We start from the raw sequence: 254,950 nt of genomic DNA on the forward strand, positions 1-254,950 counted from the left end.
CGAAAAATTTCAAAGTTATTATGTGCAAATAATTTTTGGGGAAATCCTGCATTTTTATAACAGTTCTGGGTTGCACCCCAAGAGTTATGAAGAAGACTCTTAATGCTCAAAGCTCTGGAACCCATATTTACAAAGTTCTTGCTGATTTTCAGATGCCGGATCGAAAAATTTCAAAGTTATTATGTGTAACTAATTTTTGGGGAAATCCTTCGATTTTATAAGAGTTCTGGGTAGCACCTCAAGAGTTCTGAAGAAAGGTCTTAATGCTCGAAGCTCTAGAACCCAAATTTACAATGTTCTCGCTGATTTAGTGATATCATTTTTTGAAGTTAGCAGCCCCGAGATACATTTGTTGATTTTTTTGCTTCATTTGCTAGAACGATTTTTAAAATTAACTCTAGAACTAGTTGGGGTGCATCCAGAACTTTTGAAAAAATTTACTTTTTTGAAAGATGGGGTGCTGACTTCACAGAGGTCCCTCTGGGTCCCATGTTGACACTACCGTGTTTCCCCGAAAGTAAGACAGTGTCTTACTTTCTTTTTATCCCCAAAATCCCCACTATGTCTTACTTTCGGGGTATAATAAGAAAGACGTCAGGCAGCAGGTTTGGTGCGGTTGTATTTTATGCATTCATGAGAATACACAGATAGTAATGCCTCCTCAACACACAAGATGGCGACGTTTCGACTCTAAAGCATGAGTCTTTGTCAAGCTAGTTACACGTTAACACAACCTATGCTCTTATACGCCCCTTCACCAATCACATAATAATCATTAAAAAGATAAAGTGGAACAGGTGTGTTTCTTACCTCAGAGCTGGATTCCCATGGTGAACTTCACAGCCCATAGAATACATAGCTGGCGCACGCCATTGCAGTCATGTGTGTAACCCGGAAGTGCCTAACCTCAGATTGCTGGGAGAGCCCATGACAGGTCATCCTCCGTTGCCACAATAACCAGTAATCATTAATCATTCCCCCTGAGGATAGAGCAGAGCACAGCTGCGAGTTCTCGCGATAGCTGTGTCCCAGCTCTGTGCTTGCTATGAGTCACGCTCCACTCTGCACATAAGCAAAGTCCATCACTATGGTAACCGAAGCCTCTGCCTTCCTATGGAGTGTTAGATCTGCTTGAATGGTATGACGTGTTCTCAAAGCACCAGATCTGGTCATCACAGGGTCCTAGTGCCGACATATCTATCCTTCTTATTACTAATGTGCACATTACTTCCATAAACAATCCAAACACGATGGAGGAATATAAATCATATAATAAGGGCGTGTGAGATATTCCCCATAGGTAGTTATATCACCACGTCCATAGTTCACTTATAAAACGGAGAAAGGTCACATAGTATTGTATAATTTCCGGACTGGCAAGAGGATTTAACCCACATTCATAGGGTTACAAGAATCAGATGTCTAGTTAAATAAGTAGATTTAATTAATACACAAAGGGATTTTTTACCATGGAGCAATGTCAGTACTATGTATTAATTAGCATGAAAGCAAGCACTGAGAGGAACAATTATAACACCAGAGAAGGAACCTAATTATTCCAAGAGCAGAAATCCTAAAGAGTGATCATACTACGTGTCCTATTCATTCAAAGTATCATGCCAATACTAATACCCGAAGGCATGATTAAGCATGCGGCCGAGGTAGATCCTGATAGGTATACCCAAGCATATACGATGATAATGAGAGGTAGAAAAACGGGGTATCACACATACACTGAAATGGCTGCCAAGGAGTATAGCTTTTTTATTGATGCCCAGAAATCTATTAGTATGCTACTAAATATTACATGTACACTGTATTAGTGCAAAAAAAACACAAGAAATTTCAATAAATATCAAAAAAAACCCAGGGGCTCAGTGTCATGGGAAAGAGTTCCAGCGTCCGAGGAGGATCCACCCAGATATGAAAATCTGTAATCAAAAAAAGAAATATTAAAAACAGGTCTAGGATAAAGAAAGCAGACAACAAACAAATACATCACTGAAATGCAAAGGTATTGTAATCAAGGTTAAGTCCCAATGGGGTCAGGGTGTCCAGATTGAAGATCCAACTGGCCTCTTTCCTTTTAAGTAATTTTACCCGATCCCCCCCTCGGATGTTTTCAGGGACATCATCTATAACTCTAAATTTGAGTTGACTGATGCTGTGTCTAGCACTAACAAAATGTTTGGGGATGGGCAGTTCAATGTTTTCATTCCTGATCGTGCTCTTATGTTTGGTGATACGTGAGCGAATCTCTTGAATAGTTTCGCCCACGTACAGGAGGCCGCAGGGACATGATATAAGGTAAACAACATATGATGACTTGCAAGTATATCTCTGTCGGATATAAAACTTTTTCCCAGTCCTTGGATGATTGAACGTGTTGCCACGACTCATATTGCTGCAGCATGTGCAGCTCAGACATGGAAAATTCCCAGTCTTCACTGGGTATAAGACCCTTTGTTTTGGGGGGCCAATATCTGACAGATAGGAACGTACTAATCGATCTTTCAAGTTACGTCCTCGTCGATAAGCCATAATCGGAAAGAACCGAAATTCGGGGACATTACCACAGCCCTTGGAGAGTAATAACCAGTGTCGTCTGATAATTCTCATAATTTGATCACTGGCCGGGCTATAGGTGGATACAAAAGGAATACGAGACAATTCAGTATCTCGATGTTTCGGGGAGAGAAGCTGATCTCGTGGAAATTGTCGAGCTTTTTCCATTAAAGGGCCTAACATATTCGCTGGATAACCCCGCGTTCTAAATTTGGAGTACATTTGCTCAAGACGATCATTCACTTTCTCATTGCTTACGATCCGCCTCACCCGAAGGAGCTGACTCCAAGGTAAGGACTCTATTGTCTTTCTTGGGTGGAAACTATCAAAGACTAATAGGTTGTTCCTATCAGTGACCTTGGTAAAGAGGTCAGTCTCCAAATGGCCTTCTTTTTTAATGACAAGTACATCCAAGAACTGGAGTTCAGTAGTAGATGTCGACATGGTAAACCTGAGTTCTGGGAGTATATTATTTAATTCGTCAAAGAAAGATGTCAATTCTATTTCAGTGCCTTCCCAAATCAGGAAGACATCATCAATATACCTCCACCATCCACGTACTTTCGGGGTATGTCTTATATTGGAAAATGGAGCATGAAAAAATCTGGACCATGCTCCATTTTCATGCGGGTCTCCCGCGGGGACGGCTCCCGCGGGCTTCTATTGAAGCCTATGGAAGCCGTCCGGATCCGCGGGACACAAAAATCAGATTGTACTCACACGCTCCGGTTCTTCTCTTCGCCGCGGCGCCATCTTCTCTCAGTCGCGGCCGGATCATTTTGCTTCGGCCCGGCGCATGCGCGGGGCACGTCACCGACGTCATCATGCACATCCGCCGAGCCGAAGAAAGAAGATCCGGCCGCGACGAGAGAAGATGACGCCGCAGTGAAGGAAGTATCCGGAGCGTGTGAGAGGTAAGTTAATTCTGATTTATTCCTATTTTCAGCGCTCATGTCCGCGGGGCAGGAGGGACCCGCTGCAGATTCTCCATGGAGAATCTGCAGCGGATCTGATTTTCCCCGTGGACATGAGGCCAAAGGCGGCAGACGCGGTGACGTATGGAGGGGGGGCGGCGCGGAAGTGGGCAGGACGCGGCGCGCAGCTAGATGAGAGGGAGCCGGCAATACCCCCGTGTTTCCCCGAAAGTAAGACATGTGTCTTACTTTCGGGGTACGGCTTACCTTACGGGGTATTGGCCGACCCCCCTGAAACCCCTGATACGTCTTACAATCGGGGGTGTCTTACTATCGGGGAAACACGGTATAATAAATCTTTGTTCACTTCCTGAAGCTATCTGGATATCCTGTTAGATCATGCATCAATTGGGGGCTTGTGCCTCGATAATCTGGAGACTGCATTCTTGTGCATCTGCTCTTCTCTGGGAGAAAGAGAGTCTGCAGAGACTAGAGTGAAGGGGACCCTCCCAGCAGCTTGCTCTGGGAACAACGGAAAGCTGTCTCCAGTCTTTGCTGCCTGGACTCTCAGAGCAAGTTAAAGGAACCCTATGGAAGTACAGGAACTGAACGATACATGGAGAAGGACTTTGGAATTCAAATAAAAAAAGGTCGGACCCAGGTTCTAAAATATATTCTGAAATTGTGAAATAATAGGTTTTGTGATTCTGAGATAGTATGCTCTGTTGAGTAATGATAACGCGGATTAGAAGTCATCCCATGGGAATAGAAGACCTTATTACTTTGAGATGATTTTCCAAGGGAAGACATCTTGTCATTAGTATATTGTGATTAGAGTCCACTGAGGAAAAAGTGGTAAATAAGATTTGTCAACCAACTTTGTAAAACTTGACAGTTATTTTCAGTGAATAAGGGGAATACATAATAATACCAACCAAGTATAGGAAGTACTATCTCACCTCTTCAGAGTATGTTGCAAAATTTCAGTAAACTGTATCATAAAGTTAGTGATGTGAAATTGGACAACAAAGGTTAAAATATTAAAATATTCGTGTAAAATAGAATGACCGAAGCTATTACCGACTTGACTAACCAAGGGCAATCTTGATTTAAAATTGCTTGAAAAACTGCAAATACTGATTGAAAGTAGTAGGAGCTCCTAATATATGTTTTGTATATTCAATGTTGGATAATAGCTGTTAGAATGAAAGCATTATGTATTAAGACTTTATATGAAAATCATTGTCGTATTACAGTAGCCAGAACACTGGCATCTGGCTGCCTCCTTTAAAGTCAGAAGAGAGACAAAGGAAAGAGTAGGGGGCACACCAGAGTGAACAGGCCCCCATGGGTTTCTCTTCGGTTGTAACAAGATCTAAGAATGCCAAGCCCATAATGTCCCTCAAAGATACTCCTACTACAGATGGACATACAGCTGTCTTGTACGTTCCCTTCACCAGTTCCGACCTTCTGAACTGGAAAACCAGCACTCCCTCATTCTTTGAAAAACCGCAGGCAATGATGGAGCTGTTGGAAAGGGTCATGAGCACTCGCAAGCTCACTTATAGTAGTTGCCAGCACTTACTTAACCCCTTGTTTAGTATAGAAGAAGGTTGCTGTATTGACACAAATATTAGGGAGTACCTGACAGAGCATATCCCACCTGCAAATGCAGCTGCTCATATAGCTGCCATAAATCTTGATGTTGACCCGAACTCGGATGCTAATAGTGATGGTGGAAGAAATAATTTGAGTATGCACAGGCACTATAATACATGGTGCTTGAAAAGCTGGGAAGAAACCTATGAATTTGTCTAAAGTGTTAAAGGTGACGCAGGGCACTAATGAAAGTCCTGCTGCTTTTTTTGAAAGACTGTGTGAAGTGTATAGAATGTATACTCCCTGTGATCCCTCCCAAGCTGAAAACCTGAGTATGAAAGATCTTGCTTGAATGAATGCCACACAAGTACTGAAAATAGCACAAAAAGTCTTCCTGATGAAAGATCAAGAGTCTGAGAGACAAAAGGCTGTTAAACCAATAAAGAAGGCAGACTTTCTGGCTGCAGCAATCCGATCCTTACTGCCCCTACCCCTGTACAAAACCCAAAGCGATTCACCTCCTTCATACGTACAGAAGGGTAGGTCCCAAGACTGCCCCATTGATAGAGACTAATGCAGAAGGTGCAGGAAGCACAGTTACTGGAGTAGAGATTATCCCCTTACTACCTCTGCTCATACCGGAAGAGGAGGAAGGGGCCAGGTCCAAAATGGCCCCAACCAGAGACAAGCACATGGCTGAGCCACTTGGGCCTGCCCCCATCAGCCTCCATATTGCTCTGCCCCCATCGCCCCACTGTACAAAGATTATTCCAAATGAGGGCGACTGAGCTTTTGTCTGCTAGGCCCTCAGGAACCTATGGTCAGAGTAAATGCAGGGAGTCATTCTATGAACTTTATGGTTGATACCGGTGCTGAACATTAAGTTATCACCTGACAACTACCTCCTCTTTCACACAGAACAGCCCAAATTGTGGGAGAAACTGGACAAGGTGGGAAGTATCACTTTATTGTACCACAGCAATGCACCTTGGGAGACAGAAGTCACTCATCAATTTCTGTACCTACTGGACTGTCCACTATTACTTTTGGGACGGTATATGTTGAGAAAACTACAGCCCAAATGTTCTTTAAATCGGACAGACAGACGACTTTACAACTTTGAAAAGATATTCCAACTCTTGCCCACATCCTCTCACTCACTGATCCTCAAGAGGAAGAATGGAGATTGTTTGCTGTAATTCATGAGCCAGATCACCCAGGCCCCACCCTGAACCTAATAGTGAGACTACCAGGAGTATGGGCAGAAGATAATCCACCAGGACTAGCTCAGAATATACCCCTAATAACAGTACAGTTGAAAATAGGGGCACTAGCAGTGTCCATCAAGCAATACCGTCTGCTCTCTGCTGCCTGCCATGTCATTAGACTGCATCTGAAGAAGTTTCTGAAGTACAGTATCCTGAGGAGATGCCAGTCACCCTGGAATGGCCCCCTTTTGCCTGTAAAGAAGCCCAGAATGATCCAGCTAGAAGAGCTGGCACAGATGACTAACACTCTGAGGCCACTGTCCTATTACTATAGACAACTGACAGGGGTTCTTGCCTCATTGAGAGATGGGACTCTTGAAAAATGGGGCTTAGACATACCTGACCTGGACTTGGATCCCGGAAGCAGCCTTTTGGCCAGTTCAGGGCCATCCTTGATTAGTGCAAGACACAAGTTAATCCAAGTCAGGTTTTTGCACAGAATCTACTATACTCCGACTCTTTTGTTCACTATGGGCCCATTTCCCAATGCAGACTGTCCAAAATGCTTGGTGAGGGAGGGCACAATTATGCATATGGTTTGGGAATGCAATGTTTTACAGACTTATCGGAGACATCTCCTTGTGTTTATGGAGAAGCATCTGGGAGCCCCACACATACTGCATCCCAAAATTTGTCTCTTTGGCCTTGTGGAGGACATTCCGGTTGACACAGCAACAGCCTATACAAATTGCTGTACTTTTATGCTGAAAAGGTAGTATTTGCTTAACTGGAAATATCCTAAAAAGCCTACTACAGCAACGTGAAGTAAACAGGGTCATACCTATGTATAAGTTGACATATATAGCTGACAGAGCTTGCCCTGCCAAATTCACTAGAATAAGGGGCCGATGGATTGACTGCCCTAATACTGCATCAGGTATATCTGGTTAACTTCTCTGCCAGGGGGAAATTTGAGGATCTAACCTCTTTAACTCCTCAATATACGAGGATGCTGAGTTTTTACTGTGATAACAGTTGTGTTTCATTTTTATGTTAAGTTATTACGATTTTCCAGGCTGGGAATCTTGGGTGCTGTTTCTGAGGGGGGGGACAAATAAAAAGGTTATATGCAATTCTTAAGGATGGAAAGAGTTCAAGAGTTCTGATGACTAAATGCCCATTTAGACACAATATTTGAGTGATAATCGTTGTGTCTTAATGCGCTGTCAAAGCGCACTGTTCGTACGCTATTCGTTCATTGTTGATTTCTAGCAAACTAATTAGCAATGAGCCTTATCAGTACCGCACTCTGATTTTTTCAGCAGGCGGCACTGATAGCATTCTTTCAGCTGGTATCCAGCTGGGACTTTCCAGCAGGATACCAGCTGAAAGCTCCAAGAACAAAGGAGCTGTCAACACTCCTGCTGTTTCTCTGCGCTATCAGCTCAGCAAAACACAGCTGATAACTGCGAGAACAAAGCAGCTGTTTAACAGCTGCTGTTCCTGGCACGAATAGCGCCTGCATTTAACTCTTTAAGTAGCTAATTAGCTACCTAAGAGTTATGCAAAGATGATCGCTCAAAACTGTCACTCAAACTGCCGTTTGAGCAATTTTTGAGTGATCATCTTTCAGTCTAAATGCACCTTAAGCTCTAAAAAATACTGCTGATGTCTCTTCCTGTACATATTTGTATTGTATTGCATGCGAAAACCCAATAAATGTTTATTTAAAAAAAGCCCGAACCAATGGAGTGCCGCCCTGTTCAGGATCTCAGAGTAGTAAAAAAACTATGGCCACTTTGCATCAGACTGTGTCCAACACCTTGCCCAGACTGATACTGGGGGAAGCAACTCACTTTACTGTGCTGGACTTGAAACATGCTTTCTTCACCATCTTGCTGACAGAGGACAGTTAGTTCATCTTTGCCTCTCAATGGGAAGACTCAAGAACTGGAGAAAAGTACCAGTTTACCTGGACCCATTTTCCCCAGGGGTTCAAGAACTCACTCACACTCTTTGAAGAAGCTCTTGCTACTGACCTAAGGAAACTCTTTCTTCTCAGCCAGGCACTGTATTGCTACAATATGTGAATGACCTCCTCATAACTGGATCTACCTCTGAACAATGTCTACAGAACACTAAGACAGTACTTCATCATCTCTATGAGGCTGGATACAAAGTCTCAGAGAAAAGCACAGATTTGCCAAGCAACTGTCAAATACCTTAGAATTTAACATCTCACAAGGGAAGAGACAACTGGGCGTTAAAAGAAAGCAGGCCATCTGCTATATTTCTGTACCAACCACCAAAAAAGAAATCAAAGAATCTCTTGGAGCTGCCTGATTCTGCATAATATGGATACCTGGCTTTGCTAAAATGACTAAATCCCTCTATGATGTCACAAAAGGGGGTGAAGAAGCCCCATTCTGCTGGGAGCAGGAACATACAAAGACCCTTGACAACATCAAGCAAGCTCTCCTAAAACCAAAGCAAAGCCTTAGGGCTCACACCCACTGGCATTTTAATTTCTTGTGCTGCGAGAGCGAGTGAAAACACTCACCTCGCAAAAAACGCTGCAATATCGCCAGTGTCTTCAATAGGGCCAGTGGCAGCAGCGCTAGCCCCATTGAAAACATGGAGTATATCGTGGATTTCTGCCACAGCTGTGACAGCTGTGGCAGGACTTTCCTTCATTCCCGTGGAGACCGCAGGGATGAAGGAATCCTCTGCCAAAGCTCTGTCAGCTGTATCAGAAGTCCAGGATGCTATCCCATTGCTTTCAATGGGGCCCGCGCTGCTGCCTGCCCCATTGAAAGCACTGGTTTCATGGCAACCCCCGCAGCATGATTTTCGGGGAAGGGATTGAAATATAAGCCCTTCCCTGAAAATTATCCCTAGCTGGTTAAAAAGCGGAAAAAAACTTTACTTACCTCTCCGCCGCTCAGAGGCGTCCTCTGGCCGACTCCCATGCACTGCTGTCCAGCACTTTCAGCAGCCAGGGATTTAAAAATCCCTGCCTCCTGAAAGGGCTGTGCTGATTGGCTGAGCGCTCAGCCAATTACAGGCAGCGCTTAGCTATTCAATAGCTTTCAGGAGGCCCAATCATTACAGCCCTTTCAGGAGGTGGGGATTTTTAAATTCCCGCCTGCTGAAAGTGCTGGACAGCAGTGCAGGGGAGCCAGACGGAGGATGTGTCTGAGCAGTGGAGAGGTAAGTAAAGATTTTTTAGTTTTTTTAACCAGCTAAAGGTGACTACCCACTAGCGTTTTTTTTTTCTGCTGCGAATTTGCTCCTATTTTTTCTTCCAATTGGCAATGGGACTTTCTAATGTTAAAAACGCAAAGTTGCATTGCGTCGCGATGCGTTGCATTGCGGTTTTAACATTAGGAAGTCCCATTGACAATTGGAAGAAAAAATAGGAGCAAATTCGCAGCAGAAAAAAAACGCTAGTGGGTAGTCACCGTAAGGATGATTTTCAGGGAAGGGCTTACATTTCAAGTCCTTCCCCGAAAATCATGCTGTGGGGGTTGCCACAAAACCACTGCTTTCAATGGGATAGCATCCTGGACTTCTCCCACAGCTGTCACAGCTGTGGCAGAGGATTCCTTCATATCCGCAGTCCCCGCGGTGATGAAGGTAACTTCTGCCACAGCTGTCACAGCTGGGGCAGAAGTCCGCGGTATTCTCCCTATGTCTTCAATGGGGCCAGCGCTGCTGCCGCTGGCCCCATTAAAAGTGCTGAGCAATATCGCAGATTTCTTCTCCATGATTCAAAGCTTTGCTGAAACATCGCAAATGAGTATGAAACTCATTGAAAATCATTGGTTTCATAATCATTGCTGTCGCTTCACAGGGGAAAAAAATTGCAAGTGGGTGTCCACCCTTATGGGGATGAATAATTGTAAAGTGAAAAATAGATATTCCCTTACTTCTGGGGGGCCCTCTCCATGAAGACCCCCTAAAATGGAAAAAAAGCTTGTTGAAAGTGTTATGCCCAGTGATAATCTCCAAAGCGATTTAGGAAGATTGTATATTTAAAAATGCTGTTTATTAACTAGATATTATAAATTGAACATATAAAACTAAAACAAACAAAACAAAGTACATAAAGATAAATAATCTAAGGGCAGCCACAAAGTATGAAAGCGACACGTTTCCGGGTACTGTACCCCTTTTTCAAACTTACGTAAAGTGTGAGTCTTCTCTCTTTAAATAACCTGAGCCTGTTTGAGCATACTGTCCTTCTGGACAAACATCGCATCCTGCGATAACACGCAGCTTTGACACGCAGCGTGCATCACGTGCCCACAGTCAGTGGATTGCTATGGAGCGTGTAACTATGGAAGCGGCAGCGGTCACATGATGTAACAAAATCACATGGCCGCGGTGCCTGCTATTTAAATTGATCAGATGTAGTATCTGGCAACAGATGGATGTTGGGCAATACAGAGTGTTATCAAACACGGAAAACCTATATAAAAATTATAAACATATCTAGTTATGAATAATATGAAAAACCCTTTTCACTTGATTAAAGTAATCTACAATCCATGCATATAAAGAACAGACTGAACTAATTGAATAATCTGTCCTTTATATGCATGGATTGTAGATTACGTTAATCAAATGCAGGGATGCAAATGAGTTCCCAGTGGTGAGGAATCTGTAAGGACAACACAGGTACAAATATTTAAGACATTCCTAAAGAACAAACGAAAAAACATTAAACGGAATAACAATCACGGACAACATAGATACAAATATCTGTATCAATAATAAGTGTAAAAGGACCATAAGGTTTAGGGCATCTATAAACTGATCAAACTTTGCCTTTCCCGAAGTCCAATATTTTTGTAGCTCCCTGACAAAACAACCTGTTGTTTTAAAAGTGTTTGCTCATTTGTTGGCTGATCGTTTACATATTTAAATGGACTAATTATATCAGGAAAATCGATGTTTAATTACAATGTATTAATTATACCAATAAGGAAAAGATCCAGACACAAAGGGTCCTGGCTATGAAAGGGTTTCTATTTGCTCAGCTTAGTGACTGTGTACAGAAGGGGGAGGAGGCTGAGTCAGGCGGACTACAGTTTACAAGCTGGGCAGTGTATCAACCAGGACAGACAGAATTACTTTGTTTCTCTTATTGAGTGCAATAACACTTTTTAACCAGGACAGAAAGAATGATTTCCAGTGTCCTTGTAACGGGCTCAAATCGTGGGATCGGGTTGGAGCTGATCAAGAAATTTATAGCTAAATCTCAGCCGCCTAAGAAGATCTTCGCAGCATGCAGAAACCCAGATGGACCCCGGAGTGAGGTGAGGACGCTGGGCATTGCTCGCAACACTTTGTGTCTATTCTGTCACTTTTCTTGGTGTTTAGTCTCAGCTGTTATGTGGAATAATAATCTGAAACATAATGTCATATTATGCCAAAAGTCAAGCATGGAATTTGACCTGCGTGGACGTGACTGCAGGCAGGGTTTGTACCGGAGGGGGAGGATCATAATATTGTCTATAAATATATGTATTCATTTGGGACAAATATGTTTAAATTTCAGCAAATTATACAAGGATCACAAAACCTGTGTACTCAAGGCTACATTCACACTGGCGAGAATCTCGCATTATTTTTGTGTGTTGTGAGACGCACAAAACTCGCACAAGTATGAACTCCATTCTTTTAAATGGACTTACTCACATGAGCGATATATATATATATTTTTTTCCCCCGCACATTGATGCTGAAAGGATAATTTCAGCATGTTATATCTTTCGGTGTTCCCTCGAACCTTAAAAGACATCATATGGCACTTGCATGCCGTGCAATATGCATGTAAGTGCAATGCAATGCTTCTCAATGAAATCAACGGGAAACCCTTGCGTTCTTTTGACGCACGTAAAACACGCCTAAGAATCACAATTTCACAGAAGTGATGTGACGCCTTGCATCTCCGTGGAAGATGGCTGTTGGCACACATAAACCCGGCCCAATATCGTTCTCGCAGCACCAGCGCCATTGAGATCGCCACAACAGAAGATTCCTTCAGCACTGCAGGGATGGGAGGTTGTTTCCCTGCAGAAACTTCTTGCATCCAAGGCTCAGGAGGATTGCAAGAACAATATCGGGGTGTCAATCACATCCTGATATCGCTCTCGCCACTATGCAGGAGCCCTTAGGGCTGCTTTTTCTCACAAAAACTTTGCTGCCGCTTGCGATTTTCTCACGATTTTATCTGCAATTTTTTAGCTCAAAAGTCAATAAGCCTTTCTAATGTTAAAAACTCATCGCATCGCAGGAAAATCACAAGTTTGTGCTTTGCGTTGCGATAAAAAGGAAGCTCCATAGGGAAACATGGGAGATTAAAAAAAGTAAAACGCAGAATTATAGGGCATGCCGCAATTTCTTATTCACGCAACATTGCATCAGTGAAAATATTGCAAATGTAAAGGAAACCATTGAAAAGCATGGGTTTCATAATTCTGCGTTTTCAATCACTCGCACATCGCGCAAAAATCGCACAATATTATTGTAAGTGTGAAGGCACCCTTAGACTTTTTCCATTTTTTTTTCCTTTTGCATAATGTTTGTGAGGAAGGAATTAGTTGAGAAGAGTTTACAGTGATCCCTCATCTATCGTTCCAGAGATCCCAGCAATACATGAAAATCTGCGAAGTAGCGGCGTTATATTTACAAAGCGATCTGTCGGGTGAACTGCCAAACAATCGCAAAAGTGAACAAATCATGCGCTTTTTAGCGACAGCAGTTTACATGCAACCAACAGCATGCTACAATCAGTGAGCCAATCAGCGCCCAGGATACAGAACACGTTACATCAGCCAATAGTGGGCCGTGTACAAAAAAACGCAGCAAATTCGCAATCGCTAGTGCGTAGCCACCCTAAAGTTCGATTGAATCAATTACAGCACTGAAAGTGTTGCAAAATAAATAAAGCATGACCACTTACACGATGCTTTCAGTCACCAATTTTATACGCTGCTTGAAAAGATAGGTCTTGCCCTATCTTTTGCCAAAATACGCAGGAAGCTTTAATAGACTTCTATGACAGCAGGGAAAAGAGGGAGGGGAAAGGGAGTTACCCTGCGTACAATGCAGGAAAAAGGAGACAGCTGGCACTTACTAGCCATTTAATTGCCATTCAGAAATGGTGTTACATGCAAGCGGGAGATTGTGCATTTTGATCACCAAAACAGATTGATCGGCTTACACGGACATATCAGCCTGCAAATTGCTCTTTCCTCTCTTCGTTTTACTTTATGCAAATTGACGATCCTTACACGCGAATGTATTACGCATACAGTTGTGTAAACCTTTTGAAATACACGGCTTCTGCTGGAGAGTCCAGCATGGCAAATCTTCATTCATACGATTATATGGCGCGTACGGGAGAACGTATAAACACATACGGTCATGTGAAAGAGGCCTTAGGGCAGCTTCACATGACAATATGTGCATTTGCGAGCGCCTCAACAACGTATTTGTGCTATGAACTAGGCTTTTTGCATGCATGTCTATGTATTTCACTGTACTTTTTCTGCCAGCAGGGCATGTTCATATGCATGCGAGAAACAAAGACATCCCAATTTAAATGCTATATAGCCTAATGAGTTCCAGATGTTTTCTTTCTCCAGTGGAATTGAACAGCATATTATACATCTCCTTGTGTATTGAGTGTGCATTTAGGCACCCCACATAGTTTTTTCTGGGGAGCAGTGGTGCGCAAATGCACACAAAAACAGAGGTGTGTACGAACCCATTGTAATCAATGGGTTCTATTCTTTGCTCGTGAATCCGCCCTTAGGGCTTATTCACACTGCCGTAGGTGCAACTGTCGTTTGAGTGATCTTTGAGCGATTATATGCTTATGTAAATGGGCCTTTAGTCTCAAAAGTCTATGAAAGAAGTTTAAAGATAGAACTCCACCAATGCATGATAACAGGGTATTCCCAAAAGATATGAAGGAGGATGCCAGTATATCCTCAATACCTCCAGCACAGATCAGAGATACCCAGTAAGAGGTGGGGAAATTTGGAGGGGTAATAGTACCATCATAGGAGCAGTTTGTGTTATACTTCTTGATGATTGGTGCACATCAAGGCTCTTAAAGCCAATGTTATGGCAAATTCCATTGGGAAATAGGAAAGGTTTTGCCAAGGTCTCATTCTCAATTAATCATATGCATTTTTAAAAAATCTCTGCCTCTCCATTCACATAGGTATACATCTGTTTGGTGGAACTAAGTTCCTGTTTAGGAGCATCAAACAAGAAATCGAAAGATTTGCTGGGGAAGTCTTAAAATAGTTTGTGGATGAGAATCCAAGTAATGCTTAATCCTGACATATGAAAAAAAGGTCCCTCAGAGAGAGATGAAATTCTTGCTCTAGAGTTTGAAATGTTTTGATTTTTTTCTTGGTTGATTAGATCAGAGACATAGGTTATATCTAAAGATGAGCGAGCACCAAAATGCTCGAGTGCTCGTTACTCGAGTCGAACTTTCAGTGATGTTCGAGAGTTCGTTTCGAGTAACGAACCCCATTGAAGTCAATGGGCGACTCGAGCATTTTTGTATATGACTGGTGCTCCGCTAAGGTTTTCATTTGTCAAAATCTTACCAAATCACCAAAGTCATGTAAAAAACACAGAAATGGATAGGGCAGGCGAGGAGCAACATGCAGGGCTACATTTCGGGCTCTGAGGTCTCACTATTAAGCCACAATAGTGGCAAGAGTGAGACCCCCCCCCGCACTGTCAGCATAAAGATTGTTCTCCTCTGCCACAGCTGTAACAGCTGTGGAAGAGAAGAACGATGTTAGCCCGTTGAATTCAATGGAGCCGGCAATACAGCCGGCTCCATTGAAAGCAATGGGCTGCCGGCGAGCGCGGGATGAATTTTCGGGAAGGGCTTAAAAATATAAGCCCTTACCTGAAAAAGAAACATTTTAGTGCAAAACAAAAAAAGAATTTAAAAAAACGTACCTCTCCGCCGCTGCTGTGACCCCCGGGGGAAGGAAGAACACATCTGCCGCATGCGGCAGATGTATCCTTCACCCCGCTAGTAAAAAGAATTCCCTGCTGCTACATCTGCCACATCTGTGGCAGATGCAGCAAAAGGAATTCTTCAGTTCTCAACCGCAGCTGTCACACATGACAGCTGCGGTAGAGAATCCTGCTGCCGGCATCCTGTCAATGGCTTTTCAGGGAAGGGCTTCATAAGCCCTTCCCTGAAAAGCCATTTAAATTAGTGCAAAAAATAAAAAAAAAAACAATTCTCACCTCCCTTCAGTTGCCGGGGCTCAGCCGCGACTTCTAGCGCTGTCCCAGGCTCTGTAGTTCTGAGCTATCAGCAGCCGGGGATTTTAAATCCCCGGCTACTGATAGCTCAGCAGCGCTACAGAGCCGGGGACAGCGGCAGAAGTCCCCGCTGAGCCCCGGCAGCTGTTAGTGGCTTTGCAGGGAAGGGCTTCATAAGCCCTTCCCTGAAAAGCCTTTTAAAATAGTAAAAAAAATTTAAAAAAAAAAAATAGGTACTCACCTCCCTTCAGCTGCCGGGGCACAGCCGCGTCTTTTCCTGCTGTCCCCTGCACTGTGTTGCTGAACTGCTGATCTATCACCAGCCGGGGATTTAAAATGCTGAGGTGCTCAGCCAATCACAGACAGCTCTCACCTGTCATTCATTCGGGGAGAGCTGCCTGTGATTGGCTGAGCACCTCAGCCAATTACATTCAGCTCTTTCAGCAGGCGGGGATTTTAAATCCCCGGCTGGTGATAGATCAGCAGTTCAGCTGTATTGCCGGCTCCATTGAATTCAATGGGCTAACATCGTTCTTCTCTGCCACAGTTGTTACAGCTGTGGCAGAGCAGGACGATCTTTATGCTGACATAAATTTATTTTTTTATATTTTTAAGCCCTTCTCGAAAATTCATCCCGCCCTCGCCGGCAGCCCATTGCTTTCAATGGAGCCGGCTATATTGCTGGCTGCATTGAATTCAATGGTCAGTGCTCGTTTAATCACGGTACGCGGTACTCGTCTCGAGTAACGAGCATCTCGAGCACCCTAATACTCGAACGAGCATCAAGCTCGGACGAGTATGCTCGCTCATCTCTAGTTATATCCTTTTTAACCCTTTCCAGTCCAATTTGTATCCTTGTTTTCCCAGGGGGCTTACTCTTTTCCTGCCGTTGTACAATGGAGCTATATGCTGGCTAAAGCCAGTACTGCATGAGGTGACACGTTGGAGAGGTTTCGACAGCAGGGAGGCTCTGATAGCAGAGAGGCTGGCAATATACAGTAAGAGAACCCAGACATAAGTCTAGCAACATCGGAGCTGTACAGCCTTAAATCATAAATGTCTTCACAGGTCAGACAGTGGATTGGAAAGGGTTAATCCAAAGTTTAATATTTATGTCAGGGATTAACAATTCAAGTACTCCTATTGGGAGTTGAATGAAAGAATGTTGGGCTGTTTTTTAATTGATTCTATCAGAGTGAGCCATGAGGAAAAGGAAGCTGCTAAAGTGGGAGTCACGGATTAGTGGTATTTGTAATGTGAAGATGCAGGCCACAAGGTGAGTGCATATGGGGATCCCACCCAGCAACTCGTTGATGGTGAGGGTTTTGACCATTGTCTAAAGTGATTTAACCTAATATCATTATAATAGGCTCTGAGATTAGGGATCGCCATGCACCATTTCAATCTATGCTTCTGTAAACTGGATGCAGCTTTCTGGGTTTCTCCCCCCCCCCCCCCCCTCATCCCATCCCTTACAAAATTATTTAGTTGATGTTGATATTGTTATATTGTGGATCTATTAATCCGGACAGATAGGGTGCGAAAGAGGTACAGTATTTTAGGTAAAATAATTATCTTGTAGAACACTGTCTGACCCATCCTGGAGGGCTCTGTGGGTATTATTGTACCTTGACAACAAATAAAATGAGGCAGAGGGAACTAATTGATTAAGCCCTATTCGTAGAGAGTCCCTAAAAACAATGTTATTAATAATATACTCAACTAAAAAACATTCGGGCCTTTGGACAAACAAGACAGACAAACAGTGATTCAAAAAAGACAAGACGGACACCAATAATAATTGGGGGTGTTCTGATAGCTGGAGGCCTTGGAATCCAATGCATGAGATCACAACGCATATCGACCGGCCGTGAAATGGCCGGCCGATATGCGCTCATGTGAAAGAAGCCTCAGCCAGAAGTTCCATAATGATTATGAACAATAGAGAGGAGGAGGGACATTCCTGTCTAGTGCCATTAGTTATCCCAAAGGATCCAGACAAAGCACCATCCACTAAAACTCGAGCTGAGGGGAAAGTGAATAAAGTTTGTATGGCTTTTAAAATGGCTTCCTCAAATCCAAATTTCCTGAAGACTGAGAACTCGAAGCACCAGTGCGGCCTATCAAAGGCCTTCTCTGCATCCAGAGTAAGAAACAGAGAAGGTGTCCAATGCCTCTCCAAGGAAGTTATCAGATTAGTTAATCTTCTCATGCCATCTGATGCTTGTTTCCCCTTAATGAAACCAACTTGATCTAAATGGATTATGTTTAGCCATATGTTCAGCAATATGTTTAATAAATGAAGCGCCAGGATTTTTGCATACATTTTTCTGTCACAGTTCAAAAGAGATATGGGCCGGACATTTGCAGGGCAGTCCAGGGACCTTCCTGGTTTGGTATCTTTACTATCGTGGCCTGCAACATGTCTAAGGGAAAGCCGTCGCCGTGAGCTGCTTCCAGAAAGACCTCTACAAAAGAGGTGACAGTATATGCCCACATATCTGGTAGTACTCGCTTGAGAATCTGTCTGGGCCTGGTGCCTTATCCAGTTTCAATTTTTTAATTAATGTTTAAACCAATTCTAGGGCAATTGGTTTGAGGGATTCTAAAACTCAATGGAGATTTTGGGGAGCTGAGTAGAGCTGAGAAATTTGTGGATCATATTCTCTGCTGATCAGAGCTGTTGTGGGTGGGTGTTGGCTGTAAGAGACAGCCAGCAACCGCATTGTATAGAGCCGGGTCGATTCCCAATCCCCCTCCATACAAACCCCGAACCTCCATGACGTAACTGTATGTCATGGAGCGCTAAGGAATTGAATAGCACCATTGAGAAACACAACTTGCCCTGCAAAGAACAAGCCTTTAGGGTATGTTCACACTGGGTTGAAATTCTGTGGAATGTCCATTGCGGAAAATTCTGTGGCAAATTCCACTTCCGCATCACCTGACCAGTGGCTCAGCGCAATAACAGCGCCATGTATTCCGAGGTGAGGGGGAGCAATGTAGATAACAAAATCAGTTGTGGATACACATCTGATTCTTGGCTAAAATAGGCCCCTTTGGTGCAGATTTTGACGTGGGTTTTTATGTGAAATTTGCTAATGCTGTAATTGGCTAACTCACGCAGTGTCAGCCAATCACAGCCATTCAATGATGTCATTGAAGGGCTGTGATTGGCTGACGCCGCGTAAGTTAGCCAATCACAGTCTTTCAATGATGTAATTGAATTGCTGTGATTGGCTGACACCGCGTGAATTAGCCAATCACAGCATTAGCCTTCTGGAGGCGGGAATTTCAAGCCCCGAATCCAGAAAACAATGCTCTGTTGGGGACAAGGAGGGAGCGACAGCCTGCAGCAGTGCTGCAGAACGCTGGGGGAGGTGAGTACTGCTTTTTTTTTTTTTGTATTACCGGCGTATAAGACGATTCCCAACTGCAGAGCAGATTTTTCGGGGTTAAAAGGCTGTCTTATACGCCGGAATATACTGTATATGGTATTAGAAATATTAAATAGAAGTTTGTTCATTTTTCCTTCAGTTTTTATTTAGGGTTTAAATTGGTTTCTTGTTCGATTTTTAATTTTATTTTTATTTTATTTATTTTTTATTCACAATAAATTTATTTTGCGCTTCTGAGATTTTTCTGCGATACGATTTTAACATTAGAAAGTCCCATTGACATTTGCAGTAAAAAAAACAGAGATATCGCAGCATTAAAAAATGCAAGTGGGTAAAAGCCCTTACTCTGGTTTTTGTTTACTATGTTTATTATTAAAGGGGTATTTTCAACTCATACATTTAGGACACATCCTCAGGACATGAAAAAAATGACTGATAAGTGCGGATCCCAACTCTCTGACCTTTACGTCTTTCAAGAACATGCGTACCACCACATCCATTCAGTTTTATAGGATAAGCATGTGTGTATGTCTGTAAGGGCTCCTGCACACATTTGTGTTTATCTTGCGCGATATCGCTGCGTTTTTTTTCACGCAATTGTCAATGGGACTTTCTAATGTTAAAAACGCATCGCACAAAAATTGCAAAGCACCAACTTGTGATGCGTTTTTAACATTAAAAAAGTTCCACTGACAATCGTGAAGAAAAAACGCAAGTGTGCAGGAGCCCTAACTCCCATAAAAGTAAATGGATAGAGCTGTGCACACGATTGATCCTAAACACCCAGAGACCATGCATGGATCGACTAGTTACATAATCACTGCTTCATTCAAACTCCTCCTCATTGGGGTTGCACAGTGAAAAGAAACAGGACATAGGATTCTTATTCTAGTGACCAGTGGGGGGGTTCAGTAGTTGGGACTCCAGAGGTCAAACATTTACCGCCTAACCTTTGGAAATCCCTTTTAATAATAAAGAAGTGGAGCATGAAGCAAAGTTGCTTGTTGCCACCAGCCATACTTACTATTCAGTGAGCACAGCTTTTTTTGTGCCTAACACAGCTGTTCACAATATGGACAGTGTCCCCTGCTCACTGTTTACTCTACGTGCATGCTCTGGAAGAAATATGGAATAGGTTCTGGGACCTCATTACATCACACCATCATAGGAGACCCAAAAAAATTAAAGGGGTATTTCAGGAACACAATATTGATGGGCATGTTTAACACGTAATTGATTTTGTTTATATCTTGAAAAAGTTATGCAATACATGTGATGTTCGCTTAACTAGGAGATGAGGATTGCAAGTAGAAGTTAATTAAATCTTACTTAATAAATATATGCATTGTTTTTTCAGGAACTACGAGATTTAGCTTCCAAGCATAGCAATATCGTGTTACTCCCTCTGGGTAAGTGAGACTAATTTATGTACATTAAACATATACAGAAACTCTACCACGGAAATTATACCCAATTCCAACACCCATGGTTCATCAGATAATTTGAATGAATAAATCAGGCTATTACGGCTCAGAAAAAGCAACTTTTACACTATAATCCAATTCAACAAATAAAATTAGGTCATATGGTGAGAACCCACAGGTTTACTATACTTATGCACTAGATAATATATAACTGTAGAAGTCTACATGCATAACCCAAGCTTATATGATAAGACCTTTAGGCAATATAGCAACAAAAACAAAAGACTGCTGGTAAGTTAAACATTCAAGGAAGAAATAAGTGAACCCTTTGAAATGATCTGTATTTCTGCATTGATTCTTAATGAAATGCTGTCTGATTGAATCCAAGGGAAAATGATAACAAACACAATGTAACTAATAACACTCTTCACTGTAAATGACTGCTCAATGAAAGGCATAATGTCATGTTTGCCCTGAACGTAAGACATACCATGCCCACGACAAGCACAAATGGAAGACTGGTCATTATGTTACTGTTAGGGCTCTCGGTGTGGACCCACTGTGCTAACCAACTAAACCTGGTTTTTAGACCAGACCTGGTATGGCTGGCAGCTGACCCCAGTGTTCAGAGATACCGAAGTGAGGAAAACAGATGGGTAACTAAGCAGGAAAATGCCTGTAAGCAGGGTAGGCATCTTGATAAGAATGGCCCCGCACTGGAACCTTAAGGCCTCCTTCCCACGAACGGATTTACGCCACGTAAATTCGCGGCAAAAATCCGCTGCGTTGCCCCCTGCTATTAGGTTCTATTGAACCTAATAGCTCAATGCTCACGGTGCGGAATTCCACCGCGGAATTTCGCACCGTGAAATCTCCCGTCCTCACCCGCAGCATGCTCTATTTGCCGCGAGTGTACGCGCTGACGGCTTCCATTGACTGCAATGGAAGCCGTCCGTTCACGCTATCTCCCGCTGTAACACAGTGGAAGATAGCGTGAAAACGCTTTCCCGCCTACCGCCGCCGCGTCATATGACGCGGCCGGCGCATCACGTGACACGACCGGCCGCGTCATGTGACGCGGTGGGCGTGTCATATGACGCGACGGCGGTGGGCGGGGAAGCGTCTTCAAGCTATCTTCCGCTGGTAAGTATGGGGTCTCTGGGGGGCGCCGTGACGGGCTTCACTGCGGAATATTCCGCGGCGGAGCCCGTCACGCTCGTGTGAAGCCGGCCTAAGACTGACTATCACTGAAAGGAAACAGGGACAGTGTACACAAGCACAGAACAGGACTGACTACCACAGAAACAGGAACGATGCATAGACTGGACAGAAATGGACAAATGTACACAGGCTAAAGCCAGAAGGCAAAGAACATACAAAATAAACAGATACAGATGCCGGCTCAAAAGACAGAACAGTCTTAAGACAGGCGACCTAGATGTGCTGGGTGTCTGAAGCAAACACACATCAATTCTGAGGCAAAGAGAGAGAGTCCCCAGCTTGCTTAAATAGAAGGCTAATTGCTATTTAAGCTGCAGCTGGGCTGTGAGCACTGAGAAGAGTCAACTCCCTCATTGCTGGTAGAAAATAGAACAAAGAGTACATTCAAACAGAGGAAGCAGAGCGATGCCAGCATCTGCCCAGGTTAGCAAGAAGGCGGCAAACACAGGTAGAAGACCTAACAGTTACATCTGTGCATGCCATGGAAACAATGACCTACACAAACGTAACTCAAACAAGGACTGTAGGGAAAGGATTGGGATAGGGGAACATGCATACACACTAAACTCCATAGCAAACTGAACTGCAAATGGGACTTGCGAGCAGACATCCAACAATGACTGACAAACACCAAAACACTTACCTGGAATACCAACACGCATGATGGAATAGCTAAAGTACGAACAAGGTATTTGGTTTGTTTTTTGGCCAAGATACTTAAGCTCACGAGACTGTGCAAGGGTCCTTGTTGTCTCATGAGTCCATACTCTAACAAGATAACTGAACCCCAGGAGTTCTGCCCACAAGCTTGGTGATCATCCTAATAAGGACGGCCCCCCACTTGGACCAAGGGCCCTGCTTTGATCTAGATGGTATGCAACATATACGCTGAATAGGACACAGTTGACATACACAAACAAGGGACATACACCTTGAACAGGGAGCTGATCAGACTAAGTGTCTGGTAACCTACACAGACACTGAACACATTGCTGTTCACACCAACAAACAGGGAATCCCACCCAGAAGCTCATGCAAGCCAGCAACACCACAGCAGAACATGCATGACTCCAAAAAACAGGGTTCTGGGAGGGAATGAGGAAAATAGCAATAGAAATAAATAACCTGTACCTTTTAGAAAAAGAGACTGGTATTTATATGCTGCAAAACTGTAGTGATTGGCTGGAGAACTCCACACCATCAGCCAGCCAAATCAACCACACCTGCAGCAGTGTACGCCTGGAAACCCACAGAACTACAGGTGCCAGGAGCACAACGTTACATAAATTTTGTAATCGTTTATTAGTTTACTTAGAATTGTCTTTGTCTATACTGTAATTGTGACTTAGATATAATCAGACCACATGTTATTAGGAATCAGCGCAAAAATTGTGGTAAGTACAAAGGATTCTTGGCAGAATACAAAGAAAAGATGAACAAGAATTCTTATTTATTGGGATTAAACGATTATTAATTAAAATAGATATGTTACGAGTCACAACAGATCCTCTAAGTGGTGGATACAATGTAAGCAGCTATGTCTCAAGTGTAAGGCCATCTGCATACGATCGGGTCGGATTCCGGTCCCATTTTACGACTGTTGCCATGGTATGCCTATAAAAACATGTACAAATGTATTTTGTTATTGCATTAAGTCAATGTTGAATCACAGTTCTATATTGAAAAATAAATAAAGAATTTGAAGGAAAAAAAACTTCTCCCAGATCTGAATGCTCTCACAATAGGGCCCAAAAGCTTTCAGATACCTCTAACATGATCAACATAGGCATCATATGTGCTGAACATCTGATGGTTCCATTTCTCTCTATATTCTGAATATTTGCACAAAGGAGCCCATCACATTGTGTATCATTTGCTCATTTATAAGCTTTGAATAGAGTTTTAGACGGTTATCCCCTATTTTTACATTTTTTTAAAGAGCGTCTGACATTCACATTGATAAGCTGCATCGGTTGAACAATTCCTCTTCGCATGCAGGTACTAACCTGTTGGCATTCCCTGTAAGCGCAAACTAATGATAAAGCTATAGTCTTGCTTTCCGAATTTAAAAAAGGTTAAGTTATAAGCTGCTCACAAAATTTACTGGCCACACTGAACTTGTGTAATGGGAACAGGTGGTAATATTTATAGGTTTTAGGCCGCCTGCAGACGAGCGGGTCGGATCCGGCGGCGAGAATTCTCGCCGCGGTACCCGACCCGAGCGCCTGCAGAGACGAGCGCGTACTCACCCGCGCCCGGCGGCCCTGACTCTTTCATGTGCCGGCTGCCGGGCAGCGGGCGCATGCGCAGACCGGAGCCGGCGGCCGGGTGAGTGACGTTTCTGTGCGAGGCTCTGCGAGCCCCGCACAAAAATAGGACATGCCGCGGTTTGTTTGCCGCGCGAGATTTCGCGCGGCCAAACCGCGGCCGTCTGCATAGGAGTGCGTATTGTAATGCACTCCTATGCAGGCTTTCAGTAGCGGAAATCCCGCCGTGGGATTTCCACCCGTGTGCAGGCGGCCTTAGACAAAGATATTACTAGGATACACCTTGTTCTTGAATCTGCATAACTTATTACAATTCATTTGTTATCATTGGTCCTTAAACCTCAGTCTGTGCAGTAACGTTGGTCTGATGACAGAACTTTTCTCCGGATCATTGTTTGGTTAGTCTATAAGCTCTCCATAGCTAAAGGCCCATTTACACGGGACGAGTGTCGGGTAAACGATGCCCGACACTCATTCCTGTGTCTTTGCGCTCCCATTCTCCAGCACGGGAGCTAGAACAGCTGGCTGGTTCACAGAGCGGCCAGCAGGGGGGGCGGGGCAGTGCAGGAGATTTCTCTCCTCTCGCTCCCCGCCCCTCTCTATTAAGATACACAGCGGCCGTTGAACGGCGGCTGTTTAAATTGCACGATGAGCCTCATCGCTCATCTTTTTTGCTTTATGCAGCATAAAAGATGAGCGATGAAGCTCATCGCTCATCGTGCAGTTTAAACAGCCGCCGTTCAATAGCGAACGGCCGCTGTGTATCTCAATGGAGAGGGGTGGGGAGCGAGAGGAGAGAAATCTCCTGCACTGCCCCACCCCCGTGCTAGCCGCTCCGTGAGTGAGACAGCTCTGCTAGCTCCCATGCAGGAAAGCTGGAGCACGGAGACACAGGAATGAGTGTCAGGCATCGTTTGCTTGACATTCGTCCCGTGTAAATGGGTCTTAACTCTTCTCTGGCCATGCTTGTATGTTACCCATTTCTAGGATCATTAATTAGTTACATTTGTAAGGGCTCAGTCACACGGGCGATTTTTCGCGCGATTTGTGGATTGCATAACAGATGCGCTCCAAAAAATCGCATGACCAAGGCCAGCGTCACGGCTGAAAAGAACGCAGCGTTTATCAGCCGAAATGGCTCAGTCACACAAGCACTGCCCGCTATCCTCTGCTACAGCTGTGCCACAGCTGTGGCAGAGAAGAATGATGTTCGCCCATTGAATTCAATGGAGCCGGCAAAATAGCTGGCTCCATTGAAAGCAATGGGTTGCCGGCAAGCGCTGTATTAATTTTTGGGGAAGGGCTTAAAATATAAGCCCTTCCCTGAAAACCATGCAAAAAAGTGTAAAAAATAAAAAAAATATATACTCACCTTTTTGCAGCTGCCGGAGTTCAGCCGCATCCAGCCGGCAGTTCTCCTGAACTGCTTTCTGTAGTATTCAGCAGGCGGGGATTTAAAATCCCCGCCTGCTGAATGGGCTGCCTCTGATATATACACACACACACACATATATATATATATATATATATAAAATAAATAATAAATCTTGGTATTTGTATAGCGCCAACTTATTACGCAGTGCTTTCAGGTAATTATTACTTATTACCCCCCACCAAGCTGGGTATATATGTATATATAAAATTGTATTTTTCTGTGTATAAGACGCACACACGTTTTTAACCCGAAATTGAAAAAAAGAACATTTTAACGATAAAACAGAACACATTTTTATGCAGTAATAACTGCAGGTAATGTTTACATCCCAGTACTATGATATTATGCAGCCTCTGTTGCATCAATAGTCTCTGCTTCTTCACTGGTAGTTCCAGGCAGATCAATTTCTTCCACTTCTACATCACTGCTGTTTTCTGGGTCACTGTTTATATACATGAGGTCATCGTCAGTTCTGTCCATGGCATTGCTGATTCCACGCTTAACTCCTGCCTGTATGCATTGGGCTTTAAGGCTGCCTTTCCACGGGCGTTGCGAAATTCCGCGGCGGAAGCCGCCGCCCAGGAGCAGGAGCCGGCAGACGGATTTCCGCGGTGAGCCTATCTCACAGATAAGTCTCACAGCGGAGAATCGTGGCAATTCGCAGCATGCTGCATATTACCGGCCATGAGCGGAGAATCGCGATGATTCTCCACTCTTGGACAGGAGGCCTGCACTTTCCATAGCAACGCTATGGAGAGCGTTCACTGCATTCCCCGCGGCCGGATAATCGCTGCAGGGAACGCAGTGAAAATTCGCACGTGGACAGGAGCCCTAAGTTGTATACCTGCCTGTCCTAAAAAAAAGGAGTTATAGGTAGCTAAGGTTGAGTCATTCCCATAGCTATACTTGAAGTTGAGGGGACAGGATAGTGAAATGAATTTGATTTCACTGATGTCAGGGGAGGTGCATGCAATGTTTCTACAGTAACTTGTGAGGGAGCAGATTAAGGGTGACTACCCACTACAGTTCTTTTTCACTGCGAAATTCGCAGCGTTTTTTTTTCTCCAGGGGTCTATGGGACTTGTTAATGTTAAAATCACGGTCGCGCAAAATCGCGATAAATTCCTCCTTCTCCCAAGGTGCTCATTCTCCTTTAAGGGCGCCTACCCACTTGCGTTGCCGATTTTCGCGGGTGAAAAACGCGGCGTTTTCGCATGTTTTTCACGGCGTTTTTTGCGCGTTTTTCCCGGCGTTTTTTTGCAGCCCTCCATTGACAATCATGGGTGCATTAAGAGAAAAATAAAGAGACATATGCAACTGACAGTTCCTATGTGAAAAAACCCCACGAAACGGAAAAAAAACCCCAGATGGACAAGAACACATTCTATACTAATTGCTCTTGAGAAAAAACGCAAAACATCACAGGAAAAAAAATCGCAAGTGGGTAGGCACCCTTAGAGAGCTGCATTCTCTGCTTTCAGCTGCTCAGCTTCCTGGAGAATACTTTCCTTTTCTTTCAGGAATTTATCTGTCTGCTCCTTTGCTAACAGCCTTTGCTCTCGGCCTCTTCTTCAAGCAGACACAAGTTGGCCCTTTCTTTTTCCAATGGCGCATCATACCTTTTATTAGCCGTTTGCAGTGCTTCCTCAAGAAACTTTATGTAAGCTTGTATTGGTGCAGATCCTTCCTGGATTTTAAATGTGTTCTCTTGCTGTCTCACCCTGGACCTCAGGATCTGTCCTGACAACTTCACTTGTCTTACTAGCAGCAGCCTTTTTCCTCTTCTTTTTCTTCTTTGCACGTTTAGTACTATCTGTCTCTCAGACAGCTCTAGTTTGCTTTCACTACTCCTCTCTATCACTAGAAGCATCCTTGTGCTAACTCCAACATGGGCGTTGGCTGCACTCCTTACAGCTACCTGTTCACACCCTAACTTCGTTTGTGAAACATATCCACACATATTAGACACAGAATACATATCATGCAACGCATTATTCCCCACACGGTTTTTGAACCTTTTTGAACTTAATGCAGACCCTGCCGTTTTCTCAGTACTCTCCTGAAAGGAAAACATTTGGTCATGCAAAAATTTCCACACATAATTATCTCCAGCCAAGACCTGTAAAGGAAAGGTTACATTCCCTGGTTCAATGTTCACATTTATCCCGCTATCCCGTGTAAGGTCAGCTGGGTTTGCGTCAGTCTCTTTAGAAGGGATTGTCACCTTCTCCCACAAGTCCCAGAATACAGGGAAATCGAGTCCCAACATTACGCTTTGCATTAAGTCCTTAACAACACCTACACCAAAGGTTACAGTTCCGACAGGGGTCTCAAAGTCACACTTCAAAGGCTCTTCTTTCGCAGAAACTTTTTTCGCGGTCTCTCCGGGCCGGTTGCAGTCGGAGCTCCATCTTTTCGTCAGGCTGGATGGTTACGGAGGACCTCCGTCAGCCGGTCCACAAGCGCAACAGCTCCTCCACAGCTGGGGTCGGCGTCTGCATCGCAATCGCAGGCTTTCTCAGAACACATTACCAGGTGCCACGCCGTTGCCCTCAGCAGCCGGGATTGCTGCCCGCATCCAAAACACCAAATGTAACCATTTGTCATCCAGGGGAGGGGCGGCGATGACACACTCGACTTTAATGTGCGTAAACTCAACTTCAGTCTTTATTTGGCATGGCACACTCCAAATAAAAAGCAACACAAAGTACTTATAATCCAACAAGATGCACCATGCAGGGTGCTCAGGCCCACACAGATGGTATTCCCACCTCAGGCTGTCAGGCTGGATGCCTCTCCTCAGGCTGGATGCCTCTCCTCAGGCTGTCAGGCGGATCACAAAGTACATATACACACCCCACCTGGGTGTTGAAGTTAGTGTGGTCACACCTATCAACCTCCCGCCTTTCCTGGGCTGCACTAGAACCTCGGGCTAGCAGCCCTTCCAGCTCCACTGAGCTGTCTCTCTGGCTCTCTCAGCTAACATCTCCCCTGACTGTAGCTGGAATGCACACTTATGTCCCACCTCCTGACCAAACCTGTAGGTGTTTTCGCTTTTCTCAGGCACCAGAATGCCTGTCTGTTGCCCCCTACAGGCCCTTCTCTGTAGTGCATCTATACTATATATATATTGTGAGGGATTAGCGTTTAGGATCGGTAGCAACCTGGGCATAAGCAGTCAGAGACAGTGACACATAGGATAAAGTCTTTAGTCCAGGCTTTGCCTGGGTTTATTTCCAAGCAAACAAAAGCAAAATACAGGCCTTAACATCAGGCAAACATAACGTAAATCCTGCTCGTCTGAGCACTTACTATACATGTAGCGTCCCTGTCTACACACTGGTAACCAAATAGCTCCTGCACACAGCCAGCCAGGACTCTCAGACCTGCAAAGGTCTCAGCTCTCTCCTAGGCCCTGTAGGCCCAGGCTTTATATGGCCTGGTACCAGCCCCACCTGGTACGTGGGAGTGACCATCCCACCCTTCACTTTGGTCACTCCAGGAAAAGCCGGCCCGGATTATGTGGCTTGGAGCCACTTACATACTACAATGTGTTAGTGGCTTAATGCTACTAACACTATACTGCCGGCTTCCTCCACCGAGCCCAGGCTGCTCGGTGGCACGTATCTGCCCAAGCGCTCCCCAAGGCAGCATAGGAAGGCATCCTAGCGACACATACCTGCCCTCCAGCACCTTGCCGGTCACCGTCTCACATACCCTCCCCCTCTGTTCGAGCCTGTGGGGTCGGACACCTTTCGCCGTCATGCAATGCGTCCTTGATAAGGCATCGGCATTGCCCTGTAGCTTTCCGGCCCTGTGCTCTACCGAAAAGCTAACATATTGAAGGGTCAGGAACCATCTAGTGACTCTGGCATTTCTTTCTTTTGCCTGTGACATCCAGGTTAAGGGGGAGTGGTCTGTGATCAGCCTCAAGTGCCTACCTAGCAGGTAGTATTTTAGGGATTCCAGAGCCCACTTGATGGCTAGGCGCTCCTGCTCAACGATACTGTAGTTTTTTTCCGGTGGCGTGAGCTTCCTGCTCAGATAAATTACGGGATGTTCCTCTCCCTCTACTTCTTGGGACAGAACTGCTCCCAGTCCCACATCGGACACGTCTGTTTGGACAATAAATTCCCTTTTAAAATTGGGTGTGACTAACACTGGACGTCTACAGAGGGCCCGTTTTAATTCTTGGAACGCCTTTTCTGTGTCAGGGTTCCACTTGACCATGACTGACTTACTGTTCTTGGTCAAGTCTGTTAGGGGCGCTGCTATGCTAGCAAAGTTCTGCACGAACCGCCTATAGTACCCTACAATGCCTAAAAAAGCCCTCACCTGCTTTTTAGTAGTGGGTTGTGGCCAGTCCTGAACGGCTTCAATTTTATTGATCTGGGGTTTTATAATACCCCTGCCTATTACATACCCCAGGTATCGTGCTTCTTCGAGGCCTATGGCGCACTTCTTTGGGTTTGCTGTGAGCCCTGCTTTTCTAAGGGAGTTCAGTACTGCCTGTACCTTGGGTAGATGGCTGTCCCAGTCTTCGCTAAAGATGATGATATCATCTAAATATGCTGACGCATACTGACGATGGGGTTTGAGTATGATATCCATCAATCTTTGGAAGGTTGCTGGGGCTCCATGCAAACCGAAGGGTAGGCAGATGTACTGAAACAACCCTTCTGGTGTGGCAAACGCAGTCTTTTCTTTCGCGCTCTCTGTAAGGGGAACCTGCCAGTAGCCTTTAGTAAGGTCGAGAGTGGAAAAGTACCTGGCATGACCCAGTCTCTCAATTAACTCGTCCACTCTCGGCATTGGGTATGCGTCAAATTTTGACACGTCATTTAGCTTCCGGAAGTCATTACAGAAGCGCAGAGAGCCATCAGGTTTTGGTATCAGCACGATAGGGCTGGACCATTCGCTTTTCGACTCCTCAATTACTCTGAGGTCTAGCATTTTCTTGACCTCCTCTGAGATGGCTCGTCTGCGGGCTTCTGGAACCCTGTACGGTTTCAACTGAACCTTTACCCCTGGTTCAGTTATAATGTCGTGTTTTATGACACCAGTACACCCTGGTATATCAGAGAACACATCTGAATTACGTTGTATAAATTCCCTCGACTCTTGTTGTTGGGATTTGGACAGGGACCCTGATACACACACCTCTGGGACCGCACCATGGGGGGTGCTCACTGCAGTCAGGGCTTCTCTGTCCTTCCATGGCTTAATTAGGTTTACATGGTACAACTGTTCTGGCTTCCGCCTACCTGGCTGGTACACCTTGTAGTTTACCTCTCCGACTTTCTCGATTATTTCATAGGGCCCTTGCCATTTTGCTAGGAATTTACTTTCTAGGGTGGGCACCAACACTAGTACCCGATCCCCAGGGTTGAAGGTTCTCACCTTGGCGGACCTGTTATATACCCGACTTTGGGCTTCTTGAGCCTGCTGTAAGTGTTCTCTAACAATGGGTATGACCGCCGCAATTCAATCTTGCATGAGGGAGATGTGTTCAATAACACATCTAGGGGGTGGACTCGTGCTCCCAGGTCTCCTTAGCTACATCAAGGAGCCCTCAGGGATGTCTACCATACACTAATTCAAAGGGAGAGAACCCAGTGGAGGATTGTGGGACTTCACGGATTGAGAACATTAAATATGGCAGCAGACAGTCCCAGTCCTTCCCATCCTTATTGACTACCTTTTTGAGCATGCTTTTTAGGGTCTTATTAAATCTCTCAACCAGACCATCCATCTGTGGGTGGTACACCGACGTCCGTAAGTGCTTAATATTCAGCAGCTTACACAATTCCTTCATGACCTTTGACATAAAGGGGGTTTCTTGGTCCGTCAGGATCTCTTTTGGTATGCCCGTGCGGGAGAACATGTGAAGTAGTTCCTTTGCAATACCCTTGGATGACGTATTGCGTAAAGGAACGGCTTCGGGGTAACGGGTGGCATAGTCTACGACCACTAATATATGTTGGTGACCCCGGGCAGACTTTACCAAGGGCCCAACTAGGTCCATAGCGATCCGCTCAAACGGCACCTCTATGATGGGCAAGGGCACTAAGGGGCTCCGGTAATGGGGCATAGGAGCTGTTATCTGACACTCCGGGCACGACTCACAGTAACGTTTTACATCACCATGTACCCCCGGCCAGAAAAAACGCTGAAGGATGCGTTCCTTAGTCTTTTCGCTCCCGAGATGACCTCCCAGCACATGCTTGTGCGCCAGGTCTAAGACCATCCTACGATAGGCCTGAGGTACCACCAGCTGTTCCACAACCTCCCCACGACCTTGTCAACCTGATACAACAATTCTTGGTTGACTGCAAGGTGTGGAAACACAGTATCAGCCCCTGGGAATTGAGGCTCCCCATTTATCACTTTAACATTTTCCCTAGCTTTTACTAAGGTGGGGTCTCGGAGCTGCTCAGTTCCGAAATTGGCACGTGAGACCTCTAAGTCAGGCATAGCAACTACTTCATCCTGTACCTCCGTCTCACCCTCCAATACCGTTAAGGGAAAGTTATCCCCATTCTCTTGGGTCACCCCTACTGCTGGAACCGTACCCTCAGGGTCAAACGGTTCTGGACACACATCATACACATTTGCATTATCATGAGCCTTATTTGCAGACGACCCTCGGTGTCGCCACAAGTCCCAAAATAGGGGAAAGTCTCTCCCGAGGATCACGGTGTGCATTAAGGATTTTACGACGCCCACCTCATGGGTGGCAAGTCCACACGGAGTATCAAGTTGTACAAGGGCAATAGGATACTCCTTGGTGTCCCCATGCACACAAACAACCCCCATGCGACGGCTGGTGAAGGTTGTGGGATCGACCAGGCTGGAGTGCATCAGCGTAACCAAGCTCCCTGAGTCCAGTAGAGCTGTTACCGCAAAGTCATTCACCTTTAGGTGACATAATGGTCGATCAGTCTCTGACACAGTCTCTGCAGAACATACTGGCCGTGCGAACATCGACCTCCGCCGGGCAGAGTCACAGTCCATGGGTTCCACAGTGAGGGGACAGTTGGCAACAAGATGCCCGGGCTCATGACAGCGCCAACATCGTATGGGGGCCCGGTCTCCTTGGGGTTCTACCGGGGACCCGAATGTCCATTTGGGGCTCCTCCTCTGCCCCAAACGATCCCCCTCTGAGCCGCCTCCCCTGGGGACACTTTTGACACCCCTTACATATGGAACAGTCTTACCAGGTGCTCCGGCCGACTTGCTGTTCCCGGGGTTGGAACGTCGAGGAGGCACGGCTTGCAGTAAGTCCTCTGTGGCTTTATACCTCTCGACGAGGCTCACGAGTTGGCCCACATCCTGGGGACCCCCTTGTCCCACCCAGCGCTGAATTGCGGGGGGCAACGAGCGGATGAACTTGTCCAGAACCACTTTTTGTATGATCTCTGCCGGGGATGCCTCCTCCGGCTGCAGCCACTTTCTCACCAGTTGGAGCAGGTCGTACATCTGGGAGCGAGCTGGTAGGTCATCTGCGAAAGTCCAGGCGTGTACTCGTCGGGCCCGCACATGGGTGTCCACGCCCAAGCATGCCAGGATCTCACCTTTGAGCTTGATATAGTCCTTGGCATCCTGCTCACCGAGGTCAAAGTAGGCCTTTTGGGGTTCTCCTGTCAGGAAAAGCGCTACTACCTCCGCCCACTGAGGCGCTGGTAATTTCTCCCTCTCGGCCACTCTCTCAAAGACCGCGAGACAGGCCTCGATGTCATCGGTGGCCGTCATCTTTTGTAAGGCCGTCTGTACCACGGTACGGGTGGTGGGGAGCGAACCAGGCGACCTCTGCACACTTTGTGCCAGGAGAGCATTAGTCTCGGCCTGAGCTCTCATGGCCTCCTCATGGATCTTTTGCTGGGTCGCCGCCACTTGTTGCTGCTGGGCCAACGCTTGCTGTTGCTGCACGTTCATTTGTACTAGCTGCTTTATCAGTTCCTCCATCTTGGCAGTATCTGATGGCTGTGCCGTTGCAGCTTTCACCCAGGACATGGGGGTTACAGCACTCTCCAGTCAATCTCTCTTGGGCGGTTGCCCTTAGCAACGGATCTCCAGCTGCTGCAGCAAAATGTCCGTTAATTGGTGTATGTCTCTTTAAGACCGCTGCCTGCATCCAAACACCATATGTGAGGGATTAGCGTTTAGGATCGGTAGCAACCTGGGCATAAGCAGTCAGAGACAGTGACACATAGGATAAAGTCTTTAGTCCAGGCTTTGCCTGGGTTTATTTCCAAGCAAACAAAAGCAAAATACAGGCCTTAACATCAGGCAAACATAACGTAAATCCTGCTCGTCTGAGCACTTACTATACATGTAGCGTCCCTGTCTACACACTGGTAACCAAATAGCTCCTGCACACAGCCAGCCAGGACTCTCAGACCTGCAAAGGTTTCAGCTCTCTCCTAGGCCCTGTAGGCCCAGGCTTTATATGGCCTGGTACCAGCCCCACCTGGTACGTGGGAGTGACCATCCCACCCTTCACTTTGGTCACTCCAGGAAAAGCCGGCCCGGATTATGTGGCTTGGAGCCACTTACATACTACAATGTGTTAGTGGCTTAATGCTACTAACACTATACTGCCGGCTTCCTCCACCGAGCCCAGGCTGCTCGGTGGCACGTATCTGCCCAAGCACTCCCCAAGGCAGCATAGGAGAGCATCCTAGGCGACACATACCTGCCCTCCAGCACCTTGCCGGTCACCGTCTCACAATATATATATATATATATATATATATATATATATATATATAATAAAATAGTGTGATACTCCCTCCCATATACAAGAATATAACTTTAACCTATGGTGTGCTAGCAGATAATACCGCTTCTATGTAAATGAACATAACTACCATAAAACTGCCCACCTGTTAATCCAGGTCTTGGACTTGGGTAAGAACTTTCAAAACGTTGAATCAGGGAGTATTCTGACTGCCCTTATGAGGTCAGGAAGGATTTTTTTCCCCCACATGGGCTAAATTGGCTTCTGCATCATTGGTGTTTTTTTTGCCTTCCTCTGGATTAACAAGCCTGAACTAGATGGACATTGTCTCCCTTCAGCCTGACATACTATGTTACTATGTAAGATAAGTATGCAGCATTTTTATTTACATCAACAACTTTTTTAGATCTGTAATTAGATTTTTATTGTTCAGCTTTGTCATAGGAGCCAAACAGACAATTACAGAAGTGCCAAATCTGGCATATCACTGCCATGAATGGTGCCTGACAGACCCCAATGACTATAACCGCGTCCATTTTAGTTTCTGTCATGCCACCTGGCATTTAACTAGACAAAAGGATTTTGTTTTTCCAAGGGTATGTTGCAACAAAGTGAATTTGCTGCAGATTTTCTGCAGGCTTTTGATATGGATCCACAGCAGATTTCATCCCTTCAATTGAATTGATTTGAGAAGGTGAAATTTGCTGTTGATTGTTATGGGACCACACCGGTACCGATCTGATGACCTTGTTGTCAGGTGCCAAATTGGTAGATATGGAAGCCCGTGATGAGAAGATTTTGCTAGCAATTATCTATAAAGAACATGAAATCACTCCATGTTATGTCAAAACACTTCTCCGGTGAGAATCTCAATGAATTCTGTTTAAGTACATTGCCAGTTTTTATACAGAAAGAAGAGGACATATACACAACAGTATCAAAGTTCTTAAAGGGGTTGTCCCGCGAAAGCAAGTGGGGTTATACACTTCTGTATGGCCATATTAATGCACTTTGTAATATACATTGTGCATTAATTATGAGCCATACAGAAGTTATCAGAAGTTATTCACTTACCTGTTCCGTTGCTAGCGTCCTCGTCTCCATGGTGCCGTCTAATTTTCAGCGTCTAATCGCCGGATTAGACGCGCTTGCGCAGTCCGGTCTTCTTCTTTTCTGAATGGGGCCGCTCGTGCCGGAGAGCGGCTCCTGGTAGCTCCGCCCCGTCACGTGCCGATTCCAGCCAATCAGGAGGCTGGAATCGGCAATGGACCGCACAGAAGCCCTGCGGTCCACCGAGGGAGAAGATCCCGGCGGCCATCTTCACCAGGTAAGTAAGAAGTCACCGGAGCGCGGGGATTCAGGTAAGCACTGTCCGGTTTTCTTTTTTAACCCCTGCATCGGGTTTGTCTCGCGCCGAACGGGGGGGCTGTTGAAAAAAAAAAAAAAAACGTTTCGGCGCGGGACAACCCCTTTAAGGCTTCTTGAGACAAGTAAATATCTTCACTCAGGGTATTGTTATCTCACCATAGTCTATTTTTGCTGGTTTTTGTGTTTCTTCTATGTTAAGAAAGCTTAGCCTTATTTACCTTTTCTGTTGACTCCCTATATTAAAATCCTAGTTACCAGCACTACAAAGCATAGGTTTTAGTCTTTTAAGGGCCAATAGTCCAATACAAGATAAGCAACATACACGTATTTCATTCTAAAACTTTACAGTTTATAATCCATAACATTTCCCCCTTTTGTTTCTTATCTTGTCCCAGAACAACAGTAAATATTTGAAGTACTTGAGTATATCCTAGTGATGTCAGTCAGCCTTTTAATTACATTTCACTATTGTTCTGACCAATACAAGAATGATCAAAGCCGAGTGAGCTTAAGAGCTGGGAATACATACCATTTTGTGCTATCATAGTGGGTATCACCTTTTCAGCAGATTTTGCCAATATGCGGCATATACAAGGTACTACACAACAGCCTACTATTACAAAAGCAATTACTATAATAGTCAAAGTAGTAAGAAGAGATGTGATCCAAGCACTCCATTGTCCAAAAATGTCCTCCAACCATGATGTAAATGGATCATAAACACCACAATTTTCTGCAAGTTCAATAGAAAGACTTTGTAGTCCATGCAAAACTTTAGTCACTGAGCCATCCATAGCTGTGCTGTTAGGCCGCCTGCAGACGAGCGGGTCGGATCCGGCAGCAAGAATTCCTGCGCGGGACCCGACCCGAGAGCCTGCAGGGACGAGCGCGTACTCACCCGCGCCTGGCGGCCCTGGCTCTTTCGCGTGCGCAGACCGGAGCCGGCGGCCGGGTGAGTGCGTGCCCCGCACAAAAATAGGACATGCCGCGGTTTGTTTGCCGCGCGAGATTTCGTGCGGCCAAACCGCGGCCGTCTGCATAGGAGTGCGTATTGTAATGCACTCCTATGCAAACTTTCAGTGGCGGAAATCCCGCGGGAAATCCCGCGGCGGGATTTCCGCCCGTGTGCAGGCGGCCTTAGAGCTGTAGGTGCAGCATGAATCCCCAATCATATTACAGACTACTCCTTTTTCTGCATGGAGCATGTCCAAAGCAAGACAGTTCTGGAGGCTATAGTGGATGTTGGTCCTAGTATGGCATCTCTGGTGTAGTTTACAAATCTCTGTTGATTATAATATATATAATTAATCCAATTAATATTTTTATTAATTGTGCACCAAGGACAAATAAATGATTCGATTGCTCCTGTAATCTGGTTTCTGGCTTTAACCCCTTAGTGACCAGCCCATTGCCTTTTTACGTCCTGCCCAAGTGGGCTTTATTCTCTGAGGACGTAAAAACATGTGTCCTGCAGAGAATAAAGCCACGTGGGCACTGGACGTGACAGCTCCATGCTGTTGGTGCCCGCAGGTAGCCGACAGCATAGAGCTATCATCCCGGGCTGCGGGGACCCCCCCCCCCTTCCCCCCGGCATTGCGATCGGCGCTATCCAAAATTCAAAATCTCCAAGATTCAGAATCTCTTGGATCCCGGCTCCTGAAGGTAGCCGGGAACCAGGAGATGTTACCAGGGACTGCGGTGAGCGGTCCCCGGCCCTGTGATCGCCGCTATCCAATGGATATCGGCGATCACGAAAAAGTTTGAAAAAGTAAACAAAAGTACAAGTTTCACCTCCCCTCATGGATCCGATCCATGAGGGGAGGTGAAAATACTCACCTCAGGTCCGCCGATGTCCCCGATGTTCCGGGACCCGAAGTCCCCGTCTGCGCATGCGCGCCCGATGCACAGAGGGGCTCGAGCCCCGGGAAATTCAAAATCCCTCTGCTCCTGGCTGCCATGTGTAGCCTGGAGCAGAGAGATTTCACCGGGGACATAATCACTGTTATCCAATGGATAACAGTGATCATGCAAAGTTAAAATAAAGTGTAAAAAAGTAAAAAAAGTTTTTAAAAACTTTTAAAAGGTTTAAAAAAAGTTTCAAAAGCTTACGTTTCATCTCCCCTCACAGATCATATCCGTGAGGGAGGATGAAAGTACGTACATAAGGCCCCCGGATTTATCCGCGGACCTTACCCTAGCTTCTGCGCACACACTCGTCGCCAAAATGGCGGACGCATGCGCAAAAGCTGTGGATTGCCAGGATAATTGAAATTCTCCCTGCTCCTGGCTACAAAACTTAGCCAAGACCCTGGAGCTTTCACTAGGGGCCACGGTGAGCGGTTCCTGGTCACGTGTTCACTGTTATACAATGGATAATGGCGGTCACGTAAAAGTTTTTTAAAAAATTGAAGTTTCATCTCCCCTCACCAATGCGATCAGTGAGAGGAGATGAAACTTTTTACACTCCATACCCGCCACTGAGATCAAGAAATGACCCCCAAAAAGCATGAGAGGAGGGGGGATACCAGTTTTATTGCCCCATGTGCCCATTCCAACCAGCCTCCGTAATTACCCCTGTCCTCGGAAATACCACACAGTTCACATTATTACTTTTATCTAAGATTTGGGGAAACCCAAAAAGGGCACGGAGGGGGGGGGATATTTTTAGGGAGTCAATTTTTATTCCGTACAAATGAGCAATGGGGCCTGGAATTTATTCAGTTGTGCCCTGCAATCCAACGGGTGTTCCCTCCATTATAGGCCTTGCCATGGGCCCTGTAAGTAAATTAGGGCCACAATGGGTATGTTTCTGAACTCGGGACAAACAGGGGTATTAATTTTGGGGTGAACGTCTTCATTCCTATGTACACTGTACAAAAAAAACTGTTTTTAAATTGAAAAAATTGCCAAATAAATTGAAACTTTTAATTTTTTCATTCTGCTTTGCTTAGATTCATTCAAATACTGTGGGGTCAAAATACGCAGTACACTCCTAGAGGAATTTGTTAAGGGGTCTAGTTTTCAAAATGGGGTCATTTAAGGGGGTTCCTTAGCGTTTTGGCCGCTCAATGGCTCTATAAGTGGGTGATGGGGCCTGGAATTCATTCAGTTGTACACTGAAATCCAAAGGGTTTTTCTTTCATTATAGGCCTAGCCATGTGTCCTGTAAGTAGATTAGGGCCACAATGGGTATGTTTCTAAACTTGGGACAAACGGGGGTATCCATTTTGGGGTGAATGTCTTCATTCCTATGTACGCTGTACAAAAAAAACTGTTTTTAAGTTGAAAAAATTGCCAAAAAAATTGAAAATCGTCATTTTTTCCTTCTGCTTTGCTTAGATTCATTCAAATACTGTGGGCGATGGGACCTGCAATTTATTCAGTTGTACCCTGAAATCCAATGGGTGTTCCTTTCATTATAGGCCTAGCCATGTGTCCTGTAAGTAGATTAGGGCCACAATGGGTATGTTTCTGAACAAACAGGGGTATCCATTTTGGGGTGAAAGTCTTCATTTATATGTGTGCTGTAGAAAAAAAACTGTTTTTAAATTGACGCAATTGCCCAAAAAATGAAAATTGTAATTTTTTCCTTCTGCTTTGCTTAGATCTATTCAAAAATTGTACAGTTAAAATACACAGTACACCCCTAGATGAACGCATTAAGGGGTCTAGTTTTCAAAATGAGGTCATTTGTGGGGGTTCTCTATTGTTTTGGGCGCTCAAGAACTCTACAAGTGTGGTATAGGGCATGAAAGGCCTTCAAGCCAAATTTATGTTCTAAATCTACCGACTGCTCCTTTCATTTTGGGCCCTGTTGTGCATCCAGACATAAGATTAGGGCCACAATGGGTATATTTCTGAAAACAGCACAAACAGAGGTATCCATTTTGGGGTGCAAGTCTTCATTCACATGTGTGCTGTACAAAAAAGCTGTTTTAAAGTGACAGAATTGCCAAAAAAATGAAAATCACAATTTTTTCCTTTTGCTTTGCTTGAATTTATTCAAAAACTGTGGAGTCAAAATGGACAGTAAACCCCTAGATAAATTTGTTAAGGGGTATAGTTTTCAAAATGGTGTAATTTTGGGGGGTTTTCTATGGTTTTGGGTGCTCAAGAATTCTACAAGTGTGCTATGGGGCCTAAAACGCCTTCAAGCAAAATTTCTGTTCTGAAAGACACTGACTACTCCTTTCGTTTTGGGCCCCGTTGTACACTCAGATATAAGATTAGGGCCACATTGGGTATATTTTTGAACACAGGACAAACAGGGGGATCCATTTTGGGATGTAAATCCTCATTTTCATGTAAACTATAGAAAAAACTATGTCTTTAAAATGACATATTTGCAAAAATATGAAATTTTACCTTTTCTCCTCTAAATTGAATTAATTCCTGAAAAAAAACTGTGGGGTCAAAATAATCATGACACCCCTCAGTGAATACATTAAGGGGTGCAGTTTTTAAAATAGGGTCATTTGTGGGGTTATCTATTATTCTGACACCTATGAGCCTTTGCTATCTTGGCTTAGTGCAGGAAAATAAAGTGTTCCTCTGTACGTCTCCTAAATGGTTAAAAAAACATAAAAGTTTTTCAAATGTGCATTCAGAATAACGTAAATAGATGGAAATATATATCTTAGCAAAAGTTTGTACAGTATGTTTGCACATATTTGATATATTACAATTGAAAATGTGAAAAAAAACGATAATTTTTTCTAAATTTTCCCAATATTGGCACTTTTAATAAATATTTTCCCATTCAGCCTCTCTACTCTCCCACTGCTTTGAGGATGGTAGGGTGTATGGAATGCCTGTTCTATGCCTAACATCCTTGCCATCTCAGTAAAGCGAGTACCACTCTCAATGGTTTCTGGGACACCAAACCTACTGACCACTTCAGAAAGAAGCTTTTTGGCTGTATTTTTTGCATTAGCCACAGAAACGGGGTAAGTCTCCAGCCAGAGAAGAGAGCAATGCATACAAGGACGTATTGAAACGGGACGCACGTAGCCACGGCCAGGGCAGCACTGGGCCTCTTCCGGACACCCCTAGGAGAGAGATGCACAATAAACGGTAGATCAGGGATGGTAGTTGTCACGGGTGATGCCACCGTTCCGATACACACCGGAATGACCTTCGGCAGAGAATAAATGAGCCACAGACAGATATAACGTACCTCAGGTCCCTAAGAACGGTCAGGGCCTGGAACAACTTTACTTAAACAAACTCCAGCAGTACAAGGCAAAATAGACAATCTTCTAAGTGCATTAAGATAGACTTGATTAGGAGTACCTTCACATGGCGATCCCAGGCTTCAGGATGTCTGTGTGTGAACAATTGAAGACGCATACCTCCACCTAGCGGTCCCAGAATTCAGGACGCTTAGGCGTGCACAGTTAAAGAAGAGTACCTCCACCCGGCAGTCTCAGACTTCAGGACACTAGAGTGTGAACAATTGATAAGAGTACCTTTGAACTGGGCCTTTGGTAAACTACTCTTACTTCTCTCTCACACTCTCTCTCCAATTGGGGCTCACTCATCTCTCATTCTAAATCAGGCAATCAAGGGAACCTTTCCTCCTCTTCCATTCTTCACTACATGAGGCTTAAAGGTACCCTCATGTAGCTGGCACTCTTTATCAGGAACCCAGAAGACATGGATTTCCTCCCGCTCTCAAGCACTTCTATTTATACTCTCAATTATACCACCAGACAGGACATAAGTTGATACATTCAGAGGCGATCTGCAGGCTCTTGCAAACACTTAACCCATCACATGCTGCAGCTGTGCAATACACAGCACACCCACATGAGACATGACATGTATGACATTATGGAGGGGGCCAGGAAAGCATGTACTGGGCCAATACAGAGACCACAGACTTTAATGAGTTATTTTTGGTGGACAGAATATTGTAGTCAACTATGTTATTCTATCTTCCAGAAATAAATGTAAAACAATGTACACTATTTCCTATCTGAAACACACAAGTACATAAATCAGGGCTAGTTTTATAAAAAGCCAATTAATATGTCCATTTTTTTGTAGAATGTGGCAGAAAACTAAAGTACTCAAAAGAAACAGACACAGACACTAGGAGAACATGCAAACTTCATGTAGATGTTTTCTTTGCTTGTATTTGAATCCAACTGCCGTAAGCCAACTGTGGTAACCACTGACTCGGGATATAAGTCTGTTCATATTAACACGTCAACAAATTCTTGTTCATTTTCAAAATGTCTTTGTTGGAACTTGCAGATGTCACTGATACAGACAGCGTGAAAGGAGCTGTGGTAGAAGTTGAAAAGCACGTGAAGGACTCTGGGTTAAATCTGTTAATAAACAATGCCGGTGTGATGCCACATGTAAACTTGGACAAGGTTGATGCTGATGATATGATTGATACATTCAAAACAAATGTGGTTGGACCAATGCAAGTAAGCCAGGTACTAATCTAAGCTTAATTTGGCTTTGTCTTGTTATGGAACTGTTAATGGTGGAGCCCCTTAAACTAAAGTATTGGGCTCATAGGAGATGTGGCACGAAGTCCAGGGATGCCTTTTTATGTCTCTTCACTATTCCCTCGCTATCTGCTGCAAACCTATGCCATGCATCTAATGGATAACTTATATGTGCACACGTAATGAGAGGACTAGGTCACTCATTATGAACACGAACTTAACCCCTTAAGGACATGGGATATTTTTGCCAGAGGGACACAACTATTTGGGGGGGAATTTTCATTTTCACTTTTCAAAAGCTATAACTTTTTTAGCTTTCTATCGACATGGACAAATGGGGGCTTGTTTTTTTTGCATGGCAAACTATAGTTTTTATCGGTAAAATTTGTAAAAATTCTTATGGGAGGGCAGGGAGAAAAAAAACCACATTAGTTCTCCCATTTTTTGTTACAGTGTAAATGGCATGATACATTTTTTTCTGTGCTTTGGTACTATTGTGACGATGTGAAAATTATATAATTTTTGTTTTTTTCCACTTTTGCACAATAAACCGCCCCCCCTTTCTGCATTGCATGTTTATGTCCCCTATGGGGACTAAAAAAGAAAAAATTAAGTTTAAAAAAGTTTTACTAATTATTAGAGGAAAAAAAACATCCTTTTGCCATATCTAAATAATAAAACAAAAATACATATTTGGTATCACCATGTCCGTAAAAATCAGATACATCAAGGTAATGCATTATTGAATTCAATGAACGACCCAGCGCTGCCTGTGATTGGCTGAGCACTGTGACCAATCACAGGCAGCACTCAGCTGTCATTCAGTGAATGGTTGAGTGCTGCCTGTGATTTGCTGAGCTCTCAGCCAATCAGATACAGCCCTTTCAGCAGACGGAGATTATAAATCTGCGCCTGCTGAAAGAGATTCAGAGCAGTTCAGGGAGAAGACACAGTGGGACAAGCCTGAGCCCCGCAAGCTGCTGAGAGGTGAGTATATATATATTTTTTTTTTTTAACACATTTCAGTGATGATTTTCAGCCCTTTATATTTAAAGCCCTTCCCTGAAAATCCCTGCAGGGCTTATCAGCATCCCATTGCTTTCAATGGGGCTGCAGAAGTGCCGGTCCAATTGAAAGCAATGGGAGAACATTGCAATCCTCTGCCACAGCTGTGACAGTTGTGGCAGGGGACTCTTTCGTCTCCGCTGCATTCCCCTCATCAATGAACACTGTGACAGTGCTAGTAGTAGATATAAATAGGTAGGAGAGTAAGATTATGGTGGCAATAAAACAGACATCCACGTAATGTAGAAGAAAATCCTGGCAGCATGTAGGATTCTTCACTCCCAACGGGGAATATTTATATGGCAATGGCAGAGAGGGGAAAATATATATATATTTTTTTTTTGTTTCACAAATCAGGGATGATTTTAAAGGAAGGGCTTATATTTCAAGCCCTCCCCTGAAAATCACTGCAGGGGTTGCCAACATCCTATTGCTTTCAATGGGGTTGCTGGGAGCAGCTGCAGCCCCATTGAAAGCAATGCTGCACGGACCTGCATTCACGCGTGTTTGTGCACGTACAGGGGTGAATAGTTTTGTGCGCACCTATGTACGCATACGTTCATCTGAATGCACCCTTAAGGATTAAAGAAATTTATTTCTGTAGCATGCATTTTCAGAAGAGTGGGACAGTAACAGAAATATAGCTAACATGTAATAAACAGGTTACATTTATAAAATCTTGTCGATACCTGAAAACATTTTCAGAAAACATTATTTGGAAACAGCAAACGTTTCAGAGTTTCCACACACGATGGAATTGTCCATTGGACGCAGCACAGGTACAGATTTTGTAGCATTTTTAACTGTGAATGCGTTCTGCGAAACATCTTGTGGAATGTATTGTGTTTTTTTACACAGTCTCATTGCGAAATTACAACTCCTGTATGTTAGAGAACCACAACAACAATTCCGCTTTAGAAAGTTTCTCCAACACAGAATATAATCTTGCATTTTTTTAGTAAAAACACGAAAATACACAGTATCAGCGCCTCATATTTCGTGTGGGTTCATATACTGGTGAATAAAGAGTTAACTCACCCGGTGTCTGGTAGAACTCTCTGGCTTGAGAGTCCACCGACACCTAATATCCACGTCAGCTTATACCGGTAGTAGCCACCCTGGGTCCTTGATCCGGATGACCGGAGAGTCATCTGGGGATTACAGCCCTGATATCGTTGTAGCATAAAGTAGCACACAAAGAAATACAAAAAAGCCCCGCTCTTGTAGGAATCCAAGGATTAGAATCGGACACAGCGGTCCATACGTTATATATTTATTCCGAATGCAACGCGTTTCGGTGATGCACAGTAATCACCCTTTTCAAGCATATAAAAACAACATAATAAAATTACTTTTATATATATGTAGGAACTCAGGTTTCCTCTTACAGATGCCGTTGTCAGGGGCCATCTTTGCATCACGTGTGAGGTGCCTAGACACGTGTGCTCACACGTCATTCTTTCAAATCACATGACCTTGATCGCTTATTAATAAAAAAGCTTTCTCATAGTAAAACTCCATTATTCAATCAGGGGTTACTCCGAACCGTGACAATTCGGTCACTTTATTATAAGTATACTACATCATATAGTTGCTTGTTCATAAAAAGACCTATGTCTATCTATTTAACAGAATTCCTCATATACCCACATTATTTAAAAAAAACATTATTATACATTTCAACTAAGATTATATGGTTTCCCTTTTACAAAAATATAATTTATATCTAAAACACTTTATGTTAAATCAAATGTCAGAAGAAAAAAAACGCAAATAAAACGTTTTATTTGCGTTTTTTATTTTTCTGACATTTTAGTTATGCTGCCGTGTAAATATTCCCCACGGGGAGTTCCCTTGTTACTGAACACTGTGACAGGCAGTGCTTGGCCATTCATTGAATTCTATGGATGGCCAGGTGCTGCATGGGATTGGCTGAGTGCTGTGATCAATCACAGGCAGCATTCAGCTGTCATTCAATGAATAGCTGAGAACTGCCTATGATTGGCTGAGTGCTCAGCCAATGAGACTCAGCCCTTTCTGCAAGTGGGGATTTTAAATCCCCACCTGCTGAAAGAGCTTCAGAGCAGTGCAGGGAGAAGACAGGCTAGACGCGCCTGAACCCCGGAAGCTGAGGAGAGGTGAGTATAATTTTTTTTTAATTTTTAACACATTCTAGGGATGATTTTCAAGGCTTATATTGAAAGCCCTTCCCCAAAAATCCCTGCAGGGCTTGCCAACAGCCCATTGCTTTCAACGGTACTGCAGAAGTGCCGGTCCCATTAAAAGCAATGGGAGAACATTGCGATTCTCTGCCACAGCTGTCACAGCTGTGGCAGGGGATTTTTTACTCTCTGCAGGGATGAAGAAATCCTCTGCCACAGCTGTCATGGCTGTGGCAGGGGATTCTTTACTCCCTGCAAAGATGAAGAAATCCTTTGCCGCAGCTGTGACAGCTGTGGTAGTGGATTCTTTACTCCCCGCCGGGAGTCCTCTTGGCACTGATCACTGTAGGGGTAGACAGGGATTGGTGAAATACGTGAATAAGGTTACAAAAGTAGGGGTTTGAGTGGGAGCACCATTTTAGAAAAGATGCTCCTGTCAGGGAGCTGATCTCTCACCATAAATATTGGTTTAGGGCAACGGTGAGCTCGGCTGAGTGCGCAGAGGTGGCCCAGTCCAGAAGAAGAGGAGGTGTTGGAGAGTGGTCAGCTGAGGTTGGTGGTGTTTGTGCCACAGAGGGATGGGTGGTAATATGGCCCCGGACAGTTTGGGAGTAACAAAGGGATGACATCCGAGTGCCAGTGCCTGCTTTGGTTGCAGCAGGAGGAATCATCATTGGAGATGGTGAGGAACAATGTGGATTGTCTGGATCCATTGGTGCCAGCTGGTGGGCTCACAGATAATTTTGCTAATTATTCTAGAGGGGACTATAGTGTTTCAGTGAGGGGGGTCTCGCAGAGCGAGGTATAGTTGGGCATCAGGAGGGTGATTTACAGGCATTGTTGGGTAGTATGTGCAATTTATTGGCTCGTTATGAGCATGGGATAGGAGTAAGAATGCTGCTTTATCCATCACCAGTGGGGGCCTGGTTGTCTTCGGGGATGTCGTCTAATTTACAGGATGGGGGGGGGGGCTGTATCGGGTAGTCAGCGGGTAACAACTGTTTCCAGGACTTTGGGAGTGACAGTAGCAGTACAAATGGAGGAGGATGGAGATGCAATTCGGTTAGACAACAAAGCAAAAGGGGAGGTTTATGTGTGCTTTGAGGGACCATTGGGGGCACATTTAAAGAAGGAAGTTAAAAAGATATGGAGCAATGAATATGTCCAGATTTTTTTCCTTCTTCCTTTGGAAAAATTCATTTTGGATTAAAAAAAAGGAATGGATTCTAAAAAGGAGGAAGAAAAGAAACAATGGCATTTGATTCCTCAGAACTTTAAGTAGTTGCAGACTTTTGAAATTTTAGCCATCGGTGAATGATGGTATAGTCGCAGAACTTTGTGGGGGTTGGTCTATGGCAAAAGTTAACAGGGTAATGGCGGCTTTAGCTTTTGGTTTCAAAATGAGGGGGCTACGGGATGTCTAAGACTTTTCTGTTGAGACAGGCCTTGAAGGGTTTTTGAAGGGGAAGACTGTTGAAAGATAAACGTAGACTGTTTTCTTTTACATTGTTGGGACATTGGAGACCATTTACATTAACAGTTCAGAAGTGGTTTTATTTAAATGTACCTTTTCTTGGCATTTTTTGGTGCCTTCCGGATAAGCAAGTTGGTATCCCCTAGTACAAAATTGTGGGGGAAACGGGGGAGGGATGGTTATTGGGATCTGACGTGTCGATGGTAGACGATCGTTTGGAATTTTGGTTGAAATGGTCAAAAACAGACCAGTGTGGAAGAGGAACATGAATCATTTTGGCTAAAGTGCCTGGGTCGGCGATGTTTAGGTGCTGTCTTTTAGAGGCTATAGAACTGGGATTTCAGATAATCCTGGCCCATTATTACATCTTTTCTTTCTAGATTTCAATTTATAGCAGTGCTTAATTAGGTTTTGGGAGTCTTGGGATTGGAAAACTCAGGGTATTCTTCCTGTTTCTTCAGAATTGGGTTGGCAATGGAGGCCGCTGAGTGGGGTTTAAGTCCTGCAGTGGTATAAAAAAATGGGTGGTGCAAATCTAACTGATTTAGCTTACATGTGCAGCCAGAGGGGTGGTTCAGGGGTTTGGACTAAATTAAATTATGCAATTGCATAGAAAAAGGGGGGTATTTGGATAATGGGAGTTTTCAGGGTAAATTATTTTGTGGGGACTGTTGTTCATGGTTTTGTCTTTAAACAGGTTGTGGTCCAGCATTGGTTTGTCTGTTGGGCTACTGAGCGAGCAAAGATACAATCGGAAGGGCGTCAGCTGGGAATTTCCACAAGTGATACGATTACACTGTGCAACAATTTTTTTTTAATTTTCTTAAGAGAAAGCAATTGATATGTTTATGTAAAATTTAAAAAATGCTGATTACACTGGTAAAACTGAATAATGGCTAGCAAGTCTCATTTTCAAGTTATTTAACCCCTTAGCCACCATACTTTTTTTTTGCTTTAAAAGAGCGTTACTCCTTTATTTATCCATCAGCGTAGCAGTATGGCGGCTTGTTTTTTGCGGGACGGGTTGTATTTTTAAATGGTACAATTTAATGTACCATATAATGTTCTGGAAAAACTATAAAAAGGTTCTAAGTGAAGTAAAGTGAAAAAAACACCAAATTACTACTTGTTTTGGTGCATTTTGTTACTACAGCCCACAAACTGGAACAAAAATGACATGATAACTAAATTCTATGGGTCAGTATTAGAGATAAGCGAGCACCAAAATGCTCGGGTGCTCGTTACTCGGGACAAAAATTTCCCGATGCTCGAGGGTTCGTTTCGAATAACGAACCCCATTGAAGTCAATCGGCGACCTGAGCATTTTTGTATATCGCCGATGCTCGCTAAGGTTTCCATTTGTGAAAATCTGGGCAATTCAAGAAAGTGATGGGAACAGCACAGCAACGGATAGGGCAGGCGAGGGGCTACATGTTGGGCTGCATCTCAAGTTCCCAGGTCCCACTATTAAGCCACAATAGCGGCAAGAGTGCCCCCCCCCTCCCAACAATTTTTACTTCTGAAAAGCCCTCATTAGCAATGCATACCTTAGCTAAGCACCACACTACCTCCAACAAAGCACAATCACTGCCTGCATGACACTCCGCTGCCACTTCTCCTGGGTTACATGCTGCCCCCCCCCCTGCACGACCCAGTGTCCACAGCGCACACTAAATTGTACCTGCGCAGCCTTCAGCTGCCCTCATGCCACGCCACACTCATGTCTATTTATAAGTGCGTCTGCCATGAGGAGGAACCGCAGGCACACACTGCAGAGGGTTGGCACGGCTAGGCAGCGACCCTCTTTAAAAGGGGCGGGGCGATAGCCCACAATGCTGTACAGAAGCAATGAGAAATATATTCCTGTGCCACCGCCATCAGGAGCTGCACACGTGGGCATAGCAATGGGGAACCTATGTGCTACACACTATTCATTCTGTCAAGGTGTCTGCATGCCCCAGTCAGACCGCGTTTTTTTATAAATAGTCACAGGCAGGTACAACTGGGAATCCCCAACTCCGCAATGGGAATTCCGTGTGCACCCACAGCATGGGTGGCTCCCTGGAACCCACCGGCTGTACATAAATGTATCCCATTGCAGTGCCCTGGACAGCAGAGCTAACGTCAGATTAAATGCAGGTGGGCTTCGGCCCACACTGCATGCCCCAACCTGACCAGGCTTTTTAATTCATAGACACAGGCAGGTACAACTCCCTATTGTGAAGTCCCTGTGGACCGACAGCATGGGTGGGTGCCAGGAAGCCACCGGCGGCACATAAATATATCCCATAGCATTGCCCATCACAGCTGAGGTAATGTCATGTTTAATGCAGGTGGGCTTCGGCCCACACTGCATGCCCCAGTCAGACTGGGGTTCTTTAGAAGTGGACACATGTAGTTACAACTCCGTGTGGACCGACAGCATGGGTGGCTCCCTGGAACCCACCGGCGGTACATAAATATATCCCATTGCAGTGCCCAGCACAGCTGATGTAACGTCAGCTGTAAAGCAGGTGGGCAAAAAATTAATTGGATTACACTGTAGGCGAGGGCCCCAAAAAATTGGTGTACCAACAGTACTAATGTACCTCAGAAAAATTGCCCATGCCCAATCAAGAGGGCAGGTGAAACCCATTAATCGCTTTGGTTAATGTGGCTTAATTGGTAACTAGGCCTGGAGGCAGCCCAGTTAAAATAAAAATTGGTTCAGGTGCAAGTTTCAACGCTTTAATGAGCATTGAAACGTATAAAAATTGTTTACAAAAATTATATGACTGAGCCTTGTGGGCCTAAGAAAAATTGCCCGTTCGGCGTGATTACGTGAGGTTTCAAAGGAGGAGCAGGAGGAGGAGGAGGAATATTATACACAGATTGATGAAGCAAAAATGTCCCCGTTTTTGATGGTGATAGAGAACGATGCTTCCATCCGCGGGTGCAGCCTACGTATTGCTTAGGTATCGCTGCTGTCCGCTGGTGGAGAAGAGAAGTCTGGGGAAATCCAGGCTTTGTTCATCTTGATGAGTGTAAGCCTGTCGGCACTGTCGGTTGACAGGCGCGTACGCTTATCTGTGATGATTCCCCCAGCCGCACTAAACACCCTCTCTGACAAGACGCTAGCCGCAGGACAAGCAAGCACCTCCAGGGCATACAGCGCGAGTTCAGGCCACGTGTCCAGCTTCGACACCCAGTAGTTGTAGGGGGCAGAGGCGTCACGGAGGACGGTCGTGCGATCGGCTACGTACTCCCTCACCATCCTTTTACAGTGCTCCCGCCGACTCAGCCTTGACTGGGGAGCGGTGACACAGTCTTGCTGGGGAGCCAGAAAGCTGTCAAAGGCCTTAGGGAGTGTTCCCCTGCCTGTGCTGTACATGCTGCCTGATCTCCGTGCCTCCCTTGCTACCTGGCCCTCGGAACTGCGCCTTCTGCCACTAGCGCTGTCGGATGGGAATTTTACCATCAACTTGTCCGCCAGGGTCCTGTGGTATAGCATCACTCTCGAACCCCTTTCCTCTTCGGGTATCAGAGTGGAAAAATTCTCCTTATACCATGGGTCGAGCAATGTGTACACCCAGTAATCCGTTGTTGCCAGAATGTGTGTAACGCAAGGGTCACGAGAAAGGCATCCTAACATGAAGTCCAACCATGTGTGCCAGAGTACCTGTACGCAACACATGGCTGTCCTCACTAGGAAAATCACTTTCAGGATCCTCCTCCTCCTCATCCTCCTCCTCAGGCCATACACGCTGAAAGTATGACAGGCAAGCAGCATGGGTACCCTCAGCAGTGGGCCAAGCTGTCTCTTCCCCCTCCTCCTCATCCTCCTCATGCTCCTCCTCCTCCTCCTCAACGCGCTGAGATATAGACAGGAGGGTGCTCTGACTATCCAGCGACATACTGTCTTCCCCCGGCTCTGTTTCCGAGCGCAAAGCGTCTGCCTTTATGCTTTGCAGGGAACTTCTCAAGAGGCATAGCAGAGGAATGGTGACGCTAATGATTGCAGCATCGCCGCTCACTATCTGGGTAGACTCCTCAAAGTTTCCAAGGACCTGGCAGATGTCTGCCAACCAGGCCCACTCTTCTGTAAAGAATTGAGGAGGCTGACTCCCACTGCGCCGCCCATGTTGGAGTTGGTATTCCACTATAGCTCTACGCTGCTCATAGAGCCTGGCCAACATGTGGAGCGTAGAGTTCCACCGTGTGGGCACGTCGCACAGCAGTCGGTGCACTGGCAGATGAAACCGATGTTGCAGGGTGCGCAGGGTGGCAGCGTCCTTGTGGGACTTGCGGAAATGTGCGCAGAGCCGGCGCACCTTTCCGAGCAGGTCTGACAAGCATGGGTAGCTTTTCAGAAAGCGCTGAACCACCAAATTAAAGACGTGGGCCAGGCATGGCACGTGCGTAAGGCTGCCGAGCTGCAGAGCCGCCACCAGGTTACGGCCGTTGTCACACACGACCATGCCCGGTTGGAGGCTCAGCGGCGCAAGCCAGCGGTCGGTCTGCTCTGTCAGACCCTGCAGCAGTTCGTGGGCCATGTGCCTCTTATCTCCTAAGCTGAGTAGTTTCAGCACGCCCTGCTGACGCTTGCCCACCGCTGTGCTGCCACGCCGCGCGACACCGACTGCTGCCGACGTGCTGCTGCTGACACATCTTGATTGCGAGACAGAGGTTGCGGAGGAGGAGGAGGAGGGTGGTTTAGTGGAGGAAGCATACACCGCCGCAGATACCACCACCGAGTTGGGGCCCGCAATTCTGGGGGTGGGTAGGACGTGAGCGGTCCCAGGCTCTGACTCTGTCCCAGCCTGCACTAAATTCACCCAATGTGCCGTCAGGGAGATATAGTGGCCCTGTCCGCCTGTGCTTGTCCACGTGTCTGTTGTTAAGTGGACCTTGGCAGTAACCGCGTTGGTGAGGGCGCGTACAATGTTGCGGGAGATGTGGTCGTGCAGGGCTGGGACGGCACATCGGGAAAAGTAGTGGCGACTGGGAACTGAGTAGCGCGGGGCCGCCGCCATCATACTTTTGAAAGCCTCCGTTTCCACAACCCTATACAGCAGCATCTCCAGGCTGATAAATTTGGCTATGTGCACGTTTAACGCTTGAGCGTGCGGGTGCGTGGCGGCGTACTTGCACTTGCGCTCCACCACTTGTGCTAGCGACGGCTGGACGGTGCGTTGACAGACATTGGTGGATGGGGCTGAGGACAGCGGAGGTGAGGGTGTGGGTGCAGGCCAGGAGACGGTAGTGCCTGTGTCCTGAGAGGGGGGTTGGATCTCAGTGGCAGGTTGGGGCACAGGGGGAGAGGCAGCGGTGCAAACCGGAGGTGGTGAACGGCCTTCGTCCCAGCTTGTGGGGTGCTTGGCCATCATATGTCTGCGCATGCTGGTGGTGGTGAGGCTGGTGGTGGTGGCTCCCCAGCTGATCTTGGCGCGACACAGGTTGCACACCACTGTTCGTCGGTCGTCTGCACTCTCAGTGAAAAACTTCCAGACCTTTGAGCACCTCGGCCTCTGCAGGGTGGCATGGCGCGAGGGGGCGCTTTGGGAAACAGTTGGTGGATTATTCGGTCTGGCCCTGCCTCTACCCCTGGACACCGCACTGCCTCTTGCAACCTGCCCTGCTGCTGCCCTTGCCTCCCCCTCTGAAGACCTGTTCTCAGTAGGCGTAGCAAACCAGGTGGGGTCAGTCACCTCATCGTCCTGCTGTTTTTCCTCCGAATCCTCTGTGCGCTCCTCCCTCGGACTTACTGCCCTTACTACTACCTCACTGATAGACAACTGTGTCTCATCGTCATCGTCCTCCTCACCCACTGAAAGGTCTTGAGACAGTTGCCAGAAGTCCCCAGCCTCATCCCCCGGACCCCGGGAACTTTCAAAAGGTTGGGCATCGGTCACGACAAACTCCTCCAGTGGGAGAGGATTCGGAACCCTTGCTGCCCATTCTGGGCAGGGGCCCGAGAACTGTTCCTGGGAGTCTGCCTGCTCCTCAGAATGTGTCATTGTAATGGAGTGAGGAGGCTGGGAGGAAGGAGGAGCAGCAGCCAGAGGATTCAGAGTTGCAGCAGTGGACGGCGCAGAACTATGGGTGTTCGATAGATTGCTGGATGCACTTTCTGCCATCCACGACAGGACCTGCTCACACTGCTCATTTTCTAATAAAGGTCTACCGCGTGGACCCATTAATTGTGAGATGAATGTGGGGACGCCAGAAACGTGCCTCTCTCCTAATCCCGCAGCAGTCGGCTGCGATACACCTGGATCAGGAGCTCGGCCTGTGCCCACACCCTGAGTTGGGCCTCCGCGTCCTCGCCCGCGTCCACGTCCACGTCCTCTAGGCCTACCCCTACCCCTCAGCATGGTGTATTACCAGTAGTGCAGAAACAGAACGCTGTAATTAAATGTGCCGCTTATTGGCCTGTGGTTGGAGGCTGACTTCGCTTACGGAACGCACAGCAGAGCCAGGAAAGAATTTTGCGCAAGCCTGCTGTAACACTTAGCTGGCTGCGTATGAATTAGGACAACTACCCCCAGCACAGACCCAGTACACTGAGGACGGTCACAGGCAGCCCAAATAGATTTTTTTTGCCAAATGTTTTTGGAAAGGCCCACTGCCTATATACACTGTATATGTCTTCTCTCTCTGCGTCACCACTACTGGCCCTGGAGTATGTCAAATAACTGCAGACTGTTGCACTGTGGACTGGAATACAGCGGTGATGTAACAGCCAACACAGAGCCAGGAAAGAATTTTGCGCAAGCCTGCTGTAACACTTAGCTGGCTGCGTATGAATTAGGACAACTACCCCCAGCACAGACCCAGTACACTGAGGACGGTCACAGGCAGCCCAAATAGATTTTTTTTCCCAAATGTTTTCGGAAAGGCCCACTGCCTATATACACTGTATATGTCTTCTCTCTCTGCGTCACCACTACTGGCCCTGGAGTATGTAAAATAACTGCAGACTGTTGCACTGTGGACTGGAATACAGCGGTGATGTAACAGCCAACACAGAGTCAGGAAAGAATTTTGCGCAAGCCTGCTGTAACACTTAGCTGGCTGCGTATGAATTAGGACAACTACCCCCAGCACAGACCCAGTACACTGAGGACGGTCACAGGCAGCCCAAATAGATTTTTTTTGCCAAATGTTTTTGGAAAGGCCCACTGCCTATATACACTGTATATGTCTTCTCTCTCTGCGTCACCACTACTGGCCCTGGAGTATGTAAAATAACTGCAGACTGTTGCACTGTGGACTGGAATACAGCGGTGATGTAACAGCCAACACAGAGCCAGGAAAGAATTTTGCGCAAGCCTGCTGTAACACTTAGCTGGCTGCGTATGAATTAGGACAACTACCCCCAGCACAGACCCAGTACACTGAGGACGGTCACAGGCAGCCCAAATAGATTTTTTTTCCCAAATGTTGTTGGAAAGGCCCACTGCCTATATACACTGTATATGTCTTCTCTCTCTGCGTCACCACTACTGGCCCTGGAGTATGTAAAATAACTGCAGACTGTTGCACTGTGGACTGGAATACAGCGGTGATGTAACAGCCAACACAGAGCCAGGAAAGAATTTTGCGCAAGCCTACTGTAACACTTAGCTGGCTGCGTATGAATTAGGACAACTACCCCCAGCACAGACCCAGTACACTGAGGACGGTCACAGGCAACCCAAATAGATTTTTTTTGCCAAATGTTTTTGGAAAGGCCCACTGCCTATATTCAATAAATATGTCTTCTCTCTCTGCGTCACCACTACTGGCCCTGGAGTATGTAAAATAACTGCAGACTGTTGCACTGTGGACTGGAATACAGCGGTGATGTAACAGCCAACACAGAGCCAGGAAAGAATTTTGCGCAAGCCTGCTGTAACACTTAGCTGGCTGCGTATGAATTAGGACAACTACCCCCAGCACAGACCCAGTACACTGAGGACGGTCACAGGCAGCCCAAATGATTTTTTTTCCCAAATGTTTTTGGAAAGGCCCACTGCCTATATTCAATAAATATGTCTTCTGTCCCTGCCTCACCACTACTGGCCCTGGACTATGTATAATTACTGCAGGGCGCAATGCTCTGCACGGCCGATATACAAAGAAAAAAAATGTGCAGCACTGCAAAAAGCAGCCTCCACACTACTGCACAGTAGATGTGGCCCTAAGAAGGACCGTTGGGGTTCTTGAAGCCTAAAATACTCCTAACACTCTCCCTATAACAACTCCAGCAAGACAGCACTTTCCCTGATCTCTGTCAGAACGCATCTGTGGCGAGCCGCGGGAGGGGCCGATTTATATACTCCGGTGACACCTGATCTCCCCAGCCACTCACTGCAGGGGGGTGGTATAGGGCTTGAACGTCGCAGGGGGAAGTTGTAATGCCTTCCCTGTCTTTCTATTGGCCAGAAAAGCGCGCTAACGTCTCAGAGATGAAAGTGAAAGTACTCGAACATCGCGTGGTACTCGTCTCGAGTAACGAGCATCTCGAACACGCTAATACTCGAACGAGTATCAAGCTCGGACGAGTACGTTCACTCATCTCTAGTCAGTATGATTACAGTTACTCCCCGACTTGCGAACAGGTTCCGTTCCGGGAGCCCGTTCGCAAGTCCGTTTTGTTCGCAAGTCGAACAAATGGTAGTATGGAGGGGATCGCGGGTGGACAGCTCTGACAGCGGTATTTAGAGTGTTAACAGTTCTGACGAGCGGCGCGGCTCGTCGGAACTGCTGCCGCCGGGTGCCCGCTGTAAGAAACAGCCTGCACCCGACGTTCAGGGGGCCCGTACAGCGTCCCACAATGAGATCGCGGGACGCTGTGTGGTTGCTAGGCAGCTGGGGACCTCCTGAAAGGCCCCAGGGCTGCCTATGCAGAGTGCCCATCAAGCGCACGGCTTGCTAGGCGCTCTGCATAGACAGCCCTAGGGCCTTTCAGAAGGCCCCCGGCTGCCCAGCAACCGCGATGTGACCGGACAGGCTTCTATCAGGCTTGATAGAAGCCTGCCCGGTCCCTGCACAGTATGATGTAATGCCATAGCATTACATCATACTGTGCAGAACAGATTGTTCGCAACTAGCGAAATTCGCAAGTCGAATGTTCGCAAGTCGGGGACTATCTGTACTATGGTTTTTTTTGTTTTTTTTGCTGCACTACTTTTATTTTTTTTTTTAGGCATTTAATTTTTTTAATTATTTCCTGCTGCCATCTTCTGTGCACAATAACTTTTTTTATTTTTCTGTCTATATAGTTGTGCAAAGGCTCATTTCTTGTAGGACTTCCTGTAGTTTGTGTTAATACCATTTTGGAATACATATGACTTTTTGATCACTTTTTATTGCATTTTTTTCTTGGAGACAGAATGACCAAAAAAGCCCATTTCTAGAATTCTTAATTTTTTTTTCAGACGACGTTCACCTTGCGGGGTAAATAATGCATTGCTTTGATAGATCAGACTTTTATCTCGGACACAGTGATACTAAACATGTATTTTTGTTTTATGATTTTGATTCTTTTATTTAGTCCAACCAATGACCTGTAAAAACACAGTTCATTTATTACACCGTGTTTACAACACGTGGAAACATACCCTATATGTTACATAAACCTACCCTTAGGGCGCCCACCCACTGGCGTTTGCGATTTTCGTGCGAGAAAAACGCCGCGTTTTCCGCGCGTTTTTCGCTGCATTTTTTGCCGCGTTTTCGCGGCGTTTTCGCGGCTTTTCCATTAATTTCCATTGACTTTCATGGGTGCATTAGGAGAAAAATAAGGACACATATGCAACTGACAGTTCCTATGTTAAAAAACGCAACGCAACGCAAAACGCCAGTGGACAGGAGTACATTCAATTCTAATTGCTCTGCAGAAAAAACGCAAAATGCAAAGAAAATAAAATCGCCAGTGGGTGGGCGCCCTTATAGTGTTGAATCAGCACGTGGTGTGTAACAGTGATTGCAAAATAGTTGCGCAATAACTTTTGTTGTTCTTTTTATTAAGCAAGGTTAATGGCGAGCCGACTGGATTAATTGTATAGGCATATTTCCAAAAAATACAACCGCAATTGGATCACATTATTCGTCATAACTGGAAAACCTTAAGTGGCAGAAAAAAAGGGATATCATATTTGAATTCAGCACACTAAACTTACTATAAGCCGCCTATCTGTTACAAAAATTATATTGGACAGTGTTATCCGCTGGCTGGTATTCAGAGGCATGATGTGGGGGAGGATTCCTCCAGTGGTAATACATTTTGCAGATTTGGACAGGCATCTTAGTTCTACATATTGGGGGTAGTGATCTGGGTAGTCGGCCAGCAAGGGAGTTTCGTAGGGACATCGAACACGACTTTCTCAGGTTGAGTAGGTTGTTTCCAGACTTAAGTAGTAAGTTATGCTTGCTGTGGCGGGTGCAGGGGGGAATCTTTGGAGGCGAATTTTTTTTATTTTTTGGGTGGAGGAAGTTTGGTGGCTATGGGCTCACCTTTAAGACTCCCCTTCCCCCCTTTTATTTCATTGTGGTTGGATCTGGTGCTTATGGTAAGGCCACAGAAGGGATCCTGGATCAATTTTTGATATTCTAGCCTCCTATCGGGGGGAGGGGAGGGCAGGGCTAGTGGTGTCTCCGAGCCAGGTTTATGCTTGGAGGCAAGGTTTGCTTTTTGGGGTTTAAGCACCAGACCTTTGTGGTCCCAAGGACGTCCTCTCTTTATATGAAAGTGGTTAATATGTTTTGTTAATTTGTTTAAATAAAATGGCTACTGTGGTCAAAATATCCAAAAATGAGTATGGTCTCCATGTATCATTAGGGGTATACAGTAATAGGTTTGGATGGGTCACAGTGGATGTGACTCTAGCATACCTGTGTCAAGTAATACTTGCTGACATGCATTGCTATAAAATCTCACAATTTTGTAGCCCATGTGAAGGAGACCTAAAGCCCAGGACCAAGCACTGTATTTACTATGCGCTAATTTATTATGCTTGGTCCTTAATGACTTGGTAGAAGGATTGCACAATAAAATATCAATATTTGCAGATGATACAAAACTATGTGAGGGTGCGTTCACACGAACGTATATCGGCTCGTTTTTCACGCCGAGCCGATATACGTTGTCCTCATGTGCAGGGGGGGGGGAGGCTGGAAGAGCCCAGGAGCAGAAACTCAGCTCCCGCCCCCTCTCTGCCTCCTCTCCACCCCTCTGCACTATTTGCAATGGGGAGAGGCGGAACGGGGGCGGGGCTAATTCCCAGAACTTAGCCCCACCCCTGTTTCGCCTCCTCTCATTGCAAATAGTGCAGAGGGGCGGAGAGGGGGCGGGAGCTCAGTTCCTGCTCCTGGGCTCTTCCAGCCTCCCGCCCCTGCACATGAGGACAACGTATATCGGCTCAGCGTGAAAACCGAGATGTATCACATCTCAGCACCTGAATACTTATTTCTTGTATCCCCTGATATACAATACCTTGCATCGGGGATCTCTTTGACTGCAATTAAGGGGTGCATGTCTGTGCAGCTAGGCATATGAGACACATTATTCTTCTATCTGAAACCACCTACAATCCAAGGGTTTCTTTGACAAAGTGGACCGCTTACAGGATTGTATAAAAAGGATTTTATCCTTCCCGAAACATAGAACAATATTGGATCACAGGTTGGGGGCCGCTGTTTAACTTTCTAACTATAGGCCTCTCAAGTGATCCCAGTATCCATCATCTGAGATACTATACATTTCTTGTATACGGGTTTTCTATTTGGAACCAAGGAATACCAAAATTCCGAGGGTTCCTATTTTTGTTATATGTGTTGTTCTGTCCATTTTTTAATGATCTTTAATAAAGTTAGTTGGTTTTAATATTATTATTCTTCTTCGGTGATTGCTTTGGAATAAATTTGAAGGATAACTGTCCCCCTGTGGGGCTTAAAAGTTTTAGTCACCCCCATTTTGCCATATCTGTAATTAAAAAGTCTAAATCATAAAATAAAAATACATATTTGGTATCGCCACGTTAGTAAAAGTTCGATCTATCAAAGTAGTGCATTATTTACCCTGCATGGTAAACGTCATCTGAAAAAAAATAAAGAACGCCAGAAATGCACTTTTTCAGTCACCCTGTCTCCCAGAAAAAACGCAATAAAAAGCGATCAAAAAGTCGTATGTATTCCAAACTAGTACTAACGGAAACTACAGGACATCCCACAAAAAATGAGCCCTTTCTCTACTATGTCGACGGAAAAATAAAAAAGTTATTGTGCGCACAAGATGACCGCAGAAAATTGAATGAAAATAAATGTCTTTGAAAAAAAAAAGTAGTATAGTAAAAAAAACTATACAAATTTGATATCGTAGTAATCTTACTGACCCATAGAATAAAGTTATCATGTCAATTTTGTTGCAATTTGTGTGCCATAGAAACAAGACACACTGAAAGATGGTGGAATGTCGTTTTTTTTTATTTTAGAAAAAAAATTGTAAAAGCTTTTCAGTCCAATATATAAAATTAATATCCAAGTACCTTTAAATAGCACCATTGAAAAATACAACTCGTCCCTCAAAAACAAGCCTTCATACAGTGACATCGATGGATAAATAAAGGAGTTATTATTTTTTTAAAGGGGGGGGAGGAAAAAACGAAAATGGAAAAAAAAAGGGGCCACGTCATTAAGGGGTTATGGGATAATAGGCTGAACTGGATGGACATATGTATTTTTTTAGCCTAACATACTATGTTACTAACATACTAAGTTATTATGATGGCAGACTTCACCTTGTTTCACTTGTAAAAGCCAAGTGGTTGAAAACTGCATCAGATAATCACAGCAATGCATGGTAAAACAAAGCAGTTTTGTCACAAAGCAGATATTGCAAATGAATGGCCAGCTCTGTAATACATGGACAGACCAGGTCCACAAGAGCGAAAAACACTGCTTGTTAGCAGCAGTCCTTCAATGGGGCAAAGCCGTCAAACAGAAGAACAGATTTTATCTTCAGCACCACTGTGCCCAAATAAATCATCAGAACATTTTCTTTAGTCGGATTTCTCTTTTTGGTGTGAAATTAAAACAAAATTCTGATTCAAGAAAAACCTTCTGATGAATGCTTTAATGACAGTCAGTAGCCATCAAATTTCCTATTCTGTGACTCTTTCACTGACACCAGTCCCAACTCATACCAACTGGGGAACTTCTGTGGATGCAGCCAAAAAACTCATCTGATAAGTGCTGAAAAAAATGTTTTGCCTGCTAGCATAACCGCATCAGGTGAGTGCATCAGCATGAGAAAATGTGGGTTTGTTTATAAAGCAAAACCAATCATGCCTATGATGTGCTTTAATTGTCTCTTTTTATTTATATGGTCTTGGCAAATAGGACATATAGACAGGAGTTGTCCTGATGGGAAAGCCCTCTTAATATGAGATCAGTATAAGTACTGTATACAGGGAAATTTCTAATAGAAATGCCTTATATCCTAACATACATGTTAATTTCTAGGCTTTTTATCCATTGCTGAAAAAATCTGCAGAGAGTAATGCACAGAAAGATTTAGGCTACCAGAGAGCTGTTCTATTGAATGTCTCATCTTTGCTGGGATCTATTGAACAAACCTCATTGACCTTTAATGTTGAATTGCAAGCTATTTCCTACAGAATCAGCAAGGTAAAGTAAATGTTGACTTTTATGTGATTCTAGGTAATATCAAGTGTAAAGAGAACATTGAAGGAGATACTCATTAACTGGGAGCAGCTCAACCCCTTAGTGACGGCCCCATTGCCTATTTACGTCCTAGCTAAATTGGCTTTAATCAGAGGCGTAACTTGAAGCTCCCGGGCCCCGATGCAAAACTTGTAACAGGGCCCCCAGCTATAATGCTTAACTCATAGTACTGGGTTCCCTATATGGAGAGAAGAGGCCTTATGGGCCCCCTAAGGCTCCTGGGCCCGGGTGCAACTGCATCCCCTGCATCCCCTATAGTTACGTCCCTGGCTTTAATCCTAGAGGATGTGAAATCATACATCCTCTTTGGATTAAAGCCCTCTTAGCTGAGGACGTGACAGCTCCATGCTGTCGGTGCCCGCAGGTAGCCGACAGCATGGAGCTGTCATCCTGGGCAGCGGGCAGTTCCCCCCGGCAATGCGATCGGCGCTATCCAATGGATAGCGCCGATCGTAATAAAGTTAAAAAAATGTTTAAAAAAGTTAAAGATTCAGCTGCCCTGATAGATCGGATCCATTAGGGCAGCTGAAATTACTTCCCCGCCTTCCCCGAACTGTGCCGCGGTGAAGGGGTCCTCTGGGACCCGTCACCGCTGTTCTGCCATGCGCGCCAGATGATTGACATCACGCGCATGCGCAGAAGGTCGGGAGCCCCGGTAAGTTTAAAATCTCATGGCTCCCGGCTCCTGAAGGTAGCCGGGAACCAGGAGCCCGTGATGGATAGCGGCGATCACAAAAAAGTTTTTAAAAAGTTGAAAAAAAATTAACTTCACCTCCCCTTATGGATCGGATCCATGAGGGGAGGTGAAAATACTCACCCCGGGCCCTCCACGATGTCCCGGTCCTCCGGGACCTGAAGTCCCCTTCTTGCCAGGCACGCCCGATGTCAATCATCAGGCGCGTGCACAGAGGGGCTCAGGCCCCGGGAGATTTAAAATCCCTCTGCTCCTGGCTGCCATGTGTAGCCAGGAGCAGAGGGATACCAGTGATCATTTAAAGTAGAAAAAAGGTGTAAAAAGAAAAAAAAAAGTTTGAAACATTTTGCATCACTTCGGGGAGGTAGCGATCCTGTTAGCCGCGGCAGAGTATCGTGGAGTGTCTCCAATTGTTTACAATAATGAAACCTCGCATCACACTCACGTGCACCTAGCACGCGGTGTGATGCTGCCACTGGCCCCATTGAAAACAATGGGCGATACGTGGGCACGCCCAAAGTTATGGTATGCTGCGATTTATCTCCCGCGTTGTAGCGCCGTGCCATGCAGGGGGGAAAATGCTCATATGTATTACCCCATTCTTTAAAGTTGTTTAACAGACATATTTAGCTTCTTTTTTTTCCACAGGCAGCTCTGAATATGCTTACTCGTTTACAGGCTGAATCATACAAAAAAGATGGTGTTCTGTGTACAGCTATTCACCCAGGCTGGGTTAAAACAGAAATGGGAACAGAGAAGGTGAGTTTTAAGTTTGCAGATAGTTCCATTCCTTTGAATATGTAAAACATAGTCTACTCTCTCAGAATTAATTCAGATACTGGTAGACTAGAATAGATGATCAATATCTGCTCAGTGGAGTCTATGATCAGCACCACAGCTTTCACTATAGTACCTAGTATAGCTGCTCAATTCCATTCACTTGGCGCAACCCCCAACGATCATATATTGATGACCTATCTTAAGGATAGTTCATCAGTATTAGAGTCCTGCAAAATCCCCTTAAAGGAAACCTGTTATCAACTATAAGCACCATAAATTAAGTTGTGGTGCTTATAGTTTAAGTGACATGGATTACGCGGAGCCTCTTTACACACTCACCAGTCCTCCCTTCCTGCAGTGTTCCCCACCAAAGTCAGTGCACGCACAGCAAGCTTGACTCTTCAAAAGGCTGTGCATGTGCACTCCCATTCATCTGTATGGGAGATGTATGCTGTCATTTTGACATTGCTAAGCCTATTGCATTGTTATGAGGCTGGCTTGAATTGTAGACGCTAGGTTCCACAGATGACTTTGCACAGGCTAGTCTAAGTTGCAGAGTCTAAGGAACTCTTCAACTCAGCCCCCCTAAACCCCAAGAAGGTTTTACTTTGCCTCAGAAGAATCCCAAGAATAGTTGTCAGCTGGTAGTGGTGATGGGTACTGTTGTGTCTTGTCTCCACCAGAAGAATGGGTGGAGACTAGAGATGAGCGAACACGTTCGGCTCCGCCCCTTTTTCGCCCGAACACCGAACTTTGCGAACACTTCAGTGTTCGGGCGAAAAAGTTCGGGGGCCGCCGTGGCAGCGCGGGGGGGTGCGGCGGGGAGTGGGGGGGAGAGGGAGAGAGAGAGGGCTCCCCCCTGTTCCCCGCTACTGCCGCCCGCGCCGCCGCGCATCTCCCCGCCCCCCGGCGGCACCCGGACACTTACGCGCGAACACTGCAGTGTTCGGCAAAGCCGGTGTCCGGGTGCGGATGTGTCCGTAACGGACACGTTCGCTCATCCCTAGTGGAGACAAGAAGCACGCCCACAACTTGTTTGGCTGGGCCCCGCCGTTCTCCCTTGTCCCGTTACCGGCTTCTGCACTCAGTGTCCTCTCTGGCTTCACATAATCCAAGCATTATGCGAGGCCAGCAAAGAGACTGACAGTGGGCGATCGTCTGTGCCGGAGAAGGCAGAGTGCCGGGGGCCAGTGACACTCCTCCCCTCTCCCTTCTCCTCTTTACGGATGCTGCACTGTCAGTCTCCTTGCTGCCATCACATATTGCAAGCATTATGCGACTGCGACGAGAAGAGAGACAACGGGATTTGACCCACTTTGGAGGACCAGGGACAGGAGACGGCAGAGCGCCTGGTTCACTGACAGCGGGGAGGGGGGGGGATAAAAAGCTGACACTGGCAGGGAAGAAGCTCTGCAGCCATAGCATCTGGGGTTTGACAGCGGGAGTGGGGAATGACAGGGCCGACACTGGCAGGGGAGAAGGTCTCCGGGCACTGCAGAGCTACGAGCCCAAAGCGGTGCCACCTTCAGGGTTTGCCTCCCTGGGAGCTTGACCGTGGGGGAAAGTAGTGGAGTGGATGGGGGAACAGACACTGCCGAAACTGGAAAAGCTGATTATCCAGCCCAGCCAATCAAGTTGTAGGCGTTGGTTCTGGGTGTGCATCTTGTCTCCACCCATTCTTCTGGTGGAGACAAGATACAACAATACCATGCTGATGCAGATGAGCAATAGGGAGAAATGGAGTACAGATAAGTGTGTCAGCTGTGGATCTCCCTGCAACAAGGACATAATTAATCCTATGAGTGAATACACTGGTAAAAAAACTATTTAATAGATTTGCTTTCTCCTCATCACCCTCTACAATACCTCTCTTATTACTTTTTAAAGGGCCAACACTTACTTTTTAAAACTTTTTGCTATGAATATAGTTGAACAGTTTTAGGGTTAGTTATACTCTCTTTGGCAATCAGTCTCTCTGTATCAAGCCTTGCTGATATTATTTGCTTTTTACATAATTAGTTTTTTTCCCTAGCTTTCAAGTGCTTCTTTACTGCCTTCTTGGTTTTTTTTTTCAACAATCTTTTTTTTTTATTAAGAAAGCATGTTACAAAACAAACATATCTGCAATGTACATCAAGGCAGATTGATCAACTATGCATAAAGCTTTATACCATTGTGATTGAGACACACAGGTCTCGCATAAAGGCCATTTAGACCCAACAATTCTAGCTCAAAAATCGCTCAAGGTCGTCTTTTGAGCGAGAATCATTGCGTGTAACTGCACGGACATCATACAGTTTTCATTAATGAGTTGTTCATCGCTCTCTTTCAGCAAGCTGAAAGAGAACAATGAGCCTTTTCAGTGACGCGCGCTGAGTTCTCAGCGGGATACCGCTGATACTATTGTTTCAGCTGGTATCCCGCTTGGAGAACACAGCTGGAGTATAAAGAAGACAGCGTTCCAGTTGTTTACTGCATAGCTCGCTCTGAGCACTCAGCTGTATACCAGCTGTGCGCTCCGAGAACACAGCAGCTGTATACAGAAGACAAGCGGCCTCTGCTTGTCTTCTGCATGCCCCGCTTGGAGCACTCAGCTGTATACCAGCTGTGCACTCTGAGAAGACAACAGCTGTATGCAGAAGATAGCGACCCTGCTTGTCTTCTGCATACAGCGTGAGCCTTCATTTACACACTTATGCAAAGTGAATGCTCAAAACTGTCACTCAAACTGACGTTTGAGCAAATTTTGAGAGATCATCTTGCCCTGTAAATGCACACAACGATTATCACTCAAAAGATGTATTTTGAGCGACTTTTGAGCAAGAATCGTGTCTAAATGCGCCTTTAGAAACAATCAATTACAGTGCAAACAGTTTTAAGTACACTTATATGAATTGGCTGTGAAAGGATTATGCTTTGCAACAATTAATCTTGATAATCATTAACTATGAAACATTAATCTATGAACCAGTAAAAGGGGTGGGGGAAGGGTATGTCATCTAGGTTAGTTGTGAAGAGTTTCTAGTCTGGAGATTTGTTATTTATTAGTTGTGGGCGTGTTTCTAAAGACTGTTTAATTCTTGTTTTAGTTTTTTAAACGCTTTTTGTTGTTCATTACTCTCTTTACATCTTTATTGAGCCGCATCATTGTTTTCATATCCTTAACACTTTTATTCCTGTATAAAGTGCTCAGGCTGCATTCCCACAAACGTATATCGGCTCGGTTTTCACGCCGAGCCGATATACGTCGTTCTCATGTGCAGGGGGGGAGGATGGAAGAGCAAGGAGCAGGAACTGAGCTCCCGCCCCCTCTCTGCCTCCTCTCCGCCCCTCTGCACTATTTGCAATGGGGAGAGGAGGAACAGGGCGGAGCTAATTCTCTGAACTTAGCCCCACCCCTGCCCCACCTCCTTTCATTGCAAATAGTTCAGAGGGGCGGAGAGGAGGCAGAGAGGGGGTGGGAGCTCAGTTCCGGCTCCTGGCTCTTCCATCCTCCCCCCCCCCCTGCACATGAGGACGACGTATATCGGCTCGACGTGAAAACCGAGCCGATATACGTTCGTGGGAATGCAGCCTCAGCAAGTACTTAAGATGGTTTTAAAATTTCCCATGTATTATCTGTACTCTTACTTCTGTCAATAGGGTTAAGGGCATCTCAAATCTGATTGAACCTTGTCTTCCTAAAGTTTAGTATTTTTGTGGCCTACCTCACAAAGCACCCTTTTGAAAGACAAGTGGAAATGTATTATATTATGGTCCCTATATCCCCAGGTCCCCGAAACCTGCACCGCTGTTATTCTGTTAGGTCTATTGGTTAATATTAAGTCCAAAATAGCCATTCTTCTAATTGGGCGTTGTACAAATTGGGAAACGTAATTATCTTCTGTTATTGACAGAAACTTGTTACCTTTATGAGATCCGCAGGTTTTGGCTTCCCAGTTTATATCCGGATAGTAATAGCCCCCCCATAATAATTACCTCATTGTGATTTGCTGCTTCATCTATTTGCTTTATTGATGGATTTTTAGTGGCCTTTAAAAAACCCTAATAAGGATTTTATAATAGTTTTTGTAAAGAAAAACCATCCCCATTTCCATTTCTTACGATCCCTTCTTGACAGAAATATCACAGACAGCAGCTATATTTACCTATATACTAATACAAAGATATACAAGTGTAGCTACAAACACCACTTCCCAGCAGAATGCAAACAGGCAGATTGATATATGGAGGAGCACAAGTTCAAGATACTGATGATCAACCACTCACACGCCTACCATATATTGGGGGAGTGGCTGATCATCATGTGGGTTAGTATTATACTTGCACGTACATAAGGCATACAAAAGGTGCCAAGTTCCAATGATACATGTAGTGCACTATGCAGACTTACAACCTATTAATGATGCCACATATGATTCAGCCCAGTGGGTTGTCCTGCAACTCACAGTGATCTACACTGGACGGACACCTCGGGCTTCCCCAGCTTCTAAAGCCTGACTGCTCACTGCAAAAAAACTATAAATACGAGATATTTCTTAATAATTTGGCCAAAGTATATATGCTCACAAACCCACGATAATAGTCCTTGTTATCTTCTGAGTCCCTACACTAACATTTATTAACCTATCACTGCAAACAAATAAAATCAACTCAAATACCACTGCCAGCAGTCATATTTATCTATATACTAATACAAAGATATACAAGGGCAGGTACAAACACCACTTCCCAGAATGCAAAGGCAGATGATCGCTCAAAAATCGCTAAAAAGAGCTTGTTTGATCGTTGCACCTAAATGAGCGCCCATTGTTTACTTTTCGTGCACTGCTAGCTGATCGTTAAATTCAGGTCAACCTAAAAATCGTTCTGCGGTCTTATCAGGAGTTCTCTTTACGGGGAGTGCTGATAGCATTGTTTGCCGTCGAAGAACAAAGGAACTGAAAGCAGATAAGAGGCCTCGGGCTATTAACTGTATTCAGCTAAAAGCTTCATGTGCATGCTAATAAGCTATTAAGTAGCTAAGTAGCTACTTAATAGTTTATACAAAATAATCGCTCAAAGCTGTCACTCAAACTGTCGTTTGAGCGATCTTTGAGCAATCATCACTCCGTGTAAATGGGCCTTAAGGCATACAAAGGGTGTCAAGTTCCAGTGATACGTGTAGTGCACCATGCAGGCTTACAACCTATTAATGACGCCACATAAAAGTGGCAGTGCTATTTGAGTTGATTTTTTTACCTACTTAACAAACTATAAACCTGTTAACTGTCCAGTCACAGCTTTTGTCCAATCAGGTCTCAGTTATTCTCACTATGTCATAAATTATTTTCCAATTTGTGAACCTTATTGGTCAGACTGCTAGTATTATTTATTATACAGTTTAGAAATTTTTGGTTATTTTTTAATTTAAGTGTATCCCTACTGTTCCACATTAATTCCCCTACTGCCTGTGTACCCCATGCCTTGATCCCCCACCCCCTCCCTTGCACCTCCTGTACTATCCCCCCCCCCCCCCCTCATTTGTATCAAACTGATTGTACCTCACTTTGTAATTGTTGTATTGTTTTGCATTTATCTGATGCTTGAAAGCACTTCGGAATAAGTTAACGTTATACAAATAAAGATTATTATTATTACTGTTATGTCAATTCTAATTGTACTAACCCCTCCTACCACTCCACCCCATTCTCATTAGGTATTCCCAGGTCACTGTTTACACTATCTTCACCTCTATCTTTCTGGATGCCCCCACCCCCCCTTACCATTACCTAATTTAAACACACCTGATAGCCATCTTCTCCCCCAGCCCATCCCTACAGTAGAATCTGTAGCCAATAGCAAAGTTACCCAGAAACCCAAATCCCTCATTCCAACTGTTGAGACACTTGTTTACCACCTTAATCTCCCGCTCCCTTTTAGGTATAGTACGTGTTACAGGCAGTATTTCAGAAAATACTACTTTGGAGGTCTTTGCTCTAAGCTTACATACCAGGTTCCTGAAATCATTCTTAAGGACCTTCCACCTACCTCTTATTTTGTCATTGCTGCCAATGTGTACCATGATCGCTGGATCCTCACCAGCCCCTCCCCAATAATCTGTCCACCAAATCCATGATTTGTCGAACTGGAGAACCAGAAAGAAAACACAATTTGATGATCCTAGTCTTTGTGGAAGAGTTGGACAGTCCCCTAGGACCTCAGTTTGCCCATGCTGCAGCACTGCTTGTAGTATGACAATCCTATCAGGTAAATATTCATATTTTTATGTTAATTGCCCACCTAATAATTAAATCCATCGCTACCAGGACCTGTCTAGCCTGCACTGTGCTCCTATTCTCCTTCTTGCTAGAGCACCCCCCCTGGCAGTCAGAGGGCATGTCGTGCTGCAGTAGTGCTAACCTTGTAATGGCATCCCCTCATCTGCCAATTTAGCAAACTTTTTGGGGTGTGCCAGTTTAGGACTAGACTTCCACCTGGCACCTTTCCTTCTACCCTTCGCTTTCACTGTCAGCCAGCTAGCTGCCTGATCATCCAGGACTCCCATACTACCATCCACACCCATATACACCCCAGCAGGTAACTGCTCAGTGAGCAGCAAACACCTTTCCATATTGTCAATAGATCTCAATAGTGCAAGTTGATTGGAGGTGGGAGGTGGACTTTATGAATTGGCTGTGCTGCTGCATTGATTGGCTAATTCATAAATCCCTTCTACAAAAAAATAATGTAGAGCATGCTGCGATTTTTTTTTCCTTGCAAGATGGCATCAGAGAAAACAGCGCTAATGTGAAGGAACCCATTGGAAAATATAGGCTTCACATACATGCATTTTCCCTGCTATTGCATCATGGCAAAAATCGCACGATTTTCTCGACATGTGCAAGTGGCCTTAGCGATGTTTTCTGTTATGCTATCTTGTGGAAAAAAAATCTCGGCATGCTCTATTTTGCCACGATTTGCGTTTTTTTTATTTTTTGTAGCCCATGTTTCCTTATGGAGCTTCCTTGTTTATAGCATCACACGAACTTGCGATTTTTGTGCGATGTGTTTTTAACCTTATTTAAGTCCTATTGACTGCTGCAATAAAAAATGTGCTATTTTTAAGGCAAGCGGCTACGAAGCGATACGAGATTATTCTCACAAAAAAACAGCAATATCACTGAAAAAATTGCAGGAAAAAATATGCGATTTTGCCGCAATATTCTCCCAGCAAAATCACTGTTCGCTTGTGTGAAAGAGGCCTAAGAGAAACAAAATGATCTTGTAGATATTTTTGTTCGTCTCACTTAGAGCATTAATATTTTCTTTTGTCTGGCTAGCATGGTGCCGAACTTATTTCTATTTTTACCAAATAGCGATTTAAATAGCATGTGCAGCTCTGTGATTCACTGGGCTTGGCAAGTTAACTACAAGAGCAGACTGAGGCCAAGCTCATAACTCGAGGCATGCTTCAGCACTACCAACCCAGGACACCGAAGTACGGACAGCGCTACTGATTTCTTGAGCTGTCCAAACTAATAGTGGGGTCAGAAATCAGCTGATTGGCAGGGATCCCAGACTGCGGATCCCTGTCATTCATCTATTGATAACCTATCCTACAGATGGGTCAACAGTGGAAAAAATAGTCCCTTCACACTCACTGTGCCCGGAAGCAGGTCTCCACCTTCTGCTTCCAGGTCTGTCCGACCACTTGCAGAAGACCCAGTGAAAACTGCAGGAGTAGCGAAAACAGGGTAAGCTAGACACAAAGGCTGGGCCTTACACAATTCCACATGCAGATTCCCATAGCGTAAGGCCTGCGATACATCATGCAAAGTAATTGTAACTTGTTGCGGTAAAAAAAGATCAAGGACAGGGAAAGAAGTCCAGAAAGAAGAAGTAGTAGTTTGTTCTCTCTCTACCATGTATTGACTTCAATGGAGGCCTTCAGTGTGGAATTCATGCTAAAATAAAGCAAGCAGCAATCTTTTTTTGCTCGCAGAATATGCACTTCGTGCTCGTGAATGAAAATACATGCCTTTCAGTGCCTGCGGTTTACCGCGGATCTTCCGTGTAGACGCAGATCATGGAATCCACAATTCAAGTCCATTCATGTGAGCCACGACTAACAGCGAAGGGCCAACGAGAAGGGGCAGGTACACCGCTATAAGTCATTCTTATGTGTTCTACACAATGCAATGCTTTCCCATGCTTTATTCAGACATTGCAAAGTGTCGCACACAGGAATAACTTGTAGTGCTGCGCTCACCCTTTCCCGCTGGCCCGTCACTGTTAGCATCTAGCTTACTACTCTTGCCCTGCTTTTGCAGCTTTCACAGGTTCATCTGTAACAAGCCGACAGAGGCAGATACACTGATATTGAAGTCAATCTGCCAGCCCAAAGCAATTACTGAGGAATTGGTCCAGGGGGCAAATATTCCCCAACCCAGCCTGAGCATGCAAGTGACAGGGTATAGGTAGTGAAGGAAAGAGCCAAATATGTCCCAAAGACCATATCTGCCTAGGAGATATGGTGATACCACAAACAGAAATGGAAATATTCAAGTTGAAAATATCCAAGAAATATTTAGGTTGGTTAGTAGATTGTGGGAACACAAATAATTCAATTTTTAAAAGCTTAAAGGGGTTGTCCCGCGCTGAAACGGGTTTTTTTTTTTTCAATAGCCCCCCCGTTCGGCGGGAGACAAACCTGATGCATGTATTGAAAAAAAAACCCGGATAGTACTTACCCGAATCCCCGCGCTCCGGTGACTTCTTACTTACCTTGCGAAGATGGCCGCTGGGATCTTCACCCTCGGTGGGCCGCAGGTCTTCTGTGCGGTCCATTGCCGATTCCAGCCTCCTGATTGGCTGGAATCGGCACACGTGACGGGGCGGAGCTACGAGGAGCCGCTCTCCGGCACGAGCGGCCCCATTCAGAAGAAAGAAGACCGGACTGCGCGAGCGCGTCTAATCGGGCGATTAGACGCTGAAAATTAGACGGCACCATGGAGACGGGGACGCTAGCAACGGAACAGGTAAGTGAATAACTTCTGTATGGGTCATATTTAATGCACAATGTACAATACAAAGTGCATTAATATGGCCATACAGAAGTGTACACCCCAACTTTGTTTCGCGGGACAACCCCTTTAAGCTTTAGATAGAGAGATGATATGGTGTTAGAGACAGCAATCACTGGCATTCTATAGTAGCGAGGGTGTAATGTCATGAGAAGAAGTGTATAGTTGGGCGTTGTCAGCATAGAGATGGTGCTGAAAGCCAAATCTGCTGAAAGTTTTCCAGTAGGGGCTATGTAAATGGGAAAAGAGGAGAGGACCTAGGATTGAACCCTGAGGAACCTCAACAGCAACAGTAAGAGGAGAAGAAATAGAGCCAGCAAATGAAAAATTGAATGAGCAGTCTCAGAGGTAGGAGGAAAACCAGTGTAATAGGTTAACAGGTTGCTAGGGTAATGAACAGAAAATGCATCAAAATTTGTGCTATATTATTGTGTGTTCAAAAGATTGTGGCAAATTTTGGCACAGCAGAACAGAGCATGTCAAAGAACGCTTAATGGTTGGATGAGGGAAGCACATAAAAAAGGTCAATTTCTCGCTGCTCAACAGCAGAGCACAGCTGCTGAAAGAGGACAGTGACCGGAGATGGCCATCTGCCTGTAACCAAAAGGGAGAGAGAGTCAGAACTACATCCCCATCTCAGTGAGGCAGAGGCATCTGGACTGCAATAAAGAACCAAGGGAACTGTGTTAGAGTTGGGCTCCTGGCCCAGGACACACCTGGGAAGGGAATAGCAATAACTTCCGTGCAACGCAACTGTAAGTGAGGTCGACCTCCAAATTACATTGTAGGTGTGCCACCATTAGGGACACAATTAGAACTCAACAGGCCTGTTGGCTAAAAAATACTTTGACTAGCTAACTGACATTGCTCACAGTCTCAGGCTTCATTCCCATGAGCGCATATATGCCACGTTTTCACACCTGGGCACATATACGGTACCCATGTGAAGCATTGGTTCTCAATGCATTCGTTCACATGGGCTGAAAGATGGAACATAAGCGGCCGAAATACGTCCGGCATATATGCAGTGGCAAAAAAAGATAGTTTTGAAACTATCTTTTGACCAATATACGCTGACAGGCTTATAGATTCCTATGGGAGCAGGGAAAGAGAAAGGAGGGGGAAGCATTTTTGCAATGTCCAATGCTGCGAAAAGCTTACAGGTGCCTCTACATAGGCACTGGAAGGCATCCCGAGGATTTTGGCAGAGCGAGGGCTTTCCCAGGTGCAAAGTATTTTTTCGCTAAAAACGATGCTCGTAGTCATGTGAATGCACAAGAAAATGCTGTCCGTGATGGCAGAAAAACGCCCATTCGGGCGCTTATATGGAGCAGGCGTGAAAACGTAAAAACGCCGTATATCCACTCGTTGCAAACAATGGTTCAGACAGCGCCAAATGGATATAAAGTGGGTTCCCCAATGTGCTTCTCTCTAATCCTCCTTGTAGGAGGAGAGCTGCAATAACAATAAAAAAGGGGGGACTCTCACCAGGAGAGTGTACCCCCAAGGAAGAAACAAAGAATAGGTTTTAAGTAAAAACAGTTATGCGCTCGTGGAAAGAGCAAAATGGGGGTAAGTCAAATGTAAATGCTGTCCCTCCCGCAAGAAACGGAAAGCATAAATAAAAGTATAAAATGGCACTTACTCCGAAGGAGGGGGGTGTATAAAACAAGAAGCCCCCTCCTCTGTGTGCCGACTCCTCAAGGTTCTCTCTGTCGTCAATGGAAGTCGCAGGAACCAAGTTGATTAATCCAGTTTTAATATAATAAAAACAGGTTTACAGAAAGGCAACGCGTTTCGGTGCAATATGCACCTTTTTCAAGCCTATTAAAACATATACTGACAGCCAGATTAACTCACATTTATATATGTCAGGATAACATTTTACTTCTGTGTGCAGCGCCATATTCTGGGTGGAGCTACGTAATCCGGAGGGGAGGAGTCTGTGATGATAGGTAGGTTTGTACCACGTGTTCCGTTGGGTGATGTGGCCGTATAGGCCGGAAGTGTTACGTGGCGTTTGTGTGCTTCTAACTTTCATTTTCGTGTGGCGTGGTCACGTGAATCCGGCGTGCCACGTCAACACGAAGGGATTACAGTCAAGGGACTTGGTGACGCGATCACGCTGTTAGTGCATGTCGCGTCGTTCTGAAGGAATCTATGTAGAGATGGCGCCGGCACGTCTGATGTACGTGCCCCATCATCACGGAGGGTCCTTGGTCCTGTGACCTGATGACGCAACCACGCTGTCAGAGCGTGCTGCGTCATTCTCAAAGGACCTGTATGTCGATGTTGCCGGCACGTCAAGCGAACGCGCCGCGCGTGATGGGAGCCATGTGATTGGAGGTTGCAGTTACGCAATCTCGGCGTCATGCGTTACTATGGTAAGCAGTACGTGGGTTACTTCCCCTGCCTGTTACGTCCCCTACACGTCACATGAATGTTAAATGTGCTCATATTGTTAATGCATTATCTGTCAATAAGCAGCCTGGGTAGTAAACATGTATAACAAATGTGTTTACAATAAATATGTATAACAATAAATATAAAAATGTATAACAGATATTTTTACCATGAATACGTATCATATACAAACAAAACGCATGGTAATTTAGATGAAAGAATACATCAGTGAAGCTGTATCATTCTTGTTCAAATTAATGCATTAAAGGAAAACAAAAAATCTGAAGAAAGCCACGTTTTTGTTGTCACATTCATAAAACCAATCACTATACACCTATACTACTGCCACTCCTATTTATCTACGAACAATTACGTACGATAAGATGTAATCAGATAAACGACACACACCTGATGATTATATGCGTTTTTAATGACCGATAAGTCTCTATTTATTTACGGAGTAGTATAGGTGTATAGTGATTGGTTTTATGAATGTGACAACAAAAACGTGGCTTTCTTCAGATTTTTTGTTTTCCTTTAATGCATTAATTTGAACAAGAATGATACAGCTTCAGTGATGTATTCTTTCATCTAAATTACCATGCGTTTTGTTTGTATATGATACGTATTCATGGTAAAAATATCTGTTATACATTTTTATATTTATTGTTATACATATTTATTGTAAACACATTTGTTATACATGTTTACTACCCAGGCTGCTTATTGACAGATAATGCATTAACAATATGAGCACATTTAACATTCATGTGACGTGTAGGGGACGTAACAGGCAGGGGAAGTAACCCACGTACTGCTTACCATAGTAACGCATGACGCCGAGATTGCGTAACTGCAACCTCCAATCACATGGCTCCCATCACGCGCGGCGCGTTCGCTTGACGTGCCGGCAACATCGACATACAGGTCCTTTGAGAATGACGCAGCACGCTCTGACAGCGTGGTTGCGTCATCAGGTCACAGGACCAAGGACCCTCCGTGATGATGGGGCACGTACATCAGACGTGCCGGCGCCATCTCTACATAGATTCCTTCAGAACGACGCGACACGCACTAGCAGCGTGATCGCGTCACCAAGTCCCTTGACTGTAATCCCTTCGTGTTGACGTGGCACGCCGGATTCACGTGACCACGCCACACGAAAATGAAAGTTAGAAGCACACAAACGCCACGTAACACTTCCGGCCTATACGGCCACATCACCCAACGGAACACGTGGTACAAACCTACCTATCATCACAGACTCCTCCCCTCCGGATTACGTAGCTCCACCCAGAATATGGCGCTGCACACAGAAGTAAAATGTTATCCTGACATATATAAATGTGAGTTAATCTGGCTGTCAGTATATGTTTTAATAGGCTTGAAAAAGGTGCATATTGCACCGAAACGCGTTGCCTTTCTGTAAACCTGTTTTTATTATATTAAAACTGGATTAATCAACTTGGTTCCTGCGACTTCCATTGACGACAGAGAGAACCTTGAGGAGTCGGCACACAGAGGAGGGGGCTTCTTGTTTTATACACCCCCCTCCTTCGGAGTAAGTGCCATTTTATACTTTTATTTATGCTTTCCGTTTCTTGCGGGAGGGACAGCATTTACATTTGACTTACCCCCATTTTGCTCTTTCCACGAGCGCATAACTGTTTTTACTTAAAACCTATTCTTTGTATATCCACTCGTGGGAAAGAGCCCTCAGGCTGAGACAACAATTAGTATGCATTAGTGCCCATTAGTAGCTTATGCAAAATGATCGCTCAAACTGTCAATCAGAGTATCTTTTGAACAAATTTTGAGCGATCATATTTGCGTGTAAGTAGGGCTTTATCCCTTTGAAGACAAACTGTGTGTTACAGGATTTTCTTTTCTGTTTAACAGGACTGATTTTTGTACTGCACTATCGATCCTGTTTTTCCCTGAATCATTTCATATTGTGTACAAAGTATTGTTAATCCTAGGATCTAATTAGCTTAGGTATCGTCCACTCATTCCACAGTAAAGCCCCATTTACATGGCACGACAGTCGGGCAGACTATGCCCAACCCTTGTCGCTGCATGTACTCGCTCTCGTGCTGTGGCACAGGAGCGAGTATCGTTGGCTCACAGCAAGGCAGCTCGAGGAGATTTCACTCCTCGCTCTCCCCTCTGCCCCACTCCATTCACTTTAACAGCACTCGTTCAGTACTGAACAGCTTCTGTTTACATTGAATGATCATCATTAGAGATGAGCGAGCACCAAAATGCTCGGGTGCTCGTTACTCGAGATGAACTTTTCGCGATGCTCGAGGGTTCGTTTCCACTAACGAACCCCATTGAAGTCAATGGGCAACTCGAGCATTTTTGTATATCGCCGATGCTCGCTAAGGTTTTCATTTGTGAAAATCTGGGCAATTCAAGAAAGTGATGGGAACGACACAGAAACGGATAGGGCAGGCGAGGGGCTACATGTTGGGCTGCATCTCAAGTTCCCAGGTCCCACTATTAAGCCACAATAGCGGCAAGAGTGGGCCCCCCTCCCAACAATTTTAACTTCTGAAAAACCCTCATTAGCAAGGCATACCTTAGCTAAGCACCACACTACCTCCAACAAAGCACAATCACTGCCTGCATGACACTCCGCTGCCACTTCTCCTGGGTTAACATGCTGCCCAACCCCTCCCCCCCCCCCTGCACGACCCAGTGTCCACAGCGCACACCAAGGTGTCCCTGCGCAGCCTTCAGCTGCACTCATGCCACACGCTGGCCTCATAGCCACACCACCCTCATGTCTATTTATAAGTGCGTCTGCCATGAGGAGGAACCGGAGACACACACTGCAGAGGGTTGGCACAGCCAGGCAGCGACCCTCTTTAAAAGGGGTGGGGTGATAGCCCACAATGCTATACAGAAGCAATGAGAAATCCAATCCTGTGCCACCTCCATGAGGAGCTGCACACGTGGGCATAGCAATGGGGAACCCATGTGCCACACACTATTCATTCTGTCAAGGTGACTGCATGCCCCAGTCAGACCGGGGTTTTTTATAAATAGTCACAGGCAGGTACAACTCCGCAATGGGAATTCCGTGTGCACCCACAGCATGGGTGGCTCCCTAACGTCCGATTAAATGCAGGTGGTCTTCGGCCCACACTGCATGCCCCAGTCTGACTGGGGTTTTTAATACATAGACACTGGCAGGTACAACTCCATAATGTGAAGTCCCTGTGGACCCACGGCATGGGTGGCTCCCTGGAACCCACCGGTGGTACATAAATATATCCCATTGCATTGCCCATCACAGCTGAGGTAACGTCAGGTTTAATGCAGGTGGGCTTCGCCCCACACTGCATGCCCCAGTCAGACTGGGGTTCTTTAGAAGTAGACACATGCAGTTACAACTCCGTGTGGACCGACAGCATGGGTGGGTCCCAGGAAGCCACTGGCGGTACATAAATATATCCCATTGCATTGCCCATCACAGCTGAGGTAACGACCGATTAAATGCAGGTGGTCTTCGGCCCACACTGCATGCCCCAGTCTGACCGGGGTTTTTAATACATAGACACTGGCAGGTACAACTCCCTAATGTGAAGACCCTGTGGACCCACGGCGTGGGTGGCTCCCTGGAACCCACCGGTGGTACATAAATATATCCCATTGCATTGCCCATCATAGCTGAGGTAACGTCAGGTTTAATGCAGGTGGGCTTCGGCATGGGTGGCTCCCTGGAACCCACCGGCGGTACATAAATATATCCCATTGCATTGCCCATCACAGCTGAGGTAACGTCAGGTTTAATGCAGGTGGGCTTCGGCCCACACTGCATGCCCCAGTTAGACTGGGGTTCTTTAGAAGTAGACACATGCAGTTACAACTCCGTGTGGACCGACAGCATGGGTGGGTTCCAGGAAGCCACCGGCGGTACATAAATATATCCCATTGCATTGCCCATCACAGCTGAGGTAACGTCCGATTAAATGCAGGTGGTCTTCGGCCCACACTGCATGCCCCAGTCTGACTGGGGTTTTTAATACATAGACACTGGCAAGTACAACTCCCTAATGTGAAGTCCCTGTGGACCCACGGCATGCGTGGCTCCCTGGAACCCACCGGCGGTACATAAATATATCCCATTGCATTGCCCATCACAGCTGAGGTAACGTCAGGTTTAATGCAGGTGGGCTTCGGCCCACACTGCATGCCCCAGACTGGGGTTCTTTATAAGTAGACACAGGCAGTCACAACTCCGTGTGGACCGACAGCATGGGTGGGTCCCAGGAAGCCACCGGCGGTACATAAATATATCCCATTGCAGTGCCCTGGACAGCAAAGCTAACATCACATTAAATGCAGGTGGGCTTCGGCGGTACATTAATGTATCCCATTGCAGTGCCCTGCTCAGCAGAGCTAACGTCAGATACAATACAGGTGTGCTTCGGCCCTCAGTGCATGCCCCAGTCAGAGTGGTAATATGTACCTTAAAGGGGTTGAAACGCGCCGAAACTGGTTTTGTTTTTTTTCAACAGCCCCCCCGTTCGGCGCGAGACAAACCCAATGCAGGGACCTAAAAAAAAATCCGCACAGCGCTTACCTGAATCCCCGCGCTCCTGTGACCTCTTACTTACCGGTTGAAGATGGCCGCCGGGATCTTCTTCCTCGGTGGACCGCAGCTCTTCTGTGCGGTCCATTGCCGATTCCAGCCTCCTGATTGGCTGGAATCGGCACGTGACGGGGCGGAGATACACGGAGCCGCTCTCCGGCACGAGCGGCCCCATTCAGAAAAGAAGAAGACCCGGACTGCGCGAGCGCGTCTAATCTAGCGATTAGACGCTGAAAATTAGACGGCACCATGGAGACGAGGACGCCAGCAACGGAACAGGTAAGTGAATAACTTCTAATAACTTCTGTATGGCTCATAATTAATGCACAATGTACATTACAAAGTGCATTAATATGGCCATACAGAAGTGTATAGACCCACTTGCTTTCGCGGGACAACCCCTTTAACAGTAACCGCGTTGGTGGGAATGTGGTGGCGACTGCGGACCTAGTAGCGCGGTTTTATTTAGTTGGTTTTCAGAATGCGGCCAGGATTAAGTGGGCCATGGTGGGGGGGCTCTCTTGTTGTGTCGGTAAAGGTGAAATTCTTGGACTGCCACCAGACGGACCTATGCAAAGGTATTTGCCAAGAATGTTTTCATTGTTGGAGGAGGAGGGGGATGTTTTTGAGGCACTATGTGTCCTCTCCACGTGTCCATGGTTATATGCACCTTAACAGTAACTGCGTTGGTGGGAAATGGCCTCGCCACCATCATGTCTTTGGGAAGCCTCCGTTTCCACACCCCAGTGACATAGCATTAGCAGCGTAATAGGTAGAGCCCAGAATTAGTAACATTTCAGCGGTAGCATTAGAGACAGGCCCCAGTAACATATCACTAGCAGCAGTATAGGGGGAGCACAGTATTAGTTCCATTTCAGTAGTAGTAGCAGTCCAGACAGGCCCCAGTAACAATTCCGAAGCAGCAGTATAGGGGGAGCACAGTATTAGTTCCATTTCAGTAGTAGTAGCAGTCTAGACAGGCCCCAGTAACATATCACTAGCAGCAGTATAGGGGGAGCACAGTATTAGTTCCATTTCAGTAGTAGTAGCAGTCAAGACAGGCCCCAGTAACAATTCCGAAGCAGCAGTATAGGGGGAGCACAGTATTAGTTCCATTTCAGTAGTAGTAGCAGTCAAGACAGGCCACAGTAACATTCCCGTTGCAGCAGTTTAGGGAGATAACAGTCTCTTGCACATTTCAGTAGTTGCAGTATAGACAAGGCCCCAGTTACATTTATGTAGCAAAAGTGTAGGCCAACCCCACACACCTTGCTGTACCATGAGTGTAGGCGAAGCCCATAAAAATTACTAGGATTACACTGTAGGCGAGGGCCCCAAAATACTGGTGTACCAACAGTACTAATGTACCTCAGAAAAATTGCCCATGCCCAACCAAGAGGGCAGGTGAAACCCATTAATCGCTTTGGTTAATGTGGCTTAATTTGTACCTAGGCCTGGAGGCAGCCCAGTTAAAATAAAAATTGGTTCAGGTGAAAGTTTCAACGCTTTAATTGGGAATTGAAACGTATAAACATTGTTTACTAAAGTCAAATGACTGAGCCTTGTGGGCCTAAGAAAAATTGCCCGTTCGGCGTGATTACGTGAGGTTTCAGGAGGAGGAGCAGGAGGAGGAGGATGAATATAATACACAGATTGATGAAGCTAAAAGGTCCCTGTTTTTGATGGTGATAGAGAACGATGCTTCCATCCGCTGGTGCAGCCTTCGTATTGTTTAGGTACCGCTGCTGTCCGCTGGTGGAGAAGAGAAGTCTGGGGAAATCCAGGCTTTGTTCATCTTTATTAGTGTAAGCCTGTCGGCACTGTCGGTTGACAGGCGGGTACGCTTATCCGTGATGATTCCCCCAGCCGCACTAAACACCCCCTCTGACAAGACGCTAGCCGCAGGACAAGCAAGCACCTCCAGGGCATACAGCGCGAGTTCAAGCCATGTGTCCAGCTTCGACACCCAGTAGTTGTAGGGGGCAGAGGCGTCACGGAGGATGGTCGTGCGATCGGCTACGTACTCCCTCACCATCCTTTTACAGTGCTCCCGCCGACTCAGCCTTGACTGGGGAGCGGTGACACAGTCTTGCTGGGGAGCCATAAAGCTGGCAAAGGCCTTGGAGAGTGTTCCCCTGCCTGCGCTGTACATGCTGCCTGATCTCCGCGCCTCCCCTGCTACCTGGCCCTCGGAACTGTGCCTTCTGCCACTAGCGCTGTCGGATGGGAATTTTACCATCAGTTTGTCCGCCAGGGTCCTGTGGTATAGCATCACTCTCGAACCCCTTTCCTCTTCGGGTATGAGAGTGAAAAGGTTCTCCTTATACCGTGGGTCGAGCAGTGTGTACACCCAGTAATCCATAGTGGCCAGAATGCGTGTAACGCGAGGGTCACGAGAAAGGCATCCTAACATGAAGTGCGCCATGTGTGCCAGGGTATCTGTACGCAACACATTGCTGTCCTCACTAGGAAGATCACTTTCAGGATCCTTCTCCTCCTCCTCAGGCCATACACGCTGAAAGGATGACAGGCAAGCAGCATGGGTACCCTCAGCAGTGGGCCAAGCTGTCTCTTCCCCCTCCTCCTCATGCTCCTCGCCCTCCTCCTCATCCTCCTCCAAAACACGCTGAGATATAGACATGAGGGTGCTCTGACTATCCAGCGACATACTGTCTTCCCCCACCTCCGTTTCCGAGCGCAAAGCGTCTGCCTTTATGCTTTGCAGGGAACTTCTCAAGAGGCATAGCAGAGGAATGGTGATGCTAATGATTGCAGCATCACCGCTCAGCATCTGGGTAGACTCCTCAAAGTTTCCAAGGACCTGGCAGATGTCTGCCAACCAGGCCCACTCTTCTGTAAAGAATTGAGGAGGCTGACTCCCACTATGCCGCCCATGTTGGAGTTGGTATTCCACTATAGCTCTACGCTGCTCATAGAGCCTGGCCAACATGTGGAGTGTAGAGTTCCACCGAGTGGGCACGTCGCACAGCAGTCGGTGCACTGGCAGATTAAACCAATGTTGCAGGGTCCGCAGAGTGGCAGTGTCCTTCTTGGACTAGCGGAAATGTGCGCTGAGCCGGCGCACCTTTCCGAGCAGGTCTGACAAGCGTGGGTAGCTTTTCAGAAACCACTGAACCACCAAATTAAAGACGTGGGCCAGGCATGGCACGTGCGTGAGGCTGCTGAGCTGCAGAGCCGCCACCAGGTTACGGCCGTTGTCACACACGACCATGCCCGGTTGGAGGCTCAGCGGCGAAAGCCAGCGGTCGGTCTGCTCTGTCAGACCCTGCAGCAGTTCATGGGCCATGTGCCTCTTCTCTCCTAAGCTGAGTAGTTTCAGCACGGCCTGCTGGCGCTTGCCCACTGCTGTGCTGCCACCCCGCGCGACACCGACTGGTGGTGACGTGCTGCTGCTGACACATCTTGATTGCGAGACAGAGGTTGCGTAGGAGGAGGAGGAGGAGGGTGGTTTAGTGGAGGAAGCATACACCGCTGCAGATACCAGCACCGAGCTGGGGCCCGCAATTCTGGGGGTGGGTAGGACGTGAGCGTTCCCCGGCTCTGACTCGGTCCGAGCCTCCACTAAATTCACCCAATGTGCCGTCAGGGAGATATAGTGGCCCTGCCCGCCTGTGCTTGTCCACGTGTCCATTGTTAAGTGGACCTTGGCAGTAACCGCGTTGGTGAGGGCGCGTACAATGTTGCGGGAGACGTGGTCGTGCAGGGCTGGGACGGCACATCGGGAAAAGTAGTGGCGACTGGGAACCGAGTAGCGCGGGGCCGCCGCCGCCATCATGTTTTTGAAAGCCTCCGTTTCCACAACCCTATACGGCAGCATCTCCAGGCTGATCAATTTGGCTATGTGCACGTTTAACGCTTTAGCGTGTGGCTGCGTGGCGGCGTACTTGCGCTTGCGCTCAAACAGTTGCGCTAGCGACGGCTGGACACTGCACTGAGAGACATTGCTGGATGGGGCCGAGGACAGCGGAGGTGAGCGTGTGGGTGCAGGCCGGGAGACGGTAGTGCCTGTGTCCTGAGATGGGAGTTGGATCTCAGTGGCAGGTTGGGGCACAGGGGGAGAGGCAGCGGTGCAAACCGGAGGTGGTGAACGGCCTTCGTCCCAGCTTGTGGGGTGCTTGGCCATCATATGCCTGCGCATGCTGGTGGTGGTGAGGCTGGTGGTGGTGGCTCCCCGGCAGATCTTGGCGCGACAAACCTTGCTCACCACAGTTCGTCGGTCGTCTGCACTCTCAGTGAAAAACTGCCAGACCTTTGAGCACCTCGGCCTCTGCAGGGTGGCATGGTGCGAGGGGGCGCTTTGGGAAACAGTTGGTGGATTATTCGGTCTGGCCCTGTCTCTACCCCTGGCCACCGCATTGCCTCTTCCAACCTGCCCTGCTGCTGCACTTGCCTCCCCCTCTGAAGACCTGTCCTCAGTAGGCTTAGCAAACCAGGTGGGGTCAGTCACCTCATCGTCCAGCTGCTCTTCCTCCGAATCCTCTGTGCACTCCTCCCTCGGACTTACTGCAATTACTACTACCTGAGTGATAGACAACTGTGTCTCATCGTCATTGTCCTCCTCACCCACTGAAAGCTCTTGAGACAGTTGCCAGAAGTCCCCAGCCTCATCCCCTGGACCCCGGGAACTTTCCAAAGGTTGGGCATCGGTCACGACAAACTCCTGCGGTGGGAGAGGAACCATTGCTGCCCATTCTGGGCAGGGGCCCGAGAATAGTTCCTGGGAGTCTGCCTGCTCCTCAGAATGTGTCATTGTAATGGAGTGAGGAGGCTGGGAGGAAGGAGGAGCAGCAGCCAGAGGATTCAGAGTTGCAGCAGTGGACGGCGTAGAAGTCTGTGTGGTCGATAGATTGCTGGATGCACTTTCTGCCATCCATGAGAGGACGTGCTCACACTGCTCATTTTCTAATAAAGGTCTACCGCGTGGACCCATTAATTGTGAGATGAATCTGGGGACCCCTGAAATTTGCCTCTCTCCTAATCCCGCAGCAGTTGGCTGCGATACACCTGGATCAGGAGCTCGGCCTGTGACCACACCCTGACTTGGGCCTCCGCGTCCATGTCCTCTAGGCCTACCCCTACCCCTCAGCATGGTGTATTACGAGTAGAGCAGAAACAGAACGCTGTAATTAAATGTGCTGCTTATTGGCCTGTGGTTGGAGGCTGACTTCACTTACGGAACGCACAGCAGAGCCAGGAAAGAATTTTGCGCACGCCTGCACTGTGACGTAGGTGCGTATAACTCAGCTAGTGGAATTCACAGCGCAGAAGCAGTCAAGTGGCCAAAGGCCACTCGTAGGCCCTAAGTATTTAGCTTCTATTTTTTTAAATGCAGAGCTGGTACAGCAGACAGATACTGTAGGCAGCGTATATTATGTATACTGTTTCCCTCTGGCGGGATGACGGCTGTGATGTAATGGAGACAGCAGAGCCAGCAAACAATTTTGCGCACGCCTGCACTGTGACGTAGGTGCGTATGACTCAGCTACTGGAATTCACAGCGCAGAAGCAGTCAAGTGGCCAAAGGCCACTAGTAGGCCCTAAGTATTTAGCTGCAATTTTTTTTAATGCAGAGCTGGTACAGCAGACAGATACTGTAGGCAGCGTATATTATATATACTGTTTCCCTCTGGCGGGATGACGGCGGTGATGTAACAGAGACAGCAGAGCCAGCAAAAAATTTTGCGCACGCCTGCACTGTGACGTAGGTGCGTATGACTCAGCTGGTGGAATTCACAGCGCAGAAGCAGTCAAGTGGCCAAAGGCCACTAGTAAGCCCTAAGTATTTAGCTTCTATTTTTTTAAATGCAGAGCTGGTACAGCAGACAGATACTGTAGGCAGCGTATATTATGTATACTGTTTCCCTCTGGCGGGATGATGGCGGTGATGTAACGGAGACAGCAGAGCCAGCAAACAATTTTGCGCACGCCTGCACTGTGACGTAGGTGCGTATGACTCAGCTGGTGGAATTCACAGCGCAGAAGCAGTCAAGTGGCCAAAGGCCACTAGTAAGCCCTAAGTATTTAGCTTCTATTTTTTTAAATGCAGAGCTGGTACAGCAGACAGATACTGTAGGCAGCGTATATTATGTATACTGTTTCCCTCTGGCGGGATGATGGCGGTGATGTAACGGAGACAGCAGAGCCAGCAAACAATTTTGCGCACGCCTGCACTGTGACGTAGGTGCGTATGACTCAGTTAGTGGAATTCACAGCGCAGAAGCAGTCAAGCCTGCTGTAACGCTTAGCTGCGTATTAATTAGGACTACTACCCCCAGCAGACACGCAGTACACTGAAGACGGTCACAGGCAGCCCAAATATACTATTTTTCCCCAAATTTTGAAAAAGCACACTGCCTATATAGCCTGTATATCTCTTTCCCTGTACCACTGTCCCTGCCTCACCAGTACTGGCCCTATACTCTGTACAATGACTGCATACTGAGGACGCAATGCTCTGCACGCCCGATATACAACAAAAAAAATGTGCAACACTGCTCACAGCAGCCTCAACAGTACTGCACACGGTCAGATGTGGTCCTAAGAAGGAAGGTTGGGGTTCTTGAAGCCTAATATAACTCCTAACGCTCTCCCTATAGCAGCAGCAGCATCAGCAGCACTGTCCCTGATCTCTGTCAGAATGCATCTGTGGCGAGCCGCGAGCTGGGCAGATTTTAATACTCGGGTGTCATCTGATCTCCTCAGCCACTCACTGCAGGGGGGTGGGATAGGGCTGGAATGTCACAGGAGGAAGTTGTAATGCCTTCCATGTCTTTCTATTGGCCAGAAAAGCGCGCTAATGTCTCAGAGACGAAAGTGAAAGTAACTCGAACATCGCGTGGTGCTCGTCTCGAGTAACGAGCATCTCGAACACCCTAATACTCGAACGAGCATCAAGCTCGGACGAGTGCGCTCGCTCATCTCTAATCATCATTCAGAATTTTAGGCTGCATCAAATGTATCGCGAACAGTGGCGTACAGGACCCCAGAGCATCGTTCAGGGCATTTAAAGGGTTAATAGCACTGATCAGCCACGCGGCTGATTGCAGCTATTGTCCACGGGTGTCATCTATAATAAACAGCTGACACCCGTGCTGTATGAAGAGAGGTTTCCTTGCGATCTCACTTCATACATACCCCAAAGCTGCAGGACGTAAATGTACACCCTGGAGTGTTAAGGGGCTAATATATTTTTTTCACTGAATTTTTTTGTGTTTTCTTTTTTTTTTTTTAATTTGGGGGTAAAAAGCTATAGTTAAATTTATAGTTGTTCATTTTTAAAATGAGTACATTTACACTAAAATAAAACACAGGTATTGGTTCCTCATTTTGTTTTAGACATTTTGATACATCCTTTGTTTAGTTTTGCATTACATGGGGAATGACTGTGATTGGTTCTTCGAGCGCTGCAGTGATTGGCTAAGCCACGGCGCTCGAGAAGCAATCAAAGCTAGCGCTTCCTGGAGGTGGGGTTTTTGAAACTCCTGACTAGGAAACACTGGCTGAAGACAGCAAATAAGTGCCGGAGTTCAGTGGAGTGGACAGTGCCTGTTAGGTGATGTATTGTATTGTTTTTTTTAATGCAGCCAGGACTAATTTTTGGGGTAGGGTTTATATTTCAAGCCCTCCCACAAATCCTGGTAGAAGAGCGCTACAAAGTCGTGCAACTTTGTAGCGCCACAAAATCAAGATATCGCCGCATGAAAATACAGCAATATCGCACAGAGCACGGCTGCGATATCGTGGCCGCCCGTGTGAAAGAGGCCTAAAGGAGATGCGGGAGAGGAGGTGAACAAAGCTAATCGGGGACTGGGAGATTATTTCCTGCAGGTGTTGTCAATTTTCTCTTTGAAATATGTGACTAGGTCTTCAACACTGAGTCATAGGCAGCTGCACTTTAGGGATAAGGAGGGAGTCAAAAGTGTCAAAGAGTTGTTTTAGACTATTGAATAATGAAGCGTTGAGAGAGGTGAAGTAGGCGTTTATGCATAGGTATACATATAGGGCTTGCTGGGGTCGCCATTGCGACCCAGCCCCTGAGCCCCCGGGGGCCCAGGGGGCCTTCCTTTCACACACTGACCGCATTACTTTCACTAATGTCTCTGCGCGGGCCGGCAGCTTCTTCTGCACATCGGCGCTTCCTCCCAGACCTCTGCTCAGACTCCTCCCCTCTGATGATCACAGTGCAGAACCAGATAAGGGAGGAGTCTCAGAGGAGGTCTGAAAGGAAGCGCCGGTGTGCAGGAGAAGCTGCCGGCCCACGCAGAGACATTAGTGAAAGTAACTGTGGTCAGTGAGCGGGACCTATGTGATGGGGGGGACCCTGTGTGATGGAGGGGGAAGAGAACGGGGGGGAGGGGACCCTGTGTGATGGAGAGGGGAGAGAACAGGGGGGGGGCCCAGTGTAATGGAGGGGGGAGAGAATGAGGAGGGGGACCCTGTGTGATGGGGGGAGAATGAGGGGGCTCCCTGTGTCATGGGGGGAGGGGGGAGAGAACGAGGAGGGGACCCTGTGTGATGGAGGGGGGAGAGAACGAGGGGGATCCTGTGTTATGAGAGGGGGGAGGCAACGGGGGGGACCCTGTGGGATGGAGGGGGGAGAGAACGAGGGAGACCCTGTGTAATGGGGGGAGAGAACGAGGGGGATCCTGTGTGATGAAGGGAAGGGGAGAACGAGCGGGACTCTGTGTGATGGGGGATGGGGGAAGAGAGGGACCCTGTGTGATGGGGGGGAACAAGGGGGATCCTGTGTGATGGGGGGGGGAGAACGAGGGGGACCCTGTGTGATGGGGAGAACGAGGGGGATCCTGTGTGATGGGGTGGGGAGAACGAGGAGGATCCTGTGTGATCGGGGGGGAGAACGAGGGGGATCTTGTGTGATGGGAGGGGAAAGAGGGACACCGTCTCTGATGGGGGGGAGAACGAGGGGAATCCTGTGTGATGGGGAGTAGGAGGAAGGAGAACGAAGGGCATCCTGTGTGATGGGGAGTGGAGGGGAAACAAGGGGCATTCTGTGTGATGGGGAGTGGGGGAGGGGGGGATGAGGGGCGTTCTGTGTGATGGGGAGTGGTTGGGGGGGACGAGGGATGTTCTGTGTGATGGAGAGTGGGAGGGAATGAGGGGTGTTGCGTGTGATGTTGTAAATATTGTTATTATGATATCTCCAATGTATGTGTGTGTGTGTGTATATATATATATATATATATACATATATATATATATATAAATATTTTTTTCTTTCTTGGGGATGCAAAGCGTGCCTTGAGGCTTGTGTTCTGGATGTTTTAAAACTCTGCTAAAACCCCTGATTACTAATGATTAGAGTTGAGCAAACGTACTCTTCTGAGCTTGATGCTCGTTCGAGTATTAGCATACTCGATGGTGCTCGCTATTCGAGTGAGCATCACGCCGTGTTTGACCCCGCCCTAGTTTTTTGCCCCTCCCCACTGTAACGTGTCAGTTTTGGCCCCTCCCCGCTGCGATGCTGCGCACGTCAACGGCAATTTTTTTGGGTGGCTTGGAGGGAGAGAGAGAGAAGGGGAGAGAGAGAGAGAGAGAGGGGGGGAGAGAACACACACGAACCAAAAAGAAGCTCGGTACCCGGCGGGTCTCATACAAAAAATGCTCGAGTCTCCTATTGTAGTCAATATGGTTCGTTACTTGAGTAGAGCTCAGGAATTTTACGAAAAGCTCGACTCGAATAACGAGGACCCGAGCATTTGGGTGCTCACTCATATCTACTAATGATCCAATGATGGATCATTTAAAAAAAACAGTAATGTAGCTAAAAGTGATGTACAAGGAGTAGCTGTAAAATGGAGTGGGGGTTGGAGGGGTCTGTAAGGGGGCCCCAGGCTAAACTTTTGCACCCAAGCCCATGAGCCTCTAGCTACGCCCCTGTATGTCTGGCATTGTGAACAGCAAGTTGTAAGTTCTAAGCATGACTTGTAGTGGAGGAAATCTGCAATCGTTCGTGATTTTCTCCACAGGCATTCAGCACACCTACGGAACCACTTAATAAATGTGTTTGAGGCCTGTGTCAGTGTTGTCTCATTGCGCACTGGGAGGATCTTTCTTATTCCCTCTGTACCAAGACCGGCCCTAGTACCTTCATGAAGTGGTTTCATGATCTACCCCAAATCCTATATTAATAAATAGTCCCCATAATGATGTAAAGCACATAAGTTTTGGGTGAGTGACCAATCCTTACTAATTGTAGTAAATAAATGTTTATTGTTTACACACACTTTAGGATCCTATCTTCAGATTTCTGTTAAGTGTAGTCCACAGCACTATTTGTTCTTCTAAAATGAAATCTCCGAAACCTGTGAGTTTTGGATATTTTTTTTATGCAATGTTAAATACTCTTGTATAAAGACAAAAGAGGTGAAAAATTATATTTTCATTAGGTTTTTCAGGTTCATTTGTGCTTAGTACATTATGGTATTTTTCTTTAGTTGTATGTCTGATAGATTGGCCTGTGTTCTCTGAAAGCTTGCAATTATAATTTTTCTAGTTAGTCAATAAAGTTATCTCTTCTATAAGGCTGCCTGCAGACGACCAGGTCGGATCTCGCTGCGAGAATTCTCGAAGCGGGATGCGGACCTGTGCCCCTGCAGAAGCCTGTGGCTCACCCACTCCTGGCGTCTCTGCTATGCGCTGGCTGCTGGCCAGCCAGCGCATGCACAGAGCGGAGCCAGCCCGTCACCACTGACATTTCTGTGCGGGCCTCTGGGAGACCCGCACAGAAATAGAACACGCTGCGATTTGTTTTCACGGGGACAAATCGCGTCTGTGTGCATAGTATTGTGTTTTGCAATCCAATCCTATGCAAGCAGGCACTGGCGGAATTTCTGCAGGAAATCCCGCTGCAGAATTTCCGTCCGTGTGCAGGGGGCCTAATAGTTTTGTGGTTTTTATACAAGAGTATTTATAACATCACACAGATTTTTCTGGTTAACATGTGTGCAAGTGTACCAAGAAGAATTGATGCAGTTTTAAAGGCAAAGGTGATTACACCAAATATTGAATTGATTTAGACCAGGCTGACATGGCTGTAAGCGTAAATTGCTGCATAATTTTTACCACTGTGGCTCCAGCAGTGACCTGGCCTATGGCCATTTATGGCCCCGATATTGTACTGTGCATAACAACATATCTCACACACGCTGTCATGCACAGTCTTCCTGGATTTTTTTTCATGCAAATTTCATGCACCATCACTTCGTAATGGGGCGTATATACGCTCCCCATACGCAATGTAATTGCGTTGGGTGGTATTGATTACGCGCCCATAGAGAACAATGGTTTCTCTCGTGTGTAATGCATGCCAAGATAGAACATGTTGCGTTCTTTTTTGTGCTTGCATATTACGCAATTCCTACACGCAAATGGAGTGGAACTGCGTAAGGCAAACTATTTGATTGCCTATGAATTACTACGTATCACTCGCACGTGCATCACATGCATAATACGCTGTAATCTTGTGTGAGCCCGTCGTTAGATTGATTTTAGATGTACCTTATGTTCATTCACTTGTATTCGCATTTTGTTAAGTGACAAAAATAAGCTATTCATAATTCTACCTTTGAAAGCATTCCTACCTTGCAACATTGCAAACAGAATATATATAGCAGCAGCAGCCCCAGTTATGGTGAAATATATAACATTTCTCACTGTAACAGGGGCTGCTATGAAGTATAACTGTTCCCCAGCCTCAGGTTATATTGGCCCTGTTGAAGTGTTTATTATCACTTTGTTACTTTCAGGGCTAACCCAGCACAAGCCTTCTACTACTGGCATCCTGGTGATCACATGACCATCAGGACCAACAGTGTTATTGCAGCGCCCAAGGCCTAGGAGAGGTTTAGCAGCGAGGGAAAATTTAAGGTGGTAGTCACAGTGGCTCTGCTGCTCCTCTAAGAAAAGGTGTTAGATAGGGTCTGAAAATGGTACTACTGCAGTTGCAAATATATTGGCAGTTCTTATTGTTTGCTGCCTGCGGAGTCGGGCAAAGTAAGATGCTGTTTACTGTGACGCCAGCTCGTGTACGGGTAGGGACCCATTCCAAGCAAAATAATGAAATATAAAACGGTGGGAAGGACTCCAGGAAGCAGACTTGGATTATGAAAACAATTGAACACTTTATTAAGAGAGAATGTTATTTTCTTAGTAGCACTTACACCATTTGAAATTACGTTGGATTAAAGTAGATCATGAAAGACATTATTAGAACACCGTTTACTTAGTATTTAGAATTTATGTTTGAGGTTCCCTTGTCCCTGTCCATGTGCATCATTTACTATAGATTTAGTTACCTGGTTTGGACTAATAAGGGTTAATTCGTTTAACTAATTACTAGTTTGCTTCTTTACACTGACTCTAACTTCTGTTTCTTCTCACCGAACGTTTCCCTTGTTCTCTTTCTCTCCTCTACTAACACTCCTGAAGTACTCACACTTTGGTTGTTCTCCTTCCCACCGCACTGGCTTCCGAGTTAAGATGGCCTCCTTGTTTCTCCCTGGTCTCTATCTCAAGCTCCCCTGCACTAGACTCTCAGCATGGACTTGAAAGGCTAAGTGACAATGTTTTGCTAGTCCCTCCCTAATCTCTATCTCAGGCTCCCCTGCACTAAACTGTCTAACTCCGCCCACTCTCTACCTTTCTACACAACCAACCCTAGGCTAGGGGAAATCTGACTATCTAATCCCTGAGCTGTGATTGACAAGTATGAGAGCAGGTTAGAGTGTATTTTGCAAAGTCATGAAGGGTTAGATTGCATGAACACATAAGTTTAATTTATTATTGACCACTTAAAAGTACATACCCACTTGATTGCATAAAGTGACTTGCAAATTGCTGTAGTATCCACTCTGGGTCACTACATTATCAGTGCACTATGTATGTGAGAACAAAGACGACAGAAATGGTGTAAAGTATTTCTGTTTTCTGTCTAGGAAAACAGTCAGGAAGCCACCATTTGGCAGCCGACTAAATGGTGTGTTTTTTAAGGACCTGGAGTCCATTAAAAAAAAGGATTTGTATATACAGTAGTTGATCCTGAAACAGTTAATTAAAAAAAATCCTAGAAAAGGTTCCAAAAACATTTTCTAATGGTAGGCTCTGTCCAGATTAGAGGTTTTTGCAATCATTTAATATGTGTTGCATTTTTCACAATTGAAACTAATGATAAATTATTGCTATTTTTGAGAAAGCGGTGTCCCCGCTTGTCTTTTGCATCCAGCTGTTCCCCGCTTGCAGCGCCCAGCTGTTATACAGCCGGGCGCTCCGAGCGGGGTATGGAGAACAAAGCTGGACTACTCTGTTCGTTATACCCAGCCTGTCATCAGCGAGCAGGATACAGCTGAAACAATAGTATCAGCTGTATCCCGCTGTGAATCCCTGATAACTGATCACTGATCTTTCACCATGCCTAACGAAAACTGCACGATGTCAGTGCAGTTAGACATAACAATTATCAGTCAAAAGACAGCTTTGAGCGATTTTTGAGCGAAAATCGTTGTGTCCAAAAGGGCCTTTAGGTAATTACTAATGAGAGTGAACACATTGTATGTGCTGATTTTTGTAAAGTGACTAAGTTAGAATTAAAAATTGTAATATTATTAATTATATATGTACTTTTATAGGCTACCTTGACAACTGATGAAAGCGCAACTGGAATTATGGAAGTTCTTAGTTCTCTCTCTGAGAAACATAATGGTATTTTGGTGAACTGGGAAGGAAGTGTAATTCCCTGGTGACAGTCAAGATTCAATGGCCATCAGCCCATGAGTTCTCTATAAGGAATAACATTTAAAAATAAGACAGTGGTGTGGTATCACCACCAACATAACTACCATGTTGTAAGAGCATTATACGCCTGTATACTAATGTTTATTCTAAGGAAATTGGGTTATTTTTGTCTTTAGAAATCTATATACAAGTCTGTATAGATGGTTGTATTAGCAGTATACTTCTCTAATACAACTCTAAATAAAATTAGTAATATATAATATCATGGTTTTGATGTGAAGTTCCTCCATCTGGTTTTGCACAATTTTGGATAAGAATGGTACTGCAGGTCACTGCATTAGGATTATACCCAGTGGTGTACATAGAAGAGAGGAGCCCCCAAAATTGGCCCCTTATTAAAGTGCAGAGTTTTGGAATCCCAGGACAGAAGGTCTTGGTGGTTGTTTTTCTCCTCCATGATCCCTTTCCATGATCCTTGGGTCGGTTTTTGTTTTATAGCAATGCAGTTTCTCTGGAGAGATGGGAGTCCTCACTGGTCTAGTCAAAAATTAAGAACAAAAGGGTAGAAACAAATATCATTACCGGTTACCGATTCTATACAGTATACTACTGGTGTACACAGACTATTTGTTTTTGGCTGAAAGCATTTGCATAATAGGCCCAAGTGTGTGTCCTGTTGATCCACACTTTATAACAAGACTGTACACATTTTACACTGTCTACTTTTTGCTAAAGCATACGTAAAATACCCTTAGTGTGTGTCCTCTCGATCTGCACTAAATAACAAGACTGTACACATTTTATGCTGTCTATTTTTGGCTTAAAGCGTACATAAAATACCCTTAGTGTGTATCCTGTCCATCCGCACTATATAACAAGACTGTACTCATTTTTCACTGTCTATTTTTTGCTATAGTGTATGCAAATACCTTAGTGTGTGTCCTGTCGATCCACACTATATAACAAGACTGTACACATTTTACACTGTCTATTTTTGGCTTAAAGCATACACAAAATACCTTGCAGTTTGTGTAGCATTTTGATGCAGTGCATTATACAACATGATCAACACTAGGGGTAAGGTTTGAGGACGAGGATGTGGGCATTCAAATGAGGGGGTGGGCAGAGGCCGAGGTCCTTGGTGGGGTGAAACAGTGCCTGCTGCTGCGGGAGAAGTAGAACGCTGCATGTCTACGCTCCATAGCTTTATCTCACAATTTGCAGGTCCGCGTGATACACCATTATTAAAACTACAGCAGTGTGATCAGGTGATGACGTGGATAGCGGATAACACGTCCAGTAATTTATCCACCACCCAGTCTTCTACGCAGTCCACCCACACTAGCCAAGGGACTGGACCTGTGAATCCTCATGCTGATCCTTCTTCCTCCCAGCCTAGTCACTCCAGGAAAAGGAGAGATTCAGAACAGGCATATTCACAGGAACTGTTCTCAGGTCCCTTCCCTGAGTCGCAAACAACGGTTCATGAGCCACCTGAGGAGTTTGTCGTGACCAATGCCCAAAATTTGGACCTTTCACAGTCTCAGGGTTATGAAGGTGGGGACTTCCAAGTAGTGTCTCAAGAAGTATTTGTTGATGATGAAGATGAGACACAGTTGTCTGTCAGTGAGGTTGTTGTTAGGGCAGTAAGTCTGAGGGATGAGCAGACTGAGGATTCAGAGGAAGAGCTGGTGGATGATGAGGTGACTGACCCGACCTGGGTTGGTAAGCCTACTGAAGACAGCACTTCAGAGTGGGAGGCAAGTGCAGCACCAGAACAGGTTGGAAGAGGCAGTGGGGTGGCCAGAGGGAGAAGCAGGGCCAGAGCAAATAATCCCTCAACTGTTCCCCACAGCACCTCCTCGCGGCAAGCTCCCATGCAGAGGGCTAGGTGTTCGAAGGTCTGGAGGTTTTTTAATGAGAGCGCGGACGACAGATGAGGTGGAACAAAGGCCATTCACCACCTGTGGGACACACCACTGCCTCTTCCTGTGTCACATGCTGGCACTGAGATGCAATTCCTCTCCCAGGATGCAGGCACGAGCGTCTCCCACCCTGCACCCACCCCTTCACCTGCACGGTCCTCCACTGCCTCCACCAATGTGTCCCAGTGCAGCGTTCAGCTGTCTATAACATAAACATTAGAGCGCAAGCGCAAATATGCAGCCACCCACCTGCATGCATAAACGCTAAATGTGCATATCTCCAAACTGCTGAGCCTGGAGATGCTGCAATATAGGCTGGTAGAAACTGAAGCTTTCCGCAACCTCATGGTGGCCATCCCTTGCTACTCGGTCCCCAGTCCCCACTATTTTTCCCGCTGTGTCGTCCCCGCCCTACACCAGCACGTGTCACGGAATATCAACCGTGCCCTCACCAACGCGGTTACTGGGAAGGTCCACTTAACCACAGACACGTGGACAAGTGCTGGCAGGCAGGGACACTACATCTCCCTGACGGCACATTGGGTTAACCTGGTGGAGGCTGGGACCAAGTCTGACCCTGGGTCCGTTCATGTGCTACGCACACCAAGGATTGCGGGTCCTACCTCGGTCATGGTTTCTCCAGCTTATTATGCCACCTCCTACACCCCCCCCCCCCCCCCCACCTCTCAATTACCAGCTGTGAGCATGTCACCTTCAGTCGGTAGCTCGAGGCACTGCACCACTGCCGTGGGGAAGCGTCAACAGGCCATGCTGAAACTCCCGAGCTTAGGTGACAAGACGTATACTGCCAAAGAGATGTTACAGGGTTTGACGGAGCAGACAGATCTGTGGCTTTCGCCGCTGAACCTCCAACCAGGTATGGTCGTGTGTGACGATGGGTGTAACCCGGTGGTGGCTCTGCAGCTTGGCAGACTACCACACGTGCCATGCCTGGCCCATGTGTTCAATCTGGTGGTTCAATGCTTTCTTAAAAACTACCCCAATTTGTCTAAGCTGTTCAGCAAGGTGTGTTGCATGTTTGGACATTTCAGAAAGTCCACCACAGATGCTGCCACCCTCAGGACACTGCAACAGCACTTCCAGCTGCCAGTTCACCGACTGTTGTGCGAGGTGCCTACGCACTGGAATTTAACTTTGCACATGTTGGCCAGGGTATACAAGCAGCGTGACATGCGAGCTGCAACATGCCCGTCGGAGTGGTAGTCAGCTTCCGCACTTCTTCACAGAGGAGTGGGCATGGATGTGTGACATCTGTCAGGTGTTAGGAAACTTTGAGGAGTCAACACAAATGGTGAGCGGCGATGCTGCCATTATCAGTGTAACCATCCCGCTGCTTTGCCTGCTGAGAAGGTCGCTGCTAAGCATTAAGGCCGATGCTTTTCAGATAGAACAAAAGATGGGGATGACAATATGTCACTTGAGAGCCAGACCACCCTCAGGTCTGTTTCTCAGCACGTATTAGAGGAGGAGGGGCAAGAGACTGCTGCCCACACTGCAGAGGGTACCCATGCTACTTCCTTCACATCTGTTCAGCGTGTATGGGCTGAAGAGGAGGAGGAGGAAACAGAGTTATCCTAGTAGGGAGGAAAGCAATGTGTTGCGTACTGGGACTCTGGCACACATTGCTGACTTCATGTTAAGCTGCCTTTCCAATGTACACCTTGGAGGTGCTGGCCTGCCCTGCTGCTAGCGTCTTATCAGAGAGGGTGTTTAGTGCTGCTGGGGGGATTATCACGGATAAGCGTACCCGCCTGACCAACTGACAGCGCCGACAGGCTTACATTTACAAAGCCCCTCGGGGAGAGGCAGGCGCTGGGACAGGCAGTAACTTGCCTGTCGGTGGACCGCCACCTGGATCCCATTAAGCAAGTACAAGCTCTATGCTATAAAAATATTTCAGGGGTTCACCTGCACTCGGGGTAAACAAATCTTTCAGGGGTACACCTATACTCTTGGTACACAAATCTTTCAGCGGTTCGCCTACACTCTTGGTACACAAATTTTTCAGGCGTTCGCCTATACTCTTGGTAAACAAATGTTTCAGGGGTTCGCCTATACTCTTGGTAAACAAATCTTTCAGGGATTCACCTATAGTCTTGGTAAACAAATACCCTGCACTCTTGCCCAAAAAATCTTTTAGGTTCTCAACTGCAATCTTGGTAAAAAAATTCTTCTTTTTTAAATGGGTTGTTTTCTTCATTAAAAATGTAGAATGTAGAAGTACTGGGGGGCGTGACCTAGGACATGAAGCAGTAGGTCTCACCTTCACAGAGCTCCCGCTGGACCCCGGCTAAAAAACCTCCTGCACCGCATCCACGGACACAGCTCTGCTCCTTTGGGCCGCATAAAGAAACAGGACCCCTGAAAGTGAAGATTTGGGGCCGCTGGACACATAATTAGCCCATCTGCCGAGACGGCCGGCCGGCACGGAGGAATCCAAGATGGCGCCGCTGCTCAGGGAAGGGGGAGGAGCCTCACCACCACTCACAGACGGACTATCGCAGACTGCTCCCAGGCACTCACCTGCGGCGCTGAGCAGCCACAAAAGCCCTCCAGATCCCCTAGAAAGAAGGATTCCATCCCCACAGCCCCAGAGGCAGATCAGGTCAGCCAAAAGCCTCCCGCGGAAGGCCCCGCCCACCTCGTCCGGCGCCATTGCAAAGAAGGGGCCAGGAGCCCGGGCCCTCAGAGGGGGCACCCCAGACCTCCCAGCTCACAGAGACCCCTGTAAGGGGGAGAAAAGAAGCGCATCCGCAGCACCCCAGTCCCAGGGATTGCAGGCGCTGACCAGAGACACCCAGAGCCGAGTGAGTAAGAGCCTAGGCTCTCAGATGGGGGAGGGAAGAAGCAGTACACCCCTGACTTTACCAGCCCAAGAGGAAATATCCCACAGCCAGACCTCAACAATGGCAAGCCATGCTAGAATCCCCCCAAACAAACTCTCAGACCGCGCCGTCCCAGACGAGCAGTCCTACGGGACCCCGAAGGCACTCTCCCTTCAGCCTCTGTACCACCTGTAAAGGGACCCAGGCCCCGGGAACGTTCTAAATCCACCTTGCTGACAGACTCAGATAACGACGATGCAGCCGGTGACAAGGACTGGGACTGGAAAGCTCACCTAAAAAGTATCCCCACAAGAAACGAAGTGGACGCCCTACTGAAAATGGCGACTAGCTCACAAATGCAAGCCATCGAAGCTCTGCAAGCTGACATAAAACATATAGGACACAGAGTTGCCGAATCAGAGGAAGCACAAATTCAGTTGCAGTCACAGCTTACTGAATACCACAGAATTCTACAGGACCATTCCCCGCAAATCACCAATATTCGAACTGATCTCGATGATATAGAGAACCGTAACAGAAAGAATAACATCCGTATTAGAGGCTTAAGCGAGGAAGTAGAAGCGGATAAACTGGAGAACTTGGAAATTAGGAGTTTTGGCGACATCCTCAACAGACCCGAAAATAATCCTATGGAGATCAACAGGATTCATAGATCCTTGGGACCTAAAAGTATAGACCCAGCAAGGCCCCGAGATGTCATTTGTAGAATCCATTTTTACAGAGAAAAAGAAGAGCTTCTCAGAAGAATTCGGGAAGTAGGCCCCCTAACCTACAAGGACATTAACCTTTTAGTGTTACCTGATCTATCAAGAAGAACCCTTCAGCTCCGCAGAGCCTTGAAGCCCGTACTGACGGCGTTAAAAGAAAAAAACATCCCTTATCACTGGGGATTCCCCTTCTAGTTACACGCCCGAAGAGAAGGGGACTAGGTGACCTCCCGAGGTTCCTGGCCAAACTATAACTCCCAATGATTGCTATCCCTGAATGGCCTAAAGTCGACACTCCAGGCCCATTGCCCCCGAAAGAAGAGTGGCACCTGGTTAGCCCAAACGGGAAACGCTAGCCTGAAGAGGCAGGACTCCCCCTCTTTTGGCCCTTTACTCCCGCTGCCTGCGCTTGTAGGCACTAGACGGAGAACTTCTTGTTACAGTCCATGGATGCCCTGAAACACACCCCTCTGTGGGTTCAGCATTAGTGGCCGGGCCGTAGGGGGAGCCGAGGCTTGGTGTCCAGGTTCAGCTTCCCTGATTCTAGGCCAGCAGCATGAGTTGCTGCATTCTAGCTAAAGTTTTTTTCCGCAGCTCTACCAGCTGCGTGCAACCTTTGTCTTCCCTGGCCTAAGACCTCGTCTCAACATGTTTGCAGTTCTAATTGTTATTTTCTTCTCTTCTTTTCCCTCTTTTCCCTGGCTTCTCCTTCCTCTTAAATATTTTCTCCCAAAGGTCCTCCACCCTACAATCACGAGACTATCATCTCATCAGTACTGACGATTTCTCCCAGAAGGTAAGCAATGGCATCTGTGACAATAAGTTCCTATAATACGAGAGGTCTTAACAGCCCCGGAAAAAGGAATCAAATTTTATACAGCTTCCATAAAAAGAAAATCATGATTGCCTTCTTCCAAGAAACCCACTATACCACCTCGAGCATACCTGCATGCCATAATCGATATTATCCATATTGGTTTCATGCTCCCCACCCCAACCGCAAAGCTGGAGGTGTTTCTATAGCCTTCCACAAATCCCTTAAACCACAGATTCTAGCGATAGAAAAGGAGGAGGAGGGGAAATACCTATTCCTGAAACTTAAGTTGTTAAATGATACATTGACCCTTGCTGACTTTTATTTTCCTAATCAGGGCCAGGTTTTCTTCGGCTCCAGAGCTCTCCGGAGATTATCAGAGTTCGCTGAAAACACGACCATCATTGCTGGTGGCGACTTCAACTTGGTTTTGGATCCATACCTGGACGCTTCCTCGGAGCACTCCTCGGTCTCGCTCTCGGCCATACGCAAACTCAAGAAACTGTTGGTGAGTCTACACCTGGTCGACCTGTGGAGATCTCTCCACCCGGCCGTCAAGGATTATAGTTGTCACTGGTGGGTCCACAATTCATAAAGCAGAATTGATTATATTTTTGTCTCACACAAATTGTTAGATGGGGCCCCTAAATGTACTATGAGGAATTTCCTATGGTCTGACCATGCTCCAGTACTAGGAGAACTTAACCTGATAAAGCAGGACTATAGAGGATTTAATTGGAAATTAAATGACAATCTGCTTAAAGACCCCACCTGCATGGCCGACATAACTAAGACAATAAACACCTTCCTAGAGGCCCACATAGCCGACACAACTCTGGCGCCACTTAAATGGGAGGCACTAAAATGCACCCCGAGAGGAGTATTCATTTCACACGGCTCGAGACTCAAAAAGGAATGATCACGTAGGCTTAAACAGTTGTTCCAGAATCTAGAGTCACGTGAGATGGCTAACAAGGCACAGAGGTCAGAAGCCCTACTACTGGAAATCATCAACATTAGACACGAGATTTTGGCCATACTTGACCAGAATACCCTGAACATAAGGGATAGATTCCAGGCGGGGTACTATAAGTATGGCAACAAGAGCGGGAGGTGGTTGGCTAGGGTATTACATCCCCAGACCCCACAAACGAACATCATGTCCTTCTGTGACTCCTCTGGGTCTGAGGTTCACGCGCCGAGCGAGATCCTAGAAGCCTCTAGGGCTTACTACTCCAAGCTTTACAATATACCCCGCCCGGGGGAGCCAGACGGACATACCCAAAGTGAGCTCATAGCCCAGTACTTGCAACAACATACACATACCACCATCTCGAGTGCTGACTCTGAAGCCCTAGAGAGCGATTTATCTTCCTTGGAACTATCCCAGGTCCTACGGGACCTGAAACTGGGGAAAAGCCCTGGCCCGGATGGGTTCACACCAAGGTTTTATAAATTGCTTGGCGACCAGCTATCGGAACTTATGTTGGCCGCCTTTACCGCCGTCACTAAGGGGTGCCCATTCCCCCCCTCAGGCCCTGCAGGCCAACATAGCGGTGATCCTGAAACCCAGGAGGGACCCTCTCTCATGCAAAAGCTATAGACCCATCTCCCTCATCAACAGTGACCTTAAAATATTCTCAAAAATGCTGGCCAATAGACTAAACCCCCTTATCCCATCCCTTATCTGCATTGATCAAGTTGGGTTTGTCCCGGGGAGGGAGGCCAGAGAGAAAACGATCAAAACAATATCGCTGATCAATAAAGCTCGTAGCTCCCACACTCCCCTATGTCTTCTCGCAGTAGATGCTGATAAGGCCTTTGATAGGGTGAGATGGTCTTTCCTAGAGCAGGTGTTGAGGGAGGTGGGTCTAGGCCCGAGGGTCCTTTCCTGGATTATGGCCTTGTATAGTAATCCCTCTGTGCGTATTAGAGTGAATGGCCCTTTGTCTGAGCCCTTTCAGATACGGAATGGGACCACACAGGGTTGCCCTCTCTCCCCACTTTTATATATCCTAGCGATGGAACCGCTGGCAGCAGCCCTGAGGGGAAACCCCGACATTTGGGGGATGCCAGGTGGAGGCGGAGAACAAAAAATCTCTATCTTTGCAGATGACCTACTGCTTTATGTTACGAGCCCCAACACGTCCCTGCCTGCAATCTTAGAGGAATTAACTAGCTATGGGAAACCCAGCAATTTTAAGATAAATCCTCAAAAGTCCGAAATGCTCAACGTTTCTATACCAACAACGGAGGCCAACTTCTTAAGCGAGACCTTCCCCTTTATATGGAGAATACTTAGGCATAAACATCCCAGCAAACCCGGCAGACACTTTCGACCTTAACTTCAAACCCCTACTCTCCATATTCGAATCAGAACTGACAGGTTGGTCTGAATTACATCTTTCCTGGTTCGGTAGGATTAACTCCCTTAAAATGCCCAGAATCCTATATGTCTTTCAGACCGTGCCTCACGACATCCCCAAGAGTTTCTTCACCCTTCTACAGAAGGCATTGACGAGATTCGTATGGAGAAATCTCCCACCGAGAATTAGCTACAGGATCCTTACTGGCAGGCCTGCCAGACCTTGAACTCTACCATAAGGCAGCAATAGGGAAATGCATTCTAGACTTATTTCACTATCCAGATAAAAAAACACGGGTGACTTTAGAATCTGAACAGAATAACTTAAAGGGGTTGTCCCGCGAAAGAAAGTGGGGTTCAGCACTTCTGTATGGCCATATTAATGCACTTTGTAATGTACATCGTGCATTAATTATGAGCCATACAGAAGTTATTCACTTACCTGTTCCGTTGCTGGCATCCCCGTCTCCATGGTGCTGTCTAATTTCAGCGTCTAATCGCCCGATTAGACGCACTTGCGCAGTCCGGTCTTCTCCCTGGTGAATGGGGCCGCTCGTGCCGGAGAGCTGGTTCTCGTAGCTCCGCCCCGTCACGTGTGCCGATTCCAGCCAATCAGGAGGCTGGAATCGGCAATGGACCGCACAGAGCCCACGGTGCACCATGGGAGAAGACCCGCGGTGCATCGTGGGTGAAGATCCTGGCGGCCATCTTGCTAAGGTAAGAAAGAAGTCGCCGCAGAGCGGGGATTCGGGTAAGTACTAAACTGTTTTTTTTTTTTAACCCATCCCTTGTGTTTGTCTCGCGCCGAACGGGGGGCCTATTGAAAAAAAAAAAACCCGTTTCGGCGCGGGACAACCCCTTTAAACCTGGGGGGCACATTCTAGGTTCTGGGAAGGGTGGACTGGAGAGGACGGGAGTCCTCCCCCCTCGCCTTAACCCTTCTGGGAGCTTGGGACAGAGCTGTCAAGAGTAGAAAGTTGATGAACGTACCGGGCCCACTAACGCCTCTCTCCGGCAACCCCCAAATCCCCGCTACTGTAACAGTAACAGAATTATCTATCCTAACAGATATACCTAAGCCACGCGCTAGAGAGGTATGGGGACCAGGCGGCATGCGCCCATTAGGCGAGTTAGTCGGTGCTCACAGATCAAAACCGGGTGCCTGGATGCAGTACTTACAGGTGAGGGACTACTTAAGATCGCTCGACGACCCTGGGTCACTGAGTTCAGAGCTCACCCCATTCAAAGAGCTCTGTGTTGGCCCTGACCCCCCCCCCCCTCATGCAATATCTCTGCTGTACAGATTGCAGGTCGACGCGAGACTGGGAGTGTCGCGTTTGCCATGGGAGACGAGATGGGAGGATGTGCTGGGCAGGCGGTTCTCCGGAGAGCTCTGGAGCAAGTCATACCTGTTAACCCACAAGATGTCCATTTCAACCAAGGCCCAGGAGCTCAATTACAAAATCGTCACACACTGGTATAGAACTCCGGACAGACTCCACAGAATTTTTCCTGAAGTCTCAAATGAATGCTAGAGATGCTGCTCTGAGGTAGGAGATATGTTACACATCTGGTGGTCATGTCCGCTAATTGCGCCCCTATGGGGAGACATCGCCAAGGTCTATGAAAAGATTTGCAGATCCTCTATGGCCCTGACCCCCGAGATCGCTCTCCTCTCCATGCTTCCTGGCCCTATTTCTAGGACCAAAAAAAGCCTCCAAAGCCACTTCATCCTTGCCATGCGCCACGTTATCTCTCAACACTGGAGGCGAGGAGGAACGATCCCGAGGACTACATGGGTGGAGGCAGTCGACTACATTAAGTATATGGAGGACCTCCGGAACAGCGAAGCTGCACCAAACCGATCAGTAGCTGATTCACGAGACGCCTGGGTGGCCTGGGTAGATTTTAAAGGCTCCCCATCCTTCCTCAAATGGCTTGCTGTCGGATCTTTATAGACAAAGATGAAAATTTGCCTGTGTAGTGACCTGGTCTTTTTCTTACCCGCCCTCCCAATTCCTCCCACCCCATTAATAATATCCACCTTGTGAAATTAGGAGATAGCCAAACTCCCCAACCCCTTTCCTCGCCCTTCCTTTCTACACTTTCTCTCTCCCCTCCCCCTTTTATCCCTAATGCTGCTTTTGTTATACTTTGTTTTTTCTATAGTTTTATTAACAAAATTTGTTTGCAATACGCATTATTCAGTTTTGCGGGGACAATGGAAACCCTACAGCGGTGGTCCTTGAGGCGCTGGCAATGCGGGAGACCTCCTCAGTAGACCATAAGTTGCCACCAATAACCAAACACAAACGTCATCGAGCGGCGGAGGTCCTTCTAGACATGAGATCCTACGGACTCGGAGGCCTGCATATTGACACCGTGGTCAGGATGGGTACACCTCAATCCAAAAATAGCCTTGAACATTTAGTCCCTAAAATAATTGTGGGGATTCTTGCCCGCACTTGCCTGCGGCTCACACCGCGCTACAAGAATAGAGAATGCTACCCTGTATGTTCAATTTATTACCCACTTTTAATTCAATGTTGTAATGCTGACTTGGAAACCAATAAACATATTTAAAAAAAAAACAGTAGAAGTACTGGCCTCTGAGTCCCCCCTATGCTGGCATTTGTGGCTAATGAAGTGCTGCGACGGAGGTGGCATGGGATGGCACTTACATTAATTTGTCTGCAATTTGTCAGCTATGAAGCACAATTTTCAAAGGGTCACACGGTGTACGGAAACGTAACCCAGTGTGGTGTCAATCTTTGGCCACTAATTTCTTTACAATTCATGCTGACTTTACCTGGGGCACTAGTTTACATGCCTCTCGGGGAGAGACAGGGGCTGGGACAGGCGGTAGCTTGCCTGTCGGTGGTTCGCCACCTGAATTCCATTCAGCAAGTCCTAGCTGTCGCTCAAAAAATCTTTCAGGTTTTTACCTGCACTCTTGGTAACCAAATCTTTCAAGGATGCACCTATACTCTTGGTAAAAAAAAATCCTTTTAAGGGTTCACCTGCACTCTTGGTAAATAAATCTTTCAGGGGTTCATCTGCACTCTGGGTAAACAAAGCTTTTGTTTTAGAGTGGGTTGTTGAATTGTGGAGATGTGTAGAAGTACTGGCATCTGAGTCACCTTATTGCCCATGTTTATGGCTCATGAAATTTTGTGACGGAGGTGGCATGGGATTGGAATTATGATCATACATTAATTTATCTGCAATTCTCATCAGCTATCGCCCACAATTTCAAAGAGGGTTGCTGCCAGGCCCTGCCAACCCTCTGCAGTGTGGGTCTCCTGTTCCTCCTCATCCAATACGCACTTATAAATAGACATGAGGGTGGTGTGGCTATCAAGCGACCGTGTGGCATGAATACAGCTGAACGCTGCACTAGGAAAAATTTCAGTACGCTGTGGCCTACTGAGTAGGCGAAGAGGTGCGCCTTACCCTGTCTGGGATGGGGACAGCTGGACACTGCGCTGGGAAAAATTTCAGTACGCTGTGGATTACTAAGTAGGCGAAGGGGTGCGCCTTACCCCGTCAGGGCTGGGGACAGCTGGACACTGCGCGTGGAAAAATTTCAGTACGCTGTGGGTGCAGGCTTGTGCCTGCGTCCTGGGGGGGATTGGACAGCAATGCCAGCATGTAACACAGGAGAAGAGGCAGTGGTGTCACCCGCAGGTGGTGATTGGCCTTCGTTCCACTTAGTGTGGTGCTTAGCTAAGATGTGCCAGCACGTGTGCCTTGCTGATTATGGTCTGGCCCAACTAAATTGTTAGGGGGGTGACCACCAGGCTCTTGCCCACAATTTGGCTTAATAGTGCGACCTGGGAGCCTCTAATGCATCCATGCATGCTGCCCCTGCTGTTCCCTATCCATTTCTGTGGTGTTTCCATCATTTTCTGATGTTTTCAGGTGAATCCCACACCCTCCCCTATGCAGAGCATGGGTCACCTTGAAAAATGCTTGAGTCTCCCATTGACTTCAAAACACTTGAAACAAGCTTTCGAGCATTACAAAAAGTTCGGCTCGAGTAACGAGAACCCGAGCATTTTGGTGCTCGCTCATCTCTATAACCTCTCCATATCCCTAATTTAACTGAGTAAAACATAACTTAGGGAACTGTATACAGTGGTGACCCGACTTGTGATGGCATGGGCCATTGTAACTTGAGTGTGTATTCAACCTGAGATCATTCTTTTGCACTGCTGGGGACAGTATCTTGTATAGAGTCCATGTTTTATTCCATCTGTGGGGTCAACTAATTGCTGTCTGTGCTGGTAAGTGGAAGATCCAGCCAATCATCTTGTGCCTTTTCGTCAGAATATACACACAACAGGCTGGAATCAACATCCAATTACATGTATGTCATGGGGAACATGACACTAGCAAAGAGCTTGCTAATTGGCAGAATAATTGTGTTACACTATTGTACAATTGATTGTCTGTGCATTGTGCAATCGTGTACATTAGGTAGTCCAGTACAGTAAAAAATGAAGTTTCAGGGCTCTTTCACATGAGTGTCGTTTTGATGCTGAGTAGGTGCGTCAAAAAAATCACATCCAAAAGAACCCATGCTTTCCTATGGGTTCTTTCAGATGAATAATTTTTTCAGGCGCCAAAAAAAGCACAATAGACATGTCCTATCTTTTGACGGCACAGCACTGGCCGACAAAGGGAGGGGACGGTGGGGGCAGTGAGGGGGAGCGGCATACTTGCTAATAGCAGCCACGACGTGCTTGTGGCTGCTATTCGTTCACCCGATTTAACACTCAGATAGTCATGCGATTTTAGCACTGCTATCTGAGCATTAAAACAACGCTCGTGTGAAAGAGCCCTTACTTTGTTGCCAATGTTTTATTACGAAGTATCACACATAGCGTGGACTTTGAATTGTTAACTTGTTGATTTTGTGGGAGTTGGTAAACTATACAAACCTCTTGCATTGCAACAATAAAACAGGAGAGCTTGAAAACATCAGTTGAGTGTTTCTTAGGCCTTTTTCAAACAAGCATACTTTTAGTGCAGAATAGGTGCATGAAAAGAGTGCTTCTAAAAGAACTAATGGTTTCCTATAGAAGCATTCACATGAAGAAATTTTAGGTGCGCAAAATACTCGCACCTGATAGGACATGCAAGGCTACAATGCTAATGCCAATTCCTTTTTTTTTAAAAAAAGGGAATTAAAGTGGATCCATGACCTCGACACATTAGCCCCCAAAGGCCTTAATGCTGAATACCACTTTATGCCATTTATTTAGTACATTTCTTTCTTTGCATCTAATGTGTTAAGTGACAATATTGATTATGTACAACAATTCTTGTTCAAGTTAATTAATTGTTCTTATGTTCTTTCTTGTTTCAGATGATGCGTACCATCCATGTACCGGTTATGCCCACCCACACAGTCGTGTCTATACACTATGGATTTGGTTAACACCAATTTTGGACTTGTTGTACACACATCTGATGTTTCCTTCTTGCTTTTTTTCCTTCTTTCCCCCTTTTCCCCCTTCCCTTCTCTTCCCCCCCTCCTCCCCCCTCCTTGTTTTCCCTTCCTCTTTTTTGTTCTATATTTCTTTTTTTTCTGTCCCTTTTTTTTCTTTGTTTCCATCTTTCCTTTTCTCCCCCTTTTTTTTCCTTTTTTTCTTCTTTTTCTATCTTCCCCTTTTTTTTCTCTCTTCTTCTGTTTCTTTTCTTCTTTATCTTTTTCTCTCCCTTTTCTCCTTTTCTTTCTTCTTTTCTTTCCTTGTTTCTTCTTCTTCTCTTCTTTTTCTGTTTTCTTTTCTCCTTTTTCTTTCCTTTTTCTCTCCTTTTTCTCTCCTTTTTCTCTTCTTTTTCTCTTTCTTTTCCTCTTCTTTTTCTCTTCTTTTTCTCTTCTTTTTCCTCTCCTTTTTCTCTTCTTTTTCTCTTTTCTTTTCTCCTTTTTTGTGCTTGTTCTCTTCTTTTTCTCTTTCTTTTCCTTTTTTCTCTTCTTTTTCTTTTCTTTTCTCCTTTTTTGTGCTTGTTCTCTCCTTTTTCTTTTTTCTTCCTTTTCTCTTTTTCTCTTTCTTTTCCTCTTTTTTCTCTTCTTTTTCTCTCCTTTTTCTCTTCATTTTCTTTCTTTTTTCTCTCCTTTTTCTCTCCCTTTTCTCTTCTTTTTCTCTTTTTTTCCTCTTTCTTTTCTCTTTCTTTTCTCTCCTTTTTCTCTTTCTTCTCTCCTTTTTCTCTCCTCCTTTTTCTCTCCTTTTTCTCTCCTTTTTCTCTCCTTTTTCTTTCCTTTTTCTCTTCTTTTTCTTTCCTTTTTCTCTCCTTTTTCTCTCCTTGTTCTCTCCTTTTTCTCTCTTTATCCTCCATCACTCTTCACCACATGAGGGTTGAAGGTACCCCCTTTTGCCGGCACTCCACTCCACTCTGTACAGTAGAAGATGGTGGACTGCCTGAAGAAAACAGCCCCACCTTGCTCTCAAACACTCATACTTATAGTCTCTAGCATACCACATGACAGGACATAAATTTGTACTTTTTTTTCAGACATATCCCAGTCACATTCAGACATTAACCTCTCATATGCTGCAGCTGTGCAATACACAACAAGAGACCAAACAGTTTGCACAGTGCATCTACACAAGAGACATATTATGTATGACATTTATGGAGGGGCCAGAAACATAGACTTCGGGCTACTACAGTTCCCCCTACATAAAATAAGCTGACCCTGACACCTCTAAAGCAGAGTGTAATATCCGGAGAAGAAATATCTTAGTGTTCTACTCCAATTCAACTTTAGGACCTCTGGTCAGTCACGGAGTATGCAAGGCGAAACCTGTAAACACAACTCCCCCCCCCCCCCCTTCCCCAGTTATTAGTACAGAACATTAACCCATTATAATATTCTGAAACTACCTTATAAACGTCACTTTCTGAGTAAAGCATTGTTATGACAGTGTGTATGAACATGGTTTGGCCTACACATGAGAAGATTTTACTAGGCTGAACAGAATTCAGGACAGACTAGTATAGCTATGGGCACATACATTACTCTTCTCCCCACTTCCTTTGACAAAAGAGAATACAACACTGATGGGCGACTGGCAGGAAAAATAAGAGAAGAGTAGAATATTCATCACTCTCCCTGAAAAAGTACTAGACTCCAGGACAGGTGGTAGCTTAAGTCAATACCCCTGCCTGGGACTAAAAAGATAGGGTGAATGGGATGCCCTGCCTACTGGTACAGACTAGGATATTGGACAGACACTGGCACGTGACATGGGGAACAAAAACCTTCAGTCATACACATACAATCATGTATACAATTCATACAGGCTCATTCAGACAGGAACATTTGTAGTACAGCTAAACAATTTTACTTTTCAAGAAATAAGCATATTTAAACTACCTCCTCCTGCACTGTACTTGAACAAACATTGTATAAACAATAACATTTTCAATATGAAAAACTAGCAATAGCAGCAAGCTATGAAAAGGGACATAAATATAAAAATTAAGTTTTGGCTCACCTTGACTCTTTTTTTCTTCACACTTGCTTTATACCGACAAGATTATCCCCTATTGCAGCCATACCACCCAGTTCTAGTGGTGCTTATGCATAAGAAATCCATGTCAAAAAGAAGCTGGTATCTTTGTGAGAAATATCTTGTCTTTTATTTAATTTATGCCATACAAAACAGGTTTACCCATTATGGACCAGGCACAGTAAATATATGGCGCCTGGTCCTGGGCTTAAAAGCCTGCCAATAGTAAAATTACGGCAGGGCTTTCTTTAAGCCTCCTGGCTCTGCAATCAATAAGAGGCAGGATGGGTTATCAGCTGTTAGTGACAGCTGATAACCCCAAGGAGAAGGCAGGAGTGGTTTTTAACCCTTTCTCCCTTCTGCTTTCCAAAGTACACAGTGCTCAATGAGCACTGTGTACTAGAAAGTGAAAGTAAAAGTGTAACTTTCACTTCGGAAGGCATATTAACTTATTCCACAAGACTTCTGCTCGATTCACAACCTGATTGGTTGTTTGGGTTGCCTGAATCACAATTCCAGCAACCTGATTGGTTGTTTGGGTTGGCTGAGTCACAATTTCAACAACCAATTAGGTTTTGCGAATTGAGCAGGAGTCTTGTGGAAAAAAATAATATGTCTCCGGGATGCATATTAACTTTTTCCACCCCACTTCTGCCCTAATCAGCAATTCCAGCAACCTGATTGGTTGTTTGGATTGGCTGGATGTGCCCGAGGATAAATGTTACCATGCAGGGCAGCGCAGGGTCCCACGGTCAGCGCGCGACACCTGGCTCCGGCGTCCTGGAGCCCTGACGTCGGGGCTCTACCGGCGACGTGGAACGGCTGGTGTGCGGTGGCGTGGGCATGTCCGCCCGTAGGGCGCCGCCCGCACTCCTCCACCGCTCTTGTGCAGTAGTGGGGGGCTGGCTCCTCCCACTCTCCACCCCGGGGCGGAGTCTTTCGTTTATAAGGCTGGCAGTGACCTGAGCTCACTGCCAGTTATTGGTTCTGTTAGCCACTAGTCAGTTCTGCCTGTCTCAGTCAGTCAGTGCTACTAGTTGCTAGTCAGTCTCTTTCTAGTGTGCCTTTACTCAGTCTGTTCTGGTTCTGTTTGCTACTAGCTAGTCTGTCTGCAGCTACCCTCAGCTAGCCCTAGTTTGCCAGTCAGTTTCCTTCAGCCTGCCTGTAGCTTTGTTTGTTCTGTTGGTCTTTTCCATCTGCCTCTCTGTCGGCACTCTGTCCCCCCATCAGTTAGTTTCTCTTGTCAGTCGCCAGGTCCCTAGCCAGCGCAGGGACTGCCATCCAGTTGTCCGCCTGGGATTAGCCAGGGCCGAGGCAAGTAGGCAGGGACAGTGGGGTGCGGGAAGTTCAGGGCACCCCACCTGGCGCTCGGGGGTCAGAGTGCCGTAACAATAAAGTTACAGAGATGTGCAAGGTGAAGCACGTGCTGAGCCGTCAGTGGCAGTCACCGGGGCAATCAGAAGCTCGGTGCTCATGTTTATGCAATACATATGGTGTGTTGTGTGAATATGGTGCATATTAGCATGTGGTGTGTTATGTGGCGCACACACACACACAACCACACACTAACAGGCACCCTACCCGACACACACAAGCACACACTAATATGCACCCGGCACGCTAATATGCCCCGTGCACACAAACGTGCGCAAACATGCTTGCTAATGTGCGCGCTAATGTATATATGCTAAAGTGCGTGTACAAACACACACGCTTATGTGCGCACGTAAACACACACGCTAATATGCGTGCTCAAAAACGCGCTAATATGCATCGCATGCACACGCACTGATATGTACCACACGTGCTAATATGCACCGCGTGCGCACATGAACTAATATGTAGTGCGCGTGCTCAAACACGTGCTAATATGCACCATGCGGGCACATGCGCACATTAGCAGTGAGTGTGCTCAAACACATGCGCTAATTTGCATCGCGCGCGCACAAGCATGTGCCATATTCACACAACACACACCACACGTACTGCATAAACAGGATTACGCACTTGCACAACGCATACACTGCCTACACATGCTTCAACATACTGGATACACACAACCACATGCTAGTACACCACACATACCACATACACATGACCACACCACACGTACACAGAGAACCACACGCTAACATTCTCTAGCTACACCACACACAACCTACACACGCTAATATGTACCACATGTACTGTATGAAAACACTAACACAACACATACATGCAAACTACATACACCCATGACCACATGTTAGCACACCACCACACAGAAGCCCAACACACATACCTGCATACACACATATCCACACACTAATATGCGCCACATATCACACCACATGCTAATATGCACCATATTCACACAACACACCATATGTACTGCATAAACATGAGCACCGAGCTTCTGATCGCGCCGGTGATTGCCACTGACAGCTCAGCACGTGCTTCACATCCACATCTCTGTAACTCTATCCTCGTGCACATCCAGCCAACCCAAACAACCAATCAGGTTGCTGGAATTGCTGATTAGGGCAGAAGTGCAGTGGAAAAAGTTAATATGCCTGGGGGGGAGGGGGGCTCCATGTGACCGCGGGGGTTTCCTGCTACAGTAGAGATGAAGGGTCAAACAAGACCCTGGACAGCTCTGCCAGTGACTAATGTCACTACAGGGGTTGTTTTCCCCTGTAACGTGGGCTCCTATGGATGCCCCAGCTACAGTGGGAAAGTGTCAAAAAAAAAGACCCAATAAAAATAAAGAATGGAAAAACAAATCAGTAAAAAAGATATTTAAAAAATAGCCCTATATGTCACAGAAAAAAAAACACAGCAAAAATCATTTTGATAGCTAAAGAAAACAAAATATGGCAGTAAAACCACCACATGGGTAAAATCCCTAAAAAGTGTCTGGTCCTTAAGGGGTTAAAATTGAGCACGTGTTTCGATCCTAAGCAGAATCTTGATAACCTCAGAGATTGTACGTTTCATTTCCTTTTAAAACATGCATAATTTAAACCAAAGAACACACCTGAAAAAATAACCCTTGTCTAGCTGGCTTGGCTCTAATTATGTTCACATTTAACCTTTTCATTACCGCAGGGAAATTTTTTTACCTTACTTTCATTCACATAGAATGGCGTTAATTGCATATACATGAATTTGTACAGAATAACAGGATTATATTCTTTTCCTTTTACATTTACCATCTATTTGATTATACAGCCTTGGTAGAATGTTTCATATAATTCTCTCTCTCCCCAAATGGCCAGAAACCAAGGAGTATGAGTACCTGATAGTGTATGATCCACAGGCACCTATTTTTTTCTTCTTTTTTTTCTCTTTACCCCACATGGCAACAACATACTATAAATATTTACAAAATGATTATAGATAATTACCAAGAAGTACATATTCTTTAGGGCTTATTCAGATGACCGTATATCGGCCGGGTATTCATGCCCGGCCGATATACGATGCCCCTCTCTGCAGGGGGAGGAGGCTGGAAAAGCCGGAGGCAGTGCACTGAGCTCCCGCCCCCTCTCCACCCCCTCTCCGCCCCCTCTCTGCCCCCAGAACTATTTGCAATGAGAGGGGGTGGGGCTAAGTTGCTAGCCTTAGCTCCATCCCACCCCTCCCATTGGAAATAGTGCTGAGGGGCGGAGAGGGAGTGGAGAGGGGGCGGGAGCTCAGTGCACTTATGCAGTATTTTTTAACTAATATATATACAATAAATCAGTTTTAACATTCATAGTCTTTGGGAAATCTTGTATCGAAAACAAAAATCCAGTATGCTTTACGTCTTAGAATATCTTCCAGACCGATTTTTTTGCTTCCTGCAATTCTTTACCCTCGCAGTCCCATAAAACGAAAAACTGCTGGTGTCTCCTTTGTGTTGTTCAGTAAAGTGTCTAGCTGCACCCGAGGTACTAGGATTAGAATTCTTTATATACCTGAGATGTCAGTTATTTGCGTTTTAACTTCCATGTAGTACACCCAACATAATTTATATTGCACTTAGTACATGTAATAATGTATACAACATTTTCCGAATCACAGTTAATGAAGCTTTTTATACCATACTTTTTTGTGCATTCATTATTTTCCAAGCTGTTCTTTTTTATAGCTAGATTACGTACATTACACCGTGATTTGCTGCATTTAAAGGGGTTGTCCGGCCATAAACATTAGGTCTCATTACTTCTGTTTGCCCAATACAATGCACTTTGTAATATACATTGTGCATTGTAAATTAGGCAAACAGAAGTTATTCACTTACCTCTTGGGCTGCCCCCCCCTGTGTTGCTACTCGGTTGCCATGGGTTCCGACAAGTCTCTTGTCCTCTTCTTGTCGGGACAAGCTTCTCCAGCACAGCTCTGCACATGTGCAGAAGAACTTCAGCCGCTGGGAAGCTCAGTTCTGCCTGCAGGGGAGGCGTGGCTGCTGGCTCTTCATCTCCAAGGTAAGAATGAGTGGAGGGGCGGGCTCTCGCGGGGGGAGGGGGGGAGAGGGAGAGATGGATGGATGGATGTGTGCAAGGGGGGGGTGCAGTGATGTGTGTGTGTGCTAGTGGTGTCTGGAGACCCGGGGGAAGGGGGGGGGTGGAGAGAGAGGGAGAGATGGATGGATGGATGTGTGCAAGGGGGGGGGGGTGCAGTGATGTGTGTGTGTGTGTGCAGGGACCCGGCTGACAGAAGTGGGGGGGGGGTCGCTGTGGGAGGGGCACTATGAGGGCATGTGTGTGTGGGGAAATGTTTTGTTTTACTTGACTTTAGCAGGGTGGGGGGGCAGTAGGTAGCCTTGCAGTGGGGGGCTGCAGGAGAGTTCTCTCTCGGCTCTCCCCAGCCCCTCTCCATTCACTATACACTCATGCCAGGATTTTATCCTGAACCATGAGTGTATAAGTGTCCCCTGGCTACAACCCCTCTGAGTATAGTATGCAGCAGGGGGCGGGGCCTGGGCGGGGAGAGACTGTAGAGCAGTTCAATAGAGGTGGGCGTGTCGTGGGCGGGGCTAGGACGTTAGCTGAGGGAGGCCATGAAATCCTGCCTTTTCATGTCTCTTACTGCCATCGGGAGCGCGCACACAGAAGAGGGAGAGCGCAGAGGCGCCATCTTTGAAAGCTGCAGTGAACATCAGATTCTAAGGTAATAAACTGACATTGCAGCTGATCTGCCGGCCGGTTTGAGCCCCTGTATGCTGGGTGCTACTGTCCTTACTGAAAGGGAAACAGCAGCATTATAAAAATTTTTACCCTGTGTGGCCGGACAACCCCTTTAAAGAACCCTTTGTATGTTAACCAATGGGGTTCGGATTTCTTTGATGGGGTGAATCGATTTCTGCAACTATCAAACGTAGTGGAGGAGGGAATATTTCCTTATGTAATTTTGATAAGCTATGGAAAATGAAAGGAAACTCTCTCATTTAAAACACCCATTACTTTTCCCAAGCTCCTGACTGCCTGACGCTGGTCCATGAAGTTTCCCTGGTGCTCTCACATCATGTGCCTTCCAGACTGAGGTCTGTGTGCATGGCGCTCCCTTCTTCACTGCCTGCTCTGCCGCTGTCAGTATTCCAAGAGGCCCGATGCGCTGTCTTCTTCCCTGGCTGCCCTGTCAGTGTCCCCCGCGGGACTGCTCCGCTGCTGTCAGTGTCCCCGGTGACCCGGTGTGCAGGTGGAACACATATAGCGGTGGCATGCAGGGTAATATAAGGGAGGAGAGTCACACTGGGGCACATGGTCAGACACAGCTGGCATTGATCGTGATAGCAAGGAGTACAGTGACAGCAACCCCAGCTGCAGTGGCCGCAGGGGGCACCGAAGCGGAACAGAGCTGTGAGCGTGGCGGCAGGGGGACATCAGTGCAAATGGGAGTCCGCCTAAGACATGTGATAGCTGCCATGGGCATGTGGGTATGAGTGCGACACGGGTGAAGGGTGGAGGGGGGACACAGGGAGTACACCAGGGATATATGTCTGATCTACCAGGGCCATTTCAGCAGAATGCAAGAGGCGAGGGGGTGTGCCCTTGAAGTTTTCTGTCAGTGACACCAGCCAACCCCTGTGGCCTAGGAGTTGCTCTCACTAACAGTGGCGCAGCCCATGTCTCCACCTATACATCCAGGGAAGACATAATACACCAATACCCTCCTTTACACATTACGTAGTGCTCAATTAGCGCTATGTAAACCAGAGAGAATGCGGAAGTAACACTTCTGCATTCCGCCCAGCGATCATGTGACCGCTGGGAGCCTCCTGACCTCAGTTGTCACTTACAGCCGAAATCCGGCCTCGCCACATCGGGAGGATGAACATACCCCTCCAGGTAAGAACAGAGGTTCATAAGCCGATGGCGTCCGGGGATGCCAGTAATGAACAGAGGTGCATCAGGAGCATGAAGAGAGAATGCAAAAGTGTTCATATCATTCTGCCCGGCGATCATGTGACCGCCTGCAATCTCCTGATCTCAGCTACCGTATCAGTCACACCCGAAATCAGGACGGTAAAGAGACAATGCAGAAGTGATACTTCTGCATTCACCCGGTGATCATGTGACCACCAACACTCTGACAGAGATCAGGAGGGTGAAAGGAGAATGTCATTCTCCCCAGCTCCAATTTATTGAATGGAGGAAAAAAACATTGTATTGGAAAGGGTTAACAAATGTTGTTTCGGCTTCTTTAGGCCAATATACGCTGTCCCTCTCTGCAGGGGGGAGAGGCAGGCCGGGCCGGGAGCAGTGCACTAAGCTGCCGCCTGCTCTCCACCCCTTGCCAGTGTTTGCCCCCTCCCATTGCAATTAGTGGCGAGGAGAGGAGAGAGGCAGAGAGGGGACGGGAGCTCAGTGCACTGCTCTCGGCCCGGCCCACCTCCTCTCCCTGCAGAGAGAGACAGCGTATATTGGCCGGGCCGATATACGCATGTTGGAATAAGCCATTAATGTTAATTCTAAGTTCAGCAAGTTTTAACTCTTCATATTCAACAATTCATTTGATCAGCTGCATAGAACACTGTGACAAAATGTCGTTCCATTTATCTAGGAATGTTTGTGAATATTCTGTTAAGGAATCTTTCTTAGGCCCCTTCCCACGGGCGACACGACATCACAGTGAGAAAATCAAAGCGATATCGCATCGCTGCACCGTGCAATATCGCTGCGTCTTTTCGCGGCAATACCAGAATTTTGTAGCACTGCCCCGAAAATAAGCTGTAACTGAAGAAAGAAAATGTAAAAAATATACATCACCTCTCCCGCACTATCTGGGGCGCCTCAGCAGCTTCTCCCCAGGTCACAGCACTGATCATCTTCTTCATCTTCTGGCCAAGGATTAAAAAATCCCTGGCTGATTGGCTCAATCACTGCCATTCATCGAGCACTTGCTGTAATTGGCTAAGCGTCAGCCAATCACAGCCAGCGCTTCCAAGAGGCGGGATTGTTGAATCCCCGGCCAGAAGAGAAGAAGATCAGTATCGGGACCCGGGGGAGAATCTGCGACCAGGCTGATAGCGCGTCTAAGGTGACGTATGTGGGGTTTTTTTTCTGCTGTAAGGGCTTAGATTATGGCTTTGACGGTAGCGTTTGCTACTGTCAAAGTTGCATCGCACCGCACAAAAAATGCATTTTCGTGCGATGCAACAGAGAGGAAGGCTCCATAAGGAAACATGGGCTACAAAACCTCATGAGTCATGGGCATATCGCCGGACCCGCGAGGTTTTTGTTTCGGGTTGTTGCATGCTACAAAACATCACATGTGTGAAGAAACCCATAGGAAAGCATGGGCTTTACATACATGCGATTTGTAGTATTGTAGCAACACTACAAAATCACCCGACTTTGTCGCCCGTGTGAAAGAGGCCTTATTCTAAGTCCTCGGGGAATCATTTCTGACTCCAAATATTTCTTGTAACTATGCATGTCCCACCACATTTTCATTTAACTTTTCTTCACCTTTTCCAAGGTATTGCAAAGAGATTAATTTCTCTACTGGAGGTGTGGTAACTTTTAGTGTGATTAAACACTTGTGTGAGCTTGCTCAGGCATTCCTCTGTTTCTGAATCATAGGTTGAATTCATATTGGGGGTTAACAGGCATTTGAGGTTACTGAATTAATATGGTGCAAAAGAAGTTGTGTAACCTACTTCTTGCAAGTGTTACACAAATGAGGCAGCGAGCTGGACTGTTCACAGCCGTAAATATAAAAATAAAGTTTTGACTCACCTTGACTCTTTTTTCTTCACACTTGCTTTATACCAACAAGATTATCCCCTATTCCAGCCATACCACCCAGTCCTAGTGGTGCTTATGCATAAGAAATCCATGTCAAAAAGAGTCTGCTATCTTTGTGAGAAATTTCTTGTTTTCTATTTAATTTGTGCCATACATGAAGACAAGAAATTTCTCACAAAAATACCAGCTTCTTTTCGACAATAACGATAATGCATATAATTAGCGATTTACTTCTATGCATCATACAGTGGAAGTACCATTCTTAGATCTTTTGCTGACAGGGGATGCGGGGACACGAACAATTATAACCTGCTTACACAGAAAGCCCACCACGGGGAATACAATCTTACATGCTTCAAATGGGCACCTGAAACATACAATTAACGCTATCCCCATAGGTGAATTCACTCGGGCAAGAAGAGCTTGCTCCAATGAAAGCTCATTTAAATCAACAAACAAATCTATATATTCTAGACTACAAGGACAGGGGTACGAAAAAATTACTCTTGATAGGGCCATTAATAGAGTAGATAAATACAAACGAAAAAATCTTTTACAGAATAAAAATTCCATTGTACACCCCGGCAATAATAATAAACGAATAGTTTTTTCTACACCGTTCAGCAATGATTTTTATAATATAAAAAATCTGTTCTTTAAATTTTTACTGATTCTTAAACGGGACGAAAACTTAAGTGACATACTGGAGGAGGGGGTACTGTGTGTGGCCAGAAAGAACAAGAATTTAGGTGTGTTCTTTGGTTTTAACTATGCATGTTTTAAAAGGAAATGAACCGTACAATCGTTGAGGTTATCAAGATTCTGCTTACTATCAAAGCTTACTCAATTTTATTTCTGTTTTGTATGGCACAAATTAAATAAAAGACTAGAAATTTCTCACAAAGATAGCAGCTTCTTTTTGACGTGGATTTCTTATGAAAAGGGACGTATACAAAATAACTTTGTAGCGCTTTGATAAATAAAGGGGCCTAACTGGAGAAACAAACGTCTCTTATGTAAAGAGTCCTTAGAATGTAAAGTGGTTGTGTGGCTGGACAAGACTGGAAACCAAGTTTTTTTTTCTTCGGTATCAGTGTCCTTGATCCACCAAGTAGGCATGGAGGTGTTACACCATGAGCTGATCCCTAATGATGCTACCAAGAAAGGACTGTCGGGGTCCCGTACCTGCCGGAGGAATACTCGCGCTGGAGTGGATGGCAGCATCAGGTTGCCAGTCTTGGGTGACTCCGTCATCAGCGGATGCAGGGGTCCCCACAGATGTAGGAGCTTTCGTTGGTGAAACAAGATTTTGAACACAGGGTCCTCAAAGTCCCTTAGGAAAGGACTAGAGATGAGTGAGCGTACTCACTAAGGCAAACTACTTGAGCGAGTAGTGCCTTATGCGAGTACCTGCCCGCTCATCTCTAAAGATTCGGGTGCCGGCGGGGAGCGTGGAACGGCGGAGAGGGCAGGGAGGAACAGGGGGGAGATCTCTCTCTCTCACTCTCTCCTCCCTGCTCACTCCCGCAACTCACCGCTCTCTCCCGCCGGCACCCGAATCTTTAGAGACGAGCGGGCAGGTACTCGCATAAGGCACTATTCGCTCGAGGAGTTTGCCTTAGCGAGTGCGCGCACTCATCTCTAGAAAGGACACAACCCTGGGGGAATGGGTGCCCGTGCCTCATGGTTGTCTTTGTGAATAATTATCCATGGTAGTATCATGGCTCGAACCTGGGGAGACATCAGCAACATTGCGGAATCCAGAGACAGTGATAGTCCTCCCCCCTACTTTGCAAACAGCCAGAGTAGGAACTTCCTATCGTGAACTTTTTGGCGGCAAGTCTTTGGCAGGAACCTGCTGTGGAGAACGGAGAAGACATGGTGTCTGGGCGGCATCTTGGACAGACATGTTGAGACTCATGTGGGGCTCTATATCAAAGTCCATTAACTTCACATGGTCCAAAAGAAGCAGTACACTCTGTCACTTGGTGTAATATTTCTTGGCTACTGCCACTGGAGAGGGAATTTTCTTCATCACTGTAGATATGGCGGGAAAACTCCAGACTTTGCCAGAATTTTTTTCTAGTGTTCTCTTGAGTACATCTGCAGTAACACAGTCAAACAGATGCGGCACAGAGCGTTGATCCTGTTTGAGACGCCAAAAAGAAGTAGTACCTGTGGTGACCAGATGGCCACTCGAGACCTGAGGCCCGCACTGAGGAGCTGGGAGGGTAGAGTTGTCACTTGTCACGGTGGCTCTGACCAGACTCCTCCCCCAGAAGGATGCATGCCACCTCGGCTCAAGTACCACTAGGCCTCTTCTGGGCACCCCTGGAACAGGGATGGCCTATAAACGTGCAGTGGACTGTAAATATGTCACGTGTGACACCACCGCTCCTCACTCACTGCAATACCCCTGCGCAGGCAGAACAGTAAACTTGAGGTCAGGGAGAAAATTCAGAATCATATTGGTCCTGCAGTCTATGTTATCTGTCAGGTACTGCTCCTGGAAGGGGAAACTCTTCAGAGGAGGACAGGGTAGGATCTCTCCACAGACACTCACTTGACTTAGACTTGGATCTCTGCACGGCAGACTCGTCTCTGCTCTCTCTCTCTCTCTCTCTCTCTCTCTCTCTCTCTCACATAGTTCCTGGAATTGGGGAACTCAGGAAACCTCTCTTTCTCCTCCTTTACCACACGAGGGCTGAAAGTACCCCCCTGTGACCGGCACTCCACTTCGCTCTCTTCCGTAGAAGATGATGGACTGCCTGAAGAAGGTGGCCCCACCTTGCTCTCAAACACTAATACTTATAGTCTCTAGCATACCACGTGACAGGACATAAAGTGATACTTTTCCAGACATATCCCAGTCACATTCAGACATTAACCTCTCATATGCTGCAGCTGTGCAATACACATAACAAGAGACTAGACTGTGTGCACAGTGCATCTAAACAAAAGACATGACATGTATGACATTTATGGAGGGGCCAGAAACATAGACTTCAGGCCAGTATATAAACAGCTCAATATGTGCTCTTTCATTTTACAAAGGTGCAGAAAAATAAAGCATGCTGCGTATTTTTTTGCACTGAGAAAATGCACGTGCAGAGTACGCTTATGTGAACGAACTCATTGAAATAAATGGATTCTATTTATTGCGCAAAATGCTGGGCAAATATGTTCATGTGATACAGGCCTTATGCGCATGAAAAAAGCAGTATGTTCTATTTTGGTTCGTATTACGCAGGTAGTATGTATTAATATAGGCTATCGGCTATAGGCCATTTGCTGTGTACTGCATATTTTAAGAGTGTGAAAAGGTAAGTTAAACGTACCAGTAATCCTTTTTTTCAGGAAGTCTCAACTACAGCAGCAGCTGAGATTATCTTCCCCTGATAGGACAGGAAGCACACTGAAAAGTTTAAGGCTTTCCCCTTTCCCACCTTCCTCAGTATTTATAGCGAATTCCTGTCAGGAGGTAGAATTTATATAGCGAAACTTAACATCTTCTCTTTTAATTCGAGATAAAAAATGGAAAAACTGAGAAAAACTTACAGGGGGGATGGGGGGGGGGGGGGAAATCACAGGTGCTGTCGTGGAGACTTCCTAAAAAAAGCATTACCGGAAAGTCTAATCTACCTTTCCCTATCGTCTCCATGACAGCACCAGCTGAGAAAAAACAGCAAAGCAAAAATCCTAGGGCAGGACCACTGCATAAAGGACCTTGCAGCCAAAAGCTAAGTCCTCATTTGCCCGAACATTCAACCGATAATGTTTAACAAATGAATGTGTTTTTTTTCCCACACTGCAGCCCTGCATAGTCCAGGGAAGTGGAGGCCTGCTCTGCCCATGAAGCCGACATTGCTCTCGTTGAATGAGATCTTAAGATCTTCTGGGACTGGTCTTTCTAGGTCTCAGAGATGGCAAACCAGATCCATCTACCTATAAAACTTTTTGCTGCTTTTTTGCCTCTATTATTTCCCTGAAACTGCAAAAATAAACTTTTATCTCTCCTCCACTGATTTGTAGAAGAGATATACTGCAACACTGCTCTTCTAACGTCAAGGCAATTGTACTCCTGCTCTTTATTGTTTCCGGGTATATTACAAAAAGAGAGAGTAATAATTTCCTGAGATTTGTGAAAAAAAAGACAGAGAACGAGAGAACGAGGGGCCTAATGTGAACACTATTTTTCCCCCTTATCCCTAAAAAATGGAGACCGAATTGATAGCTCCTGTAACTCACCAACTCTCCGAGCTGTCGTGATGGCTACCAAAAAAGCCGTCTTCCAAGTTAGGAACCTAATAGGAATGTCGCCTATCGGTTCGAACTAAGGACCTGTTGGAACTGAGAGAACCAGATTTAAGTCCCAAGGAGGAACAGAACTAAGAACTCTGGGCCTCAACCGCTTCACAGCTCTCAAAAATCTTGCAACCCAGCTGACTTCTCATAGCCTTATATCAAGAAACACGCTAAGTGCTGAAACCTGAACCTTAAGTGTGCTGGGCGAAAGTCCCAACTCTAGCCTCTCCTGTAGACAATCCAATATTACATTTATACATGGGGACGTAGTCTCTACATGTCTAGCCTCACACCAAGAAGAAAATTTCTTCCATACTTTAGAATAAATTTTATTAGTAGTTTGCTTCCTACTGGCTAGTAGTCTGTCTACTACTTTATGGGAAAACGCCCTGTCTGAAAGGAGGGATTTTTTAATAACCAAGTTGTTAGGAGTAATCTCTCCACCCCCTGATACGATAGAGGTCCCTGAGTTAAGAGATCTCTGTGGGCTGGTAGGCATATAGGGTCGCTGCAACTCAAATTCTTTAGCAGGGAAAATCAACTCTTTTTGGCCAAAAGGAAGTTATCAAAATTGATGTGCAGCTTTTGTGACAAAATTGTTGTACCACTCTCGGAATTAAAGGGAAAGGTGGAAACGCATAAGTTAACCCTTGACCCCAATCCTGAACTAACGCATCCAGGCCGTATGATTGGTACTGAGGGCTGAGAGAGAAGAAGACTTTTACCCTTTGATTCTCCCTTGTAGCGAACAAGTCTATTTTTGTAACTCCCCACTTGTGCGTTAAACCCTGAAACACCTCCTGAGAGAGTACCCACTCTCCTGGGTTCACCCGTCGGCGGCTGAGGAAGTCTGCTGTAGTATTCTGAACTCCTCTCAGGTGAGTTGCAGAGATTGACTGAACATGCCTCTCTGCCCAATGAAATTTTTTTTGGACTATGCTTTGTAATAAAACCTGACTGGTTCCTCCCTGATGACGGACATATGCTACAGCTGTAATATTGTCCGATAGGACCCTCAGATGTTTCCCCTGAGTCAGTCCTCTGGAGGCCTGCAGGGTCTTCCATATTGGCAAAAGCTCCCTGGCATTTGAAAAGTATCTTCTTTCCCCCTGGGCCCATGTATCCTGGAAGTAGGATTCCCCTACTTGGGCACCCCAGCCCCACAGGCTGGCATCCGTGGTGATTAGTACTACCGGGTTCGGGAACGACTGAGGAAGGTGGAAAAGGGAGGAGCCTTAAACTTTTCAGTGTGCTTCTTGTCCTATCAGGGGAAGATAATCTCAGCTGGTGTTGTCGTGGAGACGATAGGAAAAATGCGCGTAATAAATGGGTGACATACGTGAGCCCTAAGGGGTGTTATGCTTATTGCAAATAAAGTTTATATAGCAGATACTTTCTGTTTCTATTCCTCTCAGCTATTGTTGAGTGAACCGAAACAGTAGGACCCTATTCTGGGTTGAACTTTGCTAAGGGTTTGGTGCAAAGCCAAACCTCAGGTGGTTCAGCCAGGGGAGGAGGTTCCAGCTCTGAAAAGCGAGATTCAAATTTGGACGACATTTTTGTTGAATTTGTATGTTCCCCTGTGTTTGTGTTTTTTCTTGGCAACAAATTTGGATGTACTCACCTCCATCCTCCGCGATGTCCCGCAGCGTTCTGGTCCTTTCAGGACCTGATGCCGTTTTCTGCACATACGCGTCAGACAGAAAATGTCGGGTGCATGCACAGAAGGCTGGGGAGCAAGGGAGATTTAAAATATCCCTACTCCCGGCTAGTGGCTGAGGGCACGGAGATGTCACCGGGGACTGCTGTATGTAGTTCCCGTTCACATGATCAGCATTATCCAATGGATAACGATGATCATGTAAAGTAAAAAAAAGTATAAATTAAAGTTTAAAAAGTTTAAGTTTCAACTCTCCTCATGGATCACATCTGTGAGGGGAGATAAAAATTACGTACCTAAGGACCTCACCCCGGCTTCTGCGCATGTGCCCGTCACCAAAATGGCAACTGCATGCGCAAAAGCCACGGATTGCCAGTGTAATTTAAAATCTCCCTGCTCTTGGCTACCAAATGTAGCCAAGAGCTTGGAGATTTCACAATGGGCTGTGGTATGTGGTCCCTTGTCATGTGATCGCCATTATCCAATGGATAACGGCCATCATATAAAGTAAAAAAAAGTTTTAAAAGGTTAAGTTTCATCTCCCCTCCATGAGGGAAAATGAAATTATGTACCTAAGACCCCCAATTTATCCACGGACCTTACACCGGCTGCTGCACACACGCCTGTCGCCAAAATGACAGACGCATGTGCGAAAGCCATGGATTACTGGGGTAATTTAAAATTTCCCTGCTCCTGGCAATCAATGTAGCCGAGAGCCTGGAGATTTCAGTGGGCTGCTGTATGCGGCGATCATGTAAAAGTGAGAAAAAGTTAAAGTTTCACTCCCGTCACGGATCCGATCCGTAAGGGGAGATGAAATTGCTTACCTAAGGCTTCTGGCAATGTTCCCCAATGGGATCTTTATCCCAGCCTCGGTGCAGGCACCCATCAGCAATATGGTGGACTAGAGCGAAGAAGCTGAGGAGGGCTTGGGAAACTTTAAATCTCCCTGCTCCTGGCTACTAAAGGTAGTCGAGAGCCTGGAGCAATGACAGAGGGCCACGGTGAGCAGACCCCAGTCACGTAATTGCCATTATCCAATGGGTCATGAAAAAGTTAAAAAAAAAAGTTGACGTTTAATCTTCCTTTATAGATGCGATCGGTGAGAGGAGATGAAACTTCTTACCGAAGGCCTCCACATTTCAACCCCAACATGATCTTCCTCCATGGACCTTCCCCGGTCCAGGAGCAGGAGCCGCTGAGGGCCCAGAAAATGTAAAATCTCCTTTCTCCCGGCTAGCCTCGACCAGTGACCAGAGGCATCGTTGAGCAGTCCCCAGTCACGTGATGAAATGAAGTGATCTACTTAGGCTAGTCTCACACAACCGGATAGGAATTGCGGATTTCACATCGATTGGATTACACAATTCTGCTCACATTCGCTCACATTAGCGGGTTGGAATTACGTAATCCACTCGCACAAAACAGAATGCAGCATGTTCTATTTTACTGCAGATATCTGTGACATAAAACCCATTGTACTCCATGGTCGCGGATATACCGGCAGCCCATACGCAACTACATTGTGTATGGGGTGCGGGCACCCGCGTCATCGCTAGGTGACAGCGCGGGAGATACAAACAAAAAAAAGGTGTACTGCGCATGACCGCCTGTGTGAGTACGCAATTATGTGCAGTACATTACGCGGCTGCATGCAAGGTCACGGCTGGGCTCACTGCTGGGATCCGCTGCGGGCCTCTGCAAGCGGATTCCACATGTGACCGTGTGAGGCCGGAGTTATTCAGATCAATACCTGTAAAATGTAATTCACCTTCCTGCAGTTCCAGGAGCAGCTTGTTGAACGCCTTCTGTTTCAGACCGCCGCACCTCAGCAAGCTTACGAAGGCTCCAAAGTGCCACTTTTTACACCCCATCCCTGCCCCTGAGGTCAAGAAATACTCGCAAAAAAAGTGTTAGGTTTGCAGCAAGCAAAGAGGAGGAGGGATACCCAGTTTTATTGCCCCATATGCCCATCCCAACCAGACCTCCGCAATTACCCCTGTTTTCAAACATACCACACAGTTTACATTATTACTTTTATCTAAGATTTCAGAAATGCCAAAAATGGGGGAAGGGATTATTTTAGGGAGTCAGTTTTTTCTCTGCACAAGTGAGCAATGGGGCCTAGAATTTATTCAGTTGTGCCCTTGAAATCCAATGGGTGTTCCCTCCATTACAGGCCTAGCTATGTGTCCAGTAAGCAGATTGGGTCTACAATGGGCATGGGTATGAACACAGGACAAATAGAGGTATCCGTTTCGGGGTGCAAGTCTTCATTCATATGTGTGCTGTACAAAAAAACTGTTTTTTAAATGACAGAATTGCCAAAAAAAATGAAAATCGTATTTTTTTTCCTTCTGCTTTGCTTAGATTCAGTCAAAATATGCAGTACAACCCCAGATGAATTCATTAAGGTGTCTAGTTTTCAAAATTGAGTTAACTGTGGGGGTTCTCTGTTGTTTTGGACGCTCAAGGGCTCTACAAGTGTGCAATGGGGTCTAAAACACATTCAAGCAAAATGTCTATTTGGTTTGGGCCCTGTTGTGCATACAGAGATAAGATTAGGGCCCCATGGGTATGTTTCTGAACACAGGACAAACAGGGGTATCAATTGTGGGGTGCAAATCCTCATTTTCATGTGCACTATAGAAAAAAACTGTCTTTGAAATGACATACTTGCAAAAATAAGAAATTTTATTTTTTCTCATCTAACTCCTGAGGAGAAATTGTGGGGTCAAAATACTCCTGACATTAAGGGGTGTAGGTTTTCTCTCCTAAGTGAAGAAGTAATATGTGAAAATGCCTTCCTGGCCTGGATTGTAGCTGAGGATAAGTGCACAAACAGCTGGATATTTGCGAACTCGTCAGGGAGATCGGTCATCTTTCGGGAAGCAAATATAAGAGCCTCTTTGATGTGGAAGAAGTGAATTCTTGCTGTGACATCCCGCGGAACATTTTCAGAAAGGAATTTTGGTTTCAGTAAGTGATGCGCCCTATTAATAATGAGTTCCTGATTGGGAGCGGATGGAAGGAGCTTTTTCATTAAATGTGTCAGGAAGTTCTTTAGTTCTGATGGGCCAATTTTTTCTGGGATACCCAGAAATTTAATATTGTTCCATCTATTACGATCCTTTAAATCTGCCATCTTAGTTTTAATGTGGACCACCTACTCTTCAAAGGAGTAGTGCGCATCTATCAAAGAGTTATGCGAGTTGGTCAGCTCCTCCATCTTATGTTCTATATGAGAGGTTCTTTCTTCCACTTCTTTTACAAAGGAGCTGAAAGATGCAGAAAAGGCGTTGAGGTCTTACCGCATAGAGCTCCTCAGTGCCAGCATCATCTCCTTAATGAACCCCTCTGACACGGGCTGATCTAAGGATGGGACCTCGCTGATAAGTTCTGCAGCGTATGATGGGTATAGTAGTGTGGGATCTGCACTTTTAACCTTGGTCTCTTCTTATCAGGACTGGCTGTAGATGAATTCCTATCTCCTGCATGTGACACGCCATTTTAGATGAGTGAGTGGCACTGTGAGTAATGGCTGCTGAAGTTTCACTCACCTCTCCCAACTCTACAGGAGGGCAGGCATTCTTCTGTGCAGTTCCTGGAGATCCTGCAGCTGTCTTCTGCCTCGGTGGAGCCCCGCTGTCTTCATCGCAGGAGCCATCAGGAGAGGAGGAAAGCGAGGTTACCGGGTCCTTTCTGGCGCCGCGGACAGTGAAAAAGTTGGTTACCCACTGCGGGGAGGCTTTAACTGTCTTTCGGCGCGTCATCCCGGCAAAGCAGAGACTTTGACAGGTCTCACCGCCGATGCTGGATCCTGCTGCTATTACATTAACTAAGGTGGCTTACTCGGGAGTGGAGCTTAGCAGATGGCATCCGTCTCGGTCCTCTGCCAGGCAACGCCCCCACAAGGGGTGTAGTTTTTAAAATGAGGGGGTATCTATCGTTCTGACACCTGCAATCTTGGCTTGGTGTAGGAAAACAAAATGTTCCCCAAAATGTTAATAATTAATGTTAAATTTGTATGTCTCCTAAATGGTAAAAAAAAAACTTTTTCCAAGTAAACAGATGGAAATATATATCTCATCCAAAAACCGTACAGTATGTTTGCACATATTTGACATATTGCAGTTGAAAATGTGAAAAAAATGACAATTTTTTTGAAATTTTCCTAATTTTGGCACTTTATACAAGGATTCCATCGGTCTATTTTTGGACCAGAGCATTACAAAGCAAAGAACGTGTATATGCACCAAAAAGCACATAAACTAGCAGTGAAACCTGTGCATTTTTAACAAACCAAAATTGCATATGCCCGTCTAAATTAGGCCAAATGCCCCATTTAGACGGAACAATTATCGTTCAAAAGAGCGAGCGAAGCTGAACAATAATCGCTCCGTTTAAATGTAGGCAACGATTGAACGACGAGCGAAAATCGTGAGGTTTTTACTCGCCCTTCAGTTTCAGCAGGCATAAAGATCAGTGCCGGCTTATGCATTTCTCGTGCCGCCTAGGGCTTCTTCACATGAGCGTATGTGCAAAAACGCTCGCCGGACCACAGAGTATTTGTGCACAAACAAGGTTGGTTGTGCACAAACATTTGCGCGTGTGTCTGCACAAAGTACAGTCATTTTTGCGCACACAGGGCCCATTCATGTGCGCAACACACCCTTTCTGGGGGTAAAAAGGCTATTTAGCCTAATGAGGTCCACATGTGTTCTTTTCTTCGTGTTTTGCGCAGTGCTTCATGTTTCCCCTTACATATTTGGGCAGCTTCCATAGACTTCATTTTCCTTTGTACACAACAAAGGAAAATGGAGCAGCTCCTACTTCTTCCTCCATGCATGAAATGTGAGCGCAAAACACGCTCATCAGAACGAACCCATTGAATTCAATAGGTGTTATTCTCTGCTTCGTCTGTGCAAACATGGTCATCTGAATAAGCTTTTAAACACTAATCCTTCAGTGCTTCACATAGGAATGATTGGCGCACGAGGACTGCGCGGTTTTCAGTCTAAACGTGCTGCCCGGGCGTGAACGAGCTGGTGATTACATCACCAACCCGTACATTCAGGCAGACGGCCTTATGGCGATAATCCATGTTATTCACTTAACCAGTCAATGGTTTCAATGTAATATCTGTGTTTTGCGCAGCACAGGCCCCATACCAGTCTATGGAAAGTGCGGAAATACGCAAGGGAAAGAAACACTTGCGCAAAACTGTGAAAAAAAAACACATCCAGACCTCGTTAGGTTAAATAGGTTTTTAATCCGCAGAAAGGGTGTTATGCACATGAACTGGCCCTGTGTGCACAAAAAATACAGTACTGTGCGCAAACACGCATGCAAATCAACCTCGTTTATATGAAAACACGTTGCACTGCGAGGAGCGCTTTTGCGCATACAGTAATCTGAAGGACCATCGCTGGGACGAGCTGTTGGGCATCTGACTGGTGTAAAAGGGCCCCAAACAGCCAGTCCACAGACATAAACACTTCCCCCTCTCTGTCCTTTCTCTTGTGTTTGCATATTGCTACCAGCAGAGGGCGTTCTCGTGCGGGCTCTGGGATTAGTAGTAGCTGCTGCACAGTTTCGTTTTCCTTCTGCACGTTAGGTCACGTGTGTGACGCCTCTCATCGTGTTTACTGCCGAGCGGCCGCTGTAGGGAAGGTGCAAGGTACGTTGTTGTAGAGCAGCCGTCACTTACGGCCTGTCGCATCCTCGGCCCGGAGCTCTATATGCGGCCGGTAACGAGTTATATTGTCACTGTACCGTGTGTGTCGCCTCAGGGGGTCTGCTGCTCTGTACCTGCGCCTCACACACCTCCCTGCAGCACTACTGCTGCTCACCTCCTCATAACTTCCTGCTGCTGCTCACCTCCTCGTCCCTCTCTGCAGCGCCACTGCTGCTCACCTCCTCCTCCCTCCTTGCAGCACTCCCCGTCATTGTAGTGATACTAGAACACTGCAGGCTGTTGTCATCTGCACTTACCGTATAGATTACTCGTACATGAAAAAACGTACACACACACACGTACATCCGTTTTACCCCTTACTACTGAAGCCTGTCTGTCTAAGGGCTCATGTCCACGGGCAAAAGAAGAATTAAAATCCGCAGCAGATTTTAACTCTTCTGCCTGCCTGCGGATCCGTATCCCATAGGGATGCATTGACCACCCGTGGGGTAGATAAATACCCGCGGATGGTCAATAAAAGTGATTTTTTTAAAAAAAATGGAGCATGAAAAAATCGACCATGCTCCATTTTCGTGCGGGTCTCCCGCGGGCTTCTTTGAAGCCTATGGAAGCCGTCCGGATCCGCGGGAGACCTAAAATAGGAATTTAAAAGAACTTACCCATCCGGAGCGGACCGGGAAGGTCTTCTCTTCCTCACGGCCGGATCTTTCTTGCTTCGGCTCGGCGGATGTGCCCGCTGGCCGAAAAAGAAGATCCGGCCGTGAGGAAGAGAAGACCTTCCCCGCCCGCTCCGGATGGGTAAATTCTTTTAAATTCCTATTTTCAGCGCCCATGTCCGCGGGGCAGGAGGGACCCGCTGCAGATTCTCCATGTCTAATCCGTAGCGGGCCTGATTTTCCCCGTGGACATGAGGCCTTAACCCTTTAGTGACAGAGCTTGTTTATTTCCTTTTTTCCTCCCCCCCCTTTAAAAAAAACCAAAACAACTATTTATCTATCAACCTCGCTGTATGAGGGCTTGTTTTTTGCGGGACGAGTTGTATTTTTCAATGCTACTATATAATGTACTGAAAAACTTAAAAAAATTTTAAGTAGAGAGAAATGGGGGAAAAAATGACATTCCGTCATCTTCTGGTGCGTATTGTTTCAACGGCGCACAAGCTGCAACAAAAATGACATAACCTTCTTCTATGGGTCAGTACGATTACTACAATATTAAACTTGTATAGTTTTGTTTTTTGTTTTTTTTTTGCTGTACTACTGGTATTTTTTTTCAAAGATATGTTTAATGTTTTTTTGTTTTTTTTCTGCCGCCATCTTCTATGCGCAATAACTTTTTATTTTTCCATCGACACAGTTGTGCGAGGGCTCGTTTTTTGCAGGACATCCTGTAGTTTGCATTGGTACCATTTTGGAGTACATATGACTTTTAGATCGCCTTTTATTGCATTTGTTTCTTGGAGACAGGGTGACCAAAAAGCATTCTTTATTTTTTTTTTTCTGACGACGTTCATTGTGCGGGGTAAATAATGCAGTATTTTGATCAGACTTTTACGGACGCGGCAAAACCAAATATATATTTTTGTTTTATGATTTAGACTCTTAGTATGGATATGGCAAAAGGAGGGGGATTTAAACTTATTTTCCTTTTTTGCAATCAACTTTATTGATCTTTTTCCTCTTCTTTTTTTTTTTTTTTTAAGTTCTCCTTTAGACCACAGCTTGCGATGCTTTGATCGCTCCTGCAGTATGATGTAATGCCATAGTTTTATATCATACTGCGATCTGACAGGCAGTCTATAAAGTCACCCCTTGGGGACAGCTTAATAGACATTCTACCATGACCGCTCTGGGGCCTTTCAGAAGGCTCCCGGCTGCCATGACACCCGCACGGCTCCCTGCGTTCTCAATGCTCACGGTGCGGAATTCCATCGTGAAATCACCCAACCTCACCCGCGGCATGCTCTTTGCCGCGGGTGTACGCACTGACGGCTTCCATTGCAGTCAATGGAAGCCGTCTGTCACGCTATCTTCCGCTGTAGCACAGCGGAAGATAGCGTGAAACCGCTTCCCCGCCCACCACGTCATATGACGCGGCCGGCGCTTCATGTGACACTGTGGGCGTGTCATATGACGCGGTGGGCGGGGAAGCGTCACGCGGGACGGAAGACGCCGGATCCGCAGGTAAGTATTGGGGTCACGGCCGTGGGAAGAATTCAGCATGAAGAATAAATAACGTGATAAAGTTATTCTTTGGGTCAGTGTAACTGCAGCATTTCTATCCTTGCTGTCCCCGGCCCCTCTCCATTGACATAACCCAGCGGCTGTTCAGTACTTAAAGGGGTTGTCCCGCGGCAGCAAGTAGGGTTAAGCACTTCTGTATGGCCATATTAATGCACTTTGTAATATACATCGTGCATTAAATATGAGCCATACAGAAGTTATTCACTTACCTTCCCTGCGCTGGCGTCCCCGTCTCCATGGCTCCGTCTAACTTCAGCGTCTAATCGCTTGATTAGACGCGCTTGCGCAGAAGGGTCTTCTGCCTTCGGGTCTGTTCGGCAGCAGCAGCGTTTTGGCTCCGCCCCTTCTACGCGTCATCGCGTAGCTCCGCCCCGTCATGTGTGCCGATTCCAGCCAATCAGGAGGCGGAGCTATGGCTCATATTTAATGCACGATGTATATTACAAAGTGCATTAATATGGCCATACAGAAGTGCTTAACCCCACTTGCTTTCGCGAGACAACCCCTTTAAATATGAGCCATACAGAAGTTATACACTTACCCCTCCGATGCTGGCGTCCCCGTCTCCATGGCGCCGACTAAAGCTGCCTTCTCCCTCGATTAGACGCGCTTGCGCTGTCTGGTCCTCTGTTCTGCTGAATGGGGCCGCTCCGGCGTCCTCGCGCCAGAGAGGTCTTTTGCGCATGCGCAGACCAGCTCTCCGGCGCGAGCACGCCGGAGCGGCCCCATTCGACAGAGCAGAAGACCAGACAGCGCAAGCGCGTCTAATGGAAGGAGAAGGCAGCTTTAGTCGGCGCCATGGTGACGGGGACGCCAGCACCGGAGGGGGTAAGTGTATAACTTCTGTATGGCTCATATTTAATGCACGATGTATATTACATTAATATGGCCATACAGAAGTGCTTAACCCCACTTGCTGCCGCGGGACAACCCCTTTAACGGCTGCTATTTACACTGAACGATCATCATTCAGCTCATCGTCCATCGTTTATGTTACATAAACGATGGACGATGAGCTGATTGCTTATTGTTCAGTGTAAATAGCGGCCGTTCAGTACTGAACAGCCGCTGGGTTAAGTGAATGGAGAGGGGCAGGGGAGAGCGAGGAGAGAAATCTCCTGCAGCCGCCCCGCTGTGAGCCAACGATACTCTTGTGCAGCAGCACAGGAGCGAGTATGTGCGGGGACGAGTATCGGGCATCGCTTGGCTAACATTCAGCCTGTGTAAATGGGCCTTAAGAGATTTCAGTTTGTTTTTCAATGGAAGTGTACAAATAATGGATCACAAAGGTGGAGAAAAATCTGAAATGATTCTGGATTTTTTTAATGTGACAAATACATGGCATTTAAATAGGGGTTTGTAGACTGTTTGTATCCACTGGATATGTGAGCTTCCTGTTCAGTCTCGTTAAATAATAACTTGAGAGCAGGATTGGCCAAGGGTAGTTAGTGAGTTGGGTATGGGTCTGGTTGCATCAGCACCAAATCTGATGCCATAGTTAGCCTGACATTCGGCCCGACTCCTTTCATATGGGCGAGCTTGATGTTGGACCGTTAAACGTCGCTCGAAATCACGCTGAGGAATGTGCGATTTATATTTATTTATTTTTTTCCCCTCTCCCGTGGATGTGAGATGTTTGTGTCAAAAACACCTTGCATCGCTTCAGGGTAATGTTTCCTATTGTTTTCAATTGTCGCTGATAGCCGGCCTCCCGCTGCAACAGCGGGGGTGCATCAGAGATGCGCCCCCCCCCCCCCCCCCCCCGCTGTTTACCCCTTTCCTGCCGCGATCTATGTAGATCGCAGCATGGGAAGGGTTCACAGAGGGAGGGCGCTCCCTCTGTGAAGTTGCCGGGCTCTCGCAATATAATCGCAGAGAGCCTGGGTGGTTGCAATGCCAGCAGGACGCCAGATACCAGCGTCCTATATTGCCATTGCCTGTGATCGTTGTAATAAGCGATAAGGCAGAGAAGTCCTGCAATGCCTTATCACAGTGATCATCAGTGCTACAGTGTAAGTCTCCTAGAGGACCACAAATAGTGTGTATAAAAAAAAAAAAAAAAAGGAATAAAAATGTACAAAAAAGAAGTTAAAAAAAATGTTAAAAAAACAACCTTTTTAGGTGCTTTTTGTCAGCATAAAAAAATATTTGGTATCGTCGCCTCCGTAACAACGTGTACAATAAGTTGAACACACTTTTTATTCTGCATAGCAAAAAGCGTAAAAAAAAAGAAATAGAAGTGATCAAAAAAGCCGTATGTAACCAAGAAAGAGCTCGGTACATAGAAAAACAAAAAACGTTACAGGACTTTAAATGCAGCGATTTAGAAAAAAAAAAAGATTTTCAATAAAAGGATTTTTATTGCAGAAAAGTGGAAAAACCTAAAAAAAATAAGAATTTTGGTATTGTTTTGATCCTACCAGCCCGCAGAAAAAATGGATTGTGTCATTTGTTATGTAAAAAAAAAAGATCTATGGCAGAATTGATGGGTTTTCTCTCCCTACAATCATAAAAAAAATAATAAACGTTTTACAGTATAGTCTATGTACCCAAAAGTGGCACCGATTAAAAACTACAGTTCACCACGCAAAAAAACAAGCCCTTATACGGCCGCTTCAACGGAGGGATGCGGAATACGTCCGTGGATTTCCGCAATTCAAAACAAAAAAGTGCCAGCGAGTGATCGCGTTTTTCCATGTGGGTTTCCTTTATATCAATTGAGCCCTCCCACATCGTAAATCCGCAGTACAATAGAACATACTGCGATTTTTATTTATCTTTTTTCCCCCACGCTCGTGGAAATCTGCTGTAGAAATCTGCATTTGTGCGCTGGCAGACAGAAAGCTATTAGCTTCAATAGAACTTTGCCACTGCAGAATTCACATGTGGATTTCCACAGCGGGAAATGCAGTGCAAATCCGTCTGTGGGCATTCACCCTAAGGATGGGGAGAAAAAACTAAATAATATGGTTGCATAAATATGCACACCCTTAGGGCGCCCACCCACTGGCGATTTTTTTTCCTTTGCGTTTTTTCTCAAGAGCAATTAGTTTTGAATGTACTCCTGTCCACTGGCGTTTTTTTTTTCAGTCCGTTGCAATTTTTAACATAGGAACTGTCAGTTGCATATGTGTCCTTATTTTTCTCTTAATGCACCCATGAATGTCAATGGAAATTAACGGAAAAAGCCGCGAAAAAGCCGCGAAAATGCCGCGAAAAAGCCGCAAAAAACGCTGCGGAAAACGCGCCGAAAACGCTGCGTTTTTCGCGCATGAAAATCGCAAACGCCAGTGGGTGGGGGCCCTTAAACTAATAGTTTGTTTATGTACCCTTTGAATTTATGACAGCCGCCAGTCTTTTTGGGTAGGTGTCTATCAACATGGCACAGCTTGGCAATCTTTGCCCACTCTACCTTACAATAGGACTCCAAATCTGTCAGATTGTAAGGGCATCATGTGTATACCGCCCTCTTCAGGTCAACCCAAAGATTTTCAATAGGATTTAGGTCTGGGCTTCGGCTGCGCCATTCCAAAATGTCATAGTTTTTTGATGAAGCCATTCTTTTGGTGATTTGGAGGTATGCTTTGGGTCACGGTCCTGCTGAAAGGTGAAATTGCTCTTCAGCTTCTTTTGCAGAGGCCTTAAGGTTTTGTGCCAAAATGGACTGATAATTAGAACTGTTCATAATTCCCTCCACCTTGACTTAGGGTGCCTGGCCACAGGCGTTTTTTTAATTGCGTTAATACCTTTTATAATTATGGCCAAAAAGTTTAACCTTGGTCTCATCAGACTTAACTAGAGATGAGCGAGTATACTCGCTAAGGCAAACTACTCGAGCGATTAGTGCCTTATTCGAGTACCTGCCCGCTCGTCTCTAAAGATTCGGCTGCCGGCGGGGAGGAACGGAGGGGAGATCTCTCTCTTTCCCCTGCTCCCCCCCTGCTCACCGCCGCAACTCACCTCTCACCCCCGCCGGCAGCCGAATCTTTAGAGACGAGTGGGCAGGTACTCGAATAAGGCACTACTCGCTCGAGTAGTTTGCCTTAGCGAGTATGCTCACTCATCTCTAGACTTAAAGCGTTCTCCCAGATAGTTTTGGCAGACTCGATGTAGGTTTTGGCAAAACATTGCCGGGCTTGGATGTTTTTCTAGGTTAGAAAAGGCTTCTCTCTTGTCCCCCTCCCCCATAGTCCAGACGCATGAAGAATATGGGTGATGGATTTCACATGCACTACACAACCAGTACTTGCCAGAAATCCCTGTAGCTCCTTTAATTTAGCTGTAGGTCTCTTGCCAGCCCCCCTGGACCAATTTTACTCTGGTGGTTTCATAATATTTGAGGGACGTCCAGTTCCTTGTAATAGAGCGCTGCGGAATAAGTTGGTTCTATACAAATAAAGATTATTATTAGAGAACAACAAAAAATGTGTGACCCATATGACAGTTATTGACAGTGATTCTGATTTACCCCATATAAGGTTCAGCTGTTCTAGGAGGATTTTCCTGACATTTTCCTACTTGCATATTTCAGTAAAATCCATAAAGAGCTACAACACATCAAAGGGATCTGATCCTTGAAGGGTATCAGTCAGGAGTCTGTATAGGCTCTCCTCTAAAGCCATGCCAGTCATCCTCTGCAGCTGGGGACCAAGTCAGTAATTATAGAGGCAAAGCGTATGGAAACAGCCATTAAAATGCAAGGTCCCCAACATGTTTCACAACTAACGCAGCGTCCTCATGGGAGACCTACTGGGGCTATAAGCAGGGACATAACTAAAAGCTCAGTGGTCCGGGTGCAAAAGGTTAGCTCGGGCCCCCCACACCTGTACCCATACCTAAACCGCGCTACATGACTCATCTTCTGGACTACGTGAACATTTTTCTGTAGCCCCTTAGGCCAGGCTCTCACGAGTACATGCATGTGTTGCGCGATAATTAGCAGGCAATCAAATACATTGCCATTCGTAGTTCTGCTCACATTTGCGAGTAGGAATTGTATAAAACGCGAGTGTAAAAAAAAAACCGCAGCATGTTCTATTTTGCGCTTTAATTATGTGCGGGAGCGAGCCCATTGTTATCTACAGGGGTCTAATCAATGCCACCCATCCGTAATTGCATTGCGTACAGGCGGCATTTATATACAGCATTACGAAGCGATGGCGCTGGAAATATAAACGAAAAAACCGAGGTGGACTGCGCATGACAGGCTATACCAGCAGGGTCCATATAACTATATACAAGAAGAGCTGCATAACGTATACCAGCTGTGCATATCTAATTATATACAGGACGTACCCAGGTTATACCAGCCTGGGCCATAGCACTATATACAGGGAGATGTATATAAATCTACTGTATACAGTGATATTGAAATATAAGTCCTACCAAACGTACCAAGAGCCTGGAGATTTCAGGGGGGTGGGACACAGTAAGCGGTCCTTGGTCATGTGATGTAACAGTTAAAAAAACTGAAAATGAGAGATACTGTCTGCAGAGGGGAGAAATAGGTGAACAATGTAAGCTATATGACCAACCAGGAGAGCTCTGCAGTTGCCAATCAGACTTGTGAAGCAACTCATTGGACAAAGGGCAGAAAATTCCTGGTGGAACCGGAGTGAATCGCTGGACCCACCTACCACAGTTTCTTTCTATTATTCCTTTGTCCAAGTGCATCAGGCCGCATTCACAGAGGTGGGTTGGATTCCGCATGCAGAATCCCGCGGCGGAATCCGGCCCTGGCAGCAGCAGGACTAAGAATCAGCGATCTTTCTGCAGTGTTAATTCCGAAAAGGCTCCGGATCGGATGGCTTCCATTAATTTCAATGGAAGCTGTCCATGCGGAATTCACGCAAAAATGAGCATGCTGCAATTTTTCATCCGTGAGCGGAAACCGCAATTGGTTTCCACTTGTGTGCATTAAGAATCACTTTTGCATAGCATGCGATGGGCGGTGTTTGCTGCAGAATCTAGAGGTGGTCGCCCACTCCGGATTCTGCAATTCAAATCCGTGTGCATTCATCCTTATTCGGAGAGGTTATAGGCCGCCTGTTCCAGCCCCATATGTAGTCCCGGATGTTAAGGGAGGATTTGTCCCAAAGCACTGCCAGTGCTAGAGAGTGGAGGGAAGGAATTTCAGCTGACACTGCACCCATTCTGACATCTAGTTGACTGGGTAGCCTGAGGAGGAAGCTGTTAAGGAAAGGTAACCCGTCCTCCAGGAGCAGAAGGGGAGGGGGGGGTAGCTGCTGAACCAGAAGGAAGGAGCTGAGTAGGTGAGCGGTGCAGAGAAGAAGCAAACTGAGGAGTGGAGGGCAGAGAGCAGGCACAGGGAGGGAGAGAAGGACTTGAAAGCAACAAACGGGAGACAGGTAGGTAAGCTAATTGTGGGGCAGACAATGGGGACTAAAAGTGTTAGCTTTTGGCGTGATTTTTTATTAGAGACACTCACTCTGCTAAATGGCTTGCATTATTAAATAGATGGGTGGCTGGCACTACCATGTAGCTATTAATAGTGCCATGATTTTGTCCAACAGTGGCCACCTGCAGACGGCCGGGTCGGATTCCGCTGCGAGAATTCTTGCAGCGGGATCCGACCCGCACCCCTGCAGGGACCAGTGTGGCTCTCGCCTTCTCCCGCAGCTCCGGCTCTGTAATCTGCTGCTCAGCCGGCGCATGCGCAGAGCGGAGCCGGGCGCCGAGAGAGACATTTCTGTGCGGGCCTCTGAGAGACCCGCACAGAAATACAACATGACGCAATTTGTTTTTCGCGTGTATTTTCACACAGACGAATCGTGGCCGTCTGCATAAGATTGCGTTTTGTAATGCAATCCTATGCAGGTGGGCAGGGGCGGAAATGCTGCGGGAAATCCTGTCGCAGAATTTCCGCCTGTGTGCAGGGGGCCAGTGTCAGTCAAAAAGTTGCACTTGCCCATTAAAGAGTAACTAAACTTTTAAAGCAATTTTGGCATGTCAGAATCTTTGGTGGATGATGAGTGCTGAAATTCCCAGATTTGCTGAAATGCATTGGCAGAAGATGATTTTTTTTAAGGCCCGCAGGAGTTTTTTTAGTTTTTTTTTCAGTTTGTGTTGCCACATTTGGAGAGCTTAAACCAGCGGCATAGCTTTGTAGCTATGGCCCTGCTGACTTGTTCACTGACTTTTTTAAATTTTTTGGTTACCGTATATCTAGAGATGAGCGAGCACGCTCAGTAAATGAAGGCAGATACTCAAGCGAGCATCGCTCTTCTCAAGTAACTGCATACTTATCCGAGCAAATGTGGGGGGGGGGGAGGGGGGAGTGAGAGAGATCTCATCTCTAGTTATATCCCCTCCATTCTTCTGCACAAGTATCATTAGTTTTGTCTCCAGAAGCTGTAAATGTATCATGTGGGCGATCTCTTCTGCTTATTGTCATTGGGTGACATCAGATTTCATTGACATTAAACAGTAGAAACCCTCCACTTGATAGATTGCAAACTCCATGAGTCGAAAATAACGAGAGCAAGTGCTGGGAGAATGGGGTTGCTTGGGGGCAAAAAATAGAAAAAAGATCCCTGTGATGGCTGGCTCACTGAAATGAGGACATGACAGATCCTCTTTAACTTTTAGTAACGTTGGGCAGCAGTCACAAAATAAATTCAATCTTTAGTGCAACAAAACATTTCTTAGTTCAGGCCTAATGGACAACTGTGTCTTACCATTTAAGCCTCATGTCCACTTGCACACACAGATTCCACTGGTGAGTCCCACAGCGGAATCCCTGCTTGCCCGCGGACATTGGGAGAAAAATAGGTTTTCTTACCGTTCCGGCTCCCGTGCGGATCTCATCTTCTTGCTTCAGCACGTCGGATACGTCCGGACATGCCGGACGCATGCACAGTGCCTTTTTTTCCCCTTTAATGTCCTGCTCTCCCTCGGAATCCGCGTCATAGCCAAAATGACAGCTGTGGCTGTGCCGCAGATATGACGGCTTCCATTGTCTTCAATGGAAACCATCCCGCGGAATCTGCGGCCGAAATAGAGCATGCTGTGACTTTCTCCCGCAGCGTGTAACCCGCAGGCGGGGGGAAAATTGCATCTGCATGCTTTTAGATCGTTTGCGGATGCTAATACATCCCTATGGGCGGCTTTGATTTGCTGGTCTCACATGCTTTTAGATCGTTTGCGGATGCTAATACATCCCTATGGGCGGCTTTGATTTGCTGGTCTCCTGCGCGGATTCCGCAAATCAATAGGATGCTGTCCCTATAATGTGATACTCTTTGTGAAGCGTAAACACGGTAAGTGTTTACATGGCCCAATAATGAGGAATAACAGAGGAAAATACTCATTATTATTGTTTCGGTAATACAAGGGGTGTGACCAATTAAAGCAAAAGTTGCTGCTGCGCCAGTGGTGTGCCGCTGATGTTTGATGTGTGTAACTGCTGTATGTGGGCTGGAGAGGTTAGTGTAACAGGGTTGCTTTTTAATCATAGTCTGGCCCCTCTAGAGTCCCATCTTGAGCACATGTTGAAGTGGCGCACGGAGGATTAAAAATTGATTTACATGTCTTGCTAATGATATAAGCAACCAAAAAGATAAAGTATATTGCCCTCTCCCCTGATCCTACATAGCACTAGCAGCAATGTTTGTCAATGCAGAACTGCTTGCAGACTCCCTTTAACCCCTTAAAGCTCCAGGACGTACATTTACATCATGGAGTTTTGGGGTTTGTATGCATCAGGATTAAATCCTGCTCCATACTATGTTGGTGTCAGCCTTCTTTGACAACTGACACCTGCCTGCTAAAGCCATGATTGGTGATCATGCTAAGCGACTCATGAGTGTTCACCCTTTAAAATTCCTTGATCAGAGTTCAGACCTCCCTCGCGATGAGATCGTAGGGTGCCATTCGGTTGCCGTGGCCTGGCTTAATTGACTGCCTGTCAGTTCGCAGTATAATGTAATACTCTGATATTACATTATACTTCAGGAGCGATTAGACAATTGCAAATTCAAGTTACTCCCTTATGGGGAATAAGAAAAAAAAAATGGTAAAAATACGTTCTTTAAAAGGTTTTACTAATTATAAAAAAAATGTAAAAAAAAACCACTTCACATATTTATAATAAAAATGAAACCCCTATTCGGTATCACTGCATCTGTAAAAGACTGATCTATCAAAGTAACACATTATTCATCTCGCGTGGTGAACATCAACAGAACAAAAAAATACACAAAGTTGCAATTGAGCTTTTTTGCTCACCTAGTCTCCAAGTAAAACTTTATAAAAAGCCATCAAAAAGTTATATGTACTCCAAAATGGTATCAATACAAAAATACAGGACGTGCTGGAAAAAAAACAAAAAAACAAGCCCTTGCATAACTATGTCGATGGAAACAATAAGTTTTTTTTTTTTTTTCAAAGGTTGATAGTAGTTGCTGCAGTGTGAACTCTGTAGAAACAACCCCCACCCAAAGGAAATGCAGCCAAACTGCATTTTTCTTTCCCATATTACTCCACTTTTGATACGTTTTTCTATGGTACACTAAATAGTAGCATTGAAAAATAAAGCCTGCGCACAGCTATATTATGGATAGTGGGGAGGAAAAAATGAAAAGAAAAGAGGGCTTTAGGACTCCTTCACACGGGCGAAACGGCATCGCAGCGAAAAAAAATCGCAGCAATATCGCATCACTGCATCATGCGATATCACTGCGTCTTCTCGCAGCAATACCGCGATTTTGTAGCACTACAAAGCCGCCTGTAATGCTACAAAGTTGTGTGACTTGGTATCATCACACGTGACGATTTTCAGGGGAGGTGGGGCTTGAAATATAAGCCCTACCCCAAAAATAAGCTGTAACTGAAGAAAATTTTTTTTGAAAAAGTATACATCACCTGTCCCGCGCGATCTAGGGCACCGCAGCAGCTTCTCCCCCGGTCTCCGCACTGATCATCTTCGGACCAAGGATTGAAAAATCCCCGCCTCCTGGAAGCGCTGGCTGTGATTGGCTGACGCATAGCCAGTGCTCGATGAATGGCTGTGATTTCTCAGCTCCCCTAAGCAGGAGATGCGGTGTGTTCCTGAAAGACTGTGCTGACGAGGCGCTTCCAGCTTTAAAACTACCCGATTCGCACGGACACAGCTCATAGACATGTATTAACATAGCCTGTTCCTCCTTCTTGATAGGACATGCGATAGGCTAGAATGCTGTAGAGAAAACTGGCAAATAGCTGGTGATGGCAGCGTTGTGGTGCGGTCCTGGCAGAGGGAGAGTATACAACTTTTTCCCAAAGAATCATTTGTTTCCATTTTCTTTATTTGCAGAATGATTATATGTTTTTGCCCTCAATGTGGGAAGAAAGCAGAGGAGGAGTTCAAGTTTTGCCCAGGTTGCGGATTAGAATTTCCTAGAGATGAAGCTACAGAATCTGAGGCTAGTTCTGTCGATAAGCATACCCCTCAGCGAGGTATATTTGTGTCGTTCTGTTACATAACTGTTTACTAAATTACCTGTATGTTACATTTTACCACTGTTAACTCTACTTGAATCCATTTCAATAGAAATTTTAGTAAAGTTTGAGACCGTATTTCGGCAAAAATATTTATCAAAGTCTTGCGTAAGAGTATTACGTGTGCAGCCCTTTAATTTTTTGTAACGATAACTCTTACTGTCTACATCTTTACTTCCATATAGGCATCAGAACACCACGTATATATTCTCCAAGAAATGTTTCTACTCAGAATGCTGCAAGTTATAGTCCTTCAACTAAAGTAGCCAAAAGCAAGGAATTACCGAGTTGTTCTCCTAAATCTTGTAAGATTTGCTTATTTAATTATTTGACGTCTACAAGTCCAGCCTAAACTTCTAGTTGTTTACTTGGTTACACATTTTCTATGTTTCTTTTTTGTTTTGTAATATGACTTGGATATTGAGCAATGCAACATCAGATAAGGGTGGTTTCACATTGTTGAGAATTTGTTTGTGTTGGAACCTCCGGTCGGAAGGTTCCATCGCAGATTCGGCACAAAATACTGAAAGAAAAAGCGCTGCATGTAGCGTTTCTTCCAGCTAACAGCTGAGCAGAAAGCAAACTGACCCCATTGTAGTCAATGGGATCCATTTGGCATGGATCGGTTCTGTCCTAAGACAGAGCTGTTCGGCCACAGGGAATTTCCTTTCCTGCTCCCTGAACAGAGCAGGAAAGCGGAACCCCCGACGACAGGTGCAGTCTTGCCCGCGCCTCTGCCCCATTGGGTGAAGCAGCAGCAGAAGTCGACCAGAACCCTCTCTGCAAACCCCAAACTACCAGTATGCCCATTACAACCAGACACCAATGACCTAAGGCTTTGGCCAGCACTGTCCTATGTATTATCTAGCAGGCAAATTGAAGGCCCCACAAAAAGAGATGCCAAGAAATGGTTCCACTAATTCAGAACATCACCATGCAACAGGCTAAGACGGTATCGGACTTCTCTGAAGTTATTTCTGATATACCGCTGTGGTACAATCAATACTTTTCTTCCCTCCTTGCACACTGTCCACTCTGCAGTTCTTGATATCGTATGATGATCAAAGTGTGACAGATTTATATATACAAGACTCATTAATGTTTTTTCAGAATTCCAATCTACAAATGAGATGCCTAGAACCCAGTTCTTTAGGTATCTGCAGATTTAACATGTTCTACAATTTCAATTTTCTAACATGAGCAAAGTTTTAGGAATCTCTGTTTCCAGAGCGTCATCCCGACGGCCCCATTACATATGGAGGTTGCCCTCTGACCCAGGTAGGGACAGGAAGAGTTTAAAAGCACCTCCCTTTCCACCCGTGCTTCAGTGTCTTCCTGTCCCTACGGTGGGACAGAGGAGCAGCTCCAGAGCTGCAGGAGATAGGAAGCTGCGGAGGCAAGAAGACTTACCGCAAAGAAATACTTACCGCACGCTGTGCGGCCCCCCTGGAGGGGTAGAGGTCGGGGCCGCACACTCAAGAGTCCCTGCATCCCCGACCTGCGCCGCCGACGGAGCCGTCAGTCGCCTAGTAGCGCTGGTCTCCCTCGCGCGGATCGCATGTTCGGGCCGCCGCTGCTGTGATGGGATAGTTCCTCCTGGCAGGGGAACGGCAGCGGCGGCCTCCCTGGACCTCGGGCGCATAGCGGTGACGTCATCCGGCGTGGTGACGTCACGCGCACAACGTAGGGGGCGTGGCTACCGGCGAAAACCCGGAAATGGCGCCAAATTCGAAAATCCTCCCCATAAAAGCAGGCTAAACTCCATGGAGGTTCCTGCTGACTGCCAGACAAGTGTATGTGAGTATGTCTACCCGCGACAGCTCAGCACGTGAGGGAGAGATTGACACCCTACCAACTGTAAGTAGGCTATACGCCAAAACATGCGCAAATGGTCACTTGTACAGCGGATGCATATATGTTCCCTTTCTTGTCTCCCCTCTCCCCCACTTTCATGGGTAGATGGATAAGGAGGGTCCAAAGAAAATGGACCCGAGGAAAAAATCGAAAAAATGCGTCCTCTGCAACAAAAGGCTCGAGGAGAGCTATAAAAAACCCCTATGCGAGGAGTGAGTGTATTACCGCAAGTAATGCTCCTGAATCCAACGCTTGCACTGCTATAACAGTGAATTGCTCTGCCTTCACAGATGCACGGGGAAAATTCTCGCAGAGGAGAAAGCAGCATTCAAATCCGATATCCGCTGCATGATAAGGGAAGAGCTGCAGGCTTCCATGGCGTCCCTTCCCCAGGCCCAGCCAGGTCCGTCACGGGTCCCTAAAAGACCTAGACAGACCGAGTCGGCGAGTTCGATCTCCGGTGAATCGCTGGAGCTCCTATCCGAAGGGGAATTAGAGGACCCACCGGTTCCCATAGAAGACGAGAAGAAATATTACTTCTCATCAAACGACATTGCGCACCTCATCAAGGCGGTGAGGGAAACAATGCAAATTGAGGAAGATAACCCGCCGAGAACAATCCAGGATGAGATGTTTGGCGGCCTCCGATCTAGAAGAAAGATCATGTTCCCAGTCAACCAGGGACGTCCGCCTGTACAGGGAAACCCCCAAGGTGGACATCCAGATCGCAAAAGTGGCCAAGAAGACCCTCTTGCCCTTCGAGGACACCTCCCAGCTATCCGATCCGATGGATAAAAAAATCGACGGATTAATGAAGAAAGCCTGGGAGGCAACATCCCTCACCATCGAGGCTAACATAGCCTCAACCTCAGTGGCTAGATCCATGACGCTCTGGCTAAACAGGCTAGAAGCCTCCATAAAGGATCGGGCCCCCAGAGAGGAGTTGGCCAGCTGTCTCCCCCTCTTAAAAATGGCTACCGCCTTCCTGGCTGACGCATCAGCGGAGACGGTAAGATACGGGGCAAAAACCGGAGTCCTCAGCAACTCAGCGAGAAGGGCACTATGGCTGAAGACTTGGGCCGCAGACATTACATCCAAAAATAAGCTCTGCGCCATCCCCTTCCAAGGGGAATATATGTTTGGGCCCGTCCTGGACAAAATCCTGGAAAAAGTCGGCGACAAGAGTAAAACCCTGCCTGACAGACAACCTTTCAGGAAACCATCCTTCCCGAAGAGGACGCGCCAGCCTCCTCCCGAAGTTAAAGGGAAAGGGAAGACTGGAAGATGGTCGTACCCCAAGGGAGGTCGGGGTAAGGAAGTCCAACCCTCCCCTGAACAAACAGGGGGTAGATTAGCGGGCTATCTAAGCCAGTGGCAAGGGGTAACGTCTAACCCCTGGGTACTCCGAATAATCGAAGTAGGGTACCAAATTGAATTCCACTCGCTACCCCCTAGGAGATTCCTTATAACCTCCCCGGGGTCCCTACAGGAACAAGGGAACCTCATAAAAGGCGTTCAGGAACTTAAGGACCTAGGGGTCATTGCGCAAGTCCCCGATCACGAAAGGGGTGAGGGATTCTATTCCCCCCTATTTCTAATAAAAAAACCGAATGGTTCCATTAGGACTATATTTAATCTTAAAGCCCTAAATAAATTTATCTCGTACAAAAAATTCAAGATGGAAACAGTAAGATCCATCGTCCCACTAATAGATCGAGATAGTGTAATGTGCACCATAGATCTTAAAGATGCATATTACCATGTCCCAATAACGGCAGCCCATCACAAGTACCTGAGGTTTGCTCTGCGGGAGGGAGACAAGATCCAACATTACCAATTCACGGCCCTTCCATTCGGAATCTCCACCGCCCCTCGGGTATTCACGAAAATCGTAATAGAGATGGTAGCCTACTTCAGGCGGAATCAGATCCGCATATTTCCGTATCTGGATGACTTTTTGTTGGTGTCAAGGACGGAAAAGACCATGCGTATAGACCTATCCATGGTCTTATCCACCCTAAACAGTTTAGGGTGGATAGTTAACAAGCAGAAGTCCGACTTGAACCCTGGTACACAAAAGGTGTACCTGGGAGTATTACTAGACTCCCACATCCAGGAATCCCGGCTTCCATCATCTAGGAAGGAAGACCTCACCCAAAGAGTAAAATCCTTCTGTCAGACTACGGCGGTTTCCATTAGAGAAACAATGAAGGTGCTGGGCATCCTGACGGCTTGCATTCAGATAGTCCCATGGGCACAAGCCCATACCCGGCAATTACAAGGATTTATCCTTGCCAACTGGGACAAACGGCAGACATCCCTGGATAAGAAGGTGAGCCTGTCCGTCCGAGTCAAAGAGTCCCTACGCTGGTGGACCTCACAGAGGAACCTAAGCAAAGGTACCTCTTGGTCACAAGAATCTACCGTACCCATCACAACAGATGCCAGCAAAACGGGATGGGGAGCCCAAGTAGCCGACCAAAATCTACAGGGGATTTGGGACCCCCAAGTAGCTAAACGCTCATCCAATTTCAGAGAACTAAGGGCAATCTGGGAAGCCCTTCAGGCGGCAGAACCCCTTATAAAAGGAAGGCATGTCAAAATCCTAACCGATAATATGACAGCTCTGTCATTTGTTCGTCACCAGGGGGGAACGCGACACCCGCACCTGCAACGACTGGCAACAGAGATACTCCGCTGGGCGGAATCCAACGTGCTGTCCCTCTCAGCGATCCACTTAAAAGGGTCCACAAACGTCGCTGCCGACTTCCTGAGCAGACAGAGCATCCATCCAGGAGAATGGGGACTGAATCAGCGAGTCTTCGACCAACTAATCTGCCAGTGGGGAGAACCGCAGATAGACCTGTTCGCCACGAAGAGAAATTCAAAGTGCCAGGACTTTTACTCGCTGAACCCCAGAGACAATCCACGCGGGGTAGACGCCCTGTCCCAAAGCTGGGACATGGACCTAGCCTACGCCTTTCCTCCCTTCCCACTGATCCCCCGCACCCTCAGGAAAATCCAAACCAGCCGGGCGTCAGTCATACTAGTTGCCCCTATGTGGGACAAAAGGCCCTGGTATCCCCTGCTAAAAGCCTTGGCGATCCGGGGTCCATTCCTACTACCAGCCGTAGAAGATCTTCTCCTCCAGGGCCCACTAACATACCCAGGGGTCGAGAAATTGAAGCTAGCAGCATGGATGCTGAAAGCATGATACTGCGTGGGAAGGGACTCTCCCATAATGTAATTACTACCCTAACAAAAAGCCGTAAACCTATCACGATAGCTATCTACGATAGGATATGGAAAAAATTCACAGAGTTCTGTAAAATAGAGCCAGGGAAAATCCCAGGAATTGACATTCCCGTAATCCTGGAATTTTTGCAGGCAGGCCTAGAAAAAGGCCTTAGTCCTAGAACCCTTAAAGTCCATACAGCAGCACTAGGGTCCTATCTAGATTTTCCCTTGGCAGAACACCGCTGGGTGCGTAGGTTTCTCAAAGGGGCAGAACGGCTTCGACCCTTTGTTAGAGAAACCTTTCCTACCTGGGACCTAAATATAGTCTTAACTAGCTTTTGCCAATCCCCCTTCGAACCCCTCTCACAACTCTCCTTGAGGCTGCTCACACTAAAAGTTACCCTTTTTGCCATAACATCGGCTCGGAGAATAGGGGAATTGCAAGCATTACATTGTATTGAACCATACATGGTAATACAAGACGACAGGATTACCTTCAAACTAGACCCAGCCTTCCTTCCGAAGGTAGTGTCAAAATTTCATAGGGAGCAGACGATCACTCTGCCCTCCTTCTGTCAAAATCCCCGTAACGAGAAAGAGAGAGAATTTCATAACCTAGACGTTAGGAGAGCTGTTCTAGCGTACCTAGAGGCCACCCGCTCTTTCCGTAAAAATAATAACCTCTTCATTCAATTTCAGGGGCTGGCAAAAGGAAAGACGGCAACTAAGAGCACCATCGCGAGGTGGATCAAGACCGCCATCCAAGAGGCATATAAAGCCAGGGGTCTCGACCCTCCGGGAAAAATTAGAGCTCACTCCACTCGCTCTCTTTCCTCCTCTTGGGCAGAAAAAGGCCAGGCGTCTGCCGAGCAGATCTGCAAGGCGGCGACCTGGTCGAGTATACATACATTTACCCGACATTACAGGGTTAACGTCCAGTCGGACAAAGACCTGAGTTACGGACGTAAAGTCCTTCAGGCAGTGGTCCCACCCTAGGGCCACGTATAATTTGGTATACTCCATATGTAATGGGGCCGTCGGGATGACGCTCTGGAAAGACACGGATTACTTACCGGTAGTCCCTTTTCCAGGAGTCATCACGACGGCCCATAGTTCCCTCCCCTTTAAGAATAATTTATGTTCTTTAAATGTAAATATGACCGAATAAAGGTAAAATTTGGTTTAGTAAACATTGTCCACCGTAATGATTTATAAGTCACTGAAGCACGGGTGGAAAGGGAGGTGCTTTTAAACTCTTCCTGTCCCTACCTGGGTCAGAGGGCAACCTCCATATGTAATGGGGCCGTCGTGATGACTCCTGGAAAAGGGACTACCGGTAAGTAATCCGTGTCTTTCTCGTCTGTATCATTGGGGGACACAGCCTTGACTAGCTTAAGCTACTGCCACTAGGAGGTGGAAACTAAACAGAAAAAAGTGTGAGCACTTCCCACTAGCTATAATTTCTCTGCAGGCACCAAGCGAATAAGTTTTAGCTTAGTGCTTATAGAAGGTAGCCCTTTGTCGCTGGTCTTTTAATACCATTCGGATACAGGGGGGCAGGACTCTCTGTGTTACTCCGCTGAGAAGGGTGAACAGAACAAAGTTAAACGCTCCGTTGACTGTCCTGACCTCAGAAAAAAAGGCAAGCACTAACCTGCGCATGACCCGCCACCCATATTGCCCCCCTTTTACCACAGTGCAACCTTCCTTGCTAAAAGCAGATTGGCGCAACGAGCGGGACACTGCTGCAATTGTGAAGCGCCCCTTCCCTAGCCACAAAGGGTAAGTATCACTACTACTCAGTAAGAAGGTAAGGATCAGTCATCTTCCCCATCAGCCGCTACAACCACCATCATTCCCACAGCTGAAGCACAGGGCTGTGTCCCGGCAGCAAAAAGGGAGGAGGGGTAGTGGGTAAGTCCATACCTCCCTGGCTCCTGAGCTCCCCTTCTGCGGCAATCTTGTTCATGGTTCCCCTTTGGGGCTTATGTCTCTTCTGCCAGCAGGGGCTCCACGGGACCCCCGAACCATGAAGCTGGTAGAGGGAAACTACAGGTCTCAGCAGACACTCTTTCCACCCCCACCCCCCCCCAGGCAACTGGCTGATCACAGGCCGCTTTTTCACCGCAACAGCGCTGGCTTGGCGATGACGTCCAGCTGGATGTGTGCTGCGTGACTGTTTCCTGTGGGTGGGCAGTTTCTCCGTCCCGCGTTTGGGGTCTCTGTCAGTACCTACGTCCAGCATTGGCCTAGGCCTGCTGCACTGTGTTGCAAACGGGGCAGGGGACGTAGCGGAGGATATAGTTTGTTCGCAGGATACCAGCTAGGACCTTAATTTAGTTCCCGGCTTTTAGTCTGTTTTTTTTTGTTTTTTTTATATCATCGTCGCCTACTGCCACCCCATATCCACCCAAGATGTTTTCAAAACACTTTCTCCCCTCATGAGTACTTTAATGATATGTTGACCATGGGAAGGAATATTCCTGACAAGCGTTTCACTATGCATAAGCACTTAGATATGTATCTGCTTTCAGAGAAGTTCGTGAAAAAATGGTCAGTTTCACACTGGTATTAGAATTGCCTATGGTGGATGTCTCATCTTTTCATGACGTTTGTGACAGGAAGATCGAATCCCAAGCTCAATCCTCTTTTGAGGCAGTGGGTTGGGCTCTCAGGACAGTTTTTGCCTCTACCTGGATCAGTAAGGCCACTTCCGAATGGGCCAAGCAATTGGCAGATATTGTACATCAGACAGGTTGGGTGGGGAAGTTTATCTCTGAAGCCTCCTTGGACGTGGCCAGACTCTTAGTTCGCACCTCGGCAGCTTTGATAGCCACTTGCCGCACATTTTGGCTAACCTTCTGAGATGCTGATGCTTCCTCCAAAAGGTTGCTAACAAATATTCTCTTTGTTGGCGCAAGACTATTTGCTGCTCACCTGAATGAGATCATCTCTGATCCCCATGGTAGGAATTGGTTCCATCTACCAAACAACCGACCCAGACGGTCAATAGCTGCACAGGGGAAAATAACTCAAGTTCGTTCCTTTTACTGTTCCAGTCCCTGGTCCTCGGATGATAAAAAAGCGTTACAAGATCAAAAGCGAAGGCCCTCCTTTAAATCGGAGCCCTCTTGGCATCCACTGCCACAATCCTCCACTAAATCTTCTGTTTGATGGGTGGCCCACCCACTCGATTTTTTTTTTTTTCCAGGGAGAAGGGGAAGGGGTGGGGGGTGGCGACTTGGCTCACCCATGTCCCAGACTCCTAGGTTCGGGAGGTTGTCTCTTTGGGCTACACAATAGAACTTTCTGCCAAACCTCTCGATCATTTTCTCGGTGCAGGAATTTTAAAGTCTCCTCAAAAGGCCAGGTCCTTAGTTCAGGTGATACACAGCATATCTTCTCAGGGCGTCATGGTTTTGGTCCCCCCTTCTCAACGATTTGTAGGCTTTTGTTCCAACCTATTTCTGGTTTTCAAGGAGGATGGGTCTATCACGCCTGTTCTGGACTTGAAGAACTTGAATCAGTACATTAAGCTTCGACATTTCTGCATGGAGTCACAGAGGTCTGCCATTGTATCCATAGAGCCGGGAAAGTTTCTTGCAACTATCGACATCAAGGATGCTTATCTCCACATTTCTATCTGGCAAGCGCACCAGTGCTTTCGCTAATTTGCAATTTGGTTTGATTACTATCAGTTCATGTCTCTTCCATTCGGACTGGCCATGGCTACTCGATTATTTAGAAAGATTTTGGTGTCTGAGATGGCTGTTCTCCACTAGAGAAGTGGCATTACCTCCAGAAGCAGATACGCTCTCTACAAACTCAGCTGTCACTCCGTTGATGGCTGGGCTCCCCACAGACCCAGCTAGAGCGCTCCTTTCTGACCCTCCCATGGCAAGTACTTACCACAGATGCCAGCCTCTCAGGCTAGGGAGGCATGTTGCAGAATCTCACAGTGCAGGATACGTGGACCAAACAGCAGTCCATTCTGCCGATTAAAAGTATTGCAACTTCGGGCCTTTCTCTTGTCACTCCATCATTTTGCATCCCAGCCGATTTTGGGTCCAAACAGATAACACGACAAACGCCGTGTACATAAATCATCAAGGCAGAATCTGCGGCACAAGGTTCATGGCGGAAGTGGGGAAAATATTAACCTGAGCTGAGATGCACCTGCCGATACTCCTTGGAGGTTCACATACTGGGATAGCCATCTCATCCATGAAACAGTTGATCTGAGAGAATGGGAGCTACATTCCGAAGTATTTCGGACAATATGTCAAAGGTGGGGCCATCCAGACTTTAACTTGATGGTATCCATGATCAATTACAAGCTTCCAACCTTTGTGGCTTGGTCTCAGGGCCCTCAAGATTGAGCAGTTGACACAATTGTAATCCCTTGGATGGGCTTTTGGTTCCCATAACCTCCCACCCCATCCTTCCACTTTCACAGCCCCAAATTGGCCCTGCCAAGCGTGGAACGTGGATCTCGTCAAACTGCTAGTTGACTTTCTGTGGTGCGTCCCTCTTCAAAACTATCTTCTCTTACAGGGATGCGTCTTACACTCAAGTTTATCCACGCTGCATTAAATGACATGGCGTTAAGAGACAGTGGGTTTGTGGAGACGGTCTTTCAAACCATGTTGAAGGCTAGAAAGCCTTCCTCCTTTCAGGTTTATCATTGCATTTGGAAGAGCTTCACAAGTCAAGTGACGCAATACTGAATGAGGAAAGTTGGTAGGTAGGGTAAGAATTGAAAATGCTCAAATCTTATTCACATGCGACAGAAAACATCCTCAGCATGAATTTACTTGTAGTGCCAATTTAAAATCTGATCAGGTTAACTGACTATGTAGATTTTCAATGCAGATTTCACCCTGTGCATTGTGAGGGGTGATATCTGCAACAGATCCAGATCCATGGCATTCATGCTGTAAAAAAAAAAAAACATTTGTTGTGGTTTCTATCATTCTGGATTTTCTGCCCATTCGATGGGGATTTTAAATTGTGAGAAATCGGCAGCAAATACGCCTCATTTCACTCTATCTTTTAGATTGGAAATTCAGCATTTTGTGATGTCCACGGTTTTCAGAATAAAAGCAATTATTGACTTTAAGGTAGAATACGATTCCATCATTTCCATAAAACAGAGCAGAACAAAAATACACAATATGCTTCACCTGAAACTGCAAATTTTACAGTTCTGTGAAGAAATATCACCTGCAGTTCTGCAGCGTCTTCACGAAGACTGGGTTAAATGTTTCACCATGTGTATTCTGCTGAATGATAGACATATCGAGCTCATAATGTAAAGCAGTGTTTCTCAACTCCAGTCCTCAGCCCCCCCCCCCCCCCCCCCAACAGGTCATCTTCTCAGGATATCCTATAGAGAGAACACCTGTGGCAATGTCTGAGGCAGCGACCATAATTACATCACCTGTGCGACACGTAGGAAATCATTAAAACATGACCTGTTGGTGGGGGGGCGTGAGGGCTGGAGTTGAGAAACACTGATGTAACGCAAGTTGTGAAACTTTGCCCTCCCTTAAAGGGGTTGTCTCGCGCCGAAACGTTTTTTTTGTTTTTTTTTCCATAGGCCCCCCGTTCGGCGCAGGACAACCCCAAGGGATGTGTTAAAAAAAATATACATATTACTTACCCGAATCCCCGCTCTGTGACGTCTTCCTTCTTCCTTCTTCTTCCTTCACCAAGATGGCCTCCGGGATCTTCACCCACGATGCACCGCGGGTCCTTTCCCATGGTGCACCGTGGGCTCTGTGCGGTCCATTGCCGATTCCAGCCTCCTGATTGGCTGGAATCGGCACACATGACGGGGCGGAGCTACGCGATGACGCATAGAAGGGGGCAGAGCCAGAATGCCGCTCGTGCCGGACTGAGCAGAAGGGGAGAAGACCGCACAGCGCAAGCGCGTCTAAAAAAGCAAGAAGACAGCGAAATTAGACGGAGCCATGGAGACGGGGACGCCAGCAACGGAGCAGGTAAGGGAATAACTTCTGTATGGCTCATATTTAATGCACGATGTATATTACAAAGTGCATTAATATGGCCATACAGAAGTGTATAACCCCACTTGCTGCCGCGAAACAACCCCTTTAACTCCTAAACAAGTAAAGATGAGGCAAAACTGACACTTCCAGTGTGTTTTGAATAAATTATACACTCACACTACGTGATGCACAGAGAAATGAGCATGCTGTGATCTTTTTCTTGCATGTACCTACTCGCAGTTTTTACACGCTAATGTGAACAGATCAATAAAAGTCCATTTGCGTTAATTGATTCCATTCACTGCGTGTCACATCATGGTCGTGTGAATGAGCCCTTAAACTGTTGTGTCCAGACTTTTGCCTCACCCCACATATAAAATACTAATACTATAAAACTGTTTGTTTTAAAGCTGGTCATAAAAAACAAATGGAAAAAAATGCAACAAGTTTACCAAAGACGGCATTGAAAAGAAAACTGAACTATACCCCAGAAAAAGAAAAAGATGAGTCTTCACCAGTAAAACCTGAATTAAAGAGTAAGTCATTCCGAGGAAGCGTTTCTATTGTAGTGTGAAATAAGTTTGAATGCGCGATATCATTATCTTAAATGTTGATTGGTTCCTAAATAAGGATTTATACCCCACTACATTTACTTTTTCTATAATGTATTCAGCAAAGAAAATTAAAAGCTAGCGGATGCTCCTTCCCTTATGTCTCCACGACTGTAAAGGCCCTTTTACATGGCACGATTATAGTGCAAGCAATGAGTAGATGGAGGGGTTTGCACGATAATTGTTAGGTGTAAATGTATGCAGTGCATGATCGATCAGTGGTGAATTGTTAGATTACCGCTGATCAGATCTTTCATGTGGACCTTAAAATGATTTGCTGCTGCTTCATTTAGTATAAACTGGCATGCTATGATTTCCTGCATAGACAGAAGTGGCAAAAATAGTTGACTAAAGCCATGGGTCTGTCACTGAAGAGAACTGTATTAAACTTAATTAAAAATATCCTTTATTATAATTGATTAAAATCCTTTCAGGGAACCAACTAATTAAGCACGAACATACATATATACATCTAGTCTTTCTTCAATAATTCTAGATATTGGTCATTAGAGAAAGGGGAGTTTAATATATATGGCTAATGCCTACAGACTGATTTCTGCCGCGTTTCCCACGGCGGAATGACACAGCTATTAGGTTCTATTGAACCTAATAGCTCAGTGCTTACATGCGTAATTCTGCCACGGGAAAATCGCGGCATGTTCTAATTCACCGTGTTTTTCCGCCGCGGGAGGTCTCCATTAATATATTATTAATGGAGACCTCAGGTTTCCGCAGTGGAATTACGCGATTGCTCGCGGGCACTTGTGATTTTAAACACGGTACTCCTGCGGCGGAAATCCATGGGCGTATCCCGCTCCGTCCGTTGGCATGATGCCGTACTGTAGTCTTGTTATTGTTTATTTTTAAATGTTTACTTATTATTACTGGACCTGTACCTGCAGTCCTGTACTTCCAGAGTTCACATATAAAGTATAGATAAGTCCACATATGTTTTCCTTTTGTTTTTAGAGAAACTATAATACAGAGCTTCATCCCCTATATATTGAGCCACCAAAATGGAATGTACCCAATTAATGGTTTATAGTTAGAGATGAGCGAGCACCAAAATGCTCGGATGCTCGTTGCTCGAGTCGAACTTTCCGCGATGCTCGAGGGTTCGTTTCGAGTAACGAACCCCATTGAAGTCAATGGGCGACTCGAGCATTTTTGTGTATCGCCGATGCTCGCTAAGGTTTTCTTTTGTGAAAATCTGGGCAATTCAAGAAAGTGATGGGAACGACACAGAAACGGATAGGGCAGGCGAGGGGCTACATGTTGGGCTGCATCTCAAGTTCCCAGGTCCCACTATTAAGCCACAATAGCGGCAAGAGTGCCCCCCCCTCCTCCCAACAATTTTTACTTCTGTAAAACCCTCATTAGCAAGGCATACCTTAGCTAAGCACCACACTACCTCCAACAAAGCACAATCACTGCCTGCATGACACTCCGCTGCCACTTCTTCTGGGTTACATGCTGCCCAACCCCCCCGCACGACCATGTGTCCACAGCGCACACCAAAGTGTCCCTGCGCAGCCTTCAGCTACCCTCATGCCACACGCTGGCCTCATAGCCACACCACCCTCATGTCTATTTATAAGTGCGTCTGCCATGAGGAGGAACCGGAGGCACACACTGCAGAGGGTTGGCAGTTCCAGGCAGCGACCCTCTTCAAAAGGGGTGGGATGATAGCCCACAATGCTGTACAGAAGCAATGAGAACTCCAATCCTGTGCCACCTCCGTCAGGAGCTGCAGACGTGGGCATAGCAATGGGGAATCCATGTGCCACACAGTATTCATTCTGTCAAGGTGTCGCATAGCTCAATCCACACTGCAAGGGGAAAGCCGTCAGCGCTCTGCCCTCTACCCAAGCCAGTCAGTGTCTTTGTGCCAGACAGGTCAAACACCGCGATGGGAACTAAGTTTGCACCAACAGCATAGGTGGGTCCTAGGAAGCCCAAGACATGAACAAAAAATTGATCTGAGTGGCCAAACATGGCAGACTTGCACCGCACCCACGACATAGGCCTCGGCCCACAGCTTCAGCAATTCTAGGCAGGAAGCGGACTTTCACTGCACCCAGGACATAGGCCTCTGCACAAACCCTCAACAATCGCGTGCCTACAGCGGACTCCAATGCTAGTGTAGCTGTGCACGTCTCATTAGCGCTGTATTGCTCCTGTAGCTTGTCCCAATGCAGTGCCCCGGATAGTAGAGCTAACGTCAGATTAAATACAGGTGGGCTTCGGCCCACACTGCATGCCCCAGTCAGACTGGGGTTCTTTATAAGTAGACACAGGCAGGTACAACTCCGTGTGGACCGACAGCATGGGTGGGTCCCAGGAAGCCACCGGCGTTACATAAATAAATCCCATTGCATTGCCCATCACAGCTGAGGTAACGTCAGATTAAATGCAGGTGGGCTTCGGCCCACACTGCATGCCCCAGTCTGACCGGGGTTTTTAATACATAGACACTGGCAGGTACAAATCCCTAATGTGAAGTCCCTGTGGACCCACAGCATGGGTGGCTCCCTGGAACCCACCGGCGGTACATAAATGTATCCCATTGCAGTGCCCTGCTCAGCAGAGCTAACGTCAGATACAATACAGGTGGGCTTCGGCCCACAGTGCATGCCCCAGTCAGACTGGTAATATGTACCTTAACAGTAACCGCGTTGGTGGGAATGTGGTGGCGACTGCGGACCTAGTAGCGCGTTTTTTGTTTTTTTTAACTTTGCTTTATTTGCACACATAAATTATACGGTACAGAATGCAAAAAAGGTTGTCAAACGTATAGCACACAATATATGATTTGTATTCTGTACATTGGTGGATAACACAGTAGGAGAATGAAAACTTTTTTTTCTTTTTTTTAAAAACAAAAAACAAATATCAACAGCGTTTATTTCTCTGTGACTGCTGATTTGGTGTAATGTTAGTTGAGGAGGAGTTGAACTCGCTATATTTATGTATGGTGTGTTGTGTTGGTTTTAAGGTGGGGTATTCAGTTGAATAATTGAACTTTAACGTTTGCAATGATTAATATTTATATAGGATTTAGACTACTGTGGGGATAAAGAATAGAAGGAAATTGCGAGTTTCCCATGTGATATAATCAGCAGTTGTAATTATGCATTTTCATCTTGAATAATAAACAAAAAAAAACAGAAAAGAACTTAACTTATTAAACTTAGGCAGTCTGTGCTGGTCGTGTTATTTCAATACAATTATATTGGTTCAGTGGGTAGCGTGGAGTGTGTGTCTAACCAAGAGCCCCATATTTTCTGGTGTTTGTCTGGGCAACCTCTATTCTGATATATAATCTTCTCATAGGGGATTGTAGCGTTTACTAGCTGGATCCATTTTGTGATCGATGGTGGTTCTGTGGCCGCCACTTTCCTGGCTAAAAATAGTGCCTCTTTAAGGAAGATGCGAGTGTATTTGGGCCATGTCTCTTCATCTAATAGGCCAAATAGGATCACCTTGGGGTCTAAATTTATGTTGTAGGGAGGTGTTAAAAGTTGGTTTATGAGGGAGACTACATTGGTCCAAAAGGTCGTGACTTGTGAGCAATCCCACATCAGGTGCCAGAAGTTCGCGTCTGGCTGGCGACATCTGTGGCAGGAATCAGAGTGGTTATTTCCCATTTTAGATAGGCGGCTGGGGGTAAGGTATGATTGATAGATGATGTATAGTTGAATCAGTTTATTATTTATAGCAGGGGAGACTGTCAAATGGGATTCCTCCATTTCCAGCCATTCTTCGGGTGTCAGGGATGGAATACAGAGTTGCCATTTGTTGAAGACTGGGAGTGGGTTGGGGTTTAATTTTGCTGAGAGTAGGTGTGTGTATAGTGTCGAGATTAAGCCTTTGGGGCCTTGTGACTTGAGAATCCCGATTGTGGGATATTTAGAGATTTGGGTCGAGGCCGGAGGAAACTGGGTGTTCAGAGCGTGTCTCAGCTGGAAGAACCTGAATAGTTGCAAGTGTGGGGTCTGGAGCCTCTCACACAGCTGGGCGTACGTGGGAAGCGTTCCATCGATGTCTATGTCTCCCAGTGAGACGACCCCGAGCCTGGTCCAGTATGAAATATCTGGAATGGAGTGCAGGGTTGTTAGGCCAGGGTTATCCCAGAGGGTGAGGTCTGATATCACCCCCCGGTAATCCTGTAGTAATTTAGCTTCCCTCCAAACACTGAGCGCCAGCCTGTGTAGTGGTAAGGTTTCCGATGAATTTGTATATTTTGGGAATTCCAAATAGTTTAGTAAGTTGTTGCCTGTTACTTGCATTGCTAAATATTGGTCTGCAATGGGCATCTCTCGGTTTCGAAACCACGATTGGATATTTCGTAATTGCCCTGCCAGATAATATAAACGGAGGTCTGGTAGGGCCATCCCTGCTTGGTTTTTGGGCCTCTGCAGTGACGAAAGGCTTAATTTGGAGCGGGCAGAATTCCATATAAATGATGTGATCAGGGAATTAAAGGATTGAAAGAAATGTTTTGGGACCTGGAGCGGCATGTGTTGTAGTATATATAGGCATTTGGGCTGAATCGCCATTTTGACCAGATTTATACGGCCAGCCACTGATAGTGGTAGTTTGGTCCATTTTTTGAATTTGTGTCTTAGGCTTTCCTGTAGGGGTATGATGTTGTCATCTATGGCATTATGGTAGTCTCTAGACATAATTATTCCCAGATATTTAAATTTGGTAACTACAGCCAGATCGTATTTAGCTACCCAGGGGTCCTTTTCAGGGTTAAGTTCCGTATATAGAATTGTGGATTTAGTCCAATTTACATAAAGTCCGGAGAATTGAGAGAACTTGTCTATGTGGGTCATAGCCCTGGAAAAGGAGATATCTGGATCTGACAGGAATAGTATAGTGTCGTCTGCGTAGAGACCCACCCTACTTTCGAGTGTTCCCCATTTAATGCCCAGGACGTTGGTAGCGGATCATAAACGGATCGCTAAGGCTTCTATGGCTATGGCGAATAGGGCTGGAGATAGGGGGCATCCCTGACGGGTACCCCTTGAAAGCGGGAATTCAGTTGAGGGAACCCCGTTTACCACTACGTTGGCCTTCGGAGATTTGTATATAGTGTTAATCCATTGTTTGAATTCAGGGCCGAATCCAAAGCGAGTTAGGAAGGCTTCCAGAAAGCTCCACTCCAGGGAATCAAAGGCTTCCCCAGTCGTCTCCACGCCAGCACCAATTGAGATTGCCTCCTCCTGGTAGGACAGGAACATACTGAGAGGTTAAAAGCTCCCCCCCCCCCCCCCCTTCCCCACTTTCCTCAGTGTCTTCCTGTCCTGCCAGGAGGCAGGATCGCTGAGAGGAGCTGGTGGAGAAGCCAGCCCGAACTACTTACCGGCGGATCGGAGGGCAGTGGCTCAGCCTGTCCTCCCTTCCAAGCCAGACGACTCCCGGGACGCCACATGGGGTGGTAACCCCCGGGCCAGGTTCCTCCCGCGGCGGCCCATGGGGGGTACAAAGCGGGAGCCTCAGTCCCCCTCGTCCTCCAGGCAGAAGTTACAGCGCGGCGCTCCAGGAAGCCGTTTGACGGCAGGGGGCGGGGCGCCGCGTCACGTGTCCAAGCGCGATGACGTCATTGTGCCTGCATCAGGAGGGGGCGGGGCTTGAGCGCAGGAGCGCGAAAATTTAAAAAATAAGGAACCTGAGAGAGGCCAGAACAAACCAGCACTACAGGTCGCAGGGTGTCTGCAGCACCGGTACAGAAATGAGTGCTCCAGCCCCAGAGATAGCTGAAACTTCAGCCTCAGCGGCCGTAAGTAGCCAGTGCGGCAAAAATACAATGCAAATATCCAGTATGTTGTGTATGGAAAAATTGCATATTTACCCGCAAAAAATGCTTTGTTTGTCAGGGGGATAAAAAAGACATCACCCCCCAGAACAAAATTGGGAAAATGCGTGGAATGCGGGACGAGACTGCCAGCCACGTACCAGAGGCCCCTATGCAAGGCATGCGTGGCTAGGCTAGTCAGAGAGGAATCGGAGGGATTCCTGGAGGACGTTAGGAAGCTGGTGAAAGAAGAGGTTAGATCAGCCCTAACGTCACAGTCGGCGCCGCCAGCGAAACGCCAGAAAAAGGCGTATGTTCCCGACGAGCCTTCCAATTCCGAGAGTTCTATCGGATCGGAGCAAGAGGAACAGGCGGCCGAGGAGTCCTGAGACGAGGAGGGCCAAAAAAGATATTTATTCCGTCAAGACGACCTAACGGAATTAAGTCGGTCAGGGCTACACTAAAAATGGAACAGCCCAGAGAGCCACGTACTTTACAAGACGAGATATTCGGTGAACTAGGGGAGAGGCGCAAGCATACCTTCCTTGTCCACAAGAATATCACTAAAATAATTCAGAAAGAGTGGAGGAAACCAGACGCAGGCTCCTAATCCACTAGAGGCGTAAAAAGAAGATACCCACTCGAAGAGGAAGTTGCGCAAGCTGGGAAGAGGTACCTAAGGTAGACGTCCTGGTGGCCAAAGTAGCCAAGAGGACGACTCTTCCCTTTTGAAGACGCCGCACAATTAAAAGATCCCATGGATCGCAAAGCGGAGGGCCTTCTAAAGAAATCATGGGAGGCAGCGGCAAACATACTTAGGCCAGGGATCGCAGCCACTTGTGTGGCGCGGACCCTGGGGGTATGGTTAGAACAGCTAGAGCTTCACCTAACCAATAAGATGCCGAGGGAGCAGATCCTAAACTCCCTTCCGATCCTGCGCATGGCAACTAACTTCCTAGCGGACGCCGCGGACGAAACTGTTAAACTTTCGGCGAAGGCCTCAGCCCGCTCTAACTCAGCCAGAAGGGTGTTATGGCTGAAATCATGGTCAGGCGACCTAGCCTCAAAAAATAAGTTATGCGCCCTCCCGTTCTACGGCCAGTTCTTGTTCGGACCGGACCTAGACAAAATTTTAGAGAAAGCAGCCGACAGAAAGAAGGGGTTCCCCGAAGAAAAACCACAGAGAGGGAAGACCTTCTTCCAGGCTCCAAAGCAACAGCCCGAGGCCTACCGAGGCAAGGGCAAGACAGGCCGCTGGAGTTACCCCAAGGGGGGCAGAGGAAGGAATATCCTCTTCAACCCCCACCAGGGAGAGCCAAAGCAGAGACCCTGACGCCATCCCCGTAGGGGCAAGGCTGGGGAACTTTGTGGATCAATGGGCCGCAATCTGCGAGGGCCCATGGATCCCAAAGATCTTACAGCAGGGATACCAGATAGAGTGGTGTCCCTCCCCAGAAGAAAATTCGTTATCACGGGATGCTCAAAAAGACAGTTACACCTACTAAGACGAAGCGTGCGCGACTTGCAACAACTAAATGCAATATCCCCCGTACCGCAAAACGAGGAAACCCAGGGCCATTATTCCAGGCTCTTCCTAGTAAGAAAACCCTGCGGAAAACATCGGTTGATAGTAAATCTGAAACCCCTGAATACCTGCGTCCGATACAGAAAATTCAAAATGGAAACCATCTCCTCAACGATAAAGTTGATTCCCAGAGGAGCCTACATGGCATCCATCGATTTAAAGGACGCTTATTTCCACGTACCGATCCACAAGGGGTCCCAGAAATACCTAAGGTTCGCAGTGGACATGGGCAAAGGTATAGAGCACCACCAATTCAGATGCCTGCCCTTCGGGATATCCTCAGCCCCCAGAATCTTTACCAAAATTATGGCAGAGGTAGCTGCCTACCTGAGGAAAAAATCAGTCCTAATAGTACCCTACCTGGACGATATTTTGATAATAGCAGAGTCCAGGGAACTCCTAACAAAACACCTGGAGATGGTGCTAGAGCTTCTCCAATCGTTAGGATGGATCATAAACTGGGAAAAATCCAGCCTAGATCCCGACAAGCAGAAGACGTTTCTGGGAATAACGCTCAACTCAGAATCGCAATGCTCCTACCTACTCGGGGAGAAAATACAAAAAATCCGAAGAATAGTCAAAACCTTACTACGAAGACGATTTTGCACAATTCGGGAAGCCATGTCTCTCCTGGGAAGCTGGACATCATGCATTCCAGGAGTGGCATGGGCCCAGGCCCACACCAGAGCCCTGCAGGCCTTAGTCCTATCCTCATGGGACAAAAGGCAGTCCTCCCTAGGAGCAAGAATGTACATCCCAGGCGGGGTGAAAACATCCCTGCGTTGGTGGGCATCCCCAGAGAACCTGCGGAAAGGGGTTCACTGGCTACAAAACCCAGCCACCCACATCACAACGGACACAAGCGCCTGGGGATGGGGAGCGCATGTGGGGAACCAGTTCTTTCAGGGCCCCTGGCCTCAGAGGACAAAAGAACAGTCCTTAAATTACAGAGAACTACAGGCAGTATGGCAGGTTCTACAGCAGTTGGGGAACTCGCTACAGAACCGACATATAAAGATACCGTCAGACAATATCACCGCGGTCACCCATATACGACACCAAGGGGGCACAAGATCTCCCGCCCTGCAAAGCATCACACAGAAAATTTTTCACTGGGCAGAAGGCCGGATCCTCTCGATCACGGCAACCCACCTGAAGGGGACGTTAAACCAAAAAGCGGACTTCCTCAGCAGGAGGCAAATAGACCCAGGAGAATGGTCCCTCTCCCTAGAGGCATTCAGAATCCTAACCAACCGGTGGGGGACGCCAAAGTAGGCAACTTCTTCTTCTCCCTCCGGCCAGGAGATCGTCCGACAGCAGTAGATGCCCTAGGCCAGGACTGGGGACAAGGGCTGGTGTACGCCTTCCCTCCTATACCACTGATCCCCAGGGTTCTACAGCATTTCAGAACCCAGGTATCCACACTAGTCCTGGTGACCCCCTTCTGGCCGAAAAGAAGCTGGTTCGGTCCTCTAGCAACATTGAGCGTCCAGGACCCAGTCACCTTGCCTACCTGGACAGATCTCCTATCGCAAGGGCCACTGAACCACCCAGGCCTAGACAAACTCCATTTAACGGCATGGCTCTTGAGGAATCCTCACTAAGAGAGAAGGGATTCTCAGAGAGAGTAGTAGAAACCTTAATGTCCAGTAGAAAAAAGACCCACCGGATCTACCAGAAGGTTTGGAGAAGGTTTTCCTCATGGAGACAGGGAAGGGATCACGGAGATTCTATCCCTGACACTCCGCTAATCTTAGAGTTCTTGCAGGAAGGCCTAGAGATGGGCCTCTCCAAGCACCCTAAAGGTCCAGGTCTCAGCCCTTAGCGCCATATGTGACACAAAGTTCGCAGACAACAGATGGGTCAACAGGTTCCTAGCAGCAGCAACTAGATTGCGACCTAGGCCCATAAATCTTTTTCCAGACTGGAACCTTAATTGGGCTCTAAGGGCCATGACAGCGGCACCGTTCGAACCGATCGAGGCACTACCCATAAAAATGCTTACAATCAAAACCATCTTTTTAGTAGCCATCACCTCCGCAAGACGGGTTAGCGAGCTACAGGCCTTGTCCATCCGCCACCCGTTCATGAAAATCGCAGACACCAAACTAGTATTTAAAACGGACCCTGCTTTTTTGCCAAAGGTAGTATCAGAGTTTCATAGGTCCCAGGATATAATAATCCCCTCATTTTTCAGTAATCCAAAGAACGAGGAAGAAAAAACCCTAAGCTGCCTGGACGTTAGGAGAGCAGTCCTAGCCTACATAGATGCAACAAGCCACTGGAGACGGGACGACAACTTTTTCGTCCAGTTCAGTGGCCCAAATAAAGGTAGCAAAGCAGCAAAAAATTCCATAGCCAGGTGGATCCGCTTAGCCATCATAGAATCCTATAAGGCCCTCGGGAAGGAAATCCCGTTAGCTCTTAAAGCCCATTCCACAAGGGCAGTGGCATCCTCATGGGCCGAACACAGCTCAGCCTCGGTCGAGCAGATATGCAAGGCCGCAGTCTGGAAGAAACCCCACACGTTCGTGAAACACTATAGGGTAAAAGTGCAGCAGGACGAGGACATGGCCTTCGGCCGCAAAGTCCTCTCGGCAGCAATCCCACCCTAAGAAAACTTTAGTTGGTACGTCTCAATTGGTGCTGGCGTGGAGACTGGGGAAAAAATAGATTATACCTACCCGATAATCGGGTTTCCAGTAGTCTCCACGACAGCACCCGTACCTTCCCCCCCTAAGAAAGTAGTATAGTATATAATTTCCAAAAAAAACCCCGGTTAAGGGAAAAATTTTAAGTTGAGCTCCTGCCCTGGCAATTCGTTAGAATCCACTGAGGAAAGTGGGGAAGGGGGGGAGCTTTTAACCTCTCAGTATGTTCCTGTCCTACCAGGAGGAGGCAATCTCAATTGGTGCTGTCGTGGAGACTACTGGAAACCCGATTATCGGGTAGGTATAATCTATTTTTTTTTCTCATATCTAGCGATACCAGGGCCCGGGGCATATTATGTTGTCTGCCTAGTTGGATAGCTGTCTGGACTCTGCGGATGTTAATTGTGGTGGATTTTCCCGGCATGAAGCCTGTTTGATCAGGGTATATTATTGATAGGATTACTTGGTTTAATCTGGTGGCCAGAATTTTAGTTAGGATTTTATAGTCCACGTTTACTAGTGAGATGGGCGATAAGAATTACAATCTGTTGGGTCTTTGTCGGGTTTTAGGATGATTATGATGGTTGCTTCATATAGAGAGGGGGGGAGGGATTTCTCCAACGAGGCTTGGTGTAAGGTTTCGTGTAGTAGTGGGGTTATAAGTTCGTCATATTTTCGGTATATTTCTGTTGGAAGGCCGTCGGGACCCGGGGATTTGTTAAGCGCCATATCTTTAATGGTTTGTTTAATTTCTTCAACAGTAATTGGGGCATCTAGAAATTCCACTTGTTCCGCGGAAAGTGTTGGAAATATCAAGTCTTGTAAATAGTTGAGAACTTCAGTGGAAGTTTTGTTCGTAGAGGGGCTGTAGAGGTTTGCGTAATATTCTTTAAAACAGGTTGTTATTGATTGCGCATCGGTGAGTTCTATGCCCTGTGGGCTTTTGATTTTCAGGATCGTGTTGGCTTGGTTTTCCCTTTTGATAAGATTTGCCAAAAGATGGCTGGATTGGTTCCCCAATTCAAAATAGTACTGTTTTGTAAAGAATAGTTTGCGTTTAGTTTTAACGTATATTTGTTGCTTATGAAGGCGGGTGAGGCCAAGCCAGTTTGTTCTATTAGAATCAGTAGGGTTAGAGATGTATGTTTTTTCGGCTTCTGATGTTTGGATCTCGAGTTCTTTATCAATTTGGGAGGTTGCTTTTTTTAATATAGGATATGGCGGATTTGAGAGATCCTCTAAGGTATGCCTTAAAGGTATCCCATTTCAGGGCATGGTGGGTGTTGCCATCATGGGCATCCAGGAACATTGATATGTGGATTGGTGTTTGATCATTTTCCTTTAGGAGTTTGAGCCAGAATGGGTGTATTTTCCAAGCAGGGATGACCCCAGTGTTGGGAAATTTTAGAGTTACTAGTATCGGGCTGTGGTCTGAGATGCCCCGTGGGCAGTGGGCTATGTCAGAGGTGTAAAGTGCCAATGTTGGGGAGCACAGGATATAATCTATTCTTGAGAGTGTGTTCTGGCCTGTGGAGTGACAAGTGAACTCGAGTGTGTCGGGGTGTCTCAAGCGCCAGAGGTCTACCCAGCCCACACTCTCGAAGAGTTGTTGCATAGGCGAACTTTCTGTGACATTAGCTCCGGGGGACGATTGGAATCTGTCCTTAATCGGGTTCATTACCCGATTGAAGTCCCCCATACAAATCACTTGTGCTGAGGGAAATTGGTGAGCGAATGTAATGGCAGCTTGCATGAGGTGGAGGTTATTGTGGGGTGGGTTGTATATGCATAGAATGACGTAAGGTTTCGAGTCGACCTCCGCGTGTACAAATATAAATCTGCCTTCAGGGTCTCTTTTTTGATATTTGTGGGGTTCCATCTTAGTGATTTATGGATGAGGAGTGAAACTCCTCTAGATAAGGGAGTGTGAAAGGAGTGGCACATCCATTGTACCCACGGTTTCTTGAGAGAGTCAGCTTTGTCCGCAGTAAGGTGAGTCTCCTGCAAACCTACAATGTGGGGGCTGTATTGTTTAATACAAGAGAAGACTGCAGTACGTTTGTTAGCTGTTCCCAGGCCTCGAACATTCCAGCTAAGACACGACAACGCCATTATGGGGTGTGGTCATATGTGGCTCAATCAGGTATTTGGAGTGTAGGGTTTCACTGACCGTTGTAGGAGAAAGGTAATTATACCAGCGCAGACTTGTTTGTAACTTAACATCAGCTATATTATAACAGCTTAAACATCTAACAAATGACATTCCGCTTAACGTTAGTATATTGCGGGTGTCTGAAAACAAGGTAAGCTACAATCTCCTTGAGAGTAGCGGTTGTTGCGGGTAGGGGATATTTCCCTGGCCTGTAGGAGCTTGATTTACGGGGGTTAATCTGCCGGTTATTACTGCTGCAGCGGATGTCAAACTTATGTCCTTGATTGGGGCAGCGTAGTGGCGAAAGGAGAGAAGGGCGCATCCTCTCGTCTTGGCTGCTCGAAGTGTCGACTATAGTCTATTGGGTTAATGACCCAGACGCCCATTGTGAAATTTACGTTGCTTGAGCTTTTTTTTTTTTGCCTGATACTATATGGCCTCCGGTGACACAGGGTGCATTTGGAGCCACTCCATGGCTTCAGCAGGGGAGTGGAGAAAGATCACTTTGTCGTTTGCTGTGATTCGTAGGCGGGCCGGATATGCCATGGAATATGGAATGCCTCTATCTTTAAATTTCTTCTTAACGTCCATGAAAGTAGCTCTCTTTTTTTTTTTTTAAGTCCGCCGAAAAGTCAGGAAAGATAGATATCGTTGAATTATTATGTTTAAGCGGACCTTTCAATCTGGCCTGACGCAGAGCGGCGTCGCGGTCTCTACAGTTCAGAACCCTTGCCAAAAATGGGCGCGGTGGGGCGCCTGGTGCCGGAGGTTTAGTCGGGACTCGATGGGCTCTTTCTACCGTGAAAGAAGCAGAGAAGGTATCTTCGCCTAGTGTGGATTTAAGCCAGTTTTCTGTGAACAGTTCTGGTTGAGTGCCTTCAGCCCTTTCGGAGAGTCCAATTATGCGCAAGTTGTTGCGGCGCAAACGGTTCTCCAGATAATCTGTTTTTGTTTGGCAGAATTCTGCCTGTCTCACTGCTTTCTGAACTGCCGCCGGGAGCGGACGTAGGGTATCTTCTATGCTAGAGATACGGTCTTCCATTTCATGTATCCTGCCCCGTATATTTTGCATGTCTTGTCTTAATAATGTAACGTCCGATTTAACTTCTTCTATTTTCCCTGTAAGGGAGGTTTTACAGGTATTTATTGCTTCTAATAATTGGCGCATCGTTGGCTCTGAGTTTTTCCCCGGTTCGATGTCATTGTCCCTTGTTTGGACAGTCCGCGATGCGCGCGGTGTATGGTCAGAAGGCTCAGCTCGGGAGAACTCCTTTAATTTCTCCGCAGCGGTACCGCCTTTAGCTCGGGTACTCATGATAGGTGGTTGTATGGTAGGGGTTGTTGACGAAACTTGCACTAGCGTCTCTATGTTGACACGTTTAGCTATGGGGCTGTCCGTATTAAGAATATGGGCGGGCAATCCGTTCGAATTATAATCAATTTGTTGAAGCGCCAAGTATATCGTTCGCTCCCTTATAGGTTTGGTGGTTTGTCTGAGGTATAGGACTAAGTCTCGGATGTATGTCCATAAAGGTTTATATCAGGCTCGTTTGATTGTTGCGCAGCCCGGTAGTGAAGAGTTGGTCCAGTTAGTATGAGGATTTTCTATTGTGGTTATCCTTTGGTCAAGACTCCATGCTATCTCTGCGGGGTCAGCTGTAGCAGCCGCCGCCACCAGCCCCAGTCGCAAAATGGTGGTTGAGAGAGGGGATCTCCCCCCCAACGTGTGTGCGCGGGGGGGCTTTCACTGACTTTATAGTCTTTGTGCTCCTATCTCCCCCTCCCCAAGAGACTTACAGTTGGTGACTTCTGCCGGGAACACAGTTCAGGTGCGGCTCACTCCTCCAGTCGTGGATTCCCCGGGGGAGTGCTGTGTAGGTTTTAGGAGGGTCGCGGGTCGTCTTCTCGCAGATTTCAGCGCGACCGCGAATGTCTCAGTTGTCCGTCCGCAAGCCCGACTAGTCCGCTCCGGTGGTCAGGTGGAGAGGACACTCTTTCCGGGTTCCAGCCGCGGCAGGGAGCGGCGCGTCACTGCGGACCGGCTGTCACGCCAGGCGGCGGCCGCAGGTCTGGAACTCCAAGCGGCAGTGAAGAGGTGTCAGCGCGCAGCGTGGTTCCCGCCCGGGGTTCGCCCAGGTGAGTCTCGTGGGCTTTCTCAGGGGGCGGCTGGTGCTAGTATTCGGCTGGGTCTACTGCACAGGTCTTAAGCAGCCTGTCTTCCAGCCGGGGGGGGGGCAGTCAGGAGTTCGGTGTAGGCGCCGGTCACGCACCGGCAGCGATAGCCAAGCAGGAGCAGAGCCCCTCGTCGGTCACCGGCGAGGGCAAGGAGTGTCGTGGGGCTGTGGGGGCAGCGGGCGCCCCGGCAGTGTCCGCAGTCTTGGGACCGCGAGCGGAGGTGAAGGGGTGTCGGCGCACGGCCTTTTTCCCGCTCTGCGCTCGGTCTTCAGCAGGGTGCTCCGGAGAGAGGAGTTTCTCCTCCCGTCTCTACTCTTTCGCCGCAGCAGGGTCGGTATTGTCTTCTTGGTCCGTCCAGCCAGGAATGGAGGCCAGGATGCCAGGATAAATGCAGGATGATTATATCCCCTGGGGAGCTTCACTTACTCGCGACCGTCCATGCTGGCCGCTAGCCCCGCCCCCAGTAGCGCGGTTTTATTTAGTTGGTTTTCGGAATGTGGCCAGGATTAAGTGGGCCGTGGCGGGGGGATGGTGGGGGGGCTCTCTTGTTGTGTCGGTAAAGGTGAAATTCTTGGACTGCCACCAGACGGACCAATGCAAAGGTATTTGCCAAGAATATTTTCATTGTTGGAGGAGGGGGATGTTTTTGAGGCACTACGTGTCCTCTCCACGTGTCCGTGGTTATATGCACCTTAACAGTAACCGCGCTGGTGGGAAATGGCCTTGCTGCCATCATGTCTTTGGGAAGCCTCCGTTTCCACACCCCAGTGACATAGCATTAGCAGCGGTATAGGCAGAGCCCAGAATTAGTAACATTTCAGCGGTAGCATTAGGGACAGGCCCCAGTAACATATCACTAGCAGCATTATAGGGGGAGCACAGTATTAGTTCCATTTCAGTAGTAGTAGCAGTCCAGACAGGCCCCAGTAACAATTCCGAAGCAGCAGTATAGGGGGAGCACAGTATTAGTTCCATTTCAGTAGTAGTAGCAGTCCAGACAGGCCCCAGTAACAATTCCGAAGCAGCAGTATAGGGGGAGCACAGTCTTAGTTCCATTTCAGTAATAGTAGCACTCAAGACAGGCCCCAGTAACAATTCCGAAGCAGCAGTATAGGGGGAGCGCAGTCTTAGTTCCATTTCAGTAATAGTAGCACTCAAGACAGGCCCCAGTAACAATTCCGAAGCAGCAGTATAGGGGGAGCACAGTATTAGTTCCATTTCAGTAGTAGTAGCAGTCAAGACAGGCCACAGTAACATTCCCGTTGCAGCAGTTTAGGGAGGTAACAGTCTCTTGCACATTTCAGTAGTTGCAATATAGACAAGGCCCCAGTTACATTTATGTAGCAAAAGTGTAGGCCAACCCCACACACCGTGCTGTACCATGAGTGCAGGCGAAGCCCTTAAAAATTACTAGGATTACACTGTAGGCGAGGGCCCAAAAAAATGGTGTACCAACAGTACTAATGTACCTCAGAAAAATTGCCCATGCCCAACCAAGAGGGCAGGTGAAACCCATTAATCGCTTTGGTTACTGTGGCTTTATTTGTAACTAGGCCTGGAGGCAGCCCAGTTACAATAAAAATTGGTTCAGGTGCAAGTTTCAACACTTTAATGAGAATTGAAACGTATAAACATTGTTTACAAAAGTTATATGACTGAGCCTTGTGGGCCTAAGAAAAATTGCCCGTTCGGCGTGATTACGTGAGGTTCAGGAGGAGGAGCAGGAGGAGGAGGATGAATATAATGCACAGATTGATGAAGCTAAAAGGTCCCCGTTTTTTATGGTGATAGAGAACGATGCTTCCATCCGCGGGTGCAGCCTACGTATTATTTAGGTACCGCTGCTGTCCGCTGGTGGAGAAGAGAAGTCTGGGGAAATCAAGGCTTTGTTCATCTTTATGCGTGTAAGCCTGTCGGCACTGTCAGTTGACAGGCGGCTACGCTTATCCGTGATGATTCCCCCAGCCGCACTAAACACCCTCTCTGACAAGACGCTAGCCACAGGGCAAGCAAGCACCTCCAGGGCATACAGCGCGAGTTCAGGCCACGTGTCCAGCTTCGACACCCAGTAGTTGTAGGGAGCAGAGGCGTCACGGAGGATGGTCGTACGATCGGCTACGTACTCCCTCACCATCCTTTTACAGTGCTCCCGCCGACTCAGCCTTGACTGGGGAGCGGTGACACAGTCTTGCTGGGGAGCCATAAAGCTGGCAAAGGCCTTGGAGAGTGTTCCCCTGCCTGTGCTGTACATGCTGCCTGATCTCCGCGCCTCCCCTGCTACCTGGCCCTCGGAACTGCGCCTTCTGCCACTAGCGCTGTCGGATGGGAATTTTACCATCAGTTTGTCCACCAGGGTCCTGTGGTATAGCATCACTCTCGAACCCCTTTCCTCTTCGGGTATTAGAATGGAAAGGTTCTCCTTATACCTTGGGTCGAGCAGTGTGTACACCCAGTAATCCGTAGTGGCCAGAATGCGTGTAACGCGAGGGTCACGAGAAAGGCATCCTAACATGAAGTCAGCCATGTGTGCCAGGGTACCTGTACGCAACACATGGCTGTCCTAACTAGGAAGATCACTTTCAGGATCCTCCTCAGGCCATACACGCTGAAAGGATGACAGGCAAGCAGCATGGGTACCCTCAGCAGTGGGCCAAGCTGTCTCTTCCCCCTCCTCCTCATGCTCCTCCCCCTCCTCCTCCTCCAAAACGTGCTGAGATATAGACATGAGGGTGCTCTGACTATCCAGCGACATACTGTCTTCCCCCGCCTCCGTTTCCGAGCGCAAAGCGTCTGCCTTTATGCTTTGCAGGGAACTTCTCAAGAGGCATAGCAGAGGAATGGTGACGCTAATGATTGCAGCATCCCCGCTCAGCATCTGGGTAGACTCCTCAAAGTTTCCAAGGACCTGGCAGATGTCTGCCAACCAGGCCCACTCTTCTGTAAAGAATTGAGGAGTCTGACTCCCACTACGCCGCCCATCTTGGAGTTGGTATTCCACTATAGCTCTACGCTGCTCATAGAGCCTGGCCAACATGTGGAGCGTAGAGTTCCACCGTGTGGGCACGTCGCACAGCAGTCGGTGCACTGGCAGATGAAACCGATGTTGCAGGGTGCGCATGGTGGCAGTGTCCGTGTGGGACTTGCGGAAATGTGCGCTGAGCCGGCGCACCTTTCCGAGCAGGTCTGACAAGCGTGGGTAGATTTTCAGAAACCGCTGAATCACCAAATTAAAGACGTGGGCCAGGCATGGTATGTGCGTGAGGCTGCCGAGCTGCAGAGCCGCCACCAGGTTACGGCCGTTGTCACACACGACCATGCCCGGTTGGAGGCTCAGCGGCGAAAGCCAGCGGTCGGTCTGCTCTGTCAGACCCTGCAGCAGTTCGTGGGCCGTGTGCCTCTTCTCTCCTAAGCTGAGTAGTTTCAGCACGGCCTGCTGACGCTTGCCCACCGCTGTGCTGCCACGCCGCGCGACACCGACTGCTGGCGACGTGCTGCTGCTGACACATCTTGATTGCGAGACAGAGGTTGCGTAGGAGGAGGAGGAGGGTGGTTTAGTGGAGGAAGCATACACCGCCGCAGATACCAGCACCGAGCTGTGGCCCGCAATTCTGGGGGTGGGTAGGACGTGAGCGGTCCCAGGCTCTGACTGTGTCCCAGCCTCCACTAAATTCACCCAATGTGCCGTCAGGGAGATATAGTGGCCCTGCCTGCCTGTGCTTGTCCACGTGTCCGTTGTTAAGTGGACCTTGGCAGTAACCGCGTTGGTGAGGGCGCATACAATGTTGCGGGAGACGTGGTCGTGCAGGGCTGGGACGGCACACTGGGAAAAGTAGTGGCGACTGGGAACCGAGTAGCGCGGGGCCGCCGCCGCCATCATGTTTTTGAAAGCCTCCGTTTCCACAAGCCTATACGGCAGCATCTCCAGGCTGATCAATTTGGCTATGTGCACGTTTAACGCTTGAGTGTGCGGGTGCGTGGCGGCGTACTTGCGCTTGCGCTCAAACAGTTCCGCTAGCGATGGCTGGACGCTGCACTGAGACACACTGCTGGATGGGGCCGAGGACAGCGGAGGTGAGCATGTGGGTGCAGGCCGGGAGACGGTCGTGCCTGTGTCCTGAGAGGGGGGTTGGATCTCAGTGGCAGTTTGGGGCACAGGGGGAGAGGCAGTTGTGCAAACCGGAGGCGGTGAACGGCCTTCGTCCCACCTTGTGGGGTGCTTGGCCATCATATGCCTGCGCATGCTCGTGGTGGTGGCTCCCCGGCTGATCTTGGCGCGACAAACCTTGCACACCACTGTTCATCGGTCGTCTGCACTCTCAGTGAAAAACTGCCAGACCTTTGAGCACCTCGGCCTCTGCAGGGTGGCATGGCGCGAGGGGGTGCTTTGGGAAACGGTGGATTATTCGGTCTGGCCCTGCCTCTACCCCTGGCCACCGCACTGCCTCTTCCAACCTGCCCTGCTGCTGCACTTTCCTCCCCCTCTGAAGACCTGTGCTCAGTAGGCTTAGCAAACCAGGTGGGGTCAGTCACCTCATCGTCGAGTTGCTCTTCCTCAGAAACCTCTGTGCGCTCCTCCCTCGGACTTGCTGCCCTTACTACTACCTCACTGATAGACAACTGTGTCTCATCGTCATCGTCCTCCTCACCTACTGAAAGCTCTTGAGAGAGTTGCCGGAAGTCCCCAGCCTCATCACCCAGACCCCGGGAACTTTTCAAAGGTTGGGCATCGGTCACGACAAACTCCTCCGGTGGGAGAGGAACTATTGCTGCCCATTCTGGGCAGGGGCCCGAGAACAGTTCCTGGGAGTCTGCCTGCTCCTCAGAATGTGTCATTGTAATGGAGTGAGGAGGCTGGGAGGAAGGAGGAGCAGCAGCCAGAGGATTCAGAGTTGCAGCAGTGGATGGCATAGAAGTCTGTGTGTTCGATAGATTGCTGGATGCACTTTCTGCCATCCACGACAGGACCTGCTCACACTGCTCATTTTCTAATAAAGGTCTACCGCGTGGACCCATTAATTGTGAGATGAATCTGGGGACCCCAGAAACTTGCCTCTCTCCTAATCCCGCAGCAGTCGGCTGCGATACACCTGGACCAGGAGCTCGGCCTGTGCCCACACCCTGACTTGGGCCTCCGTGTCCTCGCCCCTGTCCACGTCCTCTAGGCCTACCCCTACCCCTCAGCATGGTGTATTACGAGTAGAGCAGAAACAGAACGCTGTAATTAAATGTGCCGCTTATTGGCTTGTGGTTGGAGGCTGACTTCGCTTACAGAACGCACAGCAGAGCCAGGAAACAATAATGCGCAAGCCTGTAGTGAGACCTAGGTGCGTATGGAATTCACAGCGCAGAACCAGTCAAGTGGCCAAAGGCCAGTGGTAGGCCTTAAGTATTTTGCTTCTATTTTTTAAAATGGTGAGGTGAAAAACCAGACAGACACTGTATGCAGCGTATATATGTATACTCTTTCCCTCTGGCGGGATGACGGCGGTCATGTAACGGACACAGCAGAGCCAGGAAACAATATGCGCAAGCCTGCTGTAACGCTTAGCTGGGTATTAATTAGCGACTACTACCCTCAGCAGACACGCCGTAAACTGAAGACGGTCACAGGCAGCCCAAATATAGTATTTTCCCCAATTTTTTTGAAAAAGCCCACTGCCTATATAGCCAGTATACCTCTTTCCCTGTACCACTGTCCCTGCCTCACCAGTGATGCCCCTATACTCAGTAAAATGACTGAAGACTGCGGACGCTATGGTCTGCACGCCCGATATACAAAAAAAAAAAAAGTTGTGCAACACTGCTAAAAGCAGCCTCAACAGTACTGCACACGGTCAGATGTGGCCCTGAGAAGGACCGTTGGGGTTCTTGAAGACTAAAATAACACCTAACACTCTCCCTATAGCAGCAGCATCAGCAGTACTTTCCCTGATCTCTCTCATCGTGCATCTGTGGCGAGCCGCGGGCAGGGCAGATTTAAATACTCGGGTGTCATCTGATCTCCCCAGCCACTCACTGCAGGGGGGTGGTATAGGGCTGGAACGTCACAGGAGGAAGTTGTAATGCCTTCCCTGTGCTTCTATTGGCCAGAAAAGCGCGCAAATTTCTCAGGGAAGGAAACGTAATGGAGTCGAGCACCGCGTGGTGCTCGTCTCGAGTAACGAGCATCTCGAACACCCTAATACTCGAACGAGCACGCTCGCTCATCTCTATTTATAATGTATTCGGGTAGATCACATACAAACACTATTGTGCAGACACACAGTGGATCAGATGTACAATGACACCAGTGTGTGTTGCCTAACCAAATTCTCTACCAGATATTTCTCAGTACTAAGTCACCCGTTTAGGGTGCCGTTTGTTATCCACTGTTATCAATACTGTATAAAGAGAACTGACCATAAAGGACCTAGGGAATAAAAATAGACACCCTGTCCAATATCACCCTTCCGGGAATAGTCTTTTCATGCAGGCTTGGTGCACAAGGCTATATAGACAGTTCACACTGAATGCGTGCAGTTTCTTATACTCTGCACATCTACTATATTTCATACAACCGCGTGACTACTCTGGTTAAAGGGGACACAATAGAAGCCTGGCAGAGCGGACCTTATATCACGGTCACTTTAAATATTGAAAGATTGTACACTTATACTAGAGATAGTATTCAGTGAGGACACTTAGATCTTATAAGATGGTGAATGAACCATGAGGGTAGTTTGCTGAAACGGCATATTCTGATAGAGCAGGTAAGTAGCTTTAAGGATAAAGATCAGACCAGCCACCTTCCTGTCTCAGTAATTTACTAGCTCCCACAATAAGATTTTGGTGAGAGACCAGGTGTCTGAATAAAGCAGATGTAGGCCCTTGTTCAGACTAGTGTATTCCGCTGGTTGTCGCTCCTTTCCTATTAATCCACCCTCAACCACACAGCTGACTGTCCTCTATCGTTGTCAAAGAGGGTAATTGTCCAATAAATATATTGAAAAGAAATTATACTAGGTAAAATTTGTTTTATTGTCTGACAAAAAAATAGATGCCCCAGCCTCTCCATAAAGAATTCTTCTGTGGAATGGTTATAAAACAGAAAATATGAATACATTGACTCCCTAAATGTCATCTTGCCTCCACAAATCTCGGCGTTCCCTAAATGCTAGATAAAATTGGGAAACTGTGGAGTATGTTTTGAAACGGTAAGGGGGGTGGAGGAAGTTTTCAGAGGCCTGATTGTAATGGACACTTGGGTCACTAAACCTTGGTACTGCTTCTCCTTCCGTGCTTCCTGCTTTTAAAGTTGATCAAGACTCATTGATTCCAAGCTCTCAGGTAGCTAAGAGCAGGGAACTTCTGGATGTTCCAGCGGCACCATTTTATTGCGCTTCTGTAAAAAAAAAAAAGTTTTGTGAACTGTATCTGAATAAAACCCGTTAGTAACCACTCTTTAAAAAAAGAAGACATATTAGCGAACCTAAGAAGTTAAAAGGTATTTCCATATACACTGTATTGCTTTATTTTGTACTGTTTACCAGATCTGTAATTTTGTGTTTTTCCTCTTATGCGAAGCGAGCCCCTGGAATAAGAAAGCGAAGACTGTACAGGTGCAGCCACTGCCAGAAAACGACGTTTTGACTGATAATAATAACACAAAGTGGGTGCTTGACCAGCTCTTGCCAAGTGAGAAGACTGGGCTTCATTATAAAGGTGACATATTTATATTTACAACATTGCATGCTGATGTGGGGCTACACATTGATCCCTCTTTCGCTTACAAATGAATATAGCATTCGCACTTCTGCTCCATACACATGTGGCATTCTCAGGGTGGGCCACTTTTGGGACTACTGGGGGTCCCGACAATTCGATCCCCAGCGATCAGACACTTTGCTGAAGAGTTTGCTTCCACGATTCATTGCTACAGTATTGTTTTTATAATATGTGTCTACTATCTCAATGAGGTCAGACTCTGCCATTGTTTTCACCTAATCAACGTTCAGTTGACAGGTTAAAAAATGGTTAGATGTGGGAAATATTTGTGTAATCATGGTAGCCTGTCTGTTTCTGTTCTGTTGTGTATAAAGGCTTCTTCAGTTATAATCTAACCTGGCCTGATGAAGGGGCATTAAGTAGCCCCCAAAGCTTGCTTAGCAAATTTTTCTGGTTGGGTAATAAAGGTATCACCTCTGCAATACTTTTTGGGGTTTTTTTTATACAAGGGTATTTAACATTACATTACTTTTCTGGCTAACACGGTACTATGCTATTTTTGCTCTACCTAAAGTTATAGGGAAAATTTATGGCTGTGGTTGGTTATGTGCTAGAATTTTAGTGCCCAAAAATTGCAAACTTCAGAGTATGCCTGTTTTGCAGATAGAGATTTGCCTTTCCCGCGCAAGAACTGGCCAAAGATGCACCAAACCTATTAAGAGGCATGTGAATCTTAATAAATTTGGAGTATCTTACTCTACCGCGCTGCTCCTAAAGACTGATATGAGATCATCCCGTAGTGTTTCAATTCATGATCATGAAGTGCTCTCCTCCTTTTACCTAGTGGGGTTCTTCGCACATAAGTCTATATTGTACTGTAGACTTCTGTAAGAAATATTTAGTAGCTGTGTAGCAATATTGTTAAGTTCTTATTCAAAATTACAATTGCACTCCGCTGTTTCTGTCAGCCCCATTGAAATGAAGTGAGTAGCACTGTGTATGTGCAGCCAGCTCTCTCTTCACTCTGGTTGGAGCAGCGATACTGCTGTGACTGGAAGTGAGGCAAGTAAGACCCTTGTTCCTTGGTTCAGAGGAGGTTCCAGTGCTTGTAGCTCCGCTGACCTATCAGTTTTGACCCATACAGTGAGCGGGTGAAGACTTAAAAAAAACGCTGCCTTACTAGAATATCTAGAATAACTTCCTTACTGGAAAACCTTTCCGGGAATCAATAGTATTTAAAAAAAAATTCCTTTTATTCAACATCATTTGAAAAAAAAGAAAGGTATTTTAGTTTCAAAATACTTTATTCAGGAGTCAAACATATAAAGTACAACTTTTTTTTTTTAAGTATTCAAGAGTGGATTTCCCCTCGCAGGGGGTGTAACATAACAAACAACATTAATCCTATTCCTAAATTGAGTGTACTATTCTCTTATCCAATTTAATTCTAACAATATTATTCCTTAGACTCTATCTCCGGTTTTCACTAGAAATATTGTTTCAACAAAAAACAAACAAACAAAAAGAAAATAAAAATAAAAAGATAAGAAAATATTTGTAGGTCCTAAATATCGTGGTTCAAACATTAAACTTTTAACAAAGATCAACTGTGGTCGTCTCTCATTCCCTTATTAGGTGCATTCGTATTTCTCCCGTCTATTCATCATATGGGTCTTATTTTTATGTCGACTGGAGGATGTGTCTCAAACCTGGTATTTCTACCATGTTTATCCAGGGGTCCCAAATTTCACCGAACTTTTCTAAAGCATCTGTTCCTACTGCGTGCATTCTCTCGTATAGTACGATACGTGAGACTCTATCTAGCACGTCCTGGAAGAAAAGGTCTCTCTGCTTCCATCTGGAGGCAATGTGTATTCTGGCGGCCATACAGATCGCCTGGATTAACTTGTGGGCTCGATATCTGGTCCCAGGTTGACGATCACCCAGTAAGAGTGTGGCTGGTGATCTCTGTAGGTTACCTATGAATAGCCTCCGTAGAAGCCTATGGACTTGCGTCCAGAGTCTAGCCACCACTGGACATGTCCACCAGATATGGGCTTGTGTGCCTATTTCAGCGCATCCTCGAAAACACAAAGGCGACGTGGACTGAAATATTTGGTGCAGTCTGTATGGCACCAAGTGGGTTCTATGGAGAATCTTCATAGATGTTTCTGTCAAGGTCACCTGGTGACTCCCCTTCGCCACCGTCTCACAACACTGTCTCCATTTCTCTAGTGACAAGCTTATTTTTAGGTCCTTTTCCCATTTTTCCATATAAGGAAGCTTTCCTTCTCCACCTGGTCTGTTCAGCATGTTATAGATTAAGGATAGGGACCCCTTTTTCATAGGGTCCCTCAGGCATAGTCTCTCGAATGCAGTCAGCTCTGGTAGAGAACTTGGAAGCCTGAGTGAGCCTAGGAAATGATATACCTGATTAATTCTAAAGTTCTCGGATGTGGGAGGATTGAATTTGATTTTAAATTGATTTATGGTGAGTATTTTGGAGTTTTCTATCATGCTGTGTAGGCTAGTAAGCTCGTTTATTTTCCACCACTGAAAATGTAACAGGTCTCTGCTTGGAGGGAACTTTTCGTTTGGTATCAGTGTCATTAGTCTAGATGGATTGTTTGATAGTTTATGTTTGTACCTGGATTCCCTCCAGATGCGTATCGAGTGATATGATAGTGGGCTCTTGTCCATAAAGTTTGATTTGAGTGGACCTGCCAACCAAGTCAGTTCCGCGGGGGTGTGTGGGGCTAACTTATGCGTCTCCATGGTGACCCAGATTGGGGCTTTTGTACCCCCCATGGTTTCGATCCATTGTGCCAGTCTCGCTGCTAGATAGTATTTTTTCAGGTTGGGGACTGAAAGGCCTCCTAATTTCTTATGATAGTACATAGTCCTGTTTTTAATCCTTGCCTTTCTACCGGCCCAAATAAACTTGAAGATGGCTTTTTGAAATTCATCCAGAACTCCGTTTGGGATAGGAATGGGCAGTGACCTAAACAAATATAGTATCCGGGGCAGGGTATTCATTTTTACCGCGTTTATCCTTCCCATCCACGAGAGCATGGGATCATTCCACTTTGTTAGCTCCGAGGTTAGTTTCTTGATTAGCGGTGGGTAATTCCATTTATATAGAGAGGACAGGGAGGGGGTCAGGTTAATTCCCAGATATGGTATATATTGTGCCTGCTGATTAAAGCCGAAATTTATATCTATTAACTTTATTAGGGAGGGTGGAGTATTTATATGTGTTATATCGCTTTTATCTGTATTTACTCTCAGTCCCGTTAAGGTTGCCCACTTATCGAGGAGATTCATCAAATTTGGCAAGGTTGTTAGGGGTTGAGTGATAGTCAATAGCATATCATCCGCAAATAAATTTATTTTATATTCCTTATCCCCCAAGGTGACTCCCTTTTATATTTGGGTTCTCTCTTATTGCTATCGCTAACGGCTCCATAGCTAGGGCGAAAAGCGCTGGAGAGAGAGGGCATCCCTGTCGGGTGCCTCGCTTAATTGGGATTGGTCTTTCTTTGGTTGTTGGCAGTTTCAATAGGGTTGAGGGATGAGAGTACAAAGATTTTATTGCCCGTAGAAATTCCCCGTTAAAACCCATGTGACCCAGCAGGGCGAACAGATAGTCCCACGATATGGAATCGAACGCTTTTTCGATGTCTAAAGCGAGTAGAGTCAGGGAGTTACTATTTCTCTGGGCCTGGTCAATAATGTTTAGTACTTTCCTGATATTGTCCGGCGCCTGTCTTTGCGGAATAAAGCCTACTTGGTCTTTATGGATGAGTTTTGCAAGAAAGAGATTCAGTCGCCTCGCTAGGACACTTGTAAAGATTTTATAATCTAAGTTTAGGAGCGATATTGGCCTATAATTTTTTGGGGACAGTGGATCTTTGTTCGCCTTCGGTATCACCGTTAGGTTTGAATTAAGAAATTCCGCTGGTGGGGTTTGTCCGTCCATCAGGGTTTGAAACATCTCCCCGAGGGGTCCAGCTACACGGTCCTTGTATTTTTTATAATATATAGCTGTAAGGCCATCAGGGCCTGGGGCCTTACCTGGTTTTAGGTTGTCTATTACCTCTACTATCTCCTCCTCCGTGATGTCGGCATTTAATAAGTCTCTCTGTTCCTGACTTATGGTGGGTAGTTGTACTGACTCTAGGAATTCTTTTCTCAAGGATTCTCCTCCCCCCCCATGTTCTCGGTAAAGGGCCGTATAAAAGTCGGCGAATGTGTTGTAGATTTTTGTTGGATTGGTGGTCGTTGTATTATGTGGAGTGTATAATTTGAATACTGAGTTTAGTCTCTGCGTTTCCCGCAGCTTCTTGGCTAGCATTTTATCTGGTTTGTTTGCAAATTTATAGTATTTGTATTTGGTCCACTGTAGCGCCCGTTCTACTTTTTCCGACATTAAGATGTTTAGTTGGAGTTTAATGTCCTTGATTTCTTTCGTGGTCGCCCGCGTCGGATTCCGCTGGTTCAAGTTTTCCAGGAGAAATAATCTCCTTTCTAGTGCTTGGAAAGCTTTAGATCTTTCCTTTTTTTTCTGGGATGATGTTTGAATCAGTCTACCCCGGATATATGCCTTGTGGGCGAGCCATGCCCACTGCGGTTTGTTTTCTGGCCCCTTATTATACTCAAAGAATTCTGCTATTTGGGTCGCAATTTTGTTTGAGGTTGCTGGGTCCTTCAAGATCGCCTCATTTAGCCTCCATCTGAACACATTTCCTTTGGTGTTTTCTAATTGTATCTCACAGAGTACCAGATCGTGGTCCGACCACGCATTCGGGTAATGCCTGGCGGTCGCGAGCTGGGGTACTAGCTGTGTCGAGATTAGCACATAGTCGAGTCTAGAGTAGGTCTGGTTTGGTGCTGAGAAAAAGGTATATCCTCTATCTTTTCCATGTACCTCTCTCCAACAATCAGCCAGTCTGTGGTGTTCTAGTTTAGTTTCCCAATCTTTTCTCTGTTTTACTGAAAATCTGTCTGGGGTATTACTTGATCTATCTAACATTTTGTGGAAGGGGAAGTTGAAGTCCCCTGCCCATAGGACCTTGTGTTGCGGGAATCTATTTAATTGATTTGCTACTTTTTGCATGATAGGCCAGGGGTTTTCCGGTGGTGCGTACATGTTAACTATTAGCAGTGGCTGGTCTTGGAGTGTACCCCACGTAAGGCAGTATCTCCCTTCTTGGTCACTTTCTGAATGGATGTCATGGAGGGGGAATGAGTTATGCAATAGTGTCATGACCCCCCTATGTTTTTTGCTTGCTGTGGATGAGAAGCTTCTTGTGTAGTTGTGGTTAATGTGTCTGGGGGCTGAACTATGGGAGAAATGTGTCTCCTGGATGCAGATTATGTCCGGTTTGTGTTTGGTGTATGTTATAAAGGCTTTTCTCCGTTTGTTCGGTGAGTTAAATCCTCTCACATTGTGGGAAATCAAACATACCATTTGGTGGTGTGGTCTGGGCTTGCTGTGATGTCCTTACCAGGGAGCTTGTGATCGTCTGCCTGTTGTCCTCCAATCTGACCCCAATTCTGAGAGACGACCTGTGATCTTAATTCAAAAACAGTTACAAACATGCATTCAAACATATCCACCTTTCCCCTCTGTGTTTGTGGGAATGGTGTAACACTTAACCAATTCAGGTTAACTAGGGTCCTCGGACCCTTAAGGCCAGAGATTGGATTGGTGTCACCTTTTGGTGACCCCTCCATCTCTGAAGTACTCGGCAACTTTCTTACCATCTTGGGACTATGCATCCTGATCTACGAAAAAATATGAGTTATACAATCAATTTGTACTCTTTCTATGGGGACGCACCCACGCGGGATCTCCCCTCCGCGGGCTCCTCCCCCCCCTCTAATATATTCATTATGAATCATAGAAATATTAGCCTTTCGTTTATCTAATTGTCGTCTCCTCTCCCCCCCCCCCCCCAGTCCTCCCCCGTTTCTTCTTCCCTCTTCTCCTCTATAAACCTGGGAGAGTGGTAAGCGGGGTTACAGCGTCCATTTTAACTCTTTCAAGCCTTCTCTAGGCCCTGTTGGGCCCATTGTTTGATGCAATTTGATCTCGCGGTCTGGATCTGCTTTGTGTCGGGTGTGGAGTAACCCAGGATCGCCTAGGACGCAGGCGCGTTCTTCTTGTTTCTGGTGGTCTTTCTATTTGTATCTGTGCTCTCTCTAGGGCTTCGTAGGCCTCCTCCAAGGACTTCGCCGTATGTGTTCTGCCTTGGTACTGGAAGATAAGCGCGAACGGGAATGCCCATTTATATCTGATGTTGGCCGTTATTAAAGCTTGTGTAATTGGCCTGAACATCCTCCTTTTCGCCAGTGTAGATGGGGCAATGTCTGCGTAGAGTTGAACGGCGGAAGACATCCCGGGTAATGGAGTGAGGTTCCTGGCTGCCGCCAGGAGTTGGTCTCTCACTTCGCTGTAGTGTAACTTAAGCACCACATCTCGAGGCAGTTCTGGATTTGGGGGTTTCGCAAGTGCCCTGTGTATTCGGTCAATTTTAAATGAAGTTTGATCGAGCTGGGGCAGAAGTGCGGAGAAGAGGTTGATTGCCGTCTCTTTCAAGGCTGTGATCGATTCTGGAAGGCCCCTTATTCTGATATTAGATCGCCTCGACCTGTTTTCCAGGTCCTCTAGTTTGGCTTCCATTTGATCTACTTTAGATTCTAAGTCTGCCACATAGCCTCGGTCTGTTTCCACAACTTCGATTATGTCCTCTGTTTTTCTCTCTAGTTCTTCCGTTCTTTGCCCCAAGTCTCGTATCTGCTCAGTAAAGTCTTTTACTGCGGCCGAGAGCGCCGTTTTGAAAACTTTTTCCATTTTTGCTAGTAGACTGGAGTGGTCTGCGTTATCGTGTCTTGTTTCTATATTTTCTTCTTCTGCATCTATTTCTGAGGGGCTTCTGGACGCTGTAGGGGAGAGGGTTTCTGCTTGGGATTGGGAAGCGAACATGTTCATTAGCGTGCCTTTGGATGGGGTCTTCGTTGTTTTGCCTTTGTTTTTAGACATTTTTTTTTTTTTTTGATGGTTGCTTCAGGTCTACAAAGGGTGCTTGTAGGTTTTAATCTATTTTTCTTATTGCATAATGCAGCTGTCCCGATGGAGCAGACACTAGGGCCTCATTGCCCGAAGCGGCTAGTTCTGCTCAAGCGCTGAGTGGGGGTTGCTCTCTAGGCTAGGAGTCGGGTTCAGGGTTCTCCTTTACGCTGTCGTGGTCTGTATCGGGGGTCGGTCGGGTTCTGTTTTCCCTTTATACAGACAGTCCTTGCATAGATCGTGACAGGAGGCGGGGAGAGGTGACGAGGGTCTTTATGGTGTTGAAGTTTTGGGGCTGTGCAGGTTTAATTATTGCTGTTGCTGTGCCTTTACTATATGGCTTTTGCATCCGTAGGGGGTGGGTTGCTCTATGAGAGTTGTTATGCTCAGTGGTTAACTGATTCAGAGCCAGGCTTGTCCCCACACTCCTTTTTCTCCTCCTGCAGGGGCCCCCTCTGTGGTCTTTTCCCCTTAGGGTCCTTGAGCCTGTTCCTGGTCCTTCTCCCTTTGCCTCTCTTCTTAATAATGTGCAGGGGAGAGTGTCTGGGAGTTGCGCTTTTCTTTATTGTTTAGGGGTGATTCTTTTCACCTTGTTGTACTACAAAAGATTGTAAAGGAGTGTAGACTTCTGTGAGCCTTGATGAATTTACTGGGGGCCTGTAGTACGTCGGGCTGCCAGTAGGTGGTGGTGTTGTTTCATAGAAGCTGCAGAGTTCTGCACGGTGCAGCCCCTATGTTTACTGGGAAGCCTCGGTTTGTGGCTCACTAGCCGGGTCTCTGAGGGGCTGGAAAGAGGTAGGGGGTGCCTTTTTTCTCAGGCTTTGTTGTGCAGTTTATGTCCCCTGTGATCCCTCCTTTGTTAGCCTCCGTGCTTGTTCTCCCTCCTCCTCCCCGTATCCTACCTCCTGCTGTCTCTGCCGGGTCTTCTCCTCTTCCACCTTGTACAGGGGGGGGGAGCTGGGCTTCTTTTCCAGTTGCCACAGGTCTCTTGCTGGTGGTACCTGGTGAGCAGGGGCACTTCCCGGCCGTTCTTCTCCACTTCCGGTCGCGGGCCCTCTCCACTTCCGGTTTCGGCACCTCTCCTACTCTAGCCCGCGGCTTCAGGCCTGCCTGCAGGCCGAAATTTTTTTCTACCACGGAACCGGCCGTGGGTGGGCTCAAACTGTTCCTCTCGGCGAGGTGGAGTGAATCGCCGGGTCCTCGGGTGTCTCTCGACGGTGTGTCGCCCCAAAACAGCCGCTGAAGTCGCCGGGTGCGGAGGAGTGCTGGTGTATGCGACTGCTCTCCTCTCCTGCCAGGCCACGCCCCCCCAAAAGAAAGGTATTTTAGTAAAGTGTATGTTTTGTGAAAACAGGAAGAATACAATTTTTGACTTATTAAAATTTCCTTGAAAAATGAAATAACTGCTTTTGTACTTTTTTAAAAGTGTATACACTATCCAAAGGTAACAAGGAGGAGTACAGTGTCTTAAAACTGGTAAGTGTCTTGATGGAACTAATAATGTAAAATATGTTACAATCAAAATACACAATTAATTGCTGAACTAGTAAAAGATTAAGTTTTATCTTTTCATGTGTAAAAGTTAACCAAAACCTCACGTTAAGGAGGTTCATAAGTCAAAGTAAGCTCACTTGATGAGTTTTAAAGGGAACTTCCCATGTACTTTATGCTGTCCTCATGGAGGACAGCATAAAGCAGTGACAGACGCATCGATTTCAGTAGTCTGTCACTTATGGGGTGATGTGCAGTGGTTTTGAAGAACACACAGGTTGTTCCTGCATTCTCCAGGAAAAGGTGATTGGAGCTTATTCATGAGGTGCTGCTAGCCACGTCTACCATCCATGATTGACAGTTTTCTCAGTATGCAGTGTAATAGCTAGAAGACTGTCAGTCAGGGTAGATAGGAGGGACTACCAAAATCTCATGAATAAACTGGACTCCCCTCGGTCTGCACATTACCGGATAAGTGCAGACCGCTGAAATCAGCATGTCTGTCACTACTTGATGCTGCCTGCAATGAAGACAGCATAAACTACATGATAGGTTCCTTTTTATAAAGAATTAAATGTGCAATATCTATTTCAGACATTTATGTCACATTCTATGGATATAGCTCATTGTGTGTCCCAGCTCTGAGAACTGCATGTAACTTTTAAAAACTACCCTCCCACTTTCCTGACCTCATCATAGTTCACCATTTCATGCTGTCTGCCACATGTCTGTTGCGGGGTTTTATGAAAACAATCAAGTTGAGTCTACATTATTTCTGTAAATTGCGGTCACTTTAACACTTTTAAACTAATTAATTCATTAACAAAAGAGCGAGGATAGTATACACTTACAAATGGATCTGGATAAACTGGAGCCTGGGCAGAAAAGCGTCAAATGAGGTTTAAGACTGATAAATGTAAGTATACACTGTCTAATGTCTTCCGACATCGGAGCTAAACAGGCTTAAAGGGGTTGTCTCGCGAAAGCAAGTGGGGTTAAGCACTTCTGTATGGCCATATTAATGCACTTTGTAATATACATCGTGCATTAAATATGAGCCATACAGAAGTTATTCACTTACCTTCCCTGCGCTGGCGTCCCCGTCGCCATGGCTCCGTCTAACTTCAGCGTCTAATCGCCCGATTAGACGCGCTTGCGCAGAAGGGTCTTCTGCCTTCGGGTCTGTCCGGCAGCATCGGTGTTCTGGCTCCGCCGCCTTCTACGCATCATCGCGTAGCTCCGCCCCGTCGGGCGATTAGACGCTGAAGTTGGACGGAGCCATGGAGACGGGGACGCCAGCGCAGGGAAGGTAAGTGAATAACTTCTGTATGGCTCATATTTAATGCACGATGTATATTACAAAGTGCATTAATATGGCCATACAGAAGTGCTTAACCCCACTTGCTTTCGCGAGACAACCCCTTCCAGTAGTTATGTCAGAAGACCTCCAACAGTGGATTGGAATGAGTGGACTGCAATACCCAGGGAGGTTATCAAAATTAGAATTATTTAGTTTAGAAAAAAGATGGTTGAGAGGTGACTTAATAGGGCCTGGACGCCTTTCTTGAGTGCAATAATGTTACGTGTTATAGTCCCTAGATTACTTCACAAGGGTTGCTGATCCAGGAATTATTCTGACTGCCAGATTTCAAATCGGGAAGGCTCCATTGAAAGCAAGTGTCCTGTGCAATTTACCTGAGCACTGCTTTGTGCTCGCTCGAGTAACGAGCACTTTCGAGTATGCTTATACTTGAACAAGCATCAAGCTCGGACGAGCATGTTCGCTTATCTCTAACTACAATACTGAAGTATTGAAGTATATTATGCAAGTTATCAGACTCTTGCAAGTTAAACTCCCCTAGTGGGATTTAAAGTGACCTTCCAGTCATGAACTCAGAATTGAAATGTAAGATAGTACTTACGGGGTACAGCTAATGTCAAATCGTTGATTAAAGCCGCATTGGAGGCAACCTGGACTAATTAGACAGAGGGTGTGCCCCAAACTACAGTTCTTTACTTTTTTCGTGATATTTTTAACAGCTTTTCTTCCTTTTCAACATACAGGATGTCAAAGATGGAAAGATTTACAATGAACAGAATTTTTTCCAAAGAGCAGCTAAGAAAGTAACAGGTATGTGGGCAGTATACAAAACACAATACCATGTATCTGCACCCATCTTTACAGAACCAATGTAGATCACGTTACATGAGGTAATCATGTTAGATCACAAGGGAAATTTGAATCCATATGAATTTTTTTTTTCAAATTTTCTGTCTAAATCGGTCTATTGGGGTAACACAGGAGTCAGTACTGGACCCTATTTTTAATATATTTATTAATAACCTAGCAGAGGGATTGCACAATAAAATGTCAAGATTTGCAGGTGATACAAAACTATTTAAAGAAATTAACGCAAGAGAAGACAGCATGCACTTACAAGAGGATCTGGATAAGTTGGGGGCTTAGGCAAAAAAAAATGGCAAATGAGGTTTAACAGTAATAAATGTAAAGTTATGCACACGGGCAGAGGAAGTACATTTCACCATTACACAATAAATGGGAAACCACTGGGTGAAATTGACATGGAAAAGGACTTTAAAATTTTACTTACCGTATATACCGGCGTATAAGACGACTTTTGAACCCCGAAAAATCTGCTCTGAAGTCGGGGGTCGTCTTATACGCCGGTAATAAAAAAAAACAAAGTGTAAAAAAAAAAAATCATTACTCACCTCCCCCGGCGTTCTGTCGCGCTCCGGCAGGATGTCGCTCGCTCCTTGTCCCCGGCGCAGCATTGCTTTCTGAATGCGGGGCTTGAAATCCCCGCCTCCAGAAAGCTAATACACACGCCGGCAGCCAGTTACAGCCATTCAATGACAGCATTGAATGGCTGTGATTGGCTGAAGGCGCATGTGTGTTAGCAATCACACCCATTCAATGATGTCATTGAATAGTGTGATTGGCTGAAGCCACGTGTGTTTTAGCCAATCACAGCCATTCAATGATGTCATTGAATGGCTGTAACTGGCTGACGGCGTGTGTATTAGCTTTCTGGAGGCGGGGATTTCAAGCCCCGCATTCAGAAAGCAATGCTGCGCCGGGGACGAGGAGCGAGCGACATCCTGCCGGAGCGCGACAGAACGCCGGGGGAGGTGAGTAATGATTTTTTTTTTCTCCACTGTATTACCGGCGTATAAGGTGAAAGTTGGGGGGTCGTCTTATACGCCCCGTCGCCTTATACGCCGGTATATACGGTATCTGTAAGCTTAACCGGAGCAATTAGTGTCAGGCGGCTGCTGCAAAAGCAAATAGGATCATGGGGTGCATCAAGAGGTCTAGGGACACCTGATGAGAACATTGTTGTTCCTCTTTACAAGTCACTGGTCAGACCATACATTGAATACGGTGTACAGTTTTGGGCACCGGTACTCAAGAAGGACATAATGGAGCTTGAGCGGATACAAAGGTGGGCAACTAAAGTAATAGATGGAGTGGGCGGACTACAATACCCAGAGAAGTTAACAAAATTTGGATTATTTAGTTTAGAAAAGTGATGGCTGAAGGGCGACACATGCATCTGTACTGACCTGGAGAATAAACTTTACATATAAAGCTGCTGCACCCAGAATGCCATTAAAAAAAAAAAAGCAATAGCACAGTTGGCTTTTATTTCTTTTTGTTCTATTGTATATATTTAATACAAAAATGTCATTTTTCTAGAAGAATTTCTAGTGTGGTGTTCTTTTCCTTTTTTCTTTTTTTTTACTTTTTAGCTTTTAATCACCATCTATATATTTTTTAAAACTCGTTTTATTGAGAATATAAGACATATCAAATTATATTACTCAGTGACAAATCTGAGTGTAACACAGTTCGAACATACAAAACTGTTACAATTACTTAACACCGTATACACTGTATAACATAACAAATTTGAAAAGGTACCTCGTAAAATTCAGGATATAATCCCCATACCTATGAAGTGCTAAATGGCACGTGGATGATTCAAAGATCTCATTTGGTCCACCAATTGCTGAAATGCATTTTGTGTGTGGGGTTGTGGTTGATGAGCCGCACCAAATCCCCCAGATTTTGTAGAATTTATCTGGACATTTTCTAGTTTTATATACTACTAGCTGATATACCCGGCTTCGCCCGAGTTAATTTGGTACTGGTGTTTATCTGGTGTTCACACGGAAAATCTTACGAAGTCGTGGTTGGTTACTTTAGAGATACTGAAGAAAAACATATGTTCACCATTTTGCATAGTTCTCTGCGTTACCCAGGAAACACCACGTGGAGGTAACCATGCGACGTTTCCTTTATATAAAATGACATCAGGAAGTGAGAGAATCAGATTACGTACATAAAATTTGGACACTAATTCTTTTGCGCTTAGAATTGAATAATCGAGTTGGGACCCATTAACTTTTCATATTTATGACACAATCAATGCTTGTGTCAAATTTCATGTTTTTATGACATTGGGAAGTGAGAGATTTAGATTATCTACGTAAAATTTGGACGCTAATTCTTTTGCACATAGAATTGAATAATGGTGTTGGGACCCATTAGCTTTTCCTGTTTATGACATAATCAATGCTCGTGCCAAATTTCCCGTTTCTATGACACCGGAAAGTGAAAAAATTACATTCCGCACGTAAAATTTCGACTCCAATTCTTTTGCGCTAGAATTGAATAATCGAGTTGGGACCTATGAACTTTTCCTATTTATGACATAATCAATGCTCGTGCCAAATTTCACGTTTCTATGACACCGGAAAGTGAAAAAATTACATTCCACACGTAAAATTTCGACCAATTCTTTTGCGCTAGAATTGAATAATCGAGTTGGGACCTATGAACTTTTCCTATTTATGACATAATCAATGCTCGTGCCAAATTTCACGTTTCTATGACACCGGAAAGTGAAAAAATTACATTCTGTACGTAAAATTTGGACGCTAATTCTTTTGCGCTAGAATTGAATAATGGAGTTGGGACCCATTAGCTTTTCCTATTTATGACATAATCAATGCTCGTGCCAAATTTCCTGTTTCTATGACACCAGAAAGGGAAGAAATTACATTCCGTACGTAAAATTTAGACGCTAATTCTTTTGCGCATAGAATTGAATAATTGAGTTGGGACCCATTAGCTTTTCCTATTTATGACATAATCAATGCTTGTGCCAAATTTCCCGTTTCTATGACACCGGAAAGTGAAAAAATTACATTCCGCACGTAAAATTTTGACGCCAATTCTTTTGCGCATAGAATTAAATAATCGAGTTGGGACCCATTAGCGTTTCCTATTTATGACATCATCAATGCTCGTGCGAAATTTCCTGTTTCTATGACACCGGAAAGTGAGAAAATTAGATTCCGTACGTAAAATTTGGACGCTAATTCTTTTGCGCATAGAATTGACTAATCGAGTTGGGACCCATTAGCTTTTCCTATTTATGACATAATCAATGCTCGTGCCAAATTTTAAGTTTCCAAGGCATTGGGAAGTGACAGATTTAGATTATGTAAGTAAAATTTCGACGACAATTCTTTTGCGCTAGAATTGAATAATCGAGTTGGGACCCAATTACTTTTCCTATTTTAGAGATAATCTATGCTCGTGCCAAAATTCATGTTTCTACGATATCGGGAAGTTGGAGAACTTTTGGCGAGTGAGTGAGTGAGGTGAGTGAGGTGAGTGAGGTGAGTGGGTGAGTGAGGTGAGTGGGTGAGTGAGGTGAGTGGGTGAGTGAGGTGAGTGGGTGAGTGAGGTGAGTGAGGTGAGTGAGGGAGGTGAGTGAGGGAGGGGAGGGAGGGAGGGGAGGGAGGGAGGGAGGGCTTTCAGATATATATATATATATATATATATATATATATATATATATATATATATATATATATATATATATATATATATATATATATATATATATATATATATATATATATATATTTATTTTTTTTTCTTATGGGAGAATGGAATTGACAAGATTGCGCCATTGGGGGAGCGTTAGGGGTCTCCTGTCCATCCAGCACAATGCTACAGCCTTACAGGCCAGAATCAGCACCTCGCCAAGAAAAATGCCGGTATGGAATTGCCACTGCTGTTTGTCCAGTATACCTAGCAGACATACAGCAAGGTTTGGTGGAAGTGTCACCTCCAATAGTTGTTCCAGGAAGCCTGTAACCCCTGTCAAGAAGGATTATACCATCGGACAGCTCCACATTAGATGGTTAAAATTTGCGTAAAGTATCTGACAGTGATGACATTGCGTGTTAGGGGTTCTCTTCATCCTAAAGAGTCTGCTTGGTGTCAAGTAACATTGATGTATAATGTTTAGTTGGATCATCTTGCTGTTAGCTTCAGAGAGCGAGGGGATTATTTCTCGCCATTTGTTCACGACCCCCCGCTCCACTTGTGAAATTTTAGCATGGATGAGGTGCGTATATATCTGCGAGATTAACCCCCTAGGTCCCTGCGTGCGCAAAACTCCTATCAAGGGGTATCAAAGGGACCGATGTGGCTCTGAGAATTGGGCGCAGCGCATGCCTTAGTTGGAGGTATCGGTAGAAGCTGGTTCTAGGGATCTGGCAAAGCTGCTGCAGCTGCTCAAAGGAGGCCAAAACACCGTTCATGTACAAGTGTTCCAAGGAGGTGATTCCAAGATCTATCCAGAATTGCATATCTGGAAGATTCAACAAGTATGGGAGTGCTCTATTACCCCATAGGGGGGTTTCCAGGGGAGTGCCATTATACCTAGTGATCTGTTTACACATCTGCCAGACTCTAGCGGCCAATCTATGTATTGGGAGCAGCAGTCTAGTATGTAGGTCTGTTTTTCCAGTACAATCCAGAGGGAGGTCTCTGACAAGAAGTGCATAAAATGATGTTCCGAGTTTGGGAGGTCTGAATCAGAAAGCCAGTGGCGAATGTATCTGATTTGTCCCGCCAGATAATATAGTTTAAAGTCGGGTAGTGCCGTGCCTGCCATATCTTTAGGGCGCTGTAAGGTTTCCAAATGGAGTTTCGCTCTGGCCTTACCCCAGATGAAGGAGGTTAATAGAGAGTTATATTAAAAAACTTGTGTGGTACTATAATATCTGCATGTTCCAAGCAGTACAGAAATTTGGGGAGAATTATTATTTTAATAAGATTGATACGACCCGCTACCGATAGGGGCAGTGAACTCCAAATCTTAAATTTATTCTGAAGAAAAGAGAAAAGAGGAGCCACATTCAAATTAAAGCTATAAGCAGCGTCTCTGGATATATGGATTCCAAGGTATTTAAAATTTGGGGTGACTTGGAGGTTACATATCTTATCCCCCATTGTCCAGTCCCTCGCTCGCAGCGGCATAAACGAGGATTTTTGCCAATTTATGTATAGGCCTGAAAAACGCCCAAACTTATTAATCAGGCAGATGGCATGTGGCAGAGTTTCCTTAGGGTTTGACATAAACAGAATCAAGTCATCTGCATATAATCAAACCCTGTTTTCCCTTGAGCCTATTACTACGCCTTCGTAAAGTGGATCTTGATGAAGGAGTAATGCCAATGGTTCTATGGCCAGTGCGAACAAGAGAGGGGAGAGAGGGCATCACTGGCGAGTCCCCCTGGTTAGTTGAAAAAGGGTAGAAGTCATATTATTTACCGAGACCGGAGAACTATATATCATGGAGACCCATTTAATAAACATTTCTCCGAATCTATGAAGCACCGCCAGTAGATAGGGCCACTCAACTGAGTCATAGGCCTTAGCGGCATCTAGAGAGGCTAGAGCCCAATCAGACTGACACCTCCACCCCACCTGTGTGACTACCTGCACTCTTCGTATATTATCTGAAGTGGATTTTCAAGGTATAAACCCTGACTGATCTGGGTGAACAGTGTCCTGTATAGCCCAGTTCAAAAGAAGTGCCAAGATTTTGGTTAGGATTTTATCATCTAAATTCAGTAGAGAGAGAGGTCTATATGAAGCGCAATCCTCCGGATCTTTATCAGGTTTAAGAATAAGTATTATATTGGCCTCCATAAAGGAATCGGGGGGGTCATTCCCTATCCAGGGCACCATTATATAGCAGGAGCAACTGCGGGACCAACAACTCCTTATACTGTAAATATACCTCCAGAGGGAGGCCATCGGGTCCTGGGGTTTTACCTCTGGACATAGACTGTTGCAGGGCCTCCTCGATCTCCTCAGCAGAGATGGGGGGATTCTAATAAGGACACATGGTCCTCCTGCAACCTTGGAAAAGCTATATTCGTTAAATTTCCTCATCTGTATAGGTGATTTGGGTTTGGTACAGATTCTCATAAAATTATCTAAATCTGCCCAGGATTTAAGACAAGTTTACATGAAGGGAAAGGTGGAATTACCTATACATTCCTAATCGAGTTCGAGACAAGTTCCCCAGTCTTGAACATTATACTGAAATAGAGGAGAGGAGTTGGGGATGTATGCCGGAGTTAAAGGGGTTGTCCCGAGGCAGCAAGTGGGTCTATACACTTCTGTATGGCCATAATAATGCACTTTGTAATGTACATTGTGCATTAATTATGAGCCATACAGAAGTTATAAAAAGTTTTATACTTACCTGCTCCGTTGCTGGCGTCCTCGTCTCCATGGAGCCGACTAATTTTTGGCCTCCGATGGCCAAATTAGCCGCGCTTGCGCAGTCCGGGTCTTCTGCAGTCTTCTATGGGGCTCCGTGTAGCTCCGTGTAGCTCCGCCCCGTCACGTGCCGATTCCAGCCAATCAGGAGGCTGGAATCGGCAGTGGACCGCACAGAAGAGCTGCGGTCCACGGAGGAAGAGGCCATCTTCAGCGGTGAGTAGAGAAGTCACCGGAGCGCGGGGATTAAGGTAAGCGCTCCGGTGAGCTTTCTTTACCTCCCTGCATCGGGGTTGTCTCGCGCCGAACGGGGGGGGGGGGTTGAAAAAAAAAAAAACCCGTTTCGGCGCGGGACAACCCCTTTAACCTCGTTCGACAGCCACTATCAGATCAAGAAGGTTGTGTCAGGCACGTCCCACACCCAGAACCTCACCCTCATTCATCTTCCCTCATCTTTTTCATTTTTTTTTCTTTCTTTTCTTTCTCCTTTGCAGTTTTCTTTAAAAGACTTTATAGTACTGATGCAACGATTGAAGCAAAATCTCTATTTGTTTGACATGTAACCAATAAAATTAATTTGAACCTAAATCTACCCAGGATAGCAGTTGGATCCGTGAGCACAACATCGTCTTCTGATTTTATGCGCGGCATCGGTGGTGATGAGGAGTGTTGGCGAACTACATATGCAAGGAGTTTACTAGACTGATTACCTAATTCAAAGAATGTCTGCCTGCTGAAGAACAGGCGGCGCTGAGCCTTCTCTCTCAGGCACATGAGATAAGACAAGATGGCTGCAAATAGGGAGAGATTATCGGTCTCCGTGGGATCAATAACAAATGCCCTCTCCATGGACCTACACAGCTCTGCCAGATCCTCCTCCTCTCTTGTCGCAGCCTTTTTAATGAAGGATATAGAAGATCTAATGAATCACCAATCTATATTTTTTTAAAAATTACTCCTAAAATCCTGAACACAGAGCCTAATAATGCTTTTTTTGGCATGAGAAGGGAAATCATTCAAACGATCGCTGGGGCAATCAGTTTAAACAAAAGGATAAATCTTTATTTTTTTAATAGGATCGTTTAGTTCACCGTGCCACTGATTGATAGAGACTGAATGATCAGTGTTTAAACCAAACGATTAGTAAAGGCGCCACTAGTGATTTGTAATTTTCCATAAAATGAACAATAAGCGAACGAATTATCTATTGTTCATTATTCAGTCGTTAGCTGTGTTTACACTGAATGGTTATTGCTTAAATTCAAACAATCAAGCGTTTTTTTCCTTAGGATAATCGTTCAGTATAAAAGCACCTTAATACTGGTCTATCACTTCCTGGTGTAGAGAAAGCTTTGCAGCAGTCATCTCACTAAGGTCACAGGCAGGATTACACTGAATGGTAACGCCTACATATAGATAACACAGGATCCACCATTCACTGATCAGCTGTGACTACTTCCTGAAAAATGACCTCCGAACAGGTCACAGAACCATTGTGTGAATGGCCCATGAAACTGCTGTAAAACATATTTGTAAATGCTCTTAACTTCAGCCCAGGAAAGATGGAAGTCTCCATAGTCAATGTACAGACAACAGAACAAAAAATTTCTGCAAACAGATTACAAAAATGAAATATGTTTCTCTATCTTGTTTTATTTAATATAACTAAATGTGGTAATATAATCCCTTTAAATATTTTTTAAAGCTTTTTAGTACATTGTATGGTAAATTCAGTGGCATCATTAAATAATACAACTTGACCTGCAAAACACAAGTCCTCATGTGGCTGCGCTGACAGAAAAGTAAAAAGTTATGGCTCTTGAAAAGTGGAGATAAAAAGATAAAAAGGAAAATTTAAAAAAATTGCTGGTCTTGAACCCCTTACCGCCACATGACCTAAGGTTACATCATGGCAGGGTGGTATTTTAGGCAACATGACGTAACCTTACATCTCGCGGGATCTGAAGAGCTCCCTCTCCATCTGGCAAAAGGAGCCGTTTGTTACTGATAGCCAGCCTCCTGCTGCGACAGCGGGGGTGTATGGAGATGGTGACTCCCGCTGTTAACCCCTTACATATTGTGATCTTTGAAGATCAGGGTATGTAAAGGGTTCGCAGAGGGAGTGTCCTGCTTTGCTATTGTCTATGATTGCTATAACCAACGATTAGGCATTGCAGGACAGAAGTCCTGCAATGCCTGATTATAGCTGTTATGGATCAGGTCCCCTTCAGGGACGTAAGCAGTGTAAAAAAACACTAAAGAAATAGTGTAAAAAAAAAAATAATTAAAAAAACCCCTTGTATTCTCCTTTTGCCCTATTTGTATGAAAAAATGAAAACATTTAAGAAAACCCCATGTATGAAAAAACGAAAACATTTAAGAAAACCCCACATATGTTCTATCATTGTGTCCGTACTATAATTTGAGCACACTAATTATCCTGTGCAGCGAAAACCGAAAAAATCGAATGCAAAATGCTTATTTTATTCATTTTACCTCCAAAAAAGAGCAATAAAAGCAATCAAAAAAGCTATACATACCCCAAAATGGTACCAATAAAAGCTACAGCTTGTGACGCAATAAACAAGCCATCGCAAAGCTCTGTCCATGGAAAAATAAAAAATGCGACTTTGAATGCAACAATGTAAAAATAATTATAATTTTTTTTTAAAAAGGTGGGTTTCTATTGTGCAAAAGTGTAAAAAACCCCCAAAATATATTGTCATTTATGCAGTTTGATTCATGTTGTAAAGAAAGTTTAAAAAAACAAGGGCAGAATTGGTGGGTTTTCTCTCCCTGCTCTCAAAAATAATGCAAGTTTTACAATACATTATAAGTCCCAATAAAAACTAGTTTGCCACGCAAAAAACAAGCCCTTATGCGGCTGTGTCACCGGAAAAATAAAAAAGTCATAGCTATTGAAAAGTGGAAATGAAAATCCCCAAAAAATCGTTGTCCTTAAGCCCAAAATAGGCCATGTCCTTAAGGGGTTAAAAGTCTTAAAAGAATGTGTTGGTATAACGAACTCCTCTGACCAGTACACTCAAGCAATAGCAACATGTGTTTAAAATACTGCTACAGTGTCTCAAAAATACTTAGCTAAATTATTGAAACATTTGGTCCCAACTGATAGAGTTTTTGTTTTGTTACGAACGTGTTAGTTCACACTTTGCAGAACTGCTGTGGATTTATTGTGGAATTTCCGCAAACAAAACCGTGTTACAGTTACAGTAGAAAATCCATAGCGGTGTCTTACCTCTACATGTGAACAGGATTTGCTTTAATCCCGTTCACTTTAATAGCGAATGTTTCTGTTGTGATTTTTTTCCACAGAGTTTCCGCAATGTGTGAACACGCCCTAAAACAGTGTAGTCTGAAACCAAACAGCGTAACTAATCTGTTAATATATGTATTTTTTTCCCCCTCAGTTGACAAATGGAAAAACCTTCACGGCTGCCCTGCACTCGGGATTCCAACTTGTATTGGTTTTGGAGTACAGAATTCTTACAGGTAACAACTTGCTTAAAGGGAAGCCGTCGGCTCGAACATGCTGTATAAACTGTAGTAAGCGTATTCGAGAGCAGGAGGAGCGGAGCAGATTAATATATATTATTAAAAACTGCAACCCGTGTGCACCCAGGTACCTCAAAATTGCTGACACATTTTGGCAGAACATCTGTCTTAGGCCTCATGTCCACGGGCAGGTCGGATTCCACATGCGAAGCCCACAGTGGAATCCGACCATGCCGGCGACCCTGCGTACCTGTCTTCTTCCGGGACATCTGTACTGCGGTTGGTCCGCACGGCTCGCGGTCAGACATGCGCAGTACAAATTGGAAAAAAAAGTTTTATTTTATTTTATTGGCATATTAAAGTCCAGGGCTTCAAGTTTCTCTGTGCATCCTTTTGGAATATACCTGTCCATTTTTCTAACATATACATGAGGTGAGCTGAATCATTTTTTTTTCTTTTTGTGTTTTATATTAGATTGATGTATACTTTTATGGAAAAACACTAAGTATAACTTGTATTTTATTCATTTATATTTCTACTAATTCTGAGCCAAACAGTCCTATCAGTGATTGACTGTGTGTATAAGTGTTTATACAGGGAAAGCTGTCAATCACTGATAGGACCACCCATTGGTCTGTTTGGCTTAGAATGTGCAGAGGTTTAAACAAATAGAATACAAATTACACTTAATCCTTCCCCATAAAACCATATATCAGTCTCCTCAGCTCCTCCTGCTCTATAAGCGGATGCCTGCGGTTTATACAGCATGTTCAATTCAACAGATTCCCTTTTAAAGGATATGTGCCAGAATATCAAGTTATCCCCTATCCACAGGACCACCCACAGTGACAGGAGAATGGGACACAGCAGTACCATTCCCCAGATCAGTGGGTTGTTAGCGGTGAGATCCCCACTGATCATAAAATTATGCCCTATCCTGTCAATGGGGAATACCTTGATATTCTGGTACAAACTCTTTTAAGCTATGTTCACATCAACATTATGGGTTTCATTTTCCTGCTCTGTTATGGGACTAGGAGACAAAATCCACTGGCCAAACTTATCTAGTTTAAGATGAAACCAGATGGGACTGATGGACTATAATGGGGTCTGTTTGGTTTCCATTCAGCTATCTGACATTTTCCCAGGTGATAGTGTAGCATGCTGTACTATTTCATCCATGATTTTTGCTGAAATTGGAGACTAATCTTCCATCTATTTATAACAAGGACTGTGATTAGGTGGAAGGTGACATCATCTTCATCTAGAAGAAAAAAGATTTTTACACCAATGTAGAAGGGGATTCTTTACCTTAAGGCCTCATGTCCACAGGCAAATTAACAATTTAAATCCGCAGCGTTTTTCCTGCACGCGGATCCACGGCCCATAGGGATGCATTAGACACGCTCAGGTAGTTAAATACCTGCGGGTGTCATCTTCCCCTGCAGGCGCGGTTCCCGTGTGCAGGAAAAAATCCGGACATGCTCCATTGAGGCCTCATGTCCACAGGGAAAATCAGGCCCGCTACGGATTCTCCATGGAGAATCCGTAGCGGGTCCCTCCTGCCCCGCGGACATGAGGGCTGAAAATAAGAATAAACTTACCCGCAGCGGACCGTGCAGATCTTCTCTTCTTCGCGGCCGGATCTTCTTTCTTCGGCCGGCGAAGAAGAGAAGATCTGTGGGAGCCGTCCCCGCGGGAGACCCGCACCTAAAAATGTCCATTTTTTTTCATGCTCCATATTTTTTTGAATTCATTTTTATTGACCATCCGCAGGTATTTATCTACCCGTGGGTGGTCAATGCATCCCTATGGGGTGCGGATCCGCGTGCGGGAGAAGAGTTAAAATCCGCTGCGGATTTTAATTCTTCTTTTCCCCGTGGACATGAGGCCTTAGGTGCGGGTCACCCACGGGGATGGCTCACGCAGGCTTCTGTTGAAGCCTATGGAAGCTGTCCAGATCCGCAGGAGACCCACGCCTGAATTAAACTCACCTGCTCTGGGCGATGCAGGTCTTCCTTCCTTCTGGGCCGGTAACTTCTTTCTTCGGCCCGGCGGATGTGCCTGGCGCATGCACGCAGCCGGCGTGCCAAGCACATCCGCCGGCCCGAAGAAATAAGATCCGGCCACGAAGAAGGGAAGACACGCACGGCCCGCAGCAGGTGAGTTTATTCTTATTTTCAGCCCTCATGCCCGCGGGGCAGGAGGGACCCGCTATGGATTCTCCATGGAAAATCCGTAGCGGGCCCGATTTTTTTTTTTTTTTTCCCCCCGTGGACATGAGGCCTAAGAGCTGTGAGACTATGGAACTCTCTTCCTGAAGGTGTGACTATGGTGAATTTGGATGCTTTTCTTGAGTGCAGCAATATTACATGTTATAGTCACTAGATTGCTTCAGTGGAGTTATTGACCCAGGTATTTAACCCCCTTTCCAGCCAGGACGTAAACTTTCATCCTGGCTGGGAAGCAGTTCTTTCTTTAGGATGTAATCTTGCATCATATGGATGGTATGCACCGCTACCTGCTGTTAATACCTTAGATTCCACGATCAATGTTGATCTCTGCATGTAAAGGGTTCACAGAGGAGGATTGTTCCTCTGGTGTCATCGGTCCTTCGCTATGTAATCACGGAGGACCATCGACATGGCAACCAGACGCCAGACACTGGTGTACAGGTCTGCCAAGGCGGCCTATGATCACTATTATTAACAATAAAACATTGCAGTACAGAGGTACTGCAATGTATTATCATAACAACCATAGGTTCAAACCCCATACAGGGACTTTATAGTATACTGTAGTATAGTAAGAAAATGTCTATCCGTGCACTTTTCCCTGTGTTTACATACATTTAAAAAAATGCATGTTTGGTATTGTTGAATGCATAACGACCATTAGAATAAGCTGAACACACTATTTTTTTTATCCTGCATGGCCACCACTGTAAAAAAAAAAATCAATAAAATATAGCCAAAATGCAATTTTTTTGTTCATTTTGCCTTTCAAAAAAAGCAATAAAAGTGATTTTTAAAAAAGTATATGGGCCCAATTATGATACCAATAGAAACCACAGCTGTTCATGCCAAAAACAAGCCCTCAAAGAGCTCAGTTAATGGAAAAATAAAAAAGTTATTGAGCTTTGAACATAGCGATGCCAAAGAAAATTTGTCCCAATTTTTTTTTTTTTCATAGGGCAGCAGGTGGAAAAAGCTAAAAAAAATATTATTCTGGTAATTCTAAAAGATTTTCAGCCTGCAGAAATATATGCTCTGTGATTAATGCTGTGAAAAAAAATTGCAGAATTGATGTTTTGGGGGTTTTTTCTCCCTGCCCATGCTTCTAGCCTATGGGTCCTACAGCAATGCACCTTTAACGTGAAATGCTTCCTTAGGGAATTCATTTGTTTTCTGCAGGTTTTTGGTGTTTTCTTCCCTTGGCCAGAACCTTCAGACTTTCATCAATAAATTCAATGATCAACTGTCTGAGAGGGCTGTCTATCAAATTCTGTACAGGATGGTATGTAATCATGATATTGTTTTATTTTTATTTTAAATTGCATTCATAAAAAATGTGTCTAAGACCCGTGCTAGATTCCGCCCTTTTCTCACCGTGAACACGCTAAAAACACTCACTGTTGCCCTCATCCACTCTCGCCTCAATTATTGTAACTCGCTGCTGATTGGCCTCCCCTGCTCCAGACTCTACCCCCTCCAATCCATCCTAAATGCGGCAGCCAGACTCCTCTTCCTGTCCAGTCTCACTACCCTCATCCACAAAGCGCTCCACAGCACCGCTCCACCCTAAATTGCTTGCCTCATCTCAATTCACCAGCCAGCCTGCGCTCTCCGCTCTGCTTACAAAATAAGACTAAGTGCCCCTCTAATTCAAACCTCTTATTCCCACCTTCAAGACTTCTCCAGAGCAGCACCTGTCCTCTGAAACGCGCTACGAAAAAATATCCAGGCAATCACTGACACACTAAACATCAGGGAGGCATACCATATCTCCTAAACCAAACCCCACTGTATGCCGCCTGATAACATGCTACCTGTGCTATGGACTGCAGCTCCTGCTAACCGTAATCAACCGGCATCTGCAGACATACTGACTCCACCACTATACGGCCTGACCATTGTCTTTGTGTATAGCATGCCTCACTCTCCACCTCGCCATACTGTGCACATCTCCTGCCCCTTTAACCTTCTGTATCACCCCATTATCTGTAGTATGTAAGCTCGTTGGAGCAGGCCCCTACTGTTTCTATCAATTGAAATTCATGTAACTGTGGTTTTGTTTTATTTCCCCTGTATTGTAAGTGCTGCGGAATATGTTGGCGCTATATAAATAAAGATTATTATTGATTGGTTCTGAACTCCAGAAATTTGATCATTTGTTGATGGCTTGAAAATTCTTAATTATAAGGTATCGCTCATACAGTGTGTTTCACTGTGGATTTGATACCGATACCACGTCCTGAAAGTGAACCATTGATTCTAACGGGAATCGACATTTGAGGAAAAAAAGTGACATGATGCATCCCATGGTAGAAATCCCAGGATTGAGGCGAATCGGCATCAGATTCTTGCAGGGTGAATTGTAAATATATAGGGACTTTAGCAGAAAAGACTCTTGAAAATGGTCTCTAATTGCAAACTAGGCGTGAGTGACAAGAAAGGAAAAATGTATCAGTTCAAGCTAAAGAACCTTAGGCATTCACCCCTTCGATAGCATTAGGGTTTATTTCATATTTCAATTTGTGGTGGTAGGGGTTGGGGGGGGTTATAACCTTAAAGGGGTTGTCTCGTGAAATCAAGTGGGGTTATACACTTCTGTATGGCCATATTAATGCACTTTGTAATGTACATCGTGCATTAAATATGAGCCATACAGAAGTTATTCACTTACCTGCTCCGTTGCTAGCGTCCCCGTCGCCATGGATCCATCTAAATTCTCTGTCTTCTGGCGTTTTTAGACGCGCTTGCGCAGTCCGGTCTTCTCCCTGGTGAATGGGGCCGCTCGTGCCGGTCCTCGTAGCTCCGCCCCGTCACGTGTGCCGATTCCAGCCAATCAGGAGGCCAGAATCGGCAATGGACCGCGCAGAGCCCACGGTGTACCATGGGAGAAAACCCGCGGTGCATCGTGGGTGAAGATCCCGGCGGCCATCTTGGTAAAGGAACAAAGAAGTTGCCGCAGCGTGGGGATTCGGGTAAGAAACTTTTTTTTTTTTTAACCCATCCCTTGGGTTTGTCTCGCGCCGAACTGGGGGCCTATTGAATAAAAAAAAAACCCGTTTCGGCGTGAGACAACCCCTTTAATCGTGTCAAGATGCTACAGTTTTTTGCTATTTTGTTATAAAATGAGGGTAGAAAAAGCGCATAATTTTGGCCACAATTTTATGGTAAATTTAAAGAAAAAAGCCCTTATGTACAAAAAACTAATTTTACCTTTTTAAAACTTAACATTTCTTCATTCACGTCTTCTATGCTTTTAGTAAATAACTGTCTAATACTAAAACACATTAAAGGGGTTCTGACATGAATAATGTTTTTATGCTTTAGCAGCGATTGTTCCCTGGTCTGCCTAATGGACCCAGGGAACCCACGGTTTAATGGCTGCTAAAGCATAAAAAGATAATACTTACCTTGTCTTCTGTTGTTGTTGACATCGGGGGGGTCATCTCCCGGCAGGCGCTGCTCTTCCTCTTCTGTCTGCACGAGCCGCGCCGCTCCGGGATCGCGCGCATGCGCAGTGGAGAGGTGCCCTCTGACAGGAGTCAGGACGGGCTGCGTCTCCACTGCGCATGCGCAGCACTCTGGAGTTCAGCTGGACGGACGGGCCGCCCACAGCAAGCACTGCTTGTGACGTGCTTGCTGTGGCGGTCCGTCCGTTGACCTCGGAAGTGCCTGACGGACGGACCAGAGCAGGAAGCGGTCTTTTTGACCGCTCCTGCTCTGCTTTAAAGGCACAGAAGAAGATGCCGGCTGGAGGGGACATGCCTGGCGATCGGGCCAGGCAAGGTGAGTACAATTTTTTTTTTTTGATGTCAGAACCCCTTTAAACCTTGTGATTGTTCCCAGCAAGAGAAACCACGTAATCTTGTAGATATGATACCTTATGGCTAACAAAAGTACATGATGTATTTTTGTTAGCCATTAAAAGGTATCATATCTACAAGATTACTTGGTTTCTCTTGCTGAGAAAAATCACAATTTGCTCTTTTTTCATTATACATTAAAACTTGACATACACAAGTTAAAAGCTGTACAAATCCAATCAGCTGAAGATCTTGGCAATAAGGGTCCTGGGAAAAAGGCATGTTAGATTTCAAAAGGCCTGATCTTCTGTTTCCATGGAATATCAGCCACTGGCTGTGGGCTCTGGCACTGGTTTACTACTCCCCATTAAAATAAAATAGCATGCTCCCAAATCCGTAGATTTGGGAGAAATAGCTGTCAGCTGGTAGCCACTCTGTTGTTTAGTGTATGGTTTCTTCAGGGTTTCCACTTGCTGCAGCTCAGAGTCTCCGCTTATGGGTGCAGTTGAGGCTGTCGGTCGCATCAGGTTGCTAAACAACTTCCTTGCACCCATGCATGTTGGGTTGCTAAAATTACCAGTGCTTCTGGATGTCATAAGTTCAGGCAGTCTACTTATAATGGATCTCCGCTTCTGTACGCTGTCTGGTGATTAAAGTACATTTCTCCATGCCTGTGTGTTTATATTGTTATTGATCATGACCGTTGGCCTTGTGCTCGTGTCTTGTTCTTTAGTCTATCTGCCTGGTTCCTGATGTCCTTTATTGGTCCTGACTCCTTACCTGCTCTTAACTACATTCCTGTTTATCTTCTGCTACACTTCTTAGTAACAACCAATTGCTGACTCTGACCACGTTCCCGTTCCTCAGCACTACCACAGCCAGTCTGAGACTTTTCTGAGGGCATCTTCTTCTAGAAAAATCCTTCGCAATCTTGCCAGACTTAAGGGTATAAGCCATGGGAGCCCTGAGACCTACACCCCACTCTAGCCTGCACCAATCAGATTGTAGTTTAGAGGATCTACATTCTGGTACTTGATTGTAACATATAGTATGGCTGACTGTGCTCTGTGTCGTATGTGCGTAAACCCAACAAAGCGGAGACTAGCAATTATTTGAACCGAGTCTATTATTGTTTGTTTTCATATAGTTGTTGTTTTACATTGCCCATATCATTGATTTTTTTTCCTTTTAAAATATTGTGTAAATTATGAATTCTTGTTTATTATACTTGAAAAATCAATAGATCAATTTCTATTTCTGCAGATTGATGTACTGGAATATGTTCATGAAAATGAGTATGTCCATGGTGACATCACAGCTGAGAATATATATGTAAGCTCTGATTATCATGAGGTAAGAAACCACATTCTAAATAATAAACCGATTTAAACAGATAATTTAACTGCATCAAACTGGATGCAAACAGCAGTAAAGCATTGGTCAATAAAAACTTAATGCTGTTTTTGAACATTTTTTGAAAACTGTTTTTGAAAATTATTGATGCCATCATTGAAATGAATGGAGCAGTAGCAGCGTGCATGAGCAAAATGTGCTCCATTTGCTTGGGGACCAGTCGGACTTTGTTCTCGGGATCAATGGTGGTCCATGCAGTTGGACACCCACAGATCAGTTAGTTATCTTCATCTTGTGGATAAGGGATAATTATCTTACTTGAATGACCCTTTATATTAACCCCTTAGTGACCACCCTATTGTGTTTTTACATCCTGCCATTGCAGGACATGTATGGAGGGAGATAGCGCTGCTATCTCCCTCCATACATCGCAGGTGTCAGATGTTTATTACAGCTGACACCTGTAGGCAATAGCCCCATTCGGCCATGCGGTGAGATTGGGGGAGCCGTGCAGGTGTCATGGCAGCTGGGGGCCTTCTGAAAGGCCCCAAGGCTGCCATGGCAGAATGCCTATCAAGCCATCCCCGAGGGGTGGTTTGATAGGCTACCTGTCAGAATGCAGTATAATGTAATGCTATGGCATTACATCATACTGCATAAGCGATCTAAGCATCGCTAGTTGTTGAACACTAAAGTTTTATTAATTATGTAAAAAAAAAAAAAGTTATAAAAGTTAAAAAAAAAAACTTTTGCCATATTTAAAGTAAATCTAAATAATAAAACAAAATACATATTTGGTATCGCTGCGTCCATAAAATTCTGTTCTATCAAAGTAACACATTATTTATCGCGCAAAGTGAACGTAGTCCGGAAAACAAAAAAAATGCTGTTAGCTACAGGTTCTACTGCATGGATGAGTTGCATCTCAGTGTGGAGTTTGCAGTTGTGCTGGTGAAGAAGATGGCTACAATGTTGGAGGAGTGTTTCATCCCTTAAGGACTGCCCCCTTTTTTCACTTTCGTTTTTCTTCCCCCACTTTTAAAAAATCATAGCTTTTTCATTTATCCATCAACATAGCTGTTAGAGGACTTGTTTTTTGTTGTATTTTTAAGTGGTACTATTTAATGTACGGAAAACATTTTTAAAAATTCTAAGTGGAGTGAAATGGAGGGAAAAAAGCACAATTCCGCCTTTTTTGGGGGGGGAGGGGTATCTTGTTTCTACAGTGTACACAGCAGCAAAAAATGACATAACTTTACTCTGTGGGTCAGTATGATTACTATAATACTAAATTCGTGTAGAGTTTTTTCCCTTTTGTACTACTTAAAAATAAAAAAAATAATGATAAAAAAGCAAAATATATATATATATATATATATATATATATATATATATATATATATATATATATATATATATATATATATATATATATATATATATATATATGGAAAAAAATTATTTTCTGCCACAGTCTTTACAGCCATAGCTTTATTTTTCCGTCAACATAGTTGTGCAAGGGCTCATTCTTCGCGGGATGTCCTGTAGTTTCTATTGGTACTAGTTTGGAGTACATATGGCTTTTTGATTCCTTTTTTTTTCTTTTTATTAGAGTCTGGGTGACCACAAAAGTGCACCATTCAAGATTTTATACAGTATAAACAATACTGCAATGAGTGATGATCCTGAACGCTGATCGTTCAGTGTAAACATCAGCCATTCAGTACTGAATGGCCGCTGTGTTAAGTGAATGGAGAGGGAAGGGGGAGAGCGAGGAGAAAAATCTCAGCTGCCCCGCCCCCCTGCTGGCCGCTTTGTGAGCGAGCCAGTAATACTCGCTCCTGTGCAGCACCATGGGAGCGAGTGCATGTGGGGACAAGTTTCGGGCATCGTTTCCCCGACAGTTGTCCCGTGTAAAAAGGGCTTTATGCTCAATTAAAAATTATTGTTCAGCCGAAAAATAAATGATGGTAGAAATTACACGCAATGATTATCGCTTAACCCGTTTAGGACCAGCCACTGTAAATTTACGGCGGCTGGTCCTGGGCTTAGAGCACCGCCGATAGTAAAATTACGGCGGTGCTTTAAGTCTCCTGCTCTGCAATCAATCAGAAGCAGGAACGGGTTATTAGCTGTCAGTGACAGCTGATAACCCGGAGCAGAAGGCAGGAGGGGTTTTTAACCCTTCTGCTTCCCCGATATACAGTGCTCAATGAGCACTGTGTGGGGAAAGTGAAAGTAACATGTACTTTCACTACAGGAGCCTCGGAGGGTCATGTGACCTCCCGGGATTCCCTGCTACTGCAGAGCTGGAGGGTCCGACTAGACCCTGGCAGCTCTGCAAGTGACTAATGTCACCGCAGGGGCTGTTTTCCCCTGTAACTAGGGCTCCTATGGATGCCCCAGCTACAGTGGGAAAGTGTCAAATAAAGAAAAAAATAAAAAAAGTGAATGTTCCCCAGAGGTCTTACATGACACCATGGGGGACATATATGGTAAAAACACAATTACATACTTCAGTAAAATACAATTACAGAATAAAACAACAATACATACATAAGAAAGAAAATAACACGAAGCAGACGCCAACAAAAACCGTCACCGTATGCGCCCTGTAAATCAAAACCATACATACTATATATATCAAAACGTCCGAAACAAATAAAGGAACCCATACCCATACTTTTTTTTTTAGTGTAAATATAAAATTATTTTTTTTTTAAATTTAAATGTTAAAAAAATCATTTTTTTTTAGTTTTTTACCCCGAATAAAACCAAAAAAACAGAAAGAAAAAGTCAGTGAAAAAGATATTAAAAAATCGCCCTATATGTCATGGGAAAAAAATGCTGCAAAAATAATTTTGGTAGCTAAAGGAAAAAAAATAGAGCAGTAAAACCGCCACATGGGTAAAATCACTAAAAAGTGTCTGGTCCTTAAGGTACAAAACAGCCCGGTCCATAAGGGTTTAAAAGACAATGTTGCGTGAATTTTGAGTGATAATCGTTGTGTGTAAATGGGCCTTAAGTGTCTTTCCAACTCAGTGTGACAGATCCAAATGTAAGGAAAAAACGGAGCATGTGTCTGGCAGAACCACACACAGTCCAGATGTAAATAAATTTATTTTGCACAGAAACAGAGCAGGACAGCGGCACTCCGAGCACAGATGTAAAACCACCTTTTAGGCTCCCTGTCCACAGGCGTTTGTTCATTGCGTTACCTGCAGCGATAATCCGGCTGCGGGTAACGCAGTGAACGCTTTCCATAGTATTGCTATGGAAAGCGCAGCCGCCGCGTCCATGGGTGAAGAATCATAGCGATTCTCCGCTCGTGGGATCTAAATCGCGGCACGCCGCGATTCTCCCTAGTGGGCCTATCTCTCAGAGAACTGAGAGCGGTCCCCCCCACTCGTCAGTGGCGGAATATCGCTGGTGATATTCCACGACAGCCGTGGACAAGGGGGCCGTACTCTCTCGGTTTTGATACAGGTTTTGCAACAAAGTAATAGAAGAAATGTAGTCGTTTCCTATACTACTACATTGAATATGGGGACCTAGTGACATCTAGTGGTGAGATGAGGCTGTTGCTACTTTGACTGCTAGTCTTACTAGCCGATCCTAAAGCTGAAATTTTTGAATGGAGTACTGTTAATATGCTTCCTGCAACTCCTCTCCAGATAGGACTGTGGTACTTTATATATAGCTCTAATTTTGTGCATTGATGGCAATTGGTTCTGGTCATAGAGGGAACCCTACTGATAGTGGATTGCACATCAGGCGTTCAAAGAATAATCATGACCAATGAATTGATTTTAAATGTACACTGATCCCTCGTTATAGTTATAGTTCAATCATTGCGACTTTAGTGCATTGCCAATTTTAGATATACCATATATAATTCTGTTTTCTCAGAGTTCTTCACTGAAATTCTGAGGTACATACAGGAAATACAGTATGCCACTAGCGCTTGCCAATGTGAGATTGTACACGGCACACTATTGTCTGATGGAATATGTTTTGTATGGAGTGCTGATTGGCTCACTGATCGTAGCATCGGTCTGTTTGTTCACTTTTGCGATTGTTTGGCAGTTCACCCAACAGATTGATTGGGTTGTGTAAATATAACACCTCTACTTTGCAGATTTTCACGTATCGCAGGGGTCATGTCACATGGGCGATGCTCCTGTGTATGTGAGGCGTTTTTGTGTTTAAAAACGCCTCCCGTCACTTCTGGGCGTTTGCAATACTTCGGTGCGGTTTTAAGCCGCACCATTGGATTGGCAGGTGCTTCCCATTGTTTTCAATAGGAAATCTCGCATCTCACTTGTTTGCATATCGCACGCTGTACAATGGGTTTTCCAGCCCCAATGAAAACAATGGGCAAGGCGTTCCAAGGGATTGCCCAAAAATGGGACATTCCACAATTTTTTTCTTGTGCCGCGATGTGGGGAAAAAATCGCTCATTTATGACCCCCATTGAAAATAATGGAGTTCATATTCGTGCAAGATTCGTCCGTATCGCAATGCAGAAATCTCTCACGATTTTATCGGTCGTGTGAAAGTGGCCTTAGACATTACATAGCTGTTTTTACCCCATTTTGCTGTACGCCTCACTTTAGCTGTGCTCTTTGTGTATTTGTTGCATGTTCCCTGTATAAATTTGCTGTGGGTTTAGAGGCTGAATACACGCTGAAAAATCTGCCGTGGATTCAGCTGTGTAAACGCACTTTCTTTAAAAGGAATATGAATACTTACATATATAGTCCCATATCATACCCATTTTCTATTTACTTGCAAAATACCTTAAAAAGCACTTCCTGCCACCAATGAGACACACTGGGGTGGAGATCAGTTCTCTCGACGAACATTTGAGCAAATGGGTATTTTATTTATTCTGCAAATTAGTAATGCAACATCCTGACTAATGTGATGTGGGGTTTTTACATTTAATTTTAAAGGCAGCTTTTGATATGATCAAATGATATTCATAATACAGTAATGAGTGACAAGAATATATTTATACTCGATTACCTCTTTTTTTCATAATTCTTTCATGTTCAACCATAAATTGTACTTACAACAGGTGGGGGCATCTATGGGTGCCCATTTCTTACCATCTATTGCAAATTTGTTTGTATTGTGCTGGGAGAAGCAGTTGTTTATCCGAGGATAATTCACTAATCCATTTTATGCTCCCGCTATATCAACGGCATCCTCACTGTTTGGTTCTTTGACATAGCGTCTGTTCTGTTTCTTATTAAGTATATTAAAGGAGCTTTTCGGGACTAAGGTATTGATGACTTGTCCTCCCAGGGTAGGTCATCAATATCAGATCCATGAGAGTCCACCACTCGATACCCCCACTGATCCGATGTATACGCTTCATTGTATACCAGGCACTACGCTGTGTACTTCCTAGTGGCTCTACCTTGTATGCCCTCTCAGTCCCATTCATTTAAATGGGATTGAGCTGCTTTTAGGCCATGTGACCTAGGAGAGGCTGTGACCTGAGAAGAAGCTGCAGCGCTCACCCAAGTGTCCCAGCCTCTTCATGTCCTAACCAGCAGACCCCTTCTGATCTGATATTTCGGTCCATACAATTTATATTTAACCTATACATGAATTGAAAAAGCTATTTCCTTTTTAGATTTAACTTTAACTGTAGATTTTTGTTTCTGGCAAAATAGCCACCTAAATCTATTGTAAACCAATTGCAGGAAACACAATCCTCCATTACACTTCTTGCCATCCAGCTCATACCAGCCATCCAGCTCATACCAGCCAAAGGAATGGTTCCGCTAAACAGTCTTTTGCCTCTTAAGAGACTGAAATATGTAAAAGTTTTAGAAGCCTTGGTTACCCTCGCTGCACCCTGAATAAGGCAAAATCAGTTGCATCTCTTGCCCCTTGGTAATACCATTAGGCCACTCTTACCCGGGCATTTTTTTACAGCATTTAGCGGATGTTTTGAACGCCCACTAAAAACACTGTACTGCGCCTCCATTCATTTCAATGCGGCATATCAAAGGAGCGTTTTAGCTAAGCGTTTCTAATGTGTGCTAAAACAAATGCTGCATGTTCTATTTTTGTGCGTTCAGCACGTTTTTGACACCCCTTGCAATGATGAGGTGTGTAGAAAATGCTGTTTTTTAAACGCTGTAAAATTCAGCGTTTAAAAACGCAGCATTTTTCGAACCGTCTGTGTGAATGTGGCACATGGGTTTTGAAGAGTGGTTTTAGCGCGTTTCCACTGTGTTTCTACTGCATTTACCGTTAGCGCTTTTGCTTTGCAATTAAAATGCAATCTGAAAACTGCATTCTTTTTACGAAGAAATGCCTCGGTTTTGCTATGCAGTTTCAGCTGATTGGCTGCTTCAGGCTGCCCTCCATGTATTACAAAGAGCCTCAATCTTTTAGGAAAGGGAAATGCATACATAGCACTAAAACACATATAAATATATATAGACACACCGCCTCACAGAGAAAATGCCACACCATTAAAGGCCCATTTAGACACGACTCTCGCTGAAAATTCGCTCAAAGCCATCTTTTGAGCGATAACCGTTGCGTCTAAATTCACGAACGTCGTGCAGTTTTCGTGCACAATTTGTTCCTTGCTCAATTCTAGTTTTCTATAATTGAGCGATTAACTCTTAGCGGTGCCGCCTTCTATCACAGTTAGCTTCTATAGACCATGCAAAGATGATGGCTCAAAGCTGTCACTCAAACTGTCGTTTGCGCGATCATCTTTCACTGTAAATGGAGTCTACCCTGAAGTAATGGTAGTGCAATGGGATGCAGCACCTTATCAACAAAATAGCGTGCCATTGATGCATACTTGAGGTGATCCACTGTAGATGCTAATGGGACCCCGAACCGTGAGGCCTCCCTCACACAGGGCGTTTTATACAGCGTTTAGCGCTGCCTTTTTAGCCCAGCGCTAAACGCTGTACAACACTCCCATTCATTTCAATGGGGCTACTCGCACAGGGCTGAAAAAGCAGCGCCTTCCAACGCTGCGCTTTGACAGCGATGCAAGTTCTATTTTTGGGTGTTTTCAGCCCTGTCTTGCCCATTAAAATGAATGAGCAGCGGTTTTAGCACTGCTGAAAACGCGGCAACACTTGGTGCCGCGTTTTTGGCAGCGTTAACCACTCGCTGATTTTCGGGGTGAGGGCTTGCAATAGAAGCCCTACCCCGAAAAACAGGCCCAGCTAGGTAGAGAAAAAAAAGAAAGATACTCACCTAGCCGCTGCAGTCCAGGCCTGCAAGCTCTGATTGGCTGAGACAGTCAATGAAGGGCTGTGATTGGGCATCGAGCAAGCGCTGACAACCAATCACAGCGCTCTATTGCTGGAGGCGGGGTTCTCAAACCTGGCCTACAGCAATAGACTAGTGAGTGCAGAGGAAGCCCGGATCAGCGGCAGAGACCAGCTGCCGCGACCCGGACTGCAGCGGCTAGGTGAGTATTGCTTTTTTTTTTTTTTCTTTTCAGCATCCTTGGCTGCGTTTTCAGCCGAGCTGAAAACGCAGCCATAAAGTATGCCAGCACTGCTGAAACGGGGCGGAATCTGCAGTAAACGCAGCGTTGAAAAACGCTGCTTTTCTGCAAACGCCCTATGTGAGGGAGCCCTGACTCCACGTTGATATGCTGTATGGTGCTCCAAAAAGATGGAAGGATCAGCTCAATTGCTACATCGACTCCGGACCCTCTTTTGGCAGTCGTCATTGCTGAGACAGAATCTTGATTCATTGCTTGATACCACACTGCACCACTCAACATACCAAGTAGCCCTGAAGCAACACCGCTGACGATGGTGCAGTATGAGGGTCAGTATTCACAACAAACAAATTGACAGTAAACCTTCGTCAGCTATAACATAAGTGAACTTGTTATCAATGCTAGAGCAAATTTGTCCACACACTCCACAGAATCCTAGAATGATAGTTAGAGGGGACCTCCAGGGTCATCGGGTCCAATCCCCTGCTCAATGCAGGATTCACTAAATTATCTCAGACAGATGTCTGCCCAGCCTCTGTTTGAAGACTTCCATTGAACGAGAACTCGCCCCCTCTGGTGGCAACCTGTTCCACTCTTGATCGCCCTCATTGCATGACATCGGATTTGTCAATATGTGCGTTGTGACATGCATCTCAGTGCTTCAGTCTCACTACAGTAGTGCATATTTTGTTCTGCTGACTACCATCTCCAAATTCGACCCATTATGCTTCTGCCGCATTATGACACAAAGAGCAACTGGCTGTATATAGCCCTATGATGAAACCTTTAGTAAACTTGTCCCTTTGATGAAATTGCACTCGACGGAGTATTGGAGGCCTCTGAACTCCAAATTTTTTTCCAGAGTCACAGAAGTCCCTGTGGTTGCGACAACATTTTGAAAGTTAGCATGACAGACTGGTCCCCCTTTTATCCTGCTCTGAGGTCACAGGATTTGCTCAAAACTACATCAGTTTGCACAACTAGTCTTTTGTATGTCAGCTAGGGGCATATATATGGGGAATGCGGTTGCACCCAAGCCCAGGACCCTTAGGGGGCCCATAAGGCCTCTCTTCTCCATATAGGTAGCCTAGTAGTATGAATAAAGCATTAGAGTTGGGGCCCTGTTACAGATTTTGCATTGGGGCCCGAATCTTCAAGTTAAGCTTCTGATGTCCGCTCTCTCTAATGGCATGTTCTCTCTCTCGATCTGAAGTGGTCTCAAAAACAGAATTTCTTACGCTTCTGCCATCTACTAACTTACCTGATATTTCTATTTTAATGTGTAATACTACCAGAACTCCTAGACAGCATGTCTACAGTATTAGGATTATGTTTGTATTCGATCTGTCCTAGTTTCCTAACACCTAGTCACTTGCAGCGCATGCCACCTAGGCCTCAAGAAAACTCTGGGGTCTGCCCAGTTTCTTACTGTGGAAACAGCCAAAACTAACTATTACTCCGATTTATTCAAGGAAACGTCTATATTATGCAACCTAAATCTTGAAGCAGTAAATGGTTTATTCTGAGTTTATTCTATCCTAGGTCTATCTTGCAGGATATTATAATGCATTTCGCTTTTGTCCTGCTGGAAAGCATGTGACATACAGGGCTGGCAGCAGAACACCCCATGAAGGCACAGTTGAGTTCATTAGCCTGGATGTTCACAAGGGCACTGGTATGTATGTGTATATATTTATATGTATGTATGTGTATATATAATATTACGAAGGTTACTATTCATACTCTTAAGGTGGCTTTACATGGCTCAACTATTGGCCAAAGAATCGCTTAAACAAGCAATTTCCAGTAATAGTATCCTTTGAGTTCCTGTGTTTACAGGGCTAGCTAAATGAGAAATCGCTCAGTCGCTTTGTTTCAGCTCACTAAAATGAAGCGACTAGTGAGCAGATTGTTCTGGCAGCCTGTTCACCGTAAATTTGAAATGGGCTACCAGAAGTAATCTCCACCATGCTTCGCCTCCTTTCACTGAATGACTATTGCTCCTGTATGAAACCCAAGAAGCAGTAAGTCATTGGGATGACTGTTGAGGGTTAATGCACCTGACAGTCGTCCCATGTAAAGCCACCATGAAGTCGCATTCACGCGAATGATATTCTTGTGACAGTTTTGTATGATGCGCACAAGACGCATATAAAATTCACTCTCTTGCATGGATTTATTCACACATTGACGTGAAAATTGCTCGTTGGCCAAGTTTTTTCGGACCACTATCGCACTTGCCCATAGCCTTAGTTGAATGATGCAGCAAATAATGTCATGGCCTCTTTAAAAATAAGTTGTGTTTGCAAATAACACTACCTATGCTTACTTTTTTTATCACATAACATAAGCTATTTAAATGTGTATCTGCTGTGATGGCAGTCTCTTCATGCTATGGTTCCACATAGAGCCTCCATCACAGTATCCCTTACTTTTGACAGAAGCATAGAAGAGCATGAACCCCATTTATGTCAGTGGCTCTAGATCACCAGTCTGGAATTAGCTGCTTTGACACAGCGGCCTCAGTTTATCACTGTGATTGTTGTACTACATCCCCTATGGGGTTTCACTAATATTAATGGGATTACTCCTCCCTTTTTTTTCTGCCCCCTCTTCATCAGGGATGGAAGTTACAAATGTTTTTTGATTCTTCAACCACTGACGAGGGTCACTGTCTGGGGATGAACAAAAGGCTTTAATATGTCAATAACTTATTGTTTTATTGATGTATGTTGTTTTTTTCCCTCGATTCTTTGGGGAATACCAACACTTTTTAATGGTGGGGACCCAACCTCTGGGATATCCCACCAATCCTGAGAATGAAGGAGCCGCAGTGCAGCTCTGCACCCCGCCCTATTTACTTGAGTAGGGCTGTGTAGCTCAGCAGGTGGCTGAGGCACCGATCTGCAGACAGAATCGGTAAAGGACTAATGGTTGATTTAGACACAACGATTATCGCTCAAAAGCCATCGTCTTAGGGATAATCGTTGTATCTATCTTGCGCCCATCATGCAATTTTCGTTAACAATCCGCTCATCATTGTCTTTCTGCCCGCTTAAAATCCGTCATTCGGCTGTTTGCTTCTCTTTTGGTTAAAATGACATTCGTTCAGTCGTTCAGCGATTTGAGGGGAGTTTTTAATCATTTGGCGGTGCGTACCTTTATTAGGCTACAGGCCCAGCGATTGGCTAACGGGAAGACAGAGCTTCGTTTTTAACACGCCCACCTGGTGCTCAACCAAATTATCGATTTAATTATCGTTAATTTTTCATTCAGTGCAAACACTACACAACGATAATACGACTGAAATGACCTGCCGCTACGTCCATTTTCCAACGATTTTTGTTAAGTTAAAACATCCATCTTTAAAAGCAAAACCATCGCTCACTTTTAATCGTTATAATAAAAATTGGACAATAATCTATGGGTCTAAATGGGGTCTAAAGGTACTTTTTACACAAAGCGATTATCACCCAAATAATTGCTTAGAACAGCAATTTTTGGCGATGGTCATGCCATGTACACACAGCCACCGACAGGGCACTGAGTGAAAAATTGTTCATTAGTTGCTTTCTTTCATCTCGCTGAAACAAGGCAACTACTGAGCAACTTCTTGCTCAGGGGAGTCGTTCAATCTTTGAATGACTGCCTGTTCAATGTAAATGCAGACAGATGACCAGAGGAGATCTGAGCGAGCTCTCTACCTCCATTCACCAAACAACTAGCACTGCTGTGTGAAAGTATAGGAGTGATAGTTATTGGGGAAACGGTCGGGCGCTGCTTCACCCCACAGTTGACCCATGTGAAGGTACACTGCAGGCCCTTCTTCTCAAGACCGGTGAGGGTACCAGGGTATCCTAGTGATATCACTTCATTAGATTGGAATACCACTTTAAAACATATTTATTTTTCGTGCTGGTTATGTTTTAGGACCAACCCGCCGCAGTGACTTGGAATCCTTGGGGTACTGCATGCTGAAATGGCTCTGTGGATCCTTACCCTGGAGTGATGAAACAGAGCCAGACAGTATAATGGAGCATAAAAAGAGGTCAGTTGAACATGTTTTTAAAATACATAAACTACCATTTGGGAAGACTAGTATCTGGTGAAGGCAGTGTGATTATTAGTGTTCCGATGGGAAACGTCTGGTCTTGGCATTTATATAGGTGTAACTTTGACAGATATCACCTAAATAAGCATAAGGACCAAGGTACTGCTCAACCTCAGACCTGAATAATCCAAGCTCTACTGACCTGCTTCCTTCATACTGATGTCCCTGCTGGGGTCGAAGTAGCCCTGCCATGACCGTCAGAGTGGGACACAAAGTCCAGTTCTGGAGGTCGGCAGGGGTCTCGGCGATGCGACCCTCACTGATCAGCAAGCTATTTCCTATCCACAGGATAGGGAATAACCTGTAATTTTGGTAGAACTCCTTAAGTAGCCCCTATAGCTTGCATATATAATTTTGCTGATTGGCCAATAAAGGCATCACCACTATAATACTTTTGTCTTTTTCATACATGTCATAAATACCACATGGTGAATACGATAAAGAAGGTAGAATTGATGTTTTTTACACCTTGTTGCCCCCACCCCCCAAACAGTGCTTTACATTATACAATACACTGTATGTACCTTTGAGTGGTACCAATAAAAGCTACAGCTCACCATACAACAAACAAAACTCTGACATGGCTATGTGAACGGAAAAATAAAGTTATAGCTTTTAAGAAATAGACATGAAAAAAAGTCAAGATCTCTGTATCCTTAATTACCAAATCAGGCTGCATTCTTAAACCGTTACAGAGAATCTGTCACCAACCTTACGTTGGTGGGGATAGACATATTGATTTCAGTGCTTTGTCGGTTCTATGTGTATTTAAAGTACTTTCTGAGAAACTTACCCTTTATCAGTAGCAGCGCTCACATCATGCTGGGAGGAAGTAATCCTCAATATTTATGAGCTGTGGAGTTAGCCACATCCACCTACCCTCTGGCCACCAATTAATGACTTTTTGCCTATGTACAGTAATGGGGAAAAGGCTGCACATACAGTGACCACATGCCTGGTACTACTTTTGTTGTCCTCAGAGAGGGTAGCAAGTACAGGACAAACAGCATTAATGGTCTATATAGTTAGAAACTGTAACAACCATAAGTAGTGCGAAGGTCCAGGCATTGATGAAAAGTAGGCCCAAAACGGCGTAGTACCAAAGCTTAATATGGAATACAAACAAAGACAAAAGAAGGGGAGTCATTAGAGGCGTTGTGAGGTTAATCATAGTTTAGATTCTGCTGGACTTTAGAGCTACAGATTGTTTGCTAGCTTAAAAAAGGGTTTTTTTTAACTGCTATGATGGACACCTTCAAAAGGCTTTTCTTGGATTACTGTTGTTGAAAGAGAAGCCAGTGGCCTTACCAGTATGGTGGTACACCATCAACCAAAACTTGAGACTATTATGGCCATATGCAGCATCTTCATTCATATCACATGGTAAGGAATATCCTCTAAAGAAATTAGATGAGTACCTAGGATCAACATGGGCGATTCTAGTGGTACTTGGGTACGAGCAGAATAAACCTTTTTCATGAAGATTTCAGCAGAAGCATGTTAATGAAGCTCTTGCTGTGCTTCCCCATATTTGCTGCCATTTAGATTCTTAGAATTGTGTGCAAATATCAGTTTCTCACCTGCTTGTATGAGCAAAAGAGCTGTGGGAGCCAGGAGCACATGAGTGTAGCTCATTATATTGTTTTTCATGTGTGCCAGCCTATAGATGAAAAAATAAGTTCCATCAGGCAACCACTTTAAACCTGGAATATCAGCAAAACTACACAGGTCCTTCGGGAGCTTGAGTGGGGTGGTGAAAGGAGAAGTGATTACAGAAGAATATCATCAAGAAACATTAGCAGTTTATGATGACCTGAGGCAGATTGAACTTTTCAAAAGTTTGCTGATTTCTAATTAGAGGTATGGTCATTGTAATGGGAGTATGGGCAATATTGTATCCTGGCCTGCAGCAAGGAAATTCACCCACTGGTGGAACAAGCTGGTGGAGATAGGAGGAAACGATGATCAAATATAGACAAAACAATAGTATATAATAGCTAGAAATGTAATCCCAAACGTTTCATGAAAAGGCACGCCCGTCATTCCAATGAGATCATTTGCTTCTATGGTGAAGCATGTGGGGCTTGGGGAGCTAGTGGTGTAAGGACAGAATTGACAGTATTACAAGCAGAAAAAAAGCTAAAGGTGACTGGAACTCGATGACATGATGGTGCTTATAAAATGTGCCGGTTTTTTTCTTAATTCAAAACAAGAAGTGGATAGTAAAGGGAGGGGACATATATAGGAACGATTCTAATTCTCTTTCTTTATTTACAGATTTAAAACAGATGTCCCAGGACTCCTTAAGCACTGCTTTAAGAGAAGGAAGATTCCAGGTATTCACATTCTGTAAGCAATGTGGGTGATGGTCATTGTTTGTCAAAGCTCGTTTGAAACTTATAAGCCAACTATGAAATCATAACTACTAAGTTTTGTTTTTTTTTGGCACAAATATGCATTTTCAAGTGTTTCCTTAAAAAAATGCCCCTGTAATTCTGTCAAAAGGACAATGCATCAAAAAACAAACAAAAAAAAAAACTCCTATGCGCAGGAGAAGACGGGTTAGGTGTGGGTTTTTCTTTTTCTTTTTTTTTTTTTATTCCTGCATTGTGTACTAGCAGCTGCAGGCTGAGAGGCGGTAGTAGTGGCATAATTTTGAATTATGTATTGGTAACCGTATTTATATCGGGTAGAACTTTTTATATACAATGTGTTTCCAGAATGTTCCATGGCTAGTAACATTGTAGTTCATGAGATGTTGGTACCTGAACTTGACCTTTGAAACTTGATTAACACAGTTTATGTAATTCTATATTTGAATACTGCATGTAATTTTTCATAGCTGGCTAGAAGAAGCAGGAAAGCCTTTAGACACTGCGTCGCTGCGATTTTATCTCATCGCTGGTCCGTGCGATATCACCGCAACTTATCCCAGTGATACCGCGACTTTGTAGCACCACATGCGAGGTTTTTCGGGGGAGGCTTAAAATATAAGCCCTTCCCCAAAAATAAGCCATAGCTGAATAAGAAGAAAAAACAAAACACATCACTGGTCCCGCGCTGTCAGCCTGGCCGCATCTTCTCCCCGAGTCCCCGGCAGTGATCTGCTCCTTTTCTGGCCGGGGATTCAAAAATTCCCGCATCCTGGAAGCGCTGGCTGTGATTGGCTGACGCTTAGCCAATCACAGCCAGCGCTCGATAAATGGCAGTGATTGAACTGAGCGGGACCCGTGAGGTTTTTGTGTCGGGTTGTTGCATTCTACAAAACATTGCATGTGTGAAGTAGCCCATAGGAAAGCATGGGCTTCTCATACATGCGATTTGTAGCATTGCTATTTTAAATCTTTGGTCATTCTGAGCTGAACCGTCTAACGGGTGGTCCCAGCAATGATTGACAGCTACCTCTATATGCATAGTTATACACAACTGTCAATCACTGTTATGAACAGTCCAGTAGGCGGTTCTCTCAGAATAAGCGGAGCTGTAAATGAATAAAACACAAGTTACAGTGAATCTCTCCATATAAAACTAATATATATATACTCCTCCTGCTCTATAACATGATGCCTACAGTTTGGACAGCATGTTTTAGCTGAAAGCTTCCCTTTTAAGCATCTCTCTTTTCCAGCTTATAGAGGGGGTCCCAATGGGGAGAACCTGCTCTGATGTTTAAATGTCGTAATAGGACATATGAGCCAACAGGGATTGCCTTGTACAACCACTTTAACTCATTAAGGACCAAGTGCTGTAAATTTATGAGGCTTGGTCCTGGGCTTTAATCCCGGGCCAATAGTGAAAATACATCACAGGATTAAAGCCCCTGTTCTGCAATCAAGCAGAAGCAGGTCAGGTTGTCCGCTGTTAGTCACAGCTGAGAACCCGAAGAAGAAGGGAGAAGTGGTTTTTAACCACTTCTGCCTTCTCACTGAGCGCTATGTATTAGGAAGTGAAAGTGGAAGTATAACTTCCACTACACGAGCTGGCGGTCAAATGATCGCCGGGATCCCCTGGCACAGCAGAGTTTACAGGGTCCTAGCAGACCCCGATCAGCTCTGCCAGGGACTAATGTCACTACAGGGGATGTTTACTCCTGTAATTAGGGCTCCTATGGATGCCCCAGCTACGGTGGAAAAATGTCAAATTAAAAAAAAAACATGTGAATGTCTCCCAGAGGTTTTATATGATGACATGGGGAACATATATAGTAAAAAAAAATAATTGCATCAATAAGTAAAACAAAATTACAGAAAAAAATAAAAATATATACATAAAAAAGAAAATTACCCAAAGCCAACACCAACCAAAACCATCACCATATGCGCCCTGTAATCTAAAACCATACATGATATATCAAAACGGCCAAAGCAAAATGAGGAACCCATTCCCATACTTTTTTATGTAAATATACTAATTTTTAAAAAAAAATAACAACTATAAATGTTAAAAATTAAAAAATCTTTTTTTTCCCAATAAAACTAAAAATGCAAAGGAAAAAATAAAAATAAAAATCTAAAAAAAAAAAAATAGCCCTATATGTCATGGGGGAAAAAACGCTGCAAAAATAATTTTGGTAGCTGAAGGGAAAAAAAGTAGGGTAGTTAAACCACCATATGGGTGAAATCTGGTCCTTAAAGCTGGGTTTACATAGGGCGGAATTGCCATGCAGCTTTTCTGCACGGAAATTCCGCCGGCTATTTTTATCCCGAGATAAAGCAGCAAAGTGAATGAGATTTACAAAAATGTCGTCCATACGCTGCAGAGAAGCTGTTGCGGGCAAACCACGCTGAAACTCACATGCTGCGCGGAATTCAAAGCCGTGTAATGTCAATTTCCATAGCGTCCATTCATGACAGCACGCATGGAGGTTGCTCCGCCTGTGATCCTTGGGACAGGAAAAAGGAGTTCTTTAAAAGCCGCCTCCCACCGCTTGACTCCAGTGTCTTCCTGTCCCAAACGGACATAGGAGGAGTTCTCCGTGCTGAGGATGGAGGCAGGGGGAGCTACTCACCGGGGCGCGGGGTATCCGGCCAGGGGAGGCAGCTTCCTCGCTCCGTCCGGAGATCGGCATCTTCAGTGGGGAGGGAGCGGCAGGTGTGGGGTGACTGCTCTGCGCTCCTACTCCCCGGTGTCTAGCGGCGGCCGGCTTCCGGGTATGGAGCGGTGCCGCGTCGTGCGCGATAACGTCAGACGTCGGCGGGATGACGTCAGACGTAGCGCGGGCGCTTAAAGGCGCCAAATTCAAATACAACGATCCTCTTCATGTCCTAAGGCGGCTTTTCCTTCCTGGCTGAGCAAGTATGGATAGCGCTGAAGGGGATAAGATTGTGCCAACTGTAAGTAGTCCACTTGGACAAACATGGGGGACATGTTTTTGTGAGTAATGAAGTTTTCACACCTGGTATTAGTAATGGCTTCTCCTTATAGGAGGAAGCATTAAAAACTAAGCAGGAGAAAAAAGGATCAAGAGGTGTGCGTTATGCGCAAAAAAAGTGGACGATAACGCCAAGAGACCCATATGCTCGGATTGTACTTCAAAAATAGTTAATGACGAGCAACATAACCTATTACAGGGTATTCGTGTAATGGTGCGGGAAGAGGTACAGGCATTAAAAGAGCAAACCCTCGACGCCCAGCCAGGACCCTCCCGGAAAAGGGCCCGCACCGAAATTTATGGGATCTCTTCACCTGAACATTCCGAGGGAGAGTTTTCGGACAACTCCTCGGAAGTGTCAACCCCCATACTAGAAGGGGATAAAAAGTTCTTTTTCTCAAACATAGACCTGGAGGAACTAATCTCCACAGTCCTTAACACCATGGAGCTCACTGATACACCGCAGGTCAGATCAGTGCAAGATGAAATGTTTGGGGGCCTCAGAACTCGCTACAAGAAATGCTTCCCAGTTAACGAAAACCTGCGAAACATGATCTTGGATGAATGGCGCAAACCCACACGAGGGTCCAGCATCCAAAAAGAGTTCAGAGAGAGACTCTCTTTTACGGCGGAGGATTCCTCTCTTTGGCGTATAATCCCCAAAGTTGATGTTCCAGTCGCAAAACTGACAAAAAAAACGGTGCTCCCCTTTGAAGACTGCTCCCAGTTGAAAGATCCGATGGAGCGTAAAATGGAGGGGTTCCTGAAAGGCGTATGGGAATCGGCCTCTACAGTCATAGAGACCAACATAGCGGTCACATCGGTGGCAAGATCCCTGCACCTGTGGCTGGATCAGTTGGATTCCCACCTACATTTAAAAACCCCTAGGGAAGAGCTTGTCAAATGCCTACCCCTAATTAAAAAAGCGACAGCTTTTTTAGCGGACTTGTCAGGGGAGTCCGTGAGGTTCGCGGCAAGAAATGCAGCCCTAGGAAATGCGGCCAGAAGGGCCTTATGGCTCAGATCATGGGCAGGAGACCAGACGTCCAAGTCCAGGCTATGCACGATCCCCTTGATGGGCGAATATCTTTTTGGGCCAACACTGGACAAAATCTTGGAGAAAGCAGCAGATAAAAAACTAGGCTTCCCAACAGACTACCTGCCCAAGAAAACCATTCCCTTTCGGAAAGAATATATCCCAAGGGGAAAAAACAAAGGGAAGACGGGTAGGTGGTCCTACCCGAAAGGGGGTAGAGGGAGAACTTCGGGGTTTCCCTCTAGATTTGACCCGAGATAAAAAAAAGTCACGGTGGGGGGGAGACTTCTCCAATATTCAGAAAACTGTCTGCAGATCTCAAAAAGCCCCTGGGTTCTGGAGATAGTCTCTACAGGCTATAAAATTAGGCTAAACTCGAATCCCCCGATAATTTCTGCATAACACCACTGCAGCCCCCTAACCTCCAAGCAAAATTGGAGGAGGGTGTATTTAATTTGATTAATATAGGAGCAGTTATTCCTGTCCCTGCGGCGGAACAAGGCCAGGGTTATTATTCCCGTTTATTTTTGGTCCCAAAGCCAAACGGCAAATATAGAGTTATTTTGAATCTCAAAAAGTTAAATGCTTATGTAAATAATTATACGTTTAAAATGGAAACCATACGCTCAACGGTCCCATTAATAGGTCAGGGTAACGTTATGTGTACTATAGACCTAAAAGATGCGTATTTCCACATCCCCATCCATGTTACATCTCAAAAATTCTTAAGATTTTCAGTTTATATAGATAATACCATACGACATTTTCAATTTATCTGTCTACCGTTCGGCATCTCCTCAGCCCCTAGAGTGTTCACAAAAATCATGATTGAGCCAGTTAGGTTCCTGCGGGAGCGCAATATTAAAATCGTCCCTTATTTAGACGACCTTCTACTGATAGCAAGCGACGCTGAAACCATGAGAGCTCAGTTAGAGGAGACGCTACAGCTACTCAGAAAACTAGGTTGGATCATTAATTATGAAAAATCTAGCCTAGTCCCAGAAACCAAGATTTTTTTAGGGATCCTTCTGGATTCAAATAAAAATCGTTCCTTTTTACCCGAACCAAAAATTTCCCACATCTTGAAAGAGATATGAAATTTCCGGAAGAAAAAAGAGGTGTCAGTCAGGGACACAATGCATATTCTGGGCCTAATGACGTCCTGTCTTCCGGCGGTTCCCTGGTCTCAGTTTCACTCCAGGAGTTTACAACAAAAATTGTTGACGACCTGGGATCGTTCCCAGGAATCCCTGGAGGAAAAATTCAAATTACCACTATGGGTAAAAAAATCCCTAGATTGGTGGCTGGCCCCATCAAACCTGAGGAAAGGAGTCCAGTGGGCACTCTCTCCGTGCGTCACTATATAAATACGGACGCCAGCGGTACAGGATGGGGTGCCCAAGTGGCAGGTGAAGCCTTGCAGGGATCCTGGTCTAGGTCCACCAGTACCCACTCATCCAATTATAAGAAACTAAGGGCGGTCTGGGAGGCCCTGATTAGATCAGAGGATGTATTACGAGGCAGACATGTGAAAGTATTATCAGATAATATGACTACGGTTTCCTTTCTCCGTCACCAGGGAGGTACCCGCTATCCTCACCTGCAGTATATGACAAGCAAAATACTATCCTGGGCAGAGGTCAACACGGCATCCCTCTTGGCGGTCCATTTAAAAGGGACTCAAAATCAGGTGGCGGACTTCTTGAGCAGGAAAAAACTGGATCCGGGAAACTGGTCCCTCAACCCGGAAGTATTCCGACATCTTACGGACCAGTGGGGGCTACCACAAGTGGACCTGTTTGCCTCAAGAAAAAACGTAAAATGCCGGGACTTCTTCTCCCTAGATCCAGCAGACCAACCACTAGCACTAGATGCACTATCCCAAGAATGGGAGATGCCCCTGGCTTATGCGTTCCCTCCCTTACCGCTAATAGCCAGATGCCTGCAATATTCATCGCCCCGGCATGGCCAAAAAGACCATGGTATCCAATGCTGAAATGGTTGGCAATACAATCTCCGATAGCGCTACCCCTCAGAGAGGATCTCCTATCCCAGGGCCCAGTTTTGTTCCAGAGAATCCACTGGCTAAAACTGATGGCCTGGCTGCTGAAAGGCAGAGATTAAAAAAAACAGGGGCTTTCCGACAAGGTAATTAATACTTTATTCAAGAGTCGGAAATTAACCACTTCGAAAATTTATTATAGAATTTGGGAAGTGTTCTGTACATGGTATAAACCAGAGAGTCCTAACCTAGATTGTCCGGACGTGATTAAAATTCTAGATTTTCTACAAGCAGGGCTAGACAAGGGTCTTAGTCCCCGAACTCTGCGGGTTCAGACAGCAGCTCTTAGTGCCCTGTTTGATGCTAAACTTTCGGAAAACAAATGGATTAAAAGATTCCTGAAGGGGGCCAATAGATTAAAACCCTTCGTGAGGGAGCCATCACCCTCATGGGATCTTAATATAGTCCTGGAGGGCCTCTGTGACCCGCCATTTGAGCCCATTAACCAGATTACGGTGAGAAATCTATCCATAAAAGTCGCCTTTCTGATCGCCATCACATCGGCTAGAAGAATTGGCGAGTTACAAGCCTTATCTAGTAGAGAGCCCTACTTAAGGGTCTTAGATGACCGGGTAATAATCCAACACACCCCCGACTTTTTACCAAAAGTCGTGTCCCATTTCCATCTAAATCAAGAAATAACACTGCCATCATTCTGTCAAAATTTTAGTAACGCGAAAGAAGAGCGTCTTCATAACCTAGACGTCCATAGAGCAGTAAAAACCTACCTAGACGTTACTCAAACTTTTCGAAAGTCAGAAAAGTTTTTCCTACAATACCAAGGGGTCAATAAGGGCAGACCAGCTTCAAAGGACACTATAGCTAGTTGGATCAGGTTAGCGATCCAGGAGACCTACAAGACCAGAGGTTTGGCAGCTCCGGAGGGGACGAGGGCCCACTCCACCAGGGCTCTCGCCACCTCCTGGGCGGAACGCAGGGGAGCCTCAATAGATCAGATCTGCAAGGCAGCAACATGGTCTAGTATAAATACATTCGCAAGACACTATAGATTAGATCTCCACTCAAACACAGAGTTGGCCTTTGGACGGAAAGTACTCCAGGCAGTTGCCCCCCCCCCCCCCCCCTAAAGAAAGGTCTTATGATTTGGTATACCTCCATGTGTGCTGTCATGAATGGACGCTATGGAAAGACGAGAATTATTCTTACCGTTAATTCCTTTTCCATGAGTCCATCATGACAGCACATGCTTTCCCACCCTTGATTAATGTATATAATGTCTGTACATACGATTAATGTCTTTCAGTGCTAATAAAAAAACTGTTGGGCCTCGTATCCGTTGTGATAATTTGGAAGTCACTGGAGTCAAGCGGTGGGAGGTGGCTTTTAAAGAACTCTTTCTTCCTGTCCCAAGGATCACAGGCGGAGCAACCTCCATGTGTGCTGTCATGATGGACTCATGGAAAAGGAATTAACGGTAAGAATAATTCTTGTCTTTTATCGCCGTCTCCACCGTGGCCTCTTTCCTCTCTATGGGAAAGAGATGGCCGCAGCGGAACGCAGGCGGCGCCGCCGCTTTAAAACCTGTGCCAAGCGGTGTGAGTTTTAAAGCTGCATTTCTGCTGCGTAAATCTCACAGTATTTCTGTGCGGTCATTCCGCAGGATTTACGGCCCGTGTGAACCCAGCCTAAGGCCTCATGTCCACAGGGAAAATCAGGCCCGCTACGGATTCTCTATGGAGAATCCGTAGCGGGTCCCTCCTGCCCCGCGGACATGAGGCAGTAAAATCAGAATTAACTCACCTCTCGCCCGCTCCGGATCTTCCCTTCGCCGCGGCTTCATCTTCTGTCCGTTGTGGCCAGATCTTCTTTCTTCGTCCCGGCGGATGCGCCGTCCCGCAGAAGACAAGATCCGGCCGCGACGGAGAGAAGATGAAGCCGCGGCGAAGGGAAGATCCGGAGCAGGTGGGTAAATTCCGATTTTGGTCTCCCGCGGATACGGACGGCTTCTATAGGCTTCAATAGAAGCCCGCGGGAGACCCGCACGAAAATGGAGCATGGTCCAGATTTTTTCATGCTCCATTTTTTTTTAAATCCCTTTTATTGACCATCCGCGGGTATTTATCTACCCTATGGGATGCGGATCCGCGGGCAGGAGAAAAGTTAAAACCCGCTGCAGATTTTAATTCTTCTTTTGCCCGTGGACATGAGGCCTTAGGGGTTAAGGGAAGGCATGTTATGGGCTAATAAAGAAAAACAGCCTTTGGCGGCCCGTCCCAAAGACTCAGACTAAATAAAAATGAATATAAATGATTAACTCCTTGCAATACAGACTGTTTCCAGCTACCTGTATGGTAAATACCTCCTTATGTTACCAGGTTCCTTCATGCAGGGTATCCAAAGTGCGAGAGAGGCAGAGCAAATCTCTGAAATGTTTCAAAGAGGGCTGCCTCCATAACCAAGTTCAAAATATACAGTAAGAATATAAAAATAAAATGGGAAGAAATAATGTTTGAGAATGCAGTTTTAATACATTCTCTTCAATTTAATTCTTGCTGGAGCTCAGATATTGCTGGCTGCCCTGCCTGATCTCAAATTACATTACATCAGCAAGAATGTGATAATGTTACTATATGCACATTATCACTTCTCCAATGTAAGCAGAAATGTAGGTATTCACAGGACAATCACCAGTAAAGCAGCAAAGAATTTCCCAAGTGTGTACAGGCATTTTTAAAATTAATTCGATCACCTATTTTGGTGCCTAAACATAGTTTAACCCTTTTGCTGCCATGGGTTTTTGGACTTTTAACATGTACAAATAAAACCTACGGGTTAATGCCCACGGTTCTATGGAACCTAATAGCTGAATGTTCGCGCTGTGGAATTCCCACGCGGAATTCTGCGGCTTGAAATAAACCCCTGCATGTCCTATTTGTCGCGGGAATACGCACGGTCCGCTTCCATTGTAGTACAGCGGAATTATCACGTGAATACGCGAACCCGCACACTAGTTTTAAGCTGGAATTTAAAAAGAACAAAAACAACTAAAACCATAAAATACAAGAATTTACACACCATGTAAAGTAGTGCATCGCTAAACCTTAACTTGTCATTTAAAAGGCCACTAACTTTTCAGACAACTTCTGCTCATCTTATAGCCCGCGTCTCTTCAATCTTGCAATATACTTTCATTTGTTTTTCTTATACCACTGTAAATCAAATTTGAAGTGCAGCCCCTCTTCAATCCACTGCCTAATGTTAGGCATTAAGCTTCCGTAGCAACTAGTACTTTTGGATGTTGTTTTAGCTGTGTGGTAAGGGTTAGCATCACAGGCTGCTCCTTGCACTCACACTGCTCTCAAATCTGCAGTCAGTTGTGTACACAATCTCTGCCTTCCCTGATGCTAGATTTACCTAACCTGGCATATGCATTGTTGTAAGCATTATATGTTTTTCTGGTTTGTTGTAGGAGAAGCAGCGTAATACTTATTAGATTTATATTTATTAGCTTCTTTACTAGGTCTTGTGTGCACCTAATAAAGATCAATCCAATAAGTACATCCATCAAATTAATTTATACCATCCATTAAGCGCTATACTTCTGCCTTCTCCTCTGAGTCCTCAGCTGAGGACCCGATCTGTTCCTGTTACATTGCTAGGAACGTTAATCCTGCGCCCTATTTTCTACTATTGGTCGGGATTAAACCTTTCTAATCCTGTGTTGGACCTCAACACTACGTATACAAAACCTAATTCCGATGTCGCCTCCATTTCAGTTTCATCCCACTGCTTCTAGTCTTTCCTTGTGCAAATGAGAATAGGGCTGATCCCTCTGCACTGTGACAGCCCTTCAGATATTTGTAGACCGCTATTAAGTCTCCTCTCAGCCATCTTTTTTTGCAAGCTAAACATTCCAAGATCCTTTAACGGTTCCTCATAAGACATGATTTGCAGACCGCTCACCATCTTGGTAACTCTTCTCTGAACTTGCTCCAGTTTGTCTGTGTCTTTTTTTAAATTGGGGTGCCAATTCTAGATGAGGTCTGACCAAGGAAGAGTAGAGGGGGTTTATTGACCAAATTGTAGTTTACTTTTTTCTTAATGACATATACATAATGTTTATCATCCTTGTACTGTTTACCAGTTCAGTCTCCAGTATATTGAAAAAATAATTTTTGTTTCAGCATATATTCCTCATATTTTTTATACCTGTCAAATTAATTGAACAGAGCTTTAATCTTTTTCGAAAATGTAAGTTGTTTTTTTTTCGCCAAACATAACAAAAGAACCTATAGTGTCGTCTTCTGCCTTCCCCCATGTCCAGTGCTGCACCTACATACTTGGCGCAGGGTCTGTTTACAGGCTGCAGAGGGGTGTCAGAGGTTGCTGCAGGCAATCGCAGACCTTAACACTCGAATGCTGTAGTATGTGACTAGCTGCAGCCGCCTGTCATGTCCCGAATACAGGCTGCAGTCAGCCTGTAAACCTAATGTTCGTTGGGAGATAAAAAAATGTACAAAGACATAACTCACAGAAAAAGAAGCCAACTACGCATCACCTGATAAACTGCAGGATCGGCTCAATCACCATATACCCTAGTAGCATACAGAAAGCCAGATTGCAATATGAGGGAGCTAAATGTTCATGTGCTGACTAATGTGCAGCCACTCACCTCAACCCAGATGGGGGAAGGGGTGACTGCAGACAATATAGTCTGCACATATGAACCGATACCAAGGATGCCAGCCATATATAAGTGCGCCACACCATACAGGAATGCAACGCCTACTGGCAAAGCAGTGGATTACACTGTATCACCACAGTGCGCCACACTGGCATTACTTCCCGGGCTCCCCCATCAGCTGTAGCACACTGCATGCAAAAAAACACACTGATAAATGTGTGTGTTAGTTTGGCCAAAACACGTAAGCTGCTGGACCACGACATGGCCACCACACGTACGTCAGAAACTACACTATCTCACTGATAACTAGATTAAAATCACAGAGGTGCAAAAAAAAATGTACAAAGACTTAACTCATATTACAATCTAGCTTTCTGCATGCTACTAGGGTATAAGGTGATTGAGCCTGCCCTGCAGTTTGAGGTTGTGTGTATTTGGCTTCCTTTTCTGTGAGTTAGTGTTAGATGGGAGACTATTGGCTGGAGCTGTGGGGACTCTGGAGAGGAGAGTATATTATGTATGGTCACAGGGAGCATTAATTTAAATAAAAATTAGTACCTTATTTTCCGGCGTTAACTAATCACAGCCATTGAATGGCTGTGATTGGTTGACGTTGCGCCGGCTTTCATTGGCTGACGCCGCACTGAGTTAGCCAATCGGAGCATTAGCTTTATGGAGGCGAGGCGTTCAAGCCCTGCATCCAGAAAGCAATGCTCTGTCGGCGTGGAGGAGGGAGCGACAGTTTGCAGCAGCACCGCAGATCATCGTAGAACGCTGCGGGAGGTGAGTATTATTTTTTTTATATATATATTTTAGCTGGAAAAGTTAGGGTCGTCTTATACGTCGGGAAATACGGTAAGTTGGAAAACCCCTTAAAGGGGTTGTCCCACGAAAGCAAGTGGGGTTAAGCACTTCTGTATGGCCATATTAATGCACTTTGTAATATACATCGTGCATTAAATATTGGCATACAGAAGTTATATACTTACCCTTACCCCCTCCCGGTGTTGGCGTCCCCGTCTCCATGGCGACGAACAAACTTTGTCTCTGGTCACCGCAACAGTTGCGCTTCGCATGGATGGTCCGGGCTCACGAGCTGCGTCCTGGCTCCTCCCCCTTCTCAGTGTCATCGCTCCGCCCCGTCACATGGTGCCGATCAGCCAATGAGGTGGCTGTAATCGGCAGTGGAACGCAGACTGGAGAAGATCATCCACGGTGCACCATGGGAGAAGACCCGCGGTGCACCGTGGGAGAAGACCCGCGGCGCCATCTTTGAAAGAAGAATCTTCAAAGCTGCAGAACGGGGATCCAGGTAAGCGAACCTTTTTTTTAAAAAAAAAATAACAAATGGATGTGCTTTTACTGTGTACTATGTGGGGGTCTGTGCAAAAAAAAAAAACTTTGTTTCGGACAACCCCTTTAAGTTCAGCTTCTACTGATGCAAGTATACTCCTATACAGAAATGATATTAAAAATGCATCAGCACTATTCTCTCTCTTTAATGGACAATATTGGTGGCAGTGTCCTCTCCTTGTCTTTTTTTTCTTTTGATGGCAAAAAAAGTTCTATACTTTCCATTGGGCTTTTTCACATTTTTTTTACTAGTGAGCTTAGTATTTTAATGATATTGGCCACCTTTCTTTTTCTAATGTCTGTTATATGACCATTGCTCTTGCTACATAACCTTTTATTTTGTGTATTCACAACACCCCTCCCCACAAATCCTTTTTTTTTTATAAAGTGCTAGCATTTTTCTGAATCTCTTCTGTGAATATTTTTCCATCAAGTCATCTCATTAGGTATATCTATTAGATGTAGGTACATTCATGCCATGTTCATATCACCATTAAAAGATTGTGTAGTTCTACTTTGTTATGCACAACTGACAAAACATATTGACAATAATGAGGCTCATGGGGTTTCCTTTATGGTGTCCAACATTTTTCCTGTAATTTGGCAGAATTTGCATAGTGCAGCTATTTTTTAGGTCCCCTGTATTGTGAAATATTATCTCCCGGTTCTCATATTTTTTGTTTATGCCATATCGTTGCTACTTGATGTATAGTCCTGAATTAGTGACTCACAATACTAAGTTGCTATGAAAATGAAGACGATTAAGTGTACCGTGGTATACATACTCCTTAAAAGTCTATAACATAAAACCGGATTAGAGTAAATAGAAATATTACTCATAATAATTTCTTATGTCTTAATATGACTGTCATTTGATTTCCTGTTGTCCATTTGTTTTTTTTAATTGTTTTGGGGTATTTTGCAGTGTTCACAAATTTTCCCCCATAATTTTCATATATCTAGATGTCATTGTAGTGGACATCACAGAAAAAATTCCTTTACATTTTAACAAATTCTTTCGCCTTGTTGCACATCCAACTATTGATGTTGGCTATTTAATTCAGAATTTCCAGCACTATTTTATGTGGTTCTAAATGTCCAAGTGTATCTAGTTTAGCTGCTTTACTATTAATCACTTGTATTTTTATGGCTGTTAATCACAGGAGGTTATTAGAGATGAGCGAGTGAGTAGTGCCTTAGCCGAGTATCTCCCTGCTCGTCTCTAAAGATTCGGGGGCCGGTGACAGGTGAGTTGCGGCGGGGAGCGGGGAGAGAGAGATCTCCCCTCCGTTCCTCCCTGCCGCTCCCCGGCCTCGCTCATCTCTAGAGGTTATATGAAACATCTGACTTCATTCACATAACGTGCGTTCTTCACCTGGATCTGATGCTAGTGTTTTGTAAAAGGTTTTTATAAAGCCGGTTGGAAGTCTGATCATTTCCGAGAAGATTTTGTAGAGTCAATTTCAGTCACAAACTTACAACTGTTTAGTATGAGTGTGCGCCACCAGCTGGGATGCCTTTTTCAGATCTTACTGTCAAGATACAAGCAATGGGCTACTACAAAGTGTCGTGAGTAATTAAAAGGGAATCGGCTATTTTTACATGCATTGATCTGCAAGGATGCAGCTCTTTCTTTTTTCTTCTATTTTCGGTTTTACTTTTTTTTTTTTTTTAATAATCATCCTAACACTTTTATTTATCCATCAACATAGCTTGTTTTTTACAGGCAGAGTTGTATTTTTCAATGGCACTATTTAATGTACTTTAAAATAAATTTAAAAAAAAATCCAAGTGGAGTGATATGTAAAAAAATGTTTTTAAACTGTTTTACATATTTTTTTTTAGTCCCCGTAGGAGACATGAACTTGCGATGGTTTGATCGCTTTTGCAGTATGATGTAATCCCATAGTATTACATTATACCGCGATTGGACAAGCGGTCTATCAAGCCACGAAACAGGCATGGCTTGATAGTCAAAATGCAATGGCATTTAAATGCAGCTGTAAGAATTGGCATTTAAAAGGTTAGCAATCACACTCAATGTGGATGCTGATTGCAGCTGTTGCCAGCAAGTGTCAGCTGTAAGAAACAACCAGCACCCGCATTGTATGGAGTAGGATCAGCTCCTGATCCCCCTTCGCACAAACCCTGACCTTCCATGATGTAACTGTACATCATGGAGCGACAAGGGGTTGAACTGGTGGCACGGTAAGTTATGTGCAAGTTTACTAGTCATAAGCCGCTGTTATTTCTACTGACCATAACTTGTGTTTTTTCAGTAATTTTCTATACACAGCTATAATCAAAATTCTGCAACACCCATTATACAGTTAGATTTAGTTACCAAATTGACAAACTTTCAGTTGTTTGCAAATAAACAGTCACACAAGCAATTTTTAAATAGCTCTATAAATATCTGGCTAAGCATCTCATTTACAGCAAGCTCTAAAGACTCATGTCCACGAGCGGGGCGTATTCCTGCATGTGGGAGTCCGCAGCGGAATCTGAGTCTGCCTGCGGCGGAGGACACTATTTTATCTTAGTGGCTCCCGTGCAGGTCTTCTGGGTCCTGACTGGATCTTCTTTCTTCCTCATGGCGGATGTGGGCGGGTGCGTCGGTGCACATGCGCAGTAGGAGGTTTTGTTTTTTTTCTCAAACTCCTGTTTTCCTGCAGGATCCGCGGCCTGTCCGCAGTGTCAGCTACGAGCGGGCCTCAGATCGTACAGCTTCCATTGACTTCAATGGAAGCAGTTCGTGCAGGATCCACAGTGAAATGGAGCATGCTTGGATTTGTTTTCCTGCCCAAAAGGTCCGCAAATCAAATCTGCATGCTTTAATGCATTTGCGGACAGCCCATGTATCCCTATAGTCGGCTTGATTAGCGGATCTTTCATTTGGAGAAACCAATTGTTATATATTAGTTGTGTTGAGCTATTTAAATCATTCTTGTTCAATTGGATTTTGCAAACAGCTGAAAGTTTGTATATTTGGTAAATAAACCTAATTTGCAATGGAGGTTGACGATTTTTTTAAATTATAACTGGATATATACACCATGCAGTGTTGGAATCTGGATAAAACAAAATAGGAACATGAATAATTGAGATTTACGAGCAAGTCCAGGGAATCAAAAATGCAGATTAGGAGAGTTAAGGCCCTGTTACATGGGCCGAGAATCTTATGATTTACGTTTGTCTGAGTGGAAAAGCTGATGACATCATCAACTCGTCCTCGCTTAGGCCGCCTGTTTAGACTGTACAAATCTTGCTGAGTTCTCGTTCACTGATTGTTCAGGGTTTCATATTAGTATGCAAAACACTAAGTGATAAGTGTTTAAACTGCCCAACGAGAGAAAGAGGCGGCGCTGACTTTTAGAACGGAGTGAGAGTACCTCGTGATTCTTCATCGTTCAGTTGTTGTTTGTGTTTAAACTGAACAATTACACTGGTCAACACTGAAATTGTTACTGACTTAAAAAGGTCCTAATCTGTAGTATCTTGGTGTCCCTAACACGAATATGACCATGAAAAACTTTTATTGGCTGTCGTTTTGAAGATAATTCATATAGGGTGATGCAAAACAAGCATGGAATGCTTTTTGCCTAGTGTCTACAAACTTTCTGGGGAATGTTAGGGCAGAAAACTACAAGGAACAAGACATGCTGACGCAGTATCAGAAACTCGGCTGCAATATGTCAATAAAGATCCACTTCCTTCATTCCCATCTGGATTTCTTTCCAAACAACTGTGGTATGGTTAGTGATGAACATGGCAAACGTTTTCATCAAGATATCGCAACGATGGAACAAAGATACCAGGGAAAATGGTCTACCATGCTGGCTAACTACTGCTGGACAATCCACAGAGATGCTGCCGAACAGCTGGACAAGAGACAGGCAAAGAAATCTAAGAAGTAGTCTGACTTCATTTTTTACAAGTTTTAACCATAGGCCTACATGCATTTCATGATGTAAACAGTTATTGCAGATTACAAAAAAAATAGATCCATATTCGTGTTGAGCATAAAAATGGATAAGAAATTACTAATTTTATTTCAGTAACATGGCTTTTGTAAAAATGTGTTGACCAATGTTATCTTTATTATCATCCAGTTTCGCTTGTTTGAATGGTTTTTTTGAACGAATCGTTCAGTCTAAACGCAGCTTTAGTATTTTGTATTTTTGTCTATATGACCTTTCTCAATAACAACTACTGATATAGAAACATCTTCTAAAGTAGTTATTGAGAAAGGCCATATAGCCCGAAACACCAGAAGGTTGCTTTACTAAGTGGTAAAGATGCTTGGCATGAGGGGTTTGAAGAATTCTGAGACCTCAGTAGTCATTTTGAGTTGAATTTGGAGAAACCACTTGTTATATTAAGCTATTTAAAATGTCCTTGTTTGTTTTTTGCAAATACCTGAAAAATTGGCAACCTAATTTCCAATGGGGCTTTTCTTGAAATAGATATTACAAGTTATATGTTCAAGTACTTAAGTTGTTTTCACTTGAATAAATGATGTAAAGTAATAGTTTGAATCTGATGGGCGTTTGTTACTATATTTATTATGCTAGATTAGAACATATTTGTAAAATAAAAACATTTGTTATGATTTGTAGATGTGCTGAAACTATACCTGCAAAAAGTTATGAACCTGGACTATGAAGAAAAACCAAATTATCATGAAATTCTGAATAATTTTTCATCTGCTCTACAAAAAATGGGTGTCAGACCCTACGATCCTGTACAACTGTGAAGAAGGTAAATGCTAAATTATAGCCAATCATAAGTCATTATAAAAACTGCTGACTGACACGACTTTCCAACTTGGGCTGTGTGATATCGATCCGAGAAAATCAGACAGATATCACACTTGTAAACCTGTGACTTTTTTGCAATTGTGATCCGTTTTGCGAGAAAATCGCATTGCTGTATATGCAATATAATGGGAGATTCCTGGAACAGAATCATCCAAAAATAGGACATGCTACAATCTTTCTATCTCGCGCTATCAATGCAAGAAAACAATTGCATTTGTTAATTACCCAATTAAAAATTAATGGATTCTTTTCATGTGTGATGTCCTGTGTAAATATAGCCTTAGGCCTCTTTCACACAAGCGTATATCGGCCACCGTTTTGACGGCCGGCCGATATACACTACGATCTGATACATTAAATTCCAGAGCATCAGATCACATGGACGTAATCCCACGGCGTGAAAGCGCTCAGCCGTGCCAATATAGCGCCAAGCGCTTTCACGCCGGCCCGCAAAGATAGTCCTGGAACTATCTTGCGGGCCGGAATACGTTGGCCACTGCATGGGCTCCTATGGGAGCCAATGACAGCGGCCGGAGAAGGGAGGTGGGAGGGAGTTTAGCAGCGTGACTGCTAAACTCCCTCCCTCTTCTCTCCTCACCTCAGGCTGTTTGCAATGGGAGGGGGCGGGATGGGGGCAGAGCTAAGCCCCGCTATGCTCACTCCCATTGCTGGGTGCAGACGAGGGGTGGGAGCTTAGCTCCGCCCCGCCCACTCTCTTTGCAACCGGACGGGAAGGGAGAGGAGGTGAGCCGGGGAGGGAGGGGAGACCCAAGGGCATTGCAGTCTTGGCGTGTATGCTCCGGGGCCAGTGCCATCTGAACGGACGCACAAACATTAGATTTGTGCACACGGTCAGACAAGCGAGCTTTTTGTGTGCGCAAAATGAACGCTTCTAAAAGAACCAATGGGTTCCTATAGAAGCATTCATATGCGTGGAATTAGGGGTGAAAAACGCACACCTAAGAAAGATAGTGCATTTTCTATCTTCGGTGCGTGAGGCAGACTCCTGTGCACGGAATAGATTCCCTGCTGCTTACAGCAGGACATTGAAAGGGTGCTTCTGGCCAGAAGCACCTTTTCAATGTCCCACTATAAGCAGCGGAGTATTCCTCATGCCCCCCTGCTGGGCAATTCCCCAGCAGCAGGGGGCAGTGGAGGACTCCCCCTACCTCTTCCCGCAAGAGATAGGGGCGGGGTTACACGGCTTACCCCGAGAACCTGGGAGGAGGAGCGGGGCTAGATGGATCACCCTCTTTCCGCACACCCATATGGTTTGCTATAGGGATTCTCTGTGAGAATCCCTATAGCCCTACCCACTCACTCGCTTCTATGGGGATATCCTCTGGATTTCCGCATAGGGAGATTTAGCGGAGCTATGGGGAATCTCCCCAGAGCAGGGAAACTAAGCGGACCTATGGGGGATTTCCTTATAGCAAGGAACAGAGAGCGGAGCAATAGGGTATTAACCCTCCGCCCCGCTCTGTCTCTCCATGCTATGGGGAAACCTCCCATAGCTGTGCTCACTCTCCGTGCTTTGGGAAAATCCTGAAGCCCTGCGGAGCTTTTTCTCTCTCCCCCTGGAGCAGCTGTGCATTTTCAGCACATGCGCGCGGTGCAAAAAGCACACTTGTCTGACCGAGGCCTCAAAGTGAATTTTCAACCTCTTTTGAATACAATTTTAGGTTTTCATTTTTTTTTCTGTTTCATTTCCCAAAATATCTTTTGTAGAGCTTGGAGATTGTTTTTGCAGATTCAGAACTCCAAATACATTGGATTGCCCTAGATTTGAAAGCTAACGTGCTCAATTGAGAGCTACCACTACACTAGACTGTTGCAGTACATTATTTTTCCCTTTTCTTTTACCAATTACTATATTTCTAAAAGTAGATTCCTATACTATTTTCAGTGGGGACTTATGTATAGTTTTGAACTCCTGCTGGGACAGGAGCTCTCCAAATACTACAACTCCATCTTAAGCTAGATCATACATATACAGAATCAAACAAATCTCCATAATGAAGATTTGTAAACCTGATCATCCATTAGCAAATAAAACTACTCCTTTTACTCCCTAGTCCACAACAGTCATTTCACCCGTTCATGACCAAAGGTCATTGATGCTGCTGTGAGGGCTCATTTTTTTAGTGCTGGTGACTTGTAGTCTATAATGTTATTTTCGGAAATATATGACTTTTTGATAGCTTTATATTCGATTTTTTTGGAAGGCAGAGTGACTAAGAAAGCATAATTCTGCCATTGTGTATTAAATTGGACCTTTACAGATATAGTGATGCCAATTTTTTTATTTTAATTTTTTTTTCTAGATGCAATGACTGGAAAAGGGTGTTTTGTTTTTTTTTGCTTTTCGTATTTTTATCAGTTTTTTTTCTTTAAAGGGGTTGTCCCGAGGCAGCAAGTGGGTCTGTACACTTCTGCATGGCCATAATAATGCACTTTGTAATGTACATTGTGCATTAATTATGAGCCATGCAGAAGTTATAAAAAGTTTTATACTTACCTGTTCCGTTGCTGGCGTCCTCGTCTCCATGGTGCCGACTAATTTTCGCCCTCCGATGGCCAAATTAGCCGCGCTTGCGCAGTCCGGGTCTTCTGCAGTCTTCTATGGGGCTCCGTGTAGCTCCGTGTAGCTCCGCCCCGTCACGTGCCGATTCCAGCCAATCAGGAGGCTGGAATCGGCAGTGGACCGCACAGAAGAGCTGCGGTCCACGGAGGAAGAGGCCATCTTCAGCGGTGAGTAGAGAAGTCACCGGAGCGCGGGGATTCAGGTAAGCGCTCCGGTGAGCTTTCTTTACCTCCCTGCATCGGGGTTGTCTCGCGCCGAACGGGGGGGGGGTTGAAAAAAAAAAAAACCCGTTTCGGCGCGGGACAACCCCTTTAAGTTATTTTGTTGGGTTTTCTAAATTAATTTTTACTTTTTTTATTAGATCCCATAAGGAACTTGCGAACATTTATACAGTGTATTGCAAAACTACATCAAATTAAATCATTGTGCCTTACCCAACGTGATCGAAACCCTGCATAATTTTGAATCTCTATCTGAAACAACGGTGTAGTTCAATAAATCGGTCACAATAGAGATTGGACTCCCCTCTAATAGGGAAAAACCTATTTCCTTAAACTTTAGCTTCTAGTGGAAGACTTCTCATATGTACTACCCGGAAATAGAACTATTTTTGAATCCAGCTGACCTTTATGCTTGTAATTACTGTGAGAAAGTGTCTCATATAAAAAAAAGCATTGGAAGAATAGTCTAGATATCATATGTTATGGTTGGGCCATTTAACTCCCATTCACATGTCAATTCTTCCTAAACTAAAGTAACTGTTCAAAGCTCTTCCTGTTATAATTTCCATTGCTTCCCTTTCTTGTTTGTAACATTACATTTAATAGTTTTATCTGGGCAGGACAAAGTGCCAGGGTTAATAGGTCTAGTCTTTTTCACTCTTGTAAAAACAGCGATCTAAGCCTCCCAGATTTGCAGCAATATTTTCATGCAGCACAATTAGCTCAAATCTCAGCTCAGAATTGAAAGCCCTTAGAGGTCAGATTGATCAAATCCCTTACTACTTTTCCATCTTTACCAAGATCCTTAATGTGATCACCCTCACTTGGCTAACGCTTCTGTCTCAAATAAAATAGTTTTCCATTCTGTCACCTTATGGCATCTTTATAGGGATGGGTACAAATTGTTCCCCTGTTCTTCCCCTCTAAAGCTACTATTGCTGAAACCAGATTTTCCACCTGACTTACAACTTTTAATTGTGGAATCAACAAGGCCTTAAATCTTTAATTAATTCTTCAACAGTAATAAAAACAATTTCTTTTTATGTACTTTGGCAAGATTACAGTATTCTACTCAGGGAACACTTACATTATAAACAAATCCACTATTTTCTATCCTCTCCCATGTACATTCCTAAAGACTTAGCAATAGCTTCTTTTCAAGCTGGCTGCCATACTGCTCAGGATTCTTTTCTGCAATTTACAGTGCCTTGCAAAAGCATGCAGCCCCCTTTTGGTGTTTGTCCTGTTTTTTAGAATTAGAACATTGAATTAAAATGGATTTTAATTTAGATTTTATATAGTGGATCTAACAAAATAGTCCAAATTGTTATAAGGCATAACAAAAAAAGCTTCAGTTCTTTAATTGATTTTTTAAACAAGTTTTTTTTTTTTTGTTATGCCTTATAACAATTTGGACTATTTTGTTAGATCCACTATATAAAATCTAAATTAAATCCATTTTAATTCAAGGTTCTAATTCTACAAAACAGGACAAACACCAAAAGGGGGGGGGGGGCTGCATGTTGTATGTGTATGTCATCACCTCTTTGCTATGAAAACCCTAAATATGGTTTAGTTTAGCAAATTATCCTCAGAAGTCATTTAATAAGTTAAATACACTCCATCGGTGTGAAATTAAAGTTTCACGCGAACTGTCATGTTTGGAGTGTTGTTTTGATTTTATATTCTAAATACAGGAAAAAGGTTTAAAAAAAATTATTGTCCCTTATATTTTGCAATAATAAAGCATTTTTTTTTCACCTTTACCTTCTTTTTTTAGTCCCTATAGGAGACTTGAACTTGTGATTGATTTGTTTATACAATATACTTCAGTACTGCAGTGTATGATGCTTCTGCCAGCATTGTATTAAAACGTGCTGCTGGAACGTTTAAAATAGCCAGAAATACATGGCCATTCTGGAGGCCTTTTGAAGGTCAAAGCTGTCATGACATCTAGATGGCATCTCACCATCTGATCCAATTGCAACTTATGCGGCCTGCTGTCGGCTGTCAGACAATGAATGCTGGCAATGTATGGAGTGGGCATGGCTTCTGAGCCTGCACATTATTAACCACGCAAAACCTAAAATGTACATATGGGGGTGTGAAGGGGTTAAAAAAATATGAGAAAACATGACGGAATATGTGAAACTCCCCAAACACATGGATGAATGATCTCTGGTCAGTAGAGACTAAAACTGAACTATTTGGCCTTTATGTGAAACACTACATGTGGTATAAACCCAACACTTCCCACCACACCAAGAACACCATTCCCACAGTGAAGCTCCGTGGTGGAAGCATCATGCAATGGGAGAACTTTTCATCTGCATGGACTGGAAAACTGGTCAGTATTGAATGAAAGATGGATGGCAGTAAATACAGGACTTTTATTGAGAATAACCTGTTTTGTCTGCCAGAGATCTCAGACTGCGAAAGGAGGATCACCTTCCAGCTTGGACAATGACCCTAAGGCCTCATGTCCACAGCTAAAGTAAAATGTAAAATCCACAGTGTTTCTCCCGCAGCGTGATCCGCGCCCCATAGGGATGCATTGGACACCCGCAGGTAGTTAAATACCTGCGGATGTCATTTTCCCTTGAGGCACGGATTGCGTGTGCGGGAAAACACCCGCAGCATGCTCAATTTTAGTGTGGGTATCCCCGCGGGGACGGCTCCCGCAGGCTTCTATTGAGGCCTATGGAAGCCGTCCGGATCCGCTGCACACCCGCACCTGAATTTCTGCTCTCCGCCGCGGGAGAGCTGGAGTTTAAAAAAAAAAAGTGGAGTGCCCGGCGTGCCGAGCACATCCGCTGGGCCGAAGAAAGAAGATCCGGCTGCGACAGAGGGAAGATCCGCAGCGTCCAGACAGGTAAGTAAATCTTCTTTTTACGCCTCATGTCCGCGGGAAAGAAGTGACCCGCTGTGGGATTCTGCATGAAGAATCCGCGGCGGGCCTGATTTTCCCCGTGGACATGAGGCCTAAAGATACTGCTAAAGTTACACTGGAGGGAAATTAAGGCCTCATGTCCACTAGAAAAATACAATCCGCGCAGAATCTGCCGCGCGGATTTACTTTAAATGTTTTTTTTTTTGCATGCAGATATCCGCACACATTGCTATCAATGTGATAGCAATGTTGCCGATCCGCGCGGAATCCGCGGCAAATTGGAGCATGACGCGTTTTTTCTCCCGCGCGTGACAAACGCAATTCTTTTAAAATACCATCCGCAGGTGCAAAAATCAATTTAATGGACCGCGGATGGCCAATGATTCCCTATGGGCGGAATCCGCAATTCCATGAAGCTAGTGGACATGAGGCCTAAGGGGAAAACTGAAAATGTCTTGGAATAATCTTATCAAATCCCAGACCTCAATGCAGAGAGTTCCATAATCTCACTGCTCTTACAGTAAAGAACCCCCTTTTATGTCAGTGTAGAAACCTTCTTTCTTCTTGACGTAGACGGCTCACCGTGCGGACCATCCGCAGTACAAATGAAAACAAAATTAAAAAGAAAAGGGCGCAATTGAGCCTAACCTTATTCTGAGAAAAGGTGGAAATTTGCATTTAAGAGCCACTCATACCGAAAGCTTTGTTAGTTTAATAGAACTTTATCTGTTGGAAAGTCACATGAGTGATTCTGTAAATTGGAATATTATAAAATTTGAATGTTTTTTTTATTAGTGTTGTGTTAGCTTGTGTGCTTTTTATGTGTACTTCTATTAATCATAGTTGCCTTTTCTTTTGCAGATTAGCAGTTTTGAAGGCTACTCTATTCCTGTCATTTTAACTGGACAAAAAGTGAAGTGCTTTTTCTACTGGAATTTTTATTTCTCAGGAGTAATCTGACTTCATCTACTTATGATACAGTCTTTTATAACCATGCTGTGTAAGCAAAACTTTAATGTTGACCTAAATGAATCTAGATTTGTAATAGATTGGCTACTGTTATATTGTTGTCTATTACATTTGACTAGGTTATGTTAATATATTGATTCTGTTGCTGTAGCTAGGGATGAGGTTGTTAGCATTTTAACAAAGTTGCTGACTCCCTGTTTTACTTAGTATATATTAAAGGGGCTAAGTATTTTTGTTAAGTTGTGGAGACTTTGTAAAAAGATTAAAAAAAGGCATACTGTGCTGCCGTTCCACCAGTGCCCAATCTCCTGCAGATCTTCACTTCCAATGACAGCAAACTAGCAATACCAACACCAAGGATATGTGACCACTGTAGTCAATCACTGACTCACTTCAGGCAGTGATTGGCTGCAGCAGTCACATGTTGTTAGGACATCATTCCTGCTGCAGCCAAAAGTAAAGGCCAGCAGAAGAACGAAAGCATTGGAGGGAAGTATCGCTTCTTTTATTTTATTGTTTTACAGTAGGGTAGTAATTTTAGAAAACATGCTTCCCAAGATAAACCCCTTTAATTTTAAAAATGTGTTGTTAATTAAGTGGTGGTGTTGCACATTATTTTATCTCAGGAGGGCTGCTGGCTTTAGCTTTCAAGCATTCACTTACAACAATTGATGTCAGTCTCTTTACTGGAGTTCCTCTAAAATTAAAAACTCGCATGAAGGGCAAATCTGCTGTTATGCAACAATATGGGAGCTGGAAATGTTGCACGGTATAACACGGTATAAATGTTGCCACTGAGTTATGAGAAAGCTGAATGACGACTGCAGTGAGAAATTTAACGGTACAAGTTTACAGCAGCAGACAACAGTTCTTTTAGAGAAAGTGACCGAAAACAACATTTCTTTGATTTTGCCTATTGAATTAATATGTTAAACAATGCTAGTTTATTAGGCTACCTGTCCACGGGCGGTTTTGCATTGCGTTCCCCGTGACGATAATCCGGCCGTGGGGAACACAATGCACACTTTTCATAGCATTGCTATGGAAGCGCAGCCCGCCTGTCCACGAGCGGAGAATCACAGCGATTCTCCGCTTGCAGCCAGCAAATTGTAGCGTGCTGCAAATTGCCACGATTCTCCGCGGTAAGCCTATCTGTCAGATAGGCTTACCTCTGAGATCCATCTACCGGCTCCTGGGCGGCAGAGATCCGCCGCGGGATATCGCAACCCCCGTGGACAGGCATCCTTAGTCTGTGGATTGGCAAACTCAATTTCTGTTAGTTTCTTGCCCAGGAAACTATTCAATTAAGCTCTATACCAAACCACAGTCTTTTAATATGTTCTTTTAAAATACTTAACATGTTAAAAGAATGCACACCCAAAACAGATCCCAGAGAAAATGCATATTTGCATAAACCAACTTAGAAGGAAGAAGCATCCAACCTCTAAAATACATAATCATTAAATTCAGATCACATAACTACATATGAAGGATCACACTCAAAAATACAGGAATCTGCATGATCTGCAGTATTCACAATAAATATAATTGCATGTAAAAAAATCCTAAGCAAAAAAATCTACTTGCAATGATGGTAAAATGTAAACTGCATCACATGAATATTGTCTACATCACAAGCACGGGTGCTACCATCCAGCAAAGTAAACATTGCCCATAACCTATATATAAAATCCATAACCTATATATAAAAATGATGATGCGATGATTACACGTCTCCTGACAAAGCTGAGCAAAACATGCATTGTGCCGGGGTTTCTGCATTGGATTTGTTGTTAAACAATATTTGTGTGGTTCCATCTTTACTATAATAATTATATATAATATATTATGGATTGCTGTGTAACTTTTGCTTTGCTGAATGGTTGCCACCGTGCTTACAATGCAGACAGTATTCGTGGGATGTAATTTACATTTTACTCTCATTGTTATTCTGTCCAGATAGTTCAGCTATTTAAAGGGAATCCATCAGCTCAAACATGCTTTCCAAACTGCAGGCATCATGCTATAGAGGAGGAGGAGTTGAGCAGAATGATATATAGTTTCATGTACATTCTGAGCTTTTGTGGTCCAATGGGGCAGTCCTATTAGTGATTGACGGTCTTCCCTGTACATACACTCCTACGTAGACAGATGTCAGTCACTAATAGGACCGCCTATTGGACTGTTCACCTCAGAATTTGCAGAGAGATAAATGAATAAAATAGAAGTTATACTGAATCTTTCACCATAGAATTATATATTAATCTGCTCAGCTCCTCCTGTTCTATAAGATAATGCCTGCTATTTGGACCGCGTGTTTTAGCTGACTGATTTCTTTTATGTATAGTTTTTCACTGACAAATTTTTGTACCGGTACTTTATTGTAAATAGTGCAGATTTTAAGTGTGACCCTATCCTATATCGTATATTGAATTTAATAAAGATTATATATGAGGTTTGATGCTCCCTTTTTTGTAGGTTCATGTTAAAAGAATGTAGTAGGAAGAGCCGAACCTATTCAAATTTGGAGCAGAATGGCTTCAAAATTAAGGGGGTGTTTTTTGGCTTATGTGTGCAGTTGACATATATTTTGTACGTAGCCTTTACAAATAGTGTGTCAAATTTTAGTGTGATATATGCCTAATCTGTTCCTTTTCTTTAGTAAATTCAGGGAAATAATATTCAGAAACGAAATTCTCTAGCATTTTAGTTTCTTAGGGCTCCCACACACTTGCGTTTTGTTAATGCAAGTGTCAATGGGACTTTCTAATGTTAAAAATGCATCGCAAGTTTGTGCTTTTGCAATTTTTGTGCGAAACGTTTTTAACATTAGAAAGTCCCATTGACATTTGCGTTAAAAAAAAAAAAAGCTGTGTTAAAAAAAGGCAAGTGTGTGGGAGCCCTTAATAAACCTAAAATATAAATTAGAACACCTACATCCTAATGTTTAGTTTTTATAACCGTAAACAAGAACTATATTAATGTGAATTTTTTAGAATAAAGCTGTGATATCTATATAAAGTGTTTGGTTTTGTTTAACAATAAATGTGAATCATCCTTTCATATAAAATCTGTACTATCCTGTTTAATTTTGGAACTATACTTTCACATAGCAGATTGTTTCACTGCGGCAGAGGAATAAATTATAGTAGAAGTGCTTTAACTGCAGAATTCCTATAAAACTTTTAATGTACCTTTACATAAAATAGGAAGGCTAAAAGAACGAACACACATAAGAGAGAATTTTTGTCTATCAGGGGTCATAAATCCTTGAAGAAGTGACTGGTTTCTGAAGTCAATCACTATCTCCAAGGAAATGATGGTTGAAACCCAAAAGAAAAAATAGGTCTATGAGATCGATCAAGACAAAATCTGTTGGGGGGGAGGAGTTTTAGCAAAAGCCCCACCAGGATAATATATTTTTGTCTTGGAACTATATTAAGTCCCAAAAAAAGGTAGACCATAAATGAACAATGTCAGAGAGTTGGCTGACCAATAGTAATTCTATTATTCCGCATTTGGTAGTCATTATATATTATGAGATGCTTTTAATGAGACTGACTCCACTTTGAAGGTCACTAGCTTAATGTTGTTCATGGGCTCGACGCATTTCTACCGTATAACCGGCTCATCAGGAACCTAACTGAACTAAAGTTCATAGTCATAGCGATGACGCTATATAGAATCTGAGTGCCCAAAACAGACTTATTACTAAGTAGACCTAAATTCTTATATATCCATTGTATCCATGGCTATATGTCCCTTAAAAAATGACATTCTATTTCTCATAAGGGGCTATTTTGAGAATAGTAGGCTGATATCCAGTTATTGCCTGAAGGATAAATATTTCCTGACCGGCGACCATAAAGATAATAGTGTAATTACGTCAGTGTGCCATGGTTAATATACACCTCTTTCTATACACAGATAGTGATTAAATGTGTACAGAGGTCAGTACCCTCAGTCGGGCAACACGATAGGAGAGCAAGATAGTGAAGAAGAGTGTCCTGTCTACTCAGGATAGCACCCTAAGCAGATGATGGACACCATTATATACAAATCTTAGTGTCAACAATGAAAATAAGCAATATGTACCAATAGGGATATTGTGTCCAGTCAGATAATATTAGGTTATATCATGGTTGGATAAGGGACAGGTGCCTAAAAGGCATGGTAATGCCCTATCTCTGTATCCTCATAAAAAACAACTAAATGAAAGGGTCTCATTCAGCCCACCAGGATGAAGGCAGTCCATCCGAAGTATCCATTCGATCTCCTTTTCTAAGAGTCTTTTATTTGTGTCACCCCTCCTGTTTGTATGTATGGATTCCAGACCTTGGAATCTAATGGCATTCACGTCGTTGTTATGGACTTCACGCACATGACTCGCAAGGGGGGTGCACTCCCCTCTCCTAATGTTGCCGACATCAGCAAGAATACATCTCCTAAATGCTTGTGTTGTCTTGCCCACGTAATTAAGTTGGACCGGTACAGGAGGTCATATACACCAGGTTAGTTGATCTGCAGTTCAGGAATTGTATATGCTTTTCCTGTTTTTGCACTCATGAAATTGACCCGTTTTACGGATAAAGACACGCTTGGCAATTACCACAAGGAAAAGTGCTCAATGGACGACCAGACCCCAGCCAAGTATATGGTGAAGGTAATGGCTGAAGATGGCTCTTCACCTCCCTATCTCTTAGGCTACATCCACGTTGGAACGTAATCTGGGGGAAATCTGGAAGAATTTTACATAAATCATTATCTATCTTGAGTATATGTCAGTACTTATGCAAAATAGTTCGCATTTGTGGTACACCCTCATCAAAAATGCTGATGATCCTCATTGTATCATATCAGCCTAGGATGGTTGACTAATAATAATTCACACCTTTTTTGTTGGTATGCAAAGGAACGGGCTTCGTCTAGGACCTCCGCCAGGTAGCCCCTCTGTAAAAAAAAAAAAATCATCTGGTTCTCATCTTCTCACTTTCAGACCAAAAGTCTGTATCCAGGAAGCAGTTCCTCCTTATACGAAAGAACTGCCCCTTGGGCATCCCCTTGTGGAGCAGAAATGGGGGTGTGCTCTGCCAAGACAGGAGGCTGTGCAGGGTCAATGTTAGTGAACCGTTGGCAGTCTTTGTGATTTTGATATCCAGGAATAAAAGTCTTTTTCTCGACTTCTGAGGTGACTTTAAGGTTAATGTCATTAATATTCAAATGTGCTATGAATTCCCTGAAACTGTCTGCAGAACTTGCCCAAAGGATCAGAACATCATCAATGAATCTCACCCACAACAAGACCTTAGAGGTCCATCCGGCATTGAGTTTAGTGAACACCAGTTGTTCGTGAGAATATAGGAGACCAGTTCCCTGACTAATTAATTATGTTTTGAGAATGGACTACCTCTCTGCCTGAGGAGGTGACCAACTGCCACAAGACCTACATCATTCGGTATGGAGCTATATAGAGACTCTATATCCACACTGGCAAGTAGTACTCCGGGTTCGATCACAATCCCCTCTAGTTGTCGTAAGACGTCGGTTGTATCCTTTACGAATAAAGGTAGAGACTGAACAAAGGGACTGATAATATTTTATCAATGTTGATGTCACAATTCTGTGTTAGGCTGTCCACAGCAGACACTATTGGCCTGCCCCTTGAAGGGTCAAGTCCCTTGTGTATCTTAGGAAGAGAGTAAAAGGTAAGTATCCTTGTTTGGATTAGGAACAAAAAGTCAAATTCTGCTTGACTGATTAATTTATTAGCCTGAGCTTCCAAAAGGAGGAGTCTCAGGTTATCCTGAAATAGGCCTGTGGTATCCGAGGGTAGAGTCCGGTACGTGCCTACGACATCAAGGAGTTTTTTTTTTTACTTCGTTTTATTGAAAAGTAAACAACATGCAGCATCATTAACGATACAGAGTCATACATGAGTATTGGGGAAGCAAAAACCTCATGACATAGTATATAGGGATTACAGTATAATCCAGAAAAAAAGGGAAAAACAAAAAGCATATAGAAGGAAGAGGTCCTAGTAAAAGCTAAGTCATGAGAATACCCGCATGCAAAGCACTTCAGTCAGTCAGCAGAAAAGAAAGTTCAGGACCCTGCCCCCGTCTCTAGCATCCGCTAATCACCAGAATCTCCCTCGCAGCGTTGATATAGTCGAGGAGAGCAATCGTGGAGGGAAAAGAGTGAGCGAAGAATTGTACTATCGACCCCATACTTTATGAAATTTATCCGGGCACCTGCGTGCCTTGTAGACCAGGTTATTGAAAGGTATAGTTGTGTTAGTGAGTTTTCACCACATCGCCAGGGAAGGGCCCCTCGGGTCCATCCACCACAGCGCAATAACTTTCCCAGCGAGGAACAGGACCTCTCGGAGAAAAACTCTGTCATGGTGTTGCCAATGTTCTTCATCAAGGATACCGAAGAGACAGATTTCAGGGGTAGTGGGAACTGGGATATTAACCTCAGAAAGCTAAAGCAAGCTTGTGACTTCACCCCAGTATGACCAGATCGACGGACAGTCCCCGATCATATGCCAGAAATCAGCATAGGTACATGAGCATCGGATACAATGTGAAGTTGGGTTCCTCCATATAAAGGAGGACACGAGAGAGTTCATTATCCGGAAAAATCTTCCTGGGACGAGTGCTGAAGCATGTTTGTAGGATGTAAAGGCATTTAGGTAGAACTATCATCTTGATTAAGTTGATACGGCCCGCCACTGATAAAGGTAGGGATCCCCAGACTCTAAATTTGGACTTAAACAAATCCACCAGAGGGTATACATTCAGGTCCAAAGTTTGGCCCAGGAAGCTGGTGATCCGAATACCCAAGTACTTGAAATCACTAGTGATTTGAAGGCCGCAGAGTGAATCCATGAGCTTCAGAGGGCTCTGCAAGGACACTGGCATTAAGAAAGATTTGGACCAGTTATTGTGTAGCCCGAGTATGACCCAAACCTGTTAATGAATTCATGGCATGAGGCAGGGAGATCACCGGGTTGGACATTAAAAGCATAAGATCGTCTGCATATAGCGCCACACGGTCCTCCCTGTCCCCCACCACAATCTCATGATATGTCGGGCTCACTTGAAGCATGATCGCAATGGCTCCATGGCCAGAGCAAAGAGGGGAGGGGGCATCCCTGTCTCATGCCTCTGCATAAAGGGAAGTATGTAGAACGTTACCACGTAGACCCGTCGCAGATTTTCTCTTGTGGATTTTCCTGCCATTAACCCGGTTTGGTCTGGATGTATTAGATCTAGGATGACATTGTTAAGTTGTCTGACCAGCATTTTAGTTAAGAGCTTATAGTCTGAATTAAGAAGAGAGCTAGGCCTATATGAGCCACAGTCTAATTCATCTTTTCCCGGTTTCAGAATAAGTATAATTGTGGCCTCGTCGAAGGATGGAGGCAGGGATTCATCATCGTAAGCCGCATTATATGTTGCTAATAATGTAGGGAGAAGTATCTCTTGGTATTTTGAGTATATCTGGATCAGCAGACTTGGAGCCTTACCACAGGATACATCTGAAAGGGCCTCTGTCAATTTTGTCAATGTGTAAAGGTCATCCATAAGAGTCTGCTGGTCCGGGGTAAGTACAGGGAAATTAAGATCAGAAAGATAGCCCGCAAGCTCTTGCTGGGTGGTGTGGAATCCAGTAGGATACAGCTCACTGTAGAAGTGCTGAAATCGCGCCCCTATCAGGTTCTTTTCATGAAGGATCTCTCCAGTCTCAGAACTGATACGAAGTATCGATGGAGATGCAGAATTTTGATAAACCATGTGCGCTAATAAGCTACTAGATTGATTGCCCAATTCATAAAATCACTGTTATGCGAAAAAGGATGCTCTATGGGCTTTCTCTTGCATGAGAATTAAATATTGTCTTCCCTGCCCCAACCACTGCTCCCTTTTCTCATCGGATGGATCTGCCACATAAGCAGCCTCTATTCGCACATACTGGGATATCCTCTCTCGCTTGTGTTGGGAAGAGTCCCTTTTAATATATGAAATGGGCTTTTTTAATTTTTTTTTAAAACATCATTTTTTTTTTTATTTTAAACTTATGCAAAAATTTTTATTACAATCCAAAAAATGAGAAAAGATAAAATTATGCAGAAATAAAATACATATTGGAACATACAATGATACTCTTCAAGAGCTTTTCATTTGCAGACATAACTTTGTCCCTTTGGGAAGTAAAATATTATATTAAACATATTGATCTCTTGTATTATTTCCTTATTCTGGTTTACTTGTCACTTTCAATCCTCCCATTATCTTCGGAAATAGGCGTTTTTATGGCACCCTGTAAAAAGGCCTTCAGTGTCCCATAGCACTACTGGGTCGGCATCTAATTGATTTAACTCTAGAAAGCTAGCAAGTTGATCAGGGATCCTATCATTCGAACCGAGCAGGCTTAACCAGAATGCGTGCACGCGCCAACTATGCCTATGGGCCTGCACGTCCGGTGTAGTAACTTCAGCACATAGGGGGGAGTGATCCGATATGCCCCTAGGGAGATATTCAACTTGAGTTATGGCTGTACATAGTCTGGTGTTTCCAAGGAAGTAATCTATCCGGGAGAATGCGTTCCTGCCAGCTGAGTGACATGAGTACTCTCATGCTGATGGTCATCAAACTCTCCAAATATCGTTCCAACCAACCTCCTGTACAAATAGGTGGAAGGGGGAGCCTAGTGGGAAACCTGCACCATATTTAGGTCGCCTGGTGGGGACAGAGGCATTGGGAAACTGAGTGGCAAATTGGGCCACCTGGTGGAGAACTGTAATGTTGGCCAGTGGAGGGAGGTACACTCCTATGAGTACATAGGGAAGAGATTCTATCCATGCCTGCATAAACACAAATCTGCTCTCTGGGTCTTTAACAGTACATCCTGGTTCCCACCTAAGTTGCTTATGGATCAGAATTGAAACCCCTCTGGAATAGGATCTGTGGGTAGAGTGTAGGGACCACTGGACACATGCCTTCTGCAGAAGCCCAGTCTTTTCTAGGGTCAAATTTGTCTCCTGAAGACATACAATGTGTGGGTTATGGCTCCTAATATATGAAAATATCATGGACCACTTCCCAAGGGTCCCCATCCCCCGCTCGTTCCTGGAGAGTATAGCAAAATTGGCCATTGACACAAAAATTGTCATACAATAAATAGGGGGATTCCTCATTTCTGAGTGTATACGCTCTGCAGGCTGAACCCCTTCAGACTCCCCTGCAACTCAATCCAATACTGTACCCCTTGGTCATTACTTATAATACCTCTAACCGATAAACTGCAAAAATATTCATATTACATTTGGAATTATTGTAGCAGAGGTTTGCTTAGGTGGAACAAACATAGTAACCATCAACAAAACGTGAACTTGCGTGTGATAACAGGGAAGACTGCACTTCTAAAATACGGTGACTAATGTGGGTACAGTTAAACAGATCAGATCTGCTCCTTGAGCTTGAGGATCCAATCAGCACAGATACGTATATTTTGACTACCCAAAAGAGAACCCACATATGTTTGTGACAGCAGAAATATTAAAAGCTGTGTGTGGCTGGCCTTGTCTATTTTCTGTCAGCCAACAGACAGAGTGAATGTAAAGTAATAAGGAAGGGGGGCAAAGGAAAGGGGGAGAGAGACAAGGGGAAATTTGTATAGATATTTGAGCAACAAAGTTCTCTGCCCCAGGAAACTCAGGGCTATCAGTCAACATAATGTCCAGACATTTTACCGCTTTAAAGATGCTCACCTGGGAACTACTGGCATCTGGGTGATCTCTGCATACGGCTAAGCCAGTCCTCGTCCTCCCATGGAGGAGAGAAAAAAGAGGTGTGCTCGTTGTGGACCACACATAGTCGGGCCGGATACACCATGGAATACGGTATGGAGGCTTCCCTCAGCCGACGCTTGACGACCACAAGGGTCGCTCTGGGTTTTCTGAAGAATCGCAGAAATGTCTGGGAAAATAGAAATGTTAGTGTTCTTGTACTGAAGAACTTGCTTGCGTCTAGCAGTTTGAAGGTCGATATCTCTGTCTTTGCTGCTGAGAAGTCTTGCTAGCATCGGTCTCGGAGGTGCGCCTGGGGGCAGCCTGGGACTCTGTGGGCTTGTTTAATAGTGAAGGCTGTGGAGAATTTGGCGTCTGGGAGAAGCTCTTTCAGCCATGTTTCCATAAATGAACAGGAGTCTTGACCCTCAGATCGTTCCGGTAAGCCCAGAATTTGAAAGTTATTTCTAAGCCGTCTATTTTCAAGATCATCCGTGTGTTGGGCCCAGGTGTTTCTGCCTTTCCGACTCGACCTCTAAGATTATGCATATCTTGCCGCAGTAATACCACGTCTATTTTGATCCCCTCAATCTTTCCTATTAAAGATGTGGTGCTGTAATGTATGGCCTCAGGAAGTTGGACCATGACCTGTCGCAGCGTGGGTTCCTGTTCCTCTGCCAGGGGAGAAACAGACCCAGGAGCCCTGGCAGATTCTTTGTCTGGACTGGGAGTTTGATGTGAAGTACCAGCCGTTGGCTCAAGTGCAAAAGCCTTAAGACGCTCCGCTATCGGTTGGGGAAGTCTTGTGACTCATCTTGGAAGACCTGCGGCTTCCCCACCTGCGGGAGAAGGATGGTGGTGGTATGTTTAGTGGTCTTTATGTGTTAAGGATTCAGTAGGAAATTTGCTTATAGATGGTGGGTTGAGATGGCGGTGTCTTTCAGATACTGGAGGAAGAGGGAGTCTTGAGTTGCAAAGGCTTAATAGCTCAGTCCAGCAATTTATCAGTCAGAAGACTGGTCAGCGTCTCGCACCCACAATGAGGTAGCCACAGATGAGGATGGTAACCCCTTATTTTCGCTTGATAATAGATCAGAGACCAGAGTGAAAGGGAAGTCCTGAGTTGCAGAGGGTTAATTGCTCAGTCCGGTAGTTTATCCGGCAGAAGATTGGTCGACGTCAATTACCAGCAACAAGGCAGCCAGAGATGAGAAGGACAACCCCCAGTCTTTGTTTGATATGTTGGGGACTGAAGTAAGCGGGAGACTCAAGTGGCAAAGGGTTACTAGCTCAGTCCAGCGGTTGTCAGCCAGAAGGCTGGTCGGCGTTGTGAAGGGTTAACAGCTCAGTCCACCGGTTTACCAGTTAAAAGACTGTTCGACATCTAGTGCAAGCCGTAAAGTTGTCACAGATGAGGAGGACAAACCCCAATTTTTCTGCTTGAGAATGTATTAGGTGCTGAGGGAGTCCCGGGCTGCAAAGGGGTTAACAGCTCAGACTAGTACCTTAGCTGCCCAAAACATGGTCGCTGTGTAGTGTAGGCAATGGAGTAGCCACAGATGGGGAGGACAACTCCTAGTATCTGTTTGATCTGTCTGTGTGTCAGAAATTGGGGTTGGAAAGAGTCTGTAGTTTCAAGGGTCAACAAGTCTCTCTAGTGGTCTGACGACCAGGTGGATTGCAGCTATCCAGCTCATGCAGTGGGGAGCAACAGATGAGGGGACCTACTCCCACCCTCCTCCAGAGCAGGGCACCAGTTTTACAGATAGTGGATGCCCTAAGATGGCTGCTGCATGTTGGCCACGTGGATGTATAGAGATGTACGGCTAGGAGAGTCGGCAAATAAGTATAGCAAACCTGCCTCTTATGATGTTCTTGAGGCAGGGGGGCCTGAGTGCCTCCCTCTGATGTAATAAGGGGAGTCCTGGAAGGCCAAGGTAGTCAGGCCTGGAGCGCAGCGCCAGCCAGAGAGGCCTCACTGAATATCACTCCCTCCCAGGCCACCCCTCCTCCCCCCTCCGGTGTATTGGAGGGGTCCCTAGGGAAACCGGGTCAGGGATGCAGCACCAAGCAGGAGGACCCTACCACACACCACTCCTCCGGTGATCCTCCTTTTCCTCCAGTGTAATGGGGAAGCCCTTGGAGGCTAGGTCCAAGATGCTGCATCAATCGGGAGATTCCTGCCGCACTTGACTCTCTCCCCAACAGTCTCCCTCCTCTTCCACCGCCCAGAAGCATGGCGAGTACCATCGGATCCCTCTGTGAGGCCAACTCGCGTGTCTATTGCCATCCCTTTTTTGCCCGGAATTGGCGGCGGGAAAAGACAGCAGGAGCGGGCCCTTGACCGGAGCTGATGAAAACCACCGCTGACAGTTCACTATTGCTCCCGCAGCGCTATTAGGGGTGATCGCCGTCCGGTAGGTAGGATTTGGGGCTCTCTCCGGGGTTTAGGCAGTCAGGATGGGAGCAGGATGAATGGGATCGCCACGGAGCTCAAGCTACATGCGGTCTCTCAGCATGGCTGCAGGACACGCCCCACCCCCCTTCCTTATCAAGGAGTTTTTTTTACACATCCTAACATAACCATCTTGCGACATAACCACTATATTTCCCCCCTTATCGTCGGGTTTGATGACTGTCAGGATCCTTTTCTAGATGTGAAAGTGCATTGAATTCACCCGGGCTAAGGCTATTGTATTTGCCCCTAGGTGCTGGCATCTGTTTGATTTCCTCCATAATATTTTTTTTCAAAAATATCTACGTATGAAGACTGCCCTGGTGGAGGGTTTTTAGTGCTCCTTAGTTTTTGGTCAGTGAAAGGACCCTCTCCTGGTGCCCGTGACCCCTCTGACTCTAACTTCTCTAAATTCCTTAGTCTGATAAGGTACTCTGTATTGAGACCCAATTCAGAGGCCAACTTTCGGTTTCGATTGGAAAAAAAAAATTCTATCGCAGTTTACATAAGAAGAGGGCCATGTCCTTTGTCCAGCTGAACCTATTAAAGCGTTCGGTTGAGACAAGGGACAGGTCCCTTTCCTAAACTTTTATCTCCTCAACCGATAATAGTCTCGGTGAGAGATAAATAATTTGCATCTTCCCCTCTATATCTGTCTGTGATGTGAGAGGTTTATCCGGTGCTGAGGGATTGTAATTAAGGCCATCTGAGAGGTGATCTGCGTCTCTGATCACACTGGTCAACTTTGTACAGTAAGCGAGTTCTCAGTTGTGACAGTGTGGCTTACCTGCCCAGAGAGGGGCGTGGTACTAGCTACTGAATACGATTGGAGAATTGGTAGTTACGCCTATGGGGAGTGTCTTGCTTCATGGCTTAAAGGGACACACCTAGGCTAGGTCAGTCATACACCTCCAGTCTACCATCAAGACTGGAGGCTATATCTTTGCTTCCTGCTTTGTTATTTTGGTTTACCTCACCAAAATTTCCACTACTCTGGAATGCATTGTTTAGACTAGCTTCTAAGGGATAGGTGGTGTCTGGTTGGACTTCAGGGATTTTTCCAGATATCATTTAGGGAATATTGCTGCAATCTGATTTGGTAGATTGTTAGCACTAATGATAGTCCGATCCCCCACCAGGGACGGACTGTCATATGGTGTCCCATCTGGAACAAAGGGATTATACGGGCCCCATTTTTATGTGGGCATTACCCCCACTAAGACTTGTTCTCCCACTTCTTAGACAGTAACCAAATTTAGCAACAGGGCATTAGACCTTTCTAGCCTTTATTGAAGAGAACTTAGGTCTACTTAGTAATAAGTCTGTTTTGGGCACTCAGATTCTATCTAGCATCATCGCTATGACTATGAATTTTAGTTCAGTTAGGTTCCTGATGAGCCGGTTATACGATAGAAATGCGTCGAGCCAATGAACAACATTAAGCTAGTGACCTTCAAAGTGGAGTCAGTGTCATTAAAAGCATCTCATAATATATACTGACTACCGAGTGCTGAATACTAGATTTACTATTGGTCAGCCAACTCTCTGACATTGTTCATTTATGGTTTACCTTTTTATAGGACTTATTATAGTTCTAAGACAAAAATATATTATCCTGGTGTGGCTTTTGTTAAACCCCCCCCCCCCCCAAACAGATTTGTCTTGATCGATCTCATAGACCTATTTTAAACTTGAGTTAAAAAATTCAAGTGGAGTGAAATGAAAAAAAAATGAAATTCCACCATCTTTGAGTGTGTCTTGGTTCTACTGTGTACACACTGCAACAAAATTGACATGATTAACTTTATTCTATGGGTCAGTACGATACCAAACTTATGTAGTTGTTTTCTTTTGCTGTACTATTTTATTATTTTTTTCAAAGATATTTAATTTTTTTTTTCATTATTTTATGCCGCTATCTTCTGACAGCTATAACTTTTTTTAATTTTTAGGTCCACATAGTTGTGTACAGGCTCATTTTGTGCGGTACATCTTGTAGTTTCTGTTGGTACCATTTTTGAATACATATGACTTTTTATTACATTTTTTTCTCGGAGACCACGTTCCTCATGCAGGATAAATTATGGGTTATTTTGATCGGATTTTTACGGACGCAGTGATACCAAATATATATCTTTGTTTTATTATTTAAATTATTTTATTATAAATATGGCAAAAGGGTGTTTTGGTTTGTTTTTTACTTTTATTACTTTTTTATTTTAATAAATAGTAAAACTTTATTAATATTATTTTAACTTTTTTTCTTTGTCCCCAGAGGGGAGAACAACTTGCGATGCTTTGATCACTCCTGCAGTATAATATAATGCCATAGCATTACAACATACTGTGATGGGGCAGGTATTCTATCAAGCCACCCACGGGCATGGATTGATAGGCATTCTGCCATGACAGCCCTAGGAAGAAAAAAGATATATGTCCATCCAGTTCAGCCTCCCCCCCCCCCCCCCACACTCCTCCAATGTTGATCTGGAGGAGGCAAGGAAAAAATAATGAGGTAGAAGCCAATATTTCCCATTTAAGAGGAAAGAAAACTCCTTCCTGACTCGAATCTGGCAATTGGATTAATCTCTGGATCAACAACCCTTCTGCAGTAATTAGTGATTATAACTAGAGATGAGCGAGCGTACTCGGAAAAGCACTACTCGCTCGAGTAATTTGTTTTATCCGAGTATCGCTGTGCTCGTCCCTGAAGATTCGGGTGCCGCTGCGGCTGACAGTTGAGTCGCAGCGGGGAGCAGGGGAGAGCGGGCGGGAGAGAGGGAGAGAAAGATCTCCCCTCCGTTCCTCCCCGCTCTCCCCTGCAGCT

The 254,950-nt window shown here is 45.4% G+C and overlaps 3 protein-coding genes across 8 annotated transcripts; all 3 read left to right on the plus strand.

Moving 5' to 3' along the window:
• Positions 1–11,360: 11,360 nt before the first annotated feature.
• LOC136581938 (C-signal-like) lies at positions 11,361–91,902 on the plus strand. 2 transcript variants are annotated; one of them, XM_066582630.1, is made up of 6 exons: positions 11,361–11,607; positions 20,357–20,408; positions 41,713–41,900; positions 60,102–60,266; positions 61,648–61,776; positions 91,530–91,902. In XM_066582630.1, exons 1-6 carry the CDS (start codon positions 11,473–11,475, stop codon positions 91,641–91,643), a joined length of 783 nt encoding a protein of 260 aa, XP_066438727.1. In that variant the 5' UTR covers positions 11,361–11,472; the 3' UTR covers positions 91,644–91,902. The 2 variants fall into 2 exon arrangements, with proteins under 2 accessions (XP_066438727.1, XP_066438729.1); XM_066582632.1 differs by having other exon boundaries at positions 61,666–61,776.
• Positions 91,903–114,037: 22,135 nt separating this feature from the next.
• Positions 114,038–242,939, plus strand: VRK3 (VRK serine/threonine kinase 3). Of its 4 annotated transcripts, none has more exons than XM_066582644.1 (15): positions 114,038–114,144; positions 140,265–140,407; positions 140,635–140,754; positions 151,962–152,087; positions 174,092–174,229; positions 182,731–182,780; positions 184,860–184,926; positions 194,844–194,925; positions 198,342–198,444; positions 202,226–202,315; positions 211,356–211,488; positions 213,744–213,861; positions 216,202–216,260; positions 233,011–233,152; positions 239,768–242,939. In XM_066582644.1, the coding sequence occupies exons 2-14, from the start codon at positions 140,266–140,268 to the stop codon at positions 233,145–233,147; spliced, it is 1,365 nt and encodes a 454-aa protein (XP_066438741.1). In that variant the 5' UTR covers positions 114,038–114,144; position 140,265; the 3' UTR covers positions 233,148–233,152; positions 239,768–242,939. The 4 variants fall into 4 exon arrangements, with proteins under 4 accessions (XP_066438741.1, XP_066438740.1, XP_066438742.1 ...); XM_066582643.1 differs by lacking the exon at positions 114,038–114,144 and adding an exon at positions 127,628–127,691; XM_066582645.1 differs by lacking the exon at positions 114,038–114,144 and adding an exon at positions 136,131–136,154.
• LOC136581946 (lamina-associated polypeptide 2, isoforms alpha/zeta-like) lies at positions 141,692–146,730 on the plus strand. Of its 2 annotated transcripts, none has more exons than XM_066582646.1 (2): positions 141,692–143,613; positions 146,240–146,730. In XM_066582646.1, the coding sequence occupies exons 1-2, from the start codon at positions 142,929–142,931 to the stop codon at positions 146,266–146,268; spliced, it is 714 nt and encodes a 237-aa protein (XP_066438743.1). In that variant the 5' UTR covers positions 141,692–142,928; the 3' UTR covers positions 146,269–146,730. The 2 variants fall into 2 exon arrangements, 1 of the variants encoding a protein (XP_066438743.1); XR_010787109.1 differs by lacking the exon at positions 141,692–143,613 and adding an exon at positions 145,074–145,546.
• Positions 242,940–254,950: the final 12,011 nt, after the last annotated feature.

Source organism: Eleutherodactylus coqui, chromosome 11, assembly GCF_035609145.1.
Source record: "Eleutherodactylus coqui strain aEleCoq1 chromosome 11, aEleCoq1.hap1, whole genome shotgun sequence".
Lineage (NCBI taxonomy): Eukaryota > Metazoa > Chordata > Amphibia > Anura > Eleutherodactylidae > Eleutherodactylus > Eleutherodactylus coqui.

What these genes read in the sequence shown, in the direction of transcription:
- LOC136581938 (XM_066582630.1), top strand. Translation starts at nt 11,473, where the DNA reads ATGATTTCCAGTGTCCTTGTAACGGGCTCAAATCGTGGGATCGGGTTG. An exon ending in TATCGTGTTACTCCCTCTGG is followed by an intron (nt 20,409 to 41,712) that starts GTAAGTGAGACT and finishes TGGAACTTGCAG; the next exon opens with ATGTCACTGATACAGACAGC. An exon ending in GACCAATGCAAGTAAGCCAG is followed by an intron (nt 41,901 to 60,101) that starts GTACTAATCTAA and finishes GTTAATTTCTAG; the next exon opens with GCTTTTTATCCATTGCTGAA.
- VRK3 (XM_066582644.1), top strand. Translation starts at nt 140,266, where the DNA reads ATGATTATATGTTTTTGCCCTCAATGTGGGAAGAAAGCAGAGGAGGAG. An exon ending in GACTGGGCTTCATTATAAAG is followed by an intron (nt 174,230 to 182,730) that starts GTGACATATTTA and finishes CTTTTTTAAAAG; the next exon opens with TGTATACACTATCCAAAGGT. An exon ending in AGCAGCTAAGAAAGTAACAG is followed by an intron (nt 184,927 to 194,843) that starts GTATGTGGGCAG and finishes TTTCCCCCTCAG; the next exon opens with TTGACAAATGGAAAAACCTT.
- LOC136581946 (XM_066582646.1), top strand. Translation starts at nt 142,929, where the DNA reads ATGAGATGTTTGGCGGCCTCCGATCTAGAAGAAAGATCATGTTCCCAG. An exon ending in GTACCCCAAGGGAGGTCGGG is followed by an intron (nt 143,614 to 146,239) that starts GTAAGGAAGTCC and finishes ATTCAATTTCAG; the next exon opens with GGGCTGGCAAAAGGAAAGAC.